The 288358-nt window shown below is 43.7% G+C and overlaps 1 pseudogene; it reads right to left on the bottom strand.

Moving 5' to 3' along the window:
• Window positions 1-213329: 213329 nt before the first annotated feature.
• LOC126356642 (5S ribosomal RNA) lies at window positions 213330-213447 on the bottom strand (annotated as a pseudogene).
• Between the last annotated feature and the right edge of the window lie 74911 nt (window positions 213448-288358).

The following is a 288358-nucleotide window of genomic DNA, read 5'->3' as shown; positions in this document are numbered from 1 at the left end:
GAGGTACTGTGCACTGTGATAAATGGCAGATGTGCTGAAGTCCACTTAAAGTCGAAACGCATGAAATTGTGAACTTCATACAACAAACGTGGCGATGACGCTGGATTATTACATTTGCGTGCAGTATTGTTTTAAAGTTAACAAATGACAAATTAAAAACAGTAGTGACATCACATCTCAGTTAGCGCTGTCTAGAGGACCTTTGCAAAAATTTAAGTGATGACTGTCGTAGCTGAGTGAGAGCATCACTCTAGTCGAAAAATTACGTTCAAGATCGTTGCCTCCCAGAGCTTAAGCAGAAGATAGCCAGGACTAACCACGGAGGTTTAGAGATACCAGCTTCTTCCTTCTCGCTGGCTGTTATCACGGTCGTATTAGCCGGCGAGGAAAACAAAATTTAAGTGAAAGTCGGTGTTATTGTTGCCGTACAGGTCGGCGACTTCTGGCGACGCTGGCGGCGCTGATAAGGAGGTTGGGAGCGGCGGCAGGCGGCAGATATGCGAGCGGAACGGCGCACCTGCTGGCCGTTGCCGCCGCTGAAGGGGCAGAGCCTGCGGGGTCGCTGACACTGACCTGTCGCCCGCTGATAGGCGCAGCGCGCTTCCGCAGAGTCGCGTGCCGCAGATAACACGCGCTGCTGCTGCTGCTGCCGCTCACTCCTCTGCAGGCTGGTTTCACTGTCTGCGAAAGCTGACGACAGCGTACTGGTAGCGAAATCTGGCCAAGCACTAGCAGTCGTTTGTCCTAATAAGGTCACCAAACATGGTACACTACTGGCCATTAAAATTGCTACACCAAGAAGAAATGCAAATGATAAACGGGTATTCATTGGACAAATATATTATACTAGAACTGACATGTGATTACATTTTTACGCAATTTGGGTGCATAGATCCTGAGAAATAGGTACAACCACCTCTGGCCGTAATAACGGCTTTAGTACGCCTGGGCATTGAGCCAAATAGAACTTGGATGGCGTGTACAGGTACAGCTGCGCATTCAGCTTCAACACGATACCACAGTTCAGCAAGAGTAGTGACTGGTGTGACGAGCCACTTGCTCGGCCACCATTGACCAGACGTTTCCAATTGGTGAGAGATCTGGAGAATGTGCTGGCCAGGGCAGCAGTCGAACTTCTTCTGTATCCAGAAAGCCCCGTACAGGACCTGCAACATGAGGTCCTGCATTATCCTGCTAAAATGTACGGTTTCTCAGGGATCGAATGAAGGGTAGAGCCACGGGTCGTAACACATCTGAAATGTAACGTCCACTGTTCAAAGTGCGGTCAATGCGAACAAGAGGTGACCGAGACGTGTAGCCAATGGCACCCCATACCATCACGCCGAGTGATACGCCAGTATGGCGATGACGAACACACGCTTCCAATGTGCGTTCAGCGCGATGTCGCCAAACACGGATGCAACCATGATGATGCTCTAAACAGAACCTGGATTCATCCGAGAAAATGACCTTTCACCTTTCGAGCACCCAGGTTCGTAATTGAGTACACCATCGCAGGCGCTCCTGTCTGTGATGGAGCATCAAGGGTAACCGCAGCCATGGTCTCCGAGCTGATAGTCCATGCTGCTGCAAACGTCGTCGAACTGTTCTTGCAGATGCTTGTTGTCTTGCAAACGTCCCCGTCTGTTGACTCTGGGATCGAGACGTGGCTGCACGATCCGTTACAGCCATGCGGATAAGATGCCTGTCACCTTGACTGGTAGTGATACGAGACCGTTGGGATCCAGCACGGCGTTCCGTATTGCCCTCCTGAACCCATCGGTTACATAATCTGCTAATAGTCATTGGATCTCGAGCAATGCGAGCAGCAATGTCGCGATACGATAAACCGCCATCGCGATATGCTACAATCCGACCTTTATCAACGTCGGAAACGTGATGGTACGCATTTCTCCTCCTTATACGAATCATCACAACAACGTTTCACCAGCCAACGCCTGTCAACTGCTGTTTGTGTATGAGAAATCGGTTGGAAACTTTCGTCGTGTCAGCACGTTGTAGGTGTCGCCACCGGCGCCAACATTGTGTGAATGCTCTGCAAAGCTAATCATTTGCATATCACAGCATATTCTTCCTGTCGGTTAAATTTCGCGTCTGTAGAACGTCATCTTCGTGATGTAGCAATTTTAATGGCCATTAGTGTATTACCCACCACTTAAAATGCACACTGGACTCTTTGGAGCACTGCAAAAGGCGTAGAACTTGTACCAAATGTTCAAACGACCCTTCAACGCTGAGGCACACTATGAGTTCAAAAGTACCCGGACACCCCTAAGTAATTTCTTTTATTTTCATTTTCTTTTTCTTTTCACTTCTTTTCCTTTTCATTCCCACTCTCTGGAGGAGGAGGGAGGCAGTTAGAGAGAATCTCCAGTCCTCTTTCCAGTCTTTAGGGTATATAATTTTTTTTCTTTCTGTACAAACCATTTTATCAATATTTTTGAGTTACATTATTTTTTTAAAAATCTTATATAAATGTGAGGGGTGTTCACTAAGTAATTCAACAGAGTTTTTTTTCTCAAAGAAGGTTCGTTTTATTGAAGATTCCAGTACACTTTATTAGTAATTGTATAGTGCTAGATGGCAGAGCCATCTAGCGTGTCAACCATAGCTCCATCTGGCTTCTCCCTTCAAGCTAGGGAAGCTTTGTTCTTTTTACTTTTTTCGTTTGACGCTTGTTTCGTGAGATATTTGGCCCTGTAACCATCAATCGACCACCCTATGGAAATATATATAATTTATGTAAGTAATGGTTATCTTTTGAAGTTATCTGGTGAGAGTGGCAGACAGAACAGCTGCTGTTGTTTCGTTCACTTTTAACACTATTAATTCTCACTAATGTCTTGTATGTAATGACCGCGGACTTTATTGTTTTACCTCGTTTCTTCTTAACAATAGTAGCTCCGGAATCTTCTTCTGCAAGCTTTCTTTTGTTACATAAATAAATTTCTTCTGACCATGTCACATGGATAAGGCACTGTCTTCATGATAAAAAATTTTTGTAGCACGAATCTTAGTAGACGTAGGTTTCCCCTCCTCTAAAAGAAATCTATGCTCCAAACTTCAAATAAACACTATACTGAGTACTTTTTGGTACTTGTTATCACTTTTTTCCTCCACACAAAACACGGAGGCGCCCGAAAAAAGTTATTAATAAAAGAAAACTGTTAACAAATGGACATTAAAAAACTGAAATCAATCAGATAACATTGATTGTATACCACACATTGTATAATCTTGTTTGGTTTATCTTCCTATAAAAGATGAGAAAGAGAGACAAACAATTAAAAGAATATTACAGTCTTTCAGTTATTCCAGTTTAGGTACACTACTATTGGCCCCCTACTATGTATTGTCGTTGTCCAGACTTTAGTGGACGACAGTATACAGTAGTAGTGCACTTTTTTGGTTGTTTAGGGTTTCTTTATTCGCTGATCAGAGCAGACGTTACCTTACAGTTTCTACATTGAATTGAAACTCTTTTGTAATTTTTTTTATTAAACACTGACCTACACGATGTTGCCTGACAAAGACAACTCAAACTGTTGTGGTTGGCAGGAGAGCCAACCGTATGGTTAAAGGAGGCACGTTTTAGCTCACGCAGGCTGGCGTCAGGTCTGGAACATGACAAGGGAATTAGAAGTGAGAAAAACGGACGTAGCTGGTGGAATACTTAATTTTAGTCCATTAATGACGAACGTCGATCTTTATGGTACATGATTCACAATATCAATAGTAGGGATACTGGCGCCTTGCGAGGTCGTAGCAAATAACGTAGCTGAAGGCTATACTAACTATCGTCTCGGAAAATGAGAGCGTAGAAGTCAGTGAACCATCGCTAGCAAAGTCGGCTGTACAACTGGGGCGAGTGCTAGTGAGTCTCTCTTGACCTGCCGTGTGGCGGCGCTCGGTCTGCAATCATTGATAGAGGCGACACGCGGGTCCGACGTATACTACCGGACCGTGGCCGATTTAAAGGCTACCACCTAGCAAGTGTGGTGTCTGGCGGTGACACCACATTCCTCCCCCGCAAATCGGCGTACGGTTGTGGCATAAGGCTTCCGCCCGCCGTGGGGAGGACCTCATGTTGACGTATGCGACGAGGTAGGGAACCTAACAACAGGCGAGGGTGTGCCATCCGCACCCTGCCATTCGGACCGCGGGGAGCTAGGAAACGCCTGAAAACCTGGTCCAGGGTGCACGCCAACATGGGGTGTATGCGCCCGTAGAGAGACAGGAGGGGCCGAAGGGTCGACCTCCATCGGGCCGGGGCACCCGACGGGCGAAGATGACATATGGTCCGGAGCGGGCAAGAGTTCCATGTCGGAGGACAACTGGTCACGGGAAGCGATCGGCTGCGCGTGACCCAGGGAGGCGCCCGGAGGTTGCAGCGACGCGTCCACTGCTGGCGTCGCCGGCAGGAGAACAGGCGGCGGCGGCGGTGGTGGTGGTGGCGGCGGCGGCGCGTCGCCATGGGGCCAAATGGAAGGCAGCGTCGGTAACACCTGGGGCTGAGGCGAGCCAGTAGAGGGGTCCCCAGAACGCTGACCGGACGGCACCGTCGCTGAAAGCAGACGGCGAGCGGCAGATCCCGTGCGACGACAGAGGCGCAGCTGCAGCTGATTGAGATGCCGACGCACCTCACCAGAGGCCCCCAAAACCAGATACATATCGCGTCCGAGGCATCGAAGAATGCGCCCTTCGAGCCAACGCCGTGAACCTCGATAGTGGCGATAGTAGACAACGTCGCCTGGAGCAAAAGCAGGTGTTTGCCGCTGCACAGGAACCTGATGCGGCGGATGGAGCAAAGACATCAAGGTTCGATGAGGGCGACCGTGGAGCAACTCAGCTGGCGAGCGACCATCTCGGAGCTGAGAGCGATACGAGGACAAAAAGAGCAATAACGCGTACTCCCGAGAATGCGACTCTTTCAACTTCAACATCTGACCAATCGTTCAGCGGCACCGTTTGAATGTGGCGAAAACAGCGCGGACGTCAGATGTTGAATACCATTGGCCTGGCAGAATGACTGAAATTCTGCGGACATGAATTGTGGGCCATTGTCGGAAACAATAGTCTGTGGAAGACCTTCAATGTAAAAGATAGCAGATAACGCTTGGATGGTGGCAGATGACGTCGTGGAAGACAGCCGGACAACAAAAGGAAAATTACTGAATGAATCTACCACAACCAACCATCGAGCATTCCAGAACGGACCAGCAAAATCGAGTGAAAGCGTTTCCAGGGGTAAGTGGCTTTTGCCCATGCAAAGAATTTCCGCGGTGGTGCTTATTGTTGTTCGGCACACACCATGCAAGAAGAGCACATATTTGTAATCGCCGCATCGATTCCGAACCAAGTACAGTGCTGGCGAGCAAGTTGTTTTGTTCTCACTATACCCCAATGTCCTTGGTGGAGAAGCTGTAAGACAGAGGACTGTAACGAACGTGGTACCACGACCCTGGACTGATCGTTATCAGAACGCAACAGCAAAACACCACGTCGTACAAAAAGTCTCTCCTTGTGAGCAAAAAATCGGCGAACCAACGGGTCCCCGATCCGTGACTTTGACAAGGGCCATTGCGTAGCAACAAAACGCAGAACGGTAGCAAGGACAGGGTCGGCAGCTGTGGCTGTAGCAACACGACGAAAATCAATCGGAAACGATTCGACCACGTCATCGGTTTCCGCATCAATGAACATGCAAGCAAGTTCGGAGGAATCGAATGCCCTATCCTCAGCAAAAGGCAAGCGGGACAATGCATCGGCATTTCCGTGCTTAACAGTGGACCGATACAAGATATCGTAGCGGTACTGCGAGAGAAAAATAGACCAGCGAATGAATTTCTGCGCTGTACGCGGAGGTACAGGCTTGGTCGGATGAAAAAGCGATGTCAAAGGTTTGTGGTCTGTGATTATGGTAAAGTGACGACCATACAAGAAATCATGAAACTTTGTAACACCAAATACGAGAGCCAATGCTTCTTTCTCGATCTGTGAATAATTTCTTTGCGCAGACGAGAGCAATTTGGACGCAAAGGCAATAGGGCGATCGTGCGATCCATCTTTGTGCGCAAGCACAGCACTGATCCCGAAATCCGAGGCATCCACCATCAACAAAAGTGGCTTCCGGGGATCGAACGGCGTAAGGCAAGTATTGGAAAGCAACGCCGATTTCAACTGGCGAAAGGCGCGTTCGCATTCCGTCGTCCAGACGAACGGAACACCCTTACGGCGTAAACGATGAAGCGGGGCTGAAATGGAGGAGGCATGCGGCACATATTTATTGTAATACGTAATTTTTCCCAGCACCCTCTGTAGTTGCTTCAAATTCTGTGGCGACGGCAAGTCTTGAATGGCACGAAGGTGCGTGGGGCTGGGATGTATGCCTTGGGCATTGATTACATGTCCCAGGTATGGTAAGTCCCGAGCAAACAACACACATTTATCCTTCCGCAAGCGAAGAACATTTTGTCGCAAGACCTGAAATAATGTTCTGAGATTGTCCAAATGTTCTTCTTCCGTCTTTCCAGAGATCACAATATCCTCCAGATAATTTGCTGCAGTAGGGACCGACGCACAAACAGTTTGTAGATATTGCTGAAGTAATGCAGGGGCGGATGCACATCCGAATGGCAGTCGTTTGAATCGATACAAACCAAGATGCGTGTTAACCACCAAAACGCGCTGGGATTCTTCGTCCACCGGTATTTGCAAGTACGCATCTGTTAGGTCCAACTTCGAAAAATATTTACCCGGGCACAGTTTGTCAAAAAGATCTTCCGGGCGGGGTAAAGGAAAAGTTGCAATCACTAGTTGTGGATTCACTGTTGCCTTGAAGTCTACACAAAGTCTCAACTTTCCGGAAGGTTTTGGCAAAATTACTAAGGGTGATGCCCAGAGGGGAACATAGCGCGCTCTGAAAAATTTCGGTTGCTCGTTTACTTTCAGTTCCAAATGTGCTTTATAGTTCTTAGCGCAACCGAGGCCCGGTGCAAAAATGTCTGCAAATTCTTCACATAGACGAGAAACACTGTCTGAAGGCACAGTCTGGTTCACTGATAGGACCTGATTTACTATAGACAAGTTAAACAACTGAAATAAATCGAATCCAAACAAGTTCACTGCAGAAGAAGAACGAAAGACGTAAAATGACACAAGTTTTGTTTGTCCTTTGTACGTTGCAAGAAGGCTGCACTTTCCTAACACAGGGTTCAAATGGTTCAAATGGCTCTGAGCACTATGGGACTTAACATCTGTGGTCATTAGTCCCCTAGAACTTAGAACTACTTAAACCTAACTAACCTAAGGACATCACACACATCCATGCCCGAGGCAGGATTCGAGCCTGCGACCGTAGCAGTAGCGCGGTTCCGGACTGAGCGCCTTAACCGCGAGACCACCGCGGCCGGCTAACACAGGGATCTGTTGACCTGAATAGCTGGGTATCCTTGGTTCGATTCCGATTCCGGCGTGAAGCAAAGGGCCTGGAACGGTTTTGAGCTTCCGATCTGAGTTTTTTCTGGCAAACACTCTGAACATGTCCTTTTTTTATTACAATAAAAGCAAATAGCTTGGCGTGACGGGCAATTCTCACGCGAATGTTTAGTAGCACACCGCGGGCATGATTTGATCACTGCATTTGCTTGCCTGCGCGGCACACGTGGCTGAGAGCCTGGCGGCAGTGGCACAGCCGGGCGCGAGGGCTGTTTACTGCTCCGTGCAGCTCGCCCGGCGGTAACACTGCTGGCGAAGTTTCAAATGATTCCTGAGCAACGTCAAGTGTGTCCTGCCGATCCAATATGTCCATCACTTGTTGAAGGGAGGGATTTACTAGTTTCAAAATCTGTTCCCTTATACGAACATCAGAAACGTTCTGCGCAATTGCATCACGTACCATAGTATCTGAATAAGGGAGTCCACATTGACACTCAAAAGCACAATCCCTAGTATGACCTTGCAAGGTTGCAACCCACTCCCGATTAGTCTGACCTGCCGTACGTTTTGTACGAAAGAAAGTATACCTTTTCGCAACTACATTGATTGATTCTTTGAAATATGCATCTAATGCAGAAAAAATTTCTTCGTAGGACAGAGTTGCTACGTCGCGTCGGGGAAATAATTTGACTCACACACGGTACGTTTGTACCCCGACGGAGGAATGGAGAAAAGGCTGCCGCTCGTTACCTTGAATTCTGTAGGCGGCGAGATGGAATCCAAATTGGCGTGACCACTCCGTCCAGCTTTCCAGTGCAGCATCAAAAGGTCGAAAAGTTGGTGCAACAGCGTGTTGTGGTTGCGTTAGCGGTGAAGCGGCTGCTGCCGCATCATTTTGCATCGCACGTTGACCCTGGACGAGCTGTCCAAGGGCATCCAGTAAGGCCTGCGTCTGCTGATTATGTAAGCGATAAAATTCGGACAGTATATCTGGAGATTGTGGAGAAGCCATTACGCAAGTAAATCAGGGCAATATCGATACGAACGCGGTTTTGCCTCGTCGCCAATGTTGTGGTTGGCAGGAGAGCCAACCGTATGGTTAAAGGAGGCCGATATGCACGCGTTTTAGCTCACGCAGGCTGGCATCAGGTCTGGAACATGACAAGGGAATTAGAAGTGAGAAAAACGGACGTAGCTGGTGGAATACTTAACTTTAATCCATTAATGACGAACGTCGCTCTTTATGGTACATGATTCACAATATCAATACTACGGATACTGGTGCCTTGCTAGGTCGTAGTAAATAACGTAGCTGAAGGCTATGCTAACTATCGTCTCGGCAAATGAGAGCGTAGAAGTCAGTGAACCATCGCTAGCAAAGTCGGCTGTACAAATGGGGCGAGTGCTAGGAAGTCTCTCTAGACCAGCCGTGTGGCGGCGCTCGGTCTGCAATCATTGATAGTGGCGACACGCGTTTCGGACGTATACTACCGGACCGCGGCCGATTTAAAGGCTACCACCTAGCAAGTGTGGTGTCTGGCGGTGACACCACACAAATTTAACCTATTCATTTATTACCCACAATTTACAAGCCCAACGCAGTCTAACTGCTATACATTGACAACATGACTTTCGGTAATTAACTCAAAAGAATGGACCTCAATTGCAAGAAATCCTAACAATAATAAAAATCCAAAAACTATGAAATTAAAGAAATATGAAACTACATCCAACTCTGTTGATTGCCTAAACTCGATTCATTCACGAATCCTGATTTTGGAAATCCCATTGTTTTTCATATGTCACTTACCTCACAGAAAATCCTCATAAAGCGAGCTACAGATATTACAACAAGTGGCAACAACAGCCAACTAAATGAAAAGTTTCTAAGTACTATAGACTCCAACTACTAGGAGGCATTATCTCACTTTACAATGGATGTCCTACCAACAAAGAACATTCACTAAGACTATCATGTCAATACACTTCCATATCCACTCGCTAACTGGTAGTCAATCCAACCACAGAATCTCTTGCCGAGGACGCAGAGCGCTGTCAGCGATATTAACCCACAATGAGATTTTCACTCTGCGGTGGAGTGTGCGCTGATATGAACCTTCCTGGCAGATTAAAACTGTGTGCCCGACCGAGACTCCAACTCGGAACCTTTGCCGTCCGCGGCAAGTGCTCTACCAACTGAGCTACCCAATCTGCCAGGAAGTTTCATATCAGCGAACACTCCGCAGCAGAGTGAAAATCTCATTCCGGAAACATCCCCCAGGCTGTGGCTAAGCCACGTCTCCGCAATATCCTTTCTTTCAGGAGTGCTAGTTCTGCAAGTTTCGCAGGAGAGGTTTTGTAAAGTCTGAAAGGTAGGAGACGAGGTACTGGCAGAAGTAAAGCTGTGAGGACGGGGCGCGATTGTTGCTTGGGTAGCTCAGTTGGTAGAGCAAAAGGCAAAGGTTCCGAGTTCGAGTCTCGATCCGACACGTAGTTTTAATCTGCCAGGAAGTTTGATATTAACACAGTCTATAGCTTTGTCAACATACAAACAGGCTACTTACAGTGTCCTTGGCCTGATGAGGTGTCAATACCCTTTACTGTTCGTCCAGATTTAATTAGTTATTTATTGGTATTTTTTGTTTATAATTTTTTTAGTACTCCTGCAAGTGTCACCTTATTTTTACACTTTTATCGATTATTTAATATCCATTTTATAAAATAGTTTTGTGCAGTAATATTACTTACAATATTTAATGCACAATTTACAATATTTAATATACTTTTTTATTTTTCCTCATCACAGTGCCCTTGTTAGTTCAATTTATAATCGTTTCTTACATCACATCTCTGCAGTGGACGTATTGATTGTTTAAGTTATGTCTCCACTCCGCATTGTAGCACGTAACAGTCGCGTAGTACTGGAGTAAGACGATATGTCCGTATAGCATAGTGACTTCGTGTGTCTCTCATTCCTGCCAGGGCCTTTTAATTTTCTGTCTACTAGTTCGTAGACTATGACGAACCCTACATCGCTTCAGAGTCCGAAGAAGGCACTTCGTACAATCGACACCATGACGAATGACCATCGAGAGCAAGCTAAACATGTTAGCTTTATTTCTTTCATCGCTTTCCTCCTGTAGCCACGTCTTAAGCTGTTGCGCAGCTATAGAAGGTTTATACTTGTTTTATCCTTGCCGTAGGCACACGCTGTATTCATGGTAGTAATTCACCCTTATCTCTTTCCGCACTTCACACGATTCGGGTATGTCTTCCATCACTATCGTCCGTCTTTACGTAATACTCATAAAACGTTACTTAGAGTTGCCAGGTTATATACAAGAATCATAGGAGTTAGAAGTTATCTTCATTTTTCTAACATTCTTGAACTGACACGTGGAAGTAATTTGTTGTTTTGAAACAAAGAAAAATTAGCCTTATTTTTATTTACTTACATATCCTTCCTTAGTTACAGGGACTCAGGAAAAAATCTGAAATATTCTTTCATCCTAGTGTCTTCCAACAAAGACAGGCTACAGCTAAACTAGCGACATCTACTATCTACGGGGAACCGTGGCATTTGAACGAAGGAAAAATATGGAACTCTCTGTCCAAACTTCGTCTGAAATTCATCATTTCATCAAATCATGACAAGCAAATATTTTGTTTTATCTCTTGTTTTCATGTATTCTTATCGCGCTGCCTACTTGTATTTGTGTTAATTATGGAGCAATTCCTCTTTAAATGTACGTAGTCTCCCGGTTTAAAAGTTCCATCGTGTAGGTTTTTACTCGTTTTTTGGTACCTTGATACAGAAGGCTACTCCATTTCCTCATGTTATTGCTTTCGATGGAGTTCGTTTCTTAATTCTTGTACCTACTGGTTATTTTTATTAGTAGTTCTGTTCAGGTTCGATACTGACGTAAATTTTTGATTGTGTTATTTACAAGTCTTATTATCCAAGATCGCCATATTCCAGAGATAGGAATGTTCGCTTGTACAGTTCGCCGTTTGAAACGCTATTTGATACTCATACCTCGTGTCATGCGTCTCACAGTAAATTACCTTTTAACTCGTTCGTTATGGTATTAGATCTTTCCTATAAGTCATAAAGTCATTCACTCTAAACTCCAAAAAACTCACCCGTTTCACAAACGTGTAGTTACTTATACATTCACACACAAAACACTTGCAATATGGTGGGGTCCATTTTAAAAGGCGCGACCAACCTAATATTCCTCTCTCTAGTCAGGACGTGGCACTGCATCATTCTCTAGTAAATAAATTCATCATTAATTAAACTCCTAACAAGGTGCAAACACCCCATCGCTACCCCTCAGATTTAGTGGCAAAATGGCTCAATGGATAGCCCGTGAAAAACTGAACACATATGAAGCATCAAAACGGGAAGAAGGTGTACTGACCTGTGAAAAAAGAAGCAAGATAGGAACAGCGAGCGACCGAAGCTCTAGATGTGCACAATCGCGGTGTTGAACTGCGAAGGTAGAGACGCGTATTCAAATCTCCCTCGTGTCTCACATCTTTTACACAAAATTATGAACTGTCTGTCAGTTCATTCACGTGTCTGCTCGATGTATTCACATTTTTGTCTGTGTCGTGGTGTACATCGGTTAGCAACAGCGAGGTGTGTAACAAAGGAACCTTCAGACTTACATACCTCCTACTTGTTCTGCACAAATACCACATGTTCTGACTCTTGTACTCCGTTTTGGAAGTTTTGACTCTTCAGATCTTTTGTTGTAACATAGTTTACACCCATGTATTTTTTTTCATTACTGTAAGAGGTCTATATGGCTTCTCGCCTGTTTTCACTATTCACCACATTTACTTTCGACTGTAGTATATTCTTACTACATGACACATATTCTTTAACCAATGTGTAGCATGAGAACTGACAAGACTACAGAAAGAGAACAGATACTTCGATGACCGGACGGGCAATTTATGAATTTGCGAAAAAAAAAAAAAAAGGCACGATGGAGATATGAACACGGATCTCCTGCATTTCAGTCCAACACCGGACCACATAACCACGACAACGTTACACAACCAAGCTTGAGCCGTTCACTGTTTCTATTTAGCTTGTTTTTTTCACAGTTCTGTACACCTTCTTCCTGCTTTCATGTTTCACCTGGGGATATCCAATGGGACTTTTCGCCACCTAATCTGAAGGGGATGCGATGGGGAGTTTCTTTGTAAGCACACAACTGCCTGTGCGTCAGCTCGCGTCACATTCATATTGAACTCAGTAAATGGTAGTAAGACTTTCACACTCGGCAAAGTTAAATTCTTCAAGTATTCTGATCTTCTAAACCTTGTGTTAGTGAGCATTCTAGATCCCCACAACTTAACTGCCGCGTGTTCTATTCATGTCTGCTGTGTTATGTAAACGACTCCGCGTGTAACGTGTTGTTATCTAACGCATAGCATAAATAAGCTAGTAGTTTTTTATGTTCTTTTACTCTTAATTTGTAGCTTTGTTAAAATACTTTGGTTAGCTTATATGACAGATAACTCTAGCTGTAACTCATAGTACATATAATAAATATTAGTGTAATTCCTAGCTAGGTTTAGTGTTGAATTTATTTCCCTTTCGTTCTCTTGTAGATGTCTTTTCATTTGTTTTTCCTCTCTTTGCTATAAAAGTGTTTCATTGAATTTAGCTTTTTACTTTTGTCAGTTCCCTAATCCTCCTGAATATTCGTTTTAAATTACCTTAATACTATTATATACTTATGCAGGGTGGTCCATTGATCGTGACCGGGCCAAATATCTCACGAAATAGGAGTCAAACGAAAAAACTACAAAGAACGAAACTTGTCTAGCTTGAAGGGGGAAACAAGATAGCGCTATGGTTGGCCCGCTAGATAGCGCTGCCATAGGTCAAACGGATATCAATTGCGTTTTTATAAAGAGGAACCCCCATTTTTATTACATATTCGTGTAGTACGAAAAGAAATATGAATGTTTTAGTTGGACCACTTTTTTCGCTTTGTGATAGATGGCGCTGTAATAGTCACAAACATATGGCTCTCAATTTTAGACGAACAGCTGGTAAGAGGTAGTTTTTTTTTTAACATTTCAATTAGATTGTTCCAATGTGATACATGTACCTTTGTGAATTTATCATTTCTGAGAACGCATGCTGTTACAGCGTGATTACCTGTAAATACCAAATTAGTGCAATAAATGCGCAAAATGATGTCTGTCAACCTCAGTGCATTTGGCAATACGTGTAACGACATTCCTTATCAACAGCGAGTAGTCCACCTTCCGTAATGTTCGCACATGCATTGACAATGCGCTGACGCATGTTGTCAGGCGTTGTCGGTGGATCACGATAGCAAATTTCCTTCAACTTTCCCCACAGAAAGAAATCCGGGAACGTCAGATCCGGTGAACGTCCGGGCCATGGCATGGTGCTTAACCAACCAATCCACCAGTAATGAAATATGCTATTCAATACCGCTTCAACCGCATACGAGCTATGTGCCGGACAACCATCACGATGGAAGTACATCGTCATTCTGTCATACAGTGAAACATCTTGTAGTAACACCGGTAGAACATTACGTAGGAAATCAGCATACATTGCACCATTTAGATTGCCATCGATAAGATGGGGGCCAGTTATTTTCTCCCATAACGTCGCACCATAAATTAACCCGCCAAGGTCGCTGATGTTCCACTTGTCGCAGACATTGTGGATTTTCGGTTGCCCAGTAGTGCATATTATGCCGGTTTACATTACCGCTGTTCGTGAATAACGCTTCGTCATTAAATAGAACGAGTGCAAAAAAATCTGTCATCATCCCGTAGTTTCACTTGTGCCCAGTGGCAGAACTGTACACGACGTTCAAAGTCGTCGCCATGCAATTCCTGGTGCATAGAAATATGGTACGGGTGCAATCGATGTTGATGTAGCGCTCTCAACACCGACGTTTTTGAGATTCCCGATTCTTGCGCAATTTGTCTGCTACTGATGTGCGGATTAGCCACTACAGCAACTAAAACACCTGCTTGTGCATCATCATTTGTTGCAGGTCGTGGTTTACATGTCACATGTGACTGAACGCTTCCTTAAATAACGTAACTATCAGGCGAACGGTCCGGACACTTGGATGATGTCATCCACGATTAGGAGCAGCATACATAGCAAACGACCGTTGGGAATTTTGATCACAACAGCCATACATCAACACGATATCGACCTCTTCCACAATTGGTAAATGGTCCATTTTAACACGGGTAAAGTATCACGAAGCAATTACCGTGCGCACAGGCGGAATGTTACGTGATACCACGTACTTATACGTTTGTGACTATTACAGCACCATCTATCACAAAGCGAAAAAAGTGGTCCAACTAAATCATTCATGTTTCTTTACGTACTACACAAATATGTGGTAAGATGGTAAGAACTATGCCCCTTACAGGAAGTCATCAAAGACAACCTAACTCACGCTGAGCGAACAGTAAGGCTGAACAAAAACGACTGACAATGCACAATGCATCTTGTAGAGGGTATAGTATGGACGTATGGAATAATTCATGTCGGGTGATGGTTTTAAAGTAATTCAAACGACATGAAAATTTTGTGGAAACGCATCGATTGACTGGAGGCTAGTTTATCCCAGGGAAGTATTCAGAGTTGACAGTGGCCGGCTGGGGAGCGGTGAAGGGAAAGCAACAATAGGCAGCTCAGGGCAGCTCAAGGTCTGAGAAAGTGGTAATGGGGCAAGGCCTCCAGCCTTAAGATGAGTGACAGTGAGTGAGTGGTTCACCCCATGCTGGTGTACCGGGAAGCAGATGGAGAACTTGATAAATGTCCATCGTCCCATTTTCAGCGAAACATGCAAGAAAGCCACGCAAAGCTACGGTGGAGCGGTCAACAGAGGCCAAAAAATCCGTGTTCGTGACTATAGCAACTTCATGGTCCGCAGAGTCTGAAGTAAATCAGGTGAAGAGCGACAGAATGAAATATGCCGGCCTCCAGTGGGAACGTAGGACCAAGGAATTTGAAGTATTCTCCTGGGAGTCAGAATTCCAGAAAAACTGTTGTTTTGTACAGACGCTAACCTTGATGGGTGGCCTTGGGAGGAGCTAAATAGCAGAAGTTGAGAGGAGGGGAAATTTTTGGGGACTTTGTTCACTTCCCAGAGCACGCATTTGTCGGCACTGGGAAGTGACTCATAATTAACGCGACTTGTGCTGCAATGGGTGTAAGTGATTTTGCTGGAGGGGAAACCGAGGGGAAGAGCGGACTGTGGGAAGTATCCATAGAGGTCTTGTGTCCCCAGCTTGCCTAGAGTGCAGACGTGGCGTTCTTTACTCAGCTTGCCTAAGAAAGAGTGAGCATCTCTGCAGTTTAGGACTTAGCAAATGGAACGATTGAGCTTGGAGATAGAAACTTTTGGTTCAGCTTTGTACTGAACAAGATAGCTAGGAGTGAATAGACGAGCGCAGCCTTGCAGCACCACTAGGTTGGCCGATGTCCTCACAACGACGACTCCCCGCCACGCTGAATTCGGTGATATTGCACCCGGTCCAGCATGAATTAGGCCACTGATTAATTTGTTGGATCATGTTGGCAAAGTTCCCATGAGGGTTTCGTGGGCCGTTTATTGGAGAATTCTTCTTGCACTTCGCATTACACCTGGGTCAGTCGATAGGAATTAATTTTGATTTATCATGCTTCACTCCACTGCCTGATACGAGAGTGATGTAATGTGATGATTGAAGGTCGGGAGTTAAAATAGATTTGTGCTAATCGACTGCATCTGTTTTCCATCAAGCAGTTGAAATCCCAAGTCATTTTCTTAATTAATTTTATGTTCATTATTTGCATCTGGTGTTCAATAGCCTAATATAACATCAATGTGCACCCCTTTTTAATTAAAAGTGATCAATTCTGAATCAATTAATGTCAACACTGCCACCGCAGTTCAACCAGGAGTCACAGGGCCTCATTACTTTCTTTGCTTTATCCGATATTGCGGCAGTTTTGCGCTCTTTGTTGATTTGTTAGTCAATTAGCTGGGGTGAGCACTCGCCAAAACCAGATAAGTGATGGGGTGTTACAATGTAATAAAAAACGGGGGTTCCTAGTTTTAAAAGAACGCAATTGATATCCGTTTGACCTATGGCAGCGCCATCTAGCGGGCCAACCATAGTGCCATCTGGTTTCCCACTTCAAGCTAGACGAGTTTCGATCTTTGTGGTTTTTTCGTTCGATTCTTATTTCGTGAGATATTTGGCCCGGTCACTACCAATGGACCACTGTGTATACATGCTATTTTGTTAATTCCATTTCTGTGCTGATATCAGTAAGGTTGTTTATTCTGTAGAGTTTTGGTATGCACAAGATATTACGTCACCGTTGTGCTTTGTTAATCAGGCCTTATCGCTCTGCACAAGCGTCACTTTTCCCGACATGCACCTCAGTGTCCGCGCGTCTGCAGCCTCTATTCCTGTACGTCACAAGTGCTTCTCCCCACCAGTTACGTGGAGCAGGCCGGAATGAGTCTGTCACTTGTAAACTGTCATTATGTCTACATGCGACACATCTTCCGAAAGACTAAAACGGAGTTTCAGAAACCGTTTTTCGCTGTCGTGTCATGTGTTAAAGTCTGAAGCGGATTTGCTAGTATAATTAAATGACGCCGAAAGCAGCTGTTACAGTTACTGATTAGTCAGCACAATCAGTATTTCACATCAGTTAGACGAGGTGTAAACAGCTTCAGTCTAACATTTCTGCTTATCCTTAATTGTACAAAAAACCACTCCGTCCACTCTGTCCACACTAGCCGAAAATTTTTGGAAACAAGACAAAACTTGACAGTCCAAGCACGTTTCAAAACCAGTTGCGTTTACATGGCAGCAAAAATCGATTGTAGAATAGGAAAACCGGCAAATAGAAGCGGATTTCCAGAAGTGATTTTGAAGTGTTTACACGACTATCCAAAATCGGTATTGGCAAATTGGTGTACGAACTACGATTTTGGGAGCCCCATGGAAACAGAGTTTGTGTTGTCCCGTACTACGGCGATTCGAAATAGCCTGATCACTTGCTACTTATTTAATGGTCTCTTATCAGCTTATCAGTGATCTTATTGCTTCTTCACGCAAGCTGCCTGCCTCACTCGCAGACACAACACACAAATAGCCAAACAAGCAGTCCTACACCTGGAAATAATAAACACTATCGTACGACTGCCACAAATAATTATTCACGCTGTCAAGTTTTAATGCAGCTGAAGCTTCACTGTCAACAAAATGAAATTAAATTTAATTCTTATAGTGGGAAACGAGACAGATAACTTTCCAGATTAAAAGGAAAGAATAGGTTTCTCGTAATGGCACCTGGATTACATTGGAAACACCGTCACAGTGACAATACAGTTTAGTAACCTAGATTCCTTTCGTATTGTAATGAAAGCGGTCACCTCACCAGAACATTGTGGGAGGCACCGATGGAGTGAGAAAAAGTTATCTTCAAAACACTGCTTCAGTTGTCCCCAATCAATCATATTCAAGTTTGGGTTGGATTAATTTACAGTTACTTTCATCAAAGAGTAAATACCAATATGCGTACACTGTCAAGATTTTTCTGAATCACCAGCGTAATAACCTTCAGATATCAGAAACATTGCATCTGTGAAGGAGACACCTAAATGCTCTGTGGAAGGCTGTAAATTGAGAAGCAAATAACGTTTCAAAATCTGAGCAACTAACAAAGGCGATTATACCGGATAGCGTCCTCTTTTCTTCCCAGTCCAATAGAAACTATCGATAAAACAGCAACCACGAGCTGCGAAACAGACTCGTAAATAGGGAGATGTGCAGTGCAGAGACAATACAAAGAACATGGGCAACACTTATTCCAGAACAGCTTAATAATCACTAAACTGGAGCCAGGCAGCGGATACTGACCCTCCAATGTCTAGACACAAACATCAACTGCGCACTCGTGCCGAAGCAACTACTGACTGACTCAGACGCACTCCTCAAGATTACCTTAGGAGGGGAGGAAATTGCGAGGTTTGCAGCGGTAACAGCTGAAAATTTCCCTTTCTCTTTGTGCTTGCAGGGTAAGTCCGCAGAGTTTGATCCTCCGGAGCTTGTTGTATGTGCTCTTAATGAACACGGCTGGCAGCGTTCTGGCTCTCACCTTATGATTGGCGGAAAGATGTCTGGACATGAAAAATCAGCTCGTTTGCCAACTGTTTATAGAAACATAGCTGTGACTCTGTCTCTGCATCCTCTTCTTTATTCTCTCAGGAACTCACGTGAGTCACGCTGCTTTGGAAGGGCGTGTGTAGTGTTCTGGCTTATGAGACACACATAGTGGCAGCCTAGCATACCGACTGCCCGAGGAAATACTGTGTGGAAAACTTCCTGGATTTTCACTGTTTTGTAGCCAATGCCCTAAAGCTTGCAGTTGGCCTTTCTCGCAATGTTCCAAAAGTGGGGAAAACACGAGCTAAAACGCCAGAATTCACTATCCCTGCTCGTTCAGTCAGAAATTTTAGGATAATGCAACAGAAAATAATTATATATATTATAGCTCACCGAGCATGTGACAAACCAGTATCACAGAAACAAAAAGAACGAGACTACTTTAAAAATCAAAATTGTTTCACAGATCAGGTACACTACTGGCCATTAAAATTGCTACACCACGAAGATGACGCGCTACAGACGCGAAATTTAACCAACAGGAAGAAGATGCTGTGATATGCAAATGATTAGCTTTTAAGAGCATTCACACAAGGTTGGCGCCGGTGGCGACACATACAACGTGCTGACAAGAGGAAAGTTTCCAACCGCTGTCTCATACACAAACAGCAGTTGAGACCGGCGTTGCCTGATGAAACGTTGTTGTGATGCCTCGTGTAAGGAGCAGAAATGCGCACCATTACGTTTCCGACTTTGATAAAGGTCGTATTGTAGCCTATCGCGATTGCGGTTTATCGTAGCGCGACATTGCTGCTCGCATTGGTCGAGATTCAGTGACTGTTAGCAGAATATGGAAGCGGTGGGTTCAGGAGGGCAACACGGAAGGCCGTGCTGGATCTCAACGGCCTCGTATCACTAGCAGTCGAGATGACAAGGATCTTATCCGCATGGCTGTAACGGATCGTGAAGCCACGTCTCGATCCCTGTGTCAACAGATGGGGACGTTTTGCAAGACAAGAACCATCTGCACGAACAGCTCGACGACGTTTGCAGCAGCATGGACTATCAGCTCGGGGACCGTGGCTGCGGTTACCCTTGACGCTGCATCACAGACAGGAGCGCCTGCGATGGTGTACTCAACGATAAACCTGGGTGCACGAAAGGTGAAAGGTCATTTTTTCGGATGAATCCATGTTTTGCTTACAGCATCAAGATGGTCGCATCCGTGTTTGGCTACATCGCGGTGAACGCACATTGGTAGCATGTATTCGTCATCGCCATACTGGCGCATCACCCGGCGTGATGGTATGGGGTGCCATTGGTTACACGTCTCAATCATCTTTTGTTCGCATTGACGGCACTTTGAACAGTGGGCATTTCAGATGTGTTACGGCCCGTGCCTCTGCCCTTCATTCGATCCCCGCGAAACACAACATTTCAGCAGGATAATGCCCGTCCGCATGTTGCAGGTCCTGTGCGGGTCTTCCTGGATACAGAAAATGTTCGACTGCTACCCTGGCCAGCTCATTCTCCAGATCTCTCACCAATTGGAAACGTCTGGTCAATGGTAGCCTAGCAACTGGCTCGTCACAATACGCCAGTCACTACTGTTGATGACCTGTGGTATCGTGATGAATCTGCATGGGCAGTTGTCCTTGTACACGCCATCCAAGCTCTGTTTGACTCAGTGCCCAGGCTTATCAAGGCCGTTATTACGGCCAGAGGTGGTTGTTCTGGTTCCTTATTTCTCTGGATCTATGCACCCAAATTGCGTGAAAATCTAATCACATGTCCGTTCTAGTAAAATATATTTGTCCAATGTATACCCGTTTATCATCTGCATTTCTTCTTGGTGTAGCAATTTTAATGGCCAGGAGTGTAGAATGTACCAAGACACCAAAACATGATTGTTTGAAACTTTATCTCTGACAGCCAGAGACGTTTTCTTCTTGATATAAAAGACAACTTAGTAGCAAATACTATCTGAAAGAGCACCAGGAGCGCTGTAGTATATAGATTACGTTAGTCGTACCTCAATATGGTTAAAAGCTTTCACGAATTTTGTAAATTCCGTACGAAGAAGCAGCTAATAACTTTAGATTCTTTCAAAAACAAACGGAATAATTCTAGCGGCACCATAAATGTTCGACATTGAGGCATGTGAGAAACTACCGTGAGTCTGCCGAGTTAACTGCACTGACCTGCGACAAAGGTATTCAGGGAGGACAAAAGCCCCTGCACAATGAGACGGTGGACTCGAATGACGCGCTCTGGCCAGGCGAACGGCGGCAGGTGGCGGATAATAACTCCATCCGAGGACCACCGTGCCACACACACCGCTATTACGCTTACCGCGGAGAAATTAATTTGAAAAGAGCCCTAATCCGTACGCATGAAGGGCACCTAACGACAGCGGTCGAGCGGACACCGAGACATAAATTGGGAGCGCGAGTTGGGCGGAGCCGCTCTGCCCTATGTTTATGTCAGATAACGCGCGCAGTGGGTGGCCCGTGCACTCGCCTCGGCCGTCTCCGCCTCTCCTCGGCGGAACTCGGCTCTCGAGAGGGAGCGATGCGCAGCGCCCGTCTGGCGCCGGCCTCTCCAACGGGTGAAAGGCGTTCTCTGCTATTCGACAGTGCCCTTTTATCATCTTCAGCCCCTCTCGTTAAGGTGCTCGTCTTGAGGCAGTGAAAACACCCCCTCGGCATTACCAGCCACAATGTTCGTGTGTATTTGTGTTGCTGACAAAAGCTTCACTCCTTTTCTACTTCAGTAACGTAACACAACAAAGCAAATACGTGTTTCAGTAGCGTTTTCGGGTGCAAACACGGGTTCGTTTCTTTTTATTTTTATATTGTTTTTTATTGGCCCTCTCCATCACTTGCTGCATTGCGCTAACTTTTCGTATCAGTGCCATTACCACATATAACACCTCCATATCTATCTGCTTCAAATCCCTGGTGTTTCTTCATTTCTACTATTATCACACTCTAGTATTTCTCCAGACTATTACCTATTACTGGTTGCCACAGCAGCAGTCCCCCAACGTGTCTCTTAATCTGGTACAGATTCTTACAATCAGATATATCTGCACCATACTCTGCAAGCCACCGAACGGTGTGTGTTGGACAGTATTTCTGACGCGTCTAACTGATCCCCCCTTCCCTGTTCACTTGCGAATGCCGCATGCGAAGAATGATCGTCGGTAAGCCTCTGTGTTAGCTCCAATTTCTCGATTATCTCATCGCAGCCTTTTCGCGGAGGAAGTAATATATTGTCCGACTCTTCTCTAAAATACTCTCTCAAAATTTCAATAGTAAACCTCTCAGTGGTGCACAACGTCTCTCTTGTAAGATCTGCCGCTGGAGTTTGTTGACCGTTTATGTAATTCTCTCAACCCGAGTAACCGACCCCGTGACAAAACGCGCAGCCCCTACATTGTATCTTCTTTGTCTCATCTATTAGTCTTACCTATTAAGGGTCCCAGACGGTACTTAAGAATCGGTCGGGAAAAAGCGCCTTGTGAGCCCCTTCTTTAGAGGATGAGCTACATTACCTTACGTTTCTTCCAATGAATCACAGCCTGGCATCTGCTTCTTCTTATATTGCTTTTATGTGATCATTCCACTTAAGGTCACTCTATTATGCAGGGTGAAGTGGAATTCGCGCATTCGTGCTTCGCAGCGCGACTCCTGACATGCGAACGATAAAAAAATGTCTCTCATAAAATTAAGTCCGGAGACTACATCCGGCACAAAAAGTGCGTTAAAGGGTTACATTTTTTTTTTTTTTTTTTTTTTTTTTTTTTTTTTTTTTTTTTTTTTTGCTCTGAGCACTATAGGACTTAACATCTGAGGTCATCAGTCCCCTAGAACTTCCTAGAACTTAGAACTACTTAAACCTAACTAACCTATGGACATCACAAACATCCATGCCCAAGGCAGGATTCGAACCTGCGACCGTAGCGGTCGCGCGGTTCCAGACTGAAGCACCTAGAACCGCTCGGCCACTGCGGCGAGCAAAGTGTTGCAATCTAGCAATACTGTAACCACACGTATGGTAACTATCTCTGTCAGGAGGTATTGGTCATGCTGTACAGCTGGTGCAGTGGACAGAGTTTTGGGTTAGCAGACAGGAGGTCGAGGGTTCGATCCTGGGTAGTGTTGCATTTTCTTTATTTGCTAATTTCGTTCCGACATTTCATACTGTAATATACACCGTTTCTTAGATCATATGTTTACTAAATTTACAACATTTTGTAACGCTGAACGTAAGAAATACGTGGTTAGACAAAAAATAGACAGTTGAGACAAATGACCTGTAATAGGACAGAATAACTACAAAAACAATATCAGTTTCGAGATGCTAAAGATGACTTCACAGCACAATAACACATCATATACTTGTCATTTATACTACATGCAATATCAGTGCTCAGATCCGAAACCAGTTACAATAATATCCATATTAATGACCACATGACCTTCACAACAGAATACGTTGTCCTCAGTACAACAGACGCTCAATGTCCATTCTGCCATTCTGCCGGATCATACAGCTCCGGACCGTTCACAGCACAGCTGAATCCACATTAACAAGAGTAGCATGAACAAACGCTACCAATTCTTCCACATTCATCAGCGGAGTTAAGTACATGTGCTCCTTCAGGTGTGCTCACTGGAATAAATCCAGGGGCTTTAGGTGGCCGTACAACTGAACCTCCACGTTCGAGCTATTTCCCTGAAATGTTCTGTCCAAATACTGTTGCACATTCATTCTAGAGTGTGGAGATGTACCATCATATTGGAACCATATCTTCTGCTGAACATGTAGTGGAACATCTTCCAGCAAATCAGGGAGATAGTTTGAGAGGAATATGTGATACCTACGTGCAGTCAAATGGTCAGGCAACATATACAGGCCCACACTCCTGTCGGCCAATATTCCACACCAGACATTGATACGGAAACGAACTTGATATCCACAGTCACTTGTGACGTCCGCGTTAATCTCACACCAATGGTGGGCATTGTGCATATTGAAGACACCCTCACGAGTGAATGCTGCATCATCCGATCATATTACGGTGTTCACGAAGACATCATTGTCTTTCTGTTGTTGTTGGAAACATTCACAGAACTGCATCCTCTGATGGCGATCTGCAGCATGCAGGTGTTGCGTGAAAGCATAATTATAGGGGTTACAGCCCATTCTCGCACAGCACGTTAACGACTGTGCATTGCAGGACACGCAGCTGCCTTGCTAAGCCACATGTACTTCGCTGAGGTTCTTGGTGCATGACTTCCAGAATAGCTTCCTCAGTAACTGGTATACGGCGAGTCCGTGGGTGACCCCTGTCACGCAATGTTGGAAGGAGAGAACCTGACTCCCGAAGGCGCACATTTTTTTCTGGATAACGTTGATGAGGATATTTAGCAGCATTTTCACGAGTGGCAGCACAATCCCGATTATCAGATGCACCAGGGTCCAGAAGCATATCCACATACTCATCATTTGTGTACCATACGTCTGCCACACTGGTTTAGAGATTTACAATGAGAAAATTATATACATGTATGCATGTATATTGGAGTCTGTCACGAGTGCGCTACTTCGCTCACAATTATTCCCTGTCTGGTGAACAGCACATTCAATACAAACATGACATCTGTCCCGTGCGCTGTTCCATCTAACGCGCATTACCCTTCTTACAGATATTGTTCTGCATGATGCATCCCGACACTGCTAATTGTGAAATGTTTGGTTTCGAATTACACTATTTCCTAACGATAACAGACGTGATGTTTCCACAATTCCACCAATATAATAATAATAATAATAATAATGCATTGAAATACGTACATCACAGTATACGGTTACCAGATTCAATGTTGAAAGGCATAATTAGTGGGACCATGGTGATTACACATACAAATAGTAACCGAGTTTGGACATTATTCACAAAGCACGTTGCTAGTCCAACTGGTAACATAACGCCGTAACGAAATGTAATGAATCCGAACGAGGCAAGAATAATGTTTGGTACTAGTCTATGGAACCATCAGAGGAGGGTACAAAGAAAACAGGTTTCGAATAAATTCACGCCCAAGACGAGGAAAGTACTTCTTTCAGAGCTGATCAATGTGTAGTATGTAAGTGCAAATGTTTTGTAGAGGACCCGCTGCAATCGCTGTTGACGATTAAGAGGCTAGATACCACTCCACCTGGACTACTTTTACTAAACAAGAAACATATTCCTGAACCTAGGATCGAACCATCGATCTCCTGCCTGATAACCCTAAACTCTGTCCGCTGCACCAACTGTACAGCACGACTGATATGTGCTGACAGAGATAGTTACCACACATGTGGTTACAATAGTTCCATGTTGCAACTCTTTCACGTCCTGTTTCTGCCGGATGTAGTCGCTGGGCGAAATTTTGTGACAGACATTTTTTTTACCGCTGGTATGGGAGGAATCGCGCTGCGAAGCCCGAGTGCGCTAATTTCGCTTCACCCTGGATATACTTTACGGTATATGCTGTTTCCAGGAATTTGTCATCAATATTACAGAAGTGCAGTAGTGGATTTCTTCTCCTATATTAGCGATATGTTACTTGTATTTACTTTCAGGGTCAACTGCCTGAGACTGCACCATTCATCAGTCCCCTGCAGGTCGTTCGTCAAATCAGTACTGTCCTCTGGCGTTGTTGCATTCTTATAGACGATCGCATCATCTGTGAACAGTCTTAAGGAGCTTCCTACGATTCCTACTAGAGCATTTATATACAAGTGAACAGTAACAGTCCTACCACTTTTCCTTGGAATACTCCGGAAATTACCTTTAGGTCTATCGATTTTGTTCCGTTTGGACTTAAGAGCAACGCGTCGAGTTCTGTGTGTAAGGAAATCTTGAATCAAGTGGGAAAACTGGTCCGATACTTCGTGAGCCCACACTTTTTCTGTAAACGGTGGTGCGAGTCAGTGTCACCTGCCTTCCTGAAGTCAAGGAAGACGGCAGCAATCTGAACATTGTTGCCTACAGGTCGCTGGATATCATGAAGGAACAGAGCAAGCTACATCGCACCGCCCGTCCCTCCTTAAACTAGGAACATTCTTCGGAAGTCCCTTTATTTTAGTAATTTTATCACTTTAAGAATTTAATAGATGACATGGGAGTACATCAAGAAGTTCGACAAACAGGAGTTCGACGTGCAGGAGTTTGACACTGGACACGGATGCCTACATATTTTTTTTTTCTAAAGCACAAAATACTTCACATACTGCTCCAGAGTTTCCATGGTCAACGTTTCACTGCTAACATTCCTCGCTATGGCCACTCTATGCAGTCCTGTTTCAGAGACAGGAACATCATTCACCTCTTCTGTTATTGTGTTTTTTGCCAAGACACATTTTAGTACTCAAAATCACCTTTTCCTCAGTCCTGTCCATTTTGAACACACTTACCGAGCAAAGCATTATATCCGTTGGAACCAGCAGATAATATTGTCTGCGAGCCTTAGCGTTGGTGTAAATAGCCCGTGCGCATTTATTTCCCTTTTGAATTTTTTTTCTGTTTTCTCTATTACTCCAAGCTAAATAATGCTGGTGATAGGCTACAACTCTGTCTTACATCCTTCTGAACAGGAACTTTCATTAATCTCCCACTGAGCGAGGTGGTGCAGCAGTTAGCATATTAAAGTCACACTCGGGAGAACAATGCTTCGCCGCGCGGGATTAGCCGAACGGTCTTAGGCGCTGCAGTCATTGACTGTGAGGCTGGTCCCGGCGGAGGTTCGAGTCCTCCCTCGGGCATGGGTGTGTGTTTGTTTGTTCTTAGGATAATTTAGGTTAAGTAGTGTGTAAGCTTAGGGACTGATGACCTTGGCAGTGCATGGTGCACGGAATGGCAATTGAATCTCAATGTAGACAAGTGTAATGTGATACGAATACATAGAAAGATAGGTCCCTTATCATTTAGCTACAAAATAGCAGGTCTGCAACTGGAAGCAGTTAATTCCATAAATTATCTGGGAGTACTCATTAGGATTGATTTAAAATGGAATGATCATATAAAGTTGATCGTCGGTAAAGCAGATGCCAGACTGAGATTCATTGGAAGAATCCTAAGGAAATGCAATCCGACAACAAAGGAAGTAGGTTACAGTACGCTTGTTCGCCCAATGCTTGAATACTGCTCAGCAGTGTGGGATCCGCACCAAGTAGGGTTGATAGAAGAGATAGAGAAGATCCAACGGAGAGCAGCGCGCTTCGTTACAGGATCATTTAGTAATTGCGAAAGCGTTACGGAGATGATAGATAAACTCCAGTGGAAGACTCTGCAGGAGAGACGCTCAGTAGCTCGGTACGGGCTTTTGTTAAAGTTTCGAGAACATACCTTCACCGAAGAGTCAAGCAGTATATTGCTCCCTCCTACGTATATCTCGCGAAGAGACCATGAGGATAAAATGAGAGAGATTAGAGCCCACACAGAAGCATACAGACAATCCTTCTTTCCACGTACAATACGAGACTGGAATAGAAGGGAGAACCGATAGAGGTACTCAGGGTACCCTCCGCCACACACCGTCAGGTGGCCTGCGGAGTATGGATGTAGATGTAGATGTAGAAGTCCCATGAGATTTCACACACATTTGAACATTTTTGAGAACAATGCTTCAAATCCAATTTGGCCATCTAGATTTAAGTTTCCCGTGATCTTAGTAAATCGCTCCAGGAAAATTCCGGAATTGTTCGTTTGAAAAATGTGGCACGGCCGATTTCTTTCCCCATCCCTTCGTAACACGAGCTTGGGCACCGACGACAACGCTGTCGACAGAACGTTGGACTCTGATCTTCCTTCCTTCCTTCTTGATCTATCATGTGTACTGCTCCCATTTATCTATTTTACTCGTCTCTCCAGCTTAGCCTCTCTGCTCTCAGAATGGCGGACATCTTATTACACTTACATTGTCACAGGCTCTTACTCGGTCCGGGTACCACATTATTTCTAAGGGTAAAGTCAGAAGTGCTTCTCTGATACCCTTTGAATTTCTGAAACCACGTGATCATAGGTCTGTGGAGTATACACTTCTTTAAGAGGCAATGATTTTTTTGAAGAGTGTGACACGTTATGTAACGAAACAGTGTAGGTTGTGTGTATTCACAGAAAATTAATAGAGCTTAAAATATATTTGTGGATTTCTTCTTGAGCAAAACACTATTTCTTCCCCTTCAATCATTATCTCGTTTAATGTGTCTTGCTCTGCAAAAAATATTCGATGAACAAGTAAGGATACTCAAAAGGCTATGGTTCAAATGGCTGTAAGCACTATGGGAGGTCATCAGTCCCCTAGACTTAGAACTGCTTAAACCTAACTAACCTAAGGACATCACACACATCCATGACCGAGGCAGGATTAGAACCTGCGACCGTAGCAGCTGCGCGGATCCAGACTGAAGCGCCTAGAACCGCTCGATCACAGAGGCCAGCTAAAAGGCTATCAGTTCAGAACTAAACATAAATATTTTGTGGTTAAATATTTGCACAATCCGTCGCACAACCTGTACTCTTTATTTTTAAATTAATTTTTGATTAGGTGTAATCTTATCCGCGGAAAACAAGGATAAACATGAAACCGTTTACGTCAGTTTACGTAAAAAATTGCTAATTATATTTAGTTTGACAACTCATGAACATTTGTTCACCAGATGCCACTGATACCATCCGAAGATTGCGGTTGTGATCGAAACCGGTTATGGTTGTGTTATAAAAATGTTACTGTGCCAAGAAATAAACTAAACTTAATGGGAAGAAACTGTGACTACGAGAGAAACCATAGGAGACTGAGTGTAATGGTTGACCAACGGATAACAGAATGGGACATACATACGATGACCTATACATGATTAACGGAATGTGAAATAAATACGATGGCCTACACACGACGAAGAAATTATCCGAATGCGACAGATAGGTGTGATGCATTTATACAGACAAACAAATGATTACTATTCCAGAAAAATTGTTGATTTATTCAAGACAAAGAGCTTTACAAATTGAGCAACTCAGTAACGCGTTGTCCACTTCTGGCCTTTGTGCAAACAGTTATTTACCTTAGCATTGATTGACAGAATTGTTGGATCTCAGCCTGAGGGATATTGAGCCAGATTCCATCAAACTGGCACATTAGATGGTGAAAATCCAGAGCTGGTTGGAGGGCCCTCCCCACAGTGCTCCAAACCTTCTCCGCTGGGAAGAGATTCGGTGACCTTGTAGGCCAAATATGAGTTTGGCAAGCACGAAGACAAGCAATAGAAACTGTCTCCGTGTGCGGACGGGTATTATCTTGCTGAAATGTAGGCTTGTCATGAAAGGCAACGTAACGGGGGCCAAAATATCGTCGACTTTTCGCTATGCTGTAAGGGTGCTGCGGATAACAGCCAAAGGGGTCCTGATATGAAATGAAATCCGGGCAATCACTCCTAGTTGTCAGGCGGTATGGCGGGCGACAATCAGGTCGGTACCAAGCCACTGTCCTGGGCGTCTCTAGACGCGTCTTCAGCAGTCATCGGGGCTCAGTTGGAAGCGGGACTCACCACCGAAGACAATTTTACTTCGTTAAATGAGATTTCAGGCCGAATGTGCCTGATACATCTTCAAAAGCGCTTGTCGGTATACAGAGATCAATGGTAGAGAGCTCAAGGGGTACCATGAGCTCAGTCCACTCTCTGTGAGCCTCCTGGTGGTCCTTATGGTTACCGAAGCGCCAGTTCCACATCTGACTGCTTACCTGACGATTGCTCGGTCCTCAAGTTCTGTCTTCTCTCTAGGTCGACCTCTTTCTTCTTGAGGACGTGTTCGGGGATGGTTTACCTATTTCTGCCAATAACATCCAATTGTGGCATTGCTCCTATCCAAACGTCGAGCAATTCAACGATTACCCCAATCGGCTTCTTCTTCTCAAATGCTGACACCTATTTACATTGTTGACGCGCCTGTCTCTGAAGCGTAGGCTTAGTTATTATCCAACTCAGTACACGGAATGAAATTCGCAAAAAGATTTCTTGACGTGGTATCGGTAAGTCCTCTGTTTCCAGAATGAGTTTTGCAAGGTTCGCAGGAGAGCTTCTGTGAAGTTTGGAAGGTAGGAGACGAGGTACTGGCAGAAGTGAAGCTGTGAGGACGGGGTGTGAGTCGTGCTTGGGTAGCTCAGTTGGTAGAGCACTTGCCCGCGAAAGGCAAAGGTCCCGAGTTCGAGTCTCCCTCCGGCACACAGTTTTAATCTGCCAGGAAGTTTCAAGTCCTTGGTTGATTATCCTTGCCAGCTGCACTGTGAAATTGCGCTTCAGTGTCACACATTCGCCCATCGGCCACCTAAGTTTACACTTTCACATTTTCCATCGAGACCTGTATCAATATCAGTTTGAGATCAATTTGTGTAACTCGTTCGTGATGTTTCATGTTTTGGCTTAAGACTGTTTTTCAGTCTGTTTCTGACTTACATGTAATCCAAAAAATTAAGTATGGTATTTATTTTCATTTGTGATGTTTTAAAAAGCGAGAACAGTATTGTTTCCTCTCAAATAGAACTCAGTTCCAGTTTGGCATGTTGGCCTACATCAGCGTCAGTTTTAGGGAAAGCTGAGTAGAAATACAATTCTGAACTTCATTTGCTGCTATGTTCTTGCAGTTTCAAAAAACTATTTTGGCTAAAAAATTAAGTCAGATGCTGTGAAAATCATATATGACAGAGCAAAGCTTTTGTACCTTCATCGACTTTATTACCCAACAGATAGAGACTCGATCTCTTTGCCACATGGGTGGCAAAAGGACAACGAAGTTGCAGAAAAAAATGGCTTCACTGCCAACGCTTTTCTCTTCTTGTAGTTGGACGAAGCCACTCACGAAAAAAGTAAATAAACTGAATATCTTTGTTTATTTTTGCTGTACTCTTACACGTATGACACACTGGCCTATAGCGAACGATCAGGTACAGGGTCTCGCAGCATTGCTAAAAATATTTTACTTCCAGTAGAAGATAGGATACGACAGATTTTGTAATACTAAATTGGCACTGCCTGTTTCGAGTGTTCAAAAAGGAACTTACATTACCCGTTATAGTCATTCATAGTCTTTTTGTGGAACCCTTGGCTTCTGAAATTTAAACATCACCGGTGTTCTTCGCAATTCGAGATGATGGAAGCACTTAGAATGAGGAACCTCGTTAGCGGATGTGCTGGTCAGAAGTTGTCTCATGCAACAGCTACACTCCTGGAAATGGAAAAAAAGAACACATTGACACCGGTGTGTCAGACCCACCATACTTGCTCCGGACACTGCGAGAGGGCTGTACAAGCAATGATCACACGCACGGCACAGCGGACACACCAGGAACCGCGGTGTTGGCCGTCGAATGGCGCTAGCTGCGCAGCATTTGTGCACCGCCGCCGTCAGTGTCAGCCAGTTTGCCGTGGCATACGGAGCTCCATCGCAGTCTTTAACACTGGTAGCATGCCGCGACAGCGTGGACGCCAACCGTATGTGCAGCTGACAGACTTTGAGCGAGGGCGTATAGTGGGCATGCGGGAGGCCGGGTGGACGTACCGCCGAATTGCTCAACACGTGGGGCGTGAGATCTCCACAGTACATCGATGTTGTCGCCAGTGGTCGGCGGAGGGTGCACGTGCCCGTCGACCTGGGACCGGACCGCAGCGACGCACAAAAATGGTTCTGAGCACTATGGGACTCAACTGCTGTGGTCATTAGTCCCCTAGAACTTAGAACTTCTTAAACCTAACTAACCTAAGGACATCACACACATCCATGCCCGAGGCAGGATTCGAACCTGCGACCGTAGCAGTGGCACGGTTCCGGACTGCGCGCCTAGAACCGCGAGACCACCGCGGCCGGCGCAGCGACGCACGGATGCACGCCAAGACCGTAGGATCCTACGCAGTGCCGTAGGGGACCGCACCGCCACTTCACAGCAAATTAGGGACACTGTTGTTCCTGGGGTATCGGCGAGGACCATTCGCAACCGTCTCCATGAAGCTGGGCTATGGTCCCGCACACCGTTACGCCGTCTTCCGCTCACGCCCCAACATCGTGCAGCCCGCCTCCAGTGGTGTCGCGACAGGCGTGAATGGAGGGACGAATGGAGACGTGTCGTCTTCAGCGATGAGAGTCGCTTCTGCCTTGGTGCCAATAATGGTCTTATTTGTGTTTGGCGCCGTGTAGGTGAGCGCCACAATCAGGACTGCATACGACCGAGGCACACAGGGCCAACACCCGGCATCATGGTGTGGGGAGCGATCTCCTACACTGGCCGTACACCTCTGGTGATCGTCGAGGGGACACTGAATAGTGCACGGTACATCCAAACCGTCATCGAACCCATCGTTCTACCATTCCTAGACCGGCAAGGGAACTTGCTGTTCCAACAGGACAATGCACGTCCGCATGTACCCCGTGCCACCCAACGTGCTCTAGAAGGTGTAAGTCAACTACCCTGGCCAGCAAGATCTCCGGATCTGTCCCCCATGGAGCATGTTTGGGACTGGATGAAGCGTCGTCTCACGCGGTCTGCACGTCCAGCACGAACGCTGGTCCAACTGATGCGCCAGGTGGAAATGGCATGGCAAGCCGTTCCACAGGACTACATCCAGCATCTCTACGATCGTCTCCATGGGAGAATAGCAGTCTGCATTGCTGCGAAAGGTGGATATACACTGTACTAGTGCCGACATTGTGCATGCTCTGTTGCCTCTGTCTATGTGCCTGTGGTTCTGTCAGTGTGATCATGTGTTGTATCTGACCCCAGGAATGTGTCAATAAAGTTTCCCCTTCCTGGGACAATGAATTCACGGTGTTCTTATTCCAATTTCCAGGAGTGTATAAATATCAGTCCCGTCGCTAGAGCCATATTGTGCTTTTGCTTGTTTTGCGGTCGTCTCTGACGGTTATGTGGCTGAATTTCAAAATGAGAAATCAGAGAACTGCGGACACAAGAGCTTAATGTCTGTCATCGTGACCAACAGTTGACTGCTTTCGAAGCAGTTGTTCGAGGAGTGGTTTCGAAACGAGAAACGAAGTGAGTTCAGCGTGACACAAAACACGTTAAAGGGGGGACGAAACAAATGCAAGTAATGTCATCGGAACTTCCTTAAATAGGAAGGAATAAAGTGACATGTTAACTTCCCATCTATCCGAATTAAGAAACTAAAGAGCAGAGGCTTCAAAATTTATTTCATATATGATTGTTTTTAGAGTTAGTGATGTGGGATACGTTGATGACATCTGTCTGGGAGAGGATCGTGTTGTTTTATCTCCTTTTCTTCCGTCGTAATCATATGACCCGCAAAGGGATTGTTATCCAGTGAGGGTATAGATGAAAGTACGGACTCGAAGACAGCAGACATTGGTGGTGCACTGGAAGGGTGCATTGGTGTTAGAGAGTGAGGGGTTATATGAGGCCGTCCAGGATGTGACGTTTCTGAATTACTCATGCTTTGTTACTGATAAAAGACCTTTATGATTGGAGTAATTTTAGATAGAATGACTTACAGCTTTTACAGGTTAAACGCATAATAATATAAGATCTTATAACCTGCGATGTAATTCAGATATATATTGACGGTCTGCTTGTACAAGTTTGGTAACTCAAGAAGTCTTGTGTATTTGCTTGCGGCTGTTGGTGCCGCTTTCGCGTGCAAGTAACTGCTTTGTTCACGTAAATGCACATGTGTAGCCATGTTTACTCCTCAGTAGAAGCTGTTCTGTGTGCATTCTCCCGTGAAGCTTAAGTCTGTTACACAGGTATAACGTCGTTTCCGGAGTGAATATAGAGTGCGACCAACGACGATGTTTAAACTTAACGTAACAATCAAGAAACGACACGAGCTATTTCGGGAAACTGGGAGTTTGCTTTCGATGTCAGGCCATCATGCCAAGCATGCAGTTCCAGAGGCTACTGTTGAATTAATCCGTAAGTCCTTGCAGCGGAGTCCTCTTAAGTCAGTCCGACAAGCTAGGTGGCAGTTACAGTTACCTCGTTCGGCAGCACACGATGTCGTCCATAAAAGGATACGCTTACAGGCGAGCAAACAGCAGCGTGGTCACAAAATCAAGCGTAAGGACTGCCCGCGACGGAAGATACTTGCGGAGACAGTTTTGGTTTCTCGAACGAGGCTACATTCCATACTTTCGGCACCGTAAACACGCACAACAATTACAGCATATGGGAACGGACGGCTCCCCCCCCCCCCCCCCCGCAGTGATAGAGTGCGAACTGGAGCCTATAGTTAATACAACAATGTACGTAGACATCAGAACTTCGTCGTGACGCGATCTTTCAACAAGATAGCACATGATGCTATTTTGCGAACATTGTCAGGGATTTCTTGCATCATGAGCACCGAGATCGCCGGGTTGTGGGAGGCAGTCCATCGATTGCTTAGTGCCCTAGAACCCCAGACATGATGCTACTTGATTTTTCTGTGGGCCTTTATCAACAATGAAGTGTACCAGACACCAGTTCGTGAACTACCAGACATGTGGCATCGCATTAGTGCAGATGTCACAAATGTTACGCCAGCAGTGCGCCAAAACACTTGGACAGAAGTGGGATAAAATTTGTTTGTCTGTCGCGCCACTAATGGTGAGCATTCTAGGTGTAACACGTATGTAAAAAAGCGTTTTGTGTCATTATATTTGTGAAACACAGGTAAGTATCTCTGTTACTCCTCAAATTATTACATTTTATACTAGTATGTGTCTAAGCCAAAAACCCTGTAGATTCGAAAGCCAGAAAGTCAGAATTGTACAAATGGTTCAAATGGCTCTGAGCACTATGGGACTTAACATCTATGGTCATCAGTCCCCCTAGATCTTAGAACTACCTAAACCTAGCTAACCTAATGACATCACAGAACACCCAGCCATCACGAGGCAGAGAAAATCCCTGACCCCACCGGGAATCGAACCCGGGAACTCGGGCGTGGGTAGCAAGAACGCTACCGCACGACCACGAGATGCGGGCAGAATTGTACAGTGCAATAATTTACTTGAGATTAGGTAGGTTTCGAAGATTAAATTCCTCAAAAGATTTCAGCTTCTTACAACAGGAATTTATATAGATGTATACGAAAGGAACTTTTTTTTTTTATATAGGAAGGCTGAAAGTAAGGGCTCGGAGATAGCATGCGCTGTTGGTGTACTAGAAGTGTGCACTGATTCACACAGTGATAACGAGGCCATACAGCATGTGCGATTTGTGAGTTAACAAGCATTTCGCTCCCATTTAAGTATATGGCTGAAAAAGTCAGCCTTCAGGAATTGTGAAACGAGCCCTGTCGTCCAGGACTGCGTGCCACAAAGAGTGCAGATTCACCACGAGATGGGGAAACTCACAGGCATCTATTGTCTACTGAGACCTAAGCGCTGTAGCGTGCGAGTATGACAGACGAGAACCTACATTATAGGGAACCCAGTAGAAGGCTTTTGTGGCCGAGGAGACGTAGCAGTGTTACATATGGTGGACCTAAGATTGGCTATAAATGGAAACATTTATGGAAACTATTTAACTCTGTATTAATGCAAGGAATGACCCGGCCGGGGTGGCAAAGTGCTTCTAGGCGCTACAGTCTGGAGCCGTGCGACCGCTACGGTCGCAGGTTCGAATCCTTCCTCGGGCATGGATGTGTGTGACGTCTTTAGGTTAGCTCGGCTTAAGTAGTTCTAACTTCTAGGGGACTGATGACCTTAGAAGTTAAGTCCCATAGTGCTCGGAGCCAATGCAAGGCATGAAGCCACAGTAATTTAAATCTGCCATCCACCCTAAATTTTCATGGTGATCCCAATAAAATTAGAATATTGATCGTATCTATAATAGTTTAGGATTTACTGTTAAAGTAAAATTAACAAGTTCTGTAGCAAAGACCTGAATGCTAAAATCTGAACGTTTTGGTCGATCTTAACGATCGAAATTTCACGTAGTAACGCATCACTAAAATGACAAATGTTGTAAATACCAACTCTGTAACTTCATTTGTTTAAAGATATAGTAAATTTAAATTATCAGTATTTACTGTTAAGCATCAGATCATCGTTTCCTCTACACAAAACACATCGAACGATGACAGCATGACACCTTATTGAGTCATTAGGTAATAGAATATTTGATGTCAAATTTAGTGCATAATAGTTACTTTTGTTCTTTATTCAGAAAGCACATTGGTGCAAGACTACTGGCCGTGGCATTCAAAGCTAGGAAGGAAATTGTAATAGTTTGTGTAGAAGAATTTAACGTTTATTATGTAATGGATATTATTGTTACTTTACGTAGAACGTGAAAGTGGTCAAGCCTTGATTATTTAACTATGTTAAAATGTAAAATAATGTAGAATAAGCTGCAGCCAATCAGATGGACTGCTTTTCGCGTTGTGTGGTATCGCGGGACTTGGTCTCTGACCAGTGAGCAGCCGCGCGCCTGGTGTGAACACAAACTTTTCGTGTAGATAACTTGTATTCCGCGATGGGACTGTGAACGATCGAATTTCGTCACATGGATATGCTCTCGAGTGTAACAGTAAATCCAAATACGACCACTTTCGCTATTAGTTTGCTTTCTGAATAAAAATTATTCTAACCAAACAGCAAGCGTGTGGCCTACTTCGTTAATGGGCCATTAATTTAGTTCCCGAAATTATTATTACTGTTATTATGTGTTACGTTAACTTTGTATTTCGAAAACTTGCCATCAGCCAGACAATTTAGCCAAAGGGTTACAAATGTCTAATTTAGGGCTTGTAATGAGTAACGTGCGGTTCAACCCATAGACGAGCTTGAACCAAGACATTTCGACGAAGAGGAACCGCATGTGAGCCCAAACGTCTTTGGGATGTTAGCTCGCAGGTTCTAATCACTTTCGCTTTGCTAGTTACAATAGACCAATGAGGCTCAGAGTAAATGTAGACACGAAGCTAGAAAGAAGTAGATTCGAGAGCCAGAGTGCCAGAAATGTATAGTGCGGCAATTTATTTGAGAATATCGAGGTTCAGGACATTATATCTCAAAATGTTTCAGTGTCATACATAGATGAATTACTATTATTTTGTAAAGAAAAGGTTATTATGCAAAGAGTTAAAATGGCTGCACGTGTTAAGTTCTCATAGACGTCTCCTCACCAAATATATAGACGCATTATTGAAATTTATTTTGAATTTATGTTATTCACTCTACATTCATTAAGTAACCATTAATACATAACAAAGTCAGGTTCGAATCCTGCGTCGGGCATGGATGTGGAGGATGTCCTTAGGTTAGTTAGGTTTAAGTAATTCTAAGTTCTAGGGGACTGATGACCTCAGATGTTAAGTCCCATCGTCTTAGAGCCATTTTATTTCAACATAACAAAGTCAACAACGAACTTGTAACCGTTATTACATGCAGTAACCAGTATTCAACTTGTGGCCGCGGAGTATACCAGATTTTTACGTTAAATGCATAAGTTACACGAAGATGCTCGTAGTAAAAGTGTGAGATGTATAGTTTAAATATATTTGACTAATTAAGGTGACGCATTTTACCCTTATGTAAAGTGAGATGAGACTGTTAAATTAAACAATTTTACGTACAGACAGCCGTATGATCATTCAGTAGTGACTATTACACGTGACGCCAGTAGAGAAGTAACTTTAACTGACCTCCACAACGTGGTGCTCTGTAGCAGTGACACACATGCTCAGAGAAACAAAAAGAATGGAAATTCTCAGCAGGAACAAAGCAGTTGTTACGCAGAAGATGAGAATTTCGAGTAAACGAAAATAGCAACAAGACACAATTTACTGGACGGCGCAAAATCATTCACAAAGTTCTCCGACATTACGTGAAGAGGTGTAGAGAAAAACTGATAAGAGAAGTAAGTGAAAACTGTAGAAGTATGAAGTAGACAACAGAGAAATTTATGTTGTCGGACAACTCTTTCATCAGTTAAGATGACGGCAACACAGAAAATTCTCCACAGAATGAAAGTTTTATCTCACGATTCAACAGTTCAAGAGAAAAAAATGTTCAAATGTGTGTGAAATCTTGTGGTACTTAACTACTAAGGTCATCAGTGCCTAAGCTTACACACTACTTAACCTAAGTTATCCTAAGGACAAACACACACACCCATGTCCGAGGGAGGACTCGAACCTCCGCCGGGACCAGGCGCACAGTCCAGGGCTGCAGCGCCTTAGTCCGCTTTTTTTTTTAATCTCATTTTGTTCGCTTTTGTTCGTTGCGTCTGTTCGGAGCGGGCGTCGTAATACATGCCTTTATGTTCGTTGATGATCGGTTAAGTCAGTTTTTTTTTTTTTTTTTATTACAGAGGGCACGTAACCCTCTGACCGAACACGCTGAGCTACAGTGCCGGCGAACCGCTCGGCTAATCCCACGCGCAACATTTCAAGAGATGAATCAGAAACACAGAGAGCAGATAACGAAAATAAAGACGTTCAGGCAATTATGACAGACGTGGTGCGCAATATCATTCCAGTGACGGAGAAAGGAAGGAGCGTGATTATGATATTGTTTCAATAAGTCGGAGACAAAGTAATACAAAGGCGAAAATCGACAACATGACTCCTCAGGAAACTGTCAACAGTGTTATGATGAAACAAAAAGTGGTGTTTACTCTCACTCCGAACAGGACTTGGAAGGCTCAACGGTACCGACCGGCCGCCCTTAGGCACCACTGGACACGGATGTTGAGGGGCATATGGTCAGTACATTGCTCTCCCGGCCGTATGTCCGTTTAAGGGCTTTCGCTGGCTCTGTTATTTGCTTTGTTTTACTATTACTCGCGTAACAACAAATATATGAAATAAAATACACTCCTGGAAATGGAAAAAAGAACACATTGACACCGGTGTGTCAGACCCACCATACGTGCTCCGGACACTGCGAGAGGGCTGTACAAACAATGATCACACGCACAGCGCAGCGGACACACCAGGAACCGCGGTGTTGGCCGTCGAATGGCGCTAGCTGCGCAGCATTTGTGCACCGCCGCCGTCAGTGTCAGCCAGTTTGCCGTGGCATACGGAGCTCCATCGCAGTCTTTAGCACTGGTAGCATGCCGCGACAGCGTGGACGTGAACGGTATGTGCAGTTGACGGACTTTTAGCGAGGGCGTATAGTGGGCATGTGGGAGGCCGGGTGGACGTACCGCCGAATTGCTCAACACGTGGGGCGTGAGGTCTCCACAGTAAATCGATGTTGTCGCCTGTGGTCGGCGGAAGGTGCACGTGCCCGTCGACCTGGGACCGGACCGCAGCGACGCACGGATGCACGCCAAGACCGTAGGATCCTACGCAGTGCCATAGGGGACCGCACCGCCACTTCCCAGCAAATTAGGGACACTGTTGCTCCTGGGGTATCGGCGAGGACCATTCGCAACCGTCTCCATGAAGCTGGGCTACGGTCCCGCACACCGTTAGGCCGTCTTCCGCTCACGCCCCAACATCGTGCAGCCCGCCTCCAGTGGTGTCGCGACAGGCGTGAATGGAGGGACGAATGGAGACGTGTCGTCTTCAGCGATGAGAGTCACTTCTGCCTTGGTGCCAATGATGGTCGTATGCGTGTTTGGCGCCGTGCAGGTGAGCGCCACAATCAGGACTGCATACGACCGAGGCACACAGGGCCAACACCCGGCATCATGGTGTGGGGAGCGATCTCCTACACTGGCCGTACACCTCTGGTGATCGTCGAGGGGACACTGAATAGTGCACGGTACATCCAAACCGTCATCGAACCCATCGTTCTACCATTCCTAGACCGGCAAGGGAACTTGCTGTTCCAACAGGACAATGCACGTCCGCATGTATCCCGTGCCACCCAACGTGCTCTAGAAGGTGTAAGTCAACTACCCTGGCCAGCAAGATCTCCGGATCTGTCCCCCATGGAGCATGTTTGGGACTGGATGAAGCGTCGTCTCACGCGGTCTGCACGTCCAGAACGAACGCTGGTCCAGCTGAGGCGCCAGGTGGAAATGGCATGGCAAGCCGTTCCACAGGACTACATCCAGCATCTCTACGATCGTCTCCATGGGAGAATAGCAGCCTGCATTGCTGCGAAAGGTGGATATACACTGTACTAGTGCCGACATTGTGCATGCTCTGTTGCCTGTGTCTATGTGCCTGTGGTTCTGTCAGTGTGATCATGTGATGTATCTGACCCCAGGAACGTGTCAATAAAGTTTCCCCTTCCTGGGACAATGAATTCACGGTGTTCTTATTTCAATTTCCAGGAGTGTATGTTACTACGAAAAGAGCCCCGAAATACCTTTTAGTGATGCTGTGCTGTGACTTTCTTTGGATCATTAATTTTCGAGAAAACAAAATATATTATGTTCTTATTATTCTGGATCTGGCTTTCTACTAAAGGAACATTTTTTCGTTACTGTAACTCACTATAAAGTTGAGCATATATTCCTTACTTTATAATTATTGAAAAGGTTAATGCAAATTATTTCGTTATCAATACTGATGTTACAGTACGCAATGATTGTTCAACATCAAAATTTTGCAGTGGATTTTTGTTAACAGTAAAACACCAATAATTACCACGACTAACACGAGAATATGAGACTATTGTCATAGAAAAAGGTGTTTTTACTATAACTTTTGCCAGACCAGAACTACGCACAGCAAGATTTCTTTTGTTATGGAGGTAAATTATCTTTTTGCACTGTTAATAATATATTATCAGCAGCCCGCGTCAACCTGTAAAACACATCATACAATCTGCTGCTCTGCTATTCCGAAAACTGAAAGAAATAATTTTACTTCACTATTACCTGCCCGCTTCTTTGCAGTATGATAGATTTCATCTGATGCAGTTTGAATGCGCCGCGGCAGCGGCTCGTTCGTTCGTATCGCAGATCTGCACCACGAATAATATTTAAATAACTGAAAATGTCTTAAAGGGATGGGATAAAATACCAGGCAAGCTTATTACAAATCATAATGCAAGGTTTCACTAAGTAACTCTATTCAAAACATTTAAACAAATCAATTAATTACACACCTTTCCAAGGTTATGTCTAATGGCGTCCCTCTCACAATCTTGACAAAAGAATGCTACGCAAACGTACACTATAACGTCACAGGCTCTTCCTACTCACGTAACTCCAAGAAGACAACAGAGAAATTAATGTTCGTTTTTTTACTGTTTATACTAGTCACCTATTCTCATCTTTGTTTGATATTTAATAAGTATCGTCTGTGGCGGTTTCAGTACTCGCCGACACAGATATTATCTAAATAAAAAAGAAGTACATAATTCTATACAAGAACAAAACATGACACACAATGTTTTCTATTTATTACATAATATGTCTTTTGCTAAGAGACGTTACAGAGCCCAGAGTCGCTACTTCTCAGTCAAGTAGCTCCTCAGTTTGCCTCACAACGGCTGAGAGCACCCCGCTTGCCAACAGCGCTCCGTAGACCGGATGGTCACCCATCCAAATGCTATCCCAGCCCCACAGATCTTAACTTCGGTGATATGACGGGAGCCGGTGTTACCACTGCGGCAAGGCCGTTGGCTGTTTAGTACTTTAATTACTGCTTTTTTTCTTTTTTCTTGTTGAGAAAGCAGAAGCTAGCATGTCACGGAAACTGTGATCAATGGCAGTAAAATGAAAGATACTGTAGTGTGGCTAGCTATATTATTTCTATTACAAATTACACAATCAGTCTATTGGTTAGCTATATTATTTCTATTACAAATTACACCATCAGTCTATAAATATGTATGAACTGTTCCCGTTGTTCTTGTCACGTTAATCCACTATGGATGACTGTATAACGATTGTCACAAAAGCAAAAAACTGTTGAAGAAGTCTTCTTCTTTAATCAGTTGCCTTCCTGATGATTTGGGACTATGATTTGTACGTGACATAGTAGAGGAAAGAAGTAGGCCATGAACAGAGAGCAATATCAGACATGTTTATGATCTTACATGAAAGCGATCAGGACGCAGGTACATGCTGCTTCAGCTCTTTAACAGAGTAAATAAATCGTACAGCCTAGCGATTAATGGTTGCCAGCCTCTATGCCACCCACGACCAGAAATTCCAGTGGATGAGAGATCTAAAGAATTGACTGGCCAGAGGAATAACTCAGTACCCTCCATATGGAAGTAGTGTGGAACAAGCCGGGCAGCAAGCAATCTAGCGTTAATTTGTTCAAAGACAACGCCAAGGAAACCTCGCAAGTGGGGCAAAGCAATCGGCATTAACGCCTCAGAAATGTAAAGCATGCTGTCCGTGTTACGGGCTGTTCAACATAGAGGTGATCGTGTTATGTACCCACAGCCACCCCATACCGAATCACAGGACGTGCTTAGCCCTTATGTCGCTGACTAAAACAAAGTTCGTTCCCCTCGCAACCTCCGCGCAGTGACACGTCCATTGAGATGCTCACACATAAACGAGACGCATCAGAAAACGCGATGTGGTGACAACCCTGTGTCCAGAGTTGTCACTGTGGGCTCCACTATAGACCCGTCACCCTTTGCTGCCGCGTCGACCAGAGACACAACAATGATAGCTGAGGTGACAGTAGGCAGTGGACTGTCCGCGTGGGTTGTTCCCTTCCTGCAGGTAGCCACACTTCCTAGCTAATGTACGAGAGCGTGCTGAAAAGTAATGCTTCCGAATCTATTATTCTGTTGTCAACATCGGTTGAGATATTACGTGTCATGCATATTACTCGGACGACTTTCCCTCTTCGCTGACGCAAACTGCAACTCTCTGCCGCAAGAGGCCTCCAAATTGCAGCCTGTAACATGGCGGTATGTAACATAACTACGCGATCCAATCACATTAACTTGACCACCGACTATGTTCGAGATCGACGTGTAACAGCCCTTACACGCGATAGGTGGCAGCCCTAGCAGTGGAGGGAATATAAAGCATGACGTAAACGCTTTTTAATGCGGAAACGGAGCGATTTACCTGGCGCGGAAATGGGCAGCATTGTTGCCTTTCGGCCCAAGGGTGGGAATATTTCTGAAACGGGAAAGTTTGTAAAGTGTTCTCGTGCCGCCAAGGTTTTTGTACACCGTATAGGGCGAAATGGCGCTATCCAAAACGGGCGCAGAGGCAACTACGGTGCACCACAGGCCATAGATAACAGGGGAGAACTGCAACCGTTGAGTAACTTACCGCTAAAATGAACCAAGCGGCTACCAACAGCGACTACCCAACTATCGTTCAGCGAACATATCTGCGTGTGGGCCTCCGCAGTAGGTGCCCGGTTCATGCACCCATGCTGGTGAACCATGCTGGCTGCTGGCATCTGCGGCGCAAGCTGGAATTTGCACGCCAGTACCGAAAATGAACGTCCACTGAGTGGTAATGCGCTACTGGCCATTAAAATTGCTCCACCAAGAAGAAATGCAGATGAGAAACGGGTATGCATTGGACAAATATATTTTACTAGAACTGACATGTCATTACATTTTCACTCAATTTGGCTGCATACATCCTGAGAAATCAGTAACCAGAACAACCACATCTGGCCTTAATATCGGCCTTGATACGCTTGGGCATTGAATCAAACAGAGCTTGGATGGCGTGTACAGGTACAGCTGCCCAAGCAGCTTCAACACGATACCACAGTTCATCAAGAGTAGTGACTGGCGTATGGTGACGAGCCAGTTGCTCGGCCACCATTCAGTTGGTGAGAGATCTGGAGAATGTGCTGGCCAGTCCAGCAGTCGAACATTTTCTGTATCCAGAAAGGCCCGAAGAAGACCTGCAACATGCGGTCGTGCATTATCCTGCTGAAATGTACGGTTTCGCAGGAATCCATTGAAGGGTAGATCCACGGGTCGTAACACATTCAAAATGTAACATCCACTGTTCAAAGTGCCGTCAATCCGAACAAGAGGTGACCGAGACGTGTAAGAATGGCATCCCTACCAGCACGCCGGTTGATACGCCAGTATGGTGATGACGAGTACACGCTTCCAATGTGCGTTCACCGTGATGTCGCCAAACACGGATGCGACCATCACGATGCTGTAAACAGAACCTGGAATCATCCGAAAAAATGACGTTTTGCCATTCGTGCACACAGGTTCGTCGTCGAGTACACCATCGCAGGTGCTCCTGTCTGTGATGCAGCATCAAGAGTAACCGCAGCAATGGTCTCTGAGCTGATAGTTTATGCTGCTGCAAACGTCATCGAACTGTTCGTGCAGATGGTTGTTGTCTTGCAAACGTTCCCATCTGTTGACACAGGGACAGAAGACCGTTCCAGTGTGTGGAGTGAAACGTCTGAAGGTAAACACCCTGTAACAATCATCGTAAGGGACAGTGCAACGTGTGACTCAGCTCGAAGCGTATATGCGTGGCTCGAAGAGCAACAACAAGAGTTTACCGATCTCCCTTGGCCACCCAACCCCCCGGGTCTAAATCCAACGGAGAATCTGTGGAATCACCTCGTTCAGGCTGTTGACGCCACGGATCCTCAGCCGAGAAACCTAGCGCAGCTTGTCACGGCAGTGCAGTCAACATGGCTCCACATCAATGTCGGTCCCTTCCAGAACCTCACTGGCTTTCATCCTGCACGTAAAATGGTGGTTATTCAGGCATCTGACAGTTGGCCACATTAATGTGAGTAGACAGTGCATGTCGATGGTTGAGGGAAAACGTGTTGTAATCGAGTTTCTAACCGCACAAAACGTAAATGGATTCCTTAACAACGTTGAGACAGCAGCTGAAAGCTGGGTTCACCATTTTGACCACGAAAATGAGAGCATCGTTGGAGTTCGGTCACAAAGAAGTACAAGACATGCCACGAGCAGGCACATTCAAGGTCACAGTCTACTGGGATGCTGAAGCCGTGGTACATTTGTTATTCATGACTAAAGGCATCACCTCTCCCTCCCCCCCCCCCTCTCTCTCTCTCTCGCTCTCTCTCTCTCTCTCTCTCTCTCTCTCTCTCTCTCTCTCTCTCTCTCTCTCCCTCTAAGCACGAAAAACGAATTCTAAGAGTTCGTCCACACGTGGAGCACCCTGTTCTTCAGCATTATAATTGCAGACCACACACGAGTACTGCGACATCTGCAACAACCTGATGCCCAGGGTTCACTGTCATCGATCATCCTCCATACAGTTCCGACTTTGCCCCATCCGATTTTCATCTGTTCCCATAATTTAGAGAACATTGTTTTGGATTTCACTCTGACAGGACTGAAGTGGTGCGAGTAAAGCTGAGGCTGCGACGTCGTCAACACGATCAAACGTTCTACAGTGACGGCATCAATAAACTGGTCCCTCCTTGGGAGATACGTGTTCATCGCCAGGAGCGACTACGTTGAGAAATAGTTATGTACATATGAAGAGTAAAGATGTAGAATGTTAATATCGTTTGTTTCATTTAAAAAGCTTTGGAGTTTTGACATCAAAAATTCGGAGTACGGTCCTCCGGAATTCGCATGACAGTCGTCGGATGACGGCCAACACTTGCGCCAATATTGTTATTAATATTGTCACTATTTGTGGCAGCAGCAGCAGTAATACAAGTACTGCCAGTATTAAATTTATTAGTTCATAGTATCACTTACATTGTTACATTAGACAACAGAATCATTTTAATACTATTTCTATATATTAAAATTGTTATTCCTTAGGAAATTATGACGTAAAAAATACTGCATGTCAGTGAATGATTGGTCCGATGTATGAGAGGACCTGATGGTCCTAATCAGATCAGGTTAAGTAAATAAATAAATAAAATCTGGCGGAACGATGACTCATACCCCGATACACGATGATCCTGCCTCCGTCGAATTCCAGCGTGTGCTTGTAGCCTTTCAGTCTGCTCTCCAAAGGCATAAAACGATCTTCTCACGAACAAAAAACATTAAAATGCGATTTATGAATGCCCGCTGCGTACTGTTTCTTTACATACAAATCTCAACTGGCTTCACAACTACCTAATCGTTTACATACCCATGCTGCAGTGTGCATGTCAGTTTGGTGTTTGCTGCATGCAGTCTTCATCGTGTTTTCAACGGACAGTATTGAAAATGTCGAATGTAGTCATTTGCTGCGGTCCAAGAAAATACGAAGAAGAAGACCTAATGTGTAGACGACATATGGAATCATTCAAAAGTAACATGTATATGTGGATGAAGTTCATAATGTAAGGAAAAGTCCAAAAGAGGGCTTTATCCAAAAGTGGATGTGGGACGTGGACGATGACGAATAGTAAAAATTTTCCCAGAACGAAGAGGTACTGGCGGCATTAAAGCTGTGAGGGCGGATCGAGAGTCATTCTTGGGTAGCTCAGATGGTAGAGCACTTGCGCGCGAAAGCAAAGGTCCCGATTTCGAGTCTCGGTCCGGCACGCAGTTTTAATCTGCCAGGAAGTTTCAGTAGAAATCTTAGTGATCGAGAGTGAGTGACTATTGAAATTACAACGGATGTTGAGAAAGTACCTACTAAGCACCTATTCCAAAATATCAGCTACAAACTACGAAAATTGTAGCTTAGCAGTTGTCTTCCTTACTCGGAGACAAACTTCGACTTCACTAGATGATGTTCTTTCTTATGTATTGCGCCATTGGCGCGCCATGCCCTCTGTATAGTGTGCATCCTATAAATTTCTTAGAATGGCTACTGTCTGTCGGGTTTTCCTAATTGAAGTTATCAGATGGCTTGCCCTGACTAGCGTAAACTGGTCTTATGTAGTCGTGCAGTTTGGACGACGGCCAATGAGAGTTCTGTCGATAAAGAATGCGGCGTCACCAACTGCTTGTCGTAGCCGCTGTCTTTTTTTTTTTCTGATGACCTGCTGTTTGTAATAGCAGACCGACAGCACAGCATCTCTGTAGGTGATTGCCTCGCTCTGGGCAGCTGTGATTGCGTTGCTGTAACCATGCTCTAGCTCAACTTTCGTGATATGCTATACTGCATGGTTCGCCCATGACGTCCAAACTGATTACTGTAGTCTCGCAACAATGTTTACTCAACCTCCCCCCGCTTAGGCGATCACAGGTAATGTCAAATTATGTTAAATTTTCTAAACCTGTCATTAATGTGATGTTAATACATTTTCTATTTTAATGTGGTATAATTTTAATATCAGTAATTTTGGTTTTCTTACGGATTGATTCTCTCTCTTTTCTGTCATGTCTAGTGAGTGAGTGACCCAGCCGCCTTTTGTTGTCCGCTGCGGCTCTTAAACTGGCTACTTTTAACCTACCACACTGACAAAATATCATAAGACGATGAAAATAGTTTTATTAGTTTCATTTGTTTTAATGTGAAATATCTGAATTAAAGAAAATTTTCATGTGCTAATTGGCTCCGTTGACGAGAACCTAATATATACATCAACAAGATATTTCATATTGATTACATTTTACTTTGTAACAACAAAGAAAGTAAATATTTATTTTTACTAAGTTAACAGTTTGTTAACTACTTTTTCCTTTCTTTTAAAAGAACAGTCATCGAACCTGCAATTAGAATAAAATATTGGGAAGGAGACAATACATAAGTAAGAAAGTAGCTGTTTCGTGCCTGTCTTTCCACAGATGAAGTAGATAGCCTGTACAACGTTCTAAAAAACCTGTTATATTACCACCAAACTTGCTTCATGAAATTTTATTTCTGCTGAAAGCTTCACCAAAGCCCGGTCATTTGACAGTCTAAAAACTTGAAAAACTAAAGATAGCACCAAACATAGTATGCCCCACTTACTGCGTTACTGGGCAACTCTTCTTACGTACATTACAGCTAAGTCGATCCGGTCTCAAAATAAACAGCCTGTTTACAGAAGACAAATTTTCATGTTGCACGTCTGCCAGATGATGGCGTTGTACACAAGCCGCGAAAACAAAGTTTCAATCAAACAGTAATTTTCATTGTAAATGTGTCGTGTTTTAATCTTCTACGTCTGTCTGACAACATCCTATGAAAGAATGGCTTACATTGTTGTTTCGTTACTATTAACAAAAGTTGTCTTTTTTGCGATGTTAAAGATGAGTGCTTGAAAACTGTGAATGTACCGCATTCGATGGATGTTTCAGGTCTTACTCGGGACAGACTATTAGAACATTCAGATAAAGTGACAAGAAACATCACAGACTCATCCGACTAAAGCAATTGAGCAAACCAGCTGCAACCGACAACTGCCTCGACTATGATCATGGAGTGAAATGCGACGCGGACAGTATCGTGAGACTAAAGTTTCTGGACAGTGTCGTTAAGGGATGTCGCGAAACCCAATAATCCAAGAGGGAGGTCTGAATTTAACCAAGGTTTGGGATCCGCCAATCAGTCTGAATCATTCCTACCCCTTATTCCACTACATATCCTACTTGATGGTCAGACTGAAGGCGATTCCATTGTTCATTTGTAGGAGTAAGCCTCAGTCAATTGCTTATAAGTTGATGAGTAATTAAATCATACAAGATTACATTGAATCACTGTACATTTATCTCCCTGAACAATATTTGGTCAAATTGAAAATAAAAATTTCGTAATAACACCAAATAGAGTGTTAAAAAAGCAAATAGTCAGATCAGATGGCTCTGAAGAACCCAGCCTAAAAACTGGACAGATGTAACCTTATGAACGCAATTTAGAAGCCAATCAACATTTATTCACCAATAAAATCCAAAATAACTTCAACTGCGAACAATAATTATGACTAAAGGAATGCTTGATACTCTTTGTATAACACTGTAGCTATTTCAGATAACTATATCTTAACACGTGGGAAGAGCCTCAGTTTCGTATCATCAACAGCCACACCCACATTCATCCCAACAATACACACACAGAAAGAAGACAACTTAAGGATAAACGCATACACCAGATTAAAAACTCGATGGGCTAGAGAAATATTAGCTTTACTGATCAGCTGCTTGGTCGTTCTTCATCTCGGAGGTACGAGGAATATGGTAATATTTAGGATGAAAGCATATTTTCATTCGAGTTGAACAACAAGCTTGAGCTGAAGGCTCTCCACGTGACGAAAAGACACGTGGTCAAATTTACCACTTAACACCCAACTCCCGAGAAATTGTTCCAATAAAGTGAACTTATACACACATGAAAGGGTAAAAAAACAAGACAAAGAAAGCAAAAATGGCATTTACAGAGCTGATGCTTTCTATGTACCGTATGAGAAGCACGTGGTAGTTACTACAAATTCACACACTAACCGAAACCCTAGACTCGCGAAACGGATTTAAAAATTGAACGAAAAGCACCCAGTGCGTTTACATATAAAAGAGTCACATTAACTGAAAAGAGTCATAGGCTGGAAAAAGCACTCTCCCATCGCTAAGTCGCGTTAGGGCCAAGAATTCTATTAAATAACTGAAATAATAATGAACAATGACTCAGTTCCTAACTGAAATACACTCTCCGGTATGATTTACAGTGGATGTGCTTCTAAGGAATTTATTATCACCCAAAATTCTATCAATTCCTTATACATCTCAACTGCTTAACTTACATTAGGAAAGATAGCCTAAAACAGATATCCTCACCTTCAGAAGATCCAGCTAACAGTATCGTTCCACACTACCGTATAGAAGTCCACGGATAGTAACGGAAATGGGCAAAGAAAAGTGTCCCTGCTACATGTATCAACCTACACAATAGTTGCTGACCAGTCTCCTCTAATGTATCTTTGGCCGAGCAGAACACTACTTAAGTTATGCATAAAAATTCCCTAACCTACCACTACCATTCAAAGAACACGTGCCCGTGAACCGAAGCACATGACGCATCACATAGGGACACTTACACACTCTCAGTAGCATTCGAGGCAAGGAAGGGGAACAGGAATACAGACGTATAGTATTGGACACAAAAATATAGTATGGATACGAAATAAACATTGTTATAGGAACTTATGCATATCCAATATACCTGTAGACGTGTGAATCGTAAAATATTAGTTAGGAAATACAATGTCTGAATATTAAAGTACCACTACTATTCACCTTCCTCTCCAGAATCGAAAGCACAGATGTATCGCCACATCAGGGTGCTGCGAAGGCAGCTCATGTACGCCAATGGAACGGCTCACGTTACGAAATTTCAACTTTATTAGGATCTCGAAGGCCATTTCATACATTATACACTCCTGGAAATGGAAAAAAGAACACATTGACACCGGTGTGTCAGACCCACCATACTTGCTCCGGACACTGCGAGAGGGCTGTACAGACAATGAACACACGCACGGCACAGCGGACACACCAGGAACCGCGGTGTTGGCCGTCGAATGGCGCTAGCTGCGCAGCATTTGTGCACCGCCGCCGTCAGTGTCAGCCAGTTTGCCGTGGCATACGGAGCTCCATCGCAGTCTTTAACACTGGTAGCATGCCGCGACAGCGTGGACGTGAACCGTATGTGCAGTTGACGGACTTTGAGCGAGGGCTTATAGTGGGCATGCGGGAGGCCGGGTGGACGTACCGCCGAATTGCTCAACAAGTGAGGCGTGAGGTCTCCACAGTACATCGATGTTGTCGCCAGTGGTCGGCGGAAGATGCACGTGCCCGTCGACCTGGGACCGGACCGCAGCGACGCACGGATGCACGCCAAGACCGTAGGAACCTACGCAGTGCCGTAGGGGACCGCACCGCCACTTCCCAGCAAATTAGGGACACTGTTGCTGCTGGGGTATCGGCGAGGGCAATTCGCAACCGTCTCCATGAAGCTGGGCTACGGTCCCGCACACTGTTAGGCCGTCTTCCGCTCACGCCCCAACATCGTGCAGCCCGCCTCCAGTGGTGTCGCGACTGGCGTGAATGGAGGGACGAATGGAGACGTGTCGTCTTCAGCGATGAGAGTCGCTTCTGCCGTGGTGCCAATGATGGTCGTATGCGTGTTTGGCGCCGTGCAAGTGAGCGCCACAGTCAGGACTGCATACGACCGAGGCACACAGGGCCAACACCTGGCATCACGGTGTGGGGAGCGATCTCCTACACTGGCCGTACACCTCTGGTGATCGTCGAGGGGACATTGAATAGTGCACGGTACATCCAAACCGTCATCGAACCCATCGTTCTACCATTCCTAGACTGGCAAGGGAACTTGCTGTTCCAACAGGACAATGCACGTCCGCATTTATCCCGTGCCACCCAACGTGCTCTAGAAGGTGTAAGTCAACTACCCTGGCCAGCAAGATCTCCGGATCTGTCCCCCATTGAGCATGTTTGGGACTGGATGAAGCGTCGTCTCACGCGGTCTGCACGTCCAGCACGAACGCTGGTCCAACTGAGGCGCCAGGTGGAAATGGCATGGCAAGCCGTTCCACAGGACTACATCCAGCATCTCTACGATCGTCTCCATGGGAGAATAGCACCCTGCATTGCTGCGAAAGGTGGATATACACTGTACTAGTGCCGACATTGTGCATGCTCTGTTGCCTGTGTCTATGTGCCTGTGGTTCTGTCAGTGTGATCATGTGATGTATCTGACCCCAGGAATGTGTCAGTAAAGTTTCCCCTTCCTGGGACAATGAATTCACGGTGTTCTTATTTCAATTTCCAGGAGTGTAGTTGGGAAACACTGAGAGAGTATGAGTTTTACGGAATAACATCCCGAGCTCTGAAAAATAAATGAGCATCACAGAGCGTAAAGGGCGCAGGTGTCTAAGTGGCATAACACCTATCTCAGCCCGCAGCACCTGATGAAGACGACTGTGTCGCTCATCAAGGTATTGTTGGCATTAACACCTCGCATGAACAAGTGAAATCACATCTCTTCTCACGAATTTTTGTCTTGCGGACCGACCAAATTCGATGGTTCTATTGGTAACCAAATTATCCAAGGACTCACAAAACATGTGCACACGAAAAGTGCATTGGGTACATCCACCGAAATGTTGATATTCTTCATACACACTTAAGTACGAAGTCATCCAACAGTAATGACTCGGTGAACCACACAACGCCTGTTCTATATAACTGGAAAACTTAATGAGGTAGTGTATTGTTCTGGTAAACAATTTCCGTCAGAAACAAATACTTCATCAGGTTTTCAAGAACTGTCAGACTGACTTCAATAAACAAGCGAAGTTAAATGGTTGGTGTTGAAGAACTGAGTACACGACTTCAAGACGAGTTCACTTTTTACTAATAACTCCTAAATACACAACGAGAGTGAAAAGTTTAGATTATTGCGTAACTCTGTGCAATGCATACAAACTCGTAAGCCTCAAAGAACCACAACAAAGCACTGGTAAGTTGGCACAGCTTTTCGTGCTACGACAGAGATTTTGCAACTATAAATGAACGAAGAAAGGCAAGCAAGGCCTTTCTTCTGCAAGACTTACACAAGATCACTGAGTTAGCTAAAGCTAAAAACCCATTCCGTATAATTCCGTGCATACAACAAATTCTTTGATCTTAAAGATGCTGGTAAACATTGTTGTCAATGCAGGCATGTAAGATCCCCAAACGCAGTAGAATCCTGAAGTGTCTCAACAAGGCCACACAATCTCGTAACTGTCCTACTGTGAACAGCCGACAGTCTGAAATGCGGCCGTTGTGGTGATAAAATTACTAGTCTCTGTTTATATCTTTCTTTACCTTATGTCACAAACATACACTGAGGTGACAAAAGGCATGGGATACCTCGTAATACCGTATCGAAAATCCTTTTGCCCTGTGTAATGCAGAAAATCGACCTGGTCATGGACTCAACAAGTCATTGGAAGTCCCCTGCAGAAATGCTGAGCCATGCAGCCCCGATAGCCTTCTATAATTGCGAAAGTGTTGCCGGTGCTAAATTTTGTGTAAGAACTGACCTCTCAATTATTTCTCATAAGTGTTCGATGGGATTTATGTTGGGCGATCTGGGTGGCCAAATCAGTCGCTCGAATTGTCCACAATCTTCTTCGAACCACTCGCAAACAAATGTGGCCCAGTGACATGGAGCATTGTCATCCAGAAAAATTCACTCGTCATTTGGAAACATGACGTCTATAAATGACTGCAAATAGTCTCCAAGTAGCCGAACATAACTGTTCCCAGCCCATTCCATGTAAACACAACTCACACGATCACAGAGCCACCATCAGCTTGCACAACACCTTGTTGACAACCTGGGTCCGCGGCTGTGAACCTTACCAACACCTCTTAGCAACTGACACTGGGACTCATATGGTCAGATGACCACGGTTTTCCAGTCGTCTAGGGTCCAACAGATATGGTCATGTGCCCAGCAGAGGCGCTGGAGGCGATGTCGTGCTGTTATCAAAGACACTCGCGTCCCTCGTCTGTGGCCATAGGCCATAACGCCAAATTTTCTAGCACAGACCTACCGGATACGTTCTTTGTAGGTCTCACATTGATTTTTGCGGTTTTTTCAAGCAGCGTTCCTTCTGTGTTAGCATTGATAACTCTACGCAAACGCCGCTGATCTCGGTCGTTAAGTGAAGTTCGTCGGCCACAACATTGTCCTTGGTGAAAGGTAATGCCTGAAATGTAGTATTCTCGACACACTCTTGACACTGTGAATCTGGAATACTGAATGCCCTAACAATTTTCGAAATGTAGTGACCCATTCGTGTAGCTCCAACTGCTATTCCGCGTTCAGTGTTAATTCACGTCGAGCGGTCATAATCACGTCGGAAACCTTTTCGCATGAATCGCCTGAGTACAAATGACAGCTTCGACAGTGTCCTGCCCTTTTATAGCTTGTGGAAGCGATACTGTCGCCTTCTGTGTATGTTCGTATCGCTTTCCCATGATTTTTGTCACCTTAGTGCATAGGTATATACGGCCCAGTCACATTAGGGTGACCCATCACCTACACTCGTCGTCAACGTGCAATAGACACTCACGGGCAGCAGGTGGCAGCACCAGTGGGATGTACGTAAAGCGTGTCTTAGCGATGAGGACAACAGTGCAGTCGTCGATATGCGGAAACACAGCTATTTCTCTGGCGTCCAGAAGAGCATTACCATTGGCTTTCGGACCAAGGGTGGAAGCGTTTCCCAAACCGCTAAGTTGGCGTGTCTGAAGCATACCGTGCATGGCAAAATAGCGCTATCCAAAATCGGCACTGAGGCAACTGTACTGCACCACAGGCCATAGATGACTGGCGTAAACGACGGCTGCGGATATGTGCATGGTCGAACAGACGTGCAACTGTTGAGAAACTGACAGCCCAGCTGCACTATGGGGCTACCAACAGTGTCTCGTCAACAATGGTACAACGAACTTGCTGCGCTTGGGCCTCCGCAGCAGGTGCCTGGTTAGTTTTCGTGGCATTCCTTGGGTGATCTCGTCATTCTGGAAGGCACAATGCCTCAACAGAAAATGCATCCAGCCTTGGGGATCAAGTGCACTTCTACACGCAGCTTGTTTTTCCTCGGCACGATGGCATCTACCAGCAGGGAAATGCAAAGTGTCACACAGCTCGCAGTGTACGTAGTTCGAAGAAAACCAGGATGTGTTTACCGAACTGCTCCGGCCACCAAACTCCTCGGGTTTAAACGCGGTCGATGAGCTGTGGGACCGACTCGCCATGGATCCTCAACGGTGAAATCTAGCTCAGATGGCCACAGCACTGTATTCGGCATGGTTCCACATCCTTATCGGTATCTTTCAGAACCTCACTGACTCTCTTCCTGGACGTTTAGCGCTGTAAAAGGTGGTTACTCAGGCTTCTGGCAGGTGTTAAAATTAATGTGTCTGGACAGTGGACATAAAACGAAATTTCTGTTCGGTTCCGGTACGAGGGTCACTCCAAAAGTAATGCACACTATTTTTTTTTGTTCTACATGTTTGACCGTTTTACAGTGTATAGATACATCCTTTAGGAACAATATTTTCATTTCTCCACATAATTTCCATCCCTCTCAACTGCCTTACGCCATTTTAGAATCAGCGCCTATATACCCACACAGTAAAATTCTGGACCAACCTGTTTGAGCCACTGTTTGGCAGCGTGCACAAGGGAGTCATCATCTTCAAACCTCGTTCCACGAAGAGAGTCTTTCAGTTTCCCAAAGAGATGATAGTCACATGGAGCCAGGTCCGGACTGTAAGGCGGGTCTTTCAGTGTCGTCCATCCGAGTTTTGTGATCGCTTCCATGGTGTTTTGACTGACATGTGGCCTTGCATTGTCGTGCAACAGCAGAACATCCTGCTTTTGCCGATGTGGTCGAACACGACTCAGTCGAGCTTGAAGTTTCTTCAGTGTCGTCACATATGCATCAGAATTTATGATGGTTCCATTTTTCATGATGTCCACAAGCAAGAGACCTTCGGAATCGAAACACACCGTAGCCATAACTTTTCCAGCAGAAGGTGTGGTTTTGAATTTTTTTTTCCTTGGGTGAATTTGCATGAGGACACTCCACTGATTGCCTCTTTGTTTCTGGTGAAAAATGATGGAGCCATGTTTCATCACCTGTCACAATTCTTGCAAGAAATCCATCTCCACCATTCTTGTACTGTTCCAAAAGTTCGCAGCATACCGTTTTTCTTGTTTCTTTGTGAGCCTCTGTCAACATACTGGCACAAACCTTTTTTAAAGCCAACACTTTCAATATTCTGCAAACACTTTCTTCCCCTATCACAACGTAGCGTGACAATTCGTTCACTGTGATGCGTCTGTCAGCAGTCACCAATTCGTTAACTTTCTGCACATTGTCTCGTGTGTGTGCAGTAAGAGGCCTGCCGCTATGAGGACAATCCTCAATAATTCCGTGCCCGCTTTCATCACGAAACCTGCTTGCCCGCCGACTAACTGCGTTGCTATCGACAGCAGCATCTCCATACACCTTTTTCAACATCTTGTGGATGTTTCCCACTGCCTCGTTTTCACGGCACAGGATTTCTATGACAGCACGTCGCCTCTGACGAACGTCAAGTGTAGCAGCCACCTTGAAGACATGTTGTGACGCCGCCACTCACGGGAACAGGTTGCACTAAGTTTGAAAACAAGCGGGAAGGATGTATCTACACACTGTAAAACTTTCACATATGCAGAATGAAAACTGTATTTTTACAAAAATAGTGTGCGTTTCTTTTGGAGTGATCCTCGTAATAACCGGAAAAATACGTATTTAAATCAAATACTACGGGCCACCGAAAACATTTCAAGAGTGGAAATAGAAAACATTCTGAGTGTCATTTTTTCATAAAACGCGTTTTCAGTTCTGTTGTGTTTTCGGTGCTCTCTAGCATGCAGCAGCTCGTGTTCCAAGTGTCAGATCATGGAAAACTTATTTCAGACTTTCATTACTACAGGCGTATGGTGTTTGTGCCAAGCAGTACATCCCAATGGAATTCCAAGTGCCATTCGTCAAGGCGTCAGCCATTTAGCCTCTGATGGTTTGAACAGATAATTCACAAGCTTTCGGTTAGTGGCCACAGCTTTTCGAGGTGCGACAAATATTTTGCAACTATAGAGAAACGAAGAAAAGTAAGCATGAATGTTCAGTATCTAATTTCAAAGAATACAACTGACTTCTTACATTTCAAAAATGGTGCTAAACATTGTTGTCAATGCAGGTATGTGAGACCCCCAAATGTAGTACGATCAAAGTGTCTCATACTCATCCACCTGGAGCACCTAAGTAAAAATTATTAGTCTGAAACAAAGGAATAGAAAAATGTCAGTGCATTCAAATGATGAAAGGCCGTGGCAGATGTATAACGTGCCGTACTCCATCTCAAAGACCAGTCATGATTATCACTTGCAAAACCGCAACACCTATTGGCGATGTGGCCATTTCTTCCTCAATAACACAGGGAGATTTACTGTACACTTCGCAACATCTGATCCAATGCATGATGTTCTGTCAGATACAGATGTCAATGTTGAGAAAACTAATTTTGTCACACTCTTGTCCAAAATTCATATGGTTCTTATTGACTACGGTTCTTCTATATAACACATTATAACACATTACTACTACATTTCGGGATTTGTATTAACAGGAATTAGAACACAGAGAATTCGTAGTGAGTACCCTCAATACGGAGGCTCTGTGTTCTAATTCCTGTTAATACAAATCCCGAAATGTAGTAGTAATGTGTTATATAGAAGAACCGTAGTCAATAAGAACCATATGGCCATTAAAATACTACACCAAGAAGAAATGCAGATGATAAACGAGTATTCATGGGACAAATATGTTATACTAGAACTGACATGTGATTACATTTTTCGCAATTTGGGTTCATGGATTCTGAGAAATCAGTATCCAGACCAGCCACCTCTGGCCGTAATAACTGCCTTGATACACCTGGTCATTGAGTCAAACAGAGCTAGGATGGAGTGTACAGGTACAGCTGTCCATGCAGCTTCAACACGGTACCACAGTTCATCAAGAGTAGTAGCAATTTTAATGGCCAGTAGTGTAAAACAAGAAGTTTCGGACGGGCACTTCAGTTTCCTGGTAAAGCTCGTTGGACGTTCTTACCACATCATTTATTTCCTAATTTGCCATGTAATTTAAAGCTCGTTGGACGTTCTTAACACATCATTTATTTCCTAATTTGTCACGTAATTTTTTGCAGTGATGAAGTAAGGCAGCGTAACTCTGAGGTATCAGAATACCTTCTCAGTTTTTTCAACACAAATAAATTATGTACAAAAAGAGATATGTTGCGTTTCTTCCTTTTGATACGTGTGTGATTTAGTAATTACTAACTTTTCCCTTTCGACTCTTTATTTAAAAAATTAGACAAGTGAAATGCACGTGACACATATATCTAAACAAATTTTTGGTTGCAGAGATGGCCCTAAAACAAGAACAAAATGACAGATTGTAATTCGTTGTGCTGAAAGTCGACGGCTAGCAACGCAGGAGAGAAAACAGAGGACGAAGGCAGTTTGCCAGCTGTATTTCGATCATTCTTGCGACAATGGAACTACCGTTACCGCCGGCTCTGTTGTGCTAGCTGAATGATTGCTCAACATGTAAGGTTATTGGCTCGCAATATAATAGGTAACTGCGTAAGAGAGCGCTCATTATTCAAGCACAATGGGAGTGCCGTTATCCTAATGAAGCCGCGGTTCAAGCGCGAGAGGTCCGTTTACCGCTTCCTAAATTCAGGTCGGACCTGTTCTCGGTTGCGGTGCAGCCTCATCATATCTGACCATTGCTGATCCATTTAACGCAATATTTTACACAAACTGTCAAGTTCAATATGCTAACAGTTCTTCTGACTGCTGTGAGGTACTGTTATTGTCGTTACTTATTCTTTACATGGCCTCAGTGAATCAGACTATGCTCACAGGTTGTTTATCAGTTCTTCAAGCAACAAACATACGAAACGCTTAATAAAGTGTGGAAAAACAGAGGTACATGTGTTAAAACATTGTGTTAAGATTACAAAGGTGAACAACCAAGTTCCAGTAACTTCATTTTATATACTGTGGCGTAAGACGCGACTTCAGATAGCGATGTTAAGACCAAGGGAATAAAAACAGGTACGAGTATCTAATACAAAAAAGATTTAATGTGTTCTCTTCGTACGACATTTATGGGTGAATATCTCGTCACCAGTTATCCTCTGACGTAATTCGGTTCGCTATTTGTCCGTGTAGCGTTCTCGCAACTCTTTATAGAGTAGAACTAAAACTACGAAACGTAAAAGTATAACAACAACTCGTTTGTAAATGAAAAACATCTGAAACTACTCACACTGACGAAAGTGCCAGATCTCATCTGAGTTATTCGTACTATTAGTTCACACAGAATACGTCGCGCATCGAACAGTTCGGCGCTACTGGTAAAGTGTGTCGGTCATTATCGGAAACCATTGTTGCGTTTGTTGCCGCTGACAAAACGGACAAAAGAACAGATGTGCTGGATACCTCAAGAACAGTTTTAATGTCTACTGCAGCAACAGATTCAGATCTGCAGCTTGAAAACGTTAATCGACAAAACGAAATCACCTGAAAAGGGTCAGTAATAGATCAGAAATGGCATTTGCATGTAACGTAAATCACTCTCTACTTGCAAATAGTAGACTTACGTGCACAAGTACATTACATGTTCCTTCCTTTCCGTAGACATTGGGGACTTTACCACACTGTTCATCGACAGCAAAATACATGTCATATGGAAATAAACGTAAGTGTGTCCAAACTTCGTTAGACCTTCGTTATTCATTTACTGGTTCATTAACAAAACATTTCTTTAAACACCATTGTAACATAGCTAGTTCTGCAAATAATTATTATTAACATAAATTTTAATTTTCATTTCGGGACACAGGGATTGCTCAGCATTTGGAAAGGACCCTGTCTAGGTTAGTTGTGAGGATAATTATATGACGGGAAAGTTCTAGTAACATTGAGGTTATTATTGCACCAAACAAACACAGTTCACTCTCTGATCCACACGAATACAGTACTAAAAGTTTCAACCTGCTTGTATCGATGCGGCGGTTGGCGGGCGGCGAGATGGCAAGGCACAGAGCACACATACAACCAAAGCTATGGCTCTTGATGTATCGGCACTTTAATTCTTCTTAGCGTCTTAATACTTTTTCATTTAGTGCCTATGGAATTTTGCCATGCTGTGTGGGTGCTGGAACGGCATACCCGAGGCTCAGTGAAGCTATGTCTTCCAGGAGAGCCTCCCCCCTCCAGAAGGTGTTGCTCAAACCAATGCCAAACTCCAACTATCACTGTGCCCGTTGTGCCGTGCAGAGCCCGCGCGCATTTTCCCGCGTTCGCCTGCCATCCACCTGCCACTCTACATATCCTAACACATTGCCTACGTATGGACCAGACGAACAGTTACAATTTTAAACATCTTACAGCAGTCTCAACATTTGTTACATTGCAGTTCTATTACAATATTACTTGACATTTGAATCTACATTAATATTCACCTTGAAACTTATTTACAGCTTTCTTAACACAATGGCGTGAAACAAAAAAATTGAAATCAGAACATCAATTACAACTGTTGATCGAAAAATCAGATGGAAATAATTACTTACATGTACAATAGTACAGCGTCGTTGTTGTTACAAGTCCTATCGTTTGAAACAGCCGTCGAAAACCCTCAGCGAGACGTTTTAGGCAGGTAAATCATCACATGTGGAACCAACCCATTAAATTGCGATCCAGTAGCCTTCCCTCTGAAACAGTGAGATAGCACAACAGAGCTTCTGTAATGGTAGTGCTAACCGTTGTGGTCGAGCGGTTCTAGGCGCTTCAGTCCGGAACCACGTGGCTGCTACCGGCGCGGGTTCGAATCCTGTTTGGGGCATGGATGTGTGTGATGTCTTTAGGTTAGTTAGGTTTAAGTATTTCTAAGTCTATGGGACTGATGAGCTCAGATGTTAAGTCCCATAGTGCGTGAAGGCATTTGAACCATTTGTTATGGTAGTAAGAATGTTGGGCATACCAGTACTCAAAGCAAGCCGTACGAAATGTTGCTAGAAGGCTCTCGGATTTCCAGTTGCGTGACTGTGTTAAAATATTGCGACGTCTCGACGACTGTCATATTCTTCATTTAGCGAATATTATAAGTGTGACACCTAGCTCGAAGATGAAGAGTATGACACTCGTCGAAACGTCTGGGTATTTTAATGCTTCTGTCCAGCTGGAAGCCCGAGAGCGCTTCAGCATTACATGCCGGGAGATGGTTCAAATGGCTCTCAGCACTATGGTACTTAACCTCTGAGGTCATCAGTCCCCTAGAACTTAGAACTACTGAAACTTAACTAAGCTAAGGACATCACACATATCCATGCCGAGGCAGGATTCGAACCTGCGACCGTAGCAGTCGCGCGGTTCCAGACTGTAGCGCCTAGAACCGCTCGACCACCCCAGCCGATACGTCGGGAGAGAGAAAACACAGAACAAGAAAGCAAATAAATGTCTGTCACTCACCACACCACATTGTTACTAACTTCAACTCGTAACTGTTGACCTCATGTCGGTGCTGCATAAACACTCATCTGCTGTTGTCCTAGATGTGTCGCTGATGCAAGAGGCGTAGACGTCCTTAGCACTGGCGGCCACTTGCTGATGCCATGTAGACGAGTCTCGTCCCAGACTCCTGCAGTCTTCAGGAGAGAGCTGGGTGGATGCGACGGTGAGGACCTATTTACGCTCGAGAGCACTAAGAAAACGTCATTGACAATAACACGTTTATTAGACAGTAGTATGGGGTCGTCTTGCAAAGCGCTGCGCCACAGTGAGGTTGCTGGAGCAGTGTCTCATTAGCAGCGGAAGACCAGCATGCACTCGTCTTGCAGTTCCGCGGTGACAGCGAAGCGTTGGGTGCTGACTGTTACGTCACGGGACAGACGACAACCTGTGGACTTCGACGGCCTCCAGCTCTGTGTGTCGATCTCCAACGTGCGCTTGACGTCAAAAATTCGTACTCAGGAATCAGGCCCCAAGTCCACAAGAAGTACTCGCTGACACACAGTGATCAGCTCGCAGTCTCCACTCTGGAGACAGGAGCCGGCAACATTGGTGTCTGCCACAGGTACAGGATGAGCAGCTGCAGTGGGCCCCCGGTCTCGAAGGTGGATGATGGCCCGCATCCAGGTGTCACGCAGTTCAACCCTCCAGCAGACGGTCAGGGTGGTGATAGTACGCGCCTCTGGAGCAGCTGGTAGTAGTAGCAGTGTCCTTCCAGTCGGACTCGTGGCTCAATAGGCTATAGATGACAAGTAGGTATGCCGAGGGTCGACTTTCATAGCCTCCCATCTCACTGGATAGCCGCAACTGACGTTTGGGCTGAGCCTACGCACTGGGCAGTCGGCAATCGGCACTCAGCAGTGACACCTAAGAAGGGTGGAGTACTGATGCTGGTTATTCCCGTGTGCTCTGCGGCGGTGGGGATGGCTATGATTGCATGCTTCCAGGTTTTCCCTAGCTCTCAGCTCTCCTGGTGACTTCAGACTTCCACAACTTCACCTTTGGTTCAAATGGCTCTGAGCACTATGGGACTCAACTGCTGTGGTCATCAGTCCCCTAGAACTTAGAACTACTTAAGCCTAACTAACCTAAGGACATCACACACATCCATGCCCGAGGCAGGATTCGAACCTGCGACCGTAGCAGTCGCGCGGTTCCAGACTGTAGCGCCTAGAACCGCTCGACCACCCCAGCCGATACGTCGGGAGAGAGAAAACACAGAACAAGAAAGCAAATAAATGTCTGTCACTCACCACACCACATTGTTACTAACTTCAACTCGTAACTGTTGACCTCATGTCGGTGCTGCATAAACACTCATCTGCTGTTGTCCTAGATGTGTCGCTGATGCAAGAGGCGTAGACGTCCTTAGCACTGGCGGCCACTTGCTGATGCCATGTAGACGAGTCTCGTCCCAGACTCCTGCAGTCTTCAGGAGAGAGCTGGGTGGATGCGACGGTGAGGACCTATTTACGCTCGAGAGCACTAAGAAAACGTCATTGACAATAACACGTTTATTAGACAGTAGTATGGGGTCGTCTTGCAAAGCGCTGCGCCACAGTGAGGTTGCTGGAGCAGTGTCTCATTAGCAGCGGAAGACCAGCATGCACTCGTCTTGCAGTTCCGCGGTGACAGCGAAGCGTTGGGTGCTGACTGTTACGTCACGGGACAGACGACAACCTGTGGACTTCGACGGCCTCCAGCTCTGTGTGTCGATCTCCAACGTGCGCTTGACGTCAAAAATTCGTACTCAGGAATCAGGCCCCAAGTCCACAAGAAGTACTCGCTGACACACAGTGATCAGCTCGCAGTCTCCACTCTGGAGACAGGAGCCGGCAACATTGGTGTCTGCCACAGGTACAGGATGAGCAGCTGCAGTGGGCCCCCGGTCTCGAAGGTGGATGATGGCCCGCATCCAGGTGTCACGCAGTTCAACCCTCCAGCAGACGGTCAGGGTGGTGATAGTACGCGCCTCTGGAGCAGCTGGTAGTAGTAGCAGTGTCCTTCCAGTCGGACTCGTGGCTCAATAGGCTATAGATGACAAGTAGGTATGCCGAGGGTCGACTTTCATAGCCTCCCATCTCACTGGATAGCCGCAACTGACGTTTGGGCTGAGCCTACGCACTGGGCAGTCGGCAATCGGCACTCAGCAGTGACACCTAAGAAGGGTGGAGTACTGATGCTGGTTATTCCCGTGTGCTCTGCGGCGGTGGGGATGGCTATGATTGCATGCTTCCAGGTTTTCCCTAGCTCTCAGCTCTCCTGGTGACTTCAGACTTCCACAACTTCACCTTTGGTTCAAATGGCTCTGAGCACTATGGGACTCAACTGCTGTGGTCATCAGTCCCCTAGAACTTAGAACTACTTAAGCCTAACTAACCTAAGGACATCACACACATCCATGCCCGAGGCAGGATTCGAACCTGCGACTGTAGCAGTCTCACGGTTCCGGACTGCGCGCCTAGAACCGCGAGACCACCGCGGCCGGCCAACTTCACCTTTCAGAGACTATTTTCTGCTGGCTTGGCAGTCGTATGATAATTGTTGCATTGTACTAGCCTTAATTACCTTAATTACGACACTCTAGTTTGTCACTAGCATGAAATTATCTTTCAGCTCACGTGTTTCTCTTGCAAACGTGAGGACTCGGTTGTTCCCCGTGCTGCGATAGCTTCCGTGTTTGCCGCAACTCCCTCACCATTTCCCCCTAGCTGGCAGGCTACTGGTCCTTGACACAGGCTGTTCGGCTTCTGGGAGCTGCCACAGTAGAACTTGGACGACTTGTCTGCTGAGGATACAATCCTGGGCTATAACACTACATTCACATATCAGACGAAACATTAATCATTTTCAGGAGACATCACGCTAACACATTGTAACCTCCGCCCTTAGTCCTGGTAGTGACCTCAGTTCGGCGAGGAAGAGAGTACATAAGTTTCTTGAAGTGCGCCTCATCCAGCTAATATGAATATATGAAGATGGCATCTGTTCTTTCGGATATGTCCGAAAAAACAGATGCTATTGCTGACAGTGCAGCTCTCTAGAATGAAATTGCAATTAAATCAATACCATTAGGTGCTTACAGGCGTTGAAATACGTCAACAGGGACAGTTGAAAACATGTGCCCCGACCGGAATTCGAGAGCGAGATCTCCTGCTTACGTGGCAGACACTCTATCCATACATATCTTTAAGGCTAACCGGCTGATGACCTTCTTCAGTGCGGATGCACACGTGTTGCCTGAACTTTTACGGGACTCGGTGGATTGTCTGCCGCGAGTAATGGGTATAATGGCAGGGGCACTACGAATGTAGAATGTGGACTACAAGTTGAAAATGTGGATCTCACGGGGAGCGTGCCGGCGATAAGTCCCTGCAGTCGCACTATCCTCTTTGCCCTCGGTGGCTCAGGTGGATGAGTCCCGGTCGGGGCACACATTTTGCCGGCATGGTAGCTCAGCGTGTTCGGTCGGAGAGTTAGCAGCCCTCTGTAATAAAAAAACTGAATTAATTTATTAATAATCAACTTCAACGGGTGTCAAGGGACGTCCGCCCCGAACAAGGCAAAGAACATGAACGAACACAATGAGATAAAAAAAAGATGGATAGAGCGTCTGCCATGTAAGCATGGGATCCCAGGTTCGAGTACCGGTCGGGGCACACATATTCAACTGTCCCCGATGATGTATTTCAACGCCTGTCAGCAGCTAATAGAATTGATTTAACTGTAATATCATCTAGCTAAGGCCACTCACTCATTGTCAGATCCCATAGAGTTGCTAAACTGGGAGGATTTTGGGAGATACGTTTCACGCCATGTTCCAAATCGTCCCAGGCAATTTCCAAAGGGTTAGTATCGTGTGGTTTAGAGGGTAAATCCATGTATAAGAGGGTGTCTTAGAGTTCGTCAACTTAAGGAGTTGAAATAAGCATTCTGGTCCATGTACACGGTAACCTACACAACACGGCCTCTGGCATGAACTATACCGCCTACACATTGTGGTTCATACACTTCATTGCGCTGTCGTTGCACGGATCGTCTTGCTCCATCTGAAAGGCAAAATCACGACTCGTAGGACAACATCGCAAGCCTGCAGCCTGTTACTTACCAGTTTCTGTGTTGTCTGGCCCACTGAAGACGTGCACCTTTTACGTTTCGTTGTGAGCAACCGTAATTTTTACTCCAAGTCCCTTGCATGAATTTCCCTTCGCACAAATGAAGCAGTTTCCGTGTCAGCACTTTCTTTGCCACTAGGTATTTCGATGGTTCACACATTCATTATCTTCAGGTGAAGAATTATTTATTTATATACCTGGTGTTGGTGAAGAGTATAGACGTCTTTTCAAAGTAGCATGGCAAAGGCAGTATGAGAGTAGGTTACGTTGCGTCTTTTGCTGCTGATAAAAATTGGTTATTTAAAGAAAGGCATTTTTAAGATTCAAAAAGACGAGTCCCTGACAGTGAATTGTACTTTCAGAGACGGTAGCGTTGTAAAACGTCTGCGTACTGCTGCCTGACGCACATTTACAGTGTCACTTCAAAGATGTTGTATGTTACAGATATTCTTGTTGACATTGGAAACAAAGCTGACAGATTAAACGGTTTCTACAAATATACGTTTTTCTTTTTAAAAAATGGATGGGCTGCGCTAAAATATGGACATGTGCACAACTCAGTTATTATATTAGATATTTATAATACATAAATATGTTTTTGTAGTATTTTTTAAAAATATGAATGGGCTGCAGAATTGGATACAAAAATAAAAGCTTGAATGTTATGTGCATAAATACATTTTCCTTTTATTTTTAAACAATATGAATGGGCTGCACCAGAATTTGGACATGCACACAATCAAATTATTGTATTAACTTCTTATGTACAGAAAGATCATAACAAATAGCGCATATACATTGTAGGTTGAACTTCATGAGAGATGAATAGGAGTGGTTACATCAGTTGTTGTGCATGGGAAGTGTAAATTATCAGCAGTCGCAGCCCTCATAATGTCGACTCTTACGGACGAAGTACGGTGTGATGAGTCCAAACACGAAAGCTTCTGGCTACTAATCACTTACGTCTGTACGTTTACCACACCTTATTGTCCTGTGAAATAATGTGGGATATCCCACGGGATGGATTCAGCCAGCCGCCCGTGGAAATGGATTATTCTCCTCCCTGCCACACGTTGCCGCTTTTATTGCACATAAGTGAGGGCTGCGTCGTGTGTGTGTAATTGTAGAGCTAAGGCGCGTGTAATGATTGTGTGTAAAGTAGTGTTGCGTTTGCGTTATGATAACCCGGTGCCGCCACATAGCCTGCTTCTCTCGAATAGCACCAAGGAGCCACAGAACTCAACATTCCCGTACGACTTGACGGATCAACAGTGTCACCATGTTCTCAATTCATGATATATTGCGGAGAATTTCGAATTTAATCCAGAAAATGTACGCAAAGACGTGATCAGTCCCTCACCTCTTCTCTCGTTGCAGGCCAAACTGCCACTGGAAATTCTATTCAACACTGAGATTCGAACCGGTTTCAAATGGTTCATATGGCTCTGAGCACTATGGGACTTAACTTCTGCGGTCATCAGTCCCCTAGAACTTAGAACTACTTAAACCTATCTAACCTAAGGACATCACAAACATCCATGCCCGAGGCAGGATTCAAACCTACGAGCGTAGCGGTCGCGCGGTTCCAGACTGTAGCGCCTAGAACCGCTCGTCCACCACAACCGGCGAACCGGTTTACTCCACGACTAGCACACCACAAAGATACCATTACCGAGCTCGGCTACAGAGGCAGGTTTCTTACAACGCTGATTGCATTTATAACCGACTGGTACGTCCACTGTTACGACTGACGTCAACGGTGGACGGTCAAAGGACCGCCCGGAACCAGCTGTACATCACCTACAGTGCTCCACAGAGAGCACTATGCTAATTTAAGGAAACGACTTACACTACTGTTTAATAAAGAAATTTTTACGTGAATAATTATACCCAATCCTCACAGATTTTGGGACGCTGAATTCGAAAATAACAACAGTTTTTTGTTTTCTAGCCGCTGTTTTCGTGCTACACTAATTTGTTGTGTGTTTGTGTGTTTATTTTATTTTACTTTCTCCTTTTCTCGTTCTTGGAGACGAGCGTATTCTCAGTCTTGACAAGCTAAACGAGTGGCAACAGTGGCAATGCTTTCAGAAAATTACGCTACTTTTTATGGACAATAGCAGTGCTGAAAATTACGTTGATCTTGTGAATACTTTATATATGCCTATGGGTAACTGAAATGCAACGTGTCACTCAAAAAGCACATAATTTACTAACATACCGACGTTTCCCCTGAAGATTGTGCGGGGTTTACGGATGAACATCGTGAGAGGTTTCACCAACAAACCTCCGTAATGGAACATCGACACCAAGGAAGAGTCAGTGCCTTAATGTTGGCAGATTTGTGCTAGACTTCGTAGAGAGACCATCGATTTCCCCATAAGCGGACGGTGAAGAGCAAACGCATGTTGTGAACAAGGTGGCTCTTAATTGCGCATCTTCAATTGAAGTGAACTGACTGTAGCTTTTCATGTACTTAGTCTAAAGAAGGTTGACTTGTTTATTCACATGATTTGTGAACAAGCTAGACTTAACTATTTTGCATTGCTCACGTAATTCAGTAAGATAGCCTATCAATTATCTAAAATACTAGAGGCTATCTCACAAAAATAATGTGATGTATGCATTCGGCACCCATTATATTGTATAAATTCATTTAGATAGCTTTGCCATAGTTAAAATTTTTTAATAAACTGTGAAAAATATATGCATCAGTATTAGAGTAAAAATATAAAATTCGGTAGCCTCTATCTAAAAAATTAGAGCCGTTCTAGAAAAACGGACTCCATATTTGTGGTAACTGTATGTAATTAACTCCAAAACCAATGTAAACTGCTTGGTAAGTAAATGGGTGTTAGACAATGTTACTCTTTTAGCCAACAGCCCATTATATAAAATACACTACTGCCCATTAAAATTGCTACACCAAGAAGAAATGCAGATGATAAACAGGCATTCAGTGGACAAATATATTATGCTAGAAGTGACATGTAATTACATTTTCACGCAATTTGGGTGCATAGATCCTGAGAATTCAGTACCCAGAACAACCCCTTCTGGCCATAATAATGACCTTGATACGCCTGGGCTTTGAGTGAAACAGAGCTTGGATGGCGTGTACAGGTACTGCTGCCCATGCAGCTTCAACACGATACCACAGTTCATCAAGAGTAGCGACTGGCGTATTGTGACGGGCCAGTTGCTCAGCCACCATTGACCAAACGTTTTTAATTGGTGAGAGATCTGGAGAATGTGCTGGCCATGGCAGCAGTCGAACATTTTGTGTATCCAGAAAGGCCGGTACAGGACCTGCAACATGCGATCGTGCATTATCCTGCTGAAATGCTGGGTTTCGCAGGGATCGAATGAAGGGTAGAGCCACGGGCGTAACAAATCTGAAATGTAACGTCCACTGTATAAAGTGCCGTCAATACGAACAAGAGGTGACCGAGACGTGTAACCAATGGCACCCCATACCATCACGCCAGGTGATAACGCCAGTATGGCGATTCTAACATTCTGCGTGGTGTCTGTTTGTTCTAAGTCGTGTCTCCCTACCACTTTCCCGCAACGACGCTCTGAGCGTCTTTTTTTAGGGAAGTGACTAGTTTGAACGTGGGAGCTGTTGCTGGTAAGTAGACGCCAGACCACACATGGCATGTAGAGTTCAGAAGAGTTCAGTGAGACTAGCGATGCTATAATCAAATACTTAATGATTTCAGCGTCAGCTCCACTGCACTCCCTGTAAGAGAATCTTAATACTAACTAAATTTAGTGGAAGGGGTTCAAGGCTTTCTTATTTGTAGTTAGCTGGTAAAATAACGTTGGAAAAGCAGTTAAGTTTACCACTGGAAATTTTATTCTACTCACACTACATTGTTTTTAAATTGCACTGTTGATAAAAGGAAATATTTTACTACAGTATGATAAAAACCAACTGCGTTCAACAAAAATGTGAACGAATATTCCCTGAATGGGTTTCCAAGTTCTACAATGGATCGAAGGATGACCTATGCCATATCACATCTATAATCTAGGTTTAAATTAAGTTTCACAAAAGAGAAAACTATCAAAATGGTCTACAGTGACCCTCAATTATCTTTAATTACTTATCTAACTTGTCGTAAATTACAGTGACTGATGTTGCTTCTCAATAATTATATAACAGAATAATCGTCACGTTTCAGATTTTTACTTCACGTAGCAAAAGTGAATACCATAAGCTTTGATTGACGATCGACACTAGTATTACGCAAAACGGGGGTGACTTCTGCTATTCTGAGTGAAGCTCTATGCGCATCGCAAAGCATGATTTCATTACCTTATCGTTGGTTAGGTAGCGTCAGGGCGGCGGCGGGCAGCACAGCTCCGCTGACCTCGCCATCTCGGAAGCAACTCTCCTCCTAACTTCTCCTTACTACAATTTACCGAAGTTCGTTTTAAAGAAAACTATCTGGCTGTGTTTTCATCTGACCTATCAGGGTCTCAATGTTAACCTTAAGCTCCGCCTACAAAAATTCTGTCTATCCAACGAGAAACGTAATACTTTTTCGTGGCGGGGCAATGCTTTTAACGTTTGCAACGTAACAGAGACGCGAAAAAGCCTCATGCTAAAACTTGCAGCTGGTGTGGCCCTTTTAGTGTAATCGTAAGTTCTATACTGTTCTTCTGGAGGGCTCTATCTTTTAACATGGGCTGGGGGGGTGGTCCTGGCGGTTGGGGGACAACGTGCGTGTCCGTCCCTTATAGTAGGGCCTTCCAGCTTAACACGGTTCTGCTCTTGGCTTCTGTTCTCGATTCTCCCCTCGGAATTGCGTCTTTTTCACGGTGGGAAGGTATGACATGTATTTAGGTAATCCTGTGTTAGTCTGTGGTAATCCATTTGCTCACTGGTTAATTTAATGTCACGATTTATTCGGAGCTATGTGACATACTGCTGGATTTGCTTATCATGTCAGGGTTTTCATGGAAGGTGTTGGATTTGCCTTACACCTTAAACGGTGACGAATGCACGCTTCAAATGGGCGTTCACCGCGATGTCGCCAAACACGGATGCGACCATCACGATGCTGGAAAGAGAACCTGGATTCATCTGAAGAAATGACGTTTTGCCATTCGTGCACCCAAGTTCGTCGTTGAGTACACCATCGCCGGCACTCCTTTCTGTGATACAGCGCCAAAGGTAACCGCAGCCATGGTCTCCGAGCTGATAGTCCATGCTGCTGCAAACGTCGTCGAACTGATCGTGCCGATGGTTGTTATCTTGCAAACGTCCCCATCTGTTGACTCAGGGATCGAGACGTGGCTGCACGATCCGTTACAGCCATGCGGATAAGATGCCTGTCATCTCGACTCCTAGTGATACGAGGCCGTTGCGATCTAGCACGGCGTTCCGTATTACCCTCTTGAACCCACCGATTCCATATTCTGCTAACAGTCATTGGATTTCGGTCAACGCGAGCAGCAATGTCCCGATAAGATAAACCGCAATCGCGATAGGCTACAATCAAAGTCGGAAGCGTGATGGTACGCATTTCTCCTCCTTACAAGAGGCATCTCAACAACGTTTCACCAGGCAACGCCGGTCAATTGCTGTTTGTGTATGAGAAATCGGTTGGAAACTTTCCTCATGTCAGCACGTTGTAGATGCCGCCACTGGCTCCAACCTTGTGTGAATACTCTGAAAAGCTAATCATTTGCATATCAAAGCATCTTCTTCCTGTCGGTTAAATTTCGTGTCTGTATCACATCATCTTCGTGGTGTAGCAATTTTAATGGCCAGTAGTGTATGAAGAACGTTAAAGTTTCAATAACTTTCAGACCAGACGTAATCTATATTTTCATTTGTCTTTTACAAATTCAGCACGTTCAGATCGATGTAAACTATGTGTTTTGGTCGTTGCAGAAAACAAAAAATTAAAATTTTTTGTCTAACGTATTTTATCCGGTGAGCTTACATACTAAAAGAATAGATAATTGAAATAATAATTCCTTCATGTGTGAGACCAATGAATTTGCCTAAACTTTAAGGTGATTGATACCTCGTTAAAAAACACAAGGAAGTTAATTCGCAAATGCTAATAGTTAGCACCTGAAAAATGCTCCTTTTGGAGCGCAAAAAGTGCAAATGTATTCCTAATCACTTACAAGACACTGACTGAAATGAAGGTATCAGTCCTCTTATTCTACATTCCTCAGCACCTTTAAAGTTTTCTCAAAAATATTGACATGCGAACATATTCGAGGTTTTTTTTCTTTTAATATGTGTCTAACCTCTTACTCTCACAATCTCCACTAACAGTTGATATGTGTCACGTACCTCTTTGATATATGAATTTTTGGTAAGTGAGGCGATTGTGAGCGAGCAGCGATGTTGTAAGCTGTATCGCAGAAGTTACGTGCGTATCTTTGAACTGTGCGAGGGAACAGAGGGAGCAGACGATGTTAAGCTTTAGAGAGACGAAGTCGAAGTTCTGCTGTGTTAGAGGTAGGCTCATAATGTTCAGCAGATTAGTTAGTAAGCTATGGCAATATTATGATTCAAATTTAATGTTGGAGTTTATCATTTTGTTCAATCAAGATGATTATGAAACTGATTTGTGGAAGAAGAAATCTAACGGAATGTTAGGTAAATACAATAATGATGTTACTTTTTTCAGTATTGCTGCACCATTGAACTAACTTGGTTTGTACTGAAAATTGTTAGATCTGAGCGATCGGGATGTGTATTGTTGGGATGTTGCGGAGATCATTAAATTTAAAAACTGCCTTTAGCGCTTTCGCTCAATACACGAAAGAACATAGTGTTGTCATTTTCTCCCATGTTTCGTTTCTTACCAACCTTCCTCTTACATTCCTTTTTAATGGATGATCTAGCCAAGTATTTTCGATAAACTGTTCGATTTGTAATTGACAGATGACTCATTGCAATGACCTTGTCAACGTGACCAGTTTCAGTTGAAAAATTCTTAACAAAGACGCGGCAGCAACGGTTTTGTCAGCAGCTTTACGTAAATGTGTGAATGAAACAAATTTCGATGTGAGCTCTACAGCTACGAAAATCCAAGAGGAGCTTTGTCTGATGGTAACAATAGGACCGTGTAAGTCAACGGGTGCTAGATGGCGTAAACTCAAAGGAATAATAGGGTACAACTGAGCATAAAAGGAAGATGTTGTTGTCTTGGCTTTCTGGCATAATTTGGATTTCATTAGAACACGATGAATGCGTTTCTCGATATTAAAGAAATACTACGTTCGACGAAGAATGAAAAAACATTTGCGGGTGCCATACTGAGCGTAACTGAGATGTATGAACCATATAAGTTCGTTAAGTAGATGCTCGGGAATGCAGAAAAGCCAGGTAGGACTGTCAGGTGTTAACTGATTAAACAAGATGTTATTCCGAACGAGACAGTGGTCTGATAGAAGGTTTAGTTTTGTCGCCCCATTGCTGTTTGATGTCTTTCCAGATCGGATCCTTGTCTTGCTCTTTAGCAAAGTCGGTCATCATCGAAACAATAAAATTTTCGAAAGCTACCTGTTGATTGTGTAACACATTGAAATTTGAGTGACAAAATTCTGTTGAAGAACCAGACGGAGTACCACCAAGTGAGCGACATAATGCATCAGCGACAATATTTTCAACACCGGGAATGTAGATGACCGTAAAGCGTAATTCTTGTAAATACATAGCCCAACGAAGTAAACGCTCATGAGAAAGTTTTGCTGACATAAGAAATTGCAACGCTCTGTGATCAGGATATACATCGGTATGTCTGCCAAATAAGAAGTGATGGAATTTGGCAAAGGCCCACACGACTGCTAAGCATTGAATTTCTGTTATAGAATAGTTACGGGATGTACCCGTGGTCTAGAGATAGCGTCTTTCACTCATAATCAAAACGGGTTCGGACACCGCCATTGCCTAAATTTTGATAAATAATCAGCATTGGCGGCCGAAGACTTCCGGCATAAAAGTCAGCTCCATTCTGCCAAGGGCCTTGTCAAAGAGAGCGGAGGAGCGGATAGAGGTTCAGGGCACTGTCTTATGCTAGGGGTGGGAAATTGCCCCTAAAGGCGGAAGAATCAGCAATGATCAACGACATGAGGATGCAGAAGGCAACGGAAACCACTGCATTAAAGACACGTAACGTGTATCCACAGGACATGTGGCTTGTAGTTGAAGAAGTGTCATGATGATCTCTCCATTGGCAAAACATTCCGGAATAGTCCCCCATTCGGATCTCCGGGAGGGGACTGCCAAGGGGGAGGTTACCATGAGAAAAAGATTGAATAATCAACGAAAGGATAATGTTCTACGAGTCGGGGCGTGGAATGTCAGAAGCTTGAACGTGGTAGGGAAACTAGAAAATGTGAAAAGGGAAATGCAAAGGCTCAATCTAGATATAGTAGGGGTCAGTGAAGCGAAGTGGAAGGAAGACAAGGATTTCTGGTCAGATGAGAATCGGGTAATATCAACAGCAGCAGAAAATGGTATAACAGGTGTAGGATTCGTTATGAATAGGAAGGTAGGGCAGAGGGTGTGTTACTGTGAACAGTTCAGTGACCGGGTTGTTCTAATCAGAATCGACAGCAGACCAACACCGACAACGATAGTTCAGGTATATATCCCGGCGTCGCAAGCTGAAGATGAACAGATAGTGAAAGTGTATGAGGATATTGAAAGGGTAATGCTGTATGTAAAGGGGGACGAAAATCTAATAGTCATGGGGACTGGAATGCAGTTGTAGGGGAAGGAGTAGAAGAAAAGGTTACAGGAGAATATGGGCTTGGGGCAAGGAATGAAAGAGGAGAAAGACTAATTGAGTTCTGTAACACGTTTCAGCTAGTAATAGCGAATACCCTGTCCAAGAATCACAAGAGGACGAGGTATACTTGGTAAAGGCCGGGAGATACGGGAAGATTTCAATTAGATTACATCATGGTCAGACAGAGATTCCGAAATCAGATACTGGATTGTAAGGCGTACCCAGGAGCAGATATAGACTCAGATCACAATATATTAGTGATGAAGAGTAGGCTGAAGTTCAAGACATTAGTCAGGAAGAATCAATACGCTAAGAAGTGGGATACGGAAGTTCTAAGGAGTGGCGAGATAGTTTGAAGTTCTCTAACGCTATAGATACAGCAATAAGGAATAACGCAGTAGGCAACACAGTTGAAGAGGAATGGACGTCTCTAAAAAGGGCCATCACAGAAGTTGGGAAGGAAAACATAGGTACAAAGAAGGTAGCTGCGATGAAACCATGGGTAACAGAAGAAATACTTCAGTTGATTGATGAAAGGAGGAAGTACAAACATGTTCCGGGAAAATCAGGAATACAGAAATACAAGTTGCTGAGGAATGAAATAAATAGGAAGTGCAGGGAAGCTAAGACGAAATGGCTGCAGAAAAATGTGAAGACATCGAAAAAGATATGATTGTCAGAAGGACAGGCTCAGCATACAGGAAAGTCAAAACAACCTTTGGTGACATTAAAAGCAACGGTGGTAACATTAAGAGTGCAACGGGAATTCCACTGTTAAATGCAGAGGAAAGAGCAGATAGGTGGAAAGAATACATTGAAAGCCTCTATGAGGGTGAAGATTTGTCTGATGTGATAGAAGAAGAAACAGGAGTCGATTTAGCAGAGGTAGGGGATCCAGTATTAAAATCGGAATTTAAAAGAGCTTTGGAGGACGCGGTGGTCTCGCGGTTCTAGGCGCGCAGTCCGGATCCGTGCGACTGATACGGTCGCAGGTTCGAATCCTGCCTCGGGCATGGATGTGTGTGATGTCCTTAGGTTAGTTAGGTTTAAGTAGTTCTAACTTCTAGTGGACTGATGACCACAGCAGTTGAGTCCCATAATGCTCAAAGCCATTTTTTTTTTTTTTGAGCACTTACGGTCAAATAAGGCAGAAGGGATAGATAACATTCCATCAGAATTTCTAAAATCATTGGGGGAAGTGGCAACAAAACGACTATTCACGTTGGTGTGTAGAATATATGAGTCTGGCGACATACCATCTGACTTTCGGAAAAGCATTATCCACACAATTCCGAAGACTGCAAGAGCTGACAAGTGCGAGAATTATCTCACAATCAGCTTAACAGCTCATGCATCGAAGCTGCTTACAAGAATAATATACAGAAGAATGGAAAAGAAAATTGAGGATGCGCTAGGTGACGATCAGTTCGGCTTTAGGAAAAGTAAAGGGACGAGAGAGGCAATTCTGACGTCACGGTTAACAATGGAAGCAAGACTAAAGAAAAATCAAGACACGTTCATAGGATTTGTCGACCTGGAAAACCGTTCGACAATATAAAATGGTGCAAGCTGTTCAAGATTCTGAAAAAAGTAGGGGTAAGCTATAGGAAGAGACGTGTCATATACAATATGTACAACAACCAAGAGGGAACAACAAGAGTGGACGATCAAGAACGAAGTGCTCGTATTAAGAAGGGAGTAAAACAAGGATGTAGCCTTTCGCCCCTACTCTTCAATCTGCACATCGAGGAAGCAATGATGGAAATAAAAGAAAGGTTCAGGAGTGGAATTAAAATACAAGGTGAAAGGATATCAATGATACGATTCGCTGATGACATTGCTATCCTGAGTGAAAGTGAAGAAGAATTAAATGATCTGCTGAACGGAATGAACAGTCTAATGAGTACACAGTATGGGTTGAGAGTAAATCGGAGATAGACGAAGGTAATGAAAAGTAGTAGAAATGAGAACAGCGAGAAACTTAACATCAGGATTGATGGTCACGAAGTCAATGAAGTTAAGGAATTCTGCTACCTAGGCAGTAAAATAACCAATGACGGACAGAGCAAGGTGGACATCAAAAGCAGACTCGTTATGGCAAAAAAGGCATTTCTGGCCAAGAGAAGTCTACTAATATCAAATACCGACCTTAATTTGAGGAAGAAATTTCTGAGGATGTACGTCTGGAGTAGAGCATTGTATGGTAGTGAAACATGGACTGTGGGAAAACTGGAACAGAAGAGAATCGAAGCATTTGAGATGTGGTGCTATAGACGAATGTTGAAAATTAGGTGGAATTATAAGGTAAGGAATTAGGAGGTTCTACACAGAATCGGAGAGGAAAGGAATATGTGGTAAACACTGATAAGGAGAAGGGACAGGATTATAGTACATCTGCTAAGACATGATGGAATGACTTCCATGGTACTAGAGGGAGCTGTAGAGGGCAAAAACTGTAGAAGAAGACAGAGATTGGAATACGTCAAGCAAATAATTTAGGACGTAGGTTGCAAGTGCTACTCTGAGCTCTGAGATGAAGAGATTAGCACAGAAAAGGAATTCGTGGCAGGCCGCATCAAACCAGTCAGTAGACTGATGACCAAAAAAAAGAAAAAGAAAAACTTTCAGCTGGAGACAAAACGCAGCTAGAGAAAACAATGCTTTTCTTAACAACAATGCAGTCTTCTTCGATCTCTTTAAACAGATAAGACACCAATGGCCGTTTTTGAACAGTCAGCGGCCAAACAAAGTCACATGATATATCAGGATGAGAAAGTAGAGGAGCGTTCAATAAAGGTTGTTTTAAACTGACAAATTCTTGTTGAGGTTGAGTGTCCCAGAACCAGTTTTTGCCGCTAGTTGGCACAAACGAGGGGTATGGAGATCCCTTTAGTACCCAAAACGACGGAAAAAATTACCAAACCAAGAAAACGTCTGACTTGACGTTTGGAAGTAGGCGTGGTGATGTCACGGATGGTTTGCAACTTATTTGGGTCACTTTCAATGCCAGAAACACATATGAGGTGGCCTAAAAATTTGATGTTAGATTTGCTGAATACAGATTTGCTCAGGTTGACTTTAACACCGTGGTAAAAAACGACTTGTAACAAAGAACACAAGGTATCATTGTACTCATCCCAGATCTTTCCTGATATAAGAAAATCATCGACATAAGTGGTAATCGTATCTTTCAAATGCTCTGGTTAAATAGGATTTAAACCTCTGATGAATGCTGCAGACAAAATGTTTTATCCAAAAGGAAGTTTACGGAACTGACAGCATATGCCAAAAGAGAGGAAGGCCGTATATTTGAGGCAATTAGGGTGCAATTAAATCTACCAGAAACTATATTTAAATCAAGGGAGGAGAAAACTGTGTCGCCATGAAATGTCTGAAGAATCTTTTCCTAGCGTTGCGGTCTATCGGTTTCCGGCCTAATAATGCTGTTAAATTCTCTCGAATCGAGAACAAGCCTCAGTAAACCATCTTGCTTTCGCACAATCTGAAACAGATTGTTATAAGGCCTGGCTGCCGGCTCAATAATACCTAGTTGAAGAATGTAATTAATTGTTTCTTTAACTTTCTGACGATAAACAAAGGGAATGGTGTAGTGTTGTCCAACAAAAGTACTGTATGGGTTAACTTCAGTTTCATAAAGAAAACCATGAATAGTGCAAAGCATATTATCAAAAACGTGAGCATGAGTTTGTATGATATCCCGCAATTGTTTATGAAAATCAAAGGTGGCGTTACACTTGTCAACTTTGTTCTGAATCGTGTCGAAAATCTCAATCACAGTGCCGTCAACGTTGTGCTCACAGTAGGGGTCAGCAGATTTAAATTGTGTGGTGTACCAGTCGATATTTATTTTGAAGAAAGAAAATGCAGGCGATTGATATCTTGTTCCTCGCTAGAGAGGCTCTGATCAAAATTTAAAGATATCATATTGTCGTTTTGTATTGTGATACAAGAGTCTGTCCGTCCGGTTAGCCGTGCGTTTTAACGCACGGCTTTCCGGATTGGGAAGGAGCGACTGGTGCCCGGCACGAATCCGCCCGGCGGACTTAAGTCGTGGTCTGGTGAGCCGGCCATTCTGTGGATGGTTTTTAGGCGGTTTTCCATCTGCCTCGACGAATGTGGGCTGGTTTCCCTTATTCCGCCTCAGCTACACTATGTCGACGATTGCTGCGCAAATAAGTTCTCCACGTACGCGTACACCACCATTACTCAATCAAGCAAACATAGGGGTTACACTCGTGTGGTGTGAGACGTTCCCTGGGGGGTTCACTGGGGCCTAACCGCGCAATAACCCTGAAAGAGTGGTTCGGCGTGGGGCGGCGGAGGGGTGAAGTGGACTCAGGTAGTCGTCGTGGGGTTGTGAACCACTGCGGCTGCGGCGGGGACGGAGCCTCCCCGTCGTTTCTAGGCCCCCGGTTACCATACAATACAACGCAATACAATACAAGAGTAGTTAAAAATCCAGCATTGCCTTATGTCACTTTAAGAAATCGATGCCCAGAATGACTTCAGTAGTTAATAATGGAACGATAAGAAAGTTGGCGAAAAATGTGTGACCTTGAGTAGGAAATTGTAAATGGTTTGAGATTTAAATTCAACGATTCTACTAGGTATGGCACCATTTATTTAGATTTTATTGCGGGGAAACATCAAACAAGAATCACCAGAATTGCCGTGGTTGGATGCTGCGTCACTCTTGATGGTAACGGGAGAACCAGAATTCAGAACTGATTTTAATACGTGTTTGCCAACTTTAATGGTAATAACAGGATGATAAAAATGTTTCAGAGGCTGTTCAGTTTCACGTAACAATAAATCCCTGAGGTCTTCTAAGAGGTTCAAATGCTCTATAATGTATGCAGAATGCGATGTACCCTGTCGGCATCATCTAACGCCTGGTCCGCTAGTCATTGTTGCGTAGCTTCTGCACCGTTCGGTGCGTTGGCAGATGCTACTTAAATGATTTGAAGAGTGCGCTGGGGTTCTGAATGATTTTGCTTACCTTGACGCCGATGAAAATGTGAATCTGGTTCATTTAAGCATGAAGAGTGGCTGTTATTAAAGTGCCCTTTATTCCTGAAACTATGATTAAAATTTCTAATTCCCGGCTTATTCCCACTGTGACCCCTAAAATGCTGGGCATTGCCATAAGAGTTTTGTTGATACAACTCTTGTCTGTAATTACTGAAAGTGTTTCTGTGTAGCAAATTATTACTACAACCATTTTGCGAGTATAATTACTGCTGTTACAGCTGTTGTGACAAAGGCTGATTTACGTGTTGATCGGAACTAACATATTGCTGACTAGACTGTTGAAAACTGTGATTCTGCTGTTGGTAGTTATTAGGAAGACTTTATTTCTGCTGAAAATGTTGTTTCTGTTTAGCATTAAAATTCTGATTGTTGTCAGAACTCCTGTTACGTCTTTCATTCGCAAAATACTTTCTCTTATTGTGATTGAAAAACGTACCAGACTGACCACCGTTGTGTTTGTAGTGAAAATTGCGGTTTTTGTTAGAGAAGTTATTGCTATTCTTCTGCTGAGAAAACGACTGATCAGTTTCACGTAACTGACAGAGGTCACAAAAAGCATGTATGTTAGATGTTTGTTGACCTGCTCTTAACACACATTTCAAATTTCCTGTAAATTTTGAAATACAGAGGTGGGTCAAACCTGACAGGGCTGAATGGCTCAAGTAAATTCTGGTTTTGTTGTACCATGTATTATTCAAAGTATTGTGTTAATACTTCAAAATTCGAATTGTTGAAGTTCGTTAAATTTATCAATTTGTCTTTTACAGCATACTGTGTCGTCTCAGACCAATACGCTGCGAGGCAAGAGCTTCGAAATTCTTCAGCTGATAAACCTTGGCGTGCATTAATAGGTAGCATTCTCGCTGACAGTTCCCCTTCCAAAAAGCTACAAATAAACTCTAATTTATGGGACACAGGCCAGTCTGGAATGAAAAGGTAAATTGCTGAATCCAGTCTAAGGGATGTAGACAATTAGGACCATTACGAAATACTTCAAATTTTCTGACAGCTAAAAAATGTTTCTGGTCGAAATCATTGGTTCTAAAATTATCAGAAGACTGCTGTCGGTTGCAAACGGTGCAAGAGTTGTCATGTGATTGTAAAGTGTCTCTTTCTCTGAACGGTTTAGTAAGCTGAGTTTGCGAAGAATGTTCTATATTATGATCGATACAATGCTTGGCAATGTTGTGTGAGCAGTCCTGAGAAATGGTATCGTTCTTATCGTCAGACAAGCGAGCATTAAGTTTTTAAGTTCCTGTTTGATTTGACGATTAATTTGCATCTGTTCCTGCTGAAAGTTTTCAAATGATTGGAATTCTTCAATGTCAGTGAAGTGTACCGTTTGTTTACCGTCAGAGTAAGTGTGATGATTTAATTTTAATTGTCTGTAGTGTCGGCGAGTTCATCATATTCGGCTTTGATATTGTCGTATGGTTCGTGAATTTCAGTACAGCAATGGCATTAAGTTGTTCATCAATGGCTGCTTCTCTGCCTGACACACGTTGATTAAGTTTGTCATGAGCTGTAGTTAGATCGCTAAAACGAGATGTGACATTGGTAACACCTGTTGAAATATCATTCATCATCTTTTAACTTGTCAGAAAGTGCTTTCTCAGTACCAAGGAGAGCATCTAAAGACATTTTATGCTCTTCGAATTTGTGATGACGCTCTTCCAAATGCGCAGCCTGTGCATCAAAACGTTCTGTTAAGAGATTCATGATTTTAGTACATTTATCATTAAGTTCTTGAAATTGCTTTGTAAGGGCATCGTTACTGTTTTTAAGGTCATCAGAACGTTTCGTGTGTTGTTGCTTTCTTTAAGTTGCTCAGAAAAACAAGTGGATTGTTCATCAAAACGTTCATTATTTCGTTTTTGCATTTCCCCTAAGAACTGAAACAAACGATCGAACTGAGCTTGCGACGAGAAATTCATATTGTCTATAGTCAAAAGAAGCTGTTGCGTGCCAGTTCTGTAGGAAAAATTCCGTAAAGGCTGGGTGTCAGATTTTAGCAAAGGTAGAGGATCTCCTATAGTTATGTGTATGGTATTACTTTTCTCAGAAAATAAAATATCAGAACTACCACAAACATAATTAAATGAATGCGAAGTTATGTCAATACCAAGAGTGTCTACAATGTTCGTGACTTGACTATCCGGTTTCAAAGACACAGCATCTTCCATTATTGTGCCAGAAATATGGTTAGTAATAGTAGCAAAAGAATGATCAGCAAAGGTATTGTTGCTGTCGATTGCATTTTGCAAATCCAGGTTTTGCGAATTCATCCTAGTGCGTGATTTGCTGGCAAATGTACTACGCGGCATGATAATAGAGAAATAAACAAAACAAAAACAGATCACAGATGTAAAATACAAGGTCGAGAACAATAATATCAACGTTGAAAAGCAAAACATAGTATCAGTAAAACATGCGTTGCACCGAAATACAATAATAATTAAAGTAAGACGGAGCAGTACACAATTTGTTTCTCAGAATATTCCTACGTCGCCCATACTGTACAAGGACATCGCCAACTGAAAGTTATCTATAAAAATATAGCCTGAAGTATACTGTTTCTGGCTGTAAGCCAGCGCTGTGATAATAAATGAACTGTCGTAATGAAAGTTGTACTGTCGTAATGTGATAGCCATGTAATTAATTCTCGTAATAAAAAGGGAAGAAAGTATTTCATAGAGTAAAAGTTAGCAATCTGACTGCAAGAATTTTGAATAGTGTAAAGTGCCTGAATAAATAACTTGGACATGAAATCTAGAGTAATTGGCTTTGCAAAATTTGTCACAAAAACTATCTGAAAAGCCCTGACTGAATAAATAAAAAAAATCATAATATGTGGCGTTGTAGGGCTGGAAACCACAGCCAAACAGCCAAACTTCGACATTTCCAAAGAAAATTCCGCACTGGCTGTATCAATGATTTTTATTAAATCTGCGACCGTTTTCGCACCATTTATCGATGCAGCCTCAGGCAATACACGCTATTTATAACATGGCAACGTTGAACATTGCTCTGTAGCCACTCCCCACCATTCACGTCCAATATACCGTCATCTGGTGAAAGCGGTACTTAAAATTTAAAAATCGTTTTAAAAACTTTTTAAATGATGAGAGCGCAATGACCGTGCAAGCTGACTGGAGCCGCGCGGCAGCGGACACGGCCTGATTGACATAATCTTTTCTCCTTACCTCTATTCTGCCCAAATCTGGAAACGCATTGCAATACTGCTCTGTCTTGCGCCCCGCTTTGCTAAACTGCAAATTACTGTATATGTACAGAGACACTCCAAACGTTCAGTGAGTTCTCTGTTAATTACAAACCGAACAGTTTATCGAAGATACTTGGTTGGGTCATCCACTAAAAATAAAACTGTAAGAGAAAGGTTGGTAAGAAATGAAATACGGGCGAAAATGACAACACTATCTTCTTTCGTGTATTGAAGAAAAGCACTCAAGGCAGATTTTAAATTTGATCAGCTTCTCAACATGCAAACAATACACTTTCCTATCTCTCAAATCTAACAACTTTCTGCACAATAACCAAGTTAGATCAATGATGCAGCAATAGCGAAAAAAAGTAACATCATTATTGTATTTACCTAACATTCCGTTAGATTTCTTCTTTCACAAATCAGTTTCATAATCACGTTGATTGAACAAAATGATAAATTGAGATATTAAGTTTGAATCATAATATTGCCATGGCTTCCTAACTAACACTGCTTAACATTATTAGCCTATCTCTAACACAGCTGAACTTCAACTCTGTCTCTCTAAAGCTAAACATCATCTGCCCCCACTGCCTCCTCGCGCAGTTCAAAGATACGTAACTTCTGCGATACAGCTTGCAACATCGCTGCTCACTCGCAGTTGCTTCACTTAACCAAAAATTCAGATACCACAACTATACATGACACCTATCACAGTGACTCACTCACATCCATTAGTCCATCACTGTAAGTCGTTCGTACCCATCCACTCCCAGTCGCCCTTTCTCACTCACTCAGCCCATCTCATTGTCATTATCTGTTTATATGTCTCTGCCATAGTCTCGCGTGTCACAGCCACAGTCCCTTTCCTTCTGCCCTACGACTACAGTCTCCTCCCACTGTCTCCCTTTAGCTCTCTCTTATTGCTATTACCTCATACCTTCCTTCCTACTGCTGCTCTTTCTTCTCACTGTCACTCACTCACTCACTCACTTTTCCTGATACTCATTGTCGTATACGCTGTCTCCATTATCACTAGCTATAATCTACCTTCATTTTTCCACTTTCGCCTTCTGGTTATTCTACCCCCAGCCCTGTCTCGTTCACTGTTGTCCTAGCGCTGTTCTGTCAACTATGTTGCACTGCCACCGTGTCCCTCTCTTTTTCTCACATTGTCATTGTCTCATTCGCTTTTTCTACAACACAACCAGTGTATACTATCTTCCAGTATTTATTAATCTTCCGTCTCTTTCCCACTGCCACTGTTCTCTTCTCTCTCAACTGTGAATATGCCGGCAAGTCCAAATTTTCGGGAACATTTTCAAAGCTGCTGAGGATCGTAGAATGAGGCACCTGGTATCCCACTTTTCAGTCGGAGTTTTCAGATAAACAACAACGTATTAGCATTTTTTGTGCATCGATAGGAGCATTTTTCCTCTAGTTATATTCTTTTTCGTGTTGTAACAACGCATGTAACTCATACGGAAAGAAGTGTATTGGCCAGTAAAATTTAGATTATTTACCTATGTGAAATTGAAATATCCCCAAACTAATTTTACTCTTTAGATCGGATTTCGCGTGCAAAACGATTTTGTTAGTGCTTTAGTACTACAACATGTAGATCCCTGATAATAACAGAGACACCATACAGCCTGTTTCTCCGTGCTACGTCACTTGATAAACTAGGTTTCACCTCGCACTTGATTTAATGATCATGTCTCAAGCGTACAAATAGTGTAACTTTGAACCTTTGTATCTCGAAAACGGATAAGGATGTGGAGAAGATTTTCAAGGCTGTTAAAGAACGGGACCTTAGAAAAATATCTACAAAATTACAGCCTAGCATACCTGTCTCGGAAACCTCGGGCTTGGTTTCAGTAACCAAAACCTAGTTTTAGGGTTGTTTTTCGATGATGGATAAAGGTCTTTGAAAACATGGAAACCGCTCTTATAGATAAATTTCTAGAGAATATACCGTTAGAATTTAAGCAATTTTCTGCAGTTATCATACTGGATTTTACGTGTAGAAGTAGATTAACGTTGAAGCTCTGTATATTGAAAACGGGTAAAGACATCAAGAAAATTTTCAGGATCGTTCGAGATCGGGACCTTACGAATATATCGCAAAAATTTCAGCCATTTGCTGTACATAGCAGTCTTCGCATCCTCGGCTGCGTTTTGGTCCGCTGGCGATGCAGAAAATACAGTAAGCATTATTTAAAACTTGCACCACAAATATTGCGGAGACGGAAGGCGCTATTGATGTGCGGTTTTCACAGAATGGTTTGAAAGTCAGGGGCTTTAATTGATAGCTAATCAACATTTTTTAAAATGAAATATGCCTATTGTCATTAACAATATGGTAGATAATATTCTTCTCGGGTATGCAGCCGGATCGTAACGTCTTCAAGACACAATATTTCCACGGTCCAACTGGCCGCCATCTTCAGGTGAGAGTGCTGGTGCACGATCTCGCCGGAAACTGACTTCCCAGCGCAAGCGGCGGCCTCTATATAGGCCGCAGAAGACCCACAACGCGTGCGCGAGAAGGTGCCGTAACCGCCCTCTAGCGCAGTAGACATACACCGCCACCAGTGATGGAAAGAGGCGAAATCGAGATATCGCTGTCAGAAATTAAAAAAAAATGATAAAAATAAATTAAAATGTTATTCCGACGATAGAACCACAGACCGTTGTTTTTTAATGTCAGACAACACTGGGTCCCAAGTCTAACTTAAAAGAAAACCCTTGTCTCTATTAATAAGATAGTCAGATAACCGAATCTCTATGGATTCTTTTAAAATACAGTCCCAATAGCGAGATGCAGGGGCAACCATTTGTGTCTCGTCATATAGTATTCTGTGTCCCTCGGTGAGACAGTGTTCCGCCACTGCAGACTTCTCAGGTTGAAGCAGCCTTGTGTGCCGCTGATGCTCAACACATCGCTCCTGAATGGTCCGGATTGTCTGACCAATATAAGTCTTTCCACAGTGGCAAGGGATCTTGTACACACCGGGCTTCCTCAAACCCAAATCATCCTTAACAGAGCCAAGGAGCGCTCTAATCTTAGCTGGCGGGCGAAAAATACTTTTGATGAGATATCTTTTCAGAATCCTTCCTATCTTCGAGGAAATGCTCCCAGCAAAAGGCAGAAAAGCTACCGATTTGCAGGTATCTTCTGGTGGTTCAGGCGAAGGTCCAAACTGGAAAGCACGACGGATCTGTTTATCTGTATAGCCATTCTGCTTGAACACAATCTTAAGATGGTCCAATTCTTGTGTCAAGCTTTCTCCATCTGAAATGGCATAAGCTCTTCTCGCCAACGTCCGCAGGATCCCCATACGCTGGAACGGTGGATGACAGCTAGAAGCATGTAAGTAATGGTCCGTGTGCGTAGGCTTTCGATAAACGCTGTGTCCCAGTGTCCCATCATCCTTTCTGTACACCAGAACATCCAGAAACGGAAGCTTTCCATCATTTTCCACCTCCATGGTAAATTTGATGCTAGGATGCTGGGAATTGAAATGATCTAGGAGGCGGTCTAGAGCTTCTCTCCCATGAGGCCACACCATAAACGTATCGTCAACGTACCTCCAGAAACAGGTTGGTTTTAAGGACGCCGTCTTCAGCGCCATGTCCTCAAAATCTTCCATAAAAAGATTGGCGACTATTGGGGACAAAGGGCTCCCCATAGCCACTCCGTCAGTCTGTTCAAAATATTTGTCATTGAATAAAAAGTACGTCGACGTTAACACGTCGCGACAAAGCCTGGTTGTTTCCTCATCCAGTTTCTCATCAATTAATTGCAAGGATTCTTCCAGAGGAACCCGGGTAAAAAGCGACACGACATCAAAGCTCTCAACCCATGATATCTGATGACGACACCCGTCGACGGACAGTGATTAACCTCACGAGTAAAGAATTGGACGACGCCACACTGTCAGTGTTGGAGAAAGGCCTGAATTTTGCCCCTACACCGAGGAATGTGCCTATCACCGAATTCATCTGCGCAGTCGAACAAGCAGTGTCCAGCTTTTCGCAGGATCAAGCTGAAGAGATTAGGCAAGAGGTCTCACATACATTGCGGCAGGCGCCGCCTCCACGGAGTAACATCTCCTCTCTCGAAAGGGCAGCCGTCCGGTCCATTAGAGAAGACGAAGATCTCATAGTTCTACCAGCGGACAAAGGCAACGCAACTGTTCTTCTGTCACGTGATGACTATCTGGGAAAGATGGACCTCTTACTTGAAGACTCAGCATACAGAACTTTGAAGGGCGACCCAACTGAACGGATAAAACGGAAGACGCTTTCACTGTTGAAGAAGAGTTCTTTACCTGACGACGTTCTCAAAAAACTTCGTCCTGGTGCTGCCGTGCCACCGAGATTATACGGTCTACCCCAGATTCATAAGAAAGGGGTCCCGCTTCGTCCGATCGTGAGTAATTTGGGTGCTCCTACCTACAATCTAGCCAAGTATTTAACATCTGTTCTTGGCCCTCACGTCGGTAAATGCGAACATCACATTTCCAATTCTATGGTGTTTATTCAGAGATTGAAGTCCTTGTCTCTTAGTCCCTGGGATTTGCTTGTGAGCTTTGATGTCGTGTCGCTTTTTACCCGGGTTCCTCTGGAAGAATCCTTGCAATTAATTGGTGAGAAACTGGATGAGGAAACAACCAGGCTTTGTCGCCACGTGTTAACGTCGACGTACTTTTTATTCAATGACAAATATTTTGAACAGACTGACGGAGTGGCTATGGGGAGCCCTTTGCCCCCAATAGTCGCCAATCTTTTTATGGAAGATTTTGAGGACATGGCGCTGAAGACGGCGTCCTTAAAACCAACCTGTTTCTGGAGGTACGTTGACGATACGTTTATGGTGTGGCCTCATGGGAGAGAAGCTCTGGACCGCCTCCTAGATCATTTCAATTCCCAGCATCCTAGCATCAAATTTACCATGGAGGTGGAAAATGATGGAAAGCTTCCGTTTCTGGATGTTTTGGTGTACAGAAAGGATGATGGGACACTGGAACACAGCGTTTATCGAAAGCCTACGCACACGGACCATTACTTACATGCTTCTAGCTGTCATCCACCGTTCCAGCGTACGGGGGTCCTGCGGACGTTGGCGAGAAGAGCTTATGCCATTTCAGATGGAGAAAGCTTGACACAAGAATTGGACCATCTTAACATTGTGTTCAAGCAGAATGGCTATACAGATAAACAGATCCGTCGTGCTTTCCAGTTTGGACTTTCGCCTGAACCACCAGAAGATACCTGCAAATCGGTAGCCTTTCTGCCTTTTGCTGGGAGCATTTCCTCGAAGATAGGAAGGATTCTGAAAAGATATCACATCAGAAGTATTTTTCGCCCGCCAGCTAAGATTAGAGCGCTCCTTGGCTCTGTTAAGGATGACTTGGGTTTGAGGAAGCCCGGTGTGTACAAGATCCCTTGCCACTGTGGAAAGATTTATATTGGTCAGACAATCCGGACCATTCAGGAGCGATGTGTTGAGCATCAGCGGCACACAAGGCTGCTTCAACCTGAGAAGTCTGCAGTGGCGGAACACTGTCTCACCGAGGGACACAGAATACTATATGACGAGACACAAATGGTTGCCCCTGCATCTCGCTATTGGGACTGTATTTTAAAAGAATCCATAGAGATTCGGTTATCTGACTATCTTATTAATAGAGACAAGGGTTTTCTTTTAAGTTAGACTTGGGACCCAGTGTTGTCTGACATTAAAAAACAACGGTCTGTGGTTCTATCGTCGGAATAACATTTTAATTTATTTTTATCATTTTTTTTTAATTTCTGACAGCGATATCTCGATTTCGCCTCTTTCCATCACTGGTGGCGGTGTATGTCTACTGCGCTAGAGGGCGGTTACGGCACCTTCTCGCGCACGCGTTGTGGGTCTTCTGCGGCCTATATAGAGGCCGCCGCTTGCGCTGGGAAGTCAGTTTCCGGCGAGATCGTGCACCAGCACTCTCACCTGAAGATGGCGGCCAGTTGGACCGCGGAAATATTGTGTCTTGAAGACGTTACGATCCGGCTGCATACCCGAGAAGAATATTATCAATTATTACGCCGGGAAAGCCTTCATAGTCACAACAATATGGTATATTAGAATATCGTGAGAATGTATGAACAGTCGCTTACGAGGTATTGTATTTTGAAAAGTTACCAAACCGACACATGTACAATACCTGTGGTAGCACCGCTAAAGAACAGACCGCCCCTGGTAGCTGAGTGGTCAGCGCGACGGAATGTCGTATCTAACGGCCCGGGTTCGGTTCCCGGCTGGATCGGAGATTCTCTCCACTCAGGGACTGGGTGTTGTGTTGTCCTAATGATCTTCATTTCATCCCCATCAACACGCAAGTCGCCGAAGTGGCTTCTACTCGAAAGACTTGCACCAGGCGAACGGTCTACCCGACGGGAGGCCCTAGTCGCACGGCATTTACATTCTTACTAAAGAACAACAAAAGTGGGCACACAAGTTACATGGATTCTGACTAGTAATGTGACAACTGAGCGTCATAAATTGTGATCAAAATAACCATCGGCAACGGTAATACATTCTTCGAGTCTGGTATGGAACGACTGGTGCACTCGTCCTAGCATTTCAGCGGTAATGTCCGACCAGGCTGCAGCAATGCATCATTGCAAATCATCAGGAGTAGTTGGTATGCCCTTGTAGACAGTTTCTTTCACTTTTATCCATAGAAAAAAGTTTACAGCCATCAAATCCGGGTAACCAGCTTGCCAAGGTGCAGGTCCTCTGCGTCCAATCCAACGATTTGGTAACAATTGTCCGCAGCTCGTTATTGTGCGGTAGCGTGCTTGCTTCCCGCGCCCGGGTTCCCGGGTTCGATTCCCGGCGGGGTCAGGGATTTTCTCTACCGCGTGATGACTGGGTGTCGTGTGCTGTCCTTAGGTTGGTTAGGTTTAAGTAGTTCTATGTTCTATGGGCCTGATGAACATAGATGTTAAGTCCCATAGTGTTCAGAGCCATTTGAACCATTTTTTTTTGTAACAATTCGTGAAGACATGGGTTAGTACTTCATGCACTATGGGGTGAACCGACACCATGTTGGTGCCAAAGGTTCCTCCTAGTCTGCAGAGGAGCGTCGTCTAACATCCGTAGAAGACGACCTGTCATAGGGCTGCTGTACTTGTATTCCGTCTACGGAAAACGAGCTTATGAGCTGATGTTTCATTACCTCAGACCACTTGTTTACACTCCATAGACGGTGACGTTCCAGCTTAGAAGCCAACAGAGACTGTCAACAGATCCATAGTGCGTGTTTCGGCGATTTACACGACCATGATTGGTAAATGTGGCTTCATCACTAAACAAGATACATGATACATCTGAAGTTCTTTTTCTTTTGCTTGTGCCTTTTTCCCGCAATGACGCAGAATCGATAAGGTTAATCGGACTTTGCAAGGTTAATTTAAGGGGTGGCCGGATGACCTTCCTGCTGCCCCCCTAACCCCCTGGGACGGAACTAGTGTAATCCAGGGAATAGTGCGAATGTATTCAGATGTCTGCGAGCCGTGTAACTGAGGTGGGATGTGAGGACAAGCCCGGTATTCACCTAGTGGGATGTGGAAAACCGCCTAAAAACCACATCCAGGCTGGCCGGCACACCGGCCTCCGTCGTTAAGCCGCCGGACGGATTCGATCCGAGGCCGGCGCGCCTACCCCAGTTCAGGAAGCAACGCATTAGCGCTCTCGGCTAACCTGGCGGGTCACATGATATTGTGTCTTAATTCCCACATACAAAAGTTCACATGATTCTCATAATAGTTTCCATGAAACTCTTGATAGAGAGAGATGTGGTAGGGGTGGAACCCACGGAGATGGAGAATGTTTAGGACACTTGCCTATCGCACACTACACTTCCTCGTGCGACTGCGTCGGGGCTAACGTGCGGATCAGCTGCAACAGCGGCGAGAGCATGAAGTTCCCCGTCTTCTGTCACCGCTTGTTTCCTTCTGTTACGTTGTGGAGGTGTTTTACACTACCACTTTCACGTAACTGGTTGAAGAGGTTGCTAGATAACTGTCGAGATGGTTGACGTCTATTGTATTATCTTGCCGCTTACAGCGTACAAGATCAAACTGCATTCTTCCTACTCTCACCGTACACCATTAGCGTGTCGACTTTTTCTGCATTGGTAAATACTATCGACCACTCACGACCTACTGCTTCGACTGTCACATATTGTCGCACAGATGACAAAATGGCAGATATCGAAATAGATGACAGAGGGATAGAAAAACAATTAAAATGGCTCAAAAGAGGAAAGGCCACTGGACTGATGGGATACTTGTTCGTTTTTACACATAATACGCGAAGGAACCTGCCCCCCTTCTTGCAACGGTGTACCGTAGGTCTCTAGAAGAGAGAAGCGTTCCAAAGGATTGGAAAAGGGCACAGGTCATCCCCGTTTTCAAGCAGGGACGACGAACAGATATGCAGAACTATAGACCTACATCTCTAACGTCGATCAGTTGTAGAATTTTGGAACACGTATTATGTTCGAGTATAATGACTTTTCTGGAGACTGGAAATCTGCTCTGTCGGAATCAGCATGGGTTTCGAAAAAGACGATCGTGTGAAACCCAGCTCGCGCTATTGGTCCACGAGACTCAAGAGGGCCATAGACACGGGTTCCCAGGTAGATGCCATGTATCTTGACTTCGCAAGGCGTTTGATACAGTTCCCCACAGTCGTTTAATGAACAAGGTAAGAGCGTATGGACCATTAGACGAATTGTGTGATATGATTGAAGAGTTCTTAGATAACAGAACGCAGCATGTCATTCTCAATGCAGAGAAGTCTTCTGAAGTAAGAGTAATTTCAGGTGTGCCGCAGGGGAGAGTTGTAGGAGCGTTGCTATTCAGAATATACATAAATAACCTTGTGGATGACATCGGAAGTTCACTGAGGCCTTTTTCCGGATGATGCTGTAGTGTATCGAGAGGTTGTAACAATGGAAAATTGTTCTAGAATGCAGGAGGATCTGCAACGAATTGACGCTTGTGGATGACATCGGAAGTTCACTGAGGCTTTTTGCGGATGATGCTGTAGTGTATCGAGAGGTTGTAACAATGGAAAATTGTTCTAGAATGCAGGAGGATCTGCAACGAATTGACGCATGGTGCAGGGAATGGGAATTGAATCTTAATGTAGACAAGTGTAATGTGCTGCGTATACATAAAAGAAAGATCCTTTATCATTTAACTACAATATAGCATGTCAGCAACTGGAAGCAGTTAATTCCATAAATTATCTGGGAGTAGGCATTAGGAGGGATATAAAATGGAATGACCATATAAAATTAATTGGCAATAAAGAAGATGCCAGACTGAGATTCATTGGAAGAATCCTAAGGAAATGCAATCCGAAAACAAAGGAAGTAGATTACAGTATACTTGTTCACCGCTTGCTTGAATACTGTTCACCGGTGTGGTATCCGTTCCAGATAGGGGTGATAGAAGAGATAGAGAAGATCCAACGGAGAGCAGCGCGCTTCGTTACAGGGTTGTTTAGTAATGGCAAAAGCGTTACTGAGATGATAGATAAACTCCAGTGGAAGACTCTGCAAGAGAGACGCTCTGCAGCTCGGTACGGACTTTTGTTGACGTATCGAGAACATACCTTCACCGAGGAGTCAGGCAGTATATTGCTCCCTCCTACGTATATCTCGCGAAGAGACCATGAGGATAAAATCAGAGAGATTAGAGCCCACACAGAGGCATATCGACAACCTTTCCTTCCACAAACAATGCGAGACTGAAATAGAATGGAGAACCGATAGAGGTACTCAAGGTACGCTCCGCCACACACCGCCAGGTGGCTTGTGGAGTATGGATGTAGATGTAGATGCAGATACGGTCTGACTAGCAACTACACAGGTTGAATGGCACAAATTAGTGTCGGTGTGGAAACTTTTCAAAATAAAATATCTCGTAAACGACTCGCACTGGAATTCTACAACGAACACCACTGACACTCTGATTTACCCTGCTTTTAGTTTCTTAATGTCAATAGCCAGTGTTGCATTTAAAAAGTGTATGCTGGCACAGAATGTGAATTTCCTAGTAAATAGGCACTTTGTTATTATTACAATCTGTTGGTTGGCTATCACTATTAATCCATCCTGTGGAAACGGTACAGCGAGAGCACTTTCCATTTACGCAATATTTGCGGTGCTAGTTTTAGGTGATTCGCGCTGTACAGCAAAAAAGACACTTTTTGTGAGGTTCTGCGAGTAACCGCCCATGAACTAATGGTGCCTCGGTAAATCGCATCAAGCCCACCGTAGACCACATCAAATGCAAACAGAACCAACCGATTTGCTCCACTTGCCTAAGCAGGAGGAAGTGTGGTACATTCATATTCGACCCTGTATTGTAGGGTAGTGAGACTAGGACGAGCCATCTGTTTGTTATACAAATCGTTCCTAGGCCTAGGGCTGTCCAAAACATTGACCCCAACTTTTCATCGCCAACAAACCTCGTGGTATGAGCACGGGAAAGTCTACTTTTTATGTGCACTGTTTTGGAACATTTTAGGTACGCATGCTGTAACATGCATACCGATTGTCATCTACAAGACAAACAGAACAGATCTGGAAACTGAAGAAGAGTAGCCACAAATTTTAGGAAAATAATGTTATAGCTTCTAAAATTCCTTTCTACATCTACATCCATACTCCACAATCCACCTGACGTAGTCTGGGGCGGAAGGTACTGTGAGTACCCTCTATCGGTTCTCCCTTCTATTCCAGTCTCGTGTTGTTCGTGGAAAGAAAGATTGTCGGTATGCCTCTGTGTGGGCTCTAATCTCTCTGATTTTATCCTCATGGCCTCTTCGTGAGATATACATAGGAGGGAGCAATATGCTGCTTGACTCCTCGGTGAGCCCCGCGGGATTAGCCGAGCGGTCTTAGGCGCTGCAGTCGTGGACTGTGCGGCGGGTCCCGGAGGAGGTTGGAGTCCTCCCTCGGCCATGGGTGTCTGTATTTGTCCTTAGGATAATTTAGGTTAAGTAGTGTGTAAGCTTTGGGACTGATGACCTTAGTAGTTAAGTCCCATAAGACTTCACACGCATTTTTGACTCCTCGGTGAAGGTATGTTCTCGCAACTTCAATAAAAGCCCGTACCGAACTACTGAACGTCTCTCTTGCAGTGCCTTCCACTGGAGTTTATCTACCATCTCCTTAACGCTTTCGTGATTACTAAATGATCCTGTAACGAAGCGCTCTGCTCTCCGTTTGATCTTCTCTCTCTCTCTTCTATCAACCCTATCTGTTACGAATCCCACACGGGTCAGCAGTATTCAAGAAGTGGGCGAACAAGTGTACTGTTCCATTAAGTTTCGGGTGTGCAGCCGCCAGAAATCTCCTTCTTCTTCTAATATTTAGGCTGTGTAACGTTCAGCCATCTTCAGAGTGAGCCACTAGACTCCCGCTCCAGTGCTCGCTTCGTCACTTTATACTGTTTTACCGCGCGACTGTGCATGCGACCACAGATGCAAATGCGTCAGAGACGTTGGGCGGCAGAGACGTGCATAATGCGCGAGTTATATCTATGACTCCGCAGTTGATCTGTGTTGGCATATCGATATATCATTGTGAGCTGCACTGTGACGACGTCTTTGCGAGTTTATTGCAGCAAGTGCCGGATTCCAGGATTTAATTAGTTAATAGACATTAATTAATTAATTGACATAGTGGATTCAATCTTGATAAATCCTGGAATCCGGCACTTACAGTCGCGCGGTAAAACAGTATTAAGGGATGAAGCGAGCACTGGAGCGGCAGTCTTGCGGCTCACTCTGAAGATGGCTGAAATTTTTTTTTTAAGAGCATTCACACAATATTGGCGCCTATGGCGCCACCTACAACGTGCTGACATGAGGAAAGTTTCCAACCGATTTCTCACACACAAGCAGCAGTTGACCGGCGTTGCCTGGTGAAACGTTATTGTGATGCCCCGGTTTTTTTTTTTTTTTTTTTTTTTTTTTTTTTTTTTTTTTTTTTTGTCATCAGTCTACTGACAGGTTTGATGCGGCCCGCCACGAATTCCTTTCCTGTGCTAACCTCTTCATCTCAGAATAGCACTTGCAACCTACGTCCTCAATTATTTGCTTGACGTATTCCAATCTCTGTCTTCTTCTACAGTTTTTGCCCTCTACAGCTCCCTCTAGTACCATGGAAGTCATTCCCTCATGTCTTAGCAGATGTCCTATCATCGTGTCCCTTCTCCTTATCAGTGTTTTCCACATATTCCTTTCCGATTCTGCGTAGAACCTCCTCATTCCTTACCTTATCAGTCCACCTAATTTTCAACATTCGTCTATAGCACTACATCTCAAATGCTTCGATTCTCTTCTGTTCCGGTTTTCCCACAGTCCATGTTTCACTACCATACAATGCTGTGCTCCAGACGTACGTCCTCAGAAATTTCTTCCTCAAATTAAGGCCGGTATTTGATATTAGTAGACTTCTCTTAGCCAGAAATGCCTTTTTTGCCATAACGAGTCTGCTTTTGATTTCCTCCTTGCTCCGTCCGTCATTGGTAATTTTACTGCCTAGGTAGCAGAATTACTTAACTTCATTGACTTCGTCACCTTCAATCCTGATGTTAAGTTTCTCGCTGTTTTCATTTCTACTAGTTCTCATTACCTTCGTCTTTCTCCGATTTACTCTCAACCCATACTGTGTATTCATTAGACTGTTCATTCCGTGCAGCAGATCATTTAATTCTTCTTCACTTTCACTCAGGATAGCAATGTCATCAGCGAATCGTATCATTGATATCCTTTCACTTTGTATTTTAATTCCACTTCTGAACCTTTCTTTTATTTCCATCATTGCTTCCTCGATGTACAGAATGAAGAGTAGGGGCGAAAGGCTACAGCCTTGTCTTACTCCCTTCTTAATACGTCCACTCTTATTATTCCCTCTTGGTTGTTGTACATATTGTATATGACCCGTCTCTCCCTATAGCTTACCCCTACTTTTTTCTGAATCTTGAACAGCTTGTACCATTTTATATTGTCGAACGCTTTTTCCAGGTCAACAAATCCTATGAACGTGTCCGGACTTTTCTTTAGCCTTGCTTCCATTATTAGCCGTTACGTCAGAATTGCCTCTCTCGTGTCTTTTCTTTTCCTAAAGCCAATCTGATCGTCACCTAGCGCATTCTCAATTTTCTTCTCCATTCTTCTGTATATTATTCTTGTAAGCAGCTTCGATGCATGAGCTGTTACACAGCCAAAATATTAGAAGAAGAAGGAGATTTCTTGCGGCTGCACACCCGAAACTTAATTGATTAAGTGTACTGTAACCTACTTCCTTTGTTTTCGGATTGCATTTCCTTAGGATTCTTCCAATGAATCTTAGTCTGGCATCTGCTTTACCAACGATTAATTTTATATGGTCATCCCATTTTAAATCACTCCTAAAGCCTATTCCCAGATAATTTGTGTATTTAACTGCTTCCAGTTGCTGACCTGCTATATTGCAGCTAAATGATAAAGGATCTTTCTTTCTATGTATTCGCAGCACATTAAACTTGTCTACATTGAGATTCAAATGTCATTCCCTGCACCATGCGTCAATTCGTTGCAGATCCTCCTGCATTTCAGTACAATTTTCCATTGTTACAACCTCTCGGTATACCACAGCATCATCCGCAAAAAGCCTCAGTGAACTTCCAATGTTATCCACAAGGACATTTATGTATATTGTGAATAGCAACGGTCCTACGACACTCCCCTGCGGCACACCTGAAATCACTCTTACGTCGGAAGACTTCTCTCCATTGAGAATGACATGCTGCGTTCTGTTTTCTAGGAACTCTTCAATTCAATCACACAATTGATCTGATAGTCCGTATGCTCTTACTTTGTTCATTAAACGACTGTGGGGAACTGTGTCAAACGCCTTGCGGAAGTCAAGAAACACGGCATCTACCTGTGAACCCGTGTCTAAGGCCCTCTGAGTCTCGTGGACGAATAGCGCTAGCTGGGTTTCACACGACCGTCTTTTTCGAAACCCATGCTGATTCCTACAGAGTAGATTTCTAGTCTCCAGAAAAGACATTATACTCGAATATAATACGTGTTCCAAAATTCTACAACTGATCGACGTTAGAGATATAGGTCCATAGTTCTGCACATCTGTTCGACGTCCCTTCTTGAAAACGGGGATGACCTGTGCCCTTTTCCAATCCTTTGGAACGCTAAGCTCTTCTAGAGACCTACGGTAAACCGCTGCAAGGAGGAGAGCAAGTTCCTTCGCGTACTCTGTGTAAAATGGAACTGGTATCCCATCAGGTCCAGCGGCCTTTCCTCTTTTGCTTTTCTATCCCTCTGTCATTTATTTCGATATCTACCATTTTGTCATGTGTGCGACAATCTAGAGAAGGAACTACAATGCAGTCTTCCTGTGTGAAACAGCTTCGGAAAAAGACATTTAGTACTTCTGCCTTTAGTCTGTCATCCTCTGTTGCAGTACCCATTATTGTCACAGAGTGTCGGGACGTTGTGTTTTGATCCAGCTAGGGCTTTGACATAATACCAAAATTTTTTAGGATTTTCTGCCAAGTCAGTACATGGAACTCTACATTCTAATTCATTGAACGCCTCTAGTATAGCCCTCCTTTCACTACATTTTGCTTCGTGTAATTTTTGTTTGCCTGCAAGACTTTATGTTTGCTGTGAAGTTCCCTTTGCCTCTGTAGCAGTTTTCTAACTCGGTTGTTGTACCACGGTGGCTCTTTACCATCTTTTACGATGTTGCTTGGCACATATTCATCTATGCAGTTTGAGGGGAGGCAAAGCGTGTGTTCTAGTGATTCGCCTATTAATAACTGTTTATCGACAACCACGTTAACACTTGTGTTCGTTTCTTTAACGCTGAACTACAAACCGTTCTATTTATTCACTGTTTCTAGTGACACTTCTAAGGGAGGGGTGGCTGCAAGCACGGAAGGGAAAGACAGCAAGCGCCGCCGAAGGCTGCTGTGCTGCGAGCAGCAGATAACTGCCACGCACAGACGGCGCGCTGCAAGCTCTGGAGAACGTGTCGTCAGCGAAGCGTCGCGGCGCGGAACAAACAACCTGGCGCGATGACGGGGGCAGTCAGGCCACCGCGATTCGCGATAATCTGGATGTACCCGCTCCTCCCACTCTGCTGGGCTCGTGGCGGACTGTCTATCGGGTGTACCCCTCTTCTCCTCCAGTTCCAGACAGCGCCGCAAGTGCCATCCTTCTGCGTCTCTACACGTCTCAAATAGCGTGCATCGCGTCGGATCCAGAGGGACCGAGCCACTTGGCACCGAGGATACACCGCGAAAGAAATAGGACTGAAAGTTACTCAATAGGTACTTTTGGATGAGTTGATGCAGAAACGTATGCATTCTCTGGATCTATACTTGGTTGAAGAGCTGAGCGCGTCTTCGTTTCCCTACTCTGACTTCCGTTTACGATTATGTCTCTGAACTGTGTCGGGAGGGTAAGGGATATTTTCTTCGAATAAAGAGAAAAAGCTCTCTTCCTTCCTTCACAATGAAATATTCGAACTAGTTCTCCGTCTTTGAGGACCTCTGTGTCAACCAGTGTTTCCGTCAGTCCCTGGTAGCTGAATGATCAACGCGACGGAATGGCAATCCTAAGGGTCCAGGTTCCATTCCCGGCTGGGACGGACATTTTCTCCACTCAGGGACTGGGTATTGTGTTGTCCTAATCATCATCATTTCATCCCCATCGACGCGCAAGTCGCCGAAGCGGCGTCAAATCGAAAGACTTCCACCCGGCGAACGGTCTACCCGACGGGAGGCCTTAGTCACACGAAATTAATATTATCATAAAAAAAAGCAAGTTGCCGAAGTGGCGTCATATTGAAAGACTTGCACCTGGCGAACGGTTTACCCGACGGCAGGCCCTAATCACCCGACATTCACAACTAGTATTTCCCAGCACGTCTCATTGTGTTCTCATTTTAAGCATTAAGAATATGTCATTTTCTTGCTTTACTCCGAATTTTGAAAAAATATCTCAAGTAAGACAATTACCATTGAAGAAATACCGTATCATACCACCATTCGTCTAGAGTGATTTAGAAATACATCATGCTGTCCAAAAAAAATATTGGGGAGGGGGGTCATTAGTCTTTTGACTGAATTAATTCGGCCCGCCCCGAATTCATCTCCTGTGCCAACCTTCTCATCTCGGAGTAGCACTTACAATGTATTTCTTCAGTTATTTGCTGGATGTATTCCGAACTCTCTCTTCCTTTACAGTTCTTGCCCTTTACAGCTCTCTCTAATGCCGTGGAACTTAGTTCAAAATGGTTTAAATGGCTCTAAGCACTATGGGACTTCACATCTGAAGTCATCAGTCCCCTAGATTTAGAACTACTTAAACCTAACCAACCTAAGGACATCACACACATCCATGCACGAGCCAGGATTCGAACCTGCGATCATAGCAACAGCGCGGTTCCGGACCGAAGCGCCAACAACCGCTCGGCCACAGCGGCCGGTGCGAAAGTTACTCCCTGATGTCTTAACACATGTCCTTTAATCCTGTCCCTTTTTGTTGTCAGTCTTTTCCATTTATGCCTTTACTCCTCAATTCTGCAGAGAACCTCCTTATTCCTTATCATAACAGTCAACGTAATGTTCAACATTGTTCTGGTGGAACCACATGTCAAATGCTTGGATTCTGTTGTGTTACGGTTCTCCCACAGTACATGTTTCTTTGGTTAGGTTAGGTACAGTAAACCCAGGTAGGAAGTATTCCACATAAAATTCAGATCAGGCCCCATTGTTGGGCAACGAGAGGGCGCAGGATGTACAAATGAGCAGGGAACACATGCCATATGTTAAGAAAACGAATTCAACATGGCACTTCGAAAGCAACTTCTCCAGTGATCCAGTTGGCAGACGTCAGTTTGGTGGGCTAGTACCAAATGACTTGCCTGGAAATCGAATGGTCGAGAGACCGAATCCCAATCAGGCTTAGAAAATTTTTCCGTCAGCTTTTATCCTAGAATTCACCTCTCAACAACGTGAAGATGCCTCAAAATTGACGACTCGTGTTTCCGGCTCCATGTTCACCGCAGGACACCTCACCACGTCAGTACAGCTGGGTCGCCAGGGTCATGCAAGTCGCTGAAGACGGGTCCAATTGAAAGACTTGCACCTGGCGACTGAATATCTTGAAGGACTCTCAGCCAATCACACCATGTAATTCTTTTATTGTTCTGTAATGAAGAAGTACCTTCTTCCAACGGAACTGGGCATTCCTGTAATGTTACTGTAATCACTAGGCATATGGCTGCTTTTTTTGTCATTCGAACTGAAGAGCTTAATTATCCGCGAGTATTCATGGAGCTTTCTGAACCACTTCAGTCTCCAAAGCCGTCAAAACATTGTATCTAGGAGAGAACCAGGAACGCGATCTCTCAGATTTTGTCGGCCTATTGTATTCATGTTTCATTTTCGGGTATTCAACCGCCTTGTTGGTTCCATTTTTCTAAGGTACAACCCGTCTGAAGACCGGAAGGCACACCACCGAAAACGACTCAGCTTCGAAACACCGTTTCCACTGTGTTGTACCCAGCATCTTCCCAGCAACAGTAAACTAGAATCAGATGCAGCAACTAATTGTTGTTACTGGCACTTTAATTGACAAGATTCATTGGTACTTTTCAGTGTCTCTACAAACAGTGGAGTTACCTGGTTTATAAGAGTCGGTTGGACGAGAAGTTTTCAGAGAGGCAGAAGAGCGACCGCTAAGCGAGCCGGGCGTGGCTGCCCGCATCGCAGTTCTAAATGTATCCGAGGCGATGCATGGCAACAGTAGGCATCGTATTTTTGTACGAATAATCTCGGCACCAGAACAAGGCTGTGACCCCCCGCTGGTGGTGATAACCCGCACAGAAAGCCCGTAGTTAGCCTTTGTTGGAGGGCAAGTAAATCAAGCAGCGACCACACTGATACCGACGAGTCGTGTGGAAAACTTCCAGGGACGTCACATTGTTTGCCCGCAGATGGCTGGCCCAAGATGACTTTCGTAGAGGGCACCGAGTTATTTCCATCCTGCACGTAGGCCCTTTTCTCAGTGGTAAGTGCCTAAATAAAGTTGCATTAAACTGTTTACATTAATTTCAGTCTGAGATATGAGTCCATTTCTTTCCGTCCACGGAAGCCTAGTTCACGTTTTCAGCCAAATAGGAAAAGGACTACATAGTTTCACTTGCTTATTTTGTGGCTAGGCGCAGTCTCACAGAACGTGTGGTCAAATGTGGCTCAGTAATCCACTGAAATGTTTACATGGTATTCGTGGGTACAAACGACAATTCTGGTTTCCAAAACGAAACTTTTCAGACTCCTTTTCAAGACGGGGTCATTGACGTTCGTTATTGAAATTTTAATGGATCTCTTTTTTTTAAAAGAAAAAAAAAACATTTGTTCTGAGAAGAATGATGTAATTTGTAGTTCTGAAATGATACCGTGTGGCCGGCCCGGTTGACCGAGCAGGTCTAGGCGCTACAGCCTGGAACCGCGCGACTGCAACGGTAGCAGGTTCGAATCCTGCCTCGGGCATGGATGTGTGTGATCTCCTTAGATTAGTTAGGTTTAAGTAGCTCTAAGTTCTAGGGGACTGATGACCTCAGAAGTTAAGTCCCATGAAGCTCAGATCCATTTGAACCATTTTTTTTGATACCGTGTGCGAATCAATGACATGTAGTAATGTTTGTAACGTGAGATCCCCCTTTGTACTACATCGGGTTTACGACAAAATAATTTTGTTTGTAAAATATCAGGCGTAATAGCTATATGGGGCTCAAGGCTATTCACAGAGAGATCTCTTTCCCAAGATTATCATGCACTATGCAACATAATGTTTACGTGAATACACTACGAAAACTGACTACAGTAAGTCATCTTATAGGGAGAAGTTAGCACTCCTTGGGAAGACTCAGTTCCAATATTTTGATTTTGAAAGCTATAGGACTCAGTTTTCGAGTGTAACATCAGCAAACTACATAGGGTATCAATAAAGAAAGGCGACGCATTAACTTTGAGATTTCTGAGGTGGAAAGTGTATCTGCTGAACAGATATTTGATATAGGGAATGAGTTTCTGTTTATGAGGAATCGTAGAGTGTTCTCCAAATTCAAAACTCTAGAGTAGGGTCATCTCAAAGTCACTTCTGGACATTCTGAAGCGTAAAGGAATGAATTCGAGCGTTGTTATGCCGCTATAGAGTAAATATGGTTCACGGAGACAAAACTACAGTCTAAATATGGGATTCGTGAAAGTAAATGTTTACTGGCGATATAGAAATGTCTTCTTCCTACAACAAAAATGAAGGCGACTTCTGTTTCTTCCTTTTTTATCAGAAATAACATCCTACTACGAAATGTTACTGGACCATTTCAATAGCTAAAGCATCAGGATAACTCCTCCTTATACCTTGGCCATTATATAGAAAAACTGGACGAACTGTGCTGCAGAGTTGTACACCAGTAATCAAACACCACACATTCCTCCCCTTCTGATCATTCCTTAACACCTAGGCAGAAAAAAAGGTTTGAAGACGAAACTAACGTTGATGTAGTCACCGGTACTGCAGACCATGTCCGATACTACATGATCAAAAGGATCCGGACGCCCCCAAAAACATACGTTTTCTTGTCAGGTGCATTATGTTGCCACCTACTGCCAGGCACTCCATATCAGTGATCACAGTAGTCATTAGACATCGTGAGAGAACAGAATGGGCGCTCCGCGAAACTCATGGACTTCGAACGTGGTCAGGTGATTGGGCGTCAGTTGTGTCACACATCCATACACGAGATTTCCACATTCCTAAACATCACTAGGTCCGCCGTCTCCGATTTGATACTGAAGTGGAAACGTGAAAGGACATGCACAGCACAAAAAGAGTACAGGCCGACCTCTCTGTTGACTGAGAGAGCCCGCCGACAGTTCAAGACGGTCTGATGTCTAATAGGCAGACATCTATCCAGCAATTCCAAACTGCATCATTATCAACTGCAAGTACTAAGACAGTTAGGAGGGAGGTGAAAAAACTTGGATTTCATGGTCGAGCGGCTGCTCATAAACCATACATCATGCCGGTAAATGCCAAACGATCTCTCGCTTTGTGTAAGGACCGTAAACATTGGACGATTGAACAGTGGAAAAACGTTGTGTGGAGTGACGAATCACGGTACACAATGTGGCGATCCGATGGCAGGGTGTGGGTATGGCGAATGCCGGGTGAACGTCATCTGCCGGAGTGTATAGTGTCGGTGGTGTTATGGTGTGGTCGAGTTTTTTATGGAGGAGGTTTGAACCCCTTGTTGTTATGCATGGCACTATCACAGCACAGGCCTACAATGATGTTTTAAGTACCTTCTTGCTTCCCACTGTTGAAGAGTAATTCGGGGATGGCGATTGCATGTTACAACATAATCGAATACATTTTTGTAACGCACGGCCTGTGGCTGAGTGGTTATACGACAATAATATCCCTGTAATGGACTGGCCTGCGCAGAGTCCTGACCTGAATCATATTGATCACCTTTGGGATGTTTTGGAACGCCGATTTCGTGCCAGGCCTCACCGACCGACATCCATACCTCTTCTCAGTGCAACACTACGTGAATAATGGGCTGCAATTCCCCAAGAAACCTTCCAGCACATGATTGAATGTATGCCTGCGAGAGTGAAAGCTGTCATCAAGGCTAAGAGTGGGCCAACACCATACTGAATTCCAGCATTACCAATGGAGAGCGCCACGAACTTGTAAGTCATTTTCAGCCAGGTGTCCGGATAGTTCTGATCACATAGTATATGTACAGTTGGAAACAAATCCAGTTCATTGGGGAACATAGAAACTGGAATGGTGTAGGATTAAATGGAATGAGGTTAACGGATATTGCCATATAGGGAAAAGTCGGGAGAGAGTACACAGCTAGTATTCAACCACTCATGTCTAGTAGATGAGAAGATTAAGACAGACTTTTCCGTTAACAAATTACTGCAGGTTTCTTTAATAACAACATACGTCAGTTATAGCTGCCCAACTAACACAATCAATAAATGTCAACATATATGAGACACTGCTCGTTCGTACTCTCAACCGTCAGCCGGGCGTTGTGGCCGAGCGGTTCTACGCGCTACAGTGTGGAATCACGCGACCGCTGCGGTCGCAGGTTCGAATCCTGCCTCGGGCATGGATGAGTGTGAAGTCCTTACATTAGTTAAGTTTAAGTAGTTCTAAGTTCTAGGGGACTGATGACCTCAGAAGTTAAGTCCCATAGTGCTCGGAGCCATTTGAACCATTTTGAACTCTCAACCGCATCATCTGGTAAGAGTATGCGACCTGTAGTCAAAGAGTACGCACTGTCATAAATTACAAGAAAATTCATCATGTTTTCTTGAACTGTGTGTTCTTCATGCCACTAGCCGGAGCAGTTATCACGCTTACTCCAGTCTTCCGTGATAGACTCTTTGCACTCTTCACCACACTAAGGGCAATTCGAAACATCACATCTCTCCTTTGAATTGGACCTGGTTGTTCCTGAAGATGATGGAGCTGTGAAACCCAGATTACTCGTAGAGATTATGTGTTGTTCTTTACTGGCATTTTTTCTGGTTTAGATTGTTTTTCCAACAATGCATTTTTTACGGAAACCCAGACAAAATCTAAAATCTTTTATATATATATATATATATATATATATATGTGTGTGTGTGTGTGTGTGTGTGTGTGTGTGCGTGTGTGTGCACGTTCTTCTATGTTGTGGGCCGATCATATTTTGGCAGTGAATAAAAACTAGGCGGGCCTATACCTGTTTGTACATCAGCACTCTCAACTTCATTTGTGTCACGTTCTTGGATTTTTCGTGCTGACTGCAGTGACAAATCATCTGTCACTGAGGAAGAGTCTTTATTCTTGGACTCCTGTTGAACTCCTTTGCTGTTTTCGTTTGTTGAAAATTAGACTCTCTCGTTGGTTTCTGATGGAGCAAAGTCTTCTGCTATGAAGACAGCCGGATTGAACGGGTGTATTCCCGTTGACTCGAAGGATTCCTTAGCTGTTTGGATTGCTGCTACTGTAAAATATGCATCTCGAAACAAAGCATTCAGATCTGTCTTCTTAATAGGTTTTCCTAGACTAGTAATAGTTGTAACCGAAGAGGGAAACGGGGGAGGTGGGGTTTAAGAGTAGGCGCATAGTCTTTCCCGCTATCTTACAGCGTACTCTTAACCGATGTGCCAAACAGTTCAAAACAGTTTCACAAATGGCAGTCACTACTTGGTTCAGATGTTTGGCTGGTTCAAATGGTTCAAAAGACTCTGAGCACTATGTGACTTAACATCTATGGTCATCAGTCCCCTAGAACTTAGAACTACTTAAACCTAACTAACCTAAGGACAACACACAACACCCAGCCATCACGAGGCACAGAAAACCCTTACCCCGACGGGAATCGAACCCGGGAACCCGGGCGTGGGAAGCGAGAACACTACCGCACGACCACGAGATGCAGATGTTTGGCGTGTTGTGCTTTGTTCCTCACAGAACGGTGATTTTTTTGCCACATAATTTTATTTTCTAGTGCATATCCATCATTCTGATTTGCAGCTCCTTGTATTGGCCACTTTTGCAGTTAAAATTGTTGGATATGAAATCCGCTAGTTATGCAAAACATCGTTTTCTCAGTACCCAAACATGTTTCAGCACCACTGTGCCATCATCAGTGGGTTTTCGTTTTTATTTATTCTGCAATGTGAACATTTTTGTTAAATGATTATAAAATTATGTGCATTTTTAGTTTAAACAACAGATCGTTTCTTTTTTACACTTGGTGTCCATAAGTTTTCTGGATCACTTGTGTCTTAATGACTACAGGTAGCTTGTCATCTGCAACCAAACGATGTCGACGAGATAGTTTTTTTGCTGGGAGTTAACGTATCTTCTAGAATGTAATTTAGTTTTTCGCCATGTTTTCGCGCCTATACTCGCTTTTACTTAAGTTTTCGTGTGCAAGCACTTTATTCTCCGCATCATGCTGAGGTGTTGTGATGCACACGTAACTATAACAAGTATTTTCCACAAATAACGTAGTAAAACACTTTTCACTTCACCAGAACACAGTGTGATTGTTTGAACTAAAGATGCACATAAATTTATAATCATGTAACAAAAACGTTCACATTGCAGAATAAATAAAAACGAAAACCCACTGATGATGGCACAGTGGTGCCGAAGCATGTTTGGGTACTGAGAAAAACGGTGTTTTGCATAACTGGCGGACCTCACATCCAACAATTCTAGTGCATACTTAGGTAGTGATTATTTCTTACGATATACAAGTTTAAAGGTTACATAATTTGAAATAAAAACTAATATTTACCTGCAATAATCAATAAAATTGCTTACAATATACAAGTTAAAAGATTACATAATTTGAAAGAAAAACTTATATTTACCTGCTATAATCAATAAATCTGGTGGAGCTCTTGAAGATAACATGTGATGATGTCGTTATAGAAGCAACAACTGAATGTAGATTTTCGTTGTCGGCCAGTGTTGTCAATGTGGAAAAATGCCACTGCAAACTCTTACCAGACACGTTCTCTTACCCGATTGTATCCTATACCTTATTTACTGCAGTTTTTTTTTTTTTTTGTCAAAAAGTCTTCTTAGGCGCCATAACGGTTATGTAAGGCAGTGTAATGTAGCTGTCCAATCAAAAGTTGATTTCTGGATCTAAAATGAGATTCGTATGAGCTTTGACAGTCTGTTGGTAGCTGCTGCTGATGGTGATGTTGGAGTAGTCTAAAGATTGGAATTTTATGGAAATTTGTATTCGGCAAGAGTTCAGGGTGGGCTGTGTCCTTCTGAGTCGTTTGAGAGCTCAGTATCTGTGCCCTCTGAGTCTACGAGAATCTAGAGGGATCGGCTACCTCACACGCTCCACGCTAGTGGCCCTCATTGGCGAGAACTCAAGTAGCCCGCCAGCATCAACACTGGTTCTGAGTTCACCGTTTCTAATCGCCACAAACGTGCTGAGACTAGTTTTTCGCTGCTACGCTATTGCCCAACCTATCTTCTCGTGCCGGTATCGTAAGCAAACTTCCACAGTGTCGTTTGATTATGTATATCCGCATTACTTTCAGCGGATTTCATCTGTTTACATTTCCCTAAACTGTGTTTCACACATAAAACTGGACGGAAATCTGTCAACATTCACGGTTACTTATGTGGTCTTTGATGTCGTAACTGGACTCGAATGTTGTTGCCCATTACGACACTGTGTTTGTTATTTTCGTAAATTAACGTTTTGAAGTAGAGCACTTTGCCCTTAAGACCGGAAAGTGGAAGTATGGTATGGACACAATTTTCTTTGACCTTTTAGGGTACCACTCCAAAAACACTGGTTTACATCTACATATACATCTACATCCATACTCCGCAAGCCACCTGACGGTGTGTGGCGGAGGGTACCCTGAGTACCTCTATCGGTTCTCCCTTCTATTCCAGTCTCGTATTGTACGTGGAAAGAAGGATTGTCGGTATGCTTCTGTGTGGGCTCTAATCTCTCTGATTTTATCCTCATGGTCTCTTCGCGAGATATACGTAGGAGGGAGCAATATACTGCTTGACTCTTCGGTGAAGGTATGTTCTCGAAACTTTAACAAAAGCCCGTACCGAGCTACTGAGCGTCTCTCCTGCAGAGTCTTCCACTGGAGTTTATCTATCATCTCCGTAACGCTTTCGCGATTACTAAATGATCCTGTAACGAAGCGCGCTGCTCTCCGTTGGATCTTCTCTATCTCTTCTATCAACCCTATCTGGTGCGGATCCCACACTGCTGAGCAGTATTCAAGCAGTGGGCGAACAAGCGTACTGTAACCTACTTCCTTTGTTGTCGGATTCCATTTCCTTAAGATTCTTCCAATGAATCTAAATCTGGCATCTGCTTTACCGACGATCAACTTTATATGATCATTCCATTTTAAATCACTCCTAATGCGTACTCCCAGATAATTTATGGAATTAACTGCTTCCAGTTGCTGACCTGCTATTTTGTAGCTAAATGATAAGGGACCTATCTTTCTATGTATTCGCATGACATTACACTTGTCTACATTGAGATTCAATTGCCATTCCGTGCACCATGCGTCAATTCGCTGCAGATCCTTCTGCATTTCAGTACAATTTTCCATTGTTGCAACCTCTCGATACACCACAGCATCATCTGCAAAAAGCCTCAGTGAACTTCCGATGTCATCCACCAGGTCATTTATGTATATTGTGAATAGCAACGGTCCTATGACACTCCCCTGCGGCACACCTGAAATGTAAGGCAGGTATTAATTTGTGCACCAGAAGCGAAAATTATGACACTGTTACAAGCAACTACAGCTGAACTACGGTTAAAGTGACTTTCAGGATAAAGAGTTGGGGTGAGCTAATAGTAACTTTTTATTCCAGCAAATCTATTATTGTTTAATAAGTATACAGTTACTAATAAGGTTGAAAACCTGCAAACAATTGTCGAGAAATGACAGAAACAACAGGTGTAAACTGAGATAAAAATACCACTGTTTATTCTTTCTCAAAATTTTGGAAGATAGAAGATGGCTGACACAGTTCAATGAAGTATTGAAGAACATAATACTGCGAGTTTCAGGGTGTACGAATGAAATTAAAAAATGTGATGTTAAAGAGATTTCTGAACAAAGCTAATTACCCTGTTCTTAAAAATATTTAAATGTTATGATGCAGGTCACATTGTGCCTTTCTTTTCTGTGACAAGGAACCCGAAAATAAATCTCAATTTTATTGTTTGATTCTCATTTTTGGTGTAGACCTAACAATGTCAAGTATATGTGTTTTTCAAATAAAAAAAATGAAAAAATCGAATAGTTTATGATCACCTCTGTTTGATCTGACTCTGGTACTATGTCGCAGGAGCGTCCCTTTTCACCATCCCCCAACAAGAAACCACTTAAAGTGGCGGCCCTCCATTTTCTGTATTCCCACAGAGCACTATCCTGCTTCACCTCCCACATAACCTTAATTTGGCAGGATTCGATAAATATTCATTTTTAGTGAAATTTTACACTGCAGCTGTTCATACGAGGTGTTCAGATTATCCACAAGTTCAGTGACTTTTTTTTAAGTTTCCCAGAAAAACAATTGAAACAGTCTTACATGATTGCCGTGCTGTTTCTTCGTTGTCCTTCAGATCTAATGCAGATTTAGCCTTTAAAAAGGTTTCTAAATTGAGAATTTTGTGAATCTGAGTCGGAGGAACTTTTAACGTATGTAAGTGCTGAACCATTTAGTTTTGAAGCTATTATAGTCCTAACTTTACATGCAGGCTGACGAAAACTTTTCTTATATCTCTCAGTGGTTCACATACAACATTTTCCCTTCAGAGAGTCAATGACTCTCTCTATGGCCAACTTTTCTTCCAGTAGTTGACTATCCCACTCGCACAGAAAACAAGAGTACTTGATGTAGTCGAACTGTAGTCGTAACGATATAACTTTAAAGCCCCACTAATCTCTCACTCGTGTCTCGCGTAATCGTTCAGGTGGTTTCTCGTGTCCGACTGTGATTTTTATAAGACAATTGTTATGGAAACACTTCGAGAAGTGTCAAAATAAGACTACTTCCTTAATAATAAACACTCTTATGTGGCTATAATATTACATCTCATGTGATTGACAAGTACCCCGATGACGTGATAACGCTATGCAGTGAGAATGACGACGTTCTGAAGCAGTGATGTCAACGCACATACGTAGCGCTCGACATTTAGTGAGAAAGGAGTATTTACAGTTATCGGTCGCATTTATAAAACTAGTGCAAATTTGCGATTTTTGTCAGTTACGTATTTAATGGCACCAGATTAACGAAGTTTAGTTCATTTTATTCCCATAATATTTTATATGTGAACACTGTTACTGAAGAGTGAAGTGCTGATTATCGTATGAAGTATAAACTCGTTCCTCCTCAAAAACGAACTTTTCTGCACACCTAATGTGCTGACAGATGGACAGAGTTCCAATAATAAAATAAAAAATAAAAGAAAACAAAAATTTTCGTGCAGGCTCCTAAGATCGTATATGGGGAAACGTCGTCAACGCTGCCACAAAAACAATTTGCAGATTTGCGAATATATCGATGTGCAGTGTCAGTGCCGTCGTAACTGCCGTCTGCTTCACGTCTGTTGTACAGCGAGCTACCTTAATTTAAGTATTAACTCTATCTTTCCTGTCACTTCTTCTTCTGTGTGTTTTTGCTTTTAGGAAGCTTTAATTGTCGAGTGCTAGTAATAGTGTTCCATAGATTTCGTGTTTGTTTTGAATACAGTCAGAGAGAGTCCCTTTAGTCAGCCATAGTGCCAGTAGTGTCAGTGTCGCCCTAACCGCCATCTGCTTCGTCTGCTGTGCAGTGAGCTACCTTAATTTAATTATTGGCTGTATTTTTCTTACTTGTTACTTGTTCTTCCGTGTGTTTTTGCTTTTAGGAAGTTTTAATTGTCGAGTGCTATTAATAGTGTTCCATAGATTCCGTGTTTGTTTTGAATACAGTCAGAGAGAGTCCCTTTAGTCAGCCATCGTGTCAGTAGTGCTAGTGTTTGTGTTGAATACAGTCCAGAGACAGGCAGTGCTATTTTCAATGTTTTCTACAAGAAGTGTCTAGTAACCACAGTTTAGTCAACTATCAGCCGCCTATAGTGAATTAGCAGTCTAGTCAAAACTTGATTAACTCTCTATAGTAAATTGATTTCTTAGGATGGTTAGGATGTGTGACTGCTGTGTACGGACGCAGGAGGAGTTGGCCACTGTTCGCGAACAGCTGAACGTCTTGATGGCAGCGCTAAGCCGTCTTCAGGTTGCTGCCTCGGAGTGTAGCGGCAGTGGGGAGTCTGGTGCGTCGTAAGGTACCCCCCAGGTGTTACATGCTTCACCCACTGTCCCTGCTGTCGAGACATCTTCGCGGGTACTGGGCGCGGTTGGACCACCCTCACCCCAAGGCGGGTGGCGGGTTCAGCGGCGTTCACGGCGCATGAGGCGGAGGGTCAATGTGGAGGCTGCCCGTGTGGCATCGCTCGCTCTGCCTGTGAGTGGACATGTGGCTGGTCCTTCAGCAAGGTCCGAGCAGGCACACGGGGGGAGGGGTTTATTAGTGATTGGGAGCTCCAACGTTAGGCGGGTGATGGAGCCCCTTAGGGAAATAGCGGAAAGGTCGGGGAAGAAGGCCAGTGTTCACTCTGTCTGCTTGCCGGGGGGTCTCATCCGAGATGTGGAGGAGGCCCTCCCGGCGGCGATAGAGGGCACTGGGTGCACCCGACTGCAAATTGTTGCTCATGTCGGCACCAATGACTGCCGTATGGGTTCAGAGGTCATCCTCAGTTCATACAGGCGGTTGGCGGAGTTGGTGAAGGCGGAAAGCTTCGCTTGCGGGGTGGAATCTAAGCTAACTATTTGTAGTATCGTTCCCAGAACCAATAGCGGTCCTCTGGTTTGGAGACGAGTAGAAGGCTCTCAGACGATTCTGCGGAGATCTGGGCTGAAAATTTCTCGACCTCCGCTATCGGGTGGAGAAATGTAGGGTCCCCGAGAATAGGTCGGGCGTGCACTACACGCAGGAAGCGGCTACAAGGGTAGCGGAGTACCTGAGTACGTGTGGAGTGCACATGTGGGTTTTTTAGGTTAGAGAATTCCCTCCCTAGGTCCGACAAGACGCCTCCTGAGACGCGGCAAGGTAGGATAAGGCAAAATGCAACAGAGAATAACAATGTTAATGTGCTGATAGTAAACTGCAGGAGCGTCTATAGAAAGGTCCCAGAACTGCTCTCATTAATAAACGGTCACAATGCCCATATATCGAACGAAATTGAGAGAGATCCTAAATGTAAAATAATTTGGGTGAAGGTCACGGTTAAAGCAGGCTCAGACATGGTAATTGGATGTCTCTATAGGCCCCTTGGCTCAGCAGCTGTTGTGGCTGAGCACCTGAAGGATATTTTGGAAAATATTTGGAGTAGATTTCCCCACCTTGTTACAGCTCTGGTTGAAGATTTTAATTTGCCGTATATAGACTGGGAGACACAAACGTTCATAACGGGTAGCAGGGACAAAGAATCCAGTGAAATTTTAAGTGCTTTATCTGAAAACTACCTTGAGCAGTTCAACAGAGAACCGACTCGTGGCGATAACATATTAGACCTTCTGGTGACAAACAGACCCGAACTATTTGAAACAGTTAACACAGAACAGGGAATCAGCAATCATAAAGTGGTTACTGCACCGATGATTTCAGCCGTAAATAGAAATATTAAAAAAGGTAGGAAGATTTTTCTGTTTAGTAAAAGTGACAAAAAGCAGATTTCAGAGTACCTGACGGCTCAACACAAAAGTTTTGTCTCAATTACAGATAGTGGACAAAGTTGTACTTTTGCGGATTTATGGACAGCTCTGCAGGATTCATGGGGTCAGTTCCCTCCAGCGCTACTTCAGACATTAGTCGAGTCCATGCCATGTCGTGATGCGGTACTTCCGCGTGCTTTTGGGCGCCCTACACGATATTAGGCAGACGTACCACTTTCTTTGGCTCCTCGGTGTAGCTGCCGGCTGTCGAGCATTTCTCTTTAGCGGTCCGACTACAGCAATACACAGTAGATAGTGCTGTCCTTCCCGGAGACTGGCGCCGGTGTGGTCCTCGCCTGGGAGGCGCCGCCTTCCCCGCCGGTTAATGGCTTCCGGCGGTCGCCGCGCATGATCGACCGCAGCGGCAGTAAATCGCACAGGCAGGACCGCGTCCGGTGGGCGCACGGACCACCGACCGCGACGGCTACCCACGCGGCCTCGTCTCTTGCTCGCTGCACTGCAAGCCTTTTGTGGTATCGGCGCAGAACAAATTTGCTCACATTTTGTGGCACTACGAAAAGGTTCTGCAACGTCACCAAGTAAACTGTCGCAGAACAGAAACGTTACTTTTTTTTAAAAAAGTATTGTCTTTTATTTCTCCATTTCAACGGCACAAACTATCAGTATAATAAGTCACAGCTGCAAAATACTAACTCGAATTTTTTTACAGACGGATGGAGAAACTGGTAGAAGCCGACCTCGGGGAAGATCAGTTTGGATTCCGTAGAAATGCTGGAACACGTGAGGCAATACTGACCCTTCGACTTATCCCAGAAGATAGATTAAGGAAAGGCAAACCTACGTTTCTAGCATTCGTAGACTTAGAGAAAGCTTTTGGCAATGCTGACTGGAATACTCTGTTTCAAATTCTGAATGTGGCAGGGGTAAAATAAAGGGAGCAGAAGGCTATTTACAATTTGTACAGAAACCAGATGGCAGTTATAAGAGTCGAAGGACGCGACAGGGAAGCAGTGGTTGGGAAGGGAATGAGACAGGGTTGTGGTCTATCCCCGATGCTATTCAATCTGTATACTGAGCAAGCAATAAAGGAAACAAAAGAAAAGTTCGGAGTAGGTATTAAAATCCATGGAGAAGTAATAAAAACCTTGAGGTTCGACGATGACATTGTAATTCTGTCAGAGACAGAAACGGACTTGGAAGAGCAGTTGAACGGAATGTACAGTTTCTTCAAAGGAGGGTATAAGATGAACATCATCAAAAGCAAAACGAGGATAATGGAATGTAGTCGAATTAAGTCAGGTGATGCTGAGGGAATTATATTAGGAAATGAGACACTTAAAGTAGTAAAGGAGTTTTTCTGTTTGGGGATCAAAATAATTGATGATGCTCAAGGAAGAGAGGATATAAAATGTAGACTGGCAATGGCAAGGAAAGCGTTTCTGAAGAAGAGAAATTTGTTAACATCGAGTATTGATTTAAGTGTCAGGAAGTCGTTTCTGAAAGTATTTGTATGGGGTGTAGCCATGTATGGAAGTGAAACGTGGACGATAAATAGTTTGGACAAGAAGAGAATAGAAGCTTTCCAAATGTGGTGCTACAGAAGAATGCTGAAGATTACATGGGTAAATCACATAACTAATGAAGAGGTATTGAATAGAATAGGGGAGAAGAGGAGTTTGTGGCACAACTTGAGTAGAAGAAGGCATCGGTTGGTAGGACATGTTCTGAGGCATCAAGGGATCACCAATTTAGTACTGGAGGGCTGCGTGGAGGGTAAAAACCGTAGAGGGAGACCAAGAGATGAATACACTAAGCAGATTCAGAAGGATGTAGATTGGAGTAGGTACTGGGAGATGAAGAAACTTGCATAGGATAGAGTAGCATGGAGAGCTGCATCCAACCAGTCTCAGGACTGAAGATCACAACAACAAACAACAACCGCACACTTGTTGCAGTGTGACTATAACTCGAAATATACTACTTGATGGTTGACACTTCACTCGTTGGAGCTGGTTTCCTCAAGTCAAAGCACTCAGCGTCAAGCTTGAACGTTCATCGTTACCAAACTGCCATAGTAACAGGTCAATTACTTGTCCAGCATTCTTTCTTGGTGTGTTTGGATCCCGAATTACAGGTCATTCATTCCCTTTTATTTCGTATTTTATCATACACAATAACCACACCAAGAGCAACACACACACACACACATGCAGTGATGCTAATGAAATAAGCTCGTTCCATACACAGCACTAACCAAATAGTATTGGAAACTTCCACGCAAGACGCAATTCAGCATCACATAAACAGACACAGAGATCGACTTTTATTAGACTTTTTGAAGGCTGCAATTCGTCATTGCGTTTGGCTCACGATAGTCATAAATATAACGAGCCGACTCGGTGTTGCAGCGTAGTGCTGTGATTAGAATATAAACCAAATGTGTAAGTCGTCGGTTCGAATCTCCCCAGCTATAGCGAAACTTTTTTTAATTTCTAAATCTAATAAAAAGAGTTTGATCATCATTTTTATTCAGTTATTTGGTTAACATGTAATTTTTTATTTCTAATTCTTTGCCATGTCTATTTCATTCTCGAACAGACTTTTTTATTTCCTCTCACTTTTCTTCCTATCTTCGTACCAACGAGGATTGCTCATCGGTTGATAAGGTGGCAGCTCGTGTACCCAGTGCGACGACAGTTTCAGATAGTGATAGCGACACCTTAACTTGCTTTTATCGCTGAAACTGATTTTTTTCTGTCTTCAGTTTACTCGTTGAGATCAGCTTTAGTTGCTGTGAACAAAGCGATCGTGACTTAAGTTCAGCCGGAGACTGATACATCGCACATCACGAGACTGCGGTTAGTTACGATGTGAATTCTCAATCCGGGCTACAAAATGTGTCGTCTGCCACAGGTTAGTCATTGGTCACTAAAAAGCAGACTGCCGTATAGCACCTCACATTTCCAATGTACCTCTCGGGGGTCACTTCCAGCATTGCTCTGCGTTACATATTAACAGCATTTGTGAAGTGACCTGCCGTAATAGTGTGTCACCTATAGATTCCCGGTGGGGTCAGGGATTTTCTCTCCCTCGTGATGGCTGGGTGTTGTGTGTTGTCCTTAGGTTAGTTAGGTTTAAGTATTCTAAGTTCTAGGGCACTGATGACCATAGATGTTAAGTCCCATAGTGCTCAGAGCCATTTTGTCACCTATAGCCGAGAAATAGACGGGGGCCGATGTGGCAACACTGTGGCAGCATGTGACAGAGATCAACCACCACGTAATTTTAATCGGACAATAGTCTTGAGGTCTGTGTAACTGTGTAAGCAACCTGCAGTGTTTGTATCGGAAATACAAATCAAATTACAGTAGTCTAAAATATGTACAACTGAGACGAAAAAATTATATACACTACTGACCTTAAAATTGCTACACCAAGAAGAAATGCAGATGATAAAGAGGTATTCATTGGACAAATATGTTATACTAGAACTGACATGTGATTACATTTTCACGCAATTTGGGTGCATAGCTCCTGAGAAATCGGTACCCAGAACAACCACCTCTGGCCGTGATAACAGCCTTGATACGCCTCGGCATTGAGTCAAACAGAGCTTGGATGGCGTGTACAGGTACAGCTGTCCATGAAGCTTCAACACGTTACCACAGTTCATCAAGAGTAGTGACTGGCGTATTGTGGCGAGCCAGTTGCTCGGCCACCATTCATCAGACGTTTTCAATTGGTGAGAGATCTGGAGAAGGTGCTGGCCAGGGCAGCAGTCGAACATTTTCTGTATCCAGAAAGGCCCTTACAGGACCTGCGACATGCAGTCGTGCATTATCCTGCTGAAGTGTAGGGTTTCGCAGGGCTTGAATGAAGGATAGAGCCACGGGTCATGACACATGTGAAATGTAACGTCCACCGTTCAAAGTGCCTTCAATGCGAACAAGAGGTGACCGACACGTGTAACCAGTGGTACCCCATACCATCACGCTGGGTGATACGCCAGCATGCCGATGACGAATACGCGCTTCCAATGTGTGTTAACCGTGATGTCGCCAAACACGGATGTGAATATCATGATGCTGTAAACAGAACCTGGATTCATCTGATAAAATGACGTTTTGCCATTCGTGCACCCAGGTTCGTCGTTGAGTACACTATCGCAGGCGCTTCTGTCTGTGATGCAGCGTCAATGGTAACCGCAGCCATGGTCTACGAGCTGACAGTCCATTCTGCTGCAAACGTCGTCGAACTGTTCGTGCATATGGTTGTTGTCTTGCAAACGTCCCCATCTGTTGACTCAGGGATCGAGAAGTTGCTGCACGATCCGTTACAGCCATGTGGATAAGATGTCTGTCATCTCGAGTGCTAGTGAAACGAGGCTGTTGGGATCCAGCACGGCGTTCCGTATTACCCTCCTGAACCCACCAATTCCATATTCTGCACGTTCTAGGTGTCGCCACCAGCGCCAATCTTGTGTGAATACTCTGAAAAGCTAATCATTTGCATATCACAGCATCTTCTTCCTGTTGGTTAAATTTCTCGACTGTAGAACGTCATCTTCGTGGTGTAGCAATTGTAATGACCAGTAGTATATATATATATATATATATATATATATATATATATATATATATATAATTTTTTCGTCTCAGTTGTACATATTTTAGACTATGATGCTGAATACTGTAATTTGATTTGTAGTTCCAGTACATTAAATATATAAAAAGGACGCCCTTCTACAGCCAATGACCTCAAATTGCTGTACTTTTTACAAGTTGCAAGCGCAAAGACCAATATTGCAGCGAGGCAAGCAGATACAAGCGACCATTGACATACACTCCTGGAAATGGAAAAAAAGAACATATTGACACCGGTGTGTCAGACCCACCATACTTGCTCCGGACACTGCGAGAGGGCTGTACAAGCAATGATCACACGCACAGCACAGCGGACACACCAGGAACCGCGGTGTTGGCCGTCGAATGGCGCTAGCTGCGCAGCATTTGTGCACCGCCGCCGTCAGTGTCAGCCAGTTTGCCGTGGCATACGGAGCTCCATCGCAGTCTTTAACACTGGTAGCATGCCGCGACAGCGTGGTCGTGAACCGCATGTGCAGTTGACGGACTTTGAGCGAGGGCGTATAGTGGGCATGCGGGAGGACGGGTGGACGTACCGCCGAATTGCTCAACACGTGGGGCGTGAGGTCTCCACAGTACATCGATGTTGTCGCCAGTGGTCGGCGGAAGGTGCACGTGCCCGTCGACCTGGGACCGGACCGCAGCGACGCATGGATGCACGCCAAGACCGTAGGATCCTACGCAGTGCCGTAGGGGACCGCACCGCCACTTCCCAGCAAATTAGGGACACTGTTGCTCCTGGGGTATCGGCGAGGACCATTCGCAACCGTCTCCATGAAGCTGGGCTACTGTCCCGCACACCGTTAGGCCGTCTTCCGCTCACGCCCCAACATCGTGCAGCCCGCCTCCACTGGTGTCGCGACAGGCGTGAATGGAGGGACGAATCGAGACGTGTCGTCTTCAGCGATGAGAGTCGCTTCTGCCTTGGTGCCAATGATGGTCGTATGCGTGTTTGGCGCCGTGCAGGTGAACGCCACAATCAGGACTGCATACGACCGAGGCACACAGGGCCAACACCCGGCATCATGGTGTGGGGAGCGATCTCCTACACTGGCCGTACACCTCTGGTGATCGTCGAGGGGACACTGAATAGTGCACGGTACATCCAAACCGTCATCGAACCCATCGTTCTACCATTCCTAGACCGGCAAGGGAACTTGCTGTTCCAACAGGACAATGCACGTCCGCATGTATCCCGTGCCACGCAACGTGCTCTGGAAGGTGTAAGTCAACTACCCTGGCCAGCAAGATCTCCGGATCTGTCCCCCATTGAGCATGTTTGGGACTGGATGAAGCGTCGTCTCACGCGGTCTGCACGTCCAGCACGAACGCTGGTCCAACTGAGGCGCCAGGTGGAAATGGCATGGCAAGCCGTTCCACAGGACTACATCCAGCATCTCTACGATCGTCTCCATGGGAGAATAGCAGCCTGCATTGCTGCGAAAGGTGGATATACACTGTAGTAGTGCCGACATTGTGCATGCTCTGTTGCCTGTGTCTATGTGCCTGTGGTTCTGTCAGTGTGATCATGTGATGTATCTGACCCCAGGAATGTGTCAATAAAGTTTCCCCTTCCTGGGACGATGAATTCACGGTGTTCTTATTTCAATTTCCAGGAGTGTATATTTTGTTTGTCTTAGGGCTGCCACTTACAATTTCTTGAAAAATGTTCTCTGGTCTTTGAATGTAGTTATCTTAGGGACTGTATGTAAACATACTATTGTAACACCAACACTGCATATATCTATTGACCTCAATCTGCTGTCCATATGACATCAGTAAATGTGATAGGAATCAAATTCGTACTGTAAATCACGAGGCATTATAGGTCAGTACTCGAAAAATAGCAGGTGATCGTGTTCCGAGTGCTGCAATGTGGGCTGTATACATCACAAGACCCTGAAACATCGTAGGTATGTTCATTAATCGGTACACTCGCAGAGTATGCTGAAAAAGTAATAGTTCTACTTTCTGACACCGCTGACAATGTGCCGCTGCAAAGATTCTGAATGTGGTGTGGGTGCAGGGAAAGGGGAAAAACGATGAAAGACATACTAGCGGTGAGTCTGACTCGTTCGTTAGGATACAGTCACAAATTACACTATATGTTCAATATGGGCTGCTCAATCAGCAACGTGCTACATCCGTAACACGGCGTGGTTGACAGTTGCTCACTGCATATCCGATGTAAGCGGCGCGATATGCCATCGCATGCTGTCCTTCGAATCAGGAAATGTCCGGATACATCGCTAAGAGAAACGATGTTTCACATATCATCAAAACTAGGAATCACATGCTTTTAAGTCGAGGGATCTGCTAGGCCACACATATTGAAACTGACTACAGATAATGCGGCCATTACTGAATGTTTCTTGAAGCAAAACTTTCTCCTGGCAAGAGACATAGGGCGCCGTTCCGTCTTGCTAACTTGCCGACCTCACCGTACATCTAACAGGCCCACGAGGTATCATCTCCTCGAAGAAAAACGGATGGAAACGAAGGAGCTTGTGGAACCACACCACACAGTCACATAAGCTAAGTGCAGTGGATGTTCCTGCACAGCATTTGGTGGAGCAGAATTCCATGTGCGACAGTTATTTGCATTCACGCCCCTGGATAAAGTAAAACGTTCCTCGTCTATCGAAAGAATATGCCCCAGCCATATGTCATTTACACATATTTTTTAAAAAAAGGAATTGCATCGTATCGGTTCTGAGAGTTCCGAAACCTGTACAGAAAACTGGATTAGAGATAACACAAACATCATTTTCGCCCTTTTTGTTGCTCATGAAAACCACGAATTACATGTTGTATCACCACACAATGAGACCTTCAGCGGTGGTGGTCCAGATTGCTGTACACACCAGTACCTCTAATACACAGTAGCACGTCCTCTTGCATTGCTACAAGCCACATATGTCAACTGAGGTAGTCCATGATAATGCTACTTCTGTCTCTTGTTTTTGCTTTCATTTTTGCACTACTATTGAGCTATATAGGTCAATTGAAGTAAAGGATACTAGAACTCAAAGAAGCGACATACCTAACATTATGTCCGAAACAGGACGTTTGTGATATATGTCTACCATCCGTTTTCTCTGTCCTGCATTCCTTTGTTTTTCAACATCCTTCTTCGCTGTTAAATATGTGCAATACATCATCTCTGTTAAGTTCTGACGTCTTTGGTCAAAGCCGGCTGTTTTACCCCATTCTTCAGTAGTCACGAGTTCTGTGTGCTACTGTGCGGGCTGTATACATCATTGGATGTTCATTAACCAGCGCGTTTGCAGAGTATGCTGAAAAAATAATAATTTAACTTTCTGCCACAAGGCGAAAATATATAAGCAGGCAGAAGTTCCCTTTTTCAACTTCAGTAAAATGTTTGTCGCTTGGCTATGTGTGTTTATTTTTATTTTTTTTGTGAAGTGACTTCTGGTGTAAAGGGTAAAGAAGGTTAAAATTTTCCATATGGAACGCAATGGCTACAAAGAAGAAACACATTGCGCTGCTGATAAAGTTATTTTATCAGAACGCCAGCAATACCAGCGCTGCATTGCGGAAATATCGCCGACAGAAACAGCTGGGAAGACGCACTATGTCGATAAATGTGCTACAGAATGTGGCCAAGAAATCTGAAGAAACAGGTGAGTTAACTGATGCAACAGGGAGAGGGAGGCACCCCATTCCCTTGGCAGTTGATGATGAAGTTGCTGTAGTCTCAGCCGCCCATGCGGAACAAGCCCCAAATTCTGCAGGTAGTGTTCGAGCTGTGTCACAGGCATTGTCTCTCCCTGTTCAATAGTTCATAAATTTCTGTGGCGCATTTTACACTGGCATCCCTACAAGAATGTGAACCAAATGAAGCCCCAAGATATGCTATAACGCTGTGACTTTGGATTTCGTTTTTTGGCATGCTCGTAAATACGCACATCATAAAAAGTTTTGCATCACCCCAGTTCCCAGCCCTCCTGAAGATAGACGTTGACTGTGGATATTGTATCACGGACACAGTCCCTTTGACTGTTCAGAGATGTCACTAACCCTCCCAGAGATGTAAACAACCATGCATGAGCAGGTTATTAGACGGAGGGGATACGAAAGCCGAACAGTTCCAGGCATTCCACCAGGAGGGAGATACACGGCTCTTGTTTTCTGTAGTTCAACCATGCCCAGACGGTCAATACCGCGGTTCGATCGCGTCCACATTATTACTTTGTGCAGGGAAGGGCTATCAACAAGGGAAGTGCCCAGGCGTCCCGGAGTGAACCAAAGCGATGTTGATAGGACATGGAGGAGATACAGAAAGAAAGAAACTGTCGATGACATGCCTCGCTCAGGCCATCTGAGGGCTATTGCTGCAGTGGATGACTGCTACCTACGGATTATGGCTCGGAGGAGCCCTGACAGCAACGCCACCATGTTGAATAATGCTTTTTGTGCAGTCACAGGACGTCTTGTTACGACTCAAGCTGTGTGCAACAGACTGCATGACACGCAACTTCAGTGCCGACGTCCATCTTTGCAACCACGACGCCATGCTGCGCTGTACAGATGGGCCCAACAACATGCCGAATGGACAGCTCAGGATTGGCATCACGTTCTCTTCACCGATGAGTGTCGCATATGCCTTCAACCACACAATCGTGTTTGGAGGCAACCCGGTCGGGCTGAACGCCTCAGGTACACTGTCCAGGGAGTACAGCAAGGTGGAAGTACCCTGCTTTTTTGGGGTGAAGTTGTGTGTGGCCATCGTACGCCGCTGGTGGTCATGGAAGCCGACGTAACGGCTGAACGATTTGTGAATGCCACCCTCCGACCGATAGTGCAACCATATCGGCAGCATATATCCGAGGCATTCGTCTTCAAGAACGACAATTCGAGCCCCCATCGTGCACATCTTGTGAATGATTTCCTTCAGGAGAATGGCATCGTTCGACTACAGTGGCCAGCATGTTCTCCAGACATGAATACCATGGAACATTCCTGGGATAGATTGAAATAGGCTGTTTATGGACGACGTGATCCACCAACCACTCTGAGGGATCTACGCCGAATCGTCGTTAAGGACTGGGACAATCTGGATCAACAGTGCCTTGATGAACTTGTGGATAGTATGCCACGACAAATACAGACGTGCATCAATGCAAGAGGACATGCTACTGTGTATTAGAGGTACCTGTGCGTACAGAAATCTGGCCCACCACCAATGAAGATCTTGGTGTATGATGGTACAACATGCCTTGCGTGGTTTTCATGAGCAATTAAAAGAGCGGAAATGATGCTTACGTTGATCTTTATTCCAGTTTTCTGTACAGTTTCCTCAACTCTTGGAACCGAGGTGATGCAAAACTTTTTTGATGTGTGTAATTTCAATTCATGAAAGGAATTAAATTTTAAAAAAAATTATTTAATACATAAAGGCGGCTTTGTCGAATTCCATACTTGCACACAATTGGTAAGATTAGCAGACAACAACACTGCTATCTGTGTGAAGCCTTAGTTCATGTGTAAAGAGTGTACAAGAACAGTGGTTCATTGGAAATAGCTTTAACGTTTATAATATTTTGTGTAATTTATATCATTTTCATTACGTACGTAGCTTGCACTCGTTTGATGTTGTTGCATTTTTGCAGTTATGAACTGACACAGTAGATGTAAGAGGAATTTCATGTTTGATATGTGCTGAATGACAGCCGTCTGCAGTTAGACCACTTGATAATGACCTTAAGGCCGAAATCACGATTTTGAAAATAAAAAATTTATACAGTCAGTGGCGAACACAATGCCATTTAAAATGTTTCTGGATAAGGCTTTATCGCGTGTTTATTTTCCAAAAAGTTTTCCTAAATGTTTCCTGACAGATAGTGTTCTATTAAGCGGCATTACAAGATAATTTGATTGACCATCGGAGGGACTCACTGGACTTTATGGAATTGCAGTGGAGCTGGATAAGGCTCTTACTTCATCTAAAGATGAATTCTGCAGCTTATACGCATGTCAGTCATTTTTATTGTGAACGTTTTGCGTCAGACAGAGTAGCAAACTCGCTTCCACAATATTGGGTAATCATATATACACCTATCAGGTTCACACGATAAGTCATCTGTCTGTGTCATTAGTCAAAATTCAGTCTTTTATCATTTTCTGACAGCACAGTCCATATTATTATTGTATGACAAGACAAATTAGACACCCCTAAACTCTTAATATAATCTGACGTGCTCGCAGATGATCGAGTTCAACTTCCCACGTACTAATGTCAAGCCATCTGAGTACTTAGAGAGGTGGAGCAAAAATGTGTGCGGGTTATGCTCTTGTAATTGACCACGAACAGCTCTTGTGCAATATCTCCTGTGCGCTGCCAGTGTCAGCCGTGTTCAGAGCAGTGTTGTGTGTAGTTGTAAGTGCATTACGTCGGAGCTTAGTGAATTTCTCGTGTGCGAATTATCGGCTCTTGTATGATGGGTTCTTTTGTAACCGGGAAGGCCGAAGTGTTTCGTGTTTCACGACGCACCGTATCTAAGATATCGCGTACACGTAAGGAGAAGAAAATGTCATGCGCTATGTACCAAAGCGGACGGAAGTGTGTGTTTAGTGATGGTGACAGACGTTCACTGAAGAGGACTAAGTCGAAAAATAAGAGATCCACAAGCCAGAGAAACCAATGTCATACTCGGCAATCCTGCCAGCACCAAACCAACAGGGCGAGTCGGATCTCAAAACCCACACATCATTTATGGATATGCGCTAACAGGACGACAACTTGGCGCCGAAGCCATAAAACCTGGACTATGGAGCTATGGTAAGAATCCATTTCGCCTAATTAGTCTTGTTTCACACGGTTTCCAATTTCTGGCCGCGTTTACGTCACAAGAGTGAAACATGACGGGGGTTCGATGATGTTTGGAGCAGTCATATCGTGGTTTGGACTCTATGGGAAATCCTCAAGTCGCGGAACTGCCAAATATGGCACGATGTTTGTTGTCCAGTAATGATGGCCGTGTTCCAAGATGATAGAACCCGTGTTCCCACAGCTCGCGTCGTTCAGGACTGGTTCTGTGATCATGAAGACGAATTGTCGCTTCTTTCCTGGCCATCGCAGTAACCAGATCTCAATACTGTTAAGCCGTTGTGGTCTATTTTGGACCTACGATCCATTATCGTTACCTCTTCACCATACCTCACAGCAGTTAAGCCTGACCGATTCACCCTTACAATTTCATGAAGAGCTGTTCGAGTGGTCAGCATAATCCCTACCCAAACCATTAGGGGTACTCATTGATACTGGTCTCTTTCCACAAGGTTTCGGTCCTGAAATAGTTTTCCGCGTTCCCTCCAGATGCGAACCCGACGAGAATCACTCTCCAGCCTACATCGGGACTCATCTGTGAAAAGACCATTGGCACACTGTTCGAGCCGCGCTGGTTTTGCCGAGCGGTCTTAGGGGTTCCAGTCATGGACTGTGCGGCTGGTCCCGGGGGAGGTTCGAGTCCTCACTCGGGCATGGGTGTGTGTCTTTGTCCTTAGGATAATTTCGGTTTAGTAGTGTGTAAGCTTAGGCACTGATGACCTTAGTAGTTAAGTACCACAAGATTTCACACACATTTGAACATTTTTGAACACACTGTTCGATCGTCCAGGTGGCATGTTGCCGACTCCACTCTAGACGTTCCCTTCTTAGTCAGAGGTACACATACAGCAAGTCTTAGACAATAAAGGCCACTCTGCCGAAACCATCCTTACACCATTTTCCTTGACACAATACGTCCAATGGATGCTGTGAGGTCAAACGCCAGTTGTCGTACATTACTAAGGCGGTATCGTCGTGATCATACAGCCAAATAATGGTCTTCTCTTTCTGTTGTCACACGTGGTCGGCGCTGGGATACAGTGTCGGTCTCCACATCCGAGAAACAGAACGATCCACATTAAATCATCAAGCCACAATAGTTTGCGACTGTCCTGTTTCCATTCTCCCACAGCTCTCCACTGCAGAGAGTCAGGTAAGAGTCTTCTCTGTGCTATACTGCACCGCCTGTGACTGTGTACATAGCGATTGTGGATGTGGGACTAACCGACAAATACTGTACCGTCTGATGGGTGCATTGACGTCATGGCAGGCGTCGTTCTCCGTTGATCGGAATCCCATCTTCCTTGATGAACGCAATCGTACGGACATCTGTTGACAGTTAGTATGATTGTATCATCACTTAGACACAGAACGGGGTATAGCCATTTGTTGCTTTCATTTTGGACACCAGTGTACTTACGCTCTGAACTGCTGGTGTAGCAAGATCTTGAGGGGCCAACCTCTTGTCAGCGCACCATTCCACCTACTTTCATTAATTAATAAATGCTAAGTTAATCTTCAGATGCATTTCAAAACAGTATCGGAGTCCCATTCAGTATTACACTATTGCGACGTATTCATATCAGGATTTTAGGATTAATTTTTCGATACCGGTAAATAATTTATGAATTCAGGAGATAGGAATCATTTCGTGTACTACCGTCAACTTAACGTATTACCGCCCAGCGAAGCGGTTCGCACCAACCACGTCTACAGGGGTGCTACAAAAATTTGGAAACACCACAAACACAACACATTACCACGTATAGCAGGATGTAGGAAAATCGTTGGCATTCAAAACTGCACCCAGTCGCCTCGGAGTGGATAAATAAACGTCCAGTATGATTTTCAGGGGATTCTTATACCATTCTTTCTGCAACACATGAAAGGTATACACACAGGGTCAATTAATTGAACTTTAGTAAGAAAATGCTATGCTGAACCAGAGGTGATCAAATGTAGGATCGATTGTGTAGTAGCGTCTCTGGTCAACAGCGATCGCTGATTCAAGGTATCACGGGTAACGTATTACAGTAACTTTAGATCGAGAGATGTATGGAGGATTCTCACGTGTAAAGACGTGTTGTATCTGATGTGTGCTGGGCACATACTTACTCGCTACGGGCAGTAATGATTTTTTTATTTGCAAGATACTATGATGTTTGCTAACAATAAAGGGAATCTCAACAGAAGTTGGAAATAATTAAGGTAAAGAAAGTTGTTTGGTTACTAATGCAGTGCGGGTATTCATAAGTGATGATTGAGGCGCATAGCATTCACATTCAATGATTTTGCAAAGCTATTTGTTAATGTATAATCAGTTTATTGAATGTGTTCATTGTGAGCATTATTAATTTTCAGAGAGTCAAAATACAAGTTTTAAAGTTAGTGCCATATTTTTATTTACCTCTAGTCAATATTATTTCCCAAATCCATGTAAATTTTGATTAAATATTTATATGAAGAAGTTCTTGTCTCAGTCATATTCAATTTAATTACAATATATGCTAAGCAAAAGCCTTGCGCAATTGCTGTTTGCTAACTATACAATTTAAAGTACTAAGAGCGAGCAGTGAGAAGACCATTACCACTGCGCAGATAAATGTAAGAAATTTTATTATTTCAGAGATAGTATTCATTAAGTATAAAGACCATTACCCTCAAACTGATCAAGTTTTGTTTTATTACCAAGGCCAATTTCAAATCAATAGTGTTGCATCAGATTGAGTTTTTGTGGTACGTAAATGCATGCAGTTTTCGTTTGGTTTAAAGTTATTGATGATTTACATTCCCGCAGTCAGGAAAGTCCAGGACAAAGCGTAGCGAGCGAGCGAGGTGGCGCAGTGGTTAGCACACTGGACTCGCATTCGGGAGGACGATGGTTCAATCCCGCGTCCGGCCATCCTGATTTAGGTTTTCCGTGATTTCCCTAAATCGCTCCAGGCAAATGCCGGGATGGTTCCTTTCAAAGGGCACGGCTGACTTCCTTCCCCATCCGCCCCTAATCCGATGAGACCGATGACCTCGCTGTCTCGTCTCCTCCCCCAAAAACCAACCAACCAAAGCGTAGCGCATAAGAGACGAGATAAAATACACGTTCACAAGCCATTCCCATTCTAACAGTTTTGTTTAGACTACTGTCAGTTCTGTAATTTCAATCTATTTCAAGCGTACATGTTCCACTTATTGCCAATTTACGTGTTTGCTGTGAGGTAATGTGGGTCCAGAATTTGTATTGAAGGACGATAATGCTTGAGCTAACAGAGCATGGGTGGCTGTGTTTCCTTGAAAACGGTACATATTGCACGCATGGCGTGACTTGCTCGCTCTTCCGATTTGGATCCCATAGAGCACGTTTGGGATGCACTGCGGAGACGGGTCGCATCACGTCAGCATCCACCAATTACTCTCGAAGACTTGCGAGTAGCTCTGCCGGGAGAATGGGCGTTAATGCCTCAGCGTGAGACTGATGACATCATTCACTGCATGTCCTGCCGCTGTCAGGTCTGTGTTGCAGCCAGAGGAGGTCACACCCCATACTGAGTACATCAATCAGTTGTCGGAATGTGTGTGCAAATGGGTTAAGTTGAAAAAACGAAGCCAGCCGCTGTGGGCGAGCAGTTGTAGCCACTTCAGTCCGGAACTGTGCATCTGCTACGGTCGCAGGTTTGAATCCTGCCTCGGGCATGGATGTATGTGATGTCCTTAGGTCAGTTAGGTTTAAGTAGTTCTTAGTCTAGGGGACTGATGACCTCAGATGTTAAGTCCCATAGTGCTTAGAGCCATGTGAACCATTTGAAAAAACGAAGAACATTTTTGTCTTCCTTGTGCATGTTACAGTTGCTTACGTTCAGTATTCTTTGCATTGTCTCTATTTTACTATCACCTGTTTGTGCTGTTTTGTGGCAAAATCAACGCAACCTTGCAAATTTTCCGCTTGTTTCTTTAATTTTGGACACCAATGTAGTTTCTGTTGGCGCAATACCACACGAGTGTTGCATCGTGTCGCGGTTGCCTCATCCCACCTGGTGACGTCGTATGACTGCTATTAGAGCTATCAGAAATGTTACAGAATTCCTGGCATTAAGAAATGTAGAGGGATGAATCAGACACGCCAACGAAGGCCAATGAGCGACAGAGACTGAATTCGGCCGCATGTTGGTCCCCAACACGTTGAAGTTCGGCTTCTCATACACACTAAACGAAAGGCTTGGGGCCGAGGGATTCAGTTATGTGGAATCACTGTTAGCTCTGATAACTTGCTCCCATTTTGTGTTGTTACGAAATACCGTTTTAATTACAATTTAACCGGCAGATATTATGTGGGAGGAAGAGGATTAGGGCGGGAGAGGATTCAGCAGTGACCGCAAGTGCAGCATTTATTTTACTGCAAGAATCTGATCATCAGAAAAAGAAAGAAAAGAAACGATGCAGGTGGACGAGCTCTCTTTTAAAAAGTAGGGAGTGGTGTGGTGTGGCAAAATTAATATCAGACCTTAAAGATGAACTGGAACTGGGCTGTTTCATAATCTTTTCCTAAGGAAATTTCGAATTATTATTGAATTTTGTAGGCCCTAAAATTTACAAAGAAGGCACCTCAGGTGAGCTATACCTGTAGCAGAAAGTTAATAGTCGTTCCATGTTTTGTTTGTCGTTCACGGCACAAAGACATTAAAGACTAAATTTTCTTTTTCACATGGTGTACATTACTTTCTAATAGCTGAGTTATTTCCCTCCAAGCGTCTAGGCTCTTCACGTTGTTTTTATAACCACTCTTCGAAAAGGCAATAAACATTTCTGTTCACCATAAACCTCTATACGTTTTAATGTTTTCTCCATATTCCGATTTACACTCTAGTATTTTTTAATAATAAACATACTTTGCGAGAGCAAGCATTGCCTGCAGGGGAAAGGGCGACTGTTAGAGTTAAGTTTTTAAGGATAGCCCTAAGCTGCCTTCAGTACGTTTTGTTGACTGGTTTCGCTCAAAAAAATGGCTCTGAGCACTATGGGACTTAACATCCGTGGTCATCAGTCCCCTAGAACTTAGAACTACTTAAACCTAACCAACCTAAGGACATCACACACATCCATGCCCGAGCCAGAATTCGAACCTGCGACCGTAACAGTCGCGAGGGTTCCTGACTGAGCGCCTAGAACCGCTAGACCACCGCGGCCGGCACTGGTTTTGCTCTTTCATTTAACAGCCAACTACTTTATTGTTATTGTTGTTGTTGTTGTTGTTGTTGTGGTCTTCAGTCGAGAGACTGGTTTGATGCAGCCCTCCATGCTTCTCTCTCCTGTGAAACCTCTTCATCTCCGAATAACTACTGCAACCTACATCCTACTGAATCTGCTTAGTGTATTCACCTCTTGGTCTCCCTCTATAATTTTTACCTCCCACACTTCCCTTCAATACTAAACTGGTAATCCCTTGATGCCTGAGAAAGTGTCCTATCAACCGATCCCTGCCCTCAGTAAGTTGTGCCACAAATTCATCTTCCCCACAATTCTATTCATGAACCACGGACCTTGCAGTTGGTGGGGAGGCTTGCGTACCTCAACGATACAGATAGCCGTACCGTAGGTGAAACCACAATGGAGGGGTATCTGTTGAGAGTCCAGACAAACGTGTGCTTTCTGAAGAGGAGCAGCAGCCTTTTCAGTAATTGCAGGGGGCAACAGTCTGGATGATTGACTGATCTGGTCTTGTAACAGTAACCAAAATGGCCTTGCTGTTCTGGTACTGCGAACGGCTGAAAGCAAGGGCATGCAGCTTTACTGTATGATTAAATGATAATGGCGTCGTCTTGGGTAAAATATTCCGGAGGTAAAATAGTCCCTCATTCGGATCTCCGGGCGGGGACTACTCAAGAGGACTTTGTTATCAGGAGAAAGAAAACTGGCGTTCTACGGATCGGAGTGTGGAATGTCAGATCTCTTAATCGGGTAGGTAGGTTAGAAAACATAAAAAGGGAAATGGATAGGCTGAAGTTAGATATAGTGGGAATTGGTGAAGTTCGGTGGCAGGAGGAACAAAACTTTTGGTCAGGTGAATATAGGGTTATAAATACAATATCAAATAGAGGTAATGCAGGAGTAGGTTTAATAATGAATAAAAAATAGGAGTAAGGGTAAGCTACTTCAAACAGCATAGTGAACGCATTATTATGGCCAAGATTGACACGAAGCCCACGCCTACTACAGTAGTACAAGTTTATACGTCAACTAGCTCTGCAGATGATGAAGATATTGATGAAATGTATGATGAGATAAAAGAAATTATTCAGGTAGTGAAGGGAGACGAAAATTTAATAGTCATGGGTGACTGGAATTCAAGAGCAGGAAAAGGGAGAGAAGGAAACATAGTAGGTGAATATGGATTGGGGCTAAGAAATGAAAGAGGAAGCCGCCTGGTAGAATTTTGCGCAGAGCATAACTTAATCATAGCTAACACTTGGTTTAAGAATCATGAAAGAAGGTTGTATACATGGAAGAACCATGGAGATACTGACAGGTTTCAGTTAGATTATATAATGGTAAGACAGAGATTTAGGAACCAGGTTTACATTGTAAGACATTTCCAGGGCCAGATGTGGACTCTGACCACACTCTATTGGTTATGAACTGTAGATTAAAACTGAAGAAATTGCAAAAAGGTTGGAATTTAAGGAGATGGGACCTGGATAAACTGACTAAACCAGAGGTTGTACAGAGTTTCAGGGACAGCATAAGGGAACAATTGACAGGAATGGGGGAAAGAAATACAGTAGAAGAAGAATGGGTATTTTTTGAGGGATGAAATAGTGAAGGCAGCATACGATCAAATAGGTAAAAAGACTAAGGCTGGCAGAAATCCTTGGGTAACTGGATAAATATTGAATTTAATTGATGAAGGGAGAACACAAACGTCTCAAAAATGATATCGACAGGAAGGGCAAAATGGCTAAGCAGGGATGGCTAGAGGACAAACGTATGGATGTAGAGGCTTATCTCACTATGGGTAAGTTAGATACTGCCTACAGGAAAATTAATGAGACATTTGGAGGAAGGAGAATCACTTGCATGAATATCAAGAGCTCAGATGGAAACCCAGTTCTAAGCAAAGAAGGGGAAGCGGAAGCGTGGAAGGAGTATATAGAGGGTCTATACAAGGGCGATGTACTTGAGGACAATATTATGGAAATGGAATAGGATGTAGATGAAGATGAAATGGGAGATATGATACTGCGTGGAGAGTTTGTCAGAGCACTGGAATACCTTAGTCGAAACAAGGCCCCTGGAGTAGACAACATTCCATTAGAATTACTGACAGCCTTGGGAGAGCCATTCCTGGCAAAACTCTACCATCTGGTGAGCAAGATGTATGATACAGGTGAAATACCCTCAGACTTCAAGAAAAATATAATAATTCCAATCTCAAAGAAAGCAGGTGTGGACAGATGTGAAAATTAACAAACTATCAGTTTAATAAGTCACAGCTGCAAAATACTAACTCGAATTCTTTACAGACGAAAGGAAAAACTGGTAGAAGCCGACTTGTTGGAAGATCAGTTTGGATTCCGTAGAAATGTTGGAACACGTGAGGTAATACTGACCCAACGACTTATCTTAGAAGAAAGATGAAGGAAAGGCAAACCTACGTTTCTAGCATTTGTAGACTTAGAGAAAGCTTTTGACAATGTTGACTGGAATACTCTCATTCAAATTCTGAAGGTGGCAGGGGTAAAATACAGGGAGCGAAAGCCTGTTTATAATTTGTACAGAAACCAATGGCAGTTATAAGAGTCGAGAAGTATGAAAGGGAAGCAGTGGTTGGGAAGGGTGTGAGACAGGGTTGCAGCCTATCCCCGATGTTATTCAATCTGTATATTGAGCAAGCAATAAAGGAAACAAAAGAAAAGTTAGCAGTAGGTATTAAAATCCATGAAGAAGATATAAAAACTTTGAGGTTTGCTGATGACATTGTAATTCTGTCAGAGACAGCAAAGAACTTGGAAGAGCAGTTGAACGGAATGGACAGTGTCTTGAAAGGAGTGTATAAGATGAACATCATCAAAAGCAAAACGAGGATAATGGAATGCAGTCGAATTAAGTCGGGTGATGCTCAGGGAATTAGATAAGGAAATGAGACGCCTAAAGTAGAAAAGGAGGTTTGCTATTTGGGGATCAAAATAAATGATGATGCTCGAGGTATAGAGGATATAAAACGTAGACTGGCAATGGCAAGAAAAGAGTTTCTGAAGAAGAAAAATTTATTAACATCGAGTATAGATTTTGTCCAACGGGTAGGATTACTCATTGGTATGGTGCATCAGGAGACAGAAAGTGGGCGAAAGCGATCGAAGGGTAGCGGTTTGTAAGGAAAGAGCGAAAAAAGTGCCAAGGGCAAGCGCCAAGGGAAAACAGCCTCTGTGACAGTAGGACGTTGGACAACATCACAGCCCGCATCCTGTGACTGATGATTCGAATACTAACATGTTATACGGAACTGACAGTAGAACTTTTGGTTTGGCCACCACGTCGCTGTGGGCGTGTAGGAGCCCCATCCTGTTTTTGTGGTGGTCTTCAGTCCTGAGACTGGTTTGATGCAGCTCTTCATGCTACTATATCCTCTGCAAGCTTCTTCATCTCCCAGTACCTACTGCAGCCTACATTCTTCTGAATCTGCTTAGTGTATTCATCTCTTGGTCTCCCTCTACGATTTTTACCCCCCACTCTGCCCCCCAATACTAAATTGGTGATCCCTTGATGCCTCAGAACATATCCTACCAACCGATCCGTTCTTCTAGTCAAGTTGTGCCACAAACTCCTCTTCTCGCCAATCCTATTCGATACCTCCTCATTAGTTACGTGATCTACCCACCTAATCTTCAGCATTCTTCTGTAGCCACATCTCGAAAGCTTCTATTCTCTTCTTATCCAAACTATTTATCGTCCATGTTTCACTACCATACATGGCTACACTCCATACAAATACTTTCAGAAACCACTTCCGGACACTTAAATCTATACTCGATAATAACAAAGTTCTCTCCTTCAGAAACTCTTTTCTTGCCATTGCCAGTCTACGTTTTATATCCTCTATACCTCGAGCATCATCATTTATTTTGCTCCCCAAATAGCAAAACTTCTTAACTACTTTAAGTGTCTCATTTCCTAATCTAATTCCCTCAGCATCACCCGACTTAATTCGACTACATTCCATTATCCTCATTTTGCTTCTGTTGATGTTCTTCTTATATCCTTGTTTCAAGACACTGTCCATTCCGTTCAACTCCTCTACCAAGTCCTTTGCTGTCTTTGATAGAATTACAATGTCATTGGCGAACGTTAAAGTTTTTATTTCTTCTCCATGGAGTTTAATACCCACTCCGAATTTTTCTTTTCGTTCCTTCATTGCTTGCTCAATGTAAAGATTGAATAACATCGATGAGAGGCTACAACCCTGTATCACTCCCTTCCCAACCTTTGCTTCCCTTTCATGCCCCTCGACTCTTATAACTGCCATCTGGTTTGTGTATAAATTGTAAATAGCCTTTCGGTCCCTATATTTTACCCCTGCCACCTTCAGAATTTGAAAGAGAGTATTCCAGTCAACATTGTCAAAAGCCTCCTCTAAGTCTAGAAATGCTACAAACGTAAGTTTGCCTTTTCTTAATCTGTTTTCTAAGGTAAGTCGTAGGGTCAGTATTACCTCACGTGTTCCAATATTTCTACGGAATCCAAACTGATCTTTCCCGAGATCAACTTCTACTAGTTTTTCCATTCGTCTGTAAAGAATTCGTGTTAGTATTTTGCAACCGTGACTTACGCCGGTATGGGTGTGGAGGAGCCCCATCCTATAAAATAACGACATATGATTTACCGCTCGTACACACTAAGCAAATCCCAGTCAACGAAGCATTTGTCTGTCTTTCATTGTCCGTCGTTGGCCTAGTGTGTACGCACCTGTATACAAACCACAGAATTATCGACGAGCGAACATGCGCTGTTCGGTGGGTACGGGTGGAGGCGCGTTTTCTTACTGCGCCCTTGTTGTTTGCTGTACAACAACAGGTACTCTAGAATGAGATTTTCACTCTGCAGCAGAGTGTACGCCGATATGAAACTTCCTGGCAGATTAAAACTGTGTGCCATACCGAGACTCGAACTCGGAACCTTTGCCTTTTGCGCGCAACTGCTCTTCCATCTGAGCTATCCCTAAGCACGACTCACGCCGGGTCCTCACAGCTTCACTTCTACCAGTACCTCGTCTCCTACCTTGCAAACTTTATAGAAGCTCTCCTGCAAACCTTGCAGAACTAGCACTCCTGAAAGAAAGGATATTGCTTAGACCTGGCTTAGCCACAGCCTAGAGGATGTTTCCAGAATGAGATTTTCAGTCTGCAGCGGAGTCTACGCTGTTATGAAACTTCCTGGCAGATTAAAACTGTGTGCCGGACCGAAACTCGAACTCGGGACCTTTGCCTTTTGCGGGCAAGTGCTCTTCCATCTGAGCTATCCCCCAGCACGACTCACGCCCCGGAGGTGCGTTTGGAAGGTAGGAGACGAGGTACTGGTAGAAATGACGCTGTGAGGACGGGGTGCGAATCGTGCCTGTGTGGCTCAGATGAAAGAGCACTTGCCCGCGAAAGGCAAAGTTCCCGAGTTCGAGTTTCGGTCCGTCACACAGTTTTAATCTGCCAGGAAGTTATAACAGGTACACTGCTTGCTCACAAGGAGCAAGGTTCGCCGCAAGTTTGCGAGATGGCGTGCATGCCTGCCGGCTTGTAGTGAAAAGAGCCGGCTATCTTCCATGCCGAAGCTCTCCCACGGTGCAAGATCGGCAGCTAGTTGTATTGTGATCGGCTGCATGTTGTATCGTTCGAAGACGGCTGCTTCAGGTACAGATGTTCAGAGCAGACTGGCGTTATTAGCTGTTTTGGTGCTAAACGATGCGGAAATGCATGCTGATGAGAGGAGAAGAAAGAAAGATTGGACAATAAACTGAATTAAGAGGAGAAACGCTGGAAAAGGTATGCTCTCCATGCATCATAAAGAGTTGAGGTTAGCTCGCATAACACCTGCTTTTGTTTGAAAAGTATCACTATTTCATTACTGTTTGACTTTATAAATATACCAATAATGACTGTTATATACGACTATTTTATGGGATAGAAGATCGTGCATCCTTTGCAAATTTCTATACGCATGGAAGTATTGGTATTTGAGGAACTGCTTTGTATGGTTGCGCCTCTGATTCATAAGAATGACACGGTGATGCGTCAGGCAATTATGGTGTAAAGCACTCCGTCTTCAGGCCACAAGTGGCACACCGGGACCATCCGACCGCCGTGTCATCCTCAGATGAGAATGCGGATAGGAGGGACGCGTGGTCAGCAGACAGCTCTCCCGGTAATTACGGCGTACTCCACTTTAAATTGAGTACCTTAATTGTGCATTTTGCTATAGCTCTCCTTGCTCGTCGTATATGGTCGAACAACACACGGCGCTTGCAACTCTTTCGAGTGCTTCTGAAAGTAAATGTTTATTACAATAGTTTGCGTTCTTCACGACGTACAGACACTGTTCTTCCCTATAAGTACATATCAGTGCTTCAATCGCTTTCTTGGACCACAGCGGTGCCATTTTTTAATAATTATAAGAACTTCCTACCGCACCTCACAACAGCAGAAAAGCGACTATCAACAAAGGCTTCCCGCCCAAGCTTTCCACGTCTGACGTCACAACCGAAACGTCTCATGATTGGCCAACGCAGGTAACACCCAGGGAACCTTTCAGGAAAAATAGCACCGGACCTATCCTGGAAATTTTACAAGGTTCCCAGCAAGGTAGACCGCTAGCAGACGACGGAGCCCGCAAGGTAGCCGTCGCGCGAGCCAGCAAGGAAACTTGCAGCGAATCTTGGTCCGTGAGAGACGGGCTTAAGCTCTGCTTGCGCGAGTCAGGTGGCAGTGAAACCGGAAGGCAGAAGCGGCAGCAGGTAGAAGTCTGGCAGAGGGTCCGGGCGGGCAAGCTCTTGGCCACGTGGCGGACGGCATGGAGGGCGTGCCCCGGGGCCAAAGCCGCGGCCTGGCCTGGCCACGCCAGGTGCGGCACGCGCCAAACAGACAGACCACACAGAGCGCTGCCACCACCGCGCTTCTCGCTCTCCTCCCTTTGTGTCAGCTGACCCAGACCTTCGCCTGTCTCACCACCCCCTGCCCGCGTGGCTGACCGGACTTCACTGTTGCTGGATATACAAAAACAGCGCCCTTTGAAATCTGAGACCATAGAAAAATCTGTGACATTTGCTCCAAGTAATCCTCGAAACTACCTGTTCACTAACTCACGGCCTGTCTGCTGTCTCGAATGGTCTGGCCCACCGGAAACGCTCAATTACCTCGCTGTAAGGCGCTGTGTCGCCATTCTCCGAGCTCTGTCGACGTCGCTACGCAAATGGTTAACAATGCGTTCATCCTTCTGTCAGAACAAGAGTGCCGTCAAAGGTCGATGTAATGTTGTACAATATGTCCTCTTACTTGCGCATATTACACTGGTTCCAATTGTTTTGACGTTCAGATCCTGCTTTCCCTTCTTTTATGATGCCCTTTTGACACTTATTGTTTGAGCTACTCCCCCCATGAACCATGGACCTTGCCGTTGGTGGGGAGGCTTGCGTGCCTCAGCGATACAGATAGCCGTACCGTAGGTGCAACCACAACGGAGGGGTATCTGTTGAGAGGCCAGAAAAACGTGTGGTTCCTGAAGAGGGGCAGCAACCTTTTCAGTCTGGATGATTGACTGATCTGGCCTTGTAACAACAACCGAAACGGCCTTGCTGTGGTGGTACTGAGAACGGCTGAAAGCAAGGGGAAACTACGGCCGTAATTTTTCCCGAGGGCATGCAGCTTTACTGTATGATTAAATGATGATGGCATCCTCTTGGGTAAAATATTCCGGAGGTAAAATTGTCCCCCATTCGGATCTCCGGGCGGGGACTACACAAGAGGATGTCGTTATCAGGAGAAAGAAAACTGGCGTTCTACGAATCGGAGCGTGGAATGTCAGATCCCTTAATCGGGCAGGTAGGTTAGAAAATTTAAAAAGGGAAATGGATAGGTTAAAGTTTGATATAGTGGGAATAAGTGAAGTTCGGTGGCAGGAGGAACAAGACTTTTGGTCAGGTGACTACACGATTACAAACACAAAATCAAATAGGTGTAATGCAATAGTAGGTTTAACAATGAATAGGAAAATAGGAATGCGGGTAAGCTACTACAAACAGCATAGTGAATGCATTATTGTGGCCAAGATAGACACAAAGCCCATGCCTACTACAGTAGTACAAGTTTATATGCCAACTAGCTCTGCAGATGACGAAGAAATCGAAGAAATGTATGATCAAATAAAACAAATTACTCAGATAGTGAAGGGTGACGAAAATTTAATAGTCATGGGTGATGGGTGTAATTCGGTAGTAGGAAACGGGACAGAAGGAAACGTAGTAGGTGAATATGGACTGGGGCAAAGAAATGAAAGAAGAAGCCGCCTGGTAGAATTTTGCACAGAGCACAACTTAACCATAGCTAACACATGGTTCAAGAATCATAAAAGAAGGCTGTATACAGAGAAGAAGCCTGTAGATACTGACAGATTTCAGATAGATAATATAATGGAACGTCAGAGATTTAGGAACCAGGTTTTAAATTGTAAGACATTTCCAGGGGCAGATGTGGACTCTGACCACAATCTATTTGTTATGACCTGGAGATTACAACTAAAGAAACTGTAAAAAAAGGTGTGAATTTAAGGAGATGGGACCTGGATAAATTAAAAGAACCAGAGGTTGTACAGAGTTTCAGGGAGAGCATAAGGGAGCAATTGACAGGAATGGGGGAAAGAAATACGGTAGAAGAAGAATGGGTAGCTTTGAGGGATGAAGTAGTGAAGGCAGCAGAGGATCAAGTAGGTAAAAAGACGAGGGCTAGTAGAAATCCTTGGGTAACTGAAGAAATATTGAATTTAATTGATGAAAATAGAAAATATGAAAATGCAGTAAATGAAGCAGGCAAAAAGTAATACCAACGTCTCAAAAATGAGATCGACAGGAAATGCAAAATGGCTAAGCAGGGATGGCTAGAGGACAAATGTAAGGATGTAGAGCCTTATCTCACTAGGGGAAAGACAGATACTAGCTACAGGAAAATTAAAGAGACCTTTGGAGATAAGAGCACCACTTGTATGAACATCAAGAGCTCAGATGGAAACCCAGTTCTAAGCAAAGAAGGAAAAGCAGAAAGGTGGAAGGAGTATATAGAGGGTCTATACAAGGGCGATGTACTTGAGGACAATATTATGGAAATGGAAGAGTATGTAGATGAAGATGAAATGGGAGATACGATACTGCGTGAAGAGTTTGACAGAGCACTGAAAGACCTGAGTCGAAACAAGGCCCCCGGAGTAGACAACATTCCATTGCAACTACTGACGGCCTTGGGAGAGCCAGTCTTGAGACAGGCGAAATACCCTCCGACTTCAAGAAGAATATAATTTTTCCAATCGCAAAGAAAGCAGGTGTTGACAGATATGAAAATTAACAAACTATCGGTTTAATAAGTCACAGCTGCAAAATACTAACGCGAATTCTCTACAGACGAATGGAAAAACTAGTAGAAGCCGACCTCAGGGAAGATCAGTTTGGATTCGGTAGCAATGTTGGAACACGTGAGGCAATACTGTCCTTACGACTTACCTTAGAAGCTAGATTAAGGAAGGGCAAACGTGCGTTTCTAGCATTTGTAGACTTATAGAAAGCTTTTGACAATGTTGATTGGAATACTCTCTTTCAAATTCTGAAGGTAGCAGGGGTAAAATACAGGGAGCGAAAGGCTATTGACAATTTGTACAGAAACCAGATGGCAGTTATAAGAGTCGAGGGACATGAAAGGGAAGCAGTTGTTGGGAAAGGAGTGAGACAGGGTTGTAGTCTCTCACCGATGTTATTCAGTTTGTATATTGAGCAAGCAGTAAAGGAAACGAAAGAAAAATTCGGAGTAGGTATTAAAATCCATGGAGAAGAAATAAAAACGTTGAGGTTCGCCGATGACATCGTAATTCTGTCAGAGACAGCAAAGGACTTGAAAGAACAGCTGAACGGAATGGATAGTGTCTTGAAAGGAGGATGTAAGATGAACATCAACAAAAGCAAAACGAGGATAATGGAATGTAGTGAAATTAAGTCGTGTGATGCTGAGGGAATTAGATTAGGAAATGAGACACTTGAAGTAGTAAAGGAGTTTCGCTATTTGGGGAGCAAAATAGCTGATGATGGTTGAAGTAGAGACGATATAAAATGTAGACTGGCAATGGCAAGGAAAGCGTTTCTGAAGATGAGAAATTTGTTAACATCGAGTATAGATTTAAGTGTCAGTAAGTCATTTCTGAAAGTATTTGTATGGTGTGTAGCCATGTATGGAAGTGAAACATGGACGATTAATAGTTTGGACAAGAAGAGAATAGAAGCTTTCGAGACGTGGTGCTACAGAATAATGCTGAAGATTAAATGGGTAGATCACATAACTAATGAAATATTGAATAGGATTGGGTATTGAATAGGATTGGGGAGAAGACAAGTTTGTGGCAAAACTTGACCAGAAGAAGGGATCGGTTGGTAGGACATGTTCTCAGGCATCAAGGGATCTCCAATTTAGTATTGGAGGGCAGCGTGGAGGGCAAAAATCGTAGAGGGAGACCAAGAGATGACAAAAATAAGCAGATTCAGAAGGATGTAGGCTGCAGTAGGTACTGGGAGATGAAGAAGCTTGCATTAGATAGAGTAGCATGGAGAGCTGCATTCAACCAGTCTAAGGACTGAAGACCACAACAACAACAACATCAGAAAAGGCATAAATTTTCCATCAAATGACTCTATTCTTCCATGGACCAACTGGAGCCCATACGTGTTCTTTCTTCTTTTGCTACTGCTTTTATCCCGCATTGTGAGCAGGGTCGGCAGGGTTAAGTACGGGTTTTGCATGGTTAATTTTAAGGGTGGCTGGATGCCCTTCCTACTGCCACCCCATACCCCCTGGGACGGGATTTGTGTACCTCAGCTGTCTGCGTCTAGTGTAAATCGCGAAATAGTTTGAATGTGTTTCAAATGTCTGCGAATCGTGTAACTGAGGCGGGACGTGGGGACCAGCCCGGTATTCATCTACTAGGATGCTGAAAACCGCCTAAAACCACATCCAGGCTGGCCGGCCGTCGTCGTTAATCCGCTGGGCGGATTCGATCCGGGGCCGGCGCGCCTACCCGAGTCAAGGAAGCAGCGCCTTAGCGCTCTTGGCTACCTTGACGAGTTTTGGAGTCTAATACGTGTATGATTTATATATTCAGAATTAAGCAACAAATGAAAATTTGTGTCAAGGGCAGGAATCGAACCAGGGTCGGCTGCTCCCTAGAAAGGTGCACTAGCCACTAAGCCGCCGTGGCACAGTGGCGTTGGAGAATTGCATAGACTACTCGAGCACACCCCTCTCCTCAGTCCAAATTCTCATTCATGCCTCAATCAGTTTCCTATGGATCATAGCTGCAAATAGTAATACAAAAATAGTTAACTTTTTAAGAAATCTAACTTTATTTTTTCTATCATTTTGCTAAGCTGGTACTTTCGAGTTCTTACTAGCCCTCCGATGACTTTCTGACTAACAGTTCCCAGTCCAGCACATCCCCTAAACAATGAATCAAGAAGTATTATAACGCACTAATGAACACCAGGAAGGCAACTAAACTGTTTCTAAATGGAATTTAGCAAAAATACTTTTATTTTCTTTGCAGAAGAGAAATGTTATTAAAAGCAAACATTTAAAAGCAAACATGTGTGTATAACATAGAAGCAGTTTGTGCAGAGAATTACGTTGGCAATCAGTGACAAAATATAATGTGCAATAGTGTAATGTCAATCAACAGCTCCGCCATTACACCAGTGATGCAAGTTAAGCACCAAGATGATGAAATTGCTGTGATATACATAGTCAACCATAGTAAATAAAACCAGCAGAAGACATCACTGATATCGATTTCTAGCCATATACTGCCGCCCCCCCTCCTCCCCCCAAATGCAGCTACAATAAAGAACAATGGACAAAGAGCTCGAGATTAATCTAGTTGAAGACTGTTTATTTTTAAGTAACATTTCTCTATATGTATTTATGTATGTATAAACGCCTGAAGAGAATACATCATGTTCGAAACGTGTTGCATTATGTTAGATTAACCATTAAATAAAAAGTGACTGGTAGCATAATCTTGAAATAAACAATTATCCCTCGCAGTCACGGTGCACAAACATAGCCATTATGGCTGAAAATAATTATAATTTTCACTTCGGTCTAGACTGAATCCTCCTTTTGAGTTACGTCCCCTTAGAAAAACTTATGAGTGACTGTGCTGATAAACCTCTTACGTTATTTGCTTTTCAAACAGATGAGCAAAACTGATTCTCTTTACTTATTCTGATCGACACTAAACTGACACACACAATATTTTGAGCGCAACGCAATCTGACTTTCAAAAATCCCTACAAAAGAATGGCCCTGAATAACAATAACCTATACCTTTCATGAATCACTTACCTCACAAAAATCTTCGTTACTCGAACTACTGCAATCCAGCGAGCGCCAATACTGCCAGCGAAATAAAAGATTCTCACTACTGAAGGCACTAACTACTGATAGGCATCGTTAACAAATGAAATATTTTGATAGAGAACAATGTATTTACCTTAATAGTGTTCAAAAGTCATAATATATATATAGCAGTTCATGATATCCAATATTACAAATTTACTCTTTCTGATGAACACACGTCCAGATCGTCCGCTGTCAAAATTCTGCCAGCGAAATAAAAGATTCTCACTACTGAAGGCACTAACTACTGATAGGCATCGTTAACAAATGAAATATTTTGATAGAGAACAATGTATTTACCTTAATAGTGTTCAAAAGTCATAATATATATATAGCAGTTCATGATATCCAATATTACAAATTTACTCTTTCTGATGGACACACGTCCAGATCGTCCGCTGTCAAAATTCTGCCATTTCTCTCCCCACATCCACCACTGCTGGCGGCTCACCTCCAACTGCCCAACGTTACGTGCTGTTCACATCTAACTGCCCAACACTACAATAGCAATATTGCAACAATGCTCACCAGCCACAGACTTCACACAGCACAGCCAGTGATTTTCGTACAGAGCGTTAGGTGACGTTACCAACATAAAATCCTAAACAGCCTACTTACATAGCCCCCATGCTCCCCACAAAAAAAATTACAAATTGTTTTGGGCAATAGCCAAATGTAGATTTTTTAAAAAAATTATAATTACAATAACAAACAAAATCAAATGCACACACTTATTGATACAATGTTGGTCAAAAGCTAGAATTTTCTCACAGTCCATAAAGAAAGTCCTGATCATTCATCACAGTAAAATTGCAGTGGTTTTTTTCTCAAATTCTGAGCAGTAAAAGAAAATGCACACAGAACTGGTGGATTTTCATGCAGTCTTGAAGAGGTAGTGTTGTCCTTTCAACGGAAAGACAGTGCTGACTCTTGACATGCAGACAAGTAATGGGTCTCAAGAGATCAAACCCACAGCAGAGTCAGTCGAAGTTTTGAAGAATATTGGTAGTTAGGTCATCACAGAGCAGACCCACTGTACTCCTGATAGAGATAATGGTATTGGTGGGCCGTCAAAGATGCAGAGTGGCAATCATTAAAACAAAGGCGCTTCTCGTTGCGACGGGATCTTCTCGTGAAATTTCGATCAACATTTTTCTCCTCCGGTTGCGAAAACATTCTGTTGGCACCCACCTACATAGGGAGAAATGATCATCACGATAAAATAAGAGAAATCAGGGCTCGCACGGAAAAATGCAAGTGCTCGTTTTTCTCGCGTGCCTTTCGAGAGTGGAACGGTAGAGAGACAGCATGAAGGTGGTTCATTGAAACCTGTGCCTGGCACTTTATTGTGAATAGCATAGTAATCACGTAGATGTAGATGCAGATGTAGAACACTATCTGCTGGCGGACGACGTTGAAACCGTTATCAGTACATCTACTGTCTACCAGGTGCCCTACGGCGTGACCGCATCAATATCAATGTCGTCTTTCCACGTGCACTTTTTCTTCAGCAGTGTAGTTCGCGCCAACACAGTGGTGAATAGCACTTTTCTTATTGGTCGCTGTATGACTCAACAAATCGGACATGAATTCAGTAAGAATTCACATTTTCTGCATTTTTGAACAGTTATTCTAGCAACTCCGTCTTTACATACTTCAGCTGTTGTAGTTCTAAAAGCAGTGCTATCGCTCGATGTTTTTACCCTATCTATGGAAATTTGCTACTCTTTTCTTGCACCAAGCGCTCCAGCTTTCCTATTTTTATGTTTTCATCGCATGTTGAAGTAATTCACCATGAATTGCGCTCTTTCACCTCCTATTGCTGTTCCTAATTCATAGAAACCTCCACCGGTACCTGCCAGAAATCAGAAATCTCCGTTGTCATTTCTCTTACTCATACATCCTTCTCATCTACGTTTTGTTGTCAGCGTAATCCTCTCCCCCACCCATCACCTCCCCACCACTGCAGTTCCCTTTTTCTCTGCACAGTTTTTTCTTTTACCCTAGTGTTGTTTATACCACAAGGACCTTTTATCTTTTACGCTCTTGTAGCATCGAGTGAAACGTAGCAAGATACGAGATAGGCGATAGACGTATAACTGTGTGGTGTCTATTAAGCTTGCCTGTCTGATTATAAGTATTATCGCCCAACATTAACTTTACGCATCCGCTCATTTTGTACGTTTAATTCTCTATACTTGGTGCGGGATGTTCTTCGCTTCGCATCCAAATTCGATTTTTTAACTGCCTTAATAACGCAGTTCCATCATCGGAGCGACGTAACCCGGAAAAACAAAACAAACACCGACTATTTACTCCTCAATTAAGCGCATTCAGGTATAAAATTCATTCCAGGGAAGTCGGAATCGGGACCGGCTGCCCTGGGTGTACGGTTGCGCACCGACCACACGCGCAGTGTAATTAACCGTCCATCCTGCCCGGCAATTTTCACCAGCGTAATGGAAAGCAGGAGTGCCGGGAGTCGGTCAGCGGCCGGCGACCAGAGGGGGCAATTTTTCCGGATTAATCTGCGGGGGGCAGGATTTCTGCCCCGGTTTTTTCCTCCCTCTCGCCATAGTGTTTATTGGGATGGAGGCAGCGGCTGCCTCGGGAAATGAAGACATCAGACGGGGGCAGGTGCGAGCTAGGTGGCCCGCTACTGAGATTAAGCTACTATTTACAGTGCTGGTCAAGCCCACCTCAGCCGCTCATATGTTCCCAGCGGCACTGTCCGCTCGCTCCGTGTAGAGAAAAGTAGAAAGGAGAAATATTATCCCGTTCATTATAACTACAGTAATATACAGCTGCATTCAACTGGGGCAGATGTATTACGGCAACCAGCGAAGCAATAAAAGTCTGTGGGCGCTCCTGTACTCGGTATTTTGAGACTTTCCTTTCCGCCCACAATGTAGCTAGAGGTCTGTTGGTAAGGAAAAATGCTAACCGCATGTACAAGAACCCGTTTCCACACCTGCATCTGTATCCGCCAATCCTTTATCCTCACCCAACCGCGCGGATACAAAAAAGCATGATCTGTTTGGTACGATGGTGCTGTGACGATAGAATTAGATTTCGCCTGATTTATCGTCTGCTGAGGTATTCCCTGTTACTTTACATTCCACTGGCTAAGAAAGCACAGGTCGTTCATGACCATACTTCATTTCAACATGCTCTGCCACGTTCGTGATGCGTTCCTTACTTCACAATATCCTGTCTTAATTCCTGGAACGGATTCTGTGAAATTTATCTCTGCATAGGTAAATGGTGTTCCGAGTAGCCGTTAAATGTCAGTCACACAGTTTGTTTACCAGAGTGGAAGCAAAATACTTACAAGAATGTTTCCGTTAAGAAATTTATATGATCTTTGGGACAAGCGCTGTCCAATTTAGCAGAGGATCGAGCACAATAAATCTGACAAGAGGTGTGTTGCACGCTAGGTCAGCCTCACACCAAAAGAAAAACACTTCTTCTGCCGGACGGCCTGCTGTTCGTCCTATAAGCGAAGATAAATATTTATTAGTTTTACTGGCAGAAGGAGGGAGTGCCTCAGTTCCTTTTGTTCGGGTGGGCAATGACTGTTAGCAGAATATGGAATCGGTGGGTTCAGGAGGGTAATACGGAACGCCGTGCTGGATCCCAACGGCCTCGTATCACTAGCAGTCGAGATGACAGGCACCTTATCCGCATCGCTGTAACGGATCGTGCAGCCACGTCTCGATCCCTGAGTCACCAGATGGGGACGTTTGCAAGACAACAACCATCTGTATGAACAGTTCAACGACGTTTTCAGTAGCATGGTCTACCAGCTCGGAGACCATGGCTGTGCTTACCTTGGCGCTGCATCACAGAGAGGAGCGCCTGCGATGGTGTACTCAACGACAAACCTGGATGCGCGAATGGCAAAAGTCATTTTTTCGGATGAATCCAGGTTCTGTTTACAGCATCATTATGGTCGCATCCGTGATGGCGACATCGCGGTGAACGCACATTGGAAAAGTGTATTCGTCATCACCATGCTGGCCTATCACCCGGCGTGATTGTATGGGGTGCCATTGGATACACGTCTCGGTCACCTCTTGTTCGCATTGACGGCACCTTGAACAGTGGACGTTACACTTCAGATGTGTTACGACCCGTGGCTCTACCTTTCATTCGATCCCTGCGAAACCCTACATTTCAGTAGGATAATGCACGACAGCATGTTGCAGGTCCTGTACGGGCCTTTCTGGATACAGAAAATGTTCGACTGCCGCTCTGGCCAGCACATTCTCCAGATCTCTCACCTGTTGAAAACGTCTGGTCAATGGTGGCCGAGTACCTGGCTCGTCACAATACGCTAGTCACTACTCTTGATGAACTGTGGTATCGTGTTGAAGCTGCATGGGCAGCTGTGCCTGTACACGCCATCCAAGCTCTGTTTGACTCAGTGCCCAGGCGTATCAAGGCCGTCATTACGGCCAGAGGTGGTTGTTCTGGGTACTGATTTCTCAGGATCTATGCACCCAAATTGCGTGAAAATGTAATCACATGTTGGTTCTAGTATAATATATTTGTCCAATGAATACTCGTTTGTCATCTGCATTTCTTCTTGGTGTAGCAGTTTTAATAGCCAGCAGTGTAGTAACATCCTATGACATTTTCCCGGAAAAGAGTTTACGAGATGCCCGGCTGCAAGATCAACAGATGAGCAAGAAACATTTACTCGCATTACATTTCTAATTGGATCCAGACCCAACTGCGTCTACTATCTTGGCAGTAAAGCTTGTAACTGCTGATTTCGCTGATCGTTATGTGCTTTTTGTCGTTCACTGTCTTCTAACAGTATAGGGGCTTGATCCATAAGAGTGATTATCGTATCACTAGTAATAGCATGTTTGTGCAGTTTACTTTTTCCCTTTTTTCACGATCAAACTAGTACAACCTTCAAACACTAAGTTAGTAACTATAGTTACGCCCAAGGCAATTACAGTTATTTGTTACGTCTAATCGCTGTCCAGCGACACTTCGAGTAATCGTCTGCTGTGTGCTTGTATCTTCTACCTGTAGCAGATGACGTAGATATAAATTTATCACATGGTAACTACGACTTGTTAAATTACAAATTTTACGACTTTTGGTACAAGGTAATCTTTATGACTATTACTCTTAAACTGAGATAAATCCACTGGCTCTCTTGGTCTACTAGGAGTAATTTTCCAGTCTAAGTCCTGTTATCGACATGGAAATAAAAATTACAATTTTCCTGAGGACCAGCGCAATGTTTATTTTCGACAGATCCTATGGGACTGTTGGGGACGTTGGCGCAGGAAAAGTCAAACGAGAACGTCGATGGGCTACATGAAAACGAGTCTCGTTGTGTTAGCAGTAGATCGTACGATGTACAGCCAAAACATGAAGCTCAGCCTAGAAGTTCGTTAACTACATCAGTCAAAAATACTTATTTTTAAGACTAACCAATGAAAAATATTATTGTGAAACGCTTCCTTACATTACTACTTTGATTATTATTTGATGTCTCAGGATGTGTCCTACCAACGGATCCTTTCTTTAGTCTATTGTGCCAAAAACTTCTGTTCTCCCCAGTTCGACTAAATATCTGTTCATTAATTATTCGATCTACCCACTTAATCTTCACAGTCTTCTCTAGCGCCACTTTTCAAAAAATTCTGTTCTCATCTTGTCTGTACTGCTTGTCTTCGACATTTCACTTATGTGCGATGCAACACGGCAAACAAATACTTTCAGAAAAGACTTCATAACGTTTAAATTTATATTTGATGTAACGTATTTCTTCTTTATAGGAATATTTTCTTGGTATTGCCGGTATGCATTTTATATCGTCCTACTTAAGCCCACGTCAGTTACTTTTGCTCTTCCAATAGCAGAATTCGTCTACTACGTTTAGTGTCTCACTTCCTAATCTAATTTCGACACCAACCTCTGGTTCAGTTCTATTATATTCCGTCACCAAAGCAATTCTTTCGTTCAAGTGCATCTTGTAACCTGTTCTCATAACGCTATCAATCCGTTCAACTAGTGTTCCAAGTGCTTTGGCGTCTCCGACAGGATTACTTCTTCGACGAATGTCAAATTTTACTTTATCTTCGTTGAATATAAATTCTCTTTCCAAACTTTGTCCTGATTTCCTTTACTGCTAGCCGAGTGTATTGATTGAATAACGCGAAGACTGCCTCAGGACCCTTACGACCCCGGCTTCTTTTTCACATCCTTCGACTCTTATAATGGCAGTATGGTTCCTGTACATGTTGTAGATAAGCTGTCGTTCCCAGCGCTTTATGCCTGCTACCTTCAGAATTTCAAACAGTGTATACCGGTCAACAGTATCAAAAGCTTGCCCTAAATCTGAAAATGCTATAAACGTAGGTTTGACTTTTTTTGCCCTATCTTCCAGTCGCTGAGCCGTATATGTCTACACTTCTAGGGAACCCAAACTCATCTTCTCATAGGTCGGCTTCAGCCTGTTTTCCCACTCTTATGTGAATAATTCATGTTGGTATTTGGCAAGCATGACTTATGAAACAGATGACTCGGTAATATCTGCACCAACCAGATGCGGCATTCTTCAGAATTAGGACTACTACATTCTTCTTAGTATCCGGGGTATTTCGTTTTTTTGGTCACGCAGCCCAAACGAATCGAGACACGAAGGACGCAGCGACATTAGCTGCCAGTGGGCATTGATTTAAATCAATGGGGAAGTTGAAAATTTGTGCCGCACCAGAATCCGGGACTCTTGCTTAGTAGGCAGCTGGACTGACTACTGCGCCATCTGGACACTGTGGTCATCGCAACTGCATGAACTGCCCTAATACCACTTCGAATTCTCAACATATCTACGCACTCTAGATGTTGTGCTGCTCTCTCATGTCCTGATTACTCGCTATATTTCGCGATTCCCATGTGAGTTCGAGCTCGGTAAGCATCTCCACAATGGACAAGGGGTCCTACATCTATTATGTGGGGATAAATTGAGAATTTGGGTATGAGGGGAGGTGTATCAACACAGTCCGTGCAGCTTCGACGGCCACTGTGTCCAGATGGTGCAGTGGTCAGTGCATCTGCCTAGTAAGCAGGAGACGTGGGTTCGAATCCCGGTTCGACACCAATTTTCAACATTGATTTAAATCAATACTCAGTGGCAGATAATGTAGCTAATTCCTTTGTGTCTTGTTTTATACATCTTGCATGCAAGATGATATACACTCCTGGAAATTGAAATAAGAACACCGTGGATTCATTGTCCCAGGAAGGGGAAACTTTATTGACACATTCCTGGGGTCAGATACATCACATGATCACACTGACAGAACCACAGGCACATAGACACAGGCAACAGAGCATGCACAATGTCGGCACTAGTACAGTGTATATCCACATTTCGCAGCAATGCAGGCTGCTATTCTCCCATGGAGACGATGGTAGAGATGCTGGATGTAGTCCTGTGGAACGGCTTGCCATGCCATTTCCACCTGGCGCCTCAGTTGGACCAGCGTTCGTGCTGGACGTGCAGACCGCGTGAGACGACGCTTCATCCAGTCCAGATCTTGCTGGCCAGGGTAGTTGACTTACACGTTCTAGAGCATGTTGGGTGGCACGGGATACATGCGGATGTCCTGTTGGAACAGCAAGTTCCCTTGACGGTCTAGGAATGGTAGAACGATGGGTTCGATGACGGTTTGGATGTACCGTGCACTATTCAGTGTCTCCTCGACGATCACCACAGGTGTACGGCCAGTGTAGGAGATCGCTCCCCACTCCATGATGCCGGGTGTTGGCCCTGTGTGCCTCGGTCGTATGCAGTCCTGATTGTGGCGCTCACCTGCACGGCGCCAAACACGCATACGACCATCATTGGCACCAAGGCAGAAGCGACTCTCATCGCTGAAGACGACACGTCTCCATTCGTCCCTCCATTCACGCATGTCGCGACACCACTGGAGGCGGGCTGCACGATGTTGGGGCGTGAGCGGAAGACGGCTTAACGGTGTGCGGAACCGTAGCCCAGCTTCATGGAGACGGTTGCGAATGGTCCTCGCCGATACCCCAGGAGCAACAGTGTCCCTAATTTGCTGGGAAGTGGCGGTGCGGTCCCCTACAGCACTGCGTAGGATCCTACGGTCTTGGAGTGCATCCGTGCGTCGTTGCGGTCCGGTCCCAGGTCGACGGGCACGTGCACCTTCCGCCGACCACTGGCGACAACATCGATGTACTGTGGAGACCTCACGCCCCACGTGTTGAGCAATTCGGCGGTACTTCCACCCGGCCTCCCGCATGCCCACTATACGCCCTCTCTCAAAGTCCGTCAACTGCACATACGGTTCACGTCCACGCTGTCGCGGCATGCTACCAGTGTTAAAGACTGCGATGGAGCTCCGTATGCCACGGCAAACTGGCTGACACTGACGGCGGCGGTACACAAATGCTGCGCAGCTAGCGCCATTCGACGGCCAACACCGCGGTTCCTGGTGTGTCCGCTGTGCCGTGCGTGTGATCGTTGCTTGTACAGCCCTCTCGCAGTGTCCGGAGCAAGTATGGTGGGTCTGACACACCGGTGTCACTGTGTTCTTTTTTCCATTTCCAGGAGTGTAGTTTGGTCCTAATCGGCTTCTCAAGGACCTGCCTCAAGAAGTGGCCGTGCGGTTTGACGCGCCATGCCTCGGACTGCGCGGCCACTCACGCCAGTCCTCTCTCGGACATGGATCTGTATGTTCTTCTTAACATAAGGTAGTTTAAGTTAGTTTAAGTTGTGTGTATTTTTTTTAAAATCTCATTTTGTTCTCTTTCGTTCGTTGTATCTCCTTGGGGCGGACGTCGTAAGACACCAGTTCTGGTTCGTTGGTGATCGATGAACTCAGTTTTTTTATTACAGAGGGCAGCTAACCCTCTGACCGAACACGCTAAGCTACCGTGCCGGCATGTGTAAGTCTAGGAACCGATGACCTCAGCAGGTTGGTTCCTTAAGAACACATTCTCAAGGATCTCAATAATTCTGAGGGAATATAGGAATGTTTAACGCCCCCTCGACCACCACTTTGTTAGAAGCGGAGCAGTAGCTCGGATTAAGCAAGGTTGGGGAAGTAAACCGGCTGTACCCTGTCAAAGCAATCGTCCCAGTATTCACCTTAAGCAATTAAGTGAAATCACTGAAAACTTAAATCTGGATGGCTGGTCGCGGATTTTAAACAACGTCCTCCCCAATGCGTGTCCAGTGTCCTAACCACTGCTCTGCCTCGCTCGGTTGAACGTAGTTTATGAACTGTCTGTAATGCCCTCGGCGCACACGGTAAAGGTTGTCAGAAGTTTAAATGTTTATGGCTATTCTTCAACATACTCCCCTTTCAGCACCGCATACTTTTGCTACCGTTACTTGTAGAACGTTTTCTGTGCATGGCAAAAATTTCACCACCGCAGCCACGAAGTAGTCATCTGATCGAAAATGAGTTCCAACTAGATGTTTCTTGAGCTTAGGGAAGAGATGAAAGTAGGAGGGGACCAAATCTGGTGAATAAGGCGGGTGCCGAAGCAGTGCAAAACCACAGGAATCGATGGCAGGCATCACAATGGGGATGTAAGCGAGGGAGCATTGTCCTGATGAAAGACCACTCGTTTTGTCAACATCCCGACATATTTCACTTTGATGGTCTCCACCAAATGCATTAATTGAGCAGCATAATACGTTCCGCTCTCTGCTTCATTTTTTAAAAAGTTTTCAACTAGGACAACACTCCTCGAATCCTCCCCCCCCCCCCCACACCAAAATAAAACAATCACTTGCCAGCTAAGTGACTGTCTTGAACTTCTTGGGCGTGTGTGAGGAAAGTTGTTTCCACTATTTCGATTGAACCTAGGATTCTTGTTGAAAGTGATAATCCTATGTCTCAAAACGTTTGAGAAACGCCACAGGATTTTCCTCAAAAATGCTCAAGTTTACGGCGAAAATGACATGTCTGTGATGTTTGTTTTCTTCTGTCAACATTGTAGGGAGCCATCGTCATATGACCTTGTGCATGACAAGTACGAGTCTTACGATGTGGCAGACGCGTCCTCAGATATTTTTACTCTCTCAGCAATGGTTGCATGCCTCATTTCAGGTGACGCCACACTGGGCGACTTGCACGTCGGTGACGACACAACGCCCAACCTACGAGCGGAAGAAATCTCCGACCCGCGAGAGAATCGAACCCGGGCCCACTGTATGTGAGGCAAACACACTCAGCTATGCAGGCGGACAACAAAAAAGAGAAAACATTCTATAGTAAGTCTTCAAAAAGATCATTAAAAACATTTCTGTCTAAAGTCTATGTGTTTGTCGAGTAAGAGGAAGGTTTGTTTTTATAACGACCATCACTTTATGTGTTTTCCAATCTCTTAACTAAAAAATCTTTCGGCTCATTGTGGAGAACTTTCAGGTTGTTGTAATAGATTTTTCACAGTGGTTGCGGTGTGTCAAGATTTGTCGAAGTATCCATTTATATGGAGAAGCTGCTGAAGTACGTTCCTTATAACCAACAGTGAAATTTCGAACTGTTTGGCCAATGTACTGTCGTCACACAATATTTTTCAAACACGGAAATATTAATATATATCAGTCCTATTTTCAGCTGTTTGTTTCAGTCCCTTCTGGTGCCTGTATCGTGGAGGTTCGTTCTTCTAAGTTACCCACACCGTGGCAAGATCCATAGTTCATGATGGGTAAAACTTTAAAATGAGAAAGCTTTCAGCGTCTAAAGAGGTAGGTGGACATTCGCTTCCAACCTATCTTCTAATGGAGTGGGAATGAGGCAAATGACGCAGGTAAACCATTCGTTGGCCTAGCCTCCTAAAATGGAGTTCTTAATCGGATAGGGTAAGGACACGGAGGATGCAATAAGAAATCGGCAGTGGGCTTCTTGCAGGAACCATTGGAAACAAAACAGAATGACTTGGTCTGGGACTGAAATACTGCTCCTCCCAAAATTGTATCTAATGTCCTTCGTAGCACAAATTTTAAGTAATTACGTGATCGAAATGGAACAATGATGGAGCATGCTGAAAAGGGGGTTAGCAATAAGCACCATTGTCTGATCAGTGTCGTGGTGGGTGCGGCTTCGTTCGCCTATAAATTTTTTGCGGCAGCGCCGAGCAAGGCAACTGGGAGATATAATGGGCGCTGTTTCCCTCCCCTTTTTCTGAGGTGGACGGATACGCACCGTCTAACAAGTTGTCTTCCATTGGAGTTCTTGACAGAAATGAGCAGACCAGGGTGTCCCAGCGTACATAGCTGATCTGGTGGGAGGGGCACTGCCTGAACAGAGGCTAAGGTCTCCCGGTGTCGACGATGCAACCGTAGAACCAGGGCGGGTTTAGGCCCAGGCGACACCAGCGGCTACTTCGGGTGCGAAGCCGAGAGGAAAAATTTGTATATAGGATGTACCATAATCAGCAGCAAAAACTGGCAAGGGGGGAAACATACAATAATAGGAGTTAAAACGTTCCAATAAACATTGGTCCGCCACTCAGTTCAGTTTAATACACTACTGGCCATTAAAATTGCTACACCAAGAAGAAATGCAGATGATAAAGAGGTATTCATTGGACAAATATGTTATGCTAGAACTAACATGTGATTACATTTTCACGCAATTTGGGTGCATAGATCCTGAGAAATCAGTACCCAGAACAACCACCTCTAGCCGTAATAACGGCCTTGATACGCCTGCGTATTGAGTCAAACTGAGCTTGGATGGCGTGTACAGGTACAGCTGCCCATGCAGCTTCAACACGATACAACAGTTCATCCAGAGTAGTGACTGGCGTATTGTGACGAGCCAGTTGCTCGGCCACCATTGACCAGACGTTTTCAACTGGTGAGAGACCTGGAGAATGTGTTGGCCAGGGCAGCAGTCGAACATTTTGTGTATCCAGAAAGGCCCGTACAGGACCTGCAACATGCGGTCGTGCATTATCCTACTGAAATGTAGGGTTTTGCAGGGATCGAATGAAGGGTAGAGCCGCGGGTCGTAACACATCTGAAACGTAACGTCCACTGTTCAAAGTGCCGTCAATGCGAACAAGAGGTGACCGACACGTGTAACCAATGGCACCCCATACAATCACGCCGGGTGATACGCCAGTATGGCGATGACAGATACACGCTTCCGATCTGCGTTCACCGCGATGTCGCCAAACACGGATGCAACCATAAATATGTTGTAAACATGTTCTCCGAACTGATAGTCCATGCTGCTGCAAAGGTCGTCGAACTGTTCGTGCTGATTATTGTTGTCTTGCAAACGTCCCCATCTGTTGACTCAGGGATCGAGACGTGGCTGCACGATCCGTTACAGCCGTGCGGGTTTTATGCCTGTCATCTCGACTGATAGTGATACGAGGCCGTTGGGATCCAGGACGGCGTTCCGTATTACCCTCCTGATCCCACAGATTCCATATTCTGCTAACAGTCATTGAATCTCGACCAACGCAAGCAGCAATGTCACGATACGATAAACCGCAATCGCGATAGGCTGCAATCCGACCTTTATCAAAGTCGGAAACGTGATGGTACGCATTTCTCCTCCTTAAACGAGGCATCACAACGACGTTTCACCAGGCAACGCCGGTCAACTGCTGTTTGTGTATGAGAAATCGGTTGGAAACTTTCCTCATGTTAGCACGTTGCAGGTGTCGGCACCGGCGCCAACCTTGTGTGAATGTTCTGAAAAGCTAATCATTTGCATATCACAACATCTTCTCCCTGTCGGTTAAATTTCGCGTCTGTGGCACGTCATCTTCGTGGTGTAGAAATTTTAATGGCCAGTAGTGTATATTTTCCTAGCTAGTAAATGTGTATTTGAAATTTATATCTTAGTTCCTGTTGCAGTTTTATAGATATAGAAAAACCCAATTTTTACTTTGTGGTTTATGAAATATTTGCAGCCTTCTGTGATACATTGCCAGTGTATAGGATGCTGGATATACATTTATTTTTGTCTTTTTCTTTCGTAGTGTGGTTTGGGTCTTTATTCACTTTAAATGCTACTGTGGCAACTATGAAAGCTGCATAATAATTGACAGCTGCAATCTCTTTCACTATGTTTATTTCCTGTTTTATGGTGTTTTTTTTGTTCAAAGATATTTTAGGTGCACTTTGTAGCATTGAACTGTAGGGTGACTGTTTATGAATTTTGGGGTGACATAAGGTTGCAGGGTTGTGGTGTCGATCACTCTATTTTTCCTACAAATTTTGACTGCTCATAGGCTGTTGTTGTGTCTTGTGATATTTAGGTACAAGTAACTGATGGTTTTGTTTTGTTCGTATTCTACTGTAAATGTAATTTTCACATGTAGACTACTGAAGTAAGTTATAATGTCTGCAATGTCTTTGGCATCCCCTTTCACTTGCAGTAGCATGTCATTTACCTATCTCACATAAAATTCAAGTTTCTTTAAGTAGGGTCTTGGCTGTTAGATAAATTTTGCTCCAAATCATTTATGAATATATCATATGGGGTACCAGATATACATGATCCCATCTGACTGTTTGTAAATGTTGCCATTTAATGTAAAATAGTTGTAAGCCTAAGTTACCAGTAATAAGCAATGACTTTACAAAGCATGGTGTCATTGATCAAGGGTTGATATAACGCAAAGTTCAAATACTGATATTGCTAAGGAAGCACTGCAGAGACATTCACTTTGAAAATATAGATTAAAAATAATAAATCATTGCAAAAGAAATTACGAAATCCAGAAGGTGTAAACATAGACTCTGAACTCTTCTAGGGCGCGAGCTATGCTACCTCACCACAATACCTGTGCCTATCCATTTACGACGACCAAATAGACTGACTTAGCATCAGAAGAACTAGTGCTGCCAATTGACCTCACTTCTGCCTGACCGGACAGTGCTCCCTTCTCTCATTTGTTCAATACGTTAATGGCCGGTACTAACCTAAGTTGTTCTTGCACGCCTTACACATTACTTGATGCAGATGGGGCGCTACTCCGTGTCGTCTGTTCCCGCTGTCTGGCTGCTTTTCAGCCACTGTTGGGCACCTGTGGCAGATGTCGGATTACAGCTCATATACTAGACTTAAGCACGTAAAGCCTGAACCATTTCCTACTCAAATCTGATGCTCTTTCATTGGTTTAAATTAGTGGCAAATCCAGAAAATTGGCTCTATTAATAAAAACCAAATGATCATTAGTGTATTACACTCTTTCATATGTTGTATATAAAATTCTTCATCAAGAAACTCTGCAATAGTTTTTGTTGTTGGGTGTCTGTATTTTACTGTCGATGTAGCACTTCGGATATAGCTGTGAATGGGAAGTTGAGGAGTGTCCAGTATCTTCTTATCTCCACGAAACGAAAAATACTGCCTTCTGAGTTCAGGTGCAGAGCGATATGGCTTAGCGTTAGGAGGAAGTAGTCGGGCGTAATTTTTAGACGTGTTGTAAGTGTCAACATGGTTCTGCTGAGTGGTGCGTGGAGCTTCGTAATATGTATGCTGCTTAGCTACAATGCCTGTGCTGTACACTAATTCCAATGCAGAACAGCGGAGCGTTGCAGCTATCAAGCCACTAGCTACCTCGCAGATTTTGGAATCTACATCTACAGCCATACTCTACAAACCACTTTGAAGCGCATGGCAGAGGGTACTTCCCATCGCGATAGTTACAGGTATTATTGCTTTTTTCGGATCCTTTCATGTAAGCAGTTTGGGGAGAATGCCTAAACGCCTCTGTGCATGCAGATCTAATTTTGTATTCTCGATCTTTATGGGAGAAATACTTGGGAGGCTGTACTATATTCCTAATGCATCATTTAAAGTTAGTGCTTGAATTTACTAAGAAGCCATTCAGGGGATAGAATTTGTTTACCTTCAAGCGTTTGGCTTGCTGCCTTTTTCTTCACACGTTAAAAGTCTCCTGCCAATCGTATTCGGTCCGGGTCTCATATACACTCCGTATTCAGGCCACAAGTGGCCCATCGGGACCATCCGACCGCCGTGTCATCCTCAATTGAGGATGCGAATAGGAGGGGCGTGTGGTCAGCACACCACTCTCCCGGTCGGCATGATGGTTTTCTTTGACCGGAGCCGCTACTATTCGGTCGAGTAGCTCCTCAATTGGCATCAAGAGGCTGAGTGAACCCCGAAAAAATGGCAATAGCATGGCGGCTGTATGGTCACCCATCCAAGTGCCAGCCACGCCCGACAGCGCTTAACTACGGTGATCTCACGGGAACCGGTGTATCCACTGTGACAATGGTGTTGCTTTCGGGTCTCAAATACTGGAGCAATACTCCACGATGGGTCGCATCAGTGTTTTGTAAGCAGTCTCCTTTGCAGACTGCTCGCATTACCCAATGGACGGAAGCCTGTAAACCGCTTTACATACGACTGAGAATAAGTGAGTGTTCCTCCATTCCATATCCCTAGAAAATGTTACACCGAAGTATTTGTATGAGTTGACTAATTCCAACTACGACTCATTGAGACTGTAGTCAAAGTACGCTACAGCAGACATCTGAGGAACACAGGATAAAATCCTACCTCTAACACAGCAATTACTGTATAACGTACGTCACGGTCGGCCACGACAGGTCAGACTTCGTGCGTGTGCGATGTACGAGTTGCTCTGTCTCGGCTCCGCTCGGTCCTTTTCGAAAGTACCCAGCAGGTGAGGCATTTCATTTGGCACTGTGGTGGGCGTTTTTTATTCGGCACAACTCTCTTCAGTTCGGCAGCGTCGTGGTGTCAGCGCTGTTTACCCTTCGCTATTTATTTCTGGTATGGACGTTTAACAGGTCAGTGGCAGTTTCCACAAAAATAGACAGTCTGGAGATTTATCGTCACAAGCCTTTAAAAATGAATGAGCACGAGAGAAAAAAGGACAAGAATTCTTAAAATCTATTATGCAGTGGAATAATAGATGGGTACCGCAAATTTGCAACTGAATGACATTACACCATCATGCAGAAATTAACTCAGGATATAGCGGACGATGTAAAGGCCAAAAATTTCAATGACTGGTGGAGGGTATTCATTATTCTGTAAATCTAGAAGCACTTCCTGCTATAATTGCAGGCACTGTCGACGTGATGAAAGTGGTGGTAAGAGCGGTAAATTTTCTAAAGTCGCACTCACTGTTGCACTTCAGGTCCAACAGTTTTCGATGGAGCTAAATTAAGAATATATAGTGTTTAGGTATTACAACTAAGTACGTTACTTAAGTCAAGGGGCGTGCCTGGGTCCATTATTCGATTTAAAATCCGCTATTTTTAACATGTTGTGCTAACGGTGGGACGGTCGTTCTCATGTTAGAAACTGGGACGATACGGACAGAGTGGCTAGTGCATGTGTTTAGTGGAGGCAAGGTTGTAACTCCCCTGACGCCAAGATGTCGGCAAGTTCTTTTGGCGAGCGACAAAAACATGTATTTCACGGGCACGGCTGTTTGGGCAGCCTGAAAGCCTTCTTTCAGAAACTGGAAATGGTCAGCTTGGATAGATTATATCTCTCCATTAATGAGGGACTGTGGTTCCATCTAGGTAGACATTTTTCACCGAAATATGGCCATGCTTACCGTGAGAACGACGCCTCGCTTGTCTAAAATCTTCTTCCTTCAGACAAGAAAGATTTTAAGTCGCTGATTGGCTTCTCTCAGGATGTGCAAAGCACAGGCTTGCTCCCGCAGTGTAAGAAGCCCGGTACTGTGTCTGGATTGGCTACCAGGCCAACAGCACATTCAAAAGAGGGACGATTCAATGAGTAGAAGATAGCTCGATCGGTTTGTACAAAGTACAGACGGTTTTCTTTTTTTTTAATTCGGCTCTCGTACCGAGCTTCGGTGGAAAGTGACTGTAATTCTGTAATTCTTTGCTTCTTCGTCTTCTGGTCCTTCCCTGGTGGAGAAATGGCTCTGAGCACTATGGGAATTAACTTCTGAGGTCGTCAGGCCCCTAGAAATTAGAACTACTTAAACCTAACTAACGTACGGACATCACACACATCCATGTCCGAGGCAGGATTCGAACCTGCTACCGTAGCAGTCGCGCGGTTCCAGACTGTAGCACTTGGTGGAGAACTTTCCCTAGTGGGTGAGAGTTGTGGTCTGCAACTTGTGGTGGACTGAGAGTCAGTGGCAGTTTACAACTGTGCCGACGGTGGAACTGCATAATATATCGTGAAAATCGTGTGTCGAGGGGGTGAACGTATTCGTCCTGAGTCCACTATCTGATGCCTGACAATTCCAGCGTGCACCGTCGTGCCTGTGAGTCAAATGGGTTTGGCCGGACCAATGAACGGATACACCTTACACTGAAATCTGCCGGGATTTCAGGACTCTGAGAGGGAAGTTTCCCGCACTGTAATAATCAGAACAGCATTCCACGTACCTTGCAAGTTTTCGTAGACGCATCAGAACATCAAACGTGCTGCGGCGCTCCGCCGCTCGCCCACAGTGTGCTGTTTTCTGCTGCCGCCTGAATCAAGGTCAAAGCTCAAAGCACTGCTACACCGGTGTGGGCTTGTTGAATGATATACAAAGCTTCCTGTTCCCCGTGAACCATAGTTTGTGGTGTACACGGTCGTGGTTGATTCTATTTGAACAGAATTGGGCCTCACAGTGTATTCCCAAACTCAGACAGCGTTGTGAAAGACATTAATTCGGGGGAGAATTTGTATAACTCCCACCCCAATGAATGCGTTGACAATAAAGAACCATCCCTTTTCTGATTTGTGTTTGTAATTTTTTTAAAAGATTTATAAGCTTGTTGTAGTTATAAAAGGATGAATAAAATTTTGTCACTGTCTTTGTAAACATAAATGTGCCACTGTTCTCATTTATACCCCCTCAACTATTCACCGTTTTTTTCTTTTTTTGTGAGGTAATGCATGGGTACACCAGTAATTCAAGGTTTAGTCATACTGAATTAGTTAATATGGCTATTAATTTGAGTTCTGAAAGTGACTTCAGACATTCAGACATAAGCAAGAAAGTGCCATGAGTAAATTCACAAATTTCATAAATAAAAAATTATGGATGTAGTTCACAATTTGAAGGTTATTGAGAAGATAATACTTTTCTTTATGCAAAGACAGTAACAAAAAAAATGGTTCAAATGGCTCTGAGCAGTATGGGACTCAACCGCTTAGGTCATCAGTCCCCTAGAACTTAGAACTACTTAAACCTAACTAACCTAAGGACATCACACACATCCATGCCCGAGGCAGGATTCGAACCTGCGATCGTAGCAGTCGCACGGAGACAGTAACATTTAGCATGACTTGGAGATATATTTATGATTAAACCAAGCGATGGCTTTGCACTATGAAGGAAAAAGGAGAGCAGGAGCCCACAGTAAGCCACTGCAAGGTGAGGTAAAGTTTATTTCTGATTTGATGGAGATGCAGTTAAAAAGAAAATCGCCGCAAAAAGTACACCATACATTTCCCTAAGCTCACTACGGTTAAAGAAAACACATGTTTTAAAGAATTTATCGCGCCCTTGAAGAAATTACACGGTTAGTTTTCAAAATAATTTTGAGGAGACTGGCAATTATGTATCTCTTTTCGAGATGTTAATAAACAGTTAGTCATTTGGTTGAAAGGGCACCTGTGCATCTGCAGATGGAAGAGATTGATCTGAAGTTTAAATGGCAAGTTCTTGTATGTTAAACTGACCAGGAAATCTATATCGTTTTCCCTCGGTAAGAGTATTGAGGCTACCGACATGATAATGTATGTTGATCAACATACGTGTGTTAAAGACTTTTTTGATCTGAAACTAGATAAATCATATGTGACAACCTGAGTGTGACCATCTGTGAAATTGTCTGTCTCTCCGTACACCAACAGTCCATAACAGATAAAAGTTATATCATGGCTTTCGCGCAACGAAAATAATTAAATAATACTGAAAATCTGTTGTGTTTGTAATGTATGTTGTAGACAAATGTGCAATGTAAAACCAATGCGACTGCATTGCCATTTAAATGCGGCGCATTCGCAGTTTCCTCCTCTTCTCCCTCGCACGCTCAGACAGCACAGTACGGCGTTGGGGGAAGCGTGCGTCCAGGTGAGAGAGCTGTAGCACTCCTGCCAGCATACAGATCGCGTGCCAAAATCGTGGCTGTCCCTGATTTACAAAAAGTAAGAATTTTACCGACATTATTCCAGAAGAATCAGCACACTGAAGACGCGAGACGGTTCATTAGGTTTAGGTCGGTTGAATCTCTTCATCTTCTAGGGACCGTGGGACAACGGTTGGCATGTATTTCTTGATGCAGTAATTTACCAACAGCCGCATGTATAGTAGAAATTTATTTTATGAACTTCTTATGTGCTTCCAGTTTCTGCATTACATTGATGCCATCTTCAGGCCCCACACGTCATAGTCGTAAAAACGCTATATACAGAAGGAGCGATATAACTTGATCCGTGAATCAAATCTTTATGCAAGAGCTCTTGGTGGCCCGGCGACGCAGACTAAGGTGGTTTGCAGAAATCGATGTGTCGGGCCTGAAGATGGCATCAACATAATGCCGAAACTGGTAGTATATGTGGAGTTCGTAAAATAAATTCCTACAATACAGACGGTTGTTGGTAAATTATTGCTTCAATGAATCTCTCCAAGCCAGCCACAGTTACCATTTTCACATAGTTGATCATGAAAAAAAATGTTCTTAGACAATTTCGCCCCATTCGCAGAAACGAGCGCCGGTCGGTGTGGCCGAGCGGTTCTAGGCGCTTCAGTCTGGAATCGCACGACCGCTACGGTCGCAGGTTCGAATGCTGCCTCGGCCATGGATGTGTGTAATGTCCTTAGGTTAGTTAGGTTTAAGTAGTTCTAAGTTCTAGGGGACTGATGATCTCAGATGTTAAGCCCCATACTTCTCAGGGTCATTTGAGCCATTTGGAGGCACGAGCATTCTTCTCTGCTACAGAGAGTAAATTTTTTTCCGCTTTTCCGAGCGGGATTAGCCGAGCGGTCTTAGGCGCTTCAGTCATGGACAGTGCGGCTGGTCCCGGCGGAGGTTCCAGTCCTCCCTCGGGCATGGTTGTATGTGTTTGTCCTTAGGGTAATTTAGGTTAAATAGTGTGTAAGCTTAGGGACTGACGACCTTAGCAGTTGAGTCCCATAAGATTTCACACACATTTGAATTTTTTCTGAATACTTCGAACACATTGCATTGTCGAGATGATCATGCCTTCGCAATCTCCTTCCCCCAAAGAAATTACGACACCACGCTTTGCGTGGTACCGTCACAAGGGAAACTTCTGTTTTGCGTGCTGTGAAGCTCTGTGTGAGAGACAGCTCTAGTCGGAGGCTGAGTGAAGAGTGGTGGTTCTGTGGTCGACTGTCAGAGGGTGGAACTCGGGACTGGCCCTAGGCGGCGATAAGAGGCAACGCGTGTGTGGGCCCGGTAATTGCCGTGAAGGCGGCGGCGGCGCCCGCCACAAAAAGGGTGGGCCGACCGGCTGGCCGCCACATAAATATGAGGCGCGCGTCGCGGGTCACGGCGTAATGAAGCAATCAGGCCCGACGCGTGTGGTCGCGTGGCCATTAGCCGGCCGCTAGCGCCGCGCCGTCGCGGTCGCACGCTGCGCTCGCCCCACGTCACAGCTGGAGGGCTAGGTCAGTGGCGGTTGTCTCCTCACATCTTGTGGTGCAGATGCGCACGCTCGCCGATGTCTGGAACAATCGCGACTGAATCCACGGAATCGGTAGCTCCGACACTGACAGTTCAGTCGCTTCCTGGAAGATTCAAACACTTCGCCGGCTGAAATCGAAATACACTCCTGGAAATTGAAATAAGAACACCGTGAATTCATTGTCCCAGGAAGGGGAAACTTTATTGACACATTCCTGGGGTCAGATACATCACATGATCACACTGACAGAACCACAGGCACATAGACACAGGCAACAGAGCATGCACAATGTCGGCACCAGTACAGTGTATATCCACCTTTCGCAGCAATGCAGGCTGCTATTCTCCCATGGAGACGATCGTAGAGATGCTGGATGTAGTCCTGTGGAACGGCTTGCCATGCCATTTCCACCCGGCGCCTCAGTTGGACCAGCGTTCGTGCTGGACGTGCAGACCGCGTGAGACGACGCTTCATCCAGTCACAAACATGCTCAATTGGGGGACAGATCCGGAGATCTTGCTGGCCAGGGTAGTTGACTTACACCTTCTAGAGCATGTTGGGTGGCACGGGATACATGCGGATGTGCATTGTCCTGTTGGAACAGCAAGTTCCCTTGCCGGTCTAGGAATGGTAGAACGATGGGTTCGATGACGGTTTGGATGTACCGTGCACTATTCAGTGTCCCCTCGACGATCACCACAGGTGTACGGCCAGTGTAGGAGATCGCTCCCCACACCATGATGCCGGGTGTTGGCCCTGTGTGCCTCGGTCATATGCAGTCCTGATTGTGGCGCTCACCTGCATGGCGCCAAACACGCATACGACCATCATTGGCACCAAGGCAGAAGCGACTCTCATCGCTGAAGACGACACGTCTCCATTCGTCCCTCCATTCACGCCTGTCGCGACACCACTGGAGGCGGGCTGCACGATGTTGGGGCGTGAGCGGAAGACGGCCTAACGGTGTGCGGGACCATAGCCCAGCTTCATGGAGACGGTTGCGAATGGTCCTCGCCGATACCCCAGGAGCAACAGTGTCCCTAATTTGCTGGGAAGTGGCGGTGCGGTCCCCTACGGCACTGCGTAGGATCCTACAGTCTTGGCGTGCATCCGTGCGTCGCTGCGGTCCGGTCCCAGGTCGACGGGCACGTGCACCTTCCGCCGACCACTGGCGACAACATCGATGTACTGTGGAGACCTCACGCCCCACGTGTTGAGCAATTCGGCGGTACGTCCACCCGGCCTCCCGCATGCCCACTATACGCCCTCGCTCAAAGTCCGTCAACTGCACATACGGTTCACGTCCACGCTGTCGCGGCATGCTACCAGTGTTAAAGACTGCGATGGAGCTCCGTATGCCACGGCAAACTGGCTGACACTGACGGCGGCGGTGCACAAATGCCTCGCAGCTAGCGCCATTCGACAGCCAACACCGCGGTTCCTGGTGTGTCCGCTGTGCCGTGCGTGTGATCATTGCTTGTACAGCCCTCTCGCAGTACCCGGAGCAAGTATGGTGGGTCTGACACACCGGTGTCAATGTGTTCTTTTTTCCATTTCCAGGAGTGTAAGTGATCATGGGATAGAAAAGCAACTAATCTCGCTCAACGGAAGGGTGACTACTGGACCTGACTCGATAGCTACCCGATTCGACACACAGTATGCCAAAGAATTTGTACTTCTTGTAGGAACAGTGTACTGCTTGCAAGGTCGGAGTATTTCTGATAATTGGGTTAAAATACAAGTGATTCCAGTGTTCAAGAAGGGTCGTCGTACAGACACACGAAACTGTAGGGCTGTACCTCGGACATCAGTCAGTTACAAAATTTTGTTACATGTTTTATGCTGGTGTTTTATGACATTTCTGGTGGCCGTAAATCTCTTCTGTAGGAGTCAACGTGGCTTCCGAAAACAACGATCTGTGGAAACCAGTTCGCTCTGTTCGCCCACGAGACCAAGAAGGCGGTTGGTACCTAAGCCCAGGCAGACGGCGTGTTCCTTGAGAGCCGTAAGGGATTCCATACAGTTCCGTACTGGCAAATAATCAACAAAATACAAGCATACGGAATAGACACTGAAGCACCAAAGAAATTGGTACAGGCATGCGTATTCAAATACGGAGATAACGTAAACAGGCAGAAACGGCGCTGCAGCCTGCCATGCCTATACAGGGTGGTCCATTGATAGTGACCGTGCCAAATATCTCGCGAAATAAGCATCAAACGAAAAAACTACAAGCTTGAAGGTTGAAACCAGAAGTCACTACGGTTGGCCCGTTAGATGGTGCTGTCATAGGTCAAACGGATATCAACTGCGTTTTTTAAGATAGGAACCCCCATTTTTATTACATATTCGTGTAGTACGTAAACAAATATGAATATTCTAGTTGGACCACTTTTTTCGCTTTGTGATCTATGGCGCTGTAATAGTCACAAACGTTTAAGTACGTGGCATTGCGTAACATTCCACCAGTACGGACGGTATTTGCTTCGTGATACATTACCCGTGTTAAAATGGACCGTTTACAAATTGCGGAAAAGGTCGATATCCTTGTGCTCAAAATGCCCAACGACCGTGTCCTATGTATGCTCCTCAGTATCCTGGACATTATACAATTGCCCGGACCGTTTGCCGGATGTTATTTAAGGAAACATGAAGTGTTCAGCTACATGTGGAACGTCAACCACGACCTGCAACAAATGATGATGCCCAATTCGGTGTTTTAGCTGCTGTCGCGGCTAATCTGCACATCAGTAGCAAACAAATTGAGCGAGAATCGGGAATCTCAAAAACGTCGGTGTTGAGAATGCTACATCAACATCGATTGCATGCGTACCATATTTCTATGCACCAGAAATTGCATGGCGACGACTTTGATGGTCTGCCACTGGTCACAAGTGAAACTATGGGACGATGATAGATTTTTTGCACGCGTTCTATTTAACATCAAAGCGTCATTCACCAACAGTGGTAACGTAAACCGGCATAATATGCACTATTGAGCTACGAAAAATCCACGATGGCTGTGACAAGTGGAACATCAACGACCTTGGCGGGTTAATGTATGCTGCGGCATTATGGGAGGAAGGATAATTGGCCCCATTTTATCTATGTCAATCTAAATGGTGCAATGTATGCTGATTTCCTACGTAATGTTCTACCGATGTTACTACAAGATATTTCACTGCACGACAGAATGGCGATGTACTTCCAACATGATGGATGTCGGCACACAGCTCGCGTGCAGTTGAAGCGGTATTGAATAGCATGTTTCATGACAGGTGGATTGGTCGTCGAAGCACCATACGATGGCCCGCACGTTCACCGCTTCTGACGTCCCCGGATTTCTTTCTGTGGTGAAAGTTGAAGGATATTTGATCCACCGACAACGCCTTACAACATGCGTTAGCGCATTATGAATGCATGTGCGAACATTCCGGAAGACGAACTACTCGCTGTTGAGAGAAATGTCGTTACACGTATTGCGAAATGCATTGAGGCTGACGGACATAATTTTAAGCATTTATTGCATGAATGTGGTATTTACAGGTAATCAAGCTGTAACAGCATGCGTTCTCAGAAATGATAAGTTCACAAAGGTACATGTATCACATTGGAACAATCTAAATTAAATGTTCAAGCGTACCTACTTTCTGTAGACTATTTTAATTTAAAAAACCTACCTGTTACCAACTGTTCGTCTAAAAGTGTGCACCATATGTTTGTGACTATTACAACGCCGTCTATCACTAAGGGAAAAAAGTGCTCCAACTAAAACATTCATATTTCTTTACGTACTATAGGAATATGTAATAAAAAATGGTGGTTCCTATTTTAAAAAAAGCAGTTGACCTACGTTTGACCTATGACAGCGCCATCTAGCGGGCCAACCATAGCACCATCTGGATTACCCCTTCAAGCTAGACGAGTTTCGTTCTTTGTAGTTTTTCATTTGACGCTTATTTCGTGATATATTTGTCCCGATCACGATCTACGGACCACCACAAGAAGTGTCTGGGGCAGTTGTCATATCGGTTACTGCTGCTACAATGGCAGATTATCAAGATGCATGTCTGCATGTTATCGAGAGCTACTTCTACAGCGTGTGCGTCCTGGTTTGGAAGAGTGCAACTGTGTGAAAACCACTGCTTTCATGCAACCTTGAGTAACGTCTCATGTCACTCCTCCAGTGAAAGATAGGCTTAATGCAACCTTCCACGAAACTGTTATCTCCAGAGGTTTCCAGAAGCATGGACTGCAGGATCACCAGACCATGTGACGTCCGGTTCTGGAACGATAACGCTTTTACTAGGGACACGGTCAGTCTCTACCTGATCTGAAGGCCAGTATACAGAAACACGTTGCTCAGATTGCGGCGGAAATGTTGGGAGCAACTGTTGATAATGACGTTTTTCAGATGCAGCACCTAGCCGACGTTTCCGGTGCTCATACTGAACGAATTTTGTAAGCGGCTCTTTGTAATAAACTTCGCTTTTCCAAGCTCTTTTTAGCGACCTTGAGTCTCACTCTGAAACATGGGTCCAGACAATGGTAAGTTTTACCCGTGCACTTATGAACCATTCCTCATTATCTCGTTACTTTCTAGATTTCCCTTCTTCTTAGCCTTTCTTTTCATTTGCTAGTTCCTTTTCATCCATTCATTGCATATCTTACGCTTCTTTCTTAAAATATCATTCATACGTTTGTGTTTTAACGCATTTGGAACGCAAGGTAATTTCACTCACAGAGTGCTTGTCTTTGACATTCGCCTCGATTACCTTAATTTTTTGTTAAGTGTGAGTGACATATTCATTTTCTTCGACTCCATGTTATCAGTTAAAGTGCTACTGTAGTCCGATTCACGAACGTTGGCTGGTTTCGCAGGTCGAGAGACAGCAAGCGCAACATGTACTGCACTTGAAGATAGTGTGTATCCTGCAAATTATGTCTCTTGCTTACTTGTGTAGAATATGTCGCTTACCACCACTATCAGCGATAAAAAACAACAAATGGGGTAAAAATGCACTAAATAACTCGCTGTGCTTACGTCTAACGCTCGGACTGGCTATGAGAATCGTAGCAGACCGCTCAGCTCACTGCTGAAAGCCCATTGGTTTATTTTTCTGTAACTGCTTTTCGATAGGGAGTCTCAGTGCCAGAGTCGCTTCACTTGATCCCAGTCCACTTCTGAAACCAAGCTGATCTTCACTCAGCATATCCTCCACCTTGAAAGGTCTCTGTTGGATTCCTTTCATGTTAATTTCTTGAATCTGTTGTCATTTACGGCATAAATTCCTCTTCTAAATTTACTGTGACGTTTCTGACTATCTGCGAGGAGACTGAGCAGTGGAACGTGTTACTTTTACACATAAACAAGAACGATCTGTCACACTACTACACTTTAAAACACAGTTTATATGTAATTCATGTCACACAGTCTCATACGGAACCTACATCCGCTTTCTTTTATATACTGTGTATGATAAGATACTGTCATCCCCCTTCCCTTCTGTGTGAAAGAATGAATGAGCAAATGTATTTCTAGTTGCATGCTGGATGGTAGCAGACAAGCCTGTCTGCTAGAGAGCAGTAGGACCAACGTCGGAACAGGTAGCTACGCTTTCTAAAAGCAAAGAGGTTTCTATCCTTAGTACTGTCCTGTCCGTCCCTTGTCATGTTGGTATAGGAAGCTGCCCCTCTGGTCACTTCCGTTTTGTATACGGAAGCACCCTTGGTAGGAGCGCAGGTCAGTCTGTCCGTGGCGAGCGTTTGAAGTGGTAAGATCTCCGGCTGAGCGCGTGTCTGCTACGTCCGTAGGACAATGCATTTCTTAAGTTCAGCCTAACTGAAAATTTAATCACCTTTATTTCAGGTTTAGCTCTAAAATATCTAATGTTATCTTAAATTGCAACGCAGTGTATTTCGAGTGTGAACTTCAGAGTATTTTCCAGTAGTTGGTTCAAATGGCTCTGAGCACTATGGGACTCAACTGCTGTGGTCATTAGTCCCCTAGAACTTAGAACTACTTAAACCTAACTAACCTAAGGACATCACACACATCCATGCCCGAGGCAGGATTCGAACCTGCGACCGTAGCAGTCGCACGGTTCCGGACTGCGCGCCTAGAACCGCGAGACCACCGCGGCCGGCTTCCAGTAGTTGCTTTGTCACTACTTTGTGAGTAAAGTGGAACCACGTGTTGATCAGTAACTCTAACTAAGATCATCAATCTTAAATGCGAATGTGCTTGAGATTATAACGTCTCGCCTTAACAATATTGTTCAATATAGCAACTTTTCTTTATGTTCAACCCACGTGGGGTGTACTTTGTGAGACCAGTACCACGTGCTTATACAGTTGTTTGATCCATCAGGTTAATAGTAAGATGATAGTAAGCAGTTCGAGGTTTTTCTTTTGTAAATTGCTTTTCGATCTAATTTATTGTAATTATCAAAATTATTGTGGGGTTACACTATCTGTGTAAACCAAGTTCACCACGTGAAACATGTGGTGTAAGCATCAAAGTAGCCCTCAGCTATTCTTTTCGGGAAGATTTCACAGAGAGTTAGTATGAATTTAGTATACCGGTGTGTGGTAATTACATGACGGACAGGATTGCGCTACGAACGTAACTTCTTTGGGTGAAAATTGAATCGGTTGGTTGTGGTTAATTTCCTCTCGCAAATGTTTCAACGTTCTTCGTGTGTTAATTTATGAATCCAGTGCTGTATGCAGTCTCCCAATCTTGGCTCCATATTTGGTGTGTTCCGTAAGATTACAAACTCACATTTTCACAATCTTAAATGTCAATGATCAATGTTAAAATAAATTTCCAAATATAAACTGATTTATTTCTTTTTATTTAAATTCTCTGTTTTTATATTTATCACCGGTTTTCGTATGATTATTAAAATATTATAATTAATGTTAGTCTGGTCGGGAATTTGGTAAGCTAGACTGGATACCTGGTGAAACAGTTGCGCAGTAATGCAAGGTTAAGTGCCCCACATAGCTCTCAGCTTTTAACCCGCTTTTATTGTCTATCAGCACCGCTTTCATAACAAATCAATGCCACAATGTTACAAACTTCTGTTCAATTCTCTTCAGAATTATTTTTATGACAATTTTTGATGTATGTGATATTAGGCTTAAAGTTCGGTGCTATTCACATTTTGTTGCTGCTGCCTTCTTTGGTATAGGGACAATGACGTATTTCTGGAAGTCTGTCAGTATCTCTCCTGTGCTATAGATGGACCTAATAACTTTAAGCAGCATCGTTTTCACACTGTCACCGGCATTCGTTATTAATTCAGCAGGGATGTCATCAATACTGCTTGCGTTGTTGTCCCGTAGTTCTCCTAGAGCTTTGTCAAACTTTTCTTCCAGGATGTCATCTCCCTTGTCATCTTAGTTTGCTTGCTCTTCTCTTCCCATTATTTCCTCCGAAAGAGGTGTTCCGGCATACAACTCCTCTATTTATTCTTTCCATCTCATCAACATGTTTTCATCAAACAGCATCTTTCCCCTCTTTATTTTCTGTTGGGCCTGAGAGTGTTGTTTTACGTTCGTTAAAAAATTTATTTGCTGTTCTCTAGGCTAAATCAGTTCTTTCCTTTTGCATATTTTCTTCCACTTCGCTGCACATTTCCTCAAGAAAATTTTCTTTTGCTTTCTTAGCTTCTCTATTGACTAAATGCCTTAGTCTTCTGTATTCAGCTTTTCCTTTTTCATCAGTTCTGTTTTTGTATAATCTCCTGTTTTCTATAAGCTCAGTAATATCTGCTGTAATCCAGTTGACCATGTTTCTGGGTTTAGTTTTTCCTACTATCTTTTCTGCTGCTTTGTACACACCAGATTTAATTTGATCACAGTCTTCATTTACTTCATCATGTTGAAAATTTTAGCTAGGTCGTCTGCTTCGTGAGCGTAGTGCTTTGCCAGTCCCTCAGTTTTCAGTTTTTCTAGTTACTCTTCAAGGTTTCCTGACTTCTTCTTCAAACATGCGAATATGAGTGAACTTTTCATCTGGAACTGGTTATGGTCACTGTCTATGTCTGCCGATGGATAGCTTCTGCAATCTTTTATCTGGTCCCTAAAACGTCACAGAGGCAAAAGAAGATCTAGAGGAAGTCCTCAGAACAATGGAAATAATTCTATGCGGTCAGTATGGAATGAGAATAAACAAGAAAAAGTCTAAAGTTATGGTATGCAGTACAGGAGCAGACTATGAGATTGAGAACTGGAAGAGAGGAGCTGGAAGTAATAGAGGAAGTTACTCACCTGGGAAGCAAAATCACAAGGCATGGTGAAAGCTGGAAAGAAATCGCGAGCAGAATGCAAAAGGAGAAAATTGCATTTAATCGGAGGAGTAACTTACTCACCAGCAAGAACATGAGTCTGAAAATAAGAAAACGTATCACGAAAGCTTTCGTTTGGAGTGTGACCCTATACGGATGCGAAACTTGGACGCTGGCCGGTGTGGCCGGCGGTTCTAGGCGCAACAGTCTGGAACCGCGCGATCGCAACGGCGGCAGGTTCGATTCCTGCCTCTGGCATGGATGTGTGTGATGTCCTTAGGTTATTTAGGTTTAAGTAGTTCTAAGTTCTAGGGGACTGATGACCTCAGCAGTTAAGTCCCAAAAGACCTGGAGATGTCGTGCTATAGAAGGATGATGTAGATCAACTGAAGAGACGAAGTAACTAATGAAGAGGTGCTTAGAACAGTACAGGAAGCCAGATCTCTGTGGAAGCACATCCACGACGCAGCAACATCATTGGAACAATAGCAAAAGAAGCTACTGGGGGAAGGTATCGGCGGAGGCGACCAAGTATATCATACATGCAACAGGTCATGAATGACTTTGGATGTAACACACACGTGGAAATGAAGAGGAAGGTAGACAGAAGAGAAGAACAGCGCTCTGCTACAAACCAACCTCAGGGTTGAACACTAGAAGAAAAGAATAATATTGAATATCCAAGAATTTTTATATCTATGAAATCTAGCTGGCTGCTATTAGGCCGCCTTGAATTAATGTTTCCAGATTTTCTTGACGCGTCAGATTTGTTTGTATAGGCCATGTGGTACTTTCGCTTGTAGGTGGCCGAATTACGTCATGTAGACGTTACGAAGTCACGAAACTTCCATCTGGCTCCCGGAGATCATGTCGGCGTCTGTGATAAATGTTAGTAGCGATCCTGACTCAGCTTATTTGGCTGCTGCCTTCCAGCATCGAGCGCCCAATTTCATGCATCTGTCAGGCTATACCCACTGTCTCGGTTGTTGTGATGTCTATTCATTTGTAGACAACCAGTTTTGCTCACTCAACAACCTCGAAGTTGCGAATTAATAGTGTAAGTTACGGGAAGGTTTCTTGACGTTCACTAAATAACTGATGATCAAGAACATTCTTTTAACTTTATTTACTGTTGATCTGTTATCTGAAGATGGTTGCTTGACTGCAAATGGTTACCTCTGCATAGGTGCACACTGATGAACCAAAATGTTATGATCAGTGCCCATCGCAGGATTGAATACCACCTGGTGGCGTTGCTTTAATAAACACAAGAGATACACGTAACAGAGACTTACGTCGTCAATAACATATTTTCCTTCACTATTTACAACATCTGCCAACGCTTGGATAACTTTCAGTTACCCATCTGTAGAAATCATGTGGTTTTGAGTCGCAGAACTCGTCGAGACATGTTCGGATGTTCCTTGAAGGTTGTTCGATTGAGGGTGAATAAGGTGGGCGCTAAATGACTTCCCAACCTAGCTCCAGTATAGTTCTTTTTGTCAGTCCAGCGGAATGCGGCCGATCGTTATCGTGGAATAGCTTCACTTCATGGAGTCTTCCTGGACCTTGTTCTTGGATTGCGTCTGGAGTACTTCATAGTTGTTGACAATAAATATCAGCAATGATGATTCAATCTCGAGGAAGCAATTCGTAGTACACCACATTGTCACTTGGTTTGGCCTCAACCAATCCTTTGTTTTCCTTAACACAAAGACACGATTACTCGACACCATTAACGATATAGAAAAGGAATGGTCGATGTTGTTCATGTGCCAGTTGATGACGAGCAAGTAGAAATGCACATATGGTCACCTGCTGATTTTGTTTTTGATTTTGGCTTAGAGCATGCGGTACCCATACATCCGATTTTTGTACCTTCTCCACTGCATTCCACCACGGTGGAATGATCACACTTCATCACATCTACATCTACATCTACATCTACATCCATACTCCGCAAGCCACCTGACGGTGTGTTGCGGAGGGTATCTTAAGTACCTCGATCGGTTCTCCCTTCTATTCCAGTCTCGTACTGTTCGTGGAAAGAAAGATTGTCGGTATGCCTCTGCGTGGGCTCTAATCTCTCTGATTTTATCCTCATGGTCTCTTCGCGAGATATATGAAGGATAGAGCAATAAACTGTTTGACTCCTAGGTGAAGGTATGTTCTCGAAACTTCAACAAAAGCCCGTACCGAGCTACTGAGCTTCTCTCTTGCAGAGTCTTCCACTGGAGTTTATCTGTCATCTCCTTAATGCTTTCGCGATTATTAAATGACCCTGCAACGAAGGGCGCTGCTCTCAGTTGGATCTTCTCTATCTCTTCAATCAACACTATCTGGTACGAATCCCACACCAGTGAGCAGTATTCAAGCAGTGGGCGAACAAGTGTACTATAACCTACTTCCTTTGTTTTCGGACCTCATTTCCTTAGCATTCTTCCCACGACTCTCAGTCTGGCATCTGGTTAACCGAAGATTAATTTTATATGGTCATTCCATTTTAAATCACTCCTAATGCCTACTCCCAGATAATTTATAGTATTAACTGCTTCCAGTTGCTGACCTGCTATATTGTAGCTAAATGATTAAGGATCTTTCTTGTTGACAATAAATATCAGCAATGATGCTTACATCTCGAGGAAGCAATTCGTAGTGCACAATCTGCCAGTTCTCAAGCACACTGATGTGGATCATTGTCGGTTAACGCGTTTAAAAGATCTTCATAAAACCCCTAAGATCTTCCTCACCGTGGAGAGTCACTAGTGCCAAAACGATCCTCCTTAAAACGAGAAAACCATTTTTTTGCCGTGTTCTGCCGATCAGCATAATCCCCATACACGGCTCAAATGTTTCTGGCTGCCTACGCTGCTTTCACCCCTCTACTGAACTCAAGAGTAATATATCGGAAACGTTCCTATTTCTCCACTTGCCAGTCCACTGTTTGGTATCCACAGTTCCACTCATTATCTCTAAATGACAAAATGTAAACTCAGATAACCACACTGAACCACAAGTAAAAACTAACAATCGATAAATAAATACATAGCAACTGAAACACCAACATCCAAATCAAAAACGCTACGAACGTATGCACCAAGCCAATATATTAGCGTAGCAGAGATGAATAGTGAATCATAATACCGACGATAAAGCCAGCAAATGAAGAAATCCACTGGCATAAGCAACTTCGCAAAAGGTAGAGAGTTCTACGGTCCGGAGCCTGTGAACGATCATCTCGGAAACGGTGAAGGCGGTAGGCAGTTATGAAAGCGTCTACGAAAAGTGCTTGAAAGACGGTGAAACCACGGTTAGGTGTTGAATGTCCACGCTTTATCAAATAACACGGCAGAGGTCGGAGGCAAGCCCACGAAGTAAAGCTTGAGGCGGCAGATCTGATGACAAAGTACAATGATGGTACAGGTGAAAGGGCTTCAGGGAACACTGTCAGCACACTTTGTTAAAAACCTTGCTCCGTCGCAGCTGACACTTCCGTACTTCCGTTGTGATCCAACAACATAGTGAATTACTGTTGCAATGGCCACGTTATCATCGAATGTTGGTTAGTGTTAATATGTCACCTGGTCGGATAAATCACGTTTCATGTCGCAACGGGTAGATGGTAGAATACGCCCTCATCCTCTCATCCAGGCGAATGGCTACCTGAAACTTCGTACCGCACCACGTATGCCGGCCGGTACAGGCGATATTGCGGTATTGGGCACGTTGTCTGGGCTTTCGTGACACCTGTGGTAGTAAATGAAGGCACCATTATAGCTACAGGCCAGCCGCCTACCTTCATGCTTGATATCTTCTCACCGAACATCATATGGCATCTTCCAGTGGGCTAAATCTCTGTGTCTTAAGGCCATACTTGTGCTACACGCGTTAGGATCATGATGGGAAACTCACATAGATCTCTTGTCCACCAAATTTTTCTGATCTGAGCCCTCCGGAACATGTTTACCGGGTGCCAGCTATGCGCCCAGAACCCACCGATCAGTGGTTTACAGGAGTTGCCTGACCTATGAGCAGACGTTTGGTACCACTTACCTCCGGAAACCTTTCAAAGACATGTCAATATTTTTGCTTTATCGATGACGGAAAGCTACCAGGCAGACGACGATTTCTCTCTGTTTCTTTTTGATCGAATACAAACGATATGTGTGCGAAGAGCAAAGCAAGCAGACTATCGCTATGCATGTATACCATGTAATCAACAGTATCGGGACACCCAGTAATGAACATTAATATGGGACATGTCCACTTTCCGCTTTTATGTCTGATTGAACCTTGCTCGAAACACTTTCAGTGAGGTGTGTGAATATCTGGAGGATTGACAGCCCATTTTTCATTAAGCTGAAACCAGAGAAGACAGTGACGTCGGATGCTGTGGTATGGAGTGAAGTCCAGGCTGTAACTTACCACAAATGTGTCCCATTGGGTTCAAGTCGGTGCTCTGGACAGGTCACTCCATTTCAGAAATGTAGTTGCCCACGTACCACGGCCTCGCAAATGTTGCTTTAGGTCAGATTGGATTGTAGCGCAGGATACAACCATCATTTCCGAAATGTTCCTCTATTGCGCGCACCAACTGATATTGAAAAATGTGTTTGTATCCCTTCCACATTTAGCGTTTCTACAATAAGGCGACCACATCCTAAAGACGAAAAACAACCCCATACCGGAACATCGTCTCCTCTCTCTTTCTCTCATGGCACAACACATGATTGCTGATAACGTCCTCTAGGCATTCGCCAAGCCCAACCACATCCATCGAACTGTTTCAGGGTAAAGCACGACTAATCACTCCGAACCACTTGCTTCCTGCCATCCACCGTCCAGCGGCTTAGCTCTTGACACCATCTCAAGAATGGCTTGGGCCTCACCCCAAGCGTGTGGTTCATGAGGAGCTGGTCGACCACTGTACCCTAATCTTTTCAATTATCTACGCAGAGTCACTGAACTAGCTGGATTACCGGTACTGCGTTTGCACTTTACAGTTACGTCACAAACATTCGACTATGCAGCTTTCGAAGGGTTGCAATGTCCCTGATGGATTTATTAGTCAGATGACATCCAGTGGTTTAGTCCGCAATGAAAATAACAAAGTTCTCCTGGCCGACCTACTTTGATGTTACTGCTTCTCTACTGACAACGCAATGCTCCCTGCCTCCTTTAATACTAGCGGGCCTGCCTTTTGTAACATGAAATGGACAATTCCGCATAACAAATCGATGCAGGGATCACTGTGGAGGGGCTAAGTTGCACATCTCCGTCACCTAGTGTTGAAAATAGATTTGCAGTCTTAGTGAAAATATCAAAACTTCATACAATCGCAACTGAAATCGTATTGTAAAGTAACAACGATATCTAATTGTACAAATCGCTACCATATAAATTATTTTCAAACAAAAATCCGAAACTTAAGGTAAAAAACTGTAAAAAATATGGTACACTGGATTCCCCTGTGCTCACATATTCTATGAGTGTAAACACTGGTGCTTGCTGAGTCAGATGAGTAATTACTGTCTAGAATCGTTCGGTCACCTATTCACTGTAAATTAGGAACGCAAAGTCCCAAAAGAAATAAGCAGATAGCACATGACCATTTCCTAACTAGTATCTACTATTGAACCTTGCATAATCGAAAGCAGCTCACACCGTTGCATTGGTGTATCAATATAACTCGATAGCCGCACGGGGTGGCCGCGCGTTTAGAGGCGCCATGTCAGAATTGCGCTGTCTCCCCTGCCGGTCGACCGAATCCTCCCTCGGGCATGGGTGTATGTGCGCGTTGTCCTTTGTATGAGTTCGTTTTAGTTAGTTTAAAGTAGTGTGTAAGTCTAGGGACCAATGACCTCAGTAGTTTGGTCCCTTAGGAATTCACCCATGTTAAATATTTTTTGGGGGACTGAATAAACAAGGCAAAATTTCTCATGAACAGAAAAAATGTTTTCGTCATATGGTCGAGAAAATATCTGCTCTCAAAATATTGATACCAAAGAACGAAAGCGTGCCAAACGTAATATGAAAACACATTATGAAATTTTAACCAGGTTCGTTGTTAAACATCGATTCCAGCAAATACTGACCTCGTCAACACAATTCGCCAGACACAAGCATGCGACTAGGAACATTTTTTTCCGTTCGTTAATCAAAGAACTCTATTTCTGCTAGAGACACGTTCAAGTTTCAAAACTAAAGCCTCGTTATTTCTGGTTAACTGCTTATTTTTGACGATTTATGCACCAAATAGCACACTGCTAACGTATGAAACAGATCTTAAGACAGTAATGACCTAAATAAATCATCGACACTGTTGGAACTGGCTATTTGTAAAGAAAATCCAGCACTAACAGACACGGCATTCCTCAGCACACGCCAATACAAAGTCGGCAGAGAAAATCCATCAACTACTTGAGTATGTGAAGTATGTCAGTGTACTCCTTGATGTGTAAAGTCAAAAATGGTATTCCACTGCGACACTCTAGTAATTTTATGCAAAAAATACCGTACTAAACCTGCATCATGCATGGAAATTTAATCGTTATTCTGTTAATATCCGAACTGCAGAACCATTAACAGGCTACATTTGTAAGGTGTCAGGCAAATCCAACACCTTCCATGAAAACCCTGACATGATAAGCAAATCCAGTAGTATGTCACATAGCACGTCGTATCTTCCCACCGTGAGACTGACGCAAGTCCGAGGAGAGAAACAAGAACAGAAGCCGAGAGCAGAACCGTGTTAAGCTAGAAAGCCGTACGATAAGGGACGGACTGGACACGCACGTCGCGAGCCTACCGCTAAGACCACACTACCCGCACGTTTTAGCGTGAGACTCTTTCACGTCTCTGTTACGTCAAGGACCGCCCCCCTGCCGATGTTAAAAGCTAGAGCCCTCCAGAAGAACAGTATAGATCTCACGATAACGCTAAAAGGAACACACCAGCTGCAGGTTTTAGCGTGAGACTTTTTCGCGTCTCTGTTACGTTGCAAACTTTAAAAACATTGCCCCATCACGAAAAGTATAACGTTTCTCATTGGATAGACAGAATTTTTGTAGGCGGAGCTTAAGGTTAACATTGAGACCCTGATTGGTCAGATGAAAACACAGCCAGATCGTTTTTTTTAAACCAACTTCGGTAAACTGTAGTAAGGAGAAGTTACAGAGAGTTAGTTCCGAGATGGCGAGGTGAGCGGAGCTGTGCTGCCCGCCGCCCTGACGCTGCCTAAACACCGACAAGGTAGCGAACGCACGCGATGCCGCATTTTTGAGCGCATAAGGCTTCACTCAGAACTGCAGAAGTCTCATCTGTTACACCCCTTTTTGCGTAATACTAGTGTCGATCGTCAATTAAAGCTCATGGTGTTCACATTTGCCACTTGAAGTAAAAATATGAAACGCGATGATTTTTCTGTTATATAGTTATTGAGAAGCCAAATCAACCACTGTAATTTACGACAAGTTAGATAAGTTATTAAAGATAATTGAGGGTCACTGTAGACCATTTTGATAGCTTTTCTCTTTTGTGAAACTTAATTTAAACCTTGATTATAGATGTGATATGGCATAGGTCATCCTTCGATCCATTGTAGAATTTGGAAATCCATTCAGGGAATATTCGTTCACATTTTGTTGAACGCAGTTGGTTTTTACCATCCTGTATTAAAACACTTCCTTTTATCAATAGTGCAATTTATAAACAATGTTTTGTGAGTAGAATAAAATGTCCAATGGTAAACTTAACTGATTTTTCGACGTTATTTTATCAGCTAACTAAAAATAGGAAAACCTTGAACCCCTTATACTAAATTTAGTTAGTATTAAGATTCTTTTACAGGGAGTGCAGTGGGGCTGACGCTGAAATCATTAAGTATTTGGTTATATCATCGCTAGTCTCACTGAACTCTTCTGAATTCTACATGTCATGTGTGGTCTGGCGTCTCCTTACCAGCAACAGGTCCCAGGTTCAAACTAGTTAATTCCCTAAAAAACACGCTCAGAGTGTCATTGCGCGAAAGTGGTAGGGAGACACGATATAAAACAATCAGACACCACAGACATTAAAAATCTGTTTATTAATATAAAGGTGTATATTTTATATAATTCACACAAAATTTTACTGTTTCATTTATTTTCTACCAATGTGAATAATCAAGAGTCTGAATGTAAAATAAACCAGCTCCAGTTATTATAATACACGTATGTTAACCAACGAATATAACATCATATGTAGCTCATTATAAATTCGCACGTAGCTTTCCATAAAATTCGATGGGAATTACTATTAAGTACAAAACGGAATTGTTTCAGCCAAAACGTACTTGATTTCTGAAATATTTTCAGAACATACAAGAAAATTTGAGTTGGACGTAATTTACGGTGTAAAAAAAAAGGATACTTCAACCACATGGATAATACAGGGTGTATAAAAATGTGTTTCATATGTGCAGAAATTCGAAAAATGGAGATACAGGACGCAGAAAAGAGGAACTGCACCTAAACGTAAATAAGAGGTAAATGTACTACTAGGAAAACGTCGTAACTAAAAGAGTTGATATTTTGCACAGAGCAGTTGCAAAATTCCAAATGCAACCGAATTAAGCGTAATAACGTTGAATCTGTAATGTTATTGCGCAAACGTTGATAGAATATGTGAATTTTAAACTTCTCACGGCGTAGTGAATAGTCCATTAAATATCGGGCATGCAGCCGCGCAAATAAAATTTCCTCCACTGATATTTCGGCCTCGTATCGTTCGGCCATCTTCAGAGTGAGTCACAAGACTGATGACAAGATTTTTTTTTCTTTATTGTCATTTTCAAAACTTTTACAGGAAGGCCGGCAGCGGCAAAACTACGCCGCTCTTCGGCCACAGATAATAAAATCAGTAAATAAAGAGACATAGAAAAACCAAACAAACACGGTGGATATAAAACAGTAGACAGACAAAGTAAAATACATGGAGGCGTTCACAGGTGCAGTATCCGAATAAAACACGTAAAACAGCTGTACCTGAGCATAGGCGACAGAAATGACACTTGCGAACGATGGAGCACAGATGGTGAAACATTAAAGCACTAACACGAAGGCACACAAATAGCGTTGGCGATATCCCCAGCGCACAAATAGTCACTTTTCACGTACAAATCCGGGGACCTGCCAAAGGGGAAAAAGTGGGGGTAGGAGGGAGAGGGGGGGTGTAGATGCCAGTGGCAGAGCAGTGGGGAGGGGGAGGAAACGAGGTAGGGGGGTTGTGGAAGCCTGGGGGGGGAGAGGAGGGAGGGAGGACGAGAGGAGGGAGAGAGAGTGCCCTTGGGAGAAACACAGGGGGGAAGGAAGGGGAAGATCAAAGTTGGTAGGAGGGGTAGATGGAGGGGATGAGGGCATCATGAGGGAGGGGGAATTGGCGGAAGCCACCTTGGGCAAGGGTATGGAGGGTGGAGAGATGGATAGCTATTTATTATTTTATTTTAAATTTACTGTGGAAATATAAAAAGACGGCGCCTCCACCTTTTGGATGTTGTTGTTTGCTGTAAAGGTGATGGTACATTAGGATATGCCGTATATCGGAAACCAACAGACACAAATCTATATCTTCATGCCAGTAGCTGCCATCACCCTTCACAGACCATAGGTGTCCTTAAGACGTTAGTGCATTGGGCGCACTGTATATCCGATAAAGACAATTTGCAAGAAGAGCTCACATACGTCAAGAGCATTTTTAAATTGAATGGGTTTTCCCCGCAACAAATTTGTGGAGCATTCGATGCAAAACCTTGAATGCGGGTATGTGATGGGGAAGAAGATAGGAGGAGGAGATTAGTGTTTAACGTCCCATCGACAACTAGATCATTAGAGACGGAGCGCAAGCTCGGGTGAGGAAAGGATGAGGAAGGACATCGGCCGTGCCCTTTCAAAGGAACCATCCCGGCATTTGCCTGAAGCGATTTAGGGAAATCACGGAAAACCTAAATCAGGACGGCCGGAGACGGGATTGAACCGTCGTCCTCCCGAATGCGAGTCCAGTGTGCTAACAACCGCGCCATCTCGCTCGGTAAGAAGATAGTAAATCCTTCGGATGTAGTGCGTTTTTGCCCTATGTGGGTGCTCTTTCCTCGAAGATAGGCCGTATTCTTGAGAAACACTGTGTTAAGGCGATCTTCCGGCTCCCGAGAAGATTGCAGCTTTACTCGGCACTGTGAAGGACGATTTACAGCTTCCTAAAGTTGGTGTGTATCAGATTCCTTGCGGAAATTGTGAGAAGTCGTACATAGGTCAAACAACTGGCACCGCTCATGAGAGGTGTGTGGAGCATGAAAGATACACTCGCTTATTACAGCCAGACAAATCAGCTGTGGCTGATCATTTTATTCATACAGAGCATTCCGTGACTTTCAGTGACGTGAAGATTTTAACATCCACCTCTTCTTTTTGGGAATCCGTCTTCAAGGAAGCTATAGAGATTAGATTAGCTAATAATTTAATAAATAGAGATAATGGTTTTAATTTGGACAAAGCATGCAATCCGGCTCTTGGGGTAATAAAACTGCAGAGAAGTCGTCATGGTGTCACCGCCACTGATCATACATCGATAAGCGAATCGAATGTCTGTACGTCTTCGCCACAGGCGGCGCATGTGTAAACGCATTTCTCTGCCGCCGACCAGCATCTGTGACCAGCATGCGCAGTGCTGCCCTACTGCCCTGCTGCCCCTTGCTCTCCCCTCTTTTTCCATCCTCTCTGACCTTTCCCTCGGCAGGTCCCACCTGGCAGTTTTATTCTTCATCGTGTCTGCTCCAAGAGAGTTTCAAGTGTGATGTTGTGGAGTGTTTTTAATACTGTGGCCGACTTTTAACCTGTGCATGTGCATTCAGTGTTTCCTTTGTGTTTTAAGAGTCGGCAACTGCGTTTTTCAACTTTCCGGTGACCTTTTTAATTGTCCCCCGTGAACGTCTCCACGTCAGTGCATTTCACCTCCATTTTCTCCCCTTACTCTTTTTTATGTTCCACTTTTTTATCGCCTTATATATGTAACATTGGCGGCCGAAGACTTCCGGCATAAGAAGCCAGCCTCATTCTGCCAACGGCCTTGTCTAAGAGGGCGGAGGAGCGGATAGAGGTTCAGGGCACTCTCTTGTCCTAGCAGTGGGAAATTGCCCCTAAAGGCGGAAGAATCAGCAATGATCAACGACATGAGGATGCAGAAGGCAATGGAAACCACTGCATTAAAGACACATAACGTGTATCCACAAGACATGTGGCATGTAATTGAAGAAGTGTCATGATGATCTCTCCATTGGCAAAAGATTCCGGGATAGTCCCCCATTCGGATCTCCGGTAGGGGACTGGACTGCCAAGGGGGAGGTTACCATGAGAAAAAGATTGAATAATCAACGAAAGGGTAACGTTCTACGAGTCGGGGCGTGGAATGTCAGAAGCTTGAACGTGGTAGGGAAACTAGTATATCTGAAAAGGCAAATGCAAAGGCTCAATCTAAATATAGTAGGGGTCACTGAAGTGAAGGGGAAGGAAGACAAGGATTTCGGGTCAGATGAGTATCGGGTAATATCAACAGCAGCAGAAAATGGTATAACAGGTGTAGGATTCGTTATGAATAGGAAGGTAGGGCAGAGGGTGTGTTACTGTGAACAGTTCAGTGACCGGGTTGTTCTAATCAGAATCGACAGCAGACCAACATCGACAACGATAGTTCAGGTATACATGCCGACGTCGCAAGCTGAAGATGAACAGGTAGAGAAAGTGTATGGGGATATTGAAAGGGTAATGCAGTATGTAAATGGGGACGAAAATCTAATAGTCATGGGCGACTGGAATGCAGTTGTAGGGGAAGGAGTGGAAGAAAAGGTTACAGGAGAATATGGGCTTGGGACAAGGAATGAAAGAGGAGAAAGACTAACTGAGTTCTGTAACACGTTTCAGCCAGTAATAGCGAATACCCTGTTCAAGAATCACAAGAGGAGGAGGTATACTTGGAAAAGGCCAGGAGATACGGGAAGATTTCAATTAGATTACATCATGGTCAGACGGAGTTTCCGAAATCAGATACTGAATTGTAAGGCGTACCCAGGAGCAGATATAGACTCAGATCACAATATTGTAGTGATGAAGAGTAGGCTGAAGTTCAAGACATTAGTCAGGAAGAATCAATACGCAAAGAAGTGGGATACGGAAGTACTAAGGAATGACGAGATACGTTTGAAGTTCTCTAACGCTATAGATACAGCAATAAGGAATAGCGCAGTAGGCATTACAGCTGAAGAGGAATGGACATCTCTAAAAAGGGTCATCACAGAAGTTGGGAAGGAAAACGTAGGTACAAAGAAGGTAGCTGCGAAGAAACCATGGGTAACAGAAGTAATACTTCAGTTGATTGATGAAAGGAGGAAGTACAAACATGTTCCGGGAAAATCAGGAATACAGAAATACAAGTCGCTGAGGAATAAAATAAATAGTTAGTGCAGGGAAGCTAAGACAAAATGGCTGCAGGAAAAATGTGAAGTCATCGAAAAAGATATGATTGTCGGAAGGGCAGACTCAACAAACAGGAAAGCTAAAACAACCTTCGGTGACATTAAAAGCAAGGGTGGTAACATTAAGAGTGCAACGGGAATTCCACTGTTAAATGCAGAGGAGAGAGAGCAGATAGGTGGAAAGGATACACTGAAAGCCTCTATGAGGGTGAAGATTTGTCTGATGTGATAGAAGAAGAAACAGGAGTCGATTTAGAAGAGATAAGGGATCCAGTATTAGAATCGGAATTTAATAGAGCTTTGGAGGACTTACGCTCAAATAAGGCAGAAGGGATAGATAACATTCCATCAGAATTTCTAAAATCATTGGGGGAAGTGGCAACAAAACGACTATTCACGTTGGTGTGTAGAATATATGAGTCTGGCGACATATCACCTGACTTTCGGAAAAGCATCATCCACACAATTCCGAAGACGGCAAGAGCTGTCAAGTGCGAAAATTATCGCACGATCAGCTTAACAGCTCATGCATCGAAGCTGCTTACAAGAATAATATACAGAAGAATGGAAAAGAAAATTGAGAACGCGCTAGGTGGCGATCAATTTGGCTTTAGGAAAAGTAAAGGGACGAGGGAGGCAATTCTGACGTTACGGCTAATAATGGAGGCAAGGCTCAAGAAAAATCAAGACACGTTCATAGGGTTTGTCGACCTAGAAAAAGCGTTCGACAATATAAATTGGTGCAAGCTGTTCGAGATTCTGAAAAAAGTAGGGGTAAGCTATAGGGAGAGACGGGTCATATACAATATGTACAACAACCAAGAGGGAATAATAAGAGTGGACGATCAAGAACGAAGCGCTCGTATTAAGAAGGGTGTAAGACAAGGCTGTAGCCTTTCGCCCCTACTCTTCAATCTGTACATCGAGGAAGCAATGATGGAAATAAAAGAAAGGTTCAGGAGTGGAATTAAAATACAAGGTGAAAGGATATCAATGATACGATTCGCTGATGACATTGCTATCGTGAGTGAAAGTGAAGAAGAATTAAATGATCTGCTGAACGGAATGAACAGTCTAATGAGTACACAGTATGGCTTGAGAGTAAATCGGAGAAAGACGAAGGTAATGAGAACTAGTAGAAATGAGAACAGCGAGAAACTTAACATCAGAATTGATGGTCACGAAGTCAATGAAGTTAAGGAATTATGCTACCTAGGCAGTAAAATAACCAATGACGGACGGAGCAAGGAGGACATCAAAAGCAGATTCGCTATGGCAGAAAAGGCATTTCTGGCCAAGAGAAGTCTACTAATATCAAATACCGGCCTTAATTTGAGTAAGAAATTTCTGAGGATGTACGTCTGGAGTACAGCATTGTATGGTAATGAAACATGGACTGTGGGAAAACCGGAACAGAAGAGAATAGAAGCGTTTGAGATGTGGTGCTATAGACGAATGTTGAAAATTAGGTGGACTGATAAGATAAGGAATGAGGAGGTTCTACGCAGAATCGGAGAGGAAAGGAATATGTGGAAAACACTGATAAGGAGAAAGGACAGGATGATAGGACCTGCTAAGACACGAGGGAATGACTTCCATGGTACTAGAGGGAGCTGTAGAGGGCAAAAACTGTAGAGGAAGGTAGAGATTGGAATACGTCAAGCAAATGGCTCTGAGCACTGTGGGACTCAACTGCTGTGGTTATCAGTGCCCTAGAACATAGAACTAATTTAACCTAACTAACCTAAGGACATCACACACATCCATGCCCGAGGCAGGATTCGAACCTGCGACCGCAGCAGTCTACGGTCCCGGACTGCAAGCGCCTAGAACCGCGAGACCACCGCGGCCGGCGTCAAGCAAATAATTGAGGACGTAGGTTGCAAGTGCTACTCTGGGATGAGGAGGTTAGCACAGGAAAGGAATTCGTGACGGGCCGCATCAAACCAGTCAGTAGACTGATGACAATATATATATATAACATTTTATTCTTGTTTTAGTTGTCGTGTCACTTGGCTGAAAAGCGGCGGATTCTGCCGCTGGCAGCCCTCCCCTGTCCATATGGGGCAGGGGAGTGAAATCGCAATAAAGAAAAAAAATCTTGTCTTCAGTCTTGTGACTGACTCTGAGGATGGCCGGACGATACGAGGCCGAAATATCACAGGAGGAAATTTTATTTGCTCGGCTGCATGCCGGAATTTTAATGGACTATGGTGGAATAATACCAAAAATGTGACATTTCGCGAAAAAAATTGCATGTTGCTGTCTTTCAAGCTATGAAGTACACAACAGAAATGTTTAGTCCAAAACGCAACTGATTCAGAAGTACTTTCCGAGCATATCCGACAATTCGAGTTGGACGTAATTTGCGGTGTAAACAAAAGCATACTTCTACCACATGGAGAACTGCCCGATTACAAAAAGTTTTCGATCTCTATTGAACGTCCAGACAGTATAACAGTAAACTCTAACTGTTCCGAGTTATTACAAAAATTAACAAACGGCAACAGTCGAAAAACAGCCAAAACGGTGTGAGACACCCACGCTTTCTGCCAGTCGACCCGAACGTGGTGTGTAGTCAGTAGTTTCATTTCCGTTCCGAAACCTACCGCCCCAAATGAACTCTCATCTCTTCACTGACATCGCTTGCCTGTCCGTTCCTATTTGTTGCAGTTCATAGGCTGGATTTATGCACGGCAAGATGTTCGATTTGGTATGCAAGATGCAGCTGCTGGTGCGGCTTTGTATGTCCGACGCTATACGGCCCTTCTATAAATGTTTCTCCCTAGGCGCATACATGCACTGCAGCCATCTTTAACACGTAGTCATTTACGTATTGCGCTATCCACCGTAACGTTCTGTCGAATCTTGTAATCAAAGGCGCCCAGGTTCCAGGAATCAGCCTCAACATGCAAAAGCAAAAAACCTGGAGAAGAAAGCTGGTGTTCCAAGAAATTCAATTACAGTGATAATAATGCCTCATTCCTTGTATAATATTCCTGCTGCCCAAAGATCGTCTCCTTAAAGCGTGCAGCTACAGATATTTCTTTGACTATGACCACGTACGGGTTACCCGAAATCGCCGACGGGTACCCCGCTGTGGAACGGCATCTGTGGGCGTCTTAGGAAAGCTTGATACGACCCGCCGGAACACCTGCTGCTGCCGCGTTAGCCGGCGGTGATGGCTGGCCCACACACGCTTACGCCCGCGGCTGTCTCGCTCCGCCTCAGCCTCAGCGCCTGTTTACTTGGACTCATCACTGATGCAGGTTCTAATCGATTTACAATTATCCTTTTACGGGGCGTTCCTAAGCAATGGATTAAAGATACGTCAAGTACCAAATAGCTACTGACAGACATACGTCCGAATGGAACAAATGAGGAAAACAAAGTTGCCAGCGGCAGAGATGCACCGTCGGTGCCAGACAGAAGTCCGTCAATGGATGCTTTGAACTTTCTGACTGATCTGACGCAGAGAAAGCGAGAATTTCAGGTACATTTTCTGCAACAGGTCTTGGTTAGGGACCGCATGGTCTGAAGTTCTTGATGTGTTTTTAGAAAGCACATAATTTTTGTATACCCACCTCAGTCCTGAGTTAAAATTTTGTGAATGGAAAACTGTAACTGGTACTCAAAGAGTTATTCTGGAACAAAATAACAATACATTTAAAAATTTCTCGAGATTCACCAAAAAATTAGGGCACCGTGTGTCAGGAATCAAATACGTGTTTTATCCTAGTAATGACATATTTTGAGGGATTATTTTTATCGATTTTGTTTATAAAGTTGAAACGGTACAGTACCGCCCGACATTGAAAATAGGTACAACATTCTTCGTTATTCTTATCAGAACAACATATTTTCTGTAATAATAACTCAATTTCACTTAATACACCTAAGCCAGATACCAGTGTAGGAAGGAATGACAATTTGTTTATTTAATTGATCACATGTGCACTCCCACAAAATAAATTCCTACATCCAATTTGGTGAGATCTGCGAAATGAATGAATGTATGGTCGTCTGCTAACCACAGATAGTGAATGTGCAATATATGATCATATTTGAGACGGTCCTTTGGTCACCTTCGGTGGAACCAAAGAGATGAAATTTACCTGAGCTTTGAGCGCCTGAAATGTGACTGACCAATACGGTAGCAAGGTGCTCCCCCACTTAAGCAGAGGCACGAGAGGATCTGAAGAACGGCCATGTTTCAGCACTCTGCCGCTGGATCTAGTGTTGGTAAGACCTGTCTTAGGTCTCCATAAAGACAAAAGAGTGGAGACATGGTATGCATGTGAAATACTTCATAGTAGTTTAGAATAATAATTTATCTATTTTAGGAACTTTTGTGGGGAGAATTAAATGTCAGGCAGGTAATATTAAGGGGATCATAGTAATCTTTGGAAGTGACCAACGGTCACAATGAAACCACGTGTAGCAATAAGTTGAAATACTTCCGAGTGCTTAAGTTAAGCTGAATTACTAGCGTGTGTTCTGTAAGGTGGAAATATTTAAGAAATGGCGTGTGCAGGACTTGAAATTAGAGACGAGTACTTCCACGTGGTGAGTACTGTGCGAGTCTCAATCTGTGTATAAGACAAAGGATAATGAGAAGTACTCGTCCATTGTATGAGTTGAGGAATCGCGTGTGTGATGAATATGTTCTTAATATTACTTTGCGTGTTATGTTTCCGTGTGACGCCTGATTCAAACTATAACACTCTGAGAGAGAAGCCGTCTATCCAGCAACGCCACTTGGCTTACATTGCACACGAAGACGAGCATATATTCTCCAGAGTTCGTAGCAGGAAAAAAAGTTACTAAGTGGGGCAGTGACGTGTGAAACTGGGATGAACATTAATTGAAGTGGGAAAGCTGAAAGTGATGTGTTTATAACATTGTGACTATTCTTTGTATTGTATGTTGCCAGTGTGACGTATTTCATGAAATTTAAGTATGTGTGGTTGGCACGGGAGAGTAAGAAGATAGTTTTAGAGGCAGTGGGTTATGCATGTTCCTTTTTGTACCGCTCTGGAGGAAAGTTTCTTGATGATGGTTGTGAGAGTCGAAGTGTGAGATATAGCAAAAGATCCACCATCCTATCCAGAAAGTGCACTGTAGTGTTAGGTAATTACGAGACCATAAGATAGGGAACCACCAATGTAAAGCCATGCCCACTGGGCGGAGTTTCTCATGTGCAATTGTTGTAGAAAATGTCTTGGTGTGTTTAGTTATAGATTTTATCGGAATAAAAAAATATAGTGAAAAGAAAAAAGATTGGTGGGCTTTTCCTTCGAATAGTATGTTGTCATGACATCCAGAATTTACAATGTATGCGCCAATCATATTCTGTGTAATGGCCACGTGTTGATCAAAGCCGTTAAATAAGAAAGAAAATATGGTATTGCTAGTGCGTAGTGAACAGTCAGAGTTGTGTAAATTACTAATAGTCAGATGTGCGTTTCCGTTTCCGTTGCGTAATATTCAAACAGGAGAATAACTTTTAACTTAATTGTGAGTACTAGAGTTCATGTTACTCGATAAATAAGAATGAGTCCACTCGCTTGGCAGACCACTCATCTTGCAGGCCTGACTGCTTGATGCCACAATATGAGCAAGGTATGTGGGTGCCTCTCAAAGTGACAACCGAAATACATAAATATATTTATTTAAGCCTCATAAGACAATGTCGAAAAAAATTAGTACACCCCCTGTGGGGCGGCGAGTAAGTTACTTCACTGGTTTAAAGTTTTGATGCCGTCTTTAATCACGTGAGCCTGGCAACTAATTTGATGGTCAGCCAGAAAGCGAAGGGAAACATACTGACCTTAGTTTCCAGTCTGCACGGCCACATTCCGGTCCAGCCCACGGAAAGAAAAGTGTCTGTTTCCCATTTCTTTGCGGGATCTGGACTATGACTTCAGTAAAAGTTTAAAGTTCCAATCAAGATTTAATGTAAGTTTCTCACAAACAACACTTAAAACTGCGTTATGTTCAGTTGAAAACAAGTCTTTCTAATCTAACAGTACCTTTAGCAGTTAAGGGGCGACCTCTACGGTAACTTCCTATCAGATTGTTTTTCGCCCTGGCTAACATCACTCAGTTTAAAGTTCGCAATAAATGTTCAAAAATTAATGCTCGCCATAAAAGTGGAGCCGGCCGCGGTGGTCTAGCGGTTCAGGGGCTCAGTCCGGAACCGCGCGACTGCTACGGTCGCAGGTTCGAATCCTGCTTCGGGCATGGATGTGTGTGATGTCCTTAGGTTAGCTAGGTTTAAGTAGTTCTAAGTTCTAGGGGACTAATGACCATAGATGTTAAGTCCCATAGTGCTCAGAACCATTTGAACCATAAAAGTGGAAACAAATTCACCAGTTGCCACGCGGAATTGAATTTCACACGGACGGCACGCTAACAGTTATTTTACCGGATTCTAAACGATCCATGACGCCTGTGTACAGTCCTCGCGAGTCCACTATCCGTTTTCACAGCCAAATACGCGCTTGTCACAGCTCGGCTCTGACGTCATCCGAGGCAGAGCGCGACCAGACGTTTAACTGGCGTGGACATCACAGTGTCTGAGAGCGAAGTGAGCCTTGCTACTGCTTCAGGGGCTGTATTTATAAGGTGCCGGTGCGGACTGCCGAGAAAACATCTGTTGTCTCTGTCTATTTGCATACGTCGGTAGTCTACAAACGACCGCTATCTCGGGCACATAATCTTTAATAATATAGTTACCAATTACTTCATAAACTTCTTAATTTTTGCTGGTATGCAGATAACCAGTTTGAAAGCGCGTAGAAAGTTTCAGCTCGCTAGAATGAAAACTTTGCTTAATAGAATTTATTTAGTGGAACTAACGGTAGATTGTTAGATCTGAACCATACTTTTGCTAAGACTTATATCAGTCGCTATTTATGTTACAAGTCTTAAACTTAGTGTAGCTCTATTATTTGAAATATTTGATCACGTGGTTTAACCAAAATCCCCTGTCATTTCAAGTACTTAATCTACAACACTTAGGTACATTTTAGTTACAAAATTAGTTTTTATTTAATTACTCAAATACTATAAGAGGTAGGTTAACGTGGACTCTCTATTATTATTTTTGGGGTGTACTGAGGCATAAAACAAATTTTCAATTTTCTAAGTCCATTATTTAGCGCCTCTGATTTTTCCGATAAACGTGGATTCTGGCGTTAATTTTCGTTTTATGGTTTTGGAAACCAGCATCACTTATTTAAAACTTATAACTGCACCTTCTGACCGAATTCTGGCTGCCTAGCGTCATTATTTAGCGCCTCTGATTTTTCTCTTAAAACGGCATTTTTCCGTAAACTATTAAGTTTAGAACATCAAGACTTGGTTTTTTTAACATTATTACACTACAGTATAATTTAACAAAGTTTTACACATAAATTTTGACTAAATTGTGGTGCAACACTTGCGCGCTACATGCAGACGCGTTAAGGTGACGTGGCGCAACTAGCAGTGAACTGGAGTAAGTCCCGGCGCATTCGCTCGCTTCTGTATCTCACACATGATAGAGCGCTTGGTTTGCTTCACCCCTTTAGAGGTTTCCAGCCCACTCAAGATTTTCGTTATGACAGTGTATATGGATTACATGAAATGATTACATTTACAGATCAATAGCACAAGCAGTTCTGAGGTACCACGTATCGACCCGTGCCGTAACACCTATATTAAAATGTGGTGTCGACTCCATAGGCGGCAATGCAGGCGCTGACTATGGGATCCAGTCGATCATGCATATGGCGAATACCACCCTGGTGTATGTTATGCCTCGCCTACTCGAGCTTTTCACATTATTCCTTAAGAGTTGTTGGCGAATCGCAAGAGTCAGTTTCTGTCCATCTTATCCCACACGTGCTGTACAAGTCCGGAAATCGTGCTGACCAGGGAAATTACTGCACGTCTTGACCAGCACACTGAGTTTCAAGTGTAGTGTGTGTGTGTGTGTGTGTGTGTGTGTGTGTGTGTGTGTGTGTGTGTGTGTGTGTGCGAGCATTATCAAGTTGGAACAAAACATCACCTGAATCTTCCTGGCAGATTGAAATGTGTGCCGGGCCGAGACTCGAACTCAGGGCCTTTGCCTCTCGCGGGCAAGTGCTCTACCAACTTTTTTTTTTTTTTAAATCTCATATTGTTCGCTTTCGTTCGTTGTATCTGCTCGAGGCGGACGTCGTAAGACACCCGTTTAAGTTCGTCGTTGATCGGTTAACTCAGTTTTTTATTACAAAGGGCAGCTAACCCTCTGACCGACCACGCAGAGCTACCGTGCCTGCTAACCAACTGAGCTACCCAAGCACGACACACACCCCGTCCTCACAGCTTTACTTCTACGAGTATCTCGTCTCCTACCTTCAAAACTTAACAGAAGCTCTCCTGCGAACGTTGCAGAACTAGCACTCCTGAAGGAAAGGTAACTCAGTTGGTAGAGCACTTGCCCGTGAAAGGCAAAGGTCCCGAGTTCGAGTCTCGGTCCGGCAGACAGTTTCAATCTGCCAAGAAGTTTCATCTGTATCGGTGTCCATACGACTTCTTGATTGTGTTAGAGATGGAATTATGATCTATGTTGACGATTTGCGAACAGCAACTTCCTCTTGCGAAGAACATCGTGAATTAATGTATGAAGTTTGCGACGTGGTAGTATCAAGTTCATGCGAAAAGTAATATGAACTCCTGAAAAGAAACAAGAGTTCTTAGCCATATTATAAAGACATCAGGGTTAACAAAACACCCACAAAAGACAGAAATAATAAGACTGCCAGTCTCTGAAATCTAAAAACAGTTAAAACCATCTTGCGGTTATGCTAAATAGCTCAACCGACACCTCACAGTAATATGTAATCGACACCATCCAGTCGTCTTACAACTCAAGTTTAACACGTAACACTCTACATAAAGAAACCTCTGATTTTTTTTACCAAAAAGTCTAAGCCCACTGGAAGGCGTGGGTAAACTCGTGCCTCCAGAGAGTGTAGCACGCAGATAGGTAGGTTGCAGGCACTCAACTGGTCTCCTTCTAACCAACACACTATCATCACTGGCTCCGAGGTAGACCCAGCTTTCGTCAGAAAACGCAAGAGACTTCCACCCTGCCCTCCCATCAGCTTTCACGCCACCGAAGCCGCAATTGGCGATGCTTTGTGTCAGTGAAATGAACGCTACAGGGAGTCTGGCCCCGAGCTTTCCTTGAAGAAACGATTTGTAACAGTTCACTGTGTAAGTGTGGTGCCAACTGCTGCTCCAAACGGTGCTGCCGTACGATGCGACACGATCGTACTCCGAACTCGATGGTCTTCCCTCTCGGTAGTGGTTCGTAGCCGTTCGGAAACCGGTCTTCTTGCGACCGTACATCCATATGACCAACGGTGCCAGCAAATCGTGTACAGTGACTGGAGTCCTGGAAGTCTTTCTGCAGGATTGCTGAAGGAAGATGCAGCTTCTCGAAGCCCTATTACACGACCTCGTTCAAACTGGCGTCTTTGCCGCCGTAAAGATATTCTTGACTAACAGAAGTTCTCCGCATCCAATCTCACTGGTAGCTAACGCTCACAACCGTTACATTGTGTTTTTAATGCAAACCTTTGCATCCTCTTGCGATTCTTATTCGACTGGTGCGAAATTTGATTAGACATCGTTTTTCAGATACAGGAACACGCCTACCACTTCCATTTATATCACACAACTCCATCATGTGTTGTGATTTTTTTCCGTCAGGGTACGTTCATAACAATCATATACAGGGTGTCCCATCTATCTTATCCACCCAAAATATCTCTCGAATAATAACAGCTATTGGAAAACGACTTTCACCGGTATCTATGTAGGGCTGGGGCCCATGAGTGTACATATTTGGCAACATTCTAAAACGGAAGCATATGTGTTTTTTAACACAAACTTAAGATTTTTTAAAATGGACCTCCTACACTCTTTCTTCAGCAATCCATAGCATGACAAAACACATACACAATGGCGTTGATTGCATCGCAGTATTCCCATTACATCCCGAGATATTAAGACGCGAAATTGACGCTTGAAATACCCGACATGCGCTGCTAGCGCACGTCCTGAGGCTCAGGCGTGAACCCCATGCTGCGCGTAATCGCGACGTGATTGACATGCGTAATCACACTTCCATACTTATCAAGAGGCCCGAAATGAATAATACGGTCTGCTGCCATCCTGCATTAACGTCGTACATTCCAGCAGGTATTTATCCCATAGACTAGGGGGTGATGCGGTTCTGTAACATATCTATGTACCGCAACGTTAGTCACAAAGTTAACTTCGCTTATCGTTAATCCGTTACTAAAAAGGTAATGCCGTTCAACTTTAAAACTTTACTTTACTGTAGATCTAGCGCAAGTGACAGTTAATCATTCACTCGTAATAGTAAAACTCATGTTGATGGTTTTAGTGAAACGGGCAAATGGACTAAAAGTTTTACAGTTGTTTAGGTAAAAATGTTTTGATTTGGGAAGTTCAGGTAGGACATAGAAGATGAACGTAAACATGTTTAGCCAATTAGTTTTATTATCACATAATTATCGATGTTATGTTTATCTAATGCTTTAAATGACAAATTGTTGCAAACAATAGCCCTTTATAGAAACTTCCACTGTGATACCAACACTACATACTAAACATAGCGTTCACATCTCATGCTCAAAGTGATGCCCATTGGCTTGCATACATAGGGTCACTCTGTGGATGAAGGATGCCCTACTTCGTGCTACTGTTTCCTCTTTGATGGCTGTACAAGCATCAATTATGCGTTCCTTCATGTCCTCTGGTGTTGTTGGTTCATGTTGGTAAACAGCATCCTTCATTGCTCCCCAAAGAAAATAATCCAGCGGTGTAAGGTCCGGAGATCGGGCAGACCACCTAACTGGGCCACCTCGTCCAACCCACCTACCAGGGCGTGCGCTAGCAGTGCATGTCGGGTGTTTCAAGCGTCAACTTTGCGTATCAATATCTCGGGATTTAATGGGAATATTGCGATGCAATCAACGTCATTGTGTATGTGCTTTGTCAAGCTATGGATCGCTGAAAAAAAAATATAGGAGGTCCATTTAAAAAAACATGAGTTTGTGTTAAAAAAACACATATGCTTTCGTTTTAGAATGTTTCCAAATATATACATTCATGGGCCCCAGCCCTACATTGATACCGGTGAAAGTCGTTTCCCAATAGCTGTTATTGTTCCAGAGATATTTTGGGTGGACAAGATAGCTGGGACACTCTGTATGATTACGAAAATCATACAAAGTGTAAACAAAATTACATTGGAGAACAAAAGTAGTGGGGCCCCCAAATCAGACTTCGCCAGAGGCCCCACAATACCTTAAACCGGCCCTGCGAAAGGAAAACTGACTTGCTGTAACGATTCTGACAGCTATACAGAAAAGATGCTAGTGAGTTCCATTTTACAGAACAGCTCCAGAATCGGAGTACTTATCAACAAGGCACGACAGCATTATGTAGATGACGATACTGCTGATGTGCCAAATCAGAGGCTAACGTCAAGAAGCAATACGATAATGTCCAAAACTGAGATTCGCTGTTTTAGCAACCTTTTTCACACCAAGACTTCGATAATGGGAAGAACTGTTCCTTATTTTCGCTAGATAATTCGACTGAGAAGTAGAAAGCAACACATATATGGTCTACTGGGAATTTCACTGACATATGTAACCGTAATCCATCACTTTTGTAAAACATCATCACGGCGATCGAGTACTGGTGTCCACGGTGTACTTCACACTATGATAGACAACCATCAGATTTTACAGTCATCGAAAGACGTCTGTGGAATCATTTCGATTGACTTTATATGAGTCTCAGTTTTGAAACGGTTCTCAACTCTTTTATTAATGTTGCGAAAGGATCTTGTAATAAAGGAGATCAGTTTAAAGCAGAATGATAATATTGTGTCTTCCTGTTTTTGTAATACAGTCACTACTTTTTTAGTCACACCTTACATTCTGACTAGAGCTCCCGTGTTTTACTCCCGATACAGTTACAAGGCACTTTGTGCTCGGCAAAAAGTGCTGAGAATACTGGCAGGTGTTGGCGTACCCTGCAGAAGAGGGCGGAAAACGAGGCAGTTTGCTATCGCTGGAAGAAACGACTCTCATCCATATTCATGCGCCAGCCGAGAATCTTGTGGTTTCCCACAAGCGAGGTGTTGCCGGTTGGTTACAGCCGTTCTCCGCCACCTCTCTCATCTCACTGTGCAGTAAACTTCTCCACCTTCCGCTCTTGCAGTTTCGTCAGCGGAAGACCTCATGGCAATAATAAGCAGGTGCGCGTTCAACTGTAGTGGGCTAGCAAAAAAGTCTGAGATTATTGAAATCCAAAAATCTGTTTAACTTGTTGAGCTTCAACAAAGTACACACTACGTGTAGAAGAAACAGAAAGAACGTAATTATTGTTGCAGAGGCACACATGCCAGAGCTTCATACGTCCAGATAGGATGATTAGAACCTGTCAGTTTATATGACTATTGTACGCTATGTTTACTTCAATAACTCCTCAGTTCGCACTCTTCTCAGTGCTTGTGTCGCACATCAAGTACCTGTCATCATAATCGCAGAATCCTGGCTGTATCTACCCATCAATTAATCAAAAACACTCTCAGACTTATTTTAAGTAGCTGTTGTTCTCCGTGAAACAGGCTACTCTGAAGTATACCCGCAGTTCATTAACTTGCAGCATTTAAGAAAAATCTGAAACACGCTATATTGTCATTCTCATATTTTTCCTCAAAAATCTGTGGTCATTTCCCTTTGTGAGACACTGAAATAAGTGCTTATGCTTCTGTCTCTGTTCATTCGACAATCAGTTGCCTCATCAGCTTCTCTCTCTCAACATTATCTGTTTTGTATCCCGCCTGGAAGGCGGCGCGTGGGTATGCTCCTGGAAACTGAAAGGTTGGCCGCAGGAAGGAAGTGAGTAGGAGCAGGTGATTATAGATGTTTACTATAGGCACTAACAAGTTAACAAATGCTTACATAACTTTGCAACGATGGGCAAGCCTTAGACCCGCCGTAAGCAGTACAAAGTCTCAATAGAAAGCCAACACCCTCTCAAGTTGAAGCGATGTTTCCAGGTCATCTGCTCCTGATCAAATGGGCACAATCCGGAACGATGCTCGTAGAGCTCCACAGTGCCGGCTAGAGGGCGCTGTGGTCGGTGTCTCGCAGTGCCAACTTATGAACTTGCACCTACGTTCCTCTTTGCTTCTCCCATTTTTCTTCTCCCATGCATCAATCATACTGTCCATAGTCTAAATTCACCTGCGTGTAAATTACCTCAGTTGTCCTACTCTTCCAAAATAAACATAAACTGTGATTTATTCAGTTGCAGGGGTTTTTACTCTTTCTACTACTAGTATTTCCAAATGTTAAATTATAAATAAAATATAAAACCTATATCTCAACTGAGCGTGCTAGTAAAACATGAATACTGTCTTGTTAGGTGGTCGAAAGGGTCTTAACAACATAATCATACGAACGGAAATGAAATGCAACCAAAATAAGAAATAGATAGGAGTGAAAGTAGGCGTGAAAAAGGTTTTTGGATATTGCCCAAAGAGGAACAAAATGTTCAAATGTGTGTGAAACCTTACGGGACTTATCTGCTAAGGTCATCAGTCCCTAAGCTTACACACTACTTAACCTAAATTATCCTAAGGACAAACACACACACCCGTACCCGAGGGAGGACTCGAACCTCCGCAGGGACTAGCCGCGCAGTCAATGACTGTAGCGCCTAAGACCGCTCGGCTAATCCCGCGCGGCAAAGAGGAACAGATTTTTGGAACGTATGATATAATATTTAGGCATGGTAAAATCCGAAAGAAAAGAGGGAATCTATTGGATGACGATCAGTTTAGCTTGAGGAACAGTGGAGTATTACAGAGGCAGTTGCGGTTTATAATATTGTGTCGTAGTAACCACCTGCAGTCTAAAACTGAAAATAGGGACGTCAGTGAAGTACAGAACTTTAGCAATAAAAGAACGTCTATTACGAGCAGCAGAACAGAAGAGAACTCCTTTACGAAGAGTGCTGCTAGACACTGAGAAGGCCCTATTCCAGTATACATTATAAACGTAAGAAATTTCCAGAACCTTCCGTAAATCATAAACATTAAACAACAAATGCCTGTCGATATTCAGCTTTGAACTGGCAACTCGCCGTATGCCAGCCAGCGACGTTAACAGTTTTGTTATGTTTTGTTTTCGTTGCATTTGATCTGGGTGGACGTCACGTGACACCGGTTGTATTTCATCTCAGTTTTTTTCTTTTACAGAGAAACCGTGTAGCTGCCGTTCAGCCATATTGCATGCATGACACCTCATGGTTATGTGGAAGCAAGACGTTAATATTTAAGGAAAATGAAGATACGTTCATAGCATTTGTCGACCTAGAAAAATATTGCGACAATGTAAAAGGGTACAAAATGTTTGAAATTCCTAGAAAAATAGCGACTGGCAATATACAAATGTACTAGAACCTAGAGCGAACGCTAAGGATGGCAGACCAAGAACTAAGTGCTCGGATTAAAAAGGGTGTAGAAGAGGAATGCAGTCTTACGCCCTTATTGTTCAATGCACACATCGAAGAAGCAATGACGGATGTAAAAGAACCGTTCAGCTGTGGGATTAGTACATAAGGGAATTCCTGACAAATAGCAACGATTTCCTACCTGACTTGCAACTGCAAATGACTTACGACTTAACAGTTCACACTTTTCTGTGCCGATGTATTTGTGACACATTTTTTTCCTTGACTATCGATAACTCCTTTAACGACGACAAAATGCAATTTTATTTTCTGTTTTAAATTTTAAGCAGAACCTCCTTCGCCCCTAGTTGTCTTTGGCAACCAACTTTGATCTTCATTTATTTGGAATTACAAGTCCTGCAGTTATGCTGATTTTGACTTTCCACGTATAGGGACCTAATATAATGTTTACCTAAAGTTGTCCGGTTACTCCCATATTCGCGGCGGCATAGCTTTCAGGCTCCTTTAGTATGGTTGACCATATACAATGCGTTCTATGTTTGTTGAACCTTTGTTGATCTACCGATGTCACTGCATTTCCTGAATCCAGAAACTGAAGTACGCATAAATGTTAAGTGGCTGTGCCTCTTAGTGTAATCCTGTAATCCTTTAATTGTATCTGTCGTTTTTCATATTAGGTGTACTGTGCTGCCTCCTACTGCCAGGTATTCCATATCGGCAACCACAGTAGTCATTAGACACCGCGAGAGAGCAGAATGAAGCGGTCCGCGGAACTCGTGGACTTTGACCGTGGTCAGGTGATTGGGTGTCACTTGTGTCATACATCTGTACACGAGATTTCCACATTCCTAAACACTGTTCCCGATGTGGTAGTCAAGTGGAAACGCGAAGGGACACGTAAAGCATAAAAGCGTACAGGTCGACCTCGTCTGCTGACTGACAGAGGCCGCCGACAGTTGAAGAGGGTCGTAACGTGTAATAGGCTGACATCTATCCACACCATCACTCAGGAATTCCAAACTGCGTCAGCATCCACTGCAAGTACTACGACAATTAGGTGGGAGGTGAGAGAACTTGAATTTCATGGTCGAGCGGCTGCTCATAAGCCACACATCACGCCAGTAAATGCCAAACGACGCCTCGCTTTGTGTAAGGAGCGTAAACATTGGATGAATGAACAGTGGAAAAGAGTTATCTGGAAAGACGAGTCACGGTACACAATGTGGTGATACGATGGCAGGGTGTGGGTATGGCGAATGCCCGGTGAACGTCATCTACCAGCGTGTGTAGTGCCAACAGTAAAATTCGGAGGCGGTGGTGTTATGGTGTGATTGTGTTTTTCATGGAGGGGGCTTGCACCCATTGTTGTTTTGTGTGGTACTATCACAGCACAGGCCTACATTGATGTTGTAAGCCCCTTCCTGCTTCCCACTGTTGAAGAGCAGTTCGGCGATGGCGATTGCATCGTTGAACATGATCGAGGACCTGTTCATAATGCACGGCCTGTGGCGGGGTGGTTATACGACAATAACACCCCTGTAATAGACTGGCCTGCACAGAGTCCTGGCGTGAATGCTATAGAACACTTGTGGAATGGTTTGGAACGCCGACTTCGTGCCAGGCCTCACCGACCGACATCGATACACCTTCTCAGTGCAGCAACCCGTGAAGAATGGTCTGCCATTCCCCGAGAAACCTTCCAGCACCTGACTGAACGTATGCCTGCGAGAGTGGAAGCTGTCACCAAGGTTGAGGGTAGGACAACAGCATATTGAATTCCAGCGTTACCGATGGAGGGCGCCACGAACTTGTAAGTCATTTTTAGCCAGGTGTCCGGATACTTTTGATGCATAGTGTAGTTACGTTACACGTCACTACGTTTCATGCTACAACTCGGATCCCTCCAATGTCGGAGATATAGAATGCTAATAACGTTTGTTTCATGTAAAAACCTTCAAAAATTTTCACAAAAGAAATCGGAGGGATTACTTTTCATCACGCCCTCGTACATTGTGTTCATCTGGCGTACTTCACCGTTATATGCACAACAGGTCATACGTTCGTAGGAACATTTTACCTGGTTTCGATTCTATGAATCATCCCTTGAGTTTCATTATAAAGCTTTTTCGTTCGCCTAACTTTATGAATAGTTTTACCAACCGAATGGAGAAATATAACGATACATTATTGATTCGCCATACCTAATCATTATTCCTAAGAACTTCTACCTTTTCTTTCGTAACACTCTGGATTCTACATGGCTGTCCGGAAGGGACTGGCACGGCGTTATTATTCCATTCAGCACTAATGCCGCCGACAGCGCCGCATCCGGTCACGCTGACAGCTTAATTCGACGGAGTTAAATCATAGTGTCGGTTCTCGCTCACAGCTGCGAGACGGAAAATCTAACCCTGTGGCTACATCTGCGTTAGTATTCCTAAAGGCACAGCTCGCTGTCTGGCTAAGGGCATCTGTATTTTATTAGCGGCATGTCTGCTGGAAGAGCTATTTTCGATACGTCCGCACACAAGTCTGTATATAAAGTGCGTCTCTCCTAAGAGTCGACAGTCATATTTTCTCTGGTGTTTCTGCAGATACGTGCACTTTCTTGTTTGCAGCGTGTAGCTGGAGTTAGTCTAGTGCTGTATTTACTTTATCGATATGCACTAACGGGGATAAAAGAATTATACATAAAAAATGTGATAAATAATTCCAGCAGCGACCAAGCAGCGCTAGTACATGGCGGCAGCAGTCAACGCCGTTCAAGACGGTGCTATCGCTGCTGTAGGACTGTAATTCTTCGAGTTTGGCTGCCCCTCTAAATTTGTATCGATAAAGAAATATCTCGCTAGACGGACTTGGGTCCGGTCTATTGAAAGAGAACGTAATAAAAGTCCGCTCTAAAAATAATTTTGTTTGTAACGGGAAACATGGCGACGAATTCCGTCGCCACTGGCTGTCGCATGAAAGACTTGATGATCAGTACTTGTTCTGGCTTTCACCAGAGAAAAAAACGCCTGACGACTTTTAGAAGAGAGACCTGGTATGTTTAAGCGAGAAATATTTGGGATGTCCATTCATGGAATTTTAATAGTAAGCTCTTCCTTGAAGCAATATGCATTGCTTGTAGCGTCTAAGCTTACTACCATTTAAAGACAGCGTGTCCCCTGCGTAACTTCTCATCCCACGTGGTCTTCATTCCGAAGACTAATTTGATTTAGCTCTACCTCTTAGCCAATCCTGTGCAGGTCCCTTCGTCTCTGCATAACAGAATTTACTTGAAATCAAATAGAAACTGAAGTATAGCAGATCGAAGACGATGGCGAAGTCTTGAGTCTGACTATTTCTATTGTGAAATATACCCCTGGGTTTATTCTCTGATTTGTATGTAATTGTTTTTTGCAACTGTGTGAGGCTGCCAAAGTTATACAGTGTCTTTCGCACTTCCTAATACAGGTTTCTTGGAGTGAACTCATGTCTCGAAATGTACCTTTTGACAGTACAATAAATTTAAAGGTCGTATAATTTCCAAGCCTCCCATTTTGCGGTACGCACACAGAGGAGACTAAGAGAGAGGTAAGGGAAAGCTGGTGCTGGTGCAATTTTGATATCAAATGGATATGCAAATTACTTAAATTGATCTACTGGTACCCCCTGACCAAGCCCATGCCCACCCAAAGCCCCAGATGACGTCATGTGTATTCCTTAGTCTACACATGTGCCCCACCCACTCCAAAAATGGTTTAGGTAGCTCTGAGCACTATGGGATTTAACTTCTGAGGTCATCAGTTCCCTAGAACTTAGAACTACTTAAACCTAAAAAACCTAAGGACATCACACACATCCATGCCCGAGGCAGTATTCGAACCTGCGACCGTAGCAGCAGTGTGGTTCCGGACTGAATCGCCCAGAACCGCTCTCCCACAATGGCCGGCTGCGAGAGGGGAAGATTAGGTTATTGTACCTTATTTATTTCGGTTGGAAAACCAACTGAGGAAAAGATCGGTCCTAATTAGGTAATTAATCATAAAGATCTGCCCCACTTACACAACTACACCCATAGCGCTACACAACGACTGCCTTTTTTTGGGTCATTAGTTTTCTGACTGGTTTGATGCGGTCCGCCAAGAATTCCTCTCCTGTGTCAAATCAACCTCTTTATCTTAGTGTGGCACTTGCAACCTAAATCCTCAATTATTTGCTGGATGTATTCCAATCTCTGCCTACGTCTACAGTTTTTGCCCTCTACAGCTCCCTCTAATACCATGGAAGTCAATCCCTGCTTTCTTAACAGATGTCCTATCATCCTATCCCTTCTCCTTATCAGTGTTTCCGCATATTCCTTTCCTCTCCGATTCTACACAGAACCTCCTCATTCCTTATCTTATCGTCTGTAGCACCATATCTCAAATGCTTCGATTCTCTTCTGTTCAATTTTTCCCACAATCCATGCTGTACTCCAGACGTACATTCTCAGAAATTTCTTCCTCAAATTGAGCCCGATATTTGATATTAGTAGAATTCTCTTGGCCAGGAATGACTTTTTTGCCATAACTAGTCTGCTTTTAATGTCCTCCTTGCTCCGTCCGTCATTGGTTATTTTACTGCCTAGGTAGCAGAATTCCTTAACTTCATCTACTTCACGACCACCAATCCTGATAAGTTTCCCGCTGTTCTCATTTCTACTAGTTCTCATTACCTTCGTATTTCTTCGATTTACTCTCAATCCATACTGTGTACTCATTAGACTGTACATTCCGTTAAGCAGATCAAGTAATTCTTCTCCACTTTCACCCAGAATATCAATGTCATCAGCGAATCTTATCATTGATATCCTTTCAAATCGTTCAAATGGCTCTGAGCACTATGGGACTCAACTGCTGTGGTCATCAGTCCCTAGAACTTAGAACTACTTAAACCTAACTAACCTAAGGATATCACACACATCCATGCCCGAGGCAGGATTCGAACCTGCGACCGTAGCAGTCGCACGGTTCCGGACTGCGCGCCTAGAACCGCGAGACCACCGCGGCCGGCCTGATATCCTTTCACCTTGATTTTTAATCCCACTCCTCAAAATTTCTCTTATTTCCATCATTGCTCCTTTGATGTACGAATTGAACAGTAGGAGGAAATACTAAATCCCTGTCTTAGCCCTTTTTAATCCGAGCACTTTGTTCTTGGCTATCCACTCTTATTATTTCCTCTTAGTTGTTGTACATATTGCATATGGCCCGTCTCTCTCTATAGCTTACCCCTACTTTTTTCAGAATCTCGAACATCTTGCAGCATTGTACATTGTCGAACGCTTTTTCCTGATCGACAAATCCTATGAATGTGTCTTAATTTTTCTTGACTCTTGCTTCCATTATTAACCGCAACGTCAGAGTTGCCTCTCTCGTTCCTTTACTTTTCCTAAAGCCAAACTGATCGTCATCTAGCTATATTCAATTTTCTTTCCCATTCTTCTGTACATTATTCTTGTAAGCAACTAGGATGCATGAACTGTTAAGCTGAACGTGCGGTAATTCTCGCATTTGTTTGCTCTTGCCGTCTTCGGAATTGTGAGGATGATGCTTTTCCGAAAGTCAAATGGTATGTCGTTAGACTCATACGTTCTACACACCAACGTGAGTATTCCTTTTGTTACCATTTCCAACAATGATTTTAAAAATTCTGTTCAAATGTGTGTGAAATCTTATGGGACTTAACTGCTAAGGTCATCAGTCCCTAAGCTTACACATTACTTACCCTAAATTATCTTAAGTACAAACACACACACCCATGCCCGAGGGAGGACTCGAACCTCCGCCGGAACCAGACGCACTTAAAAATTCTGATGGAATGTTATCCATCCCTTCTGCCTTATTTGACCTTAAGTCCTCCGAAGCTCTTTTAAATTCTGATTCAGATATTGGATCCCCTCTCTCTTCTAAATCGACTCCTGTTTCTTCTTATATCACTCCAGACAACTCTTTCCCCTCACAGAGGCTGTCGATGTATTCTTTCCACCCATCTGCTCTCTCCTCTGCATTTAACAGTGGAATTCCCGTTGCACTCTTAATGTTACCACCCTCGCTTTTAATGTCACCGAAGGTTGTTTTAGCTTTCCTGTATGCTGAGTCTGCCCTTCCGACAATAATTTCTTTTTCGATGGCTTCACGTTTTTCCTGCACCCATTTCGTCTTAGCTTCCTTGCACTTCCTATTTATTTCATTCCTCAGAGACTTGTATTTCTGTATTCCTGAGTTTCCCGGAACATTTTTGTACTTCCTCCTTTCTTCAATCAACTGAAATATTTCTTCTGTTACACAAGGTTTCTTCGCAATTACCTTCTTTGTACATATGTTTTCCTTCTCAACTTCTGTGACGGCCCTTTTTAGAGATGTCCATTCCTCTTCAACTGTTCTGCCTACTGAACTATTCCTTATTGCTGTATCTACATCTACATCTTCGTCTACGTGATTACTCTGCTATTCACAATAAAGTGCCTGGCAGAGGGTTCAATGAACCACCTTCAAGCTGTCTCTCTACCGTTCCACTCACGAACGACACGCGGGAAAAACGAGCATTTAAATTTTTCTGTGCGAGCCCTGATTTCTCTTATTTTATCGCGATGGTCATTACTCCCTATGTAGGTGGGTGCTAAAAGAATGTTTTTGAAATCGGAGGAGAAAACTGGTGATTGAAATTTCATGAAAAACGCCTTTATTTTAGTGACTACCGCTCCAATTCACTTATCATGTCTGTGACACTATCTCCCTTATTTATGTAGCCTTAGAGAATTTCAAGCGTATCTCGTCATTCCTTAGTGCTTCCGTATTCCACTTCTTTGCGTTTTGATTCTTCGTGACTAATGTCTTAAGCTTCAGCCTACTCTTCATCACTACTATATTGAGATCTGAGTCTATATCTACTCCTGGGTACGCCTTACAATCCAGTAATTGATTTCAGAATCTCTTTCTGGCCACGATGTAATCTAACTGACGTCTTCTCGTATCACTCGGCCTTTTCCATGTATACCTCCTCCTCTTGTGATTCTTGAAGAGGGTATTCGCTATTAATTGGTGAAACTTGTTACAGAACTCATTTAGACTTTCTCCTTTCTCATTCTTTGTCCCAAGCCCATATTCTCCTGTAACCTTTTCTTCTATTCCTTCCCCTACAACTGCATTCCAGTCCCCCATGACTATTAGATTATCATCCCCCTATACATACTGTATTACCCTTTCAATATCCTCATACACTATCTCTTCATATGCAGATTGCGACGTCGGCATGTATACCTGATCTTGCGTTGTCGGTGTTGGTTTGCTGTGTGTTCTGGTAAGAACGAACCCTGTCACTGAACTGTTCACAGAAACACACTCTCTGCCCTGCCTTGCTATTCATAGTGAATCCTACTCCTGTTTACCATTTTCTGCTACTGTTGATATTACCCTATACTCATCTGGCCAGACATCGTTATCTTCCTTCCACTGCCGGCCGCAGTGGTCTCGCGGTTCTAGGCGCGCAGTCCGGAACCGTGCGACTGCTACGGTCGCAGGTTCGAATCCTGCCTCGGGCATGGATGTGTGTGATGTCCTTAGGTTAGTTAGGTTTAAGTAGTTCTAAGTTCTAGGGGACTGATGACCACAGCAGTTGAGTCCCATAGTGCTCAGAGCCATTTGAACCATTTTCCTTCCACTTCACTTCACTGACCCCTACTATATCTAGATTGAGTCTTTGCATTTCCCTTCTCAGATTTTCTAGTTTCCCTAACATTTTTAAACTTCTGTTATTCCACGCCCCGACTCGTATAACGTTATCCTTCCGCTGATTATTCTATCTTTTTCTCATAGTAACCTCCTCCTTGGCAGTCCCCTCCCGGAGATCCGAATGGGGGACTATTCCGGAATCTTTTGCCAATGGAGACTTCATCATGAGACTTCTTCAATTACAGGCGCCGGCTGGAGTAGTCGAGGGGTTCTATGCTCCTCAGTCCGGAACCGCGCGACTGCTATGGTCGCAGGTTCGACTCCTGCCTCGGGCATGGATGTGAGTAACGGCCTTGGGTTAGTTAGGTTTAAGTAGTTCTAAGTTCAAGGGGACTGATGACCTCAGATGTTAAGTCCCATTGTGCTCAGTGCCATTCAGTTACAGGCCACATGCCCTATGGATACAAGTTATGTGCCTTTAATGGGGTGGTTTCCATTGCCTTCTGCATCCTCATGCCGTTGATCGTTGCTGAGTCTTCATCCTTTAGGGGCAGTTTCCCACTCATAGGACAAGAGAGTGCCCTGAAACTCTGTCCGCTTTTCCGCCCTCTTTAACACGGCCGTTGACAGAATGAGGGCGACTTCTTATGCCGGAAGTCTTCGGTCGCCAATGCTGATTATTAATCAAAATTTAAGTAGCGACAGGATCTGTACCCAGGACCAAAGACATTTTGGTTATGAATCAAGGACGCTACCCCTAGACCACGGGGACTGCGTAAAAATTCAAAATAGTTCGTCAAGATCCCATAGCACTGATATTATCCTGCTGGGAAAAAATTTCACAGTTTCACTGAAAACTAGGGCAGATGCACTCAAACACTATCGTTCACTGACAACCTTGCGGGAGAAAGGCTGGGGTATAAGGCACTATCTATTCAACTGACGAGATGCTGCTGTTGGTCAGAGAGGAGTTTAAGAATTGTATTGCCTGTAAGCATACAGCTGAGGACTGTATCTAAAGCTGTTTAATGTCAGAGTTCACTACGGACGCATACTCAACAATCACCTTGTTGCCCAGGTAATCAAAGCCAATACGTGCTACCACAACCGATGGAAAAAATGGATCACTGTCCTTTTTACACATCGAAATTGTCATGTGAAAAAAACCGCTCTTGCAATCAACGGGTCATAATGCTACAAATGTACTGGGGAAAAATGTCATTCCAGAAGACTGCAGAAGGGGCAGTAGTTGAATGTTCATTCCCATTGACAAATGATCACAAACTGCCGAAAATTAGAGGCCCTATTACCTCCCCTCATCCCTCCCTCTTCCACCCTCCCACCGTCTCTCCACCTACAGGGGGTCACAGGCTTTTTCAAATGGCTAGCTGCTACCACCGAGCGCCTCGCAGTTTTTCTGCAGGCTACCACTATTCCGCCAGCGGACAAATAACGCCCAATCCCACCTTGAGGCGACAGTTCTTCGCTAAGACAAAAGGGAAATTTAGTGGCACTATCCCACCCTTCACACTCCCTCCTTGTTGGACGCAGCTGCGCCAGCGATCTCACACACACTGGACCTTCCCCCAACCCACCGCAAGCGACCGGCATTCTGCCATAGAGAACACTTTTATGTAACGTCAAAATAGTTCAAATGGCTCTGAGCACTTCTGAGGTCATCAGTCCCCTAGAACTTAGAACTACTTAAACCTAACTAACCTTAGGACATCACACACATCCGCACCTGAGGCAGGATTCGAACCTGCGACCGTAGTGGTCTCGCGGTTCCAGACTGTAGCGCCTAGAACCTCACGGCCACTCCGACCGGCCTATGTAACGTCAATACATCTCTTAAAATCAAGCATCTTTCAAAAAGTTAAACGCAATTGCGACGATAATAAACGATCTCTTTCCACGAAAATATTTGCAGTCATTTTCTTTTTTTAGTTCATGAACAAAATTGGTACAATTTTTACTTTCGACTGCAGGATACGCTATGCATCTCATTACTTTGCGATATCCAATGAAGTACACTACCGCCGATTACAAATGATCAGACTACAGACAACTATACACGTCCACCCCGCATAAAATTGGGAAAAATAGCTTCCATTATTTTGCTGTGAGAACTATCGATCACAGCAGAATTTCTCGTTATTTCAAAACCATCATCGAAGTAAATAAAAAGCGAGAATTTAAACTCTGAGGATAAAACGTTTATGTCAAGCTTTTTTTTCAGCTTGTTAGACAAACTACAAAACCTGAGAGGATCTCTCGCATTCAAATCGGTGACTGCAAATAAACCGTCATGCACGTGTGTATTACAAACATTTCAGACACGTGAAATAACATTGGGTAATACAAACTTTCATGGCATTAGCTCAGGTGTCAGAAAAAAGCACAATCATTTTACATTCGGCAACAACAACCTATAATTCAAGAGGACACTGCTATTTTGGACAATACGGCAAGTCCCACTTAACCAGTGCGATGCTATATCACACTGGTGTTCACGAAACAAACTGTGGGAGCCTGTCTTGTAATAGAACCTCCGACAAGATTTTACTGCCCGTCTCTCTCTTCCATTCCATTGAAACTAATTACCACTTACATGCTTACATTTGACATTCTTTATGCCTAACTAACCCCTACCGACATGTCTGTTGAAGCATCTGACAGACACTCTGACACAACACAAGATTCTTATCACAGCGGTACAAGAGACCAAATATACAGATGAACATGACTCTGAATCTCAATGTCATCCAATCTTCAAGGGCAAAGTGGGACATAGGAAGATGAAGAATGTCCCTCATCTGGGAACTGGATTCATTGACAATAACAAAATACTTGATTTAAGTGTGTGTGTGTGAAATCTTATGGGACTTAACTGCTAAGGTCATCAGTCCCTAAGCTTACACGCTACTTAATCTAAATTATCCTAAGGACAAACACACACATCCATGCCCGAGGGAGGACTCGAACCTCCGCCGGGACCAGCCGCACAGTCCGTGACTGCAGCGCGTTAAGTCCCATAGTGCTCAGAACCATTTGAACCATTTGAACTGCAGCGCTTTTAGACCGCTCGGCTAATCCCGCGCGGCATACTTGATTCAGTTATCGACTTCCATTCACCTAATAGTCGAGTGTCTCTGTCAACATTTCGATGCTCCAATAAGTTCTACACCACTGTGAATGTACATTCGCCTATAAAGAAGGACAACAAGAAAAACCCTGAAGGCACGGACCAATTTTGGGATGAATTCGAGGACACTATCGGCAAGATCCCTGAGCGGAATACAGTCATGTTATTGGGTGTTTTCAACGCCCAATTAGGGAAAGAGCGGAAGTATAAATACATGGTAGGGGACTACCCAGCTCATATGCGCGCTAATAGAAATGGAGAACGAGTTGTGGGACTCAGTAATGCATTTAACCTAGTAATGACATCAACGGCCTTTAAGCATGTGCCAAGAAAATAGAAGACATGGACTTCACGCAGTATACGCTTAGGAGAGTTTCAGATAGATCATGTGGACATTTCAAGAAAGTCTAGAGTGTGAAAGTGTTAAGAGGGGCGAACTTGGACTCGGACTACTATCTCTCAAAAATAAAGTTCCGATTTCTACCTAGGAATACAAGAAAGCCTCAGACTCCCACACTTACCAAGTTTGACTTGGAAAAACTGAAAATGTGCAATATGCTTACACAGAGAACGCAAACACTAGATCATGACTGCAGCAACTGGGACCAACTAAGGGACAAATTAGTAAAAGCCGCAACAGAAGTCGCCCCACAAAGAAACAGAAGAAACATGAGCGGTGGACAAGTACCTACGACCAAACGATTGCAAAGAGACAAGCAGCTTGGCTAAGATGGAGCTCACAGAAGTCCGAAACAAATAAGGAAAGTTCATAGAACAACGCCGGCTAACGACCAAAACCATCAGGCAGGTTAAACTTCAGTACACTCAGGACCAATTGATTCAGTTAGGTGAAGATTTCAAGGAGAATAACACTAGAAACTGTTGTCAAACTTTCAAGTGAAACCCTAGAAACTATGCCCCACCAAACTTACACTTCAGAGGACCAGATAGAAACAAAGTCTACAATGGCAAAGACAACTGCCGCATATTGACCAAATGTTTTGAGAAAGTCTTCAAATGTGAGTGAGACACCTAGTTAAATCCGCAGGACAGAACAGGTAGTTGGAATTGTGAAAAGGGCCTAAAAATGAGCGACTGTCAGTTACACTCAAACACTTGCAACTTTATTTAGTTGCCCAAACATTACAGCGCGAATTTCCGAGCTTAACTATCGACTGAATATATCACACAATCTTATGGCTTAAGGGCACAACCTGTTTAATTTTTAAAACGACGGAAGGTCCATGATTTAGAACACAACCACAATAAATTTTTACAAGGCAGAAAGCCCAAGGCTTTATCCATAAATAACTTTTTAAATGAGGCTGAAGGACCAAACAACCTAAGATTTAGCAAATAAGGAATTTTAATTTTAAGACGGCTGAAGGCCCATGTTTGAAAAACGCAACTACAACAAATTTTCAAAAGGCAAAAGGCCCAAAGCTTTATAAAAAAAATGAAATGAGGCTGAAGGCCCAAACTATGCAAGACGGGACAAGCAAGGAACTTTCAATTTTAAAACGGCTGACGACCCATTATTTAAAAGCCAACTAAAAGCATACAAATTCAAACCATCTGCTATGAGCCATTAAAACACACATTCAAATACCAATAAGAAAAGACAGTACAGCCAGCCACGGTCAGAAATTTCCGGGGGTCGGTCTGCACCTGAAATATTAAGGTCCGCTTAGGAGAGACAGGTAGTCGGCCCAACTATATCCGATCCGCCAGAGCTCAACCAAAAGACAGTCAACGGACCCACCGATAAGACGACTTGCTTTCCACCCCACCAGTACACAAGGAACTCCAATGACAAAAAGTAAAACCAAGTATGCATAAGCTGTAAAAACTACACACACGTATTGGACAGCGACAACACGGTGAGAAAAGGACACTGACTGAATTTTACGTCAGCGGCCAGGGCAGGTAACCGGAACGCTAACGGCCACAAGGCAGAAAATTGCGCTGGTGCGCTTGGACTTCAAATAACCAAAACATAGTTAAACTCCACCGGATGGTGGCCAAACTTTCGCCAACTCGAGCACTCGCTGTTGCTCACGGCAATACCCCCAACAGCCAAACATGGAAACCAACGGCACAATGTGAACAGATTGGCCACGGTAATTAAATCACCACTCAACTTTGATGTCCTGGGCCGGTGAGCCTCGAACCTCGTAGCAATCGGAACAGCTCCCACACACTCCGACACTGCGTAGAGACCGCTAGCGGGCCCGGCCCACTGCACCGGGCGGAGATTTCCTGGCTGATCCACACCAACCGACCGACTGCCGCACACGGGCTAGCCGGAAACTATAAGCACCAGACCAAAAAATAGTTCAAGGTGCGAATATCGATACACACCGCTGCTGCCACATATAGGAAGAGGAAGAACCACGGCATAACCGCAATAACCGCGAGAAACCAAACGCAGAGTATCAGTCAGCGTTTAAACCAGCGCATAAGCCGAGGCCAGCACGGCTCAGTGAGTCCCCTGAAACCGCTTTTATCTATCAAGACAGTCTCACACAACCAACCTTTCACCCTGCAACAGAAGAAGAAGCGAATATCGTCATTTAGTCCCTGAAGAATAACAAAGCACCAGGAGAAGGTGCTGTAGTTGCAGAGCTGTGGAAGCTGGCTGGAGACAAGGCAATCTGCAAGTTGACCGAGATCCTACGGAACATTTGAGATACTGAGAAGTTACCAGATGACTGGACATCTGCTCTGATCAACCCCTTACACTCCTTACACAACAATTATAAAGGGATCTCATTGATACCAGTCAGCTATAGGGTATTATCTTAGGCATTATTGAACAGAGGCGAACCTCAATTGGACCCAAAACTTGGAGATTGTCAGGGTAGGTTTAGAAAAGAACATTCTTGTGCTGAACAGATGAAGTCAGTATTAAGTCAATAAACAGTACTTAGTTACTTTCGTTGACTTCAAGAAAGCATACGATTCAATTGATAGACATACTCTTATGAGAATTTTCCAGAAAATGCGCCTGGACCAGAAAACCCACAGCGCTATCCAAAAGACCCTGAGTAACACTAGATCACGAGTAAAGTTCTGAAAGTTAGACAGTGAGATGGACTTGCACCTCTTCACTTCCATTGTCTACTGGAAAAGGTAATCAGAGAGTGTCGAAAAGAAGTACAAAATATACCGAGAGGTGTTTACCTGGGACACAAACGTAAGGGACTAGTAGACTGTTTAGCTTTCGTAGATGATCTGACACTTATAGCAAGCTCAGTGGGAGTAGCAGTAAAGCAGCTCAAATTGCCCGAACTTCACGCTGCCAAGATAGGATTTCAGTTGTCACTAGAAATGACAAAATACTTCACCAACATCAGCGATACTTCCAGTGAACTACAGCTGGAATAAGTTCAAATTTAGAAAGTTGATAGATTCAAGTATCTAGGAGAATGGTTGGAACCTAATCTATCAGAAGGAACACCACTAACAACTCAGATTAATAAGTTACAATTAGCACATCGATTAACCAAGAACATCTATAATAAGAAATGCCTATCTGGCAATTACAAACTAAAGCACTACCAAACAGTTATTCGCCCTGAAGCCCTATATGCCTCAGAATGCTTGAATCTGAACAGGAAAGGCTTGACAGATAAACTAGAGATTCAGGAGAGGAAGATCCTGAGAAAAATTCTGAGACCAGCCAAGACAGATGGTGAGTACTGAAGACAATCAAACCAGGAGCTATACAATCATACTGATAAAATCATAAATGTTGCCAGGAAGAGACGTCTCGCTTTCTACGGACATATCACAAGGACGGACCAAACAAAACTAGCCAACCGACTTCTCGACTACTGGAAGAGAAGGAAGAGACACCATGGCTGATAGAAGTCAAGAAAGACATCCAGGAACTGAACATAACTGAAAGTGACTTTAGAAACCGAGCATTTCTCAGAAGGATGCTAAAAGAAAAGAGGTTTCAGGACAGATTACCTCGTAAAAAGACCGGTGCCCTTTGGACAAAGGAGAGCAAGGAGGAACATAGCCAGTAAATGCGGGATTACTGGGCAAACATCGAAAGTCCCTCTCCACGCTGAAAAGTTGAATATCGTGGTCCTTAGCTGGCACATTAGAAAGAAGAAGAAAAAAAAAGATATGAGAAATTGCTTGCTGGATTTCCAGACTATCGGCGGAGGCTGTGTGTGAACTGCTAACGAAGACATTTTACAGTCTAATGGTTAAATCTTTGAGTCTTAATGAAAGCTGCAGCTTTCTAACTATTGCTTTGCAGTAGTGAGAAGTTTAACTCTGCACCATGTGTCAGTGGAAGTCTAGCGACACTTGGCATTTATTATTGCAATAGGCCAGAAAACTAATCCAGACCTGCTAACAAACGTTTTAGAGCAAATTTTTGCGAAGCAACAGGTTGTGTAATTTGCCATGCACAACACATATAGCTAACAATGTGTAAATTATGGCCCTGGCTGCGATTTCGATTTTGTGCTCCGACGGGCGGAGATAAGGAACAGTTCACAGAGACAGTGTTTGAATTCAGTTCCAACTAATCATGTCCTCTTCAAGTTCGTTGTCATCTCCGTTTACATACGTTGAAAATCCGTGACATGGGCTATTGCCTTCCTGTTTGGCTGTGTCACCGTAGAACAGTTTGCATTACTCTTTCTCGCTGGTGTACTGATTTTCTCTGTTTCATTGTACAGTTTCTTGACCCTCATAATTTATTCCCTATTCTCGTCCATAAAAGAAGCAATAATTTTACTCAGGAATTTGCTATCTTTCAGTTTCAGTTTCTCTTTTGAAGGCTATTTTTTGCGTAGTTCCTCCCTAACTATAATATGGAACGTCTTATTATGATACTATAGCACTTCTATTTACCATAACCGAGAGGTATTTAGAATCATGTATCCTCTTAAAGGGGAAATCTCATTGCAATACTATGCAACTGCTGTTCATTGAAGCGTTCAAATGGCTCTGAGCACTATGGGACTCAACATCTTAGGTCATAAGTCCCCTAGAACTTAGAACTACTTAAACCTAACCAACCTAAGGACATCACACACACCCATGCCCGAGGCAGGATTCGAACCTGCGAGCGTAGCAGTCCCGCGGTTCCGGACTGCAGCGCCACAACCGCACGGCCACCGCGGCCGGCATTGAAGCGTCTTTCCGATGTTCAAGGTTATCCAGTCCGCAATGTACGAGAGTGTAGTGAAAATTAATGGCTCCTAAATTTTTACGTGAACACTCTCAAAGTGTTTTAAACAAAGGAAACGGCATTAACATTCTACGTCTTTATCCTTCACACACACTGCCGGCCGTGGTGGCCGAGTGGTTCTAGGCGCTACAGTCTGGAATCGCGCGACCGATACGGTCGCAGGTTCGAATCCTGCCTCGGGCATGGATGTGTGTGATGTCCTTAGGTTAGTTAGGCTTAAGTAGTTCTAAGTTCTAGGGGCCTGGTGAACTCAGAAGTTAAGTCCCATAGTGCTCAGAGTCATTTTAACCATTTCTAAACGCCGCTTTGTATAACACAATAATTGCTTCTGGATATGACAAATTTTCTATTAATGTAAACAGCAGAGGAAGTGTTTTGACAACTGCACTGTTCCTTAGTTCAATAATGGAGAACGGAGGATTAGGATTCGATGTTTCGGCGACGACAGGCATGTTCAAGATGATGCTAAGTGTTGGGCCGACAAGGGTAATGAAGAAACTCGCAACATAATGTTCAGAAGGAAGGTGTTTGCATTATCCAAGGAAACTCTAGATTTGTGTGGTGTTTGAAGCCTTCTTGTACCAAATGTGATGTCAGTGCTTTAATCACTGCACTATGCTGCTCGGAAAAAGTAAGATCTCATCTAAAGCTTTCTCGTAGCATATCCAGTCGTACTCCGTCTTCAGGCCACGAGGGGCCCACCGGGACCATTCGGCCGCCGTGTCATCCTCAGTGGAGGATGCGGATAAGAGGGGCGTGGGGCCAGCACACCGCTCTCCCTGTCGTTATGATGGTATTCTTGACCGAAGCCGCTACTGTTCGGTCGAGTAACTCCTCAATTGGCATCACGAGGCTGAGTGCACCCCGAAAAATGGCAACAGCGCATGGCGGCCTAGATGGTCACCCATCCAAGTGCCGATCGCGCCCGACAGCGCTTAACTTCGGTGATCTAACGGGAACCGGTCTATCCACTGTGGCAAGGCCGTTGCCCCAGCTCCAGTCTTAGGTTATTTATTTTCTCTTGACCTGTTGAGTTATTTCCCAATGGCGGACAACGAGTAATAGACATTCCGTTTCTGAAAATTACGCTACGCACGGGCGAAATCTATGAAAGAAATGTGTCCATCATGAACGGCAACACCTTCAACCGCACCCACTTTTCTTTCGTTAGTAGAAGCAGTGGTCTCATTTTCAGAAGAGCATTCGCTGTGGCACTGGTCAGCAGGATGCGTGTGTGTTGGGCTGAACCGTAATTAGCCAATTACCGTCTTCCGTTATTACGGCGTGACGAACACGGGGCGGTCGCTCGGAATGACATCCTATGGCTCGCTTAATGACGCCTCATCGACGCGTGATTCTAGGCTTGCCTGCGTTGCTGAGCCTCGTCACGCCAATTTCGTTAATTGATCACAGAGTAGCAAGGCCGCTGCTCGTGTTTGCATAGCGGGAATCCTCCCGGCACAGACACTGGTTTGCGTCATCGCCTCTAAGTTGTCGTATTAAAACCTATGACGACAGTTCTTGAAAATCTCTAAAGATACAGTCACGCATTCTTACGTTGATTGCCAAGACCAGGCGGTACGCCTTTTCAAGGATTTCGCGTCTAGGCATACCATATTTGCCGGACGCCAAGCGGATATTCGTTGGGCATTGTGAAAATGTGAATTTTACGTGTTGCTAGTCGAGTGTGCACCGAGTGAGCCAACATGTCATGTTGTGAGAGGAGACAAGATGTGGAGAGGAACAGAGTTTTCAAGCAGCCTGTTAATCGACTCTTTCATTTCATCACAATATATTTTACCCTCTTCGTGTCTTTTTCGCATGTAACATTTATTTTATTACTGTCTTTAAGAACCTGCAATAACCTCTTCCAAGCAACATCGATAAAGGCCCTTTTGCAAAGTCTTCGCTAAATCACTGCATCGGTGTCAGGTATTTTTGCTGAGTCAGTTGCCCTTAGCCAACACTTGGTTGGCGGTCTGCAAGCCATGTGGGTTCCTTGTGCAAAGGAAGTCAGGCACTGTAATGTCGTTAATTACAGTGGAGTGTTCCGTCGAGAAGCTTGCAGAGCTGTTTTCTAGGTCACATGCTGTTTTGATAATGTTGATGAACAGTTTCTACTACGTACAAGATGCCTGATCAGATCAATCCAATTTGTATTTTTACACCTATGTTTACAACGTATTTCGCAAGCCACTTAACGATGTGTGGTGGAGGTTACGTCTGGTACCACTAACTGATTCTCATCTTCCCTGTACCACTCGACTACGGAGCGTGGCAAGACAGATTGTTGGTAAGCGTCTATGTTACGTCTAATTTATCGAATTTTCTAGTTGTAGTCATTTCGCGAAATGTATGTTGGAGGAAAAATAAGATGTGTAACTCTTTACGGAAACCTATTATGTTCGAGCATAATGACTTTTCTGGAGACTAGAAATCTACTCTGTAGGAATCAGCGTGGGTTTCAAAAAAGACAATCGTGTGAAACCCAGCTCGCTCTATTCGTCCACGACACTCAGAGGGCCATATACACGGGTTCCCAGGTACATGCCGTGTTTCTTGTTCCCCACAGTCGTTTAATGAACAAAGTAAGAGCATATGGTCTATCAGACCAATTGTGTGATTGGATTGAAGAGTTCCTAGATAACAGAACGTAGTATGTCATTTTCAATGGAGAGAAGTCTTCCCAAGCAGGACTGATTTCAGGTGTGCCCCAAGGGATTGTCGTAGAACCGTTGCTATTCATAATATATATAAATGACCTTGTCGATAACATCAGAAGTTCACTGAGGCTTTTTGCGGATGATGCTGTAGTATATCGAGAGGTCGTAACAATGGAAAATTGTACTGAAATGCGGAAGGATCTGCAACGAATTCACGCAAGGTGCAGTGAATGGCAATTGAATCTCATTGTAGACAAGTGTAATGTGCTGCGAATACATAGAAAGAAATATCCTTTGTCATTTAGCTACAATATAGCAGGTCAGCAAGTGGAAGCAGTTAATTCCATAAATTAATCGTCGGTAAAGCAGATGCCAGACTGAGATTCATTGCAAGAATCCTAAGGAAATGCAGTCCGAAAACAAGGGAAGTAGGTTACAGTACACTTATTCGCCCACTGCTCACCGGTGTGGGATCCGCACCAGATAGGGTTGATAGAAGAGATAGAGCGGAGAGCAACGCGCTTGGTTACAGGATCATTTAGTAATCGCGAAAGCGTTACCAAGATGATAGATAAACTCCAGTGGAAGACTCTGCAGGAGAGACGGTCACTAGCTCGGTTCAGGCTTTTGTTGAAGTTTCGAGAACATACCTTCGCCGAGGAGTCAAGCAGTATATTGCTCCCTCCTACTTATATCTCGCGAAGAGACAATGAGGATAAAATCAGAGATATTAGAGCCCACACAGAGGCATACCGACAATCTTTCTTTACACGAACAATACGAGACTGGAATAGAAGGGAGAACCGATAAAGGTACTCAAAGTACCCTCCGCCTCACACCGTTAGGTGGCTTGCGGAGTATGGATGTAGATGTAGATGTAGAAAGTTTTCTCTCTAAATTTCGGTAGTACACCTTGTAAGTAGGCTGTTTAGGTTTTTATGTTGGTTGCGCCACATAGCGCTCTGTATGAAAATCACTGACTGTTCTGTGTGCAGTCTGTGGCTGGTTGGCATTGTTGAAATAGTCGCTATTGTAGTGTTGGGCTGTTGGATGTGAACAGCTCTATCGTTGCGCAGTTGGAGATGAGCCGCCAGCAGTGATGGATGTGGGGAGAGAGATGGCAGAATTTTAAGAGAGGACGATCTGGACGTGTGGTCGCCAAAAAGAGTAAATTTTTAATACTGGATATCATGAAACGATATATATATTATGACTTTTGAACATTATTAAGGTAAATACATTGTTTGTTCTCTATCAAAATGTTTCATTTGCTAACTATGCCTATCAGTAGTTGGTGCCTTCAGTAGTTAGAATCTTTTATTCAGCTGGCAGTATTGGCGCACGCTGTATTGGAGTAGTCTGAGTAAAGAAGATTTTTGTGAGGTAAGTGATTCATGAAAGGTATAGGCTATTGTTAATCAGGGTCATTGTTCCATATGAAACGTCCCCTTAGAAAAATTATAAATGACTGTGCTTAAACTGACACACAATATTTTTAGAGCAACGCAATCTGACTTTCAAAAATTCCTACAAAAGAATGGCCCTGACTAACAATAACCTATACCTTTCATGAATCACTTACCTCACAAAAATCTTCGTTACTCAGACTACTGCAATACAGCGTGAGCCAATACTGCCAGCTGAATAAAAGATTCTAACTACTGAAGGCACTAACTACTGATAGGCATAGGTAGCAAATGAAACATTTTGATAGAGAACAAACAATGTATTTACCTTAATAGTGTTCAAAAGTAATTATATATATATATATATATATATATATATATATATATATATATATATATATATATATATATATATATAAGTTAATGACATCCAGTCTTACAAATTTACTGTCTCTGATGGACACACGTCCAGATCATCCGCTCTCAAAACTCCGCCATCTCTCTCCCCACATCCACCTCTGCTGGCGGCTCACCTCCAACTGCGCAACGCTACGCGCTGTTAACATCCAGATGCCCAACACTACAATAGCAAACAACAATGCAAACCAGCCACAGGCTGCACACAGCACAGCCAGTGATTTTCATACAGAGCGCTACGTGGCGTAACCAACATGAAAACCTAAACAGACTACTTACAACCTCATTGGGATGCACAACGTCTCTCTTGTAACGTCTGCCGCTGGAGTTTATTGAGAATCTCTGTAACGATCTAGCACCGACTAAACAATCCCGTGACGAAACGCGCCGCTCTTTGTTGGATCTTCTCTATCTCTCCCATATTGACTAACAGTACTCAGTAATCGGTCAAACATGTGCATTATAAGCCACTTCTTTCGTGGATGAGCAACATTTCCTTAAGATTCCTCCTGTGAATCTCAGTCTGGCATCTATTTTTCCTACTATTTGTTTTATGTGGTCATTCCACTTACGGTCTCTCTGGACAGTTACTCATAGATGTTTTGCGGTATATACTGTTTACAGCGGTTTGTCATCTATAGTGTAGTTGTACAATAGTGTATTTCCTTCCTAAGTATATGCAATATGTTACATTTATTTAACTTCAGCGTCAACTGCCAGAGCCTGCACCATCTTTCAGTCCTCTTCATTTAACTTGCATATCAGTTTTACCTCCTGGCGTTGTTACTTTCATATAGACAATCGAATCATCTGTGAACGGTCTTAAGGAACTTCCGACGCTTTCTGCTAGATCGTTTATATAGGACGCACTGCAAACTGTAACGGTGCTATCACACTTCCTTGGTGCACACCAGAATTTACCTTTACCTCTGTCGATTTTGTTCCATTAAGGGCGATGTGTTGGGTTATAGCCTCAAGGCAATCTTGAATCCAGTCGCAAATCTGCCCCAATACGAGATAAGCTCGCATTTCTTTCACTAAACGGCAGTGGGGGACTTTGTAAAATATCTTCCTGAAGTCAACCAACACAGAATCAGTCTTGGGGATTGCGGTTATGATTGGAACAACTGGTTTTCGATTATATCGGTTTTTCTTCGCGACATTTTAACCTGACTGTTAAAATCGCACAAACTAAACGATATCTGAAATAACAGATTTTCTGTCTTTTGTTCCTATTATCTTTTGGGCCGTGCGGTTCTGGCGCTGCAGTCCGGAACCACGGGGCTGCTACGGTCGCAGGTTCGACTCCTGCCTCGGGCATGGGTGTGTGTGATGTCCTTAGGTTAGTTAGGTTTAATTAGTTCTAAGTTCTAGGGGACTTATGACCTAAGATGTTGAGTCGCATAGTGCTCAGAGCCATTTGAACCACTTTTATTATCTCCTGTATTAAAAGTAGAAGTCAAACAAAGAAAAGTGGTAAGTGTGTACTAGGAAAAAATCTCCACTAGTCTCGTATCAGTTCTAATCAGAGATCATATCACTATTTGGGCAATACGAATAGTCAGTGCTAAACAGTGAAAACTGAGATTGGAGAAAGTTTATTCATGTTAATTTGTTAGTTTTTAAGAGCAGCAAGCAGATAAAGACATATTGTGTACCCACTGGCATCAGATCAGCCGCTTTCTACTTTTATTTCGCAGTATGAATGAATAGTTAAGTTTTTAGTTTATTGCTGTTAACACAATCTCCCTCTTTATCATTTCACAGAAATGGCAGAGAAATCTCTAATCTTCTAAAGCAAATGAAGCATTGTATATCATTGCTACATCACTTCGTAAAAATATTTCCAGACTAGGGTTGGTGGCATTCTGCAGTACAACGGATGATAGCGAGAAACTATTGTATAGACCAGGTGCGGGCACGTCTTGCATGCTACACTACACGCATACCTTAAGCCATGACACCCGGCAACAGGGAAATTATTGTAGCAGGGATTCTTATCCCAGGTGTATGTTGCTCGTTATTGTCGGCGTTGTTATTAAAATAGCACTGATCGCTTTTATCATTTTTATAATAATGCCATATTTCAAACCAATGCAGATTTTGTAACGTGCCCTTAGAAAAATTAATGAATTACTGTGCTGATAAACCTCTTACATTATTTGATTTTCAAACAGCTGAGAAGAACTGAACGTACTGAGACATTTCACTCATTACCTATTCTGATAAACACTAAAGTTACACGCAATATTTTTAGCGCAACTCAATCTGACTTTTAATAATCCCTACAAAAGAATGGCCCTGACTAACAATAACCTATACCTTTCATGAATCACTTACCTCACAAAAATCTTCGTTACTCAAACTACTGCAATATAACGAGCGCCAATGCTGCCAGCTAAATAAGAGTCTTAACTACTGAACTCACTAACTACTGATAGGCACAGTTAGCAAATGAAAGGTTTTGATAAAGAATAAGCAATGAGTTTACCTTAATAGTGTTCAAAGGTCGTAATATATATATATTACTGTCTCTGGTGGACACACGTCCAGATCACCCGCTCTCAAAACTCCGCCATCTCTCTCCCCACATCCACCTCTGCTGGCGGCTCACCTCCAACTGCGCAACGCTACGCGCTGTTAACATCCAGCTGCCCAACTCTACAATAGCAAACAACAATGCAAACCAGCCACAGACTGCACACAGCACAGCCAGTGATTTTCATACAGAGCGCTACGTGGCGTTATCCATAAAAAAAAACCTAATTTTTACGAGTAATAATTTATCATTTTTTAAAAAAATGGTTTATTTAAAAACGAAAAATTGTGGACTGCTGCCATAGATAATTAATATCACTTTTTTACTAGGTTACCTGTAAAAAAAATAAGCGAAACCAAGCAAATACCAAAAATATCGATAACTCAGAACTAAAATATCGGTATCGGTTGTAACCAGTCTGTTTATGCCATTCCTACGTTGTCTACAGCGCTTCGGATCTGGTGGGAGAACAGAGTGAGATGAGTTTTGCAAGATCCCTATCTGCGGCATACATGTTCATTAGTATGGAAGAGATTGTCGTTTCCCAGGGACGTCATAATTCTTGAGCATAAAATATGTTCCATAATTCTACAACAGATTGGCGTCAACAACATATGCCTATAATTATGTTCATCTGTCCTACGACACTTCTTGGAAAAAGGAATGGCCAATGCTTTTTTCCAGTCGCTAGGTATCATTCGTTGCTCCAGCGAACTACTATGCTAGACAGGGAGCAAGTTCTTTCGCATAGTCTTTCTAGAATATTACGGATATCTCAGCACGTTCTGATGCCTTTCCACTACAAAGCGATTTTAGTTGACGTTTTATTCCGCAATCGTTTATGTCAATATCTGCCATATCGGCGTTGGTACGATGACTGGAAGTCGATACATTGTTATCTCCCGCGGTAAAACAATTTCGGAAGACCAAATTCAGTATTTCGGCCATCTCTCTGTTATCCCATTCGGTGCCACTATAATGACTCAGAGAATTATTAGAGGATTTCGAACCTCTTGTTGATTTTACGTTAGGCCAAAACCTCTTAGGGTTTTTGTTTAGATCGGCTGACAAAATTTTACTTTGCTAGTATTGATCCTCACGCTAGAATACGGTCACGTCTTTACACGCAATGGAATAGATCCGGAGTTGGTTACGAGCTTATAATTACTTGAAGGATGGGCACTGCATCGTCTATAGCTTCATTTAATTCCGTACTGTATTAAATTCTTCAGCGTTAACCGCTCACTTAGTGTTATTTTGGATTTGTGTCCAACAAAATTCTTTTGGTTTTGCCCGAAAAATGTAGGTTAAATTACCACTACGAGATTCTAAATTGCTCTCAGAAGTTAATATTTCACTTACTTAAGTATTGCGAACGTCTATACCAGGGACGTATTATCCTGCATAAATATGCCACATTGCTGGGGCGCCATGTTGCGTGAAATACAAGGATGCTCGCACGGCCACTTCCATCAATCGATATTCATCTAAAGAAGAGACACTTATTATTGTTATTATTATTATTATTAACAAATAATACAATCTCTTGGATACTAACTGCTTTTCAGAGAGCGAGTAAGGTTAAGACTACAAACTCGTATGATCCTCCATCACTGGACGCTAATATGAAGCATGTGGTAGCACTGTGTCATTGAACTGTCTATGAAGTGTTATCATTATTCATCTGCTGGGAATTTATACCTGTGTTGGTTGGTTGGTTAGCTGATTTGGGGAGGCGAACAAACAACGAGGTCATCTGCCCGATCAGATTAGGTAAAGATGGGGAAGGAAGTCGGCAGTGCCCATTCAAAGGAACCATCCCGGCATTTGCCTGAAGCGATTTAGGACAATCACGGGAACCTAAATAAGGACGGCCGGACTCGAGTTTGAACCGTCATCGTCCCTAAGGCGAGTCCAGTGTGCTAACCACTGCGATACCTCGCTCGGTAAGCCCCTATTAAATCATCTTTCAGCTTGCCATGTATTTATTACGTAATGCACTTAGAAACTGCAAATATTTATCACTGCCTACAGTCGATGCTTCTATACAAACATACACACATTGCTTTCAAGTTGTATGTAATGTTAGTAATTGATTTACCTGAAATAAATTTCTGTGATAAAATAGAAGTGCAAATGTGATGAACGGAAATATTAATTAGAGAAATCAGAGAAAAAGAATAGAATAAAAAGTCACAAAGGATGTCCTTGTATTCGAGTTTAAGTTCTCCACAACGGGGTCGTATAGAGATCCGTCACTATAGTTGGAGACACAAACAATGGTGGTCCAGTTTAGGCTCTTTCTGCTCACCAGCGTCACGAGTTCTCCGACATCTAATGAGCGTTCAGCACTTTTCTGAGCGCTCTGCTGTTAGTACCGTACGATTGGAAAGAGCCACCGTGGTTCAACAACCGAGTTAGAAAACTGCTATGGAAGCAAAGGGAACTTCACAGCAAACATAAACATAACTAAAGCCTTGCAGGCAAACAAAAATTACAAGAAGCGAAATGTAGTGTGAGGAGGGCTATGCGAGAGGCGTTCAATGAATTCCAAAGTAATGTTCAATGTACTGACTTGGCAGAAAATCCTAAGAAATTTTGGTCTTATGTCAAAGCGGTAGGTGGATCAAAATAAAATGTCCAGACACTCTGTGACCAAAATGGTACTGAAACAGAGGATGACAGACTAAAGGCCGAAATACTAAATGTCTTTTTCCAAAGCTGTTTCACACAGGAAGACTGGATTGTAGTTCCTTCTCTAGATTGTCGAACACATGACAAAATGGTAGATATCGAAATAGATGACAGAGGGATAGAAAAGCAATTACAATCGCTCAAAAGAGGAAAGGCCGCTGGACCTGATGGGATACCAGTTCGATTTTTCACAGAGTACGCGTTGGAACTTGCCCCCTTTCTTGCAGCGGTGTACCGTAGCTCTCTAGAAGAGCGTAGCGTTCCAAAAGATTGGAAAAGGGCACAGGTCATCCCCGTTTTCAAGAAGGGACGTGGAAAAGATGTGTAGAACTATAGACCTATATCTCTAACGTCGATCAGTTGTAGAATTTTGGAACACGTATTATGTTCGAGTATAATGACTTTTCTGGAGACTAGAAATCTACTCTGTAGAAATCAGCATGGGTATCGAAAAAGACGATCGTGCGAAACCCAGCTCGCGCTTTTCGTCCACGAGACTCAGAGGGACATGGACACGGGTTCTCAGGTAGATGCCGTGTTTCCTGAATCCGCAAGGCGTTTGAAACAGTTTCTCACAGTCGTTTCATGAACAAAGTAAGAGAATATGGACTATCAGACCAATTGTGTGATTGGATTGAAGAGTTCCTAGATAACAGAACGCAGAATGTCATTCTCAATGGAGAGAAGTCTTCTGAAGTAGGAGTGATTTCAGGTGTGCCGCAGGGGACTGTCGTAAGACCGTTGCTATTCACGATACATTTAAATGACCTTGTGGATAAGATTGGAAGTACACTGAGGCTTTTTGCTGATGATGCTATAGTATATCGAGAGGTTGTAAGAATGGAAAATTGTACTGAAATGCAGGAGGATCTGCAACGAATTGACGCATGGTGCAGGGAATGGGAATTGAATCTCAATGTAAACAAGTGTAATGCAGGAGGAGCTGCAACGAATTGACGCATGGTACAGGGAATGGCAATTGAATCTCAATGTAGACAAGTGTAATGTGCTGCGAATACATAGAAAGAATGATCCTTTATCATTTAGCTACAATATAGCAGGTCAGCAACTGGAAGCAGTTAATTGCATAACTTATCTGGGAGTAGGCGTTAGGAGTGGTCTAAAATGGAATAACGATATAAAATTAATCGTCGGTAAAACAGATTCTATACTGAATTTCATTGGAAGAATCCTAAGGAAATGAAGACCGAAAAGAAAGGAAGTAGGTTACAGTACACTTCTTCGCGCACTGCTTGAATACTGCTCACCAGTGTGGGATCCGTACCAGATAGTGTTGATAGAAGAGATAGAGAAGATCCAACACAGAGCAGCGCTATTCGTTACAGGATCATTTAGTAATCGCCATAGCGTTACGGAGATGATAGATTCCAGTGGAAGACTGCAAGAGAGACTCTCAGTAGCTCAGTACGGGCTTTTGTTGAAGTTTAGAGAACATACCTTCACCGAGGAGTCAATCAGTATATTGCTCGCTCCAACGTATATCTTGCGAAGAGACCACGAGGATAAAATCAGAGAGATTAGAGACCACCCAGAGGCATACCGACAATCTTTCTTTCCACGAACAACACGAGACTGGAATAGAAGGCAGAAACGATAGAGGTACTCAAGGTACCCTCCGCCACACACCGTCAGATGGCCTGCGGAGTATAAATGTAGATGTAGATGTAGAATGCGAGCATTAAATGTTAGCGAATTATTGTTCCATTTGTTGCTAGTTGTTATGGCTGATTGTGGTGGCAAGCGACAAATTCTACACAAGAATGTGAGACACATAATGTACAGGATACACGCTTACATCAAGCGCAAAGCACGTGTATCCGCGTGCCGCAACTGTCGCCGGCAAGCCCCGACAGTTTCTAGACCAGCGCGAACCGGCATCGTTCGTGAATAAGACTTTAAAATCTTCCCTCTTTCCTCCTGTACCGAAGGTCTGAGAAAATAGGCTCCGCCAAGGGTACTCACACTGACCGATAAAAAGGAAGAAACGCTGTTGTAAGAATATATCGGGAGAGGTATTTGAGTGTGCCTATCCTCCGCTCCCCAGTCAGTCATTGTGAACGCTCTCTGTTTTCTGTGTCATTTCCAAAACATCATTTAGCTCAAGCAGTATCATAAGGAAACGGTTACTGGCGAACAAACATCTGCTCTTGAAATGATGTACATGGCAACAGTGTGCTCGGGCCAAACATTTGAGATATTTACCGGCCACAGAGCTGGCTTATGTTCGGCGTAATTCTTGCTACTGCCTCGCCAAACATTGTACCATATCAAGATCGGCGAGTGCGTGCTGAAACATATATGCTATTTGACTGAAGACTTCCGACTTTTCCCTTATTGTAAATCATACTACAACAAAATACATTGAGGTAACAAAAGTCATGGGATAGTGGTATGAATGTGTACTGATGGCGGTGGTATCGCGTACACAAGAGATAAAAGGGCAGTGTATTGGCGGAGCTGTCGTCTGTACTCAGGTGATTCTTGAGAAAAGGTTTCCGACGTGTTTGTGATCGCATGGAAATTAACGGACTTTGAACCTGGAATAGAAGCAAGAGATAGCACCATGGGACAGTCCATTTCGGATATCGTCAGGGAATTCAATATCTCGAGGTCCACAGTGGCGAGAATACCCAATTTAAGGCATTACTTCTCAGCATGGATAACGTAGTGGCCGACGGTCTTCACCTGACAACCGACGGCAGTGACGTTTTCGCAGCGTTCGTTGTCAGAGTAAACAGAAGAGCAACAGTGCTTGATATAGCCGCAGAAATCAAATGGGATGTACGACGAATAGATCCGTTGGGACAGTGCTTCAAAATTTGGCAGATACCAATTGGACCCCAGACGACTGGAAAACCCTGATCTGGTCAGATGATGCCCGGCTTCAGCTGGTAAGAGTTGATGCCCCTGACCCAAATTGTCAACAAGGCAATCTGCAGGCTGTTGTTGGCTCCATAACACTGTGGGCTGTGTTTACATGGATTGGTACGGGTCAAATGGTCCAACTGAACCGATCGTTGTCTGGAAATGGTTATGTCCTGCTACTTGAAGAACAACTGCAGTCAGTCATGGACTTCATGTTTCCAAACTGTGATGGAATTTTTATGAATGACAATGTGCCGTCATGTGACAGTGCCTCAATTGTTCGAGATTGGTTTTTAGAACGTTCTGGACAATTGAAGTGGATGGTTTAGCCACTCAGATCGCCCAACGTGAGTCCGATCAAATATTTCTGGGGCATAACCGAGAGGTCAGTTCGTGCACAAAATCCTGCACCGCCAACACTTTCACAGTTATGGACGGCTATGGAGGCAACATGTCTCAATATTTCTTCAGAGGACGCCCTACGACTTGTTGAGTCAGGGTCACGTCGAGTTGCTGCACTACACCGGGAAAAGGAGATCCGACACGATGTTAGGAGGTATCCCACGATTTTTTCCACCTCAGTGTACAGTAGCTGTCATATAAAGTGAGATACACATTTTTTCGTGCTTTCAATTTCTTTAGAATGTTTATGCAATTCATTTAGTGTAACGAGACATTTAATTTGTTATGGGCAATACTTTTCATCAGCATACTTCATTTTTACTTGGTCGAATCTTTGGTAGTTCTTCCAGGGGCACAGGATGGCCTCCGTAAACTTCTGCTCAGGTTTTGAACGTTAACAATCGCGCGCCCTACGTAATAAGAAACAGTAATTGTTCTATACGATGCTTCGTTTAAGCCTTGCTAATTTCATAAGGAATATTCCAGAGTAACCTCAATTGGAACGCTAAGATAGTCTGAGATGTTGTTACAAAAACATTTGGAGGCTTCAAAAAGTGATTCTCATTTTTTTTTTTTTTTTTTTTTTACTGCGAGAAGAGTAGAGATGAGTGTGACAAAAGCGTTTACAACGTTGTACCTAAGGACGAGGAACTTGTTCATCTGGTGATCCCAAAAGGCTTGACGGGACACGTATACCCACGGAACGTAAATTGGCTTTCGATGTTGCACGAATTTAGTAAGAAGGTTTTCAGATCCACACTCATGCTCACAAATTAATGTGGTGCCAAACTGACGCTAATAGCACAGACACATAGGAAACACATACGGCACAGATCTGTAAGTCCACGGCATTGGTGATAAGTTGAGAAAACTGTACCGAAACACATGTGTTACAAAACGCCACTGTTTCCTGCGCATGTACTGCCACATCAATATGGGATATGGTCACCATGCACACGTACACGGGCCGCACAACGGGTTGGCATAGTCTGGATCAGGTGGTCGAGAAGCTGCTGGGGTACAGCCTCCCATTATTGCACCAGTGCCTGTCGGAACTCCTGAAGTGTCAGAGGGGTTTGAAGACGTGCAGTGACACGTCGACCGAGAGCATCCCAGACGAGCTCAATGGGGTTTAGGTATGGAGAACAGGCAGGCCACTCCATTCGCCTGACCTCTTCTGTTTGAAGGTACTCCCCCACGATGGCAGCTCGGTGGGGCCGTGAGTTATCATCCATCAGGAGGAAGGTGGGACCCACTGCACCCCTGAAAAGGCGGACATAGTGGTGCAAAATGCCGTCCCGATACACCTGACCTGTCAAAGTTCCTCTGTCAAAGACATTCAGGGGTGTACGTGCACCAATCACAATCACACCTCACACCATCAGACACGACCTCTATTCAGGTCCATTTCAAGGACATTAAGGGGTTGGTTCCTGGTTCACACCAGATTAAAAACCGGCGAGAACCACTGTTCAGACTATATCTCGACTCGTCCATGAACATAGCCTGTGACCACTCTTCCAATGACCATGTACTGTGTTCTCGACACCAGGCTTTACGGGCTCTCCTGTCACCAGGGGTCAGTGGAATGGACCTTGCAGGTATCTGGACGAATAAACCATGTCTGTGCAGTCGTCTGTAGACTATGTGTCTGGAGACAACTGTTCCAGTGGCTGCAGTACAGCCCCAAGCAAGGCTACTTGCAATATTCCGTGGCCGTCTGCGGGCACTGATGGTGAGATATCGGTCTTCTTGTGGTGTTGTACACTGTAGCGCTTGGACACGTTTCCTTTCTGCTGGAATCGTTGCCATAATCTTGAGATCACACTCCGTGGTACACGGAGGGCCCATGCTATGACCTGCTGTGTTTGACCAGACTCCAGTCGCCATAGTATTCTGCCCCCCATAATGTCATCAATATATGTTCTTTGAATAATTTCCTATTTGATTACAGTAAAATTTTATGATTACTTTGAGGATGATTATTGACTTACCCTCGTATGTACTGTAGGTTTGTCCGATTTGTTTAGACAACTACAAGATCTAGCATCTTACCTTCTCTGGAGAACTTCCTCGCTATGCTGTTGTTGGCCTTAAAGTTATCTTTGATTGTTGATCCTTTGTTCAAAAATTGTATTCAGTACCTTTAATTCCAACAGGCGAAAAATACCAGTTGTGATTTCAGTCTGTTGTACACAAACTTTCTTCTGAAAATTTCACTGTTCTGAAAACAGAAACGCAGACTAATAGAATTACGTTTCGCGATGTAGACGGGACATTTCCTTTATTGAGTGTTAACGTAATTAAGCTTCTGAAAAGCGCATAGACAATGAAATTTTGTGATTTTTATCTGTATATTACTTTCGCAAAAGATGACCTAAATTACGAAGTGACACTCTCGAAGCAGTTTTATAGTAATAGGTACTCACATCGTAACCATGTAAGGTGTCAGGCAAATCCAACCCCTTCCATGAAAACCCTGACATGCTAGCAACTTCGGTAATATGTCACATAGCTCCGAATAAATCCTGACATTAAATTAACCAAAGTAATACGAGTAACGAGTGAGCAAATGGAATACCACACACTAACACAAGAACGCCTAAATGCATGTAATACCTTCCCACCGTGAAACAGACGCAGTTCCGAGGGGAGAAACGAGAACAGAAGCCGAGAGCAGAGCAGTGTAAGCTAGAAGGCTCTACTGTAAGAGTCGGACAATGGGACACCCACATCTTTGGCCGACCGCCAAGAGGTCCATCCCCCCAGCCCATGTCAAAAGGTAGTGCCCTCCAGAAGAACAGTATAGATCATACGATAACACTAAAAGGGCCACAGCAGTTTTAATGTGAGACTATACGTGTCTCTGTTACGTAGTAAATACTAAAAACATTGCCCCACCATGAAAAGTATAAAGTTTCTTATTGGATAGACAAAATTTTTGTAGGAGGAGCTTAAGGTTAACATTGAGACGGTGATTAGTCAGTTGAAAACACAGCCAGATACTTCTTTCTTAAACCAACTTCGGTAAACAGTAGTAAGGATAAGTTCGAGAGATTTGATGCCACATAAGAGCACATAAGCAGTAGAAGTCTCATCTGTTCATCCCCTTTTTACGTAATACTAGTGTCGATCGTCAATTAAACTTCGTGGTATTAACATTTGCTACTTGAAGTTAAAATCTGAAAAGCGATGATTTTTCTGTTATATAATTATTGAAAAGCCACGTCAGCCACTGTAATTTACGACAAGCTAAATAAGTAATTAAAGATAATTGAGGGTCACTGTAGACCATTTTTGATAGTTGTCTCTGTTATGAAACTTAATTTAAACCTAGATTATAGATGTGATATGGCATAGCTCATCCTTCGATCCATTATAGAACTTGGAAACCCATTCTGGGAATATTCGTTCACATTTTTATTGAACGCAATTCAAAATGCTTCAAATGGCTCTGAGCACTATGGGACTTAACTACTCTGGTCAACAGTCCCCTAGAACTTAGTACTACTTAAACCTAACTAACCTAAGGACATCACACACATCCATGCCCGAGGCAGGATTCGAACCTGCGACCGTAGCAGTCGCGTGGTTCCGGACTGCGCGCATAGAACCGCTAGACCACCGCGGCCGGCTGAACGCAGTTGGTTTTTATGATCCTGTATTAAAATATTTCCTTTTATCAATAGCACAATTTATAAACAATGTTTTATGAGTAGAATAAAAATTCCAGTGGTAAACTTAACTGCTTTTTCGACGTTATTTTACTAGCTAACTGAAAATAGTAAAGCCTTGAATCCCTTCCATTAAATTTAGTTCGTATTAAGATATTTTTACAGGGAGTGCAGTGGAGCTGCCGCTGAAATCGTTAAGTATTTGATTATATTATCGCTAGTCTCACTGAACTCTTCTGAATTCTACATGTCATGTGTGGTCTGGCGTCTCCTTACGACCAACAGGTCCCAAGTTCAAACTAGTCAATTCCCTAACAAACATGCTCAGAGGGTCGTTGCGCGGAAGGGGTTGGGAGACACGACTTAGAACAATCACGCAGAGTGTTAGAACCATATGCAATTATCTTTCATCTGAGGCTCAACTCTTCTCTTCCTGACACTGCACTGAATCCGCTACAGAGAATATCCGTGGCTCGATTGATCACTCATCAGACAGTTGCGCCGGGATTTCCAAATGTCACAAAAAGACTGTTTTCTTTCGCTGACGTGAGAGCCTGTCTCTGACATCTCTTTTATTTCGACTGTTCCACTCTCGCTTTTGATTTCATCTCAGGTATTCGCATAGATGTTAGATACAACAACTTAGTTTCTTTTTAACATGGTTCATCGACTTCTTTACAACGACACAGTTAATTTCTTGCAAAATGTGTTCACATAAGTAGTGCTATATACTGAAAATATATGAATTCTGTTATAGAGTCGATCATCTTAAGCACGGTACCATCTCGCTAGGGTAATGACTGGCTCCCTAATTGACCTCACAGCAAGGCAGACATTACGACAGTACGAATATAAGACAAACAGAGAAAGAAGGTGAAAGGTCTCTGTTGGATTCCTTTCATGTTAATTTCTTAAATCTGTTGCCATTTACGGCACAAATTCCTCTTCTAAATTCACTATGGTGTTTCTGACTATCTGGGAGGAGACTGAGCAGTGTTACTTTTCCACGTAAACAAGAACGATCTGTCACACTACTACACTTTAAAACACAGTTTATATGCAATTCATGTCACACAGTCTCATACGGAACCTACATCCGCTTTCTTTTATGTACTGTATATGATAAGATACTGTCATCCCCCTTCCCTACTGTGTGAGAGGATGAATGAGCAAATGTATTTCTAGTTGCATGCTTGAGGGTAGCAGACAAGCCTGTCTGCTAGAGAACAGTAGGACCAACGTCGGAACAGGTAGCTATGCTTTCTAAAAGCAAACAGGTTTCTATCCTTAGTATGGTTCTGTCCGTCCCTTGTCATGTTGGTATAGGAAGCTGCCCCTCTGGTCACTTCCGTTTTGTATCGGGAAGCACGCTCGGTAGGAGCGCAGGTCAGTCTGTCCGCGGCGAGCGTCTGAAGTGGTAAGATCTCCGGCTAAGCGCGTGTCTGCTAAGTCCGCAGGACAATGGATTTCTTAAGTTCAGCCTAACTGAAAATTTAATCAACTTTATTTCAGGTTTAGCTCTAAAATATCTAATGTTATCTTAAATTGCAACGCAGTGTATTTCGAGTGTGAACTTCAGAAAATTTTACGGTAGTTGCTTTGTCACTACTTTGTGAGTAAAGTGGGACCACGTGTTGATCAGTAACTGTATCTAAGATCATCAATCTTAAATGTGAATGTGCGTGAGATTATAACGTCTCGCCTTAACAATATTGTTCAATATAGCAACTTTTCTTCATGTTCAACCCACGTGGGGTGTACTTCGTGAGACCAGTACCACGTGCTTATTCAATTGTTTGACCCATCAGAATAATAGTAAGACGATAGTAACCAGTTCGAGGTTTTTGTTTTGTAAATTGCTTTTCGATCTAATTTATTTTAATTATCAAGATTATTGTGAAGTACACTCTTTGTGTAAACCAAGTTGACCACGTGAAGCATGTGGTGTAATCATCAAAGTAGCCCTCAGCTATTCTTTTCGGGAAGATTTCACAGAGAGTTAGTATGAATTTAGTATACCAGTGTGTGGTAATTACATGACGGACAGGATTGCGCTACGAACGTTACTTCTTTGGCGGAAAATTGAATCGGTTGGTTGTGGTTAATTTCCTCTTACATATGTTTCAAGGTTCTTCGTGTGTTGTTTTATGAATGTAGTGTTGTATGCAGCCTCCCACTCTTGGCTCCCTATTTGATGTGTTCCGTAAGATTACAAACTCACATTTTCACAATCCAAAATAAGACACCAGCTTAGTTATGACTCAAATTTAATATGCTGAAATTTCAATGATCAATGTTAAAATAAATTTCCAAATATAAACTGATTTATTTATTTATTTTTATTTTTATTCTCTTTTTTATATATGTATCACCGGTTTTCGTATGACTATTAAAAGATTATAATTAATGTTAGTCTGGTTGGAAATTTGGTAAGCTAGATTGGATACCTGGTGAAACAGTTGCTCAGTAATGCAACGTTAACTTCCTCAGATAGCTCACAGCTTTTAACCCTCTTTTATTGTCTATCAGCACCGCTTTCACATAACAAATTAAAGCGACAACATTACAAAGGTAAACGTAGTACACAGGATGAATAACCCAAAACTTGCACCACAGATGTTGCAGAAATGGAAAGTGATATTGATATGCTGCTGCCTCAGATTGGGTTGGTAGTCAAGGGCTCGTATTTTTAATCAATAAACAGATTTTAGTAATACTTAGAAAGTGTACTTTTTGTGCAGGTTTACTTTTTTAAATGGAACAGTGCCTATTGACCCTAACAGAATAACAACAGGAGAAATTAAAATGTCAGTGGTGTTCTTTGAAGGATTCTAGTGCGAGCCGTTCACGTGACATCGTATGTAGAAAAGTTTCCACGCCGATACTTGTTTGTGCAGTTAAAACTGCTCAGTTGCTGTGTATGATGTTGTTATGTTTACTTGCACTGTGCTTGTTTGTTCCCTGAGCGCACTGCGACTAGCTAGTCAGTGTATGGCAGTTCAAGCAGTAGATCGTGAGTGGAAGACGGGATTTACCAGTGCAGAAAAAACTGGCATGCTCATGGAGTGTGGAGAGTGTAAGAAGAACGTAGTTCGGTATAAGATGCAACATACTCCAATAGACATCAACTATCTCGACAGCTATCTATCAACTCTTCAACCAGTTACGTGAAAGTGATAGTGTTAAACGCCTAGACAAATTAGAATATTGTGAGAGTATATGGACATTCGCTTACGAGGTAACCTACATATTCTCCATCGACATAAGTTCCATTCCTACCACATCTCTCTCCATTAAGAGCTGCATGGTAACGACTATGAGAATCTTGTTAACATTTGTACAGGGCCTTAAGACAGGATACTCCAGCTGTATCATGCATATTGTTTAACAATGAAGCCACATTTGCCAATCACGGTCAGGTAAACCACCAAAACATGCAGTGTTGGTCTGTTGACAATCCCCATTGGATTGGGCAGGTGAAACGTCAGCGTCCATGGAGAATAAACGTTTGGTGTGTGATAATGTACCATCAGCTCATAGGCCTGTCTTCATCTACGAACACTGAATGCACACAGGTATCTCTGACTGCATTCCATGGATAATAGAAGACATTCCTCTGCAGACTAAGAGGAGCCTATGGTACTAACATGGTGGCAGTCCAACCCATAGTGCTTGAAGTACTACAGTATGTCGTCAAGAACTGTTTACAAACCTTTGGATTGGACGCAGGCGACCTGTACTTTTGCGGCCGGTTCACCAGATTTGACTCCTCGAGAATTTTTTCTGTGTGAAAAGCTGTCTACAAGGACATACCAACCACACAAGACGATATACAGCGACTTACTGCTGCAGCCTGCCCAGACGTCCCCACTGAATTGCTAACACATCTGCAGTATTCGTTCAGAACTGGCCTGGAAGCGTGTACTGACGCTGCTAGTGATCATTCTGAACACAAACGTTGATGGTCAGTTGTCTAGTTGTTAGACAGAATCCAAATAACTAGTGTATGCACTTGTGTTGTCCTTTAATGTGTGCTATCATATGTATTGTACAAGTATAAGTGTCGACACGTTTCACAATACGATACTCGCACCAGAATTCTGAAGAAAAACCATTGACATTCTAATTTGTCCTACGTTTAGTTTGTTCATTTCAATAAGCATTGTTCCATTTAAAAAGTGTACGTTTGCACAAAAAATACACTATCCATTATTGCAGTCTGTTAATTGGCTATCATAAGAGCCGTTGCCTATCAGTTCATTCTATGAAAACCACATATCAATAGCACTTTCCATTTCCGCAATATTTTCGGTGCAACTTTAGGTGACTCGCCCTGTATAGTCGAGTACAGTAAATATGCAAGTGAATGCAGAATGAAATCGCCACACATTGAAATAACTAAATGAATGCGAGCTATAGGTAGTTACATGGCTATGTGATGGTGAAAACGTTCTTTAGTGGTCTGTGCGGATATCTGTAGTAATTGTTAATTTTCGGATAAAAGCGTGCGCTGTTGTAGATATCAGAGGTTATCTGAGGAGATCCGCAGTAGTAATTGTTTTGTAGTTGACAACTGGTCCCTCTCGGAAGCTGCGCGCTCAGTGCCGCGAATCGCTAATCAGAGGTACCCCGATTCGATTCCCGTCCGGGTCGGAGATTTTCTCTGCTCGGGGACTTGGTGTTGTCCTCATCTTCATAATCTCAAACTTGACATTCCGCGAGTGAGATGGCTGGATGGTCATATCCCGAAAGTCAATAAATTTAAAAATATTAAAACGTTAACAGTTAAAGGACAATATCAATCTTGCAATACGTTTTTCCTCAAATTGTATTACCTGCGGTGAGTGAACGAAATCGCAACCACCCTACGTCTGTTGTATGAGCGACATCGTATGCACCGCAAATCTGTTATGCCTAAAATTATTCCATGTGAGTTAATCAACAGTTATCTTAATTTCGCTGATGAAATGTTAGTGAAACATGCTGACCATTTTCATCTAGAAGCTAATATTATTGCTTCATTCAAGCCCAATGCAAAATTTGATGGACTAATAATTCATTAACCGTATTATCCTATAAAAATAACAATTCTTGATACTGTACAGGAAATCCAAAAAACCGTAACTGATGAAAATCATAATTTGACTGACTTCAACGGTGCTGCTGTAACAGATATTTTAGAAATGGCTTAATAAATTTTGTCTTCAGTAAATAGTAAACGAAATAGTTAACAGTTCCCCTTATTCCTTATGAATGAGAAATCAAAAAATAATCTAAATACTCCTAACATGGATACGGAAATTAACATAAGTAGAGGAGATGGATAGCTTCACACTAATCATGCTCAGTTGTACATGACCTCGTATATTATTGGCGCTCATGGTGCTTTGTCGCATTTGACTTCATATCTTAACGATAAAGTAATCTCCAGTGCTGGAGATGCGCTTCTTAGATGGGCTGACTACAACAGCGCTGGAGATGATATGAGAGACACACTTCCAAAAGAAGGCGAAATTGTAGCGGAGAGCCCGCTGCAGTGGCCGAGCGGTTCTAGGCGTTACAGTCTGGAACCGCTCGACCGCTACGGTCGCAGGTTCGAATCCTGCCTCGGGCATGGATGTGTGTGATGTCCTTAGGTTAGTTAGGTTTAAGTAGTTCTAAGTTCTAGGGGACTGATGACCTCAGACGTTAAGTCCCATAGTGCTCAGAGCCATTTGAACCATTTTTTTTTGTAGTGGAAATTCGTGTACATATTCTTAAATACGACCCGAATTATGAGCTTGAACAGCGAGAAAATGCACTGGAAAGCTCTAAAATTTCTATTTCTTTCTCTGGACTACAAACTGTTGAGGCAGCAGGATTGACAAGAAAAAAATCGTGCTGTATCTCAGGAATTAATACGACTAATTAGAATTTTGTTTGTCTTATTTGATTTTTGCTGTGTTTCAAACTAATCGAAAAATAACCAATTGACTGATTCATCTCTACACAATCAAGAAAAACAGCATACTCTGTATTGAAAACATGGAAACAAGAAACGTGGAATTTAGAACCACACGATAATTATTTGAACACTTACGATGCTTTTCTAGATTTTAAATGAGTTACTCAACTGAAAGGAGATGTCGATTAAACCCTTATATTTCATAGCAAATTATCCTATATATGTGATTAACATGAATTAACAAGACACGTAGAAAAAATAACGTTACAAGTCGAAAGACAACGTCGAAGTTAGTGGGTACATTAAACGGTAAGATACCAAAGGACACTCTTGACTGCATATTCATGTACAGTGAAAAAATTTGACACTGGATTCTCAACATGGGATGTTAACTGAGAATTTTTAAACTGAAAAATTGCGCTCAATTTTATTCTTTATTATTTTTTGGATAGCCCGTCTCATGTGGGTTTGCTAGGATTTTGCATTTCTAAAATCTGTTAATATTTGGCTGAGAAATGATTGAAAATCGACGTATTCAGCAGGCCAGCTGGCGGGAGATATTGCATAGCTCCTGTCTGTGACATGCCTCCCAACAGATTGAAGCTTCGATCGCTATCCGGCTCGGACACAAGGTCGCACCAAGATATCAAACCAGTTTCCCTGACGGCTTTCTGCCGGAGCTGGCGCAGGAAACTTCTAATAGATGTCTCATTTTTGTTCTTGAATCAACTTCGTTCCTCAATGCCAACCATACATGCTATTTGTGAACGTTATCTTCTTGCACTGTAGAGCACAGCTTAATGGCTATAGGACTAGTTCGGTTAGTCGACGGTATTTTTATTCGCTGCCTTCGTACGCTGCTCGAGCCAACCTAGAAGAAGTCGAAGACATCTGCAGTCAACAGCTGAGCCAATGCATACCAATGTGTAGTGACGAAGGCGCAACAGAAGAAGGCGGGTGGACGTTGGTTAGCATCCAAGTTGCAGTCCGACAGCGATGTTCAGAAAAAGACCCCGTGGGATAAACGAAATAAAGATTTTTATGAGTAAAAATCACAGCTGGGTTTCCTTCCAAAAAAGCGCTGAAAAGTTTTGCTGAAATTTTGTGTCACAAATTATTTTTAAATTTATATTAGTGCACTCAAAATACTGTTTATTTTCGATGCAATACAGTACTAAGTGGGTACGTTGAGTGCACTAGCAGGTTTTTTAATGTACAACCTTTATTATGAATTTTGTAAAGCTATATATTTTATTTATATATAAATATTATATGAAATTTTAAAATTTTTATATAATAACTACATATTATATAAGATTTATAATTCATAATAACTCATAAAAAATTTTTTGCGTTTCCAAGATGCTACTCCAGGCGGGTGTAAAATGAATGTGCGTAACAGAAAAAACTGAGTGCGAAAATGAGAATTTGGCCCTGTCTGACTACTCTCTGAAGCAGATCTTCTCTTAATGGTGATATCTGCTCCTTCTTGCTCTTGAACATATAAATTACAACATAAACATAAATGAATGATTAACGGAACTAGTAATTATAAAATGATAAATGCTGATTCTGCTTATACATTTATTGTAACTTAAAAACCCTTTATATATTACAAATGTTTATATATCATTGTTAAACGGACATAAAGAGATATAAACGCATTTCATAACTATTATGATTGATCAATTGCCCCTGACCGCTGTGGCAGAGCGGTTCTAGGTGCTTTGGTCCAGAACCGCGCGCCTGCTACATTCGCAGGTTCGAATCCTCCCTCGGGCATGAATGTGTGTGATACCCTTAGATTAGTTAGGTTTAAGCAGTTCTGAGTCTAGGAGACTGATGACCTCAGATGCTAAGTTCCACAATGCTTGGAGCCATTTGAACCATTTGATCAATTGCCCAAATCTGCCCCTTTTTATGGCTACGCTATCTAATATAAATAACGCGAGATGACTGACATCACGTAGGTACCAAACACTAGATCATCTACAGTGGTGTGCAACCTCAGTGGAAATAAAATTTACGTGAACACAGCTGTTTGGCTTTATATCCCTAACATGCCGAAGCAATTAGCAGTATCACAGTATGTACTATGTCCGATGCATCGGAGTGATGGTTCTCGTATACGTCTGCGACGATGGAAGAACTCCAGCCACAAAATAAAAACTCTTTCAAACACTAGGACGGTAGAACATGGTCCTCTCATTAGCGTAATCTAACACTGTCTTCTCCTCTCTGTGTTCTACAGACTGGAAACGCCAACTCCCAGCCACAAGAACCGAGTTCATATAACATCTCAATGTGAGTATACGCAGAAGAAGTGCTGTCAATCACTGAACGCTGCGTTATCATCGACGACTCCCTACCCGTAGGCGAAGTTCAGAATCGTTTAAGTTCGCAACAGTACAGTGCCTGACAGTTCTAAATATAAAATCTCCTGAGAGCAATGATAGTAAGTCCGTCTGTATCAAATCTGATACTAAGCGCCTGTCAGACACAGGCGCTCAAAACGGAAGACCCACCTTCTTTCTCTCCATCGCTGGCTTCCCAGCAAAGCTCGGCTCCCCTCCCGCAGAGCGGCAGAAGGCGAATCATATTCTCGAAACCACGGAATATTCTCCCTCTCTACAGATTCTTCCGAACGCCGACCAACCATATTTTAGTCTTTTGTCGTCCAGCGCGCGAAGTTTGCGAGGAAATACCTATCCCCGTTAATTAGGAATTCATACAGTGGTACGCTTTTCAGAGTGAAAATCATCGGAAATAACCCATATTGTCTGATTTTTGAGGAAACGCTTCCTCGTTCCTCTCTGTTGCGTCCATATTTTTCAGAGTTTCCGAAGTATTATCCACTTTTCCGTCTGGTCCCGCAACAATACCGGTTGGCCGCTGCTGTATCGTGCTGCAGCGCTCAGGTGCCCCGACCGTCCGTCTTCGATAGTACCTGTGTCAAGCAGAACCAACTCACCTGTGCGGGATTTTCCACCCAGGGCTTGACTTACGCCTGCCGTTTCATTTTCACTGGCTTTCCAACCTCTACTAGTATGATAATAAAGACACTCCGTCACCTTTCATGCAATAAGCGTTAACAACTATTTACAAGGTGTACGTGACAATGTCAGTCTTCTTTAAATATTCATATATACGGTGTACAATCTATCAAGTGATACCTAATACGGGTTGTAAATCACAGCAAAGTATGTAGGATCGGTGCTTGTAAGGTGCGAAATTATAGCCACCTTCCAAATTAAAAACACTGCTAGTGTGCTCAACGTACCCACCTACTCCAGACTGCAGCTGGACCCTCCTGTAGGTAGTGGTTCTGCTTCCCCAGGCCTGTTCTGTCGTCCCATTGATGTTATGCAAAAAGATTCATCCGCTGGGATGCTATGCTTTCGTCGGTAGATATGTATATACGTATATTGCTAACATAACTGGGTTTGGCTTGATTTTATACAGGTAATGTTCATCAAAATATTAAAAATCGTGAGAATTTCCCTCCCTCCGATGATGTACATTCACCAATTTCGGATGGAACAAGTGTGCAAGTAATCAGAAGAGATAGCTGAAAGTATAGTAACCCCAGTTTTGTAGCTATATTATTACTCGGCGAGTGCTGCATGCGAAGGATATATGGAAACTCGATGTCTGGAAAAGATTCAGTGTCCTACGCTGATGCATCAGAGAGTGTGTACGCAGACGCATGTAATGGTGCTGTTGATGGAAATTCAAAGTCTGAAACAGTTCTGCATCTTGACTATGTTGAACTGATTCCCACTCCAACGTGTAGATAGCTGCAACAGGGAGTTGACCTGTGTATGAAGCTAGTTTCTCCTGCTGCTGCTGCCTCGATTTTCCGTAAGTATATGCTCTTATTGCTTGACAGGTGTGGTCTGCTGTTTCTGTTTGTAGCATCCAACTTTGATATACACCCCATACCAGCTTGGGTGTATACAGTCTGTAGATAAACCGCATGTTCATGGATCACTGTTTTGGGTTAGATGGCTGACGTTATTCTGTTGTAAACACAAGGCAGTTGCGTTGTTTCATGTGCTGGGTTCCCTGGTGGGGTGCCCACGCCCTCTCCCCCACACTCCATCAGTACCGAATCCTTCGTCAGCGATGGTCACGTCGATCGTAACGTAGGAGGATCTAACTAACAGACTACACAATGTGATGGGTCCATACCAAATGTTATCCAATAATTATAATGTAGGTGAGTCCACCCCAACCGCTACCGTGGCCTGTTGGTGAGTGGATACGCAAAGATTATAGCTTATTTAAGTGCAGAACCATGTAGCCTTGGGAGTGTGTCTTTATGTCCTAAGATCATTTCTCATACCTTCTTGGTATGGACTCCAAACACTAGAAAAATTCTGCAGAAATGATAGCACAAGTAATTTACGTAATACATTTCAAACTCCTACCGTCTCAAGCTCCATCAGGCATAAACCATTCGTTTCCTCTTCTTGATCATCTGTTACATCACCACAACACTCTCAAATGTATCAGGCTCATATCTACAGTCTTCGCAGAATGGCAGTTACGGTATTGGAATGAGACTACCGGTCTTTGTCACTAACGCCACTCAGATGTACAAGTTTGGAACACGGTGTTATGCTCTTTCCTAAAGCAAAATATCGAAGTTCATTGATTACGTGTTTTGTATCCCGCCGCGTGGGTAGTAGTATGAGCAGGGAAAATACGTCGGTACTGCACGTAAGTAAAAGTGGTTTACTGGAGCCTGAATATATATATACAGAGGCATACAAAACTTGTACAGATGGGCACAGTCTCAAGCTGAAGCTAAGTGTACCGGCCGTCTGCTCTTCACCAAAATGGCGCGAATCCACAGTGGTGCTCGTAGAGCTGAACAGCGCCTGCTACAGGGCGCTGTCGTCGTTGTCTGTCGTAGAGCCAACTTAATTACAAAATAGCAGGTCAGCAACTGGAAGCAGTTAATTTCATAAATCTGGGAGTACGCATTAGGAGTGATTTAAAATGGACTGATAATATAAAGTTGATCGTCGGTAGAGCAGATGCCAGACTGAGATTCATTGGAAGAATCCTAAGGAAATGCAATCCGAAAACAAAGGAAGTAGGTTACAGTACGCTTGTTCGCCCACTGCTTGAATACTGCTCAACAGTGTGGGATCCGTACCAGATAGGGTTGATAGAAGAGATAGAGAAGATCCAACGGAGAGCAGCGCGCTTCGTTACAGGATCATTTAGTAATCGCGAAAGCGTTACGGAGATGACAGATAAACTCCAGTGGAAGACTCTGCAGTAGAGACGCTCAGTAGCTCGGTACGGGCTTTTGTTAAAGTTTCGAGAACATACCTTCACCGAAGAGCCAAGGAGTATATTGCTCCCTCCTACGAATATCTCGCGAAGAGACCATGATGATAAAATCAGAGAGATTAGAGCCCACACAGAAACTGGCAGCTACACGCCGTGGCATCCTAGCTATCACAACGTGGAACTGAGTTCGTTATATACCTTTATGAGACGTCGAATGTAGTGGTTATAGCGCCCTCCTACTTCTGGTCGGTTCCAAATTAAATCGGAGGCAATTTTGCAGGGAAGGCTGGTGAAAGACAGAGAAAGAGCTACGAGATGCATAGAAAGAGATCATCTAGAGTTTTTCTCAGAATCCGTAGTCGAATGGTTCAATGAAGAGGCATCTCGTTTCAAAATACAGGCCAGAATACTGCTATGAATATCTTTCGTCTGTTGGTGAGGTCCTTCAGTGTCCAACTTTATCCTACAAATGAGAGAATACCTTGTGACACCCATCCACATTGGGAGAAATGGGCGATTGGAATAAAATCTTACCTAACTTATAAGGTGTTTCGGCTAAGGAACGTAGTTTTTGCACGTCCCCTCTGTTGGTCGTTATTTCCCACCCAACGAAACAGTATTTGTGTCACGTGAAGTAGGCAGTGCAATAGGGTTCATGATATGTCCACATGTGTACAGCACTCGCAGATTAACGAAGGGGGTGATTTAGGAGTAATACAGAGATTGAGAACCGTGCTGTAATGTCATTGGCTGATAGCATCACGAGATCGACACAATGAGACGTTTTGTTGACATAAGCCGTCTACAGCAGTGGTTTTGACTCAAGTAATTGCTTAAAATGCGTTGAAATTACGGAGAAACCTGGTAAAACTGAGAATTTGCTGGAAAATACGAAATGTGAGAAAAAATATGACAAAAATTACTGTTACAGAGCTCCAGCAGTTTGCTCATCTGTTATCGACGGCGTTGTCGTAGGCCGATTTCATAGGTCTATTAGTGGTTGTCACGAAATAACTAAGAGGGAGGAATGTGAAGTGTTGCTTACTGTGCCGGCCGGAGTGACCGAGCGGTTCTAGGCGTTTCAGTCCGGAACGGCGCGACCGCTACGGCCGCAGGTTCGAATCCTGCCTCGGGCATGGATGTGTGTGATGTCCTTAGGTTAGTTAGGTTTAAGTAGTTCTACGTTCTAGGGGACTGATTACCTCAGACGTTAAGTCCCATAGTGCTCAGAGCCATTTGAACCATACTTGCTGTCGGGTGTAAAAACGACTGTTTTTTTCCGATATGTGAATAGATAGCGTGAAAGTTGCTGTGCTGTATCGATATTTATGCTTCCGAAATGTATGTAATACCTGCATGTATGACAGTTAATTTACATTACTTCCACAGCCACTAATCTTAAGTGCTTGGGCTACGAGAGGTTGCTGGGAGCTGGCGACGGCAGCGGGGTAGTCAGCGCCAGCGTCTGGAAGAGAGATCGCGCGCAGCGGCCACAGAGGAACGACCGCCGGCCACTGCGCCAGCCCGGTCAACGCGTCCGGCCCTCCGCAAGAGTGCTGCCGCTCCCCACCGAGAAACGTAGCCATGGGCAGCAGCGTGCTGTTGGCCGTTCTATAATTAGTAGTCAAGTACTTCGATATTGTTCCAGGAGTCGGCATATCCTAGAAATACAGACCTGAAGCAGCCTGACTCCGACCAAAGCAGAGTAGCGCTAACAGATGGATCTTTAACACCATCAACTAGAGGACAGAACAGGCCTCAGAAAACAGAAAGACTATCTACAGGAAGGTCCAGCTAGAGACCGGCTAACCTAAAACAGGTCAAAGCAGAGCACCTTCAGTGGCTCTCTGTGTACCATCAGCGACAGTATGGAGCAGGCCTGGAAAACCAGTATCCCTACCTATGGGGGGAGAAGAGGGAGGGGGGAGTGGAAGTATGAGGGGAGTTCGACCGATTCCGAGCTGCTTGGAGCGGCGCGAACCGTGACAAGACGCCTCAAACCGCAGGGCTACCCCGCGCAGCCGAGCCACTTTGTGGCTATCCACACATCGAGGTGAAGTCACATGCCCTGTTCTGGTGGCAGGTTTTAATTTTTTAATTTTTTATTATTTCTTAGTTGTGTAATGTTATTACAGTGTTTCGTCTCACTGTACAACAAAGGCTGGGGTTCACTCGCTGCGTAACGTTTGTCGTGGCTATAGTGTTTTTCTTAATAGTTGCCCACTTTCAAGAGGATTACAACTCTCTGCTCCTAAGACACACTGGTTACCATTCCCAAGTAAACCACGTCCATCCATCTCTGAATGTTCGCTCGATACTGACTATCGTGTTGTTGTTTGGTCCCACCAGTATTATGTTATTGCTGAAGTCTACTACTCACCATGGTTTATGGAACTTGCTAACTGAAAGTATGTTTAAGGACAGCTAGATAGTGTTAAGTGCTTATTTTGTAGTATTTTCAAAGGGAGGTTCAATGTTTCCAGTTCAATCATCATTGTGGCAAGCATTAGTTCATACCACAAGTGTGACTTAACATATATTTAGCTGGATATTTCTTTGATTCCAGTACTGTGTAAGCTATTTGGTTGCTGTCACGGTATTCGTTTCAAAAGCTCAAGACTACAACCTTTACGCCGAGCGGTTCTACGCGCTGAGTCGCGAACCACGCTACTGCTACGGCCGCAGGTTCGAATCCTGTCTCGGGCATGGATGTGTGTTATGTCCTTAGGTTGGGTAGGTTTAAGTAGTTCTACGTTCTAGGGGACTGATGACCACAGATGTTAAGTCCCATAGTGCTCAGAGCCATTTGAACCATACAACCCTTACACAATGTGAGATGAGATCTGTTGGTACAACATTTCGTTACAGCAAGCATAAGAATCACACCTGGAAAGTGAGTTTACCCTTATTTAGGTGGAGAGTTCATTGAGTTAATGCTATAACCACTGTTTGCATTGTCACAGTATTCGTTTTAAAAGCCCCTACATGAAATGCGGTGAGGTCTGTCGTTAGGATATTCCTTGTAGCAAGCGTAAGAATCACACGTGGAGAATACTCAATGGTAATACTTCATGCATTGAATGAGTGTTCATCTTTATTCAGTCACTTTTTTTTAAATAAATGGCCTGACAATACAGCAATTGAGCTGCTAAGAATGGCAACACTTCAGTAAGACATGTAGTGTGTTACTCTATGATGAGCAAGTGATGTCTGCTCCTGTTGATGGAAGAGTGGTTGGATAGGTGCACTGTGGGATGACTAGTATATAGATTTGTGTGTATTTAATTTACACGGGACGTATTATTTCAATGTTTTTCCTACATGAGAATGATTTTACCTAGCTGAAGGTCAGTTTCAGGCAGTCTTGGCACATCCAAAACATTCAAAGCATACTGCTTTTGACCGTTCAATTCTTCATCTGTGACAAATAGTCAACTGTGTCGCTATTGTTCCAGGGAAGTCCGTCTTTCTGATAAATACGTTTTAATGACTTGCAGGAAGCATGCTGTTCTCGAGTCATTCGTCCATTTGTGACTGATTTCTGCAGACCTGAAACAGTACATCACTGCCAGTAGATGGCTATCTTCGTGCACTGTCAGTGACTTACTAGAAAAGGCCTGGGAGGCCCTCCTTACCGATGGGAGGAGGAGAGGGAGGGAAGAGGGAAGGTAAGAATGGAGGTAAGACTGGTTCTAAACTTGTCAGTCTGTATCCACACATCGAAGTGAGCACAGCTCCAGTTGCCACCACTCTCTCCTGGTGAGATCTCAGAGGTCGATTTCTGTGGTAGTTGTGTTATTGAAATAATTTTTCTCAATTCCCAGTGTGTGTGTTGCGTTACGACCTCTTGGTTACTAATGGTGGTGATTTTGTTTCATGACAGTTTCAGTGTATAGTTAGAGCTGTGAAGAAATTTCCATTAGTTGTGGTAGCGTGTATTGGCCTTCCTAAATTTGAGTGATAGTTTGCTGCTCTACCCCTTCAATGATATATATGTCTACAAAAATAAATGGTTCAAATGGCTCTGAGCACTATGGGACTTAACATCTATGGTCATCAGTCCCCTAGAACTTAGAAATACTGAAACCTAACTAACCTAAGGACAACACACAACACCCAGCCATCACGAGGCAGAGAAAATCCCTGACCCCGCCGGGAATCGAACACGGGAACCCGGGCGCGGGAAGCGAGAACGCTACCGCGCGACCACGAGATGCGGGCAATATATGTCTACAAGTTCCTCAGTTTATAGATCTGTAGGAGGCAACTCCTCCTACACTTCAGTGATAGTTTGATATCCTATCTCTTCTTACCACATCTCTATGCCCAAGTTCCTTAACAGCGATACACTTACAGATAGGTAGGAGGCAACTTTTCCCACACTTCAGTGATAGTTGGCTGCCCTGTCATTTCTTACCACGTATGTATGCGTCTGTGTACAACTTCTTCAGCAGCTATTTCACAGGTTGACCGTTAGTAGGCTACTCTCCCTAAATTTCAGTGATAGTCTCTTACTGTATTCCCTCTTACCCTGTATCTGCGCACACATTCCTCAGCAGCTATTCACTTGTAGATAGATAGGTACCTCTTCGGGTAGCGGCAGTAGGACAGTTTCCCGCCAGTTTAGAGTGGTGTTGTAAACTAGAACACACAGAAAGCTGGACATATCCACACGCGTGATTGGAAAGGAAATCAAAATCAGTTGCAAGTGTCCTCAGTTGAGCTCCGTACACCAAGTCGAGCAGCTCTGGTTCATTTAGTTTGGGGCAGTGGAATAGGATGAAGCCGTCTTTTGCACTGTGGACTAATTGGCCATCTCATAAAACACTAAATTTTCAAGCACAAGCACTAGTCTCTATGAATTTTAACATGCATCCTCAGTTCATCCTCCTAGATCACCATTATTTGCTAAAAAGTATTCCTTCTCCATTCGTCCATTATCACCTCCTTCCATTCATCATGTAGGAGGCTACAGGCACAGTCCTCAACTGTCTGCTTGTGGGTAATACACCTACTAAACTCTCTCTGTCTAACACCAGCACCTCATCAGTTGAACACATTTCGCGCCAAAAATAAGGGCAGTACAGTACCTTCCACTCCCGCCAATTCACTCGTCGGGGGGGGGGGGGGGCAGCGGAAAGTGGGGGCACATGAGGGTGGCTGTAGGATAGTTTTGAGCACCCTCTGATGACCGTATTTTGGGTTGAGCAATCAATCTTCAAATTTAAAGGCTAAGATACACAGGTGCAACTGGGAAAAGTGGGGGTGGGGAAGGGGGCGGCAGAAAGTGTAGCTGGGGTCAGTAGAGTGTGGAGGCGGTTGTGAGCAGCTGTAGGACAATTCTGAATATACTCTGGTGGCTGTATTGTGGAGCAGTCAGTCTTCAAACTGTGAGGTCAACATACAGACATGCACAATGGAAAAAGCGTGGGCGGGGTCTTCAAAGTATGTAGAGGGCAATCCATAGCAGGATTTCCCGCCAAAACTCAAAATAAATAAATATTGTACCTCTCCTGCAGTTCAGGACAGATGGAGTCTTTCTCCCACCAGCCACAAGTGGTTGAGAGGAGGGGAAATGGAGGGGGGAGAAGGACGTGGGGGAGGGGAGAGGAAGTAAGGAAGAGGGGAGGTGTGGGAGTGGTTATGTCAACATTGTGATGTTGCTACTTGTACCCTGTAGGAGGAACAAATGGTTGATCTGCACCCAAGGGAGAGCTGCTGTCTTCAATGAATTTGGCAACAATGCAGACTGTGCTGGCTTGGGCTTAATTCCACTACTAGCACAGATTTCTCTTTCACGTAATGTCCCCCAAATTAGATGAATAAAGGGCTATCAAACAATTTCCATTTGACAACTACAGTAACCACATGTCCATATGTCGGCGTGTATATGCCCACGTTCGAAGCACACTGTTTTGGGTATACACTGAGGCAATGACCTACGGCAGAAACTTCTTGATCACGTCTTATAGTTTTGTTTGCCCGTGCCTCACTTATCAACATTTGTTTGGGGCTTCATGTGATCAAGTGTAAAGAACCAGACGATCGACTTCCACCTTTTTTTGTGTTCCTTTCCACATTTAGATTATACCAATGCGAATTATGATTGCACTCCACAGATCGTTTTGCCATTGATGGCTGGAATAACTGTCATTGAGTCTGTTATCTTTTCTGCTTTCATTGCTAAAACTGACCGTTACCATTATTCCTATTGTCATTATCATCATTTCTGCGGGTTTACCCATTCGTATTCTCGTCAATATGATTACTTTTTTGGTTTGGTTGATCTCCGATGGTGATCATTGTGGTTATTAGTGTTATATTTTCCATTCTGCAAAGAGACGTTTGCATCAACAGAATGTAATACAGACATGAATTCTTCTATATCACTTTCAGAATCATTTATGAGCTTCCCGTGAATACTGATTGGTAGTTTTGTCTTTAGGATACTCATAGCATCGAGATTTGACATCAGTGTGTCTCATTATCTAGTCTTATTCAGGTATTTTTCCAAGTATTTTCGAAGGTTAGTTTTGCTTGACTGCTTAGGTTTGTGTTTAGATATCTCTGCACACAATACATCTTGCACCTCAGCTGACCAATATTTTATGAAGAATGCCCACTCGAATTCTTCTTACATTCGACAACACTCAGTTACTTCCATAGTCCACAAAGCGGCGTCTTCTGAATAAAACCTGTCACAAAATCAGCATGTAGTACATTAGGTAACAATATCTTTACGAACACAACAGGGTGCACGGTTCCCTTCGCAACAATTTGCAGTTGCCGGTGCTTAATCAGGTTTTCTTTCGTCATCATTGATGTGAAGAATAGCACTGACCCCGTACCACACACGAAACTGTGCGAGACAACGGCTGGGACTTCGATCTGCACCCGCATCATGTTATTCCACTTCAGATCGGAAATTGCGTTTGGCTCCAAATCTGGTGGCCCTGATTTATCATCTTGTTTTGTATCTTTCACTTCTACTATCTCCTTTTTTCTGCACCCTGTACCTCAATCGGTAAAACCAGGGCCCTTACAGGATCACTTAGTTGTCTTACGATCGGGTGGGAGTATCAATTTGAAATTTATGCCGAGTCCTGAGGTCTACACTTCCTTGGCAGTGTAAAATATGTAAGTTCTAAAAATACTGTCAAAAGATACGGCTGTCTGTAAAGATCACTTTTTCTCAGTAACGGGTAAATGTATCAAGTTAGTGGTGCAAACAATTGTGCTTTTAAATCAATGAATTCAAAAGATATGCCTATTTATCTTACATATTTCGATACTTGCAAACACACTCGTCAAAATCTATTGATGATCTCTGCGTACACAAGTTAGGCATGGTTGTCCAGTGCAAAAGCGTGTGCATGGGAAACGAGAGGTCACACGATAGAATCTGAATCTGTCCACAGATTTTTAAGTTTTCGTTTTACCTTAGACTTCACCTCCCTACAATGTGAGGAATCCCTAGAAATAACATGTGGTTCAGATTCCACAGTAAGCTGTAGGTCCCCTTTCCCCGTTCGTATAACTGGTGCAGGTTAGGGACACAAAAGATTTCGATGTGGCGTGCAATAGACTTCAGAGCGCGAGACACACTCGCACTTTTGTGGTGCCATAGCGAAAGGCCTTAGTTCAGCTTTTCATTAGCCTTTCGCAATTCATTATCGACAGGAGTGTCCAAGCTCTTATTCACTTCGGCGCTTTCCCTCGAAATCGTACCGATCGCCTCTTGGATTTTAGAATCGGTAGGATTTAAAAATTATTGCTCTTTAGTCACTGTCCAAGCAGCAAATTCGTCTTCTAGTATTTTTCGTTCTGACTCGAATCGATCACCCCATGCTTTATTAGCAGCTGTCTACCTTCGTCGACAAGTACTGCACTGTTTTCAAAACCTCGATTTGCGTTTGCTCGACGTCCTCTAATTCAGTTGATAACTTTGGCGCCGTCCCTGATAATCCTGCATGACGTTGTTTCAGAGAGATTATCTCGTCCGTTGATTCTTTAGCCCACGCGTCATGCTTAATCGAAAGCTCCTTACTTTCAGTCGCCACTGCGTCTTTTTTTCTCGTGATTTCCGAAATCTTCGCGCGTTCACTAGACATATCATTATGTTAACTAGCAAATTCTGCTGCGTAGCATCCTGCTTTTTCGATATTTCATCATGATTGGCAGAAAATTCTAACCCAATCTCATCCTATTTTTTGGTGCGTCAATATTGACGACATTGTTGAGGAAACCATTTCTAATTTTTTGAATAAGCCGGTTAATGGATCTGATGTTTGGCTAGCTTGCACCACATTTTCTTCCTGCTCAGGGTTTGCATCTGCTTTCTGTTCAATACTGGTGTCCATATTTGCCTTAAATATCGCCTACAGAAAAATTAGAGGCCTTTGAGGAAAAGAGAAGCAGCTGTGTGAATATCAAGAGCTCGGATGGAAAACCAGTCCTAAGCAAACAAGGGAAACCTCAAAGCTGGAAGGATTATATAGAGGGTCTGTACAAGGAAGATGAAGTTGAAGGCAACATTACAGAAAGGGAAGAGGGCGGGATAGAGATAAGATGGGAGATGTGATACCGCGAGAAGAATTTAACAGAGCACTGAAGCCCCTGGAATAGACGACATTCCATTAGAACTGATAGCCCTGGGAGAGGCAGCCACGACAGAAATCTTCCATTTGGTGAACAAGATGTATGAGACATGCAAAATACCCACAGATTTCAAGAAGAATATAATAATTCCATTTCCGAGCAAAGCAGGCGCTGACAGGTGTGAATATTAGCGAACTGTCGGTACTAAGTCATGGTTGTAAAATATGAACACTAATCGTTTAAAGAAAAATGGAAAAACTGGTAGAAGCCGACGGCGGGGAAGACCAGTATGGATTCCGAAAAAATGTAGGAGCACGCGAGGCCATATTGACCCTACGACTTCTGTGAGAAGACAGGTTGAGGAAAGGCAAACCTACGATTACAGCATTTGCATACTTAGATTTATTTATGTATTTAATCGTATTTGCTAGAGCCCCCGTCGGGCAGACCGTTCGCTGTGTGCCGGACTTTCAATTTGACGCCACTTCGGCGACCTGCAGTCGATGAAGGGGATAGGATGCTAATGAGGACAGCACAACACCCAGTCCCTGGGCGGAGAAAATTCCCCCACCCAGCCGGGAATCGAACCAGGGCCCGGATGATTGACAATCCGTCACGCTGACCATTCAGCTACTGGAGTCGAACGCTGACGTAGAGAAAGCTTTCGACAATGTTGGCTGAAATTTTTTGAAATTCTGAAGGAAGCAGGGGTAAAATGCAGGGAGCGAAAGGCTACTTACAATTTGCACAGAAGCAAGACGGCGTTTGTAAGAGTCGAAGGGCATGAAACGGAAGAAGTGGTTGAGAAAGGAGTTAGACAGCCTATCACCGGTGTTATTCAGTCTCTACATTGAGCAACCAGTAAAGAAAACCAAAGAAAAATATGGAGTGGGGATTAAAGTTCAAGGAGAAGAAATAAAAACTTTTTTTTTCTATCGCTGACATTATTATTCTCTCGGAGACAGCAAACGACTTGGAAGAGCAGCCGAACGGAAGGCACAGTGTCGTGAAAGGAGCTTTATCATAATCCGGCGCCAGGAATGTGAGCCTCTCCCAGTAATGTAACCGAGACTGCAGTAGACTCGGATGTTACGGTTACAATTTTAAGTGCAATTATGTTAGATTAGTATTGAGTTAAATCGTTAGAATATGGCATCTACCTTAGCAGCTTAAAGTAGAGTCTTTCTGTAGAATTACTGACTATTCGCTTATTTTTATCACATCTTTCATTCCCTATTAATGAGATTTGGCCAACCTGTTGTAGAGCAAGGCCTTGTTCTTTGTGTGTGTGTGTGTGTGTGTGTGTGTGTGTATCTGAGTTAACAGTGATACATACATCATTACGTTGTCTAAGTGCAACAGATCTACTAAAGAGATCGCTTAACCGCATTTTTCCAGCCTCTTCTGGAGTATTCATGGACGGTGTGCGATATGCGTCAGATAGGATTGACGAAGAACACTGAAAAACTTCAGATAAGGGCAGCTCGTTTTGCACTATCGCGAAATATGGCAGAGTGTGCCATAGACATGATACATGAAGCGGGATGTCAATCATTAAAAAAAAAAGGCGTTTTCCGTTGCGGCAGGATCTTCTCCTCCTATTGAGAAACTATTTTGTTGGCGCCCACATAAACAGAGAGAAATGATCATCATAAAAAAATCAGAGTAGTCGCAGCTCGCACAGAATGATTAAAGTGGTCCTTTTTCCCACGTGCTTTTCGAGAGTGGAACGGTAGAAAAATAGTTTTAACGTGGTTCGATGAACCCACTGCCAGGCATTTCTGTGTGAATTTCAAAGTAACCATGTATATGATGTAGATGTGGCGCTGTGTAATTGTCACATTATCAAGGCACGTTTTACGTACTAGTCTCTTTTTCCTTATTTGCTCATGTTGGTTCTGTACGATTTCTTAATTTCTTCAGGCGATGGAAGAGCAAACGCAGGGCAGCGGTAAACGGTTGAAGCGAATTGCCGACTACGTAAGCAAATGGTTGGTCATCTTTTGCACAGTTGTGGAGCGGCTACTGTCAGATGTGAACGCCCCTGGCAACATATACTGTCCAGTCATATGAACCTGTCAAAAGCCGAATTACCTCCTTTTGCAGCGCAGACAGCTGCGAAACGTCTACGAAGAGAGTCAGTGAGGTTATGGAAGGTACCGGCAGGACTGTGGAGCTATGCCAACTCGAGTGCTGTGGTCAGCTACTTTAGGTTTCTCAGCTGGGCATCCATATCTCGTAGAGCCCGCGTGAAGTGATCCACCAGATTCTCGACTGCGTTTAAATCCGGTGGGTTTGGTGGCCACTGGATTACGAAAAACTCATCCGGGTGCTGTTCGGGCCACGCAGTACACTGAGAGTTGTCTGACAGTCTGCAGTGTCCTGCTGGTAGATGCCACCGTTCTACGAAAAAACAAACTGCATCTAAGGGTGGACCTTAACCAAGGATATATGCATACTTGTGTTGAACCATTATGCCTTCCAGAATGACGAGGTCACCCTGCGACTACCAGGAAAACATTCCCAAGCGTGAACAGTTCCGACAGCTGTTGCATGGACCGTAAACGCCAACAGCCGTCTACATCTACATCTACATCTACATGGATACTCTGCAAATCAGATTTAAGTGCCTGGCAGAGGGTCCATCGGACCACCTTCGCAATTCTCTATTATTCCAATCTCGTATAGCGCGCCGAAAGAATGAACACCTATATCTTTCCGTACGAGCTCTGATTTCCTTATTTTATCGTGGTGATCGTTCCTCCCTATGTAGGTCGGAGTCAAAAAAATATTTTCGCATTCGGAGAAGAAAGTTGGTGATCGAAATTTTGTGAGAAGATTCCGTTGGAATGAAAAACTCCTTTCTTTTAATAATTACCAGCCCAAATCCTGTATCATTTCTGTGACACTCTCTCCCATATTTCGCGAAAATACAAAAGGTGCTGCCTTTCTTTTTAACTTTTTCGATGTACTCCGTCAGTCCAATCTGGTAAGGATCCCACTCCGCGCAGCAGTATTCTAAAAGAGGACGGGCAAGCGTAGTGTTGGCAGTCTACTTAGTAGGTCTGTAACATTTTCTAACTGTCCTGCCAATAAAACGCAGTTTTTGGTTAGCCTTCCCCACAACATTTTCTATGTGTTCCTTCCAATTTAAGTTGTTCGTAATTGTAATACCTAGATATTTACTTGAATTTACGGCTTTTAGATTAGAATGATTTATCGTGTAACTGAAGTTTAGCGAGTTCCTTTCAGCACTGATGTGGATGACCTCACACTTTTCGTTATTTAGGGTCAACTGCCACTTTTCGCACCATTTAGATATCGTTTCTAAATCGTTTTGCAGTTTGTTTCGATCTTCTGATGAATTTATTAGTCGATAAACGACAGCGTCCTCTGCAAACAACCGAAGACGGCTGCTCAGATTGTCTTCAAAATCGTTTGTATATATAAGGAACAGCAAAGGGCCTACAACACTACCTTGGGGAAGGTCAGAAATCACTTCACACTCGATGACTTTCCGTCAATTACTACGAACTGTGACCTCTGTGACAGGAAATCACCAATACAGTCACATAACTGAGACGATATGCCATAAGCACGCAATTTCACTACGAGCTACACTACTTGTGTGGTACAGTGTCAAAGGCCTTCAGGAAATCCAGGATTACGGAATCGATCTGAAATCCCTTGTCAATGGCACTCAGCACTTCATGTGAAAAATAGCTAGTTGTGTTTCACAGGAACGATGTTTTCTAATCCCATGTTGACTGTGTGTCAATAGACCGTTCCGTAATTCATAATGTTCGAACACAATATATGTTCCAAAATCCTGCTGCATATCGACGTTAACGATTTGGGCCTGTAATTTAGTGGATTACCCCTACTAACTTTTTTGAATATTCGTGTGACCTGCGCAAATTTTCATTCTTTGGGTACGGATCTTTCGTCGAGCGAACGGTTGTATATGATTGTTAAGTATGGAGCTAAAGCATCAGCATATTCGGATAGGAACTTAACTGGTATACAGTCTGCACCCGAAGACTTGCTTTTATTAAGTGATTTGAGTTGCTTCACTACTCCGAGGATATTTACTTCTACGTTACTCATGTTGATAGCTGTTCTCGATTCGAATTCTGAAATATTTATTTCGCCATCGGTTTGATAGAGTATAAAACGTGATTCATACGAAAAGTCCACCGCTCGTCACCCCAATGGAAGTCCACTTGCTGCACTGGCGTGCAAATTCCAGCCTTCGTCGCTGATGAACCAGGCACCTACTGCAGAGGTCCATACACAACAACGTTCGCTGAACGGTCGTCGTGGAGACACTGTTGATAGCCTCTTGGTTTCTCAATAGTTCCAAGTCAATTCGCCCATACCCATCTACGCAGCAGTCGCTCACCCCTTTCATCTATGGCCCGTTGGTGCTCCGCAGGTACTTCGTTACCGTTTCGGGATAACGCCATTTTACCATGAAAGATATACTTTAACCACCGTGGCACGCGAACAGTTTCTACAATTAGCCATTTCGGAAATACTTCCGGGCTTGGCCTCAAAGCTAATAATCACGTTCTTTCGAACGTCAGACAACGACTGCACTGTTTTCCGCATCCCCGACACGCTTTTTATACCGTCCGCTTCTAGTGCTGCCGTCTGTACTTGTGAATATTTATTGCGCGTTGACTTCCACCTAACGCGGTGGTCACGTTAATGTGATCGGACAATGTGTAAGGAGACAGACCGTGCTAGGCCGGCACTTTGCCTGAAGATGAAAGGAGACAGTAGCTTTTCCGAAACGTCGTGCTCAAAAAGCGATCTTACGCAGCAAGAAATCAGTGAAGATTTTGTTGCACTACCACGCCGCGTAAACCTTTTCGAAAAATTGGTTTTTGTACCTGAAGTTTTTCAGGTTTTTTCTGTGGGTAGCAGCTTACTTGGTTCACGATGTGCTCTGAAAACCAAAGTACTGATTAAGTTGTTTTCCGTCAGCATTACTTCAACAGTAAACGAAGTGCCACGAATGAAAAATAAGCAAAACAACGGGTTTTTGTAAATCAAGGAATCAGACAGAGCATATTAAGTGACTTGACTGATAGACATGGCATTTCTCTCTGTATTTTAAAATGTTGTGTAAACTGTTGTGGTTACTTGAGATTACAGCATTCAGACTGTCTCCATCTTGGCATTTGTTTTACTATGAGGTTACCCCTACCTGTTCTGGACGCCATACTTCATAAAAAGGATGTGTTTATTGTTAGCCATCACCTACTGTCCTATATTCATGAACTGATGACTGTAATTTCTAATCACATCACCGCCGTCTACCATACATCTCGTTCACAGAGCTTGAGATAATCAGACCCTCAAAGCTGGGCACAAGAGTTTAGCCTCATCCGCTCTGTGTCTGTTAAGTACTTGGATCTCCATGCACAATCCACCTAGCGTTATGATCCACAAGCATCAGACGTCGTGAATAGCCAGACGAAGCTGAGAATTGTACTAGTATGTTTGACTGTATAGATGGTTTGTCTAATCTGCAACTGTTATTTCGGCCTTCGACCGTTTTCAAGTAAAGAGAAGGAAACAGAGAGAACGAATGAAAAATACATTGAACCACAAAGTAGGTAACATTATTCTAGTAAAATTTAGGATAAAAAAGTTTTAGAATTTAAAAATTATTGAAATCGTGTTACTTGCACGTTAAGCGTGATCAGAATTCTGTAAACGAAGTTATCGCATCTTCGAAGTATATTAAATTTGGTTATATAATGCAGATGTCACAGCACATAAATAGGAACATATTCACGAGGTGTCTGGCAGAAAAAGAGATAACATGTTCTAATTAAAAGAAATTTTTTCATTCTACAGTGTTTTGGCGTAAGGGATCAAATGGCTCCCAGCACTATGGGACTTATCATCTAAGGTCATCAGTCCGCTAGACTTAGAACTACTTAAACCTAACTAACTTAAGGACGTCACACACGTCCATGTACGAGGCAGGATTCGAACCTGCGAACGTAGCAACAGCGCGGTTCCCGACTGAAGCGCCTAGAACCGATCGGCCACAGCGGTCGGTGGCGTAATGTTACCTACTAAATGGTCCATTGTATTTGTTATTGCGGTCTTCTGTCCGAAGACTGGTTTGATACAGCTCTCCACGGTACTCTATCCTGTGCAAACCTCTTCATCTCAGAGTAGCTACTGCAGCCTACATCGTTCTGAATCTGCTTGCTATATTCATCTTTCGTTCACCGTCTACGATTTTTATTCGCACGTTTCCCTCCATTACTAAATTGGTGATTCCTTGACGTTTTAGAGTGTGTCCTACCAACGGATCCCTCCTCCTAGTCACGTTGTGCCACAAATTTCTTTCCGCTATATTCTATTCAGTACCTCCTCATTAATTACGTAATCTATCCACCTAATCTTCATCATTCTTCTGTAGCATCACAATTCAAAAGCTTCGATTCTATTCTTGCCTAAACTGTTTATCATCCATGTTTCACTTCCACATGTGGCTACACTCCATACAAATACACTCATAAAAGACTTCCTCACACGTAAATCTATATTCAGTGTTAACAAAATTCTCTTCTTCAGAAACGCCTTCCTTGCCATTGCCAGCCTGCATTTTATATTCTCTCTACTTCGACCATAATCAGTTACGTTGCTGGCCAAATGGCAAAACTCATCTACTACTTCAGGTGTCTCATTTCCTTATCTAATGCCCTTAGCATCACTTGATTTAATTTGACTACATTCCATTGTCCTTCGTTTGGATTTTGCTGATGTTCATCTTATATCCATCTTTCAAGAGCCTGTCCTTCTCGTTCATTTGGTCTTCCAAGTCCTTTGTTGTCTCTGACAGAAATGAAATGTAGTTTTTGTTTCTTCTCGCTGGACTTTAATTCCCACTCCAAATTTTTCTGTATAACAACGCGGATAAGTGACAACCCTGTCTCACTCCCGTCCGGACCCCTGCTTCCATTTCATGCCCCTAGACTCTTATAACTGCCATCTGGTTTCTGTACACTCCATGTATTTTACACCTGCCACCATTAGAATTAGAAACAGAGTATTCCAGTCAACATTTTCAAAAGGTTTCTCTAAGTCTATAAATGAAGGCTTACCTTTCCTTAACCTTTCTTCTATGGTTAGTCATAGGGTCAGTATTGCATCGCATGTTGCTCCATTTCTCTGGAATCCAAACTGATCTCCCTCGAGATCGGCTTCTACCAGTTTTTCCAGTTTTTCCATTTTTCTTCAAAGAATTCGTGTTAGTATTTTGCAACCATGACTTATTAAACTGATAGTTCAGTAATTTTCACACCTCTGAGTACCTGCCTTCTTTGTAACTCGAATTATTTATTCTTCTTGAAGTCTAAGGCCATATCAACTGTCTCATACATCTTGGTAATCAGACGTTAGAGTTTTGTCTTGGACGGTTACCCAACGCCATCAGTAGTTCTAACGGAATGTTGTGTACTTCTAGAGCCTTGTTTCGACTTAGGCCTTTAAATGCTCTGTCAAATCGTCACGCAGTATCACATCTCCGACCTCATTTTCATTTTTAACTACGTCCTCTCTTTCACATGCTTCATTTACCATAGTTTTGTGTTTCCTGCTTTCACCAATTAAATACGATATCTCCTGCGTTACCCAAGGAATTCTAATGGCCCTGGTCTTTCTACCTACTTGATCCTCTTCTGCCTTCACTATTTCATCCCTCAAACGTACTCATTCTTCTACTGAATTCTTTTCTCCTATTCTTGTCAGTCGTTCCCAAATACTCCATCTCAAACTCTCTACAAGCTCTGGTTCCTACAGTTTATCCAGGTCACATCTACTTAAATTCCTACTTTTTTGCAGTTTCTTCAGTTTTAATCTACAGTTCATAATCAATAAATTGTAGTCAGACTCCACATTTGCCCCTAAAATGTCTTACAATTTAAAATCTGGTTCAGAAATCTCTTACTTACCATTATGTGATCATTCCAAAATCTGCCCGTCTCTCCCGGTCTCTTGCACGTATACAGACTTCTTTCGCGATTCTTAAACCAAGTGTTAGCTATGATTAAATTATGCTCAATGCATCGTTTTTAATTCCTTCCCCCTCTCCCCCCAGTCCATATTCACCTACTATTTTTTCTTCTCTTCCTTTTCCTAGTGTCGAAATCCAGTCCTCCATGACTTTTAAATTTTCTTCTCCCTTAATTATCTGAATAATTTTATTTATCTCATCATACATTTCTTCAATTTCTTCATCATCTGCGAAGTTAGTTGACATATAAATTTGTACTACTGTAGTAGGCTTGGACTTTGTGTCTATCTCGATTACAAAGATGCATTCGGTATGCTGTTCGTAGTAGTTTATCTGCACTTTTATTCTTTTATGCATTATTAAACCTGCTCCTGCATGACCCCTGTCTGATTTTGTATTTGTAGACCTGTATTCGTCTAACGGGAAGTCCTGTTCCTCCTGCCACCGAACTTCAGTAACTCCCACTATATCTAACTTTAGCCTAAAGGTTTATCTTTTTAAATTTTCTGACCTACCTGCCCGATTAAGGTATTAGACATTCCAGTTTTATTCCTCATGATAACGACAGCCTCCCGAGTAGTCCCCGCCAGGGGATCTGAAAGGGGGACTATTTTACCTCTGGAATATTTTATTCCACAGGATGCCTTCATCATTTATCCATACAGTAGAGCTGCACGCCGTAGGGAAAAATTACAGCGTAGTTTCTCCATGTTTTGAGCCAGTCTCAGTACCAGCACAATAAGGTCGTTTTGGTTGATGTTACAAGGCCAGGTCAGTCAGTCATTCGGACTGTTGCTCTGCAACTACCGAAAAGGTTGCTGCTCCTCTTCAGGAATCGCATGGAACCTAGGATAAAGTAAGCAGAGACAAACATCCTTTAGGAAGCGTTCATCTTCTGGGACTCTATCACTGGAGAATAACTCGACCAATGTTTGTACGTAGAACCAGCATGGATAGAAGCTGTCAGTTTGGATAACAGTTCGGCAGCGTGTGGGAACCAACCTTGCCACCGCTGAGACTTCATAACTGGTGATTAACAAACGTACGTCCGTCTTCCCAACCCCCTATCACTAAATGTCAAGACGCACTTTCCTTACTGACCACATATGACTGCAGATACTACTCATTGCCGTGAACAATGGTTGTAATTTGTACTCCTATATAGTTCATTAGGCCGGCCGCGGTGGTCTCGCGGTTCTAGGCGCGCAGTCCGGAACCGTGCAACTGCTACGGTCACAGGTTCGAATCCTGCCTCGGGCATGGATGTGTGTGATGTCCTTGTTAGGTTTAAGTAGTTCTAAGTTCTAGGGGACTAATGACCACAGCAGTTGAGTCCCATAGTGCTCAGAGCCATTTGAACCATAGTTCATTAGGTAATTTGTCACATATTTTATCTCAGCTAAATAATCTTAAATCGCATTTACTCTGAAATAATTCCTTTCGTTTTATAACAAAATCTTGCATTAACATTTTCATCTATGGAAATTGAGGTACTGTGTAGATGCACTTGTTTACAGTCCTTCATCCAAGAAAATTTCACTGCACCACATTTTTATCTTTGTGCCCGATTATAGTATATGAGTCAAAAGCGTGTTTTTAATATAAATTATATGTATTATAGAACATTACGCCAGTGTTGTCTGTGTCTTCATTCATTATGTATAAAATGTTCTACCAAGAACCGACGAAATAGTCAATCAGTTATAACCGAAACCGTTATGACCACTACCCACCACGAGGTGAAAAGCTGAACACTAGCGATGAGAACACCTGACGCGGCAAGAACAGTATACAGGGTGGTCCATTGACAGTGACCGGGCCAAACATCTCGCAAAATAAGCATCAAACGAAAAAACTACAAAGAACGAAACTCGTCTAGCTTCAAGGGGGAAACCAGATGGCGCCATGGTTGGCCCGGTAGATCGCGCTGCCATAGGTCAAAAGGGTAACAACCACGTTTTTTTAAGCAGGGACCCCCATTTTTTATTACATATTCGGGTAGTACGTAAAGAAATATGAATGTTTTAGTTGGACCACTTTTTACACTTTGCGATAGATGGCGCTGTAATAGTCACAAACATAACATTCCGCCAGTGCGGACGGTATTTGCTTCGTGATACATTACCCGTGTTAAAATGGACCGTTTACCAATTGCGGAAAAGGTCGATATCGTGTTGATCTATGGCTGTTGTGATCAAAATGTCCAACGGGTGAGTGCTATGTATGCTGCTCGGTTTACTCGACTACATCATCCAAGTGTACGGACCGTTCGCGGGTAGTTACGTTATTTAACGAAATAGGAAGTGTTCAGCCACATGTGAAACCTCAACCACGACCTGCAACAAATGATGATGCCCAAGTAGGTGTTTTAGCTGCTGTCGGTGGCTAATCCGCACATCAGTAGCAGACAAATTGCGCGAGAATCGGGAATCTCAAAAACCTCGTTGTTGAGACTGCTACATCAACATCGATTGCACCCGTACCATATTTCTATGCACCAGGAATTGCATGGCGACGACTTTGAACGTCGTGTACAGTTCTGCCACTGGGCACAAGATAAATTACGGGACGATGACAGATTTTTTGCACGCGTTCTATTTAGCGACGAAGCGTAATTCACCAACAGCGGTAACTTAAACCGGCATAATGTTCACTATTGGGCAACGGAAAACCCACGAGAGCTGCGACAAGTGAAACATCAGCGACCTTGGAGGCTAAAAAAAAAAAGGAAAAAGAAAAAAAAGGAAAAAAACCTGTTCCCTACACTTAGAACTACTTAAACCAAACTAACCTAAGGACAGCACACACATCCATGCCCGAGGCAGGATTCGAACCTGCGACCGTAGCAGCAGTGCGGTTCCAGACTGAAGCGCCCAGAACCGCTCGGCCACAGCGGCCGGCCACCTTGGCGGGTTAATGTATGGTGCGGCATCATGGGAGGAAGGATAATTGGCCCACATTTTATCGATGGCAATCCAAATGGTGCAGTGTATGCTGATTTCCTACGTTATTTTCTACCGATGTTACTACAAGATGTTTCACTGCATGACAGAATGGCGATATACTTCCAACATGATGAATCTCTGGCACGTATCTCGCGTGCGGTTGAAGCGGTATTGACTAGCATATTTCATGACAGGTGGATTGGTCATCGAAGCATCATACCATGGCCCGCACGTTCACCGCAGCTGATGTTCCAGGATTTCTTTCTGTGGGGAAAGTTGAAGGATATTTGTTATCGTGATCCACCGACAACGCCTGGCAACATGCGTCAGCGCATTGTCAATGCATGTGCGAACATTACGGAAGGCGAACTACTCACTGTCGAGAGGAATGTCGTTACACGTATTGCCCAATGCATTGAGGTTGAGGGACAACATTTTGAGCATTTATTGCATTAATGTGGTATATACAGGTAATCACGCTGTAACAGCATGCGTTCTCAGAAATGATAAGTTCACAAAGGTACATGTATCACACTGGAACAACCGAATTAAAAAGTTCAAACGTAGCCACGTTCTGTATATTAATTTTAAAAACCTACCTGTTACCAATTGTTCGTCTAAAATTCTGAGCCATATGTTAGTGACTATTACAGCGCCATCTATCACAAAGCGAAAAAAGTGGTCCAACTAAAACATTCATATTTCTTTACGTACTACACGAATATCTAATACAAATTGGGGTTCCCATTAAAAAAACCGCAGTTGATATTCGTTGGACCTATGGCAGCGCCATCTAGCGGGCCAACCGTAGCGCCATCTAGTTTCCCCCTTTAAGCTAGACATGTTTCGTTCTTTGTAGTTTTTTAGTTTGACGCTTATTTCGTGAGATATTTGCCCTGGTCACGATCGATGGGGATCACGGGCGAACGGCTAATAATTCTAGAGACGATACGGTACGCACGTAGCAGAATCGACATAAGCAACTTCAACAAAGAGCAGATTGATGTGCCTCGGCTCCTAAGAATGAGACTCTGAGAAACGGCGAAGCTGATGGGCTATATGGGCTACTCGCGTGCTACTATCGTCAGAATCTCTGGAAAGCTGGGGCCAATGAAACCACGAGTGGGCAGCGAGGTGTTGCACGTCCATGGCTCATCACGGAACGTGGAGGTTGGTGGTTTGCCTACACTATAAAGCATGGTAGATGGCGATTTGCGGTAGGTCTGACGACAGAATGCAAAGCTGGTGAAGCGGCAGTGGTTGGCAGCACACCGTTCAGCGCACATTGCTGAACGCGGGGCTCTGCAGCAGACATACCATAATGACTCAATGACGTCGTCAGTTAAAACTGCGGCGGCCACGGGAACATCAAAATTGCAACGTGAGTCAATGGAAACGCGTCGCCAGGTCGGATGAATCACATTTTTTATTACACCTGTTCCATGGTAGCGTCTGGATAAACCGTCATCGTACCGCGCGACGGACGGTAACTGGTTGGGGTAGTACACAGCTTGACAATTGCTAAGGAACAATATACGCTTTCTCAGGTCCAACTTCCAATTGCTACGGTACAGGTGACATCTACCAGGAAACAGCCGACCGAGATAGTAAAAGGGACATTTTAACTGCAGTGAAGCCTGTGCACCAACGGTCTGTATGACTGCGACAGTTCTTGCAGTGCGGTGTGTTGTGAAAGTTGTTATGGGGTCGCTCTACGGTCGCAGGTTCGAATCCCGCCTCGGGCATGGATGTGTGTGATGTCCTTAGGTTGGTCTCGCGGTTCTAGGCGCGCAGTCCGGAACCGTGCGACTGCTACGGTCGCAGGTTCGAATCCTGCCTCGGGCATGGATGTGTGTGATGTCCTTAGGTTGGTCTCGCGGTTCTAGGCGCGCAGTCCCGAACCGTGCGACTGCTACGGTCGCAGGTTCGAATCCTGCCTCGGGCATGGATGTGTGTGATGTCCTTAGGTTGGTCTCGCGGTTCTAGGCGCGCAGTCCGGAACCGTGCGACTGCTACGGTCGCAGGTTCGAATCCTGCCTCGGGCATGGATGTGTGTGATGTCCTTAGGTTAGTTAGGTTTAAGTAGTTGTAAGTTCTAGGGGACTGATGACCACAGCAGTTGAGTCCCATAGTACTCAGAGCCATTTGAACCATTTTATTGTCCTTAAGTTAGTTAGATTTAAGTAGTTGTAAGTTCTAGGGGACTGATGACCACAGCAGTTGAGTCCCATAGTACTCAGAGCCATTTGAACCATTTTATTGTCCTTAAGTTAGTTAGATTTAAGTAGTTCTAAGTTCTAGGGGACTGATGACCTCAGTAGTTATCCCATAGTGCTCAGAGCCAATTTTTTTGTTAAGAGGTCGATTAGTGTGACATTCTGTACGGTATAACGAAATGTCCGTAAGATATCATTTGAGTATTTACGATCGTGGAGGAGCTGTTGGACAGCTCGAGGCCTGTCAGAGTGACACTACTGTGGCCAGAGTTTTGGTTGTGTTCAAAATGGACTGCTTAAAGTAGAAATGCTATGTGGAATAATGCCAGTGACCGTAGAAGGATCGACACGTAACACCAGCGACGAAAAGGAATAGACATCAGGCAGATCACTGCCGGGAAACGTCTCTCTGACAGAGCCATTTCGCGGCGATTAAATCAACGAATCCCGCTTCACTGTGGCTGATGATCCTGGCCACCTTTTAGTGTCCAGAGAGAGGGGAACACCACACAATTTTTGTGAACGTCATCGATATAGCCTATGCGTAATGGTTTGGGCAGGAGTCATGTACCACGGAAGAACAGCGCTGTACATCTTCGAGCGAGGCGCCGTTACGTCACAGCGTTATTGCAGGGAGATTATGCTGAATCATGCCGTCTGTTTAGGGGTGCGGTAGGTCCCGACTTTCTATTTACGAACGACACCTTCGAGGTGTCGAACACACTGGAAAATGAAGGCGTTGAACGTACAGAGTGGTCTGCATACTTCATGGGCCTGTACCATATAGAGCATTCCTGGGCTGCTCTTGGCAGAAGCGTTTCTCAATGAACAGTCCCTCCCTTAACCGCCTTATGAAAGGAATGCGACAATATCCATCAACGGTTACGTAGCCAGCATGTATAAGAGTTTCAAAATGTGAGTTAGTGCCCGAGGAGGGCATAATCCGATCTCGACATTTAAGTTGGGAGCCTGACCACTGTCAAACGTGAACATTATTTACGTCTGTTATTCTGCTTTCCCCTGTGGTGAAATCGGTACCAGTTTTCATTATATATATACCTCTCTCTCTGTATTACGTGTGTACTGTGTTTCACGTTGCCCGTCATTGCCTATGTTTATTCCTGTCCAACAATGTCTTTGCTCCTTAGCAACTGTCAACCAAAGCATTTTCCTATGGGGATACTCATCTCGGCTTCCACGGGATCTATGGTTGTTATCGAAGGCAGCTGTGAACTACGTGAACATTACTGCGGACTACTTTCACCCTTTCTTGCTTTTTGTCTCCCCCGATGGCGTTGGCGATGGCATCTTCCACCAGGACAGCTGGCCGTGTCTCAACGCTAGAATCGTACTAGTTATTTGAAGAACCTGATAGTGAAATTTCGTTGATATCAAGAAACCCGATGGAACACATTTGGGACGCTATAGTGTGCCAACTCCACACCCACCCATCACCGACCCGTAATTTACGGGATTTACGTGACCTGTGGTGCCACGGTCCTCTGGGAAACCTACCAAGAACTTGTCGAACCCCTGTCACGCAGAATCGCAGCAGAGCTGCTTTCCAAAGGTGGCCAACCCTACTATTAAGCTGATGGTCATAACGTTTTGAATCATGAGTGTACGATATGTCACAGAACACTGCATGCAGCGAGAACACACCGTCTGGGCTAGAAGCCTGGATGAACTGCTCAGGCATCAGCAATTGATGCTTTGAACACGGAGCCACTTGGTTCGTTGTATCTCTCTGTTTGAGATAAATCCAGTGGGGTTTGGTTAAGAAAAATTTACAAATCCTATGCTTATCGTGGAAAAAAGAAGTGCTCGGACCAGAAACGGTGTAAGACATTGATGTAGTCTTTCACCCCTATTGTTCAATCTATATATCGAAGAAGCAATGGCGGAAATAAAAGCAAAGCTCAAGAATGGGACTAAAACTCACTGTGAATGGATATCAGTGATAAGATTCTCTGATGACATTCCTATATTCAACGTAAGTGAAGACAAATTACAGAATTGCTGAATAGAATGAAGTCTAATGAGTACAGAATATGGACTGAGAGTAAATCGAAAACCACAAAAGTAATGGGAAGTAGTAGAACAGGATTATTGATCACGAAGTAGATGGAGTTACGGACTTCTTGCTACTTAGGCAGCGAAATAACCCATGGCGGACGGAGCAAGGAGGACATAAAAAACAGACTAGCACTGACAAACAGGGCATTCCTGACCTAGAGACGTCTACTATTTTAAACATGGGCCTTCATACGAGGAAGAAATTTCTAAGAATGTACATTTGAAGTACAGCACTGTATGGCAGTGAAGCATGGACTGTGGGAAAACAGGAAAAGAATAGAAGGGTTTGAGATGTGAAGCTGCAGAAGAACGTTGAAAATTAGGTGGACTGATAAGGTAAGGAATAAGGATGTTCCCTGGAGGATCAGAGAGGAAAGGAACATATGGAAAACACTGACACGAAGGAGGGACAGCATCGGTCGCAGGACGCATGGATGTATGTGATGTCCTTAGATTAGTTAGATTTAAGTAGTTCTAAGTTCTAGAGGACTGATGACCTCAGATGTTAAGTCCCATAATGCTCAGAGCCATTTGAACCATTTTTGAAGAAGGGGCAGGGTGGTAGGATATCTGTAAAAAAATCATGGAATAACTTCCATCGATGGTACTAGAGCGAGCTGTAGTGAATAAAAACTGTAGAGGAAGAGAGGGAATAACTGAAGACGTTTGTCACAATGTTGCACTGAAAAGGTTGCCACAGGTGAGGATTCGTGGCGGGCGGCGTCAAACAACCAGTCAGAAGACTGATGATGAAAAAAAAACGGTTATTGTGACGTAGACAGATTTCAAACACGCTTAACTGCAGTCAGTATAATTAAATCAGTTGTGTTGAGAGGACCTTTAGCGAGAATGGGAGTAATATTTGGGTATCTATGTAACTGAGTCACAATATCCAACTTTGAGTCTGCGCTGATGGATCTCTTAGGAACATTGTTTACTGACGTGGTTAATGGAAGTAATGTCGTATTCTTACCTCTCTTAGCCACTAAACTCTGGACAAACTGAGCTCCAGCTACCTTTCTTAACAAGATGACGTCAGCACTCTCCAATAGAACAGCGAGCAGATTTTACCACCGATATTTACCTAAAAGGTGAGGCGATTAAATGGCAGTTGATGATAGTCATCCATAGTGCGGTATAAACTGTTGCCAATAACTTTGAAGTACTTTGGAAACTGTAACACCAGTGGATATCACTTTTCAGTAAATTTAATCTAACTGCACGCTTTCTACAGGACAGTACAAACTATATTTCATTAGTTGTTTATCAGCTTGCAATCCTGTCTAAAACCTCTTCACGAGGTAGAATTACAAGAACATTCGCGAGACATAATCCATCTATAATGATTTTCTCATCAGTCTTCTGAAGTATGTGACAATGAGCGATATGACAAAGCCACAAGTAATGCGAAGGTCCTCACTCCTGCCACGATCGACTTGACAAAATTAAACCATCGTGCGGCCGCATGACGATGAACTAAAGAAAGAGGTATTTATTTCTCATTATGAATACCTGTTATTCACCCACATGAGCTGTCAGTGCAAAATCCCTTGGAGCATCTAATACTGGGATTTTCAGAGAAGGAAACAATGTCCGTTCTTGATAGGAGGTAGCTATATTTAGTGTATGTGATGATAATACGTCAGACCTGTCAATGAGGTTAAACACGTGCCACTTCGTTTACGGTCTGAAACTGTAGACAACAATTGGAGGCCACACGGATTTATTTTCGTATTGTATTAGCTACGAAGGAATCGGCTTTATGCAACATGTGAATATTTGAATATTATTTACGTACCCCGACGCGTTTCAGTTTCTCAACAAGGCATCCTAAGCGGTGTACTGGAATGTTACATGATTTTTCATTTTTACATCTTGGTTTTTAGATTTAAAATAGTTCACGTAAGTATTTTTTAATAAAATGAGGAAGTACCTGGAGTAAATGTCTGATCTTTGCTGAAGATCATGCAGCTTTCCCTCACGTGGAAACCCTACTGAAGTCGCATTTCTTCTTGTAGAGACATGTGATTTCTTAACATAACATCAATTTAACCGTTATTTTCGCTGTCTAATGTAGCATTTCTTTCTGTGAGCGATAATTACGTCCATGGTAAGGCGAAACGCTACTGGGTGTATAAATGAAATCCATGTGCAACGTACAAATTCGCGTTTCCTTGCTACTACAGTTTATATACAGGGCGAATCACCTAAAACTAGCAGAGCAAATATTGCGGAAATGAAAAGTGCAATTGATGTGCGGTTTTTACAGAATGGATTGGTACTCATGGGCACGCATTGTTAGCCAATAAACAGATTGTAATATTACTTATGCAAGTTTTTAGTAGTTCGCTCTGTATAGTTGATGAGTAAAACGGCCATCTCAAGAAACTTGTGGATTTATTTTCCATTCTATTGTTTCGGTCATCAACCCTGAGCCTTGTTTGGTGCAATTATCCATAACTGTTGATTTCTACTCCACCTACGATTTGCCTTATATCTAGACCTGCCGCTGTTATCTTCTATCTTCCCTTCTCCTAGAAATTTCAGCAACCACCATGTCGTACATGTGGCTACACGGTCTGTCTCATCCATTCAGAATGGTCTTCATTAGACTGCAAGAGGTCTTCATTCTTTACTCGATCAGACCACTTGATCGTCAACCATCTTCTGAACAGCACACTGCGGAGACTTAGTTAAGTTTTTGTCTTCGCCAGTGATCACACTTAGCAATCATACAGGGCCTTGCTCGAAACAGCTTTCCATGGACGTTTTTCTTGTCTTAAGCCTTATTGGAAAACTGAAGATGTGTTAGACGTCGACTACATTGGTTGTAGGGACAGTACGAGTAAAACCACAAGGGATTCAGTTCTGACTTTGCGCTCAGTAATGGAAGAAAACTTAAGAAAAATCAAGACCTGTACGTAGGCTCTTTGGACCTAGTAAAAGTGTTTGGCACTGTAAAATGATGATTAAAATGCTTCTGGATGTTGCACCACGTCACTGTATAAAATCCTTTAATTATAAACTTGAAACCAACGTTTCGACCAATATCAGCGGGCTTGCTCAGGGTAAGAGTGGTTTTCGTGGAGGAAACAGTTCGTCACACTTGAAACTTTATTGGCCCTAGACTATAATAGGGTTGTCAAGACGGAAGGGGGAGAGTGAGACAGAAGCTATTGCTCGTCTAGTCGGCTTTTCAGTGACTGGCAACTATCTGCTGATCAACTCTTGGTTTCTGGTGGGTAAGTTTTCTTCCCTGTGTGCGGGAAAATGCACTGACAGTTCCACTGTACCTGAGGCTTCTGCCCCGCGACTGCTCGCAGCCCTTTCAACTAGGATAGCTGGCAACCAGACCGTTGGAAGTTTGTAGCCTCCCTCTCCATTAATGAGATCAGTCAGCTTAATGTTTAAGCCGCCTCTCGGAATTTTCGCTGGCGTGTCCACGACTTTCTCGCCAGCACAATGGGTTTCTGGAACAAAACAAACGCAGTCACGGCAGTGTTCCGCTATCGCCTATTTATTCTGCGGTCGCTAATCCTTCATGTTCTGCTACTCTTGTGATAACTGGTCTCCCGGTCTTACTTAGGGAGGCAGCTCCACACTCACTCCTGCAGTATTTGGTTTGTTAACTGCATTCTTGGAGGAACCTATCATGTTTCGGATCCTGTGGTTGCTGTGGAAAATCGGTTTGAGACCTCGTTGGCGGAGGACGTTTCCTAGCCGTTCACTGACGCCCATCACATACGATAGGTGCAACAGCGGAAGATTTTGTTTCTTGACGTCTTCCCTTGGTCTATTTTGGGTGGTCTCGATCGCCTTTCTTATAACGTTGTTCTCATAACAGTTGGCGTGAAGCATGTGTTTAGTTCCCTCTATTCTTCCTTGATGTTGTTAGTGTCACTTACGCCACGCGGGATTAGCCGAGCGGTGTAAGGCGCTGCTGTCATGGACTGTGCGGCTGGTCCCGGCGAAGGTTCGAGTCCTCCCTCGGGCATGGGTGTGTGTGTTTCTCCTTAGGATGATATAGGTAAAGTAGTGTGTAAGCTTAGGGACTAATGACCATAGCAGTTAAGTCCCATAAGATTTCACACATAAAGGTCAAAAAAGAGTCACTTACCCGGTAGACAAGGGCAGTCAGAGAGTGCACAACTGAATACTTCTGAGCTGAGTGATGGTGGCTCTCTGTGGGCAAGCTGGCCGTTGTGGCCGAGCGGTTCTAGGCGCTTCAGTCCGGAACGGGGCTGCTGCTACGGTCTCAGGTTGGATTCCTGCCTGGAGTATGGATGTCTGTGATTTCTTTAGGTTAGTTAGGTTTAAGTAGTTCTAAGTTCTAGGGGACCGATAACCTCAGATGTTAAGTCCCATAGTGCTCAGAGTCATTCTTTTTCCGCGTGCCGGTACCGATTTGCATGGGTTGGCTTCAGTTTGACTTTGTGCCTCAGTGTGCCATCGGCACTTCTATATACTTCCACGTACAAAACTTGTAACGTTGCGTTGTTTTCGGTTTCGTAGGCGAACTGAATATCTTCCAAAAATGGTGCAAATGGCTCTAACGACTATGGGACTTAACATCTGAGTTCATCAGTCCCCTGGAACTTAGAACTACCTAAACCTAACTGACCTAAGGACATCACACACGTCCATGTCAGAAGCAGGATTCGAACTTAGGACCGTGGCGGTCACGCGGTTCCAGACTGAAGCCCCTAGAAACGCTCGGCCTCACTGGCCCGCGGATATCTTCATACAGGCTGTTTAAATGCTGAAGGAAGCATACCCGTGTGGCCATATAACTAATGTGTAGTCAACATATCGTAGCCAGCAACGGGGACGTAACAGTGCAGAAGCTAGGTCCGTTTGCTCAAAAGCTTCTGTGAAAATGTCCGTGGCTACCGGGAAGAAGGGGAGTCAATTGCCGGTCCATCTAATTCCTCGTAATATTTTCCTTGCCAGGTGAAGTATGACAGACATAACTGCACGAAATCACATAAAGCAGGTGGGATGTGTACCTGTAGGATGCGAATGGTCTCCTCTATGGATATCTCGGTAGAGAGACATTTGATGTCGAACTAACTATAATGTCAGATGACATCCGTTGCGTCTTAATTAGTTGTAAAATGTGGGAAGAATACTTCCCATACGAGTCTGCCTGCCTGGGTGGGCGAGCGGTTCTAGGCGCTACAGTCTGGAACCGCGGTACCACTACGGTCTCAGGTTCGAATCGTGCCTCGGGCATGGATGTGTGTGATGTCCTTGGGTTGGTCAGGTTTAAGTAGTTAGAAGTTCTACGGGACTGAAGACCTAAGAAGTTAAGTCCCATAGTGCTCAGAGTCATTTGAAGCCCTACGAGTCTGTTTGTCTCACGAGATGGCGCAATTTAGAAGCCAGGTTTCGGTACGTAACATGTAGGTGTGTCACTTCTGCTCACTACAAGCCTCAATGGGTGGCCCTCCTTATGGATATTAGGTACTCCATAAGTTCTAGGAGGCGCAGGAACTTGGCTGATGAGCTTCTTGGCTGCGTCAGGATTAATTCTCGTCTTTTACGAGGGCCCTCGTGTTCTTGACTGTCCTCAGCGTCTGATCACTCCATAGTCCTCTGCAAATGAGGGCCTCTCAGCAGTTCGTCCATTTTCTTTTCATGTTCAGAGATGTTCATCAAAACTGCAGCTTCTCCTTGGTCCGCGTGTAGGACCACAATATCCTTTTTATTCCTGAACCCTTTTATGGCCTGTCTTTATGGCTTTGCTCCTTGTAATATTCTGACGGTTTGTTGCATATTTTCGGCTTCGATATCTGGTACTTACTGGAGCGACGCCTCCACAGACTGAATGATCTCGTCTGCAGGAATCTTCGTGAGTGCAACTGCAAAGTTTAACCCTTTGAACAGAGCTCACATTGCCAACACGGTGATAGTATGCGTAGAGATGTTCACCTCTGCACGGACTGTATCCAGACTTGGTTTTGTATGTTGTTTGCTCCCTATTAGCTCCTGATTTTTTTTTTTTTTTTTTTTTTTTTTTTTTTTTTTTTTTTTTTTTTTTTTTGTCGACTGCTGACCAACTCTCCGCCATGCAGACTTGCTTGTGCGCTATTCTGTCAATGTTATCCCCGTTATTCGCTAATGACTTTGATGACAACCATTAATGCTTGCTGTCCAGTAGTCTGTTGTTGCAATCTAAGAACCTCCGGAACTGTTGTATCGTTTCGCTTAGCAAAAATTGTTCAAATGTCTCTGAGCGCTATGGGACTTAACATCTATGGTCATCAGTCCCCTAGAACTTAGAACTACTTAAACCTAACTAACCTAAGGACAGCACACAACACCCAGTCATCACGAGGCAGAGAAAATCTCTGACCCCGCCGGGAATCGAACTCAGGAACCCGGGCGTGGGAAGCGAGAACGCTACCGCACGACCACGAGCTACGGACCTTTCTCTTAGCAAAGCATTGCTGACTCGATAGTAAATGGTTCTTGCTTTTCTGGTATCAATTTGTGGCCGAAGAATTTCAGTCATCATGACACCGGCCGCGGATGCCTACGTAGTTATTTCAATTTAAAAATGATTCAAGACTTTCGAAATTCTCTGATAAACAGGTATGAGCTATAGAGAAGGATAGACACTATACAATATATATAAGAACCAAGAGGGAAGAACATGAATTGATATTTGGAGAGACGACATCACAGTTACGCCGAAGTGGCGTCAAATCGAAAGACTTGCACCAGGCGAACGGTCTACCCGACGGGAGGCCCTAGTCACACGACATTGCCGAAACAAAGAGTTCGCCACAGCTACAGTATATACAAGCGTGAGCTGAGTAATTGGTGATAGTATCACAATTTCTGTATGTTTATTTAATGAGTGTTTAGTAATTTAAAGTTTACAGGGTGAATATGTCAGTAGCGTAGTGCTGCAGCGGCAGCTTGGATGAAGACAAGAACTTTTTTAATTTTTTGCCGTTCCATTTATGATGCATAGTGTCTAAATAAAAGTTCATCATTCTGCGATGTTTAACGTGTAATAATATAGAACCGACTGCAATTTATCTAAAAGTTTATGTAATGTGTGTCTGAGAGAAGTAAAGGTTGTAAAATATATAATTGTAAGAATGGTGGTATACTTCTAAGTTGCTCATCTGACTTTAGTCGTTGAGTATACGAAGAAGATTCTAAACAGGAGAATGGGGCATGTTTCGCGGTCTTTTGATGTTCGTGTCTTGATGAATTAGGTGGTTTGGTGAGGACTACACGGACAGTGAACTGTATGACTTTAAGTGTCGATTGGGACGTAGAATTATTTCGATGTGCACCTATTAGAGACTTAGAAATATTCCAGTGTAACAGTTCGCTACTTGGACGATATCTGAACAGTGAGTGCTAGTATAGCTGTCAGTGACAACTTTTGCCATGGTGAACTGGTCGCTCTATATGGTCACGAATGAATTTATGGAGCTTAAGAACTTTAAATCAGTTTGGGTGATTTGTTGCACTGCACAATGCCCTTGGATTACATTCGTTACTGTAAACTGAGCTTAGTAGGAATGTTTTTAATTTTAAGAGAAAATTTGATAATTATAGAAAGGAATGTGAAATCTAAATTATTTGCGATTGTACATCTTGTGCCTAATTTTAAACTTAATATTAAATTTGGGACATCGCTCATGATTTCACAACAGAAAAAAATAAAAATTTGGTGTTTCTGTTCACCTGCAGATAAGGTCAATGGAAAAAATTGTATTAATCTCATTATTTTTTCGGATTATCGGTCTTGGGGTGAATAGGAACATGTATAAATCTGTTTTGGATCTAGTAGAATAAGAAACAATATTTCTCCGATTCAGAGATCTTTTATTCAATACGAAAACTACAAAACTGCATGAATTGTGTTTTTTATTGTGTCTTCCAAAAACAAAATCGTTATACCTCTAATTACTTAATTTTAACATTAAATTTGAGGACTAGGTTTGTATGTTATATATTAAGCCATTTAATTCGTGTTTAAAAATGATGTCTTTTAATCTACATGTCGTACGCCCTAAAGTACCGAAGAGCTTCGCAGCAACAGCTCTTTGATAAAAGTAACTTCTCATCCGTTTAAATAAACGTGTTCAGTTGGCATTGTTGTTCTCGAAAAAATATCAGACTAACCTTTGCCTTCTATATAAGAAATTATACGTGCATACTATTTAAATTACTGCTTACTTTTTCCACATACTTTAATAACAGCATATTCTCCTGGGTTAAGAACGGTGCCATTTGGTTCTTCATTACCGTAAAATCCTTGGTCTTCTTCTGAAGAAATACAGACGATTACTGTCTCTGTTTACCACATAAACTCCGAAAACGCAACCCTACATTTTCAATTAGCCGAAACACGAGTTAGATAAAAATATACTTTAAAACGGATCTTAAAATTCATGAAGTGGGATTGCAAATCTGTTTGTCAGGTACTTTACTTATTTGAAAACAGCACAATTTAGACTACCACTTTCAAATAAAGTTTGAAGTAAGCAAACTCAGTCTCACATCCGATGTTTGTCATAGAGTGAAAAAAACATCACCTAGCGTTATCGCCAACTTTCAGATTCATAATTTCTCTCTTAGACTGGTTGGCCAACAACCTTGACAAACAAAGCTTTGAATGATATTCCTATCTGTATACCAACAAGATAGCATAGAACATCTTCGGAATTTTCGTTTCAATTCACCTCACTGTTTCTGTTCACCAATTCGCCGTGCTACCTGCGTGGTATGCTAAGTAATTCAGCTTATCTCTTGTTACTTTACTATGTGTACATATCAGACTGCATAAGGCCGTCATTCGAGGTAATTTTATGATTGGTCTGAATAAATTGACAGTGAACTTGAATCCTCATGTTAGGCTACATCATTATCCTGAGGGATCATTCTTTTAATGTTTCCTTTATTCTGATGATACGTTCAGTAAATTATGCTGTTACAAAAAAGTTTCAGTGATTGTGTCCTCTGACGCTTTTGTAAGGACGTGAAGCAACAGCACATGACCGCAGTCCTAATTTACGGATAAGCCATATAGAAATTTATGGTCGCGTACTCGCCGTCTTGTGTTAGGTAGCAACAAACTGATCCCAGCTGGCGATTAGTTTACCATCTTTTATAAGTTTACAATCCGCCAGTGGAGCAGGAATGAGATAAGCGATAAACTTAATATCAAAATAATTGGGGACGGTGAAGCAGATGTAGCGGAACAACTCTGCTACATTGGAGGAAAAATGACACATGATGACTGACGGAGCAAGGAGGACATAAAAAGCTAACTAGCAGGCGCAAGAGGGCATTCCCTCTAGAATAAACTACAGGCCTTCTGCGACTGTACATCTGGAGCACGGAAGTGTATCGGAGTGAAAATAGACTCTGGGAAAAACAGAAAAGAAGAGAAACGGAGTGTCTGAGATGTTACGCTATAGAAGAATGTAGAAAATTACGCGGTGTGAGGAGATAAAGAAAAAGGAGATTCTCAGCAGAATCGGAGACGATGACAAGGAGAGGCATATGATGACAGAATGTGTGTCAAGACATCAAGGAACAACTTCAGTTGTACGTGGGGGGCTGTAAAGGTTAAAAGACTGTCGGCGAAGAAAGAGACTGGAATGCATCCAACAAATAATTTGTAGTATCGTAGCTTGTCGATACTGCCGGATGCGGCGCCTCAATAAAGATTCCCCGAGCACGGGGTCCCGGGTTCGATTCCCGGCGGGGTCAAGGATTCTCCCTTGCCTCGAGATGACTGGGTGTTTGTGTTGTTCTCATCATTTCATCATCATTCATAAAAGTGGCGAAATTGGGCTGAGCAATGGTTGGGAATTTGTACGGGCGCTGATAATCGCACAGTTGAGCGCCCCAAATACCAAACATCATCATCAATGAAGATCCCTGCGGGCACCGCGAGCTGGCGCATTGAACAGCGCCACCAATAGGACGGCCTGACCAATGAAGAACTTCCAGGCCGCCGACCAAGAAAGACCACCAAGACAGAGTTAAAAGAGGCGCGCACTTGCGTACCAGCCTCCTAATTCGAGATTAGACCCGTATTGCTAGCTGGTGCCTTACTTTACACAGAGCAGTTGATAGCTAGCTGTACCGGCAAGCATTCAGTGTATACAGACGCAAACCTGTATCGGGTCTCGGCTTTTTGCTAACCACGGCCGCCAGAAGTTGTCAACAGTGTAGCAGGTTTTCAGTAACAACTTGAGTAAAACTTACGTATTTAAAGTGTGCTTTTGCAACTAATCTTTTGCTTGCCTGCCCAGATTCCTACGGTGACAGGTCTCTTTGACCACCTTCCACACAGTACTCGCCAGCAATGAGGAGGTAACATTTGGCTCCTCGGAACAAAACTGTTGGCGACTCGCTTCATAACATAGTTAAGGACACTAGATAAAAGAGCTACTTTGAAATGAAATTGTCAGGTGTTAACAGCTGTGTGCTAACATTAATAGTCGTATACGTGTTTGAAATCCTTGCTACAACGTCAGTCTTGTATCTTGCTTCTTTATGTGATATACTAAGGAGATTACAAAGCGTCGCCAGTTCTTCAAACTTCTCCTTAGCAGAGGTTGAAAATACCGCTTGAGTCGTAAATTTCTTTATTTTCACACGACCGGTTTCGAACTGTTATAAGCCCATCTTCAGGTGTCGTAGCTGCGCTGTGGTCCTCGAACGCCGAGTGTACCAGGCACGGTTTACTGCCTACGAGCAGTGAAAATAAAGAAATTTACAACTGAATCGGTATTTTCAACCTCTGCAAAAATGCTCAGTTGCTGATGTTCTTCCAACAGGATTGTTTGTAGTAAAATTCTCCTTTTTAAGGTAACAATTTAGCCATCTAATCAGTTCATCCGCTATACATGTGATTACTTAAGTTTACCCTTATTGGGTTGGGTTGTTTTAGGGAAGGAGACCAGACAGCAAGGTCATCGGTCTAATCGGATTAGAGAAGGACGGGGAAGGAAGTCGGCCGTGCCCTTTCAAAGGAGCCATCCCGGCATTTGCCTGGAGCGATTTAGGGAACTCACGGAAAACCTAAATCACGATGGCCGGACGCGGGATTGAACCGTCGTCCTCCCGAATGCGAGTCCAGTGTGCTAGCCACTGCGCTTACCCTTATTCTTAAGCATTTTAGCCATCAGCTAGCACAGGTTCCATTACGTTAAACAATCAACTCAATCCCTGTTCACTTTCTGTGACCACTGTTATTGGCAAGAGATCCTCAATCCTATACTCTGCGTTATTATTTGTGTACTCGCACAGTTCAAGAGTCCATGTGGGTATCGACTGTCGAAGTTGAAGCGCCGAAAACGGGGGGAACTGAAGTAGTGGTAATAGTAGTATTGGCGGTGGTGGTGATGGTAGCAACGAAGTAGAATTCAGTGTTTACAGTTGAAGATAGGAGTTGAACGTGTCTCGCTTGCTGCGGGCAGCAATAGATGTAACTGCAGTAATAAACGTCGAAGCTTATTTTCTTTATCAAGGGTGTATGTAAAGCAGTACTGTGTGAATAGTACATGAATGAACGTTGCGGCAGTGTTCACATCTGCTGTGCCACTCGTACTGAAACGGGTAAATCAGAGCCGTTTGATGTGCCACTTGTTTCTGACGTATCTTTCATGCTTCGGGTGTCGATTTTCTATCGCACATTACTCTGCCAAGTTATCAATCAGTTTCCAGAGGAGAGATGAGTCAATGTGTTCACTCATTTTGCTTCTATAAGTATTTTTCAGTGCCCACGTTTGATGCGAACGAACATGAACGAATCCGTGTATGTGTATGTGGATTTCAAATGTTTTCGTGGGTAGTCAGTGTCATCACAGGTTGTAGCCCTTGGCAAGCTAACGTTGTTGGGAGGTTAGGCAGAGAACGAAAGCAGAGAGCTGGCTCTGATATGAGCGTTATATTCGGGCAGTGGTTTGTCAGACACAGCGCATGCATCTCGTGGTCGTGCGGTAGCGTTCTCGCTTCCCGCGCTCGGGTTCCCGGGTTCGATTCCCGGCGGGGTCAGGGATTTTCTCTGCCTCGTGATGGCTGGGTGTTGCGTGTTGTCCTTAGGTTAGTTAGGTTTAAGTAGTTCTAAGTTCTAGGGGACTGATGACCATACAGGTTAAGTCCCATAGTGCTCAGAGCCATTTGAACCATCAGACGTAGCGGAGTCTCTCCCCTCCACCTATCCTATGGAGAACCAGTTTTTCGGTCATGCGTCATATTCGTCACTCCGGCGGTGAATTTGTAAATGGACAGACGCGCTCTCCTCAGTTGTTTTGTTCGGTTGTGGATAAAGGTATTTGAATTTTATAGTCTAGTTTGCAGAAGTGCTCAGTCCATACCCTTTATGCTTCAATTATGTTAGCGAAACATTTCACGATCTCATATTTCCATTCTTTTATTAAATTTTGCACAATGGAGTTAATTTGTCTGTTAATTCTTTGGTGAGGCTTGAGCTACCACTACGTGTATGTTTCGTCCAGGGCGCTAGCTGTAGTGAGCTTTCCATCTTTGCTGATTAGATTATTCATAACCCACGCATCGAATGGACGATATTGTGCTAAATTCAGTGTGGTTAACTTCAGTGAATCTCTGTGTCGCATATAACACAATCTGTCTGTTAGACTTGCAGTTGTTTGTGATCCCATAGCTTTCAGATAACATTGCTACCCATCTTGCAGAACCTGAAATTCTAACCATAGCAAGTACTTAAATGGACGAAGAATTATTCTTCGTTGACTAGTTTTTGATTTTTAACGAAATGTTTGAGCCCATGCATCTCTGATGTGATGCCAACCGCTGCCTTCTCTTTTCTTAATGGTAATAAATCGTAATATTGAAGATTGCCCGCTCTTTCACTGTACGGATGGATTCTGGGATTCTAATGTCTCTAACATGAGGCTGATTTCAGTCACACTGGTCATTGCATCCTCACTGTTACACCTTGATTTGTGTTGACGTACCTCCTAATTAATAATTTGTAAAGATCGTACGTCCCTGTTTGCACCGTGAGAATATTATTTGATTAATGTGTTGTAAAATGCTGCCAACAGTTATGATAAAAGAATTTTGCCATCTCTATAAATGAGTTTACTACTAGCCATACTATTTTCCACTACCCACATCCACTACCACAGAAAGATAAATGCTCATAGAACATTTCTGTGACTTAAAAAGAAAATAAAAATCAGAATAAATGGTGCCCAATAAATTAAAGGCTTGTGCGACTTCCATACCGTTACTTTTTGTGACATGCTTGTTCATTCAGCATCCCTGTCAAGACGCATAACAGCAACTATTACACCACTCTTTCATGTGATGATCATGCGGATGATATTTGTCCATGTAAGAGCAAACTATCATACTTCATTTCAGTGCTTACACTACGGTGCGTCTTAGATTACTGAGTTGTATATGTATGTCAACAGAGTAGAGTGTGACGATTAACATTTACATTTTGGCCAGTTTCGAGATTAACTGTTATTAATTTGTGTTTGGAACTAATACATTTGTTTATGTTAAAACTCAATGGTGACTTTGAGTACAAAGAGAAAACATTCAATGTAGCGTTAGTATCCAGTCCCTTAATATCGTAACATTTTCCTTTCCGATATAACTACCTTCGTCAATTACCCACAGTCACATACTGAGCAGTTTAGTTGAATCTAATTAGGAAATAGTAGGCATACTAGTATTATAATGATTTCCTGTCAGCTTCAAACACCTCCCGAATTAAGATAATTCTTTACTCCTCTCATTTGGTCTTACAAATAAAAATATCGCTGGTGACAATGAACAACTGTGCCTCACATGACCACTAATTTTCCGTATTATGTGTAACTATTACTGGGTGCTATGGGCTACCTATTCAATGACCGCTCCCAAGAATAAATGCACCTACTTAAAAAAAACTTTGGTTTTCCTTCTGCTTTTAGCCTTTCGGTAATCACTTAGTCCATAATCTTCGTTATATTTAAACAGTCATCCTATGTTCCTCACCAATCTGATAACTCTAAACAATAATGGACAACAAATTGCCAACAACACCTCAGACCACTACCGCAGTGACATAGTGTGCTCATACCCATTTCCCATTACAAGTGAGTTATATTTCTCACCACCAGACAGTGCTCCAGTGTCCGGAATTAAATTACAGCCATTCTTCCAGTTTTCTTATTTATTAAAAATAAGAGATCATTTTTTCCGGGGGTGTCTGGGGACCCTAAGCTACGAAACACCTGTTGCAGTTAATAAGTAGAACAGACTACATAGCGCCAGGTTTCACCCCCTCCTTATCTTTCGTTCCATGTTCATTTGTAATTATATAAAGATAATTCTTGCGCTCAGTCTCGACATCCAGTGTACACTCATCGCATGCACATCAGCACATCATCAACACGTCTGAAAAGTTCAATAGAACATTACTACTCTCACATCTTTGCCAAAGACAAATACTTGTAATATGTGTTTATCATGAAGATTTAAGTTGCACGCTCTCCCAAAACGACAGAAAATAAAATAATATGCTGTGAATGAAACAGAGTATTTGTTGTTAAACCTCCCAAAGTGACACAAAAAGAAATGAAATGCAGTGGACGGAGTATTGTGATGATGGGTGCTGGATACTTACAAACCGCCGAGGCCAAAATGACACCACATTTAAACGGACATTTGTTCCGCAAGTGTAAACTGCTCCGGTGTGCTGTGAAACGAGAAGGCACTGCTTTTGTCAGCTCAGCAGTTGGACGGGAATTCCAAATACACATGTACGATAACGATATCGCGTGGGAACGTGGTAACCTTAAATCAGTAGCTCGTAAATCATCTTGAGTGTCTGGCTCAGAATTGTTTGCTAAAGAACTGAATATACTTATTCCTACTGTCAATAGCCCAAACATAAATAAATCATCACCTTGGCTTTGGGATTTCCCATGAGCAATCAATTTTTCCGCCAGACTCCTGGAAATACCAAGGATTTACACAATTACGAATGGAGCAAATTTTGTCACGTTATTAATAAACACAAAGCACATAATCCAGTCACTCGCCCAAGTCTTAGTGTCTCATTGTTTCGCACGGTACTGTAGTATCATGGCAATACGGACTGCAGGTAAGGGAGAATGTTGTACATTGGTACCTGGCCTCTACTTAGCTTCGTAACATAAGTCTGACATGTTTCCTTAAACCGTTTTCAAATGATAGGATTTACTTTTTATATGCATTTTGTGCAATTACAAGAACTGCTCCGTAAAATTAAGGTTTTTCCCAAATGTGAAAATGTATTCCAAGGTACAACATGGTCATGGACCTAGAAGAAACTATTCGACTTAAATTTAGAAGCGCTGCAATCGAGAAAACGTCGTCAATACCGCATTTAATAGTCTATCTTTTACATTATTACTCTACTACTCACCAACAATCAGTAAGTGCTGTCAAGTATAAGTATTAGCAAAATCGAAATACAAGTTAAATGCTTTTTTAAAATAGGAGCAATTGAAAACTAAACACCAGTTTCAATTTTCACTGTAGGTAACGTCATTAAGACATTAAGGAAAGTCACTTCATTTGCAAATGTCACATGTGCTGTGATAGAAACCATTCAGTTTCACTGTAAGAGGTGGTGCATAAACGACGAAATGTGGCCTAACAAACCACACAATAAGTAACTAGTTTAAAAAATATGTACCACTTTATTCACTTCAAAATTCTGTATCTGAAGAATTTACAATATCTTCCAGACAGCTCTAATATACTGTGTGACTGAGTTGCCCCTACTGGTGGGCAGTATGCAACATGCACAGTATATTCGAATACTACATGCAAGATCCTCATGTTCGCTTGCTCTTTATGCACAGACTGTTACTCCTACAGAAAAAACGAACGGGACGTTTTAGTAAAAAATTTAATACAGTTAAATTTTGTAATGGGATACATTTTCGCTAGAGCCCATAGTTTTCGTACTATTCAAGAGAAAAGTACGCAAGTGACCTAACGCGTTTTTCTTAAATAAATGGAAAACCATGGCCTCCAGCGAAATCGTATGCCAGTACAAAATTCACTGATATTATATTTCCAACAAAAAGGTACTGTTAACGTTTTTCTGTAGGAGTAATAGTTTGTGAGTGACGGGCGAGAGAAAACTAAAATCTCGCGCGCCATTTTTGAAGGCTTTGTGGGTTGCATAAAACCTATCTGTTGGGGCAGTTGAATCACCGTCTGTAAGGGGCAGTCAAATGAAAAGGAGGCAGATGAAAAAAGTAGGTAAACCTTGTTATTATTCCTAAAGTAATCCTCATTACTATTAATGCATTTATCCTACTGTGAGACAAGACAATCAATGCCTTCATGGAGAAGTTTCGCTGGGAAGCCCTACAGTCTCAGTGTCCTCCGATGCGATGTCCATTTTTCTGGTAACTGTAAGAAACACACTCGTGGCTGTCGATTTGCTTCGGACGGAGAGGTACACTCCTCGATACAATCATGGTTCCACAGACAACCGCAAACATTTTTCCATGTAGGCATTCACTGTTTTGTTTCACGGTGTGATAAATGTGTTTACAATAGTGGCGATTACTTTTGATATAATAAGCAATTTACTTCCTTTTTATCATCTGTGTCGTTTTGATTTGAAATCGCCTTATATTCAGCGGTGATACTAAGAAATGACATGACATTGCACGATCACGTTGAAATTTGAAAATATGGCATCTTAATTTGCCCTAGAAGGAAAAGGAGGAAGGGCTAGACTAATGAGGATTTGACACAGCTCATTCACTGATACAACATAAAAATTTATTTTGCACAGACTGTATTACATTAAGCCCAATTAATAATTTAATTAGACAACAATTAATTTGAATACTGAACAATAATCAGTAGCGGCAGAAAATATCAGTTATAGCTCGCAGTCACTCTTTGCCAGACCATAAGATAAAAAACTAATGATACAAACTTGAAGACAAATTTAACCTCCCATAAAAGTTACCAAAACTTCACGAACATAAAACACCAATAAAAGATTTAATAAAACTGAACGGGCCGCATAATAGGCCACCACCAAAAAATTCTTGTACTAAAATATAACGTGACCAAAGAAAGAGAACAAAAGAGTTAAAGCCTCATAAAAAAGACATGATAGCAAGGGTTATAGGGTTCCACAATAATATTCAAATAATTGAAATTTACGTTAAACAAGAATGACCTTTGAGATCTGAATCACTAGAGTGTTTAAGTAACGTAAAGCAGCAATTAGGTTATAAAAAGGGGACCTTTTTTAATTAACAAATAGAATGACTACAATTGCTCTAAAATTTCAGCTTAACTGTGAGCTGCGTTTGGAATATATAACACTGCACAAGACGGACAGCGCGAGCTTTCGCTTCCCAAGGGTTGTGCACAGAATCGCATAAACAGGCGGCTGTGTGAGCTCGTTAAACCTTTCTATAAGATACGTCCTGCAACCATCCCTCACTTTCACTGTGGATAGTAACTTCTTCAGCGAATCTTATCATTAGTATCCTTTCACCCAGAAATTTTAATCTCATTACTGAATCGTATTTCCGAGATTGCTACTTCGAAACATGGCTCTGAGCACTATGGGACTTAACTTCTGAGGTCATCAGTCCCCTAGAACTTAGAACTACTTAAACCTAACTAACCTAAGGACTTCACACACATCCATGCCCGAGGCAGGTTTCGAACCTGCGACCGTAGCGGTTGCGCTGTTCCAGACTGTAGCGCCTAGAACCGCTCGGCCACTCCGGCCGGCTTGCTACTTCGGTGTAAAGATAGAACATTAAGAGCCAAAGACTCTATCTCTGTTTAATACTCTTTCTAACCCGAGCACTTCGCTCTTGGTCTTCCATTCTTAGTTTCCCCTAATGTTTCCTGTACGTATTGTACATTATCCGTCTTTCCCTATGGCGTATGCCAATTTTCCTGAAAATTTCAAACGTCCCGCGCCATTTTTCGTTATAGAATGCGCTTTCCAAGTCGAAAAATCCTGTGAAAGCGGCTTCATTTGTATGAAGTCTTGCTTCCATTATCGAATGCATCGTAAGGCCTCCATGGCGCCTTTGCCTTCCGAAAGCCAACTGTACCGACGAGTGGCACTTCGGCGAGTTATCTCCTCCTTGTCCCGATCCGGTGGCTCCATCGGTAGTTGTGACAGGAGGGAGTGCACAGGCAGTGCGAAATCGAGTGGTGGGGGCCGGTGTGGCAACACAGTGATGTCCTGGTGTACGAGAAGTGTTGACTTGTTAAATTACTCGTCTGGCGAATAACACTGGTTTGTGTTTTGGACTGTGTCAGTGCTTACCTATATTAGTGGCTTAATCGGCAGGTGGAGATATCTTAATAGTTGTGAACTGAGGCAGAAGAGTTTTGACCTCCCTAACACGAGTAATACTATCGCACTACTCTATATTCGTAGCCAATAAATGACTGATCTGATTGTGTGAAGTCTAATTTATGAGGTTTTGGATGGGCAATGGAGGTCCAATAAATATTTGGTTTTGAAATGATCAGACGTCAGTTGGCACCGACTGGGAAGCCCGCGGCGGACTGAGCCTGCTACATTGTGTTGACCGAGGTTGGTTCACAGGGAACCTTGTGTTTTACAACAGTTCAAACCTCTTTCACTGCATTGTTTAAATGATTAACCTTTGATTCAAAAAAGAAGAGAGTTGTGAATGTCTCTGAGAAGAAGATGGAACGTTCACGGTGGCTATCCGAACCAGATGGCCCGTAGGCATTTGCGATCCTGACGCCACTAAACGTGAGATCCATGCCTCTGTCATCAGGGAGATAGCAGCGGCATCAACCGAGGATACCGTCACGTATGAGGATCGCCACCCCACTACCAGTAGGGGAAGCATGAGGGGCGTGTGCTGTAAAACCACGGTGATGGTTTAAATGGCTCTGAGCACTATGGGACTCAACATCTTAGGTCATCAGTCCCCTAGAACTTAGAACTGCTTAAACCTAACTAACCTAAGGACATCACACAACACCCAGCCATCACGAGGCAGAGAAAATTCCTGACCCCGCCGGGAATCGAACCCGGGAACCCGGGCGTGGGAAGCGAGAACGCTACCGCACGACCACCAGATGCGGGCAAAACCACGGTGAGCACAGAAAGTTGCAACATGCACGTCCTGAAGGAGAGCTTGTAAGCGTACTGTCATATCGCTTGATTGGTTGCGGAGTATCTTTGCGGGCAGTCGTGTCTGCAGAGTCGAGCACGGGACACGGAACTGGTATGTTGTGTTGTCGATAGCTTTGCATGTGAGAGGCATTGTGAGTATGGAAGTTGAAGTGTTGCTACAAGTGCTATTACAATAAAGTGATAAAATATGCAAATGATTCAGAGGCAAGTGCGTCAAGAAGTAATTTAAAAATGAGCAGTGCTGCTGATAATGTATTTGTGTATCCTCTCGTTGCGTGTCGTGCCGTACAGTATCAATCATCTGCGCCGTGTTCGGTCTCTCAGAATGAACTGATGCGAATCAGCAAAAGTAAGTTACCATAAAAGATTGCAACCAAGTGCAAGTGTCTTGTTGCGAGCGTGAGAACGTAAGTTTCCGCATAATCAACAATCAGCCGAGCCGCGACGTTTACGCGCACGCTCGTACAAGTGAGAACTGAGAAATGAAAAATTAACTTTACGATCAGCGTTGCTAGTGTCAGGGAGGACTGGTACCAAAAGAAATCTATGTATGCGTGATGAGCGAAAGAACTATCGTGCGATTATTCGGCTTGCGCTTCATCAACAATCATCTGCGCCGTGTTCGGTTACGCGTACGCTTGACCAGGTGATTTTGTGGACAGACAATCATCTTGAAGTTGACATCAAAACTTATGACTTAGAATATAAGCAGTGAAACCTGTAATTTCTTATCGTCTCAGAATATAGATGTTCATACCAGACGTACGACAGTGTTGTGTTTTAACGTTGAGTGGCTCCCCTAAACCCGCTTGCATACCGGGTGATCAAAAAGTCAGTATAAATTTGAAAACTTAATAAACCGCGGAATAATGTAGATAGAGAGGTAAAAATTGACACACATGCTTGGAATGACATGGGGTTTTATCAGAATAAAACAAAAGTATTTCTAGAGGCGTGAAAGTTCTCTTGCGCGCGTCGTTTGGTGATGATCGTGTGCTCAGCCGCCGTCATGCTTGGCCTCCCAGGTCCCCAGACCTCAGTCCGTGCGATTATTGGCTTTGGGGTTACCTGAAGTCGCAAGTGTATCGTGACCGACCTGCATCTCTAGGGATGCTGAAAGACAACATTATTCCGTGACTTATTCAGTTTTCAAATTTATACTGACTTTTTGATCACCCGGTATTTCGAATGATAATTTCAGGCGAAGCAGCAACAGTGTGGAGCAGCACAGTACAACCGCCTCAGGATTATCAGGTACATGGTGTGGATAGCATGCACCGTCAAGAAACGGTCCAGAAGAAACGGTCGAAACGACAGCCAGTTTAAGGGACCTCCCCCAGCCATTTGTATCTCGAGGCGTGTTACAAGCTACGTCAAAAAATGGTTCAAATGGCAATGAGCACTATGGGACTCATCATCTGAGGCCATCAGTTCCCTAGAACTTAGAACTACTTAAACTTAACTAACCTAAGGACATCACACACATCCATGCCCGAGGCAGGATTCGAACCTGCGACCGTAGCAGTCACGCGGTTCCGGACTGAAGTGCCTAGAACCGCACGGCCACCGCTGCCGGCAAGCTACATTAACGTCCGCGGCGTACAACATGTCATGGAGTGAAGCCAGATTGTGGCATACGCGAACAGTGTTGACATTGACCTTGGCTATGCGATAAGTCTGGAAAGTTGCCTTCACCAGGAGGGCACGCGATTCAGACACGGGGGAAGCAGAGGGAACTCCCTGTGGAAGGGCACATCACTGTGACGGGGAGGGAGTTGACCCCACCAAGTGGTTCTGTACACCTCCAGAATGTCCATCCTCAGCATCGAGAACGTCCTCCCAGGAGAGAGACATGTCACTGGCTTTGGAAGCAGCACGTAGGATATTGGACCAAGGTCCATAAACAAAAACATGTTGAGGTAATGATGCCCAAGCTATGTTTTAAAATAAGCTCTGTGATCCTGGGACTGAACAGGAAAGAGATCAAACTCATTACTGGACTGATGAAGGGCCATGGGAACGTCAAAAAACACCCACACACAATGGGTATAATGGAAGAGGAGCCTAAATGTAGGATCTGTGATGAGGGTGAAGAAACTGCACCACACCTAATCTTTGAATGCATGGCATTGGAGAGTAAAAGATGCAGAATCTTCGGGACAACTAGACCGGAAGAAATTGTGTCTAACAAAAGACTGGTAGAGGGACTCCTTGCACTATTTAAGGGCACTGGTTGGCTTCACTAGATATACGGGGAGCGATACCACACAATAAACCTAGTTTCGGTGCGGACAGTGGCGGGTGAGACCTAAGCTGTTTTAGCTCTCCTGTTAAAATCAATCAATCAATCACCGGGCCGGTTCAGTGGGACATTATCAGAGGTCCGGTCGCAGATAGCGTCAGACACAGACAGGGAGGCTACCGCATCAGACGCTGGTGGGGGAAGGTCGTTGTCGGGAGGTGGACGCTGACTGAGAATGGAGGCACGGAAGGACATCGCGTCGTCAGACGTCAGGGCATCAGAAGGCTTCGCACCATCAGCAGCAGGGTCGTCATCTCGTGCAGACACAATATGGATGCAGTCATCAGAAGAGGTACGGTGTTGTTTCTTCCGTTTCCTCGGAGACCGTTGCTTCCTACCATGTTGCTCCTTGTCGGATCGTGGGGCGCTACTGTCCGACACGTCACCAGATGGCAGAAAGGCGGAGGTAGGTACACCATGGGGTCGGGACAGACAGCTTGCTCCTGCTATGGGTCGTCGTTCATATGTATTGCCTTCGGTTGTAGTAGAGACAGGCGAAACGTCTATCGCGTCGTCCAGAGAAAACCGACGCCGGCACAGACTGATTCACAGAGGGCGTAGCAGGCAGCACCGGTATAGTCGCGTAAGACAAAAAAAAAAGCTCTGATCACTATGGGACTTAACTTCTGAGGTCATCTGAGGTCATCAGTCCCCTAGAACTTAGAACTAGTTAAACCTAACTAACCTAAGGATATCACACACATCCATGGGCGAGGCAGGATTCGAACCTGCGACCGTAGCGGTCGCTTGGTTCCAGACTGTAGCGCCTAGAACCGCTCGGCCACACGGGCCGGCTTCCCACAATCCTTCAGCTACGTGATCGACGACGTTACCGTAAGGTTTAAAAGCGGCCACCACAGCGTCCCACGGTACTTGGAATTAAAGTTCGAAAACACGCAACGTTCGGAGGCCGAAACCAGCGTGAAACAATACGGTCCCTATATGTCCGTCAGAGTATTGAAACTTCGTCAGTGTGGCGCCGCACGGTGCCGGAGCACACATCGTTACATCTACATCTACATGACTACTCTGCAATTCACATTTAAGTGCTTGGCAGAGGGTTCATCGAACCACAATCATACTATCTCTCTACTATTCCACTCCCGAACAGCGAGCGGGAAAAACCAACACCTAAACCTTTCTGTTCGAGCTCTGATTTCTCTTATTTTATTTTGATGATCATTCCTACCTATGTAGGTTGGGCTCAACAAAATATTTTCGCATTCGGAAGAGAAAATTGGTGACTGAAATTTCGTAAAAAGGTCTCGCCGCGACGAAAAACGTCTATGCTGTAATGACTTCCATCCCAACTCGTGTATCATATCTGCCACACTCTCTCCCCTATTACGTGATAATACAAAACGAGCTGCCCTTTTTTGCACCCTTTCGATGTCCTCCGTCAATCCCACCTGGTAAGGATCCCACACCGTGCAGCAAAATTTTAACAGAGGACGAACGAGTGTAGTGTAAGCTGTCTCTTTAGTGGACTTGTTGCATCTTCTAAGTTTCCTGCCAATGAAACGCAACCTTTGGCTCGCCTTCCCGACAATATTGTCTATGTGGTCCTTCCAACTGAAGTTGTTCGTAATTTTAACACCCAGGTACTTAGTTGAATTGACAGCCTTGAGAATTGTACTATTTATAGAGTACTCGAATTCCAACGGATTTCTTTTGGAACTCATGTGGATCACCTCACACTTTTCGTTATTTAGCGTCAACTGCCACCTGCCACACCATACAGCAATCTTTTCTAAATCGCTTTGCAACTGATACTGGTCTTCGGATGACCTTACTAGACGGTAAATTACAGCATCATCTGCGAACAATCAAAGAGAACTGCTCAGATTGTCACCCAGGTCATTTATATAGATCAGAAACAGCAGAGGTCCTAGGACACTTCCCTGGGGAACACCTGATATCACTTCAGTTTTACTCGATGATTTGCCGTCTATTACTACGAACTGCGACCTTCGTGACAGGAAAGCACGAATCCAGTCGCACAACTGAGACGATACCCCATAGCTCCGCAGCTTGATTAGAAGTCGCTTGTGAGGAACGGTGTCAATAGCTTTCCGGAAATCTAGAAATACGGAATGAACTTGAGATCCCCTGTCGATAGCGGCCAGCTTTATGTACAGAGTAGTACTGAGGATCGAAAAATGTATTCCGCGAACATCTTGTGGCGGGAGACGCATTTCATCCCGTATAAAACGTTCAACTTCATACGTTCTCGGTCATTCGTGATCTAATAGAATAGTTAATTTAATTGTGGCTTGGCGGTACGAAAACGCCATGATAGTCAATGAACTCGGAATCTGTCAAACCGCTACGCGGAAGTAAACAACCGCCCGCTCGCTCGCAGACAGCACAACAGGCGAGACGCAAACAAGGCGTGCGCGCCTCACCACAGCCAAAGGCCGACTACGCCCTAGACTACAGTGAACTCAAACAACTGCTTACTTTTATCCTGAGATTTCATCTTACACTTCCATCTTTGAACCCCCTGAAGGATCTTGCCACCAACATGTCATTAATTGACATTTAATTATAACTAATCGTACCGAGATTGAAGAGTTTGTGACAGTATACATGGTGTTACAAAAAGGTACTG

Source organism: Schistocerca gregaria, chromosome 3 (genome assembly GCF_023897955.1).
Source record: "Schistocerca gregaria isolate iqSchGreg1 chromosome 3, iqSchGreg1.2, whole genome shotgun sequence".
Lineage (NCBI taxonomy): Eukaryota > Metazoa > Arthropoda > Insecta > Orthoptera > Acrididae > Schistocerca > Schistocerca gregaria.
The sequence above is the reverse complement of the archived record's forward strand: the minus strand, read 5'-3'. Positions and strand labels throughout refer to the sequence as shown.